Source organism: Cyrtonyx montezumae, unplaced genomic scaffold (assembly GCF_038088225.1).
Source record: "Cyrtonyx montezumae isolate F1298 unplaced genomic scaffold, pur_monq_1.0 scaffold_3, whole genome shotgun sequence".
Lineage (NCBI taxonomy): Eukaryota > Metazoa > Chordata > Aves > Galliformes > Odontophoridae > Cyrtonyx > Cyrtonyx montezumae.
Window position 1 is genome coordinate 62,239,665 of NW_027072034.1, and position 232,792 is coordinate 62,472,456.

Genomic DNA, 232,792 nt, shown 5'->3' on the forward strand with positions numbered 1-232,792 from the left:
TTCCTCAGCAGGACCCATGACCATTCAAGTAATGCTTTCTGTCTTACAGATGGCTCTACATGGAGTGAAGAGAGAGAAACTAGTGGCACCTATGCACTCAGCTGCTGCTGAAATCCCTATACTTGTGTAACAGTTTCTTGGATTGGCTGCTTTTTTACCACATTTGAAATGCAGGCTTATAGCTCGAGAGACTTTCTTGTAGCTTGCTGAACGTCGATAGAGTTGTGTTCTAACTGAATTTGTTATTTTATTATGTAAAGGTCTCAGACTTCACTTCCTCTAAATAGTCTCTGTTTACTGCTTCAGATTTTCACAGCCTTCAGAAAAACTGCTCTATTTTTTTCTCCAGGGACAGCTGAGGAAAGACTAAGTTATGTGGTGAAGCTTCCTATATAAGCAAGTTGAGGAATGAGGATGCTTTTGTAAGGATTTTTGACAAAGTTGTTCTGAATTAAGAGGGGCCTGCTACTGTTCTTAAATTTGTCGTTTTTGTTTTACCTATTATATACTAGCGGAGGCTTTCAAATTCAAGCTGAGCATTGTATTTCTACCCACATGTGGTATGATGGCTCTTCAACCATCTCAACCTGCTGTGTTAGCAGGCTGAAGGTATGTCAGGATCTAAGATACTATGGTAAAGAACCAAAACAACAATGTATTTTTTTCATTCCACATGAGTGTTCAGTTAACTAAATTCAGAATCTTAGATTATATTTTGCATATATGTATACACAAACACATATCTGCTAAATTCCCTGTTTCCATTTTTTTATTTCAATTCCAAGACAATTTTGAAAGAAATTTTTGTACAAACACCTCCTTGTGCCCAGTCAGAAACCACTTTTTAACTTGAGCTCCTTTCAGGCATTTGTGGAAGGCTTGTATGGCCTAGAAAAAAAAAGCCAATACAAAAACACTAAGGTCTTTGTTTAATGACTTCACTACACCCAAGTACAGCTAGTTGATTTACCAGCAGCAATCTTTTCTCGTGTAAACTGTCTGTAAAAGAAATGAAATGTATACTAACATGTTCAGTGATATAGTATGGAAGAGAAAATATCTAAAGCCCTACAGCTGAGGTGAGCGTTTGGGAATTCCTGGTCTTTGGGGAGGCCTGGACAGAGGGCAGACAGCAAGACAGCTCTGGACAGAGCTGCAGAAGTGCCAGTGCTGTGAAGGAGAACCAGACATGGACAAATCTCTAGAAACCTTTGTCTATGGAGAGAGAGGCAAAGCATGTTGGAAAAATGGGAAGGGATAAAAAAAAAAAAAGCAAATATCTGAGAAAAAAAAAAAGCATAATGACTTGTGCATACTGCTAAAAAAGCCCACTAGTGCAGTCAAATATTGAGAGAAATTAAGTACACCCTGTTTGTTGACTCTATTTTCATTAAATGATTTGTGACATTAGCACCATGAACTGCAATGCTGAGTCTGAGAGGGCAAAATCATAGTAGAATAAGTTGCTGAAAAGAGACTGAGAGGACAGTAAGTATTTCATTTCAGCCTTCCCAACACGTACAAAAACGTCCATCCAAATTCGCAGTTGTAGGGGTGCAAATCACTAACTGTCATTTGCATAGTTGCTGTGCAGTTAGATGCTCTCAAGCGTTTGCTTTAATCATTCAGAAATGCTTATTGTTCTCTGATCAACGTGAGACATGACTTGCCTGAAAAGAAATCTACTTGTTGTATTGTAGGGTGATTTTTTTATTTATTGGGAGAGACATGATTGTATTGAGTTTTTTGCATGTAAGATGGTAAAGAAAAACCACACCAGAAAGCCTGCACCTGCAATTATATTCTGGTAAATTGACTGCACAAATGCATGGGACCAAAAATATCCAGGAAGGTTCAGTGTATGCAGTGGGGAATTAAAAAAAAGAAATTAAAGTTAAATCCAGATTCTGCTGGGAATATTTGCATCATGTAACAGTTGAGTAAACAAAATAAGGGAAAGTGAACTATTTGAAGCAGCCATTCTGAACACTACCTCCCTACTGACACCATCGGCAAGCAACGACAAGGGGAGAAGCCATAGTAATACCCTGCTTGTCTGGTGCAGAGTGTTGTCCATAGATGTTCACATCTAATCTCTGGAGCAATTGTTGTTGTTCACATCTCCATTTCATTTCCTCAGCCGAGCACTCCTGGGATTTTGGACTGTGATCTCGTTATTTGCTTGGCTCTGCCATTCGTTGTATTGTGTACCTGCTCCAGCAGATATCATCAACTCCTAATACTTCTGTGCTACACAGCACAAATCATTTGCATTTGAGTAGGTCGCCATGGCTACTGGTTACCTGTGTACTGGATCTGTGCAAGCCAAAAACTAAAGGTGCTCTGCAGAATTCAGACAAGGATCAACTGTTCAGTCTTTGAGATAATATGCGTGCCTATTGTTATTGCTAACAGCACATACTTGTGTAGGCTTGATTAGGAGCAATCTCTCTCTTCCTATTTTGGATTAATATTTAGAGACTCTTTCTCAGGGCTGCCAGCTGACTCAAAAGGAAGGATTGTTTCTAGAGGACACTTGTATGACAGTGTGCAGATTAATTATACCTGCAGTGGTTCAAGGTGCAGCATGAAACCTGAAGGTTTGCCATTAAAATGAATTCCATGCTATTAGAAAATACAAATTCCTGCTGGAGTTGTCTGGAACAAATTGCTAATTCACATGTAGAAGTTCCCAGAGTACAGAAAAGCTCCTCAGCTGGGATCAGCAGGGAAGGTGCCTATTCAGTAAGATTCAACTCCTCAGCTTCCAAAGGTTTGCTCAGAAATAACTAACCTTAGCGCTCTGTTCTGTTCCCCGCATGAATCACAAAGGCAGGGAAACAGTGTTATCCGCAGTAAAGAAAACGTGAAGACTGAAGTGAAGTGACTCCAGAATAAGACAGTGAGTCAGCATCAAAGTCTGGACCAAAACTCAAGTCTGCCAACTTGCAGCCCTGAGAACAAAAGAAGAAATCATCCCTGCGAGAGCACCGGCTGTTAGGCGTTATCCTGAAAGAATCTGACTGAGGAATCATCTCTAATGCGAATAAAATACAGCTGAGGCTAATAACAACAATTTTGCTGCTGTGCATGATTAGAAGTCTCCATGATGAGAAATTCAGGGAACATTAGGAAATGTATTCTGTAAAACCACTTGCACACACGAGGAGCCATCTGGCAATGCTGTAAGTGCATCCATGTCATAGGCTGTCTGATCTTTATTCAACACATACTTAAGAGTCCTCCCATTAGAACCATGGGAGCATTAAGGGGGAATGTGTTGCTTAAAATTAATTCAGTGTTCAAAGTCTTGCTATACCACTTTTTCCTCCCCCAGCAAACACCTTCTCTTAGTGATTACGTTGGGAGGAGAGCTGTACAATTTTGAAATTTCCCTCTGTCCCCCTCTGAATGGACGATATGGATGGGCTATACTGAGGAAGTATATGTCTGACCCAAAACACACTGCTTTGGTAAGCATGGCAGCAAGGCATTGGTGCACTGAAATAACCATTTATTTCCTTATCACTGTATTTCATGAGGTTATGAAGCAGACTGGGGTGTTTTATATTATTTATCTTTTTGGGAATATCAGCATTTGTAGGTAAGATCCACTTACTTCATGGATGTGTTCAGTAATAAATTAACTAGATGAACAATGTTTCTATATACATCTCACATTAAAGGTGAAAGGCTGTATAATAATATTAGACACCAATTCACAGAAAGATATGGAAGCAGAGAATGAAAGTGGCCAAAAAATGAAGATCAACATGCATGCTTGGTCATTGATTTGAAAGCTATCATGTTCAGACTGAATAACAGAACTCAGCAGTTAAAAAGAAAATAACATCTGGATATAATTTGCAATTGTTTGCTCAAAATATCTTATGGATACTTATGTACCCCTTATCATTCCGTTATCCAGCCGGTGCTGCCTTCTTCTTCAGGAAGACATGTTCATTGCTCATCCTTCTGTGTGGTGGTAGTGGTCTTCATAGCACTCCAGCTATGACTAATTCCTGCCTGGTAATTTCTATCCCAGGAATTTCTATTCAAATAAGGCCAGGTAGAGAAAGCAAGGAAAAAAGCAGTACTGTATAGATCCTGAAAGAGAATGAAAAATAGGGCATAATCTCTTTGTTTTCTATCAGCAGGTCATCTCCCGATCTTGTAGACCTTTTACGACACACTTTCAAAGGAGTCCTGTCATTGTTTTGTATTAACGGGCTGGACCTACATCCCTTCACCTCTGACTTTTCCACACCTTTTCACTTGAGCCTTCTCTCCTGTCCTCCACCTTAAGGTGTGCAACCCCATGGCTCTGCCCCTCTCTAGGTGAAGGGCAGAAGGGCCCCACCACGAGGGAGGATGTGGGCTTGTCTCATCCAGAGAAACTACAGTTGAAATACTGTTGGATTTCAGTGCTATGAAGAAGTGTATATATATAATAATAATAAGAAGTATATATATAATAATAATAAGAAGTGTATATATATAATAAAAGAGTGATGTGAATCTATTTCGGTCGTCCATCCATTTGGAAACTTGATTCTTTTTTTTTTTTTTTCTTTTCTTTTCAGAATTTGTGAAGAGCTTCCTTCTGATTGCCTCCATTGTTTCTGGGAAGAATTGTTTTTGAATGACCTCCATCAGCTCCAGAGGGATGTTGCTGATTTGCAACTACTGTGCTGCCTTTCTGCTGGCTGGGTTTAGAAGCCAACTGGTTGGGAACATTTGCATAGCAAATCCTTCCCTAACCCCTTAAAGCCACATGATCATTATCCTAACAAGCAGATAACACTATTCAATTATTACAGCTAAACCTGTCATTGTTGTTATTTAACCAATTTTAATTTACAAGTTGTGTTGTGTCATGGGTGTATTTCTTAAAAGCACCTTCTAATTACACTGGGATATACTTCACATCTGTACGTAGGGGGAGGGAGGGGCCTCAGCTGTTAGTTGCTTGTCGGAGACCACTCAAATTCACCAAGTGTGACTCGAGCAATTCCCCAAAGCTATTGTACACCATCAGCTCATTCATTTGTATGAGAAATCTCGTATTTGCATGAGAATGGTCTTCTGAATCTACAGATTTCCTATGGGGGTGAGATGCTGTGGTGCTGGTGTCTTCCTGAACGTTTCAGCCCACCTGACCCTGTAATTGTCTGCTCTAATCCTGTAAACATCCCTCTGGATCGGATGAAGTTTAGACTGAGTCTCAGTGGATTTCTGCTTTAACTTGAAAAGAACACGGACAAAATCCCGCTGGAGTTCAGGATGTATTGTGACAACTGATGTACTGTGTTCAGTTTTGGGCCCCTCACTACAAGAAGGACATTGAGGCCCTGGAGCGTGTTCAGAGAAGGGCAACAAAACTGGTGAGGGGTCTGGAGCACAAGTCTTATGAGGAGCGGCTGAGGGAGCTGGGATTGTTTAGTCTGGAGAAGAGGAGGCTCAGAGGAGACCTTATTGCACTCTACCACTTCCTGAAGGGGGGTTGTGGTGAGGAGGGGGTAGGCCTCTTCTCCCTGATAAATAACGACAGGACGAGAGGGAATGGCCACAAGTTGCGCCGGGGAAGATTTAGATTAGACCTGAGGAAACATTTTTTCTCTGAAAGAGTGGTCAGGCACTGGAATGGCCTGCCTAGGGAGGTGGTTGAGGCACCATCCCTAGGGCTGTTCAAGAAGCGTTTAGGTGAGGTGCTAAGGGATTTGATTTAGTAGTTCAGTGGGTAGGGATAGTGATACAGGGATGGTTGGACTAGATGATCTTGTAGGTCCTTTCCAACCTTATGAACCTATGAACCTATGAACTCTCTCAGGCATAGGTTTTGAATTTTGGGCGGTCCCACGTGGAGCCAGGAGCTGGACTTGGTGATCTGTGTGTATTTTTTCCAACTCAGGGTAGTCTGTGGTTCTCCAAGAAGAGCACTGAGGACAATGCAGGCCAGGCTTCCATCACCAAACCACGCGCTGGGGAGATTCACTTGTTCCTTCTGTGACCAGGCTGAAGTTCCACTGTTGCACAAGAGGTCAGTTAGTGATCTTGTGGGCCTTAGTGGGAAAGCCTGCCACAAGGTCAGTAGTTCAGACAGAACACACCAGGTAACATCAAACTGAATTTCACAGAGTTACTGAATACTCCAAGTTGGAAGGGACTTGGAAGAATCATTGACTACAGCTCTCATCTCCACAGAGGGACACCCAAAAATAGAACCATATGTCTGAAAGCGTTGTCCAGATGCTTTTTTACTCCAGTAGCTTGGTGACCACTGTCTTCAGGAACCCGTTTCTGGTGAAGAACTTTCTCCTAGCCCCCAGCTGCCCCTCCCCTGACACAGCTCCATGCCGTTCCCTCGGGCCCTGTCGCTGTCACACAGAGCGGAGCTCAGCGCTGCCCCTCCGCTCCCTGGGAGAGCTGCAGCCGCCATCAGGCCTCCCCTCAGCTCCTCTGCTCTGTGCTGAGCAGACCATGGGACCTCAGTCGCTCCTCATACATTTTGCCCTTCAGACCTCTCACCATCTTCATAGCCCTCCTATGGATGCTCTAATAGTTTTACATCTTTTTCGATTCAGGTGTTTTATGTTTCAACACGAAGCTCCACAAACACCCATTTGTGCCCTATACCACACCAACTGTTACAGTTCTGTGTAGAAGACGAGGAGGTAAGTTTGCTCTGTCCCTCTGCTTGCAAGCCACGTGAAAAAGCGCTGAAGTTTGACTTGTTCAGCTGCTGTAAGCCTTAGTTTAGTCAGTGCTCCTGCATGCACTACTTCTCTGTGGCACTTCCACGAATTTGACGTTGACCTCGCAATCAGCAGTAAGCTCAGCAATGCCGGGGGTCACCGCTATCTCCCCAGCACGAGCCTGAGGGCTCAGTTGTGCGCTCAGGTGTCCTGGGAGACAGACTACGCGTCGTGTGAGAGGCTGAGCAGGCACACACTCCACCCTCGAGGCAGCCTAAGGGCGGCCCGAGCGCTCAGGTGCGAGCCGAGCGCCGCACCACGCCGACGCTGCTCCGCCCGTGCACGGCCGCTAGGGGTCTCCGCAGGGCGGGAGGGCCGGGCCGTGCCGCGCCGCACCGCCCGCTCAGGGGCGGGCCGGGCCATCAGCTGACCGGCCCCGCCGCGGCGCTCGGTGGTGCCGCCGCAGCTCAGTCGCTTTCCCCGGCAGCGGCGCGGCCCCACGGATTTACTGCCGTAGCCCAGCGCGTCCCGCCGGCCGGCCGCCCTTCTCCCTCCTCCCCCTCCCCTCTCGGCCGCCGCGATGCTGCCCCACTTAGCCCTCGTGCTGCTAGCCGTCGCCGCCGCCCGGGCCCTCGAGGTAAGCGGGGCAGGGGGCGGTCGGGCGGGGGCTTGCTCCCGCCGTCCTTCTGAGCTTCCCGAAGGCTTTGTCTGCCCGGAGCCGCCCCTGCGGCGGGGCTCGGCGGAGGTCCCCGGTGCCAGCCCGTCGCTGGAGCGAACAATAGGGCCGCTCCCGCCGAGCGAGGGGGCGGCGGGGGCAGAGCGGAGGCGGAGAGGGTCGGCGGCTCTCACGGTCGTCGCCGCAGCCCTCGGGCTTCTCGCGGGGACGGGCGCGTCCCCGGGGGTTCCTCTGCCGAGCGTCGGGGAAGGGAAACTTTGCCGGTCGGGCGGGGGGCGGCGAGCGGGGGAGGCACCGCGCCCGCCCCGTCGCGCGCACCCTCGCAGGTGCGCGGGGCGGCGGCGCGGAGCTTCCCGGCGGGGCCGGCGCGGCAGCCGGGCGGTGGGAGCGCGGGGCCGCGCGGAGCTGCGGGGCGGGTTTCCCTGCGGCGGGGCGGGTTGGGGCTGCGCGGCGGCGAAGCGCGAGAAGATGGCGCCGCTGCAGTGCAGCAGAGAGGCGCCGTCATGCGAGCGGCGGACGGCCCGGCCATGGGCGGCATCGCCCTCCTTTCCTCTGGCCCCGTCCTGTCCGCTCAGCCCCGACCCGGCGGCGCGCTCCGCCGAGGTCCCGGTGCGGAGGGGGCGGGTGGATTCCCCTCGCCCCCCTCCGCAGCCCTCGGCTCCCAGCCCCCTCCGCCCCGGGGAGCCGCGGGATTCGGTTATTCCCGAGGACCCGGTACCTGCCCGTCCCCGATGGTGCGCTTCCAGACGCACGGGCTGGGAAACGCTGAGCTGAGGACGTAAAAATGAACGGTTGTGAAGAAGCTCAGGGCTATGAGGCTTCCAGTTACCAAAGTCGCTTGGGTGCTAGCCTTATGCAACCGTTCGTTGCCTGAAAGTAGTGGAAGGGCATCTCTGCCTTGGGTGCTTAGGTGGAGCCAAATAGAGAAAGGAAAAAATAGAATTGGAACGCTGCTTCATTTAGCAGTGCCCATCACTGTGTGCTCCGTTCGTTCTCTCCATCCCTAACCTTACAGATACGTATATAAAGGTGCAGGCACCTTATGGGCATTTTCAAGAAGGAGAGCTCGGGTTTTGCATCAAAACCGTTCTGAGGAGAGCCTGCATTCTTCTGCAGCCCCATCCTTTTGATGGTGCCTGCTGGAGTAGCATCCAGAATTTTCAGAGACGTTCTTTGCCTTGAAGTAGTTGTTTCAATGGGCAATTATGTTTGTGCAGAAGCTTTCAGTCTTGTTCTGGCAATTCATATGAGCGTTTGAGGCTTTTTTTTTTATTATTTGGTGGTAGGGTAGTTTCTAACATCTGGTCATCTTGTGACTGGGCTTTCGTTAATATTCATGCTTTGAATCTTGGTAGACTGAAGGCTGATAATTTAAAGAAGTGACTGCTTTTGTAATATGTAAGTATTTAATAATAGGAATTGCATGCATACATTTACCACACTTTTGCATTGTCTTTGTGTGATAAAGTGTGAAATTCTGATGTTTGAATTAGATTTGAGATCTCATCTCTGAACTCAACCGTTTCTCCTGCCATTTTAACAAATGCGTTTTGGAAAGCAGCAGCAGAACCTATACACGTTTTCAAAGGGAGTCTCGTATAAGAAGAGGGAAAACAGGAACAAAATTAAAAGCCTTGTAGTATTATGCACAAGAAGTTCTGTTCTAAAATTACAGGGAGATTAATATTTGTGCATCTCTGAAGGAAATACTCCATAGTGATGCTACAGTGATGTCGCAGTTGCTTAGCATGGTACTTGCAGCCAAGTGAATCATACTTGGGGGGTGTAGGAAGTCCACTGGGCAAGAATTCTAGTAATTCGTGATGTGCCACTTTCTTGAATAGTTACCATTTAATCTTGTCCCTATGTATTGTCTGATTTCAGTACCTAAGCGCAACAGACAGCAACTGTGAGTTTCAGTGAGCAATCTCTGTTTTGTATGTTGAGATTTCTTCTAATTAGCACACAATTAGGGTGTCAGGATTTGTCATGCCTAGTACTGCTGTAGATCCATTTTTATAAGCGGGACTCTCATACCAGCAAACTGAAATGGAATCGCTAAGACTTTGGTAGCAAACAAGCAGGCCCTCAGGAAGGAAGCTCACAAGAAGCATACTGCCCCGCAGCTTTTTTATAAAACTGTCTAATGTTGTGATTTGTAAGGTTGTTTTTTTTTCTGGTCTCTTTTTAAACGAAGTCTCCAAATACTTATTTCTTAATCATTCTGATTTTAAGTAGATCTTTGAAAATGACTTCCTGTATTATGGGCAGTTAAAGGAAGCCTTTCTTTTGCCTCCATTACAGAATTTGAGTTCTTCCTTCTGCTTCTGTTCTTTTTTTTTTTTTTTTTTCCCTGGGAAAGGTTTTCTTTTTTTTCTTCCAAGAGATTCCTTTTGAACTTCCTCCTTAAAATTCTGCAATGGCAGGGCAGGCTTTATGGATTCTGGTGTGTTGGCAGACAAATGGATAAATTAGTGGAGGTAAAAGGGAGCTTCTTCCTCACTGCCCAGCTTTCTTTTAGGTTAAACGAGCAACAATTTCTAGACTTCTGTTTTCTTCAGATGTGTTTTCTGGGGGAAAAGTGACCAGCTACCATACTTCTCATAGAGCATGTATGTGAAAGCATGATAAAGGTGACAAGATTCTGAGGATTTTTTTTTTCTTTCTCCTTCACCATTAGCTATTTATGGGACAAGTGCAGGTGACCTTTCTTAACTGCTTTAATGAAGCAGTATTCTGATTCGTGTGGGAAACCAACAAGAAGTGGAGGTCAACTTTACGATGGCTTTTCTTTTGGCATGAAAAACTGTTGAGGACAAACAGTTTATATGTTATGCAAGGAGAAGGTTCAAAGGTTCCTTCTAATTGTCCATCCTTTTAAAATACAGAGCTTGGCACAGTAGCTTCAGAATGTAGATATTTCGCTTAACTGCTTGATGAAATGGCAGGTGTTTTTCTTAATAGGTTCATTTTTCAGTGGCTCAGTAAAATAATTAACACAAACTGTTTATTATGGAGAACTGTTTAAGAAATTAGTTGTTAGGATCGCAGAGTCTCTCAGGAGGACTCTGGTCTGACCTTGGAAACAGAGAAGGTTCTGGAGGCTCAGCCAACCTACTTGGGGCTTTCTCCAGGCAGGTATAAAGACAGAGCTACAGAAACAGAGCCTGGGTAACCCTGATGGGTAACCTGTTCTATGGTTTGGTTGGCTCATCTCTGGAATTGAGGCTTATAATCAACAGGCTGTTTATTTTTTTTAACACGTTATTTCTAGGCTTAGCTTGCATATTTGATCCTCGAAACTCTGAATGAGTATAATTTAAATGTCACACACAAAAAAATATCAGTAATAAGTAGCTTAGGAGGAAATCTTTGTTGGTTTAAATAAATGAATTTACATATACAAATGTAGACATTAATGTACACACTTGTATCATGTGTACGCATACATTATAATCATCTAATATGCCAATGTAACATACACGAACATGTACTAAAGATCCCTAATTTATTTGCATATTTCATGTATAACGTTAACGTTGCTGTGTGTATGTACATCACATTTTCATGTTGGCTGTGTTTAGACAATAGTCACAGACTGTATCTGGGCAATGAAGAGACAATTCTTGGCTGCTACTGATAAGCATATAGTAGGGTTTGTATATGGTAATGTGTTCATTGAAGTTGTTAGGTGATCTATCTAGTTTGGGTTTAATGCATAAGTCAAGAGCTGTGTGTTATTGGATTTAAATTCGGGGGATTTTGGAAAATCCTGTGGTGTAAGAAGATTAAAAGTAAAGCAAATTGAAAAACTACTGAACGACTTTCTGTAAGCTTTGTTAACTGTTAGAACATGCTCTTGTGGTGAGAGTTCACGATTGCTGCCAGGCTGAGCTTTGCCAAGTGCAATGTTGATAACAGGCGTGAGCCTGGGCTAGTTCTGAGGTGGGACTGTTGAGAGAAGATCAAGTTTTGCTCTGAATTTATTTTTAAAACAGAGTGCAGTCAGTTTGAGGAGCCTTTGCTATCCAAACTTGGTCTGGAAAATGTCATTCTTCCCTGACTTCAGAGGTACTTAGAATTGAGGCACATCTTCTGTCCATTTTAATGATGTAGGACCAACAGAGTACAAACCAGTAATGCCTGGTGCATAACTTGGAGATTTTAGCTCTGAATAGGTCATTTATGTCCCCTCTCCTATCTAGTGATTTAGTTGTGAAACTTAAGTATTTGTCTTTGTTATATTTATTTTGAGATTAAAAAAGGGGAAAACTTTAAAAAACTTTGTTTCTTTAATGTTGTTATCTGAAGATGCATCTGGTTTCCAAAAATATCTACCATTTCACGTGAGAATTTAGTCTTACAGAAAAGAGAAGCAAGGTAAATGGGAATAATGGCCTGTATTCACAGGGACCAGGTTGAATAGCAGCCAGTGGGTATGTGTGTACAGAAGTGTTTAGCTCCCAATGTAACAGCACTGTAAGCACTGTGGTTTCCTCAGCTAAGAAGCAGGACTTTTGGCTTGCTGTGTTCTCTTGCTTGTACTTCAAGTTCAGGAGAACCCTATCTTCTCTTGAGGACTTCATATTGAAGGGTAGGTATGGGCTATGCTTGTTTTAAGAGGCTTTCCAAGAGAAGCCAGTGTTCTGGTCAGCTGCTGGTCTTTCACAGATTGTGAGACAGCCAAGCTTTAAACATAGAAGCACGTGAGTCAGCGCACTTTGTGGTTTGTAATCCACTTGGCCTTTTCAGGCTGGAGTTAAACTCTGCTGCATGGCTGGCAGAGGACCTAGTTTGGGAGCTGGCTGCTTCAAGCTACTTGTTGTGCTTCCACCAGTGGTTTCTGTTTTTTAAACTCAGCCCGTTCAGCTCTCACTGACAGCTCTGCTGTTTTTGTGACCTTGTGCTGCGTTGAAACAGACAAGCTGTGCATTTTTTTGTAAGTCTCATTTTATGGCACATGCTTCAGAGACCTGAATCAGAAAATGTCCACAAGTGGTTGAACTGGCCCAACCAAAACTGCAGGCAGCTGCTTTGGGAGAAGAGCCCCAGCCTCTGAAACCACATTTTCTGAAGTTGATGGTGCAGTGTTAATTAAGGTGTTTGTCCCTTTGCCTCCCCCTGGTGACCTATGGCAGGACATGAGCAGTCTTTTCATACCTGACCTCTCTTAGATTCCTGATTGTTAAAAGTTAATGTCAAGTCATTGTGAAAAGCAAAAACGCTCCAAGCAGCTACATTCAGGGATGGATAGCCCCATTCAGTTCCTACTGACCCATTTTAAGCTAATCCAGAAAGGAATTCCCTGTTCACCCTTCTCTGGTTTATCCTTCCCCAGAGTAGAGCTTATCTATTCAACCACAGCAGATAGCATGTGACAGGAATGGGACAAAACTGGTTGTACTTGCTAGTAAAAGCATTTTAAAATCGCTCCCTTTCACAGCATGCTATTTGTTTGATCCAATATGGCAGTTTTTATTTTTTATGTAATTTCTTTTAGGAATTCATGAACACGGTGCTCATCTGTTAGGAGTTTAAGATAAGTGAACAATATCCTGTATTTTGTTTTAGAAACTGTATTAAGTTTGGATTTTGATTTTTTTTTTTTTGAAACTTTGAGACTAACTTAACAGAACTCAGGTTTAGGTAGTACTGTTATTTGGTGTTTAGAGACTTAAAATGTCTTTTTTTTTTTCTTATGGTTAAGATGAGAATCAGCATCCATCTCTAAAATTTAGAAGTAGTATTCATTTGACACAGATGACATGATAGAGATGTATGGACAGGATATAGAAGTTACTTCTAGGCTCCTTGACATGCTACTGCATCGTCTTTGTGCCTGCAGCAAACGTTCTCCTGCCTTGTCAGCCCATCTTAGAGATTGCTCACTCTGAAGCTTTAACCCTGTAAAAAGATTTCTTCTTTCTAAATTGAGACCCTGCTCCTTTTTTTTTTTTTTTTGCCATCCATTTTTTCAGACTCGGCAGTGTAATTTTGAGACAATTGACTTGTTATGGTTACTTATGTGAACTTATTTGAAACTGGAATTCTAAACTGGATTGGAGTATGGATCGCTGAGCTAATAGAGTAGTTCACTCTTTCTTATCAGGGAGGGGTCAGGTTGGGTGTAAGGAAAAGGTTCTTGACCAGAGGTTGGGCACTGGAACAGGCTCTCGGGGCAGTGGTCATAATACCAAGCCAGTTGCTGTCCGGGAGGCATTTGGACAGTGCTGTCAGAGGTAGGGTTTGAATTTTGGGTGGTTAGAGTTTGCCTTGGTGATTCTTGTGAGTCCCTTTCAACTCAAGATATTCTATGATTCTGTGAAGATCTGAAAGGCAGCTTGAAAAACTGTTTGCTCCCCGTGCCCTGCCTTAAAATATGGGCAGTGGATTTCTGATGTTCTTTCTTGATAAAGGTTTGATTTTGTTCACGTTCTAAGCTTCTCATAAACTTGATTTGACTTCAGTTTTTAAATCAGGATAAAGGCTTATTTTTGTATACATGCTCATATTTACTTACACTGGGAAGGAAGATGATAATTTAGGAGAACTTAAACTGAATATGAGGAGGTGGATGCTAAATACTATAAAAAGATATTGACTTTAAAATGGCGTTCATCATTTTGGTAATTTTATTTTCTTACAAGCTTTGTAAATTTAAATGTACTGATTGTTGACTGATATAGTTGACGAGTAGTTGCAGTATGGGAATTAGTGATTCTTTTTTTTTGTATGTGCATAGTGTTAGTAAGCATCTAGATTTGCAGAATGTGGTAAGCTGTGGGGTTGTTCTGAATCTTATACTGTTCTGCAGCTCTGCTGTGTATTCTTTGTCTATCCTCTGGCCAGTTCTCTTAACTAGGAAATGGAATAAAATTGTTTCTAACAACACAATGTTCAGCATTCTAATTCCATCACTGTTTACTTCCACCAGTTCTACTTTCAGTTCCATTAAGTCTTGGAAGAATAATACTGACCTGAAGTTGCTTCACAGGATTTTAAAACTGAGGATGTTGAAACTCTCAAGCTGTTCTTTCAGTGTTTGTATTGTTACTAGAACTCGACTGCAAGCAACTTACATATGAGGACTTGTCCATAATCTTGACATCCAGGAGATGGTGACTAGTTGTGAAATAACTCCATATGGAGATATTTCCACATGAAGTAACTGCATTATGAAGAAAACAATTAATAAAAAAAACCCAAACCCACGATGATCATTATTTGAATTTTATTCAGGAATTTAAAAAATTAAATGCAACAACTAAAATGTCAAAGAGCAGGTGAAGGACCCAGAGTATGCACGTGGGTTTGAGAGAGTTGAGTGGAACCTCTGGAGTAAATTCTGTCTGGACAAGAAAAGGCTGTTTCAATTCTGTTTAGAGTTCTCATTTTTTGGTGGTGTTTTCTCCTTTTTGTACAGTAGTATTTTTTTTTTTCTGCTAACCTTAATGTAGAAAAGCCAATTTCAGATCTTTAATGCGTTAAGGTATTTTTGATCTTCATCACACACATCTTGATCACAACTCGGAGCTGTTGAGGTGAGGTATTTAATCTTCCCGTGCTAGCCTGTCATGCCTATGTGGATCCATGTGAAGATGACATCTCTTATAAAACCAGCACGAAGACTTGCTTATTTGGCTTGTTAGCTTGCTTCACTGCATGGCTAGTATTAGGTGTTGGCAGGGTCAGGAGACAGCTACTGGTCTGGGTCTGGATGGCACCTTGCACAGAGCCATGGGCTTACTTACTGGGGCCAGTGGGCATTGTTAAAGCCTTGTGCTGGTTAGGGGGTTTCCTTAAAGCGGAGAATCTAAAGTCTTTCTGAAGGTGTTCAGAAGAAAATCCTGGGAACAGCTGAGCTTTGAGAGAAGATCTCTGATAAACAGCGGTGTAAAATGAAAGGGTTTTACTTGGAAATTACAGGCTAAAAACTATTTTTAAACATGCATTTAAATGAGACAGGATTTGCGCAACAATTCTAGATTGTAGTTCGTATTGTAGTCATACATGAAACTATCAAGCTCTTGTTTGAGTTCAACAAAACTTGTGTGGGCAGCAGACAGAATTGCTGAAAATCAAGACCCAGGCCCTGAAAATCCAGGCTGGCCTGCGTGGCACAGTCCCCTAAGTGGAGGGCTGTGTGCAGGGATTGGTGACTTGGCTGTGTGGAGAACTTGGATGAGTATAGCATGGATTTGAGGTGACCTTGTGAGAGTGCCAGTTGTGAGTTTGGGCTGCTGAATGCAACCCTGAAGATATCCCACCTTCTCCATGGAAGGGTTGGCGAAGTGGGGGCTGGGTTAGACACTGGTAGTTCTGAGGGATGGAAGCTACTTCATTTACTTATTTGAACTGTAGCTCAGGAGGTAAAACCAAATGAGAAAGATAACCTGTAATTTATTAGAAGGGAGATTGAACACTGCCTTAATTGCCTCCACCAAGAGGAAATAGCAGGAAAGGAAAAGCCTGACAGCTAGCGCTGTCTGGAAGGAGTTCAAATAGGAAACTGTGGACATGTTTTTAACAGTGCAGACTTGTGGTAAGCTGAGAAGGGAAATGCATTTTTTCTCTCCGGACTGTGGAGGTAAAATAAGAGTGAAGACTGTGTGACTGACTTTCCAAAGGGGTAAATATGGGATGTTTGGCTGCATTGTGGCAAACAGGAGAAATGCAGTAGCCAATGAGGCACAGGAGATGAGAGCAGGCACCCTCTGTGTTGTGGGATTTAAATTCTGTTTTCACATGAAGATCCCACAAACTTGAAATGCACCTTCAGAGAATATGGCAGTGTCCTGACTTGGAGTGCTTTTTTTGGCTTGCAGGCACCAGTGTTGATTGCAGATAACCACATAAGTTATTTGCTTGTTGATTTTAGGATACGAGCTTTCGTGTTACTGAAGTATAGGTATAGCTAAGTATTAAACTTGATATGTATATATATATATATATATATATATTTAAGCCTGTTGAGCCACATTTTCTGAGAGCAACTGCTTAGTATGGTTTGGATTTCAGAAATCTTTGTGCTAATATTTACGGATCTTGAGAAAAAACTTGGAAGTGTCTGCTCATAATGTTAAGTTACTATTTAAAAAAAGAGTGATGTGCTGAACTTCTCAATTCTTTAAACAGTTTGGTTTTTGTTTTTCCTATTAACTGATCCTGCTGGAGCAAGGGATGCTAGAGCGGAACCAGATATCTGCAAGCAAGATTCCTTTGGTGTGTTTGCCACACCTGTTGTTAACACAAAACAAGTTTGGAATTGGATCTGCCTATGATTCCCTTCACTCCATGCGTTCTAATTCCCTCCTTAATTCCACTAAGCAAGTTCTAAAGAAAGAAGAAAATAATTTGTGGTCAGTTTCTTGGGGTTGTGAATGACTGTGTTGACTGAGGAGTACTTAAACATTTTATGGGATTCTTCACTTTTAAATGTCTGACGCTACAAAAGGTAAAACCTTGGGAGGATTATTATTAGACAATTTATCTGCTGTGTGATAAATCCTGAATGTTTCAGTAAAAGCTGGGGATGATGTAAAAGGCCACATGAACTTCTGGGAAATGCTCTGTTTAAACTGGATTGCTGACTCTGTGTGTCCATAAAATACTACTTTTTGATCATAAAGGAATAACTTGGTTAAGAGAGGTACTTAAAACTTGAGAAATGTGGCTGGCACATCAGAAATTTCTAAGTTAAATTCAAGTATTGTGTCCATCCCTCTGGGGTCTGAGAGATTTTGGGCATCTTCTTTAGAAGTGAAAGTTCTTGTTCTTACTGCACAGTCATTTCATGGTAGATTTGTCCTTGAGTCGGCACTATCTTTGTCAGGTCATTTTAGGTATGCAGTTGCTTGTTTTGGTCTAACTTCCTGACTTCTTGTTTCAGTAGAAACAGCACAGTGCAAGGTTGACCTCAAACAAAACAAAAAAAAACCCTTCTGTATTCTTGCTCCAGCTATCTTACTTTGCAAAACGTAAGAGTCAGTGGCTTCCTAATGGAAAAGCTGCTTTTAATTATGTCAGCAGTCAAATAGGTGGTCTGCTTGAAGATGGACATTAAGGGAGGAAGAAGAGTGGAGCTGATAAGCTGCTTTCTGACTTGTGCTGTGAAAAACAGACCAGGTGGCTTTCCCAAGGTGATGGGAAGAAGTTGTGGATGGTTTTGATGAACTGGTGAGTTGCTTGCAAGAATCAAGAAGAAGGGCAGAGAGGGAAAGCCTTACAAGTGCTATTTAATCTTTGTGGGGAGGGGTGGTAATGCTTCCTAATTAAAATACCTCTACATTTTTACCTAGTGCATACCTTGAAGATTTAGCCTTCCATCTGCTTTGTTTGGATTTACAGTATATGTTGGAGATTACCAAGTATTCTTGCTAAACCAGATGGTAAAGAAATTCAGAAGTCATGTTTTTTGCAGTCAAAAGGAGTAGAAAGCAGACACTATTTCTAGCCACCTGTTCCTGTGGCTTCAATTACATGTTGTAAAAAGCACATAAAAATTCCTTGGGGAAATGCCATTGCATTATTGGTCCTACTTAGTCAAATCTAAATTGGTACCTAAATTGGTATAGTGTCCAGAACACCTAAGATTTTTATATTTAGTATGATGCATTCCCTTTGCCTTTCTGCTTGTGCTTTGGGAGAAGAAACTGACTTGGAGCAGGAGTGGCACTCAGTGCCTGCCCTGTTAGGTTTTAGCTTTTCTGAGTCTGTATGTGGCTGTTTGCTGCACACGATCTTTACATTTTTGTTTTAGAAACTAGGGAGGGCACGGCTTCAGCAAGAACATACTTGGAAATATTTATTGTTTGTAGTGGTGGTACTTTGGAGACTGTTTAAATTGGAGATGGGCAAGATAAGTGTCACTTAGTGAAAGTTTAGTGTTTTGACAACACCTTTAGGTCTTTCAAAGAGGGCCTTGCCTGTGTAATTGGTGAATGTAAGCATCAAGAACAATGAAAAATATAGAAATGAAATAACCTGAAGCTTCTTACACCTTTGTCAACAGGTTTTTATATACTGTGCTAGTGGATTGTTTTAATCTGTTTACAAACTTTGCTTCCTCTCTCTTTTCTGTTTTAAAGTCTTTCTGGTGCCCAAAATAGTAAATCTGCCTTGCTGTCTTTTTGTTTTCAGTCTTAGCCACGTGCATGTGGTATTAGTTGTGTGCAATATTTAGATTTGGTTTAAACATGCTAACCTGATTCCCCCGTAAGCAGTTGAGGCAAGTGGTGTGTAAATTGGCAGTGGAAAAGTGGGAGATTGCATGAGATTCAGTATAGCATTTTATTTTTTTATAGAATGCAGTGTTTTTTTTTCAAAAGTAGAACTCTGATTATGAATTTCTGTTGGCAGAACAGAGTAAGTAATGAAATTGTACAGCTTGCATTGTTTTGATTAGGTGTTCAAAAATGCTTATAATAATTGCTGGATCATAGGCACTTACAAGAGGCAGCAGGGATTTTTTTTTTTTTTTTTGAGAAATTGCTTGCTTTAGAGCTTACAGCAGAAGTGTTGGAAAAATGAGATTTTTTTTTCTAGATGTAGCTTAAAATGCAATATTAATGAAGTAGAGTTTGTCATTTGAAATAAGAGTGCTTCATCTCTGTGCGTTCTCAATCTTCAGTAAATTTTTAATTTTGTAGCTGGCTTCCATGCTAATGTAAGGGGTATTATGACTTTTGAGAGGAGATATACAGTATCTATATATACACTCACCAAATTAAAAATAAAACTGGCCTATGTGATTTAGGCAGATTATATTTAAAAACCTATTCTCCAATAAATCCTTAGTGCCTTCCCCACATTGAGATGTTTAGGAGCTAATATTATCTGTAGATATAATTCTGAGTTGGAAAATGGGTTTGGTTGTCTGAAAGGGTTCAGAGTATGCAACCTGGTTGTACTTGAAGGTACTCACGCAACAAATACTTGGTTAATGTTGGGCTAGCTGGCACACCCGTGGCTCAGAGTGGTTTTCTGTCTCTTCCCAGTTCCTAATGATGGGAGGATATGGGGAAGATGCTTTAAAAAGATACGCCTTTCTTGTGCTAATTACCACTAGGGAAGATGGTGCTTAATTTATTCCTGTGCTGACAGTGATAACTGGGAAGTGTTTCCAGCTTGGGCTTGATTTGCTTGATGTGTCCTCTGTGTGCTGTCACACCTGCTTGGTCTCTGCCTCCCTCCTTGGGCACTCACCTGTGAGGATGCGGTGGATGATGTTTATACTGTCTTGGTTTGTGACAGTGTGGGTGTATTTGACTTGGGCTGTTATTTTCCATTCTCTGAATATGTGCAGTTCCCACACAGATTATTTTTCTGAGGTGTCAGGAGGAAATAATTTTCACGTGGTGACGCTTGGCTCTCAGGATGTTCTTTTGAAGTAGGGGGTGACTAGGTGTTGTCTGGTTGCCATCTGTAAAGTGGTACCTGCCCAGACAACAGTAGTTTTGGCAGAACACTGCCCTTCTCCTGTTAGCCACGTCTTTTCCTCATCTTTGCCCTTATCTCTAGGAAGGAAGGTATTCCTGATGATTGTTAGGAACTGTTATGACTTTGAGGGAGAGAGTTTATTTTTCCCTAGTTCATACTACAGATCTGTTCATACTAAAAGTGGTGGCTGTCAATTTGCCAAGTCTGAGGACTATTTCTAATAACCTGGTTTTTTGTTGACTCTGGTGGCTTCCTGTCACGCCTGTGTTGGCATTTAATTTTGTCACATTGGTACACGAGGTACTGAGTGACAGTGCAGGGCTTGGTGCAGTGTTGTGGGCTGGGCTTTGCGACACTGGAGCTCTCAGCTTGGAGCTCTCAGCTTTGCTCTCTGGGTTGTCCCATGTCTCCCAGCTGTTTGCTAACAGTGATAGCCAGGGGGGTGGCAGGGCTGACAAGGTATAGCAGCTGCTTCACTATAGGCACTCAGTTTGATTCAGGTAGCACAGTCAGTGAACAGTGGTTATAAATGTAGCAGTACATCTTAGAAATATAAATGTGAGCATCATACTACTTTGAAAATGACTTTGCTTGTGACTGGGGACTGGAGGGCTAGGAATCAGAAGAGTCAGAAATCCCTTCTCATCAAAAAAAGGCACTGGGGTTGCCGTGCATGGGCAGGAGTTGAGTTTGTGCCCCAAGTCTAGCTGCTTCTGTTAGGGCTCAAAGAGAAGGAGGTGGGGGGGAATGTGTTAAACAGCCGCTTGCAAAAAGAGAAGTTCAGCTTAAAAACGATTGCATTTATACCTCTCCCCTTTTCATAGGCAGTGAAAGTGGTACATAGCCATTTGGGAGAGCCTGCTTAAAGCAGCCCTGCTGTAGGTGAAGTCTGAAATGGCAGGGCAGGCTGTTGTGGTTGTGTATGTGCATACATATCAACACGGAAACATGAGTGCTAGCTGCAGAATTCTCATCTGAGGAAAGAGTCAGGTAGGCAGTGCTCAGTAGGATCTCTGAATTTGTGTTTGCTCACTTGGGTGGAAAATAAGTCTGGGGTTATCTTTAACAACACAGCTCATGTTCCTCCCCAGTTAATAAATAGTACATTGCCTCTTCTCCTGCAAAGTCACTGCTTACGTTCATCCTGCTAATATTCTGGAGTTTACTTTTAGGCTAACATAATCTGTTCAAAGATGGAGCATGGCAGCTTAGTCTGTACCTTGGGAGAAGCTTTGTCACCTCTGTAGTACTGAGCAAAATCACAGGAAGAGTGACAGTGTGCATGTCTACAGTTGAATGTTTCAGTTCTTAATAAGTAGCCCGATAAATGAAAACACCTCTGGAAAGTCTGATTTTAGGATTTTTTTTTTTTTAGCAGGCTGATTTAAAACAAATGCAATTTAACTGTTCTTCTGTTATGAGGCATATGTGTAACAATATACTTTTCTGCTACAGGTTCCCAGTAGTCTTTTTTTACTGTTTTATTTATTATTAATTAAAGTAAGAGGGAATATAGCTATCATAATCTAATTTCAACACCTTTTTAAATGATCGATTACTTTGGTCTCTACTGAAACGTTTCGTAGCTGAGTTCACTTGCAGATTTTGAGTGTATGCAGTGTGCACACATCTCTTGTCACCAGCAGCTCCCAGTGTCCCTTGGTCAGTCCTGCTTCCTGCTGGAGAAGGCGTTCTGTCCTACCTCCAACTGCTGATAAATCGAGCTGACAGTGGTGCTGCTGGCTGGGCTCTGCTGCATGTCAGGGCCTTAGGAGAGAGTGTTGGAGCTCTAGGAATATGAAGAGGAACAGCTGGATGTGGCAGCTCACACTGAATGGCAGCTTTTTTTCCTGCAGCAAGAAAGTGATGTTTTCAGCAGTGTCATAAATCTTAGTGAATGCAATAACATTTCCACAGAAGCACATCTTTTACTCATTGTTTTAAGATGTTTGCTGGAGTTGCAGTTTGTGTTAGGTTGGTAGTGGAGGGGAAGCATATGGAAGTAACTGACAAAACGCAGAGGTCAAGTTTCCAGTTCTTTTTGTAGATGAAAAGCTGAATCTTCTGCCCATCTTGGAAGGAGATGTCTCAAGACTTTAATGCTGTAAGCTGTGCTACTTGTCTTGGTCAGAATGTTCTCTGAAGGATAATTTTTGTTCTCTGGAAATTAATGGTCTGTTCCCAATTTTGCAGACCGTTTTGTTGGTGTGTTATGAATAGAATGAAATTAATAAGGTTCAATATTGATAGGCAGTGATGCATTATTATAGGAATGAAGAGACAGGTGAGAGCGTCTTGCAGTAGTCACGATCAGTTTATATATAATAGTTCCTGTCACTGTCTGTCTTCCCCTGTTGGATTTGAAGTCTAGTCTGAGGTTGGTTGTGCTTATAGGCACAGAAAAAAATAACTGAGATTAGATGGCATAGAAGAAGTGCTTTGCTTTATTTAGTTGAAGTCCCAAATCTAAATATACTTAATTACTTTGACGTGAACACACTTCCTAGTTATAATTTGTTTTAGATTTTGCTGCGTTACACAGAAGTGTGTGTGTGCATCTTGATTTATTCAGGCTGTTGGCTCTGCGTTTTATGATGACACCATGAGACAGATGGCCTCAGTCCTGCACTTCAGTGGTGAGGTGTTTCCAGCCTGCCCGGTGCGCACAGGTTTCTTCACAGTGCTGTGCCGTTCACAACGTGCAGAGTGCTGCATCCAAGCCAGCCAGGGTAGCATTCATCGCAGGCAGCTGGTTTAGGGTGACTGAAATAAATAAGCAGCTCAGCTTTGAAGACGAGCAAGGATCCTGTCAGCTTGGAGCCATCCTTCTTTGCACTCATGCTAAGTCCTTATGACACAGGAGGGAGCTGCCCTTTGCACAAAGCTCAGGGAGGAGGACTGGTGCATGTGAGATTGCACCATGCTTGGGCTTGAAAGCTCTTGGGCCCCCTCAGGTGCAGTCATTCTGCAAGAAGAAAATCTTATGGTGGTTGAAGTGTGCTGGCAGGCAATATGCAGGTGGCCCAGTGGGGCTGCTGCTGCTCTGATGTCCATATGTGTGAAAGAATACTTGCTTGGAGGAGAAGTGAGCCTGGACCACACTGGGGAGGCTGGGAAGCTTAGGTCTCCATTTGCTTTGCACCAATGTTTGAAGTGATGGTGCTGCAGCCTGTTCTATTGTTGCCCTGCAGTCTGTGGGTTAATTTAGTAGATTTAATAAATTTCCCGTGCTTTTATTTCCTCTTCCGTAGCTATGCAAGCTCAGAATCTGCTAATCTAGGTTATGTTAAGCATTCAGAGAATTGGAATATGTTTGTTGAAATGCATCAAAGTCTTTAGTGGTGACACTCTGTGCTCAGAGTGTTTTGGCAGTAATCATGTGTGAATGGAAATCCTGGGGCTGGTAGGATTGCTTCAGCCTGGCCTGCTGTGGCTGGGAACCTGCAGTAGCTGGGCTGGCAGCTGGCAGGAAATGCTGCAGTGAGGAGATGTGGAGATGGGCCCCATTCACCTTCCCTTGACCATGGGTTTGCTTCAGTTTTAAGGTTCCTATTTGTCCCAAAGTTCTAGTTTTACTGTGCTACACAGATTTTTGTTTCCTCCCTCCTGTTGCTCTCATCCTTGCTGCAAATGGATGTTAATTAGGCTGCTACTGCCTGTCACTTGTGCAGGCAGGCTGCTCCCCACAGCCTCTCTTGGTGCTGTGGCTGTGCTGCCAGCAGCTCAGGCACAGGAGCTCGCAGGTGCCTGGATCGATGTGGCCTTTGTGAGCAGATAGAGTGTCTCCCTGTGCGATCCTCTTGCAGTTGTGTCCTGGAGCTGACTGCAAGCATCGATGCCTGCCTGACCGCAGACAGGTCTGTTGTCTGCTTTTTGCTGATCCTCTTCACTGAATATTTTGAACAAAACCTTTTCTGTAGCTGTTTTTTAGAAGTATTTTTCTTAGAACTTTTAAAGAGGATTTTATTGATGGCAATTAAAAACTGCATTTGGTTTCATAGCCTCAAAGAGTTTGCAAATGAGATGCTCAGTTTAGGAAGAAAATTATTTTGGTTAGTTATATTAAGGTCAGATTCAATAGTTGAATTAATAGAGAGAATTTTCAGCATTGATGACAATACTACGTCCCTTTCCAATCTCTTGATTTTGAAATTTGATTTAAAGGAATAAAAAAAAGCAGTAAAACTGGAAAATGAACAATGTCTGCACTGGGATTCAGTTGCTGTTACAGAAACTGGCTCTTGATGGTCTATGTCATTCTTGCATTTATTTTATTCCCTAAAGCCTGATAAACAATCTGGTGCTGACTTTGGTTGTTCTGCTGGGTCATAACAAAAGGTTTGGAGAATTGAATGCAGTGTTTCTGAACAAGTAGTAGTAAATAATTTTGATAATTTCTAACTTTACTGTTTTTCCACTTTTTAAGAGACATCAGAAAGTTTGAAGGTAAAGCAGGACGAAAGGAGGAAGAAATAAAGTTATATCTAGGGAAGGAGGGCGTGATGGCTCCCGGTTTCAAGCATTCATTACTGACTAAGGAAATGGTATTCTAAGTTGAGATGAGAGAAAAAGCTGGGAGATGTTTGTTGCATGGTTAATGCTGCAGTGCTGTCTTTGGTTCAGTAATATTACATTACTTAACAGGTTATTTGTGGCTGCTTAAGTTCACAGTTCAGAAGTCCCTTCATAGACTTTTTCGCCTCTTCCTTATAGTGTTTTCTTTCTGAGGCAGGCCTGAATCCTTGGCTTTTGAATTGACCTATTGTTGGAGACAGTATTTTTGTTACAGTTGTTCCCTTTCTGTTTAAGGTAAGAAAAGAAACATTCCATTATGTAGAATGACTTCATTTTTGGTCCATTATAAACTTTCCTTTGTGAAGAGAGTACGAAGATTTCTCATGTTTCATTTACCAAGGTGCATTTTTTTTAATGATAATGTAGTAAACGATTAGTATGTGCAGGTTCAGAGTTAAAAAGTCAGCTGTCTAATGGTGATCTGTTCTTAAACACTTGTGTTTTATTTCTGCTGTGCCAGAGACCTAGGAGTCCCAGAGGGCTGAATGGGACCTAGCTTATAAATGCTTCCCTGCTGTGGATTCTTTGAGTAGAGAGCAGAACAAGAGAACAAGTTCTTCAGTGGTGGTTTGAAAAAGCCATTTGGTAAACAGCTGGTTTGGGGCATTTGGTTTTATAGCAGTTTGCTGTACACTAAAAATAAATTTCATTTCCCATAAACTCAAGATTTGAGGATTAGTTTTGTAAGATTTTCAAATTCTCTGATTAAGCTTTCTGTATTCAGTAGTGTCTTTTGAGTGAAATAATGCCAACATTGTTCAAATCACAGTGGGTTTAAGGTGGTGATTATTTTTAGCAAGCTTGTCACGTTAGCACAGAGCAAAGAAATGAAAAATTGCTGTCGTGAATTGTTGGAAGTCTGAGAATTTTTGCCTATTATTTCTATGTGTCCTTTTACTAACAATAAATAAATAAATAAATATGAAATTAACGGTTTCTTCCAGTCTAAATTTGTGCAGATCAGAGATGTGGAATCATAGAATCCTTAGAGTTGGAAGGGACCTTTGAAGGCCACCTAGTCCTACTCCCCCTGCAGTGAACAAGGGCACCACAGCTAGATCAGGTTGCCCAGGGCCTGATCCAGCCTTGGCTTGTAAGTCTCTAGGGATGGTGCACGATCCACATCTCTGGGCAGCCGGTTGCAGTGTCTCACCACCCTCACTGTACAAGATTTTTTCCTTATATCCAACCTAAATCTACCCTCTTTGAGCTAGAAGTGTTCTGGATGAAATATACAAATAATTTTTGTGTACATAGAAGGTTGTGGTCCTCTTCGTTGATGCAGTGACAGTGTCTTGAAATAGATCCAATGAACTGCAGGTTCTAAGAGGAATTCCTATAAAAGCTATGTCTCGTTTGCATTTGTACTGTACTTTGAATGTCCATTTTCATGGAATTTCAAGTGTTTGGGAATTGAACTGTAAGTACTGCAAGATGCCTCTGGACAACCAGCACAGCAGTGGAGTTCCTTCTGGCCTGTTTATTTTTTTTTAATATATATATTAAAATATATATATATATAAACATTGAGATGTTTACTGTATGTATCAGCATACAGCTGGCATTCTGTGTAACCTGACTTCAGGACAGTGATCTCAGATTGTAGTTTTTGGGAGAGGTAAGGTGCACAGAGGAGCAACTGTAATGTAAGGTGTTCAAACAGGGTGGTATTTCAGTGAACTTGCTGCTGTTGTTTCATACTGGTAAACTAAGTTTTGACTTCAGGACCAGGATGTGAATTAGAGCTGATGACATTCGACAAGTATGTGAAAGCAATCTGGTCTCTGCAGGAAATGAGAAGGACGTGCTTTAGCTAATGTCTTCTGTTCAAAAACAGAGCAGTGGGATGTAAAAGTGAACAAAACCACTCAACAACAGTAATAAAAGAAAGAAAAAGACAGCATAACAAACCGATCAGTTTGTCCCATTTTCCTATTTAGCCTAGGAAAGAGTGCAGTATCCCAAAAGACTCCCTCTCTCCTTTGTAAACCAGACATAGCAGAATAAGCTGGGCCCAGTACGGCTGCAGGGATAACCAAGCAGCTTTACTGGACACTTAGTGGGTGAGCAGTGTCCCCCACTATAACCCTCCTGACAGCTGCCTCCAAGAACCTCTTCAGATCGCTGTTCCTGTGGCTTGTTACTTTGTGCTGCAGGCCCCACTGCAGGAAAACAGGCAGTTTACAGTGCTTCCATTGTTATTATCTGTATAATCATACACATATGCTGTATGATCATTGATATGGATCTGTAGTGTTTTTTTGTTTTTTTTTTTCCAGGCTAATTGCCTTTGACGGACTTTAATAAGATAGCTTTGAATCAAGAGTGAGTGAATGTGTCGGACAGCTTGTATCTTAGCAATAAGAATGTTGTCTGAGCTGGAGACAGAATGTAATACATGTGTGATGAAAAGGAGTTTTTCAAGCAGGCCAAAGAGATCTTGTGACGTGACTGTCCTGTAATTTTCTAAACATCCGTAAAATGGTACGAAATGCTCTTCTTGCTTGAAAAAGCTTGACATTTAAAACAAACCTACATTTAATTTGTTCTCTTCCATGGTATAGGAAGAAATGTATGTTGTAGACTCTGTAGACTTCATAGGTGAACGTATTCTGAAGTTTGACAAGAAAATTAAAGGCACGCATATGAAATTCAAGGCAGTATGAATGTGTAAGGATGTAACCTGGTGAATACAGTAACTCCTGCTGTGCTTTTCTGATTAGAAAGTGAGAAATTGTTTTAGATGAACTTAAATTATCATAGTAGTTTGCAAGTGGGAATCAACAGAGTAAGCAGATGTTTTCTTAGATGGTGAGGGGAAGAAAATTTACTGGTACTTAATGTTTTTTTCAAGCCTGAGATTTGCTCATTGTTGTACTTCTAAATATACTTCTTTTCATTGCAATTTGACACGTTGGAGTTCATTTTTTCAAGAATTTTTTTTATGAATGTGAGTTACAGCACTTCAGGGATGTCTTTTATGTGATGAATACTTTCTATGCTGTTCACATTTGAGGATAATAGGATGTTTTTTGTAGAGTTACATATTATATACGTATATAAAGCATATGTGTACGTAAGAAAGGTTTTACAGGTGCTCACAGTAGGTGCGTGGACTTCCTTCAGGAAGTCAGTCACCTTGGATGTAAATATTTGAGATCAATGCTATGTTACTCTAAACAAGCGTATCTAGAGCAAAGGAAGACTTAGGACTTTTCTGAAATATTCACAGAATCACAGAGTGTCAGGGATTGGAAGGGACCTCAGAAGATCCATCTAGTCCAAACCCCCTGCCACACAGCAGGTAGACCTAGATTAGGTCACATAGAAATGCATGTTGTCCAGGCAGGTTTTGAATGTCTTGGTGGAAGAAGGCCCCAAAACTTCTCTGAGCAGCCTGTTCCAGTGCTCTGTCACCCATACTGTGAAGAAGTATTTTCTTATGTTTGTGTGGAACCTCCTACGTTCAGCTTGTACCCTTGCCTTTTGTCCTATCATTGGATGTCACTGAGAAGAGCCTGGCTCCGTCCTCTTGACACTCACCCTTCACATATTTATAAACACTAATGAGGTCATCACTCAGTCTCCTCCAAGCTAAAGAGACTCAGCTCCCTCAGTCTTTCCTCCTTTGGGAGATGCTCCACTCCCTAAATCATCCTTGTGACTCTGCCCTGGACTCTCTCAAGCAGTTCCCTATCCTAGCATTAGTATTCCTTAACTGGCGTCAGCTGTCTCTGAATGTTTCTTTGTTAGTTTAGATTTGATACTTACTTTTTTTTTGCCTCTATGTGACAAAGTATCATCTGAAACTAGGTATGTGATGTTATGTGATGTTCTGAGTAAATGCTTGGTTACCTTGAAACAACTCCATCACTCAATGTAATTGTAACAGTTCAAGTTAAAAAATAAATAAATAAGGAAAAATTATAATCTTCATGTGAATAAGAATAACACTTGTTATGATGTTAGCAGTGGGAAGAACCGCACAGTATATACTTGCTTTCTGGGGTCAGTCGGGAAGAAGGGTGACCTGACTGCCTCAGCAGAGTGAAAAAATGTGCTGTTGGTTGTAATGAGCGAGTTTAAGTAACTCCTATTCCACAATCACATTATTTAAAATGGAAGACTTGTCAGTGTAAAGCTATACCATCAGTAAGGTGCATTAATATGTTTAGCTTACTTAAGCATAGGTTGAGTGCAAGTAAGAAAGCTTCTGTGTCCTCTTACGAGTATTGCCAGGGCTTCTTTAGCCAGCCACTATGCTGCTATAAGTATATATATTCAGTATAAGCTGAACCCTCCTGATGCCTTAGTGAAGCCTTGCCTGCCCTCCTGAGCCCATGGGAGGGAATTAGAAGGGACTTGGGACAGCTGTAAGAAAGCTGCTCATCTTCTCTTGCTGTGAGGTTCTGGTTACCAGATGGAAACAGAATGACCCCAAACTCCAGTTCAAGTCTCTGATCTTTTCAGCTCACTCATGTTGAAAACACCAAGTCATTCTCGGTGACTTTCTTTAAGAAGGCAGTGCTTGAGACATTCCCAAAACTGACATTAAATGGGAGACTTACCTACTTGAACGTTATGGCTGAGTGACACACTTTCAGGTTTCCTTTTTATTTCTTGCCTGCCCCATGGCACTTCCAAGGAAATCTACCTGAATGATTGTAGCTGGTTTTCTAAGCTGCTGCTTTCAGCAATTGAGCAGAGCTGGAAATAGGAAGGAAAATAGGAAGACAGCTATAGGCTGCTGTAGAATTTCTTTGCCTGTATGTGGAGTAAGAGCAGAGTAAGTTAATACTTATTGTCAGCCAGGAAAGACTTGAGAATTGTGTTGTATTTTTTTTAGTGGTACTGTTTCTGTCAACCTTTCAGCATAACTAGTGAAGTGAGACTCAGTTATACAAAGAAACATGTCAGGTTGAAAGGTTTCTTTTCCTCACGTTGAGTGTGTGAAAACAAATGCGTGCAGCTTTCAGAGTGTGTGTTCTTCAGAAGGGGGGAAACCCAAAGAAGAGGCAGTGCTGCAGCTTGGGGCAACAGTTCTGTCAATGTGGGTCATAAACAATTTTTAACATCTTCAAATCTATGAGGAAAACTGGAGGAGATTAATCAGTTGTGTGTTGCCACTCTGTAGCACATTCAGGTCACAGATAGTTTGTGCCCTAGTATTCTGAAATTCCTGATGGAGGGGTCAGTATCCCTGCTTAGAGTCCTTGAGTGTTCAAATGAAGTAGTAAACATTATTTCTGCTTTTACTGCGTGTTATGATCTAGCTAGTCTTGAATAAGAGTTGACAGTCATCATGCTTGTTTCTTTCTTAGTAAGTAGAGAGAAAGTTTTTCTTACTCTTCTTTATGAGGCATCATTAGTGTTCAGTAGGACTTCATAATGTGGAGCTCCAGGCACTGTAACCAAGCACAGATTTTTCTTCCTCTGTGTGGCCACGTATTCATGACATCTTTCTCATTGTGACTGCTCCTTATGTCTCAATAAGGCAACAGCAAGTGTGAGGTGAGAAAGCATCATATTACTTCTTTATGACAGCACTTATCAGGATGCTACAGCTGATGTGTTCTGAAATGCAAGAAGTTGTATTTATCTTCTGAATTACTCAATTAAAACACAAAAATCCCTACAAACAAGTCAGTGTTTGAAGGATTTATGTTCAAAGTAACAATAATATAATGAAGGTATTGAAAATCTAGCATTTGTCATCTTGGACTTGTGGTTCCAAAGTGATTAAAAAACTGGAGGTTTTTTGCCCTTAGGAGAAGACTAATGCTTTGGGTTTTTTTTTCTGTTTAATGATCTGTGGTTTTAGTCCACTTATTGGTGAAGAAACAGTACTTCATCTTTATGAAGTCTTCCTATTTGGATCAGGTCTTTCACATCTGATAACAGTAGTTAACAATGAATAATTTCATTTATCTGCATTTTTTGAGGATCTGAAAGCGCCTCTGAAAGTTCATCTTTCATAAGTCTGTTAAATTCAATTAGTGTGAATTTGAAATGATATTTAAGGATATTTCTTTTGGATGCAATACTTGTCAAGAGCCTTCAAATCAATTGCTTGAGTATCTCTTTTTTTTTTCCTAATTGTCAGGATTGAGCACAGCTGCTGGTAGTGATTAGACCCAGCAAAGCTCCTGAAGTCCTTTAGTCTATTAAAAAAAAAAAAGGGGAGGGGGGGGGTGGGCAAAAAGAGGCAAACAGCATTGACTAAAATTTTAGGCAATCCCTACTATATTTTTTTAGGAAGCGATAAGAACAGTGCACTGAGAGAGCACCCTTAGACTGTAGGATTTAGTCCCTCCCTAAACCTGAGCAGCAGAGGTGTCTGTAGGTCATGGCACTCAGTAAGGATAGAAAACTAGAACCCACAGTGATCATATGTGGTGTATATAGGAAAGGGAAAACCATTAGTGTCTTGTGCTGTGTTTTTAGTGTTTAGAGCCATGATAAAGAAACAGCAACAATTTTTGTAAATACAAGAATTGGAAGAATTTAAATAAACCCTGTGTCTCTGAGACGTATATGCTTTTAGATGCAAACTGTGTTTGGAATATATCATAGTTAAGATAGAGAATTCAAGTGCATGAGTCCGAAAAAGTTAAAACACTTCTGTAGCATTTGCCTTGATGTATGACAGGCTGGCTTGGATTGTTTTTCTTTTGTTCCTTACTGCTTCCCATGTATTGTTTTTTGTTTTGTTTATCTTCTTGAATTTCATCATGGAATTCTTGAAGTCGTGGACTTTATCTTAATTAGCTTTCTCTGTGGTTGTTGTGTCAGCAGAGGCTAACTTGATTTGGGTCTGATAGAATTCCAGTTTGGGGTGGATTTGCTTAGTTTTTTGAGTTTTAAAAGAGTTGTGTTCTGTAGAACAACTGGCTGGAACAGTACTTCCTTCATTTTATTCTTTCCAATAAGATTAAGACTCCTGGTTTATGTGATTTGCCCCTGTAAGTCTATCATGACTGTGCAAACGTTGAGTAATCCTGTGCTGAGGGGAGAATTTGTGATGTGATTCATTGTGTAGTACATTGCCTAGCCTACTAAAGTTGTTTTCCCTCTATCTTCATCTGCTCGTTCACTTCTTTTCCTCCTATTTTTGCTCACTTGTTGTTGGAATAGATGCTTTTGAGTGTGACATTCATGCCTCTGGCATGTACAGTATTGTAGCATTTCTAGAGTATTTCATAGCATATATGAGCATTTCACAGCATATGAAGTGCAAATTGTAGTTAGAAATCTGAGATGTGTGCCCTGTTGAGATGATGGTGGGTATTTTGATTTTATTTTTAATTTTTCCAAACAGTAGAATCCTTTGCCTTTCTCTCTTAAGCAACTCTAAAATCTGTTTTTTTATCACTTAAATATTTTTTCATGAATATTTTGTGTGTAATAATGTGGAACTTCTCTTTGTTGTGCAAGTTGAAATTAAATATGCAGTCTCTGTCAACTCAAGCCATAATGAGGAGTACAAGAGAAATGGCTTTATCTCAAAGTCTGTGGGAACTGGGCATAATGACAGTTGAGGCCCATGCTTTCTCTTTAAAATGCAACATAATTATTACAAAACAAGAAACAAACAAACAAAAAAAGCATCATACTGGTAACTGCTGTTAGGCAAACCCGTACTGAAAGCAGCTGCTGAAAAAGAGCAGCTGTAAAGAAAAAAGCCTGTTTCTAGTGGGACAGTAGGGCTTGAGATTTTTAAGAGTAATAGGTCAAATTAGGTACCCTTCAATATGGAACAGGATCTTTTTTGGCATGAGATGCCAAGTAGTGCTTCACTCATTTCCTTCTTGTCACAGTCCTGATATTACGGAGAAGCAGAATTTCATTCCACTTCTGTGGGGCAAGGACTGAAGGGCTGTCGCAGCACGCAACTCAATCACATGGCAGCTAGTATTAGGCTTCCATACATGCCTTGGAAGTCATCTAGGTAATTCACTATGCTGTTTAATCCTAGTGTTGACAGATTAGTTCCTTCTGGCTTGCTTATGTTGGTGTTCTTGAGAGCTAAAAAAAGATTTCTCTAATTAGAGACATGCTGGCGTGCTGGTTAGCATCGTATCTTGGGAAGGTTCTCACAGGAATGCTCTTCGTTGAAGCAGTCAGTGAGTCCTCACCTTGTCAGACACTGGTGGTTAAAGTCAGCAAATGCCAGAAATGTATTTATTCATCTTCTTGTTGTTTGTAGAAAGAAGGTAGGAATTTGATGATAATTTTAGTAAGCCAACCAGTAGGACAACTTGCAGAGAGGAACGAGTGTCTCAGGCCATAAGTAGACCTGCATCAGGTTTTAGGTGAGGGGAGATTTGGCATATTCATGGAATGCTGTAGCAGTGTAAAACAACTGACAAATACTGTTATGGCTAAACTAGCAAGTTACATCTGGCTTCTGCATGGCTGTGTTCAGATGCTTGCAGTTTATCCAAATGGCAACAGGAGAGTTTGCTGTTCTGTGTATTTTGAAGAATACCGATAGCATTGTGGTCCATGGAGCAGTTACTTCAGCAGTCTAAGTGTGGTAGATAACAAACTATGAGGGTAGATAACTGTGTAGAATAATAATGGAAACAAGTTATCGGCTGTGGAGTTGATGCAGAGAGAAGCTCCTTTGTCACAAGCAAAACACCAGCTCTTTTTGCTGCAGGTAGTTTCTGAGTAGTTAGACTGTGACAGGAGTAGGTGGGCTGTGCTTCTCTTCCTTCGTGAAGGAGGTTGCAAAGTGAGCTATTTGTTTCTTCCACTGTGGTAATCTGTAGATTTAGAGCAATTAGTTCAGTGCTTCTTCCTACACTAGGAAAACTCTGTGAGCCTGTGATAGCTTCCAAATCTGTAAAATGTGCTCTCTCTTCTTCCAGGAAGTTTACTTCAAGAGAAGTTCATATGCTTTCTATACTTCAGCTCACTTAAACTAATGTGTTGCCAAAAATACAGGATCTGTTTAATATGTCATCCGTATGAGAGGCATACTTGGAAATGCAGTTTGAGTGTTTGTGCTTTCCTGCTCTTCTTTTCCTTTCCCTTTGATTCTGTGAGCTGTTGAGTACTAATCCATTTTATGGATTCTAGGTAAAATGTAATTATCCTTCAGATTAGTGCCCTCTTACAAACTATCCTTTTCCAGCCCAACTTCTAGCAGGAAGCGTTGGAAGAAAATAAATCAGTATTTTTAAAAAAAGAAAGAAAAAAAGTGAAGATTCCATAGAGAAGAATTGTTCTAGCGTGAGATGCTTACTCAAAGTGCTAGAAATGTGATGGACGAGATGTGAAACTGTATTTTTAAGTCAACGACTACTTTAAATGAATTCCTGAAAACGGAAGACTGCTGCTCTCTTAAAAATAAGTCAATATGTTACTGAGCACTGACATTTGAGCTATATAGCTCATTTGAGGAACTGACAATGCACAAATGTTAACTTGTTTATCAAATTTGTCAAACTAGAGTAGTTCCTCATACACTTCTTGATCTGACAGGTACAATTTAAACTCATTCAGTGATACAGTGTCTGGCTCTGCATAGCATTTTCATTTTTGCATTCATCCTATGCACACGTGCATTAGAACGGTTTTAGTATATAATTTACACCAATTTAAGGTACTTTTTGTGAGGGGAAAAAAGGTGCTTTAGTGTAGATGAAAACCAGATCTTATCTTAGGGGTCTTCTAGTGCTTGTTCTCACTGAAATTGAAACCATCAGAAAGCCTAAACTTTTCAGGCTTTCTGATGGTTTCAATTTTAGTGTTCAAATACAGTGTCTCAGCATTTCTGCAAATGTAGATATGCCAAAAGAAATAGCATTTGTTTTATGTTAGTTCATAGAATCACAGAATCATGAAGGTTGGAAAGACCAATAAGTTCATCTAGTCCAACCATCAACCCTTGTCTGTGACCACTCACAATCAACCAGCTCTGTTGATTAGATAATTAAAACGCATCCTCCTCCTGGGCAGCCTGTTCCAGTGCATCACTACTCCTGAGAAAAAAAATTTCCTAATATCCAGTCTGAACCTTCCTTGTGCAGGTTGAGGCCATTCCTTCTTGTCCCATTGCTGTTATCTGGGAGAAGAGGCTGATACCCACATCGCTACAACAAGGAATTGTAGAGAGTGATGTCAGTTGAGTTATGACCCAGGTTGCATGGAGATGAGTGGAGCATGTTTTGTGGTAATTTTTTGAGGAGATAGACATTTCTGTCGGGATGGTGGTAGGTGGGAGACTCCCGGAGATTGTATTTGTTGATAAATCTGTGCTCAGCATAGCGTTTTTTCAGTGCATTCATATAACTGGCACAAAAATCTAACTTCTGTGGCTTGCTGGGAATTTCCCATTCTCTTCTTGTCATGAGTATGCTCAGGGTTGTTGATTTTCATAGCTGAAGCTTAGTTTGTAAGCCCTTCTCACAGGAATGTTTCTTTAGAGAGGTGTGAACTGGGCCCTTGCTGCACTCATGATTCTTCCCACTGTTTTTTTTTTTTGTTGTTGTTGCTTTCAGCCACCCTGTTTGAAGAAGTCCCTCAGTTCTTGGATATGTGCTTTCACTTGCGTATGCAAATTTGTTTTTTCAGATCCCTGAGGAAGGGTTAAACCTGATCTGGAATAAATACAACGTATGCCTCAGGAACTTGTGAACGGTAAAGGTGTGGAGGACAGTCAGCTACCAGAAGATAGCTCTGAGGAAAACATCCTCTGCAGCCTTGGGAACAGTCTTGTTTTGCATTTATTTGTGGAGCGAGCAGTTCTGGAGCTGCTGCTGCGGAGTGGGCAAGGTGCTGTAATGGAAGTTTTTTTTAGCTATTTGTGGAGTAGAAGATCAGCACAGAGGTGTTTACACTTGGCATAAATAGGGTATGGTTACGGCAAGTAAAAGGCTCTGGTTTGCTAGAGGCTTTTTGATAAAGTATTATTTCTCAGCCAAATTCGTAGTGCATTGAGTTTCTGAAAGGCTGATGAGTTTTTGTAAAGGAGTTGTGAGTCTGCAGCTGGGAGGCAGCCCTTTTCCATCCTGATGACTGGAAACATTTGTCTTCCAGGAGGGAGCAGTGGTATGTGCAATTCTACTGATGAGTTAGTAAAGTGGTTTTTGACTTATTACCTTCCTGCTGATTGGAAATGGGGAAGCACAATCCCCCATTTTCAAGAAGAGAAAAGAAGGTCTAGGGAACTACAGGCCAGTTGGTCTCATCTTGATGCCCAACAAGATCATGGAGCAGATCCTCCTGAAGGCCTTACTAAAGCACATGGAAAATAGAGATGAAGTGATTCATGGTACCCATCATGGCTGCTCCAAGGGTGAGTCACACCTGACAAGCATAGTGGTTTTGTGGTGGAGTTGCAGCATCAGTAGATAAATGAAGAGCAATTGACATCATCTACCTGGACTTGTGCAAAGCATTTGACGCTGTCCAGCATGACATTCTGGTTGCCAAATTGGAGGAAAATTAATTTAATTGGTGGACGGCGTGCTGGATAGGGACTGTCACACTCAAGAGTTGCGGTCAACAGCCCAACATCCAAGTGGAGACTGATAATGAATGGTGTTCCTCAGGAAGCAGTGCTGGGACTGGTATTATTTAACATCTTTTTGGCAGTGTGGACAGTGGAATCAACTACACCCTCAGCAAGTTTGCAGATGGCACCAAGCTGAGTGGTGCAGTTGACATGCTAGAGGGAAGGGATGCCATCCAGAGGGACCTAGAGAGGCTTGAGAGGAGGCCCATGCTAAGCTTACAAAGTTCAACAAGGGCAAGTGCAAGGTCCAACATCTGGATCAGGACAATTCCAAGCACAGGTATAGGTTGGGCAGAAAATGCTTGAAAGCAGCTCTGAGGAGAAGGTTTTGAGTGTCAGTTGATGAAAGATTCAGCATGAGGAAGCAGTGTACACTTGTAGCCCAGAAGGCCAACTGTATCCTAGGTTTCATCATGAAAAGCATGACCAGCAGGTTGAGGGAGGTGATTCTGCACCTCTACTCTTGTGAGACCCCTCTCTGGAGAACAGTGTCCAGTTCTGGGGACCCTAACAGAAGAAGGATGTGGAATTGTTGGAGTGGGACCAGAGGAGGGCCATGAAAGATGATCAGAGGGCTGGAGCACCTCCCCTAAGAGGACAGGCTGAGAGATGTGGGGGTCTAAAGCCTGGAGGAGAGAAGCCTCTGAGGAGATGTTACAACAACCTTCCAGTACCTGAGGGGAGCCTACAGGAAAGTGGGAAAAGTCTTGTATAATGTGAAGTAGTGACAGGATGGGGAGAAATGGTTTTAAACTGGAAGAGGATAGATATAGACTAGATATCAGGAAGAAATTGTTTACTGTGGGGGTGGTGAGGCACTGGAACTGGTTGCCTAGTGAGGTTGTGGGTGCTCTTTCCCTGGCAGCATTCAAGGTCAGGCTGGATGGGGCTTGGAGCAAATCTGGTCTGGTGGGAGGTGTCCCTACCTAGCAGGGGGTTGGAACTAGATGGTCTTAAAGGTCCCTTCCAACCCAAAACTGTTCTATAGTTCTATTTTTGTAGTCAGACAATGTTAATTGCTGCTACTGTTTCTATAACATTACTCAAAAGAAACAGTTCCTAAATTATTCATGCTAATGTTGACAATCTCTTACTCTTGTGATACTGCCTCTGAAGAAAAGTAGAGTGATGAATAATTTTACTTGCATTTGGCAAAGCAGCACCTTTAAGTTGTGGGGAATTGTTTGGTATTTCCTCCTTTTCTAATTTGGATTCTTTGTTTTATTTATTTTTGGCCTGGTATTTTTCCTTTCTTCTAGATGTTATTTCCATTACTTATCTGGATAATCAGACTGTTAAAATATTTTGTTAAGTGTTTGCATTCCACATGGAAGCATAAAAATCTAGGAGGAAAACTAGCGTCATTGATTAATTTAGTAGTTGGGTAGAGATAGTGATAGGAGGATGGTTGGACTAGATGATCTTATAGGTCCTTTCCAACCTTATGAACTTATGAACTTAGGAAGCTTAAATAGTAAGTCTGGCTGTCCTTGTGTTGTGAGCTTGAGAAAAGTTGATAGCTTACCAGTGGACAGGAAGTGACAAATTCCTGTTGGATGACGAGAGCCTGTGTTAGATAGAACTGTGGGTTTCTGGGGTTCAGCAGCCATCTTCACTTGTGGGATGCAGAGCTCTGAATGTGTGCAGCTGTAGTCCAGATACTAAAGCACATCAGCAACACTTCCTCTGTTTTGCCACTAAATGCATAAGGACAAGTAGAGAGTCCTTTAAGCAGGCTTTATTTTTGTCTTTTTTTTCAATAATGATGAGCAGACACTTCAAAAACTTAAGTTCCTTTTATTTTTTTAATAGTCATAGAGGAAGCACACTGCTTTGCATGCGAGTTAGTGCTGCTTTTGTTTGAGAAACTTCACATTTCAACCTGAATGTGGACCAAGTGCAGACATCATTTCAAAGGGTGACACGTGACTTGAGTGTTTGTTCTTCACAGTATTTAGACTCCTCTTTGATTTTTATCTTCAATAGATGTTCAACTTAGAACTGCACTGGTTGACTTCTCAAATGGAGGGCTGGAACTGCTGTTAGCATTAGGAGTAGAAAGGAGACATTATTCTAAGCATCTCCTCTAATGAGAAGGTTGTTTGTTGTTCTTGAATAAGCTGTAGATATGGAGGTTGTTACTATGTCCTCACTGTGAAAATAATGGCAGATGGAATGATCTAGTACAAACTAAATATGCTTTGAAGGCTTATGTTAGTGGCTTTGTGTGTTAGTACTAGAACGTTTGCAGGCTGTATCAGAGAAGCCCTCTTACAGAACTAAGGAATGCTTTTTGATGTTTCAGCATCTAATAAATAGCACACACAAGGTCTGATGCTTATTTTTATGTTGTAGTCCTTAATTATAAATGGATTGAAGAGTTCTTTCTGGATTAAGTATTGTAATTTCAGTCTATTGATAGAAAACCTCTTAAGGTAAAACCTTGCAGACTGTATTTTTTTGAGTATAACCTTAGTTGTGAACAAAGGCAATGGTCGTTGTTGAAATAGGGATTATGAGGAGCTGTTAGCAAATACACTAATTACTTTTGTAGTTGCAGAAAGCAGTGCTATTGAATGAATGAGGAGAGGGCTATACTTCCTCTTAAATAGTGGTGCACAATTGGAAAGGCTTTTTCTTTTCAGATATGGAGCAAAAAAAAATCATAAAATCACTTTTTAAGGAAGCTGTAAGGTTTCTTGTTTTTTCTTGTTAAACTTCTTTCAGTCCTCTGATCTCAGCTATCAAAAGTCTTTTGGAGCAGCTTGGAAATCATGTAAATTGCAACTAGCATGCCCAATACCCTGAACCATCTGCACCTCTCCTCTGCCACACTGTTAAATTAGGTCTGGAAAAGAGGAAAGCAAAGGAGTATCTGTATCCCATCTTAACATGGGGAGGAAGTGGTTTCCCTGTCTTTTAATACTTGCATGATATCTTGTATTAAAAGCAAGTATTCTGGCATCATAATATGCATATGGGAATGACTGCTTTCCCTCTCAAAACAAACTGAAAAATGTTTATTTTTGAAAACAGGCTTTAGTAATAAAACTACTTCATTCAGGCGATCTACCTTGTTTTATCATAGTTTGATTAGGCTTGTAAGTATTAATTATTTGACAAAAGATAATTGGAAGGAAGCTGGAATATGTCTCCTTTGATTATCCAGAGCATTGAGCTTAGAATAAGCAGATGTATGCCTGATGAGCTTCTCTTATGGAACCATTTTCTGATGCTAATCTTTAGCATTTATTGTGTAGGCTGTTTTTAACGTTCTCACCTTAAGAGTAAATTTGTATTGGGATTTTTTTTTTGTGAGCAAGCCAGATACCTTTCAAGTATAATGTTCTAATATTTAAAATTCCTTTACTGTCAGATATTTTAAGCACTTGAATATTCCTCATAAAGGAAACACAGCAGGGAAGTATGCAATAAAGTGCAGGCAATTCTGGGAGAACTGAGTATTGCGGCTGAAACGTGCTGCTGAAATGCTGCAACTCTTCGAGGGAGAACCTGCTGTCAACGCTGCTCAATGCACACATAGTATACTCTCAGCACTTCCAACTCTGATTGCAGTTTTGCAATTTGTTAATGGATCCATAACAAATGCAATAATTTTGTTTTCTATATCAGAAACATCAGCTTGGTGCTTTAGCAGCTTGTGATGTTAGACAAATATTTACACAGCTCTAAATAAGGTCTATTTAGGTAATTGTTTTCAGGATCATTAAGTTGCCACTTTGCAAATACCTGTATTTTCCACTCTACAAATTCAATTCTGATGGAAATGTCTTATTTATGAAAGTGATGAGTAGTAGTGTTTTATTTCATCTTTGAAAACTGTGGATGTTCTGTGGGGGAAAAAAAAACAACAAAAAAAGAGCATGACTCTTATAGTTTACTGAAGACAGCATGTTAACTGATCTGTTATTTAATAATTTGCAGTACAAAAGCAAGTGCTGCTACTTTGAGGTCATGCATAAAGGAGACAATAATACATGATTACAGTTTCATAAATATACCCACACTTTCCACCTTTGCAGAATACTAATAATGCAAATAGTTGGTGATAATGTTATTTGTGTGGCATGAGTTATTCTTTGGGAGACTAATCTGCCCTGGAGCTTTTGGATTAGTTGAGGAGAGTTTTGCACCCAACATTATTGTAAATGGTTGGACCATAGCTTTATGTTATATGGAAGCTGCTTATCTGTGTAGATCGATGCTGTAGATTATTTGATCGTGTTGTAACACATAATTTTTCTTGTCAGGCAATGAATGTAAGTGAATTAAACCATTGGCCGTTAAATATAAAACAACAAAAAAACCTTGATGCATAAAATTCTCTACCAATTTGTGTTTTTTAGCTGGGTGATATACCACTGACATGACCAGTGATTCATTAACTCAAGTGTTTTAAATGTGGTGAAATCCCATATGGGGTGAATCACTTTCACTACATCTAGCTTTTTCTCTCACTTCATTTTCTTGCTTTTTTCTTAAAAGTTGATTTTGATCTTTGCATGTATAATACTTCTAGAAGAAGTGATACTTTTTTTAACTTCACATACAGTTGTTCAGTCCTCCTTGTGATGACACTGATGTTGGATGTATCTGAAAATGATTCTTAAGGTTGTGTGTGATCAGCAACCTGTGCAGACTGGAGACTCACTAAAATTAGTTATCTTTTATTTTTAGCCTCACTGTGATTGTGAAGCGTCATCACAATCCAGTCCTTGAGGGCAGAAGGCAGGACTAGAGCTATTTTTTCCTCAAAGTGCTGTGATGTTTGAAGCCTTCAAGACAAACTTGATAGGAAGAGAGTGTGAAGAGAGCTGTTTCATTCTCTTGATGTGATATGGAATACGTAAGTGACTCAGTCACTTAGCTGGAGATCTCAGGACAGACCCATCTGAAGTTTCTAGCACACCTTTAATTCCCTGTGGAGTTTTTGTAGCACAGTCCTAATGAAAAATTTAGTTGGGTTTTTGGGAGAGGCTTACTGTCCAAATGGCAACATAGCTTAGATGTGCAGTAAGTGTTGTCAGCTGTGTTATATAGTATTTGGTGTTCAGAGCAGTGGAGTTGGGAGGTAGAAATCTGCAGCAGGCCTGCCATAGGAACTGAAGCTGGAAAATTTGTACAAACCTGCAGTAAACATTGATGAACTTAGTAGAAGTGAATACTTCCAAGTGTTGGCGAGATATGGAGTAGTTTTGTTAGAATATCTCATACTTACTGCTTTTTGTGCAGTGGTGGATGCTATGCTGAGCACATTAGCAGAAATGCAGTATAATATAAGGTTGGAAATTGGTCTAAGGCCTTATCAGTTCAGGTTTACTTGTCATATTGAAGCTTTTAAAACGAGCTGTGTTGGCACAGGCAGTGAGCATCAGAGGCTCCACTGCTGCCAGTCCAACCTGAAGGTACCTTAGAAGCTTCAAGGCTCTTCTCATACTTGTCAGACTTAAGAAGTTAAACGGCAGAAATTGTTGAATCACAGAACGATTTAGGTCGGAAGGGAACTCAAAGTCCACCCAGCCCCAGTCTGTTACCGTGGGCAGGGCTGCCCCCCAGCAGCTCAGGCTGCCTGGGACCCCATCCAACCTGGCTTTGAGTGCCTCCAGGGATGGGGCACCACAGCTTCTCTGGGCAGCAGTGCCAGTGCATCACAGCCCTCTGGGTAAAAAATTTCTTCCTGACGTCTAACCTAAATCTCCCCTCTTTTATTTGGAAGCCATTCCCCTTGCTTTACCACTATAAGATCATGTAAAAAATTGGTCTCCATCCTGCTTGTAAGCTTCCTTCAAGTACTGAAAGATTACTGTTCGTATTTAGGAATATACCATGGCTTAAAATAGATCCTGTAAAGTTAAGGCTCCAAGTACTGATCCCTTGCAGATATCTCTGAGCAAATCGTTTGGGGAATGCTCTTTGGTGGGCACTGGTAGGGGCACTAAATGTTCTTAAGTATCTGTTATTTAACATATCTGGTTGTTGTGGACCAAGTTCACAGTGGATTTTTAGCTTTATTGCCTTCAGCTTTTTGCCTGTGGGTTTTGTTACAGTCAGAAGGATTGCAGAGTAATGTGTAATGCAATGTATAGCTTAATGCTGTAGCCACATTTTGTATTATTCCTAGAAACACAGTTGGACAGTTTGTAACAAATTAGCTCTTGGAAGAACAGGAGTAACATTGCTGTAAGATGCATGTAGAATGGGTGAGGGGAAATCTTTATGCTGTTAATGACCTTTTTGTTCAGGTGTTGGCTAAAGGCACAGCAGAAGCTCTCAATCTAGGTTTCATGAGGCCAAGGTCAAATCTGCTAATGCAGTCAGCTTTTGCCTTAGTGTGAAGAAGTGTTCTTCAGATTGACTATTGTGTGTTGGCCATCACCTCTGCATAAAAGACTCCATCAGCCTCCCTGTTTCTGTAGATTTTGCAGCAGGTAATTTCTTGAAAAGCAAGAAGCTGCTGGTTTTCAATTGAAGAAAGTGCAGTAGCAGATCAACTTTTTATTTTCTTTATAAATATAAATATTTATATCAGATATAAATGTCAGAGATATCAGATAGCAGAAATCTTGGGTTAGGTGAATATTTCATAGAACAGAAATAGCACAAAGTCTGTCTCAAAACATGACTCTGCCAGTTAAAACTCTGCTGTGGTTCTGCAGGTTTCATCGAAGCATGCTGAAAATGCAGTGTATGAAGTTGCTCCTTGTTACAAAGGGTGAGAGATTTGTAGTTGAAATAGCAGGGTTGCACTGTGGTAGTAACCACTTACCTTCAGGTGTTAAGTACTTCAGTGTACTGCTGTTGTTTTGTTTTCCTTAAATAAAATGTTTAAAAAGGTGATATATCCACTCCAGTTGTTTGCTTGAAAGATCCTATCTCCAAGCCCTGAGATGTGACAGACAAATCCATTAACCCGCTATCCTTGCTTAAGGGCGTCTAAAGGAGTTCAATTTCAGAAGCTGAGATTTGCATTATTCATGATCATGATCTAAATGCTTTAGTTCTGTTTACAGTGTCTGTTAATTGCTCCTGTATTTCTTTATGATTTGTAACTTTTAGCTGTCTTAATCAATAAGATGAAGTGCTATGCTGAGCAGTTAATTACGATGGCCCTGTCAGCTCAAAATAAAGAAAGCTAAATGTGCTCATGGCTTGTTTGAGTAATTGGATTAAGCTAGGAGAAGTCGTCTCTTCTGAAGGGAACCAGGTTTTAAGTAGACAGTCATAGGCTGTTCTCTTAGTTTAATTGTTAGCACTCCAAGTAAACTGCCACAAAATTTTTCCAACTTTAGTTGGATAAGGTGAAGGGGGGAAAAAAAGAAAGAAAAAACAGAAACCACTCCATAAATTTGTAACTTAATTTCTTCTTTTGACAAGGTCACACCATCTGCTGTTGTATGTCTGCTGCTCGTACTTCATTCATCTAATAGAGATACATGTTGGGTTAGGTGATGGAGAAAATTGATAGTGTTTGTGAATAGAGATCACATGTCATATAGGGAACAACCTGCTTCTGTTTCATTTGAAGTTTTGCTTGAGCTGCACTGCAGCTGTAAAGAAAAGATTCTTCACTTGGAGGATTTTATGCAAGTTAGGCATCACTTTTGAGGTGTTCTGGAGTTGCTTAAATAGCAGTGTAGTAGTTTGACTTATCAAGGCAAGCTGAATAACTTGTCATCCGTTTTTGGAAAATTCTCTAATTAGTGGACGGAAAAGGATAGTTGGCTGTTAAATCAAGTAAAAGTGACTTCCTCCGTAGAGGAGAAGCTGAGGTAGTAAAGGGAAATCATTGCCAATAAGCAGTTCCTGTTTCAATTTTTAAGCTAAAGTAACATGTTAGCATCTTAAAGAAGACAGGAAACTAAATGTTCTCTCCTTTTCAAAAACCAAAAGCTGAAATGCTTGTTTTAATTGTGGCATTTTAACTTGTGCTGATAATCTAATACGTGGGGGTTGTTAGACGTTGACTCAGTGTTTCTCAATGCAGTATGCTTCATCATCTTAAGCTTCATGAATTTTACGGGTTTTTTTTTTGTTTCTTTAAATGAAGAGTGAAGAAATTAAGGATACTGGATTTGTAATACCTCTTGTAGAGGAGTCGTTCAGTTTCTTCAGTTTTTCATGAATTCTTAATGACTTTAATTTTTCTCTTGAGAAATCTTCTAGCTAAAAAAATAAAAGTAAAAAAAGTAGGCATTTAAACATAAGTGCATACTCTAATGTATCTTGAATGTGACAGATTCACTTCTGGGAAGTGAATGCTCATGAATCCCTGTTGGCTTCTCTCATAACAAATGTAACCTGAAGAGGAGACTTTTTTGTGTATGTTTTGAGTTTCTCAGATGCTAACATTGAACCAGAGTACTTCCAATAGGAAGTTACGAGGTAGACAACTCTTAAGGGAAGAACAGATGGAAAGAAGGCCATCTAATCTGCATTAATGATGAGGTCCTGTGGGATGCTGTCAGCTAATCTGTGAGCGCTTGCCATACAGAAGGAAGTGCCAATCCCCTTTCCTCTGTCCTTTCTTCCCTCCTGCATGCTGTCTCTAGTGCCTGTGATCCTCCTGGGCTGAATGTGATAACCTGGGACAGCAGGCCCAGAAGAGAAGGGATTCTTTCTGTGGGGCTGTAAGGTGCTCATAGTGGAGTCCACAAATTGTCCATGGAGATGCTGGGAGGCCCCTCATGCACCTGGTCACAGCAGGTCCTCGGGGTTAACTTAGGCCTGGGACCTCAGCCTCATAGCACGAAATGGTGAGAACTGAGCAAAGAGGAAGTGTTGGCAGTGCAGCCTTACCTATCCCCTTCATAAGCGCAGGCACTCTGTGGATTTTCTAGTAGTTCAATTTGGTTTAATTTCCCAAAGGATTTGCAGCTTTCAGAGTTGAGCCTAGTGCTGGTAAAAAGGGAAGGTGCAAAGGCAATAAGCAGGGTGGGGGAATGCTCTGGGTGTTACAGTGACGTTCTGTTTGGCCTGTCTGTGCAAAGAGTGACTTCCCTAAGTTTTATTTCAAGTGTCAAATAAGCATTTAGCAATGCTAATGTGGCTTCTCTGGTCCTGTTGGCAGCTGTCATTTTATTTGGCAACATTCACATCTCGCACAAGATTTTGCAAACAGTTTTCCACTTCTGTTTGGACAGGAAGGTGGTGTCTCATTTATTTCGTAGTGGTAGATCAGGCGTAGGAGGGTTAGCTCAATGGCTGAAATTATACCGATATTCAGGTTTTTCTCTTTAATGAACAAGGATTATGGGAATGTCCTTTCATGGTGTATATTTGTGTGTAATGATAGTAATAAGCAGCAATTTTGCTGGACTGTGAGATGGAAGGATTCTAAGGTTGTTTATGTGGTATGAAAAGCTCCATGGAAATGACAGAGAAATGATAAAAATGTGTCTGTGCTGCGTGAGATGCTGCTGTGCCACAGGAGCTGCATTGAGGAGCTCACCTCCTGGGACTGGCTGATGCGTGCTGATTTTTTTTCAGCCTCTTCTAATCCAGTTCACAATCAGTGCAGTGTGGCTTGTCCCCGTTCCTGGCTGGGAGCAGGTTCTTCGGCTGGTGTTGGACACGTGCTTGCTGTTGTAGCCTTCCCAGACATTTTCACTCAGCTTCACTGTTGTGGTAGGCCTGCTGATCCTTTCATTTCAGCTGCTGATTTATCTATTTTTAAAAGGCTTTGCTCCCCAGGCAGCATCTTGAGATTGATTTCAGCAGTGGTAGGGATTAAGATGAATTACAGGCAGGTAGGATGCACCTTGGGGAAAAAGAGCAGCCTATGGCTTTTTAAAAACAGGACAATTGAAATTGTTTCCTGTCTTCATTGTTCCATAACGTGAATTTTGGGGTGATTTTGATCGCCGCTCAAAGTGGCTAGGTACAAGTAGTAGTGGAATAGAATCTTTAAAATGTTCTGTTGCTCTGAGTGCTTTTTGCCTTTCCAAGTGTTGGGAAGGAGTAATGTGGAGGGAACAGCAGGTTCCATGGATGTTACTACTTTTTTCTTGTATACTTTGCACAGTATTTAAACCAATATGGAGGTTTGTGAATGAGGCGGGCTGAGGTAGCATCTTTCTCAGAGCTGACGACTGATTGGTGTTACAGAATTGCATTCAGTTCAGAAATCGTTGAGGCTCAGAGCCTGGCATAAGGAAAGAGGCTGCCAGGTGATGCTGGATCGGGCTGGGCTCTGCTGTGGCAAGGGATAGCTCTGACATAAAGTATCTTAATGTTATGTGTCTTAATACTTGGTTTGGTAGATGATATTACGTAATATTTTATTGAGCTAGACACTTACCATGCCTGTTTGATACCACCTCAACCACTGCATTTTAAGACTCAGTCAGAACAAAGCTCAAGAGAAGGCTGCCACTTCTAACTACTTAGTGAGCTGGCATGACACCATACATCCTGGGTGTTCAACATGGGAATGAGCTTGAGATGGTCTTGTTAAAGGTGGTTATGTATTATTCTTTCGGTAGTTGTTGGAGACTTCCCCACACCTCCCAGCATCAGTATACCAAGTATGTTTTGAACGTTGTTTCCCTAATCAACGTTGTTCTTTGTGTAGCTCAAGAGGTAATTTAGGGCCCCCAAAACATTTATTTACAGCTTTAGACTTTGTGTTACATTATTGCATGTGTGAATTTTTGTAGAGATGTTATTTACACTTCTCAAATCTTCTCTATTGGCTTCTGTCGGTTTGCTTATGCTGTTATAGCTTTTGAAGGACTGAAATGTCAGAAGTGAGAGTAAAACTATTTTTTTCTTCTCCTTTCAGGTGCCTGCTGATGGAAATGCTGGATTGTTGGCAGAGCCTCAAATTGCCATGTTCTGTGGCAAACTCAATATGCATATGAATGTTCAGAATGGAAAATGGGAATCTGACCCCTCCGGGACCAAGACCTGTATTGGCACTAAAGAAGGGATACTTCAGTATTGCCAGGAAGTAAGTCCTCTGTTTGGGAGGTAGCTGAAATGTTTCTGTTTAAGAACCTACATGCAGGTGCTTACAGGAGAACTGAATCTCCACAGGGATCTTCCCTTTCTATTTTTCTCTTCTGCTTCATTGCCCTTTTGTCCTTCTGAAAGATGTTCTCCCCAGAGTCTATTAAAACAGCTTCAGAAACTGTCTGCAGGAGGATTATTGAGACTATTGTTGGATAATTTTGTCCTTACGTCTATGGGGGCTAACTTTATAACTTAAAAGTTCATTGTACATATAAAAAGCATTTAAATCAATTTATTTAAAACTCTTATTTCTGGGCTGATCTTGGGAGTCAGCTTCAACCATGTCTATTGTCATAGTACCATGATAATGAAATACTCAGAGTCACTCCAGAATTATTGGTCTATGCTCCACACTGAACCATTCAGAGTTTTTCTTAATAGAAAGAGCTTTCCCTACAGATGAAGTCACAATGAACAGTTTCGTATTCGAGAGCAGAAACTTATTACCCTCTCACTCATGTCCTAAGAACAGATTGTGTATCTAATTTTGTTTTGTTTCCATGCTGTGATAGCATGATAACCTTGTACCAGTGTGTGACAATTTGAAAAGAAAATGTGGATTTCATGCCATGAAAGAAAAGGGCATGCCTTGAGTTGCTTTAATCCTTATGTCTTTTTATGCCATCTCTGCTGTTTTTTTTATTTAAAAATGTATTGCTTTAAAAAGTTATTGCTTATTGCTGTGGCAGTAGATGTCTTGCTTCCTAAATGTCAAACCAGTTCTTGTGAAAATGCCTCTTTAAAAAGTGAGATAATTCACACTTCACTTCTCTCTTACCATCTTCATCCCTGTCCTTTCACCCATTGATTGATTGTTCCTTCTGTTTCTTGTGATGTTTTGTTAGCTGTTTGAAGTTGGGATTTATGGTCTTGAATAAAAAATTTTAAGAATGAACTTCTAGTGGATATTAAAATAGATAATATCCACACTTCACCAGTAGCTTTCTCTTAATAAAAAGTATTGCTTTTTGAAATTAAGAATATTTTTGCCTACTGCTAACAAATATACTGAATGTGACAAACTGGCAGGATTTAAGACTGCTTCTTGTTTTTCATTGTCTGCTTTGAGTTATCTCAATGAAAATATTTTATGCATAGTGAGATTACTTAGGGTGGGGAAAGGAATGAGGAGATGAATAAATAAAAGCCTGTGAGATAGAAAGTCTTTCTGAAGAAGTTAAAGAAGGAAATACATTAATTTACAGGAAGCAAGAACAGCAACCTAAGGCAGGAATGGTTCAGAGCTTACAGTGCAGTTACAGATACAAAAGGATTCCAGAACAAGGACTGGGAACTGTAAAACTCAGCTGAATGTCAGAAATATGATAGCTGATGTAGAAATTTTGCATTACAGAGGAAAAAAATACTCTCATTTAATAAATAAAAATGAAAAGGAAAGCTAAAGTAGTTAGAAGGCAGTAGCTTTATGCTGACAAATGACAAAGAGAACAGTAAGTGAAATTGTTACTTGTAGAAGGAAAAAATTGTTCACTGTGACAAAATCCAAAAGCTGGCACAGGCACTCAGTCAGGGTGTGGACTCTCTGACCTTACTGACTGGGAGACCTGAACCAGCCAAGGGTCCAAGCAGCTTGAGATTTGACATTAGCCCTGATGGAGTAAGGGGAGGTCTAAGTTCCTTTTTATCCTTTTTATTATTATTATTATTTTTAGTCTAAACGTTTTTCCCACTGGAATAAGATAGAGAAGGAGAGAGCTTCTGTTACTCAGGTTTTTTGGGAGTTGCATGTTTAACTACAGTGTAACAATAGCCTTGATTTATGTGCTGATTGTTCGTTAACTTAATATGAAGCTATCCATGTCATGATTTACTACAGACCTATAGAGACACTTCAAAAAGTACAATGTAGTGGGGTCAGCACTGTCACAGGGCAAACTGCTGGCTGATCTACTCCTTAAAAATAGGACAGGCATCTTAATGTTTTTAGTTAAGGTGTTTAATCACAGTGGCATAAGACAACAAAAGGCTAGGGAAGGTAGTAGTCATGAGAACTGGGCAGAAAAACCTTTCCCTGCTGTATTCGCTTCTGGGTGAGTTTGTTCATGGGAAAATGCTGGTGTCCTGCCTGATCCTTGGTTTCCTTTTCCACCTGAGCTACATAGTTCAGCTTGTAGGATTGACAGTGTTGGAGGCAGGACAGGTTGCTCTGATGTCAGGGCATTGACCCTACAGCTCATGCAGTGGGTTTAGGAGTGGGGAGGAATCACATGAGTTTCATGAGTTTAATGCTGCTAATGAATGCAGAAATTAACAAATACTATGAAGGTCAGATCTCCTGACAAGATAAAATTAGAAGTCAGGCTGAAATTGATCCAGCCCTGACAAATGAACCAAGACTCCCAGTTTTGTACAGCTCTTTCCCATAGAAATAGTGCTTGTCCTTTGTGACCATTTCTGTAGCGTGGTGGGTTTGGCTGTGGCCAGGGAAAGGTACTTCTGACTTTTTTGTTTAATTTCATGATCTAACAAGAGGAATGGGAGAACCTGATACAGGCACCATCTTCTATCAAAGAAAGGAATTTGGGGAGTAGTGCTCATACATGCAGGTCAGACTAACTTCTCAGCTGTGGAAAACCTGTTACTTGATGCTCCATATATGCTTTGTATCTTGGAGGTAATAAATAAGGTGACTGTGGTTTTCCTCTTGCCTTCTGCTATTTATGTTGGCTGTGAGATAGCATTTACCATTGTCCAGCCCAGGGAATGGGGAAAATTCACATTTTCTCATTAGCAGGAAGCAATAAGCATCAGCGTTAAGATTTGGTACCTCTTGCATTGGAACAGAATGGCTAAAATCTCCTTTCGTCTTAGTTTTGCAAAATACAAGCTTTCTTCCTTTTTTTTTTCTTTTTCTTTTTTCCCCAAATAGACAACAATTCCTTCTTGGGATGCAGTTTTTCTCAATACAGACAGAGGTTAAGTTTTTGTACCCCACTAATGAAGAAGACAGGTACTCTATCTAGGCATTGTGGCAGCTTCCTTCGTTTCTCAGTCTTGCTGGAACAGCAGCTATTGGTACCGCTGCCAGCATACTGTGTTTTTTTTTCCAACTCTGAGCAAACCATTGAAATGACAAGGAGCAGGAGATGAGATATTTCCTTGCATTTCTAGTAAGAAATCCATTCTGTTCATCATGTTGTTTTACCTATTTTTGTCTTGTTCTTACTGTTTCTATATTGCAAGAGATGTTGCTCTACTTCAGTAGATTCTGCAGAAGCAGCCTGTGCACCCAGTTCCTTCTACAGCAGGGAGAGACTAGAAAGGGCATACCTAGAAGATACTTCTGGGCAGAAGTTGTGTGAGCAAGTACAGTAGAGATCTTGCTGTATGACTCCTTGGCTTTAAAGCAATACAAAGTTGGTAACTTTGGAAAGCTCCTGTTTACTCAGTGTTAATCCAAAAATGAAGTTCCATACCTTTTTCTTCCATGGAGGTATTTTGAAACAAATAAATGAATCTCCACTCTCATCAAAATTTATAATATGCTCCTCAGTTTTCTTGTAAGTGATTTTAAGAAGACCTTTTCTTTACGATGTGAGGCTGGAACACATATGGGAGTACAGAAGGACTTATATTTCTTCTCTGGAGAAGATGTTACAGGTATCCTTGCATGTTTCCTTGAGATTATCATAGCTGCCTCTCCTTGTCCATTGTCAGTGTAGGTGGATTTTGGAAGTCTTGATGGAGGAAATAACAGTTAAGGAGCATTGTGGGGCAGAAAGGGAAGAAGAAGTAATAAGCAGAACCACCTACATGTTTTAAGCAGATATGTTGCATGTTGTTTCTTCTCGCTTTTTGAGTGGGAGCTCAGTGCAGTACAAGAACTGTCTGAATTTATTTTTGAACAGCACATCCCACAGTTAAAATATGACAACGCTCAGTCTTATTTGGAAGGAAATGGAAGATATTTGAAGGCTGCCTTCTGATTTTCTCGAGTTCAGTTAAACTCTGCTCCTAAGCTAACAAGAAGTGGCTCTCAAAGCAGGGCTCGTTGATTTCTTCTACCTTGAAATCTGCACAGTCTCTTGTGCTTTTAAGTTGGGACAAATTAGATAAAATTATTAACACTGACTTGTTTATTGAAGAGATAACAACTTAATCTCTGGTTGCTTATCTATTTTTTTAAATAGAACAAGATCAGATGTTCCTGGTAAAAGTTAAGGGATGTCTAGAGAAGTACAATTTACTCATGCATAGTATCTTCTGATCTCAAACTAAATAGCATGCTCCTATTTGTACTCATTATTGAAAAGTAAAGTGTCATGGGCCTGAGTCGCATACAGTTGTCAAATGTAAGCCCTGCTGGCACTGAAACAATGTTTATTTAGGTTACATTAATGTAAATGGAGTGGTTACACCTGTGTATGTGCCAAAAGCATTAACATGTTGTGAGTACAGTAGCTGACACTTCAAATCAAGCCAGCGGTCAATCTAGGCCTGTTGCTGACACTGCACTACTGGCTGTTTCAGAGGGATGTTGGAAAAATCCTGCCAATTTGTAATTACTGCTCAGCTAGCCCCCTGGGGAAAGCTACTTCCCAGCAGCCATTGATTGTGAGTTAGCTGAAGCCCTGAAATGTGGGGACCACTGCTCCTGGGGTTTGCTTTTTGTTTAGTGGAAGAAACTTGGTGTCTCCACCCACAGATGTTCAAGTGAGGGGTGGCAGCAGCTCTGACATGGCACATTCCCGTGGAAGGAGAATGCATTTTGGAGCAGGTTCTGCTCACGGAAAGCCAGGCAGCTGCTTATCTTGTTAAATAGTTCTCATAAAACCAAGCTGGAGCCTGCCCTTTGGCAAAGTACATATTTTCATAGTCACATGAGAATGAGGAGTAGGAAGATAATTTAGGTGTGTTCTGTTCCCCATTCAAGTGGAATGAGTGTTCAGATGAAAAATACTGGTGTATGGTGTAAACAGCTACTATGCGCTGAATTTTTATGTCTAGTAATTAGCTTGTGTTATGGAAGTTGCTCGAAGGCCTGAAATTATTTTGCAGTCTGCGCTGAATTCCGTGTCCAAAATAAGTTGTGAAAGCAGCACTCTCAGCTGGCAGAAAATTGACGTTGCCTAATATGTATCCATTTATCCGTCTCTTAATTTGGATGTTCTTAGCTCCACTTAAATGCGCAAGGAATTAAACAGGATGGAAAGGAGCTGTTCTGAAGATTTTCAAAAGCAAATCAGAACTATGGTATAAGTTGTTTGGGTCTGGATATTGCTTGTGCTTTTGACTGGATGAAGTGTAAAACCTAGGAACTTAGAGATGTAGGTGTGCCCCATAGGCAGTAACTGGCTCCCTCCTACATGGTTGGGTAGAGCTTGTAGCTTCCAGACATGCAATATCAGTGTTGGCTTCAGCAGGTGTTACACCTGGCATCCCCGAATGCACACAACAGCTTGGGTTCTTTGTGAGATCATACATATATCCACTTTTGTCTCAAACACCCAGAGCCATGAATATTTTGTAATGAATGTGTATTTCTTACAGAAGTTCTCCCAAGAAATTAAAAATGAATTGTAAGTGCACAGTGCAAAGCTGAAGCTGTTTTTTTTTGTGTTACATGAAGCAGAAAACAACAAGGTCAATTAAGATAACATAAAACGTTGTAACTATTTACAAAGCAGTGTTGACATTTGTAACCTCTTAATTATGACACTTTCAAATAGGGTGTGCTTGTCCTCTGTTCAAATCTACATCTCCCTGTTCTAGTCTGTAACCACTTCCAGATGTCCCATCACAGCAGTACCCTCTTCTGGAGGCAGACCCACAGGGCCATTGCATTAGGCTTACTGCCCCATCTTCATTTTGGTTTGCTTGTTTGACTCTATACCACCAGGGCATCAGAGAGTCCTTCTGCTCCTGTTGTCCTAGGTGCCACACAATCCAAAATCGGGCAGGCAGGATTGGTAGCAGCACTTCCATCTCTCTCTAGTCTCTCGCCTTATTGAGAGCTACAAGTTTTTTAAAGGGATTGTTAGACAGCCAGGAATGCTGATACTTTGTAATATATGAATTAAAAATAAGGCTTTTCTTCTGAGAGAAGATTTCAAGATGTAATGAAATGGTCTTGCTCCTTCAGTAACAGTTTATCTCTATGGTATCCTGTCATTTTCATCCTAATATAAATTGTTTCTATCTGGGTTGTATGATGTACTCTTTCTAATTTCTCAAACCAAATAATTAACATATTGAAGAAGAAATTGAATCTTAAACTTGAGCTCCTCTAAACTAAGCTTTAAAAGCTATACATTTTGCTCAGAGGAAAATGTTCCTTTTAATGAGGAATCTTGGAAAACACAGATTTTTGGCATCACCGACTGTCCTTAAAACAAATGACATTTTTAAGGCATGTGTGTTGATATATTCTCAGAGGTATGCAGTCTTCCTACAAGATTAGGTGAACAGTATCTTAGTGTTCTTTGCATTGATTATTGAGTTCTTTAGTTTTATTTGAATTTAATTCCATGGGAAAAGTTAAATTAATTTACTTTGCCAGGGCTTAAACCTCATTTGCCTTAATAAAAACGTAGCTTTGGGAAATGCGGGTTCTATGACAAGTGATGTTTATCATGCATTTTACCCTTAACACTTTCACAGTGTAACTAATTTGAGAAAGAAGGAGTTTTCTAACCCAAATGCTGTAATCTACTATTTAAATTAGTCACTTGATTTAAAATACGACTTAGCATTTTGCATCATATGCGCTTCTTTCCTTTGTTGTGGTATTGATGAAGATTTCTCTTTTCCCCATGTGAACTTTTTTGTATGCCCTGAAAATAAAGGAAATGAGAAACATCGATCTCAATATATTTTATTGCTTTTAGAGTAAATTTTCCAACTTCTTTTGAAGAAACCTATTTTTCTTAGGGAAGGAGAGATTCTGCTTGAAGGCAGGAAAAAGGATAAAAATGCAAGAGGGTTGTCTATGTAAATATATTTTGGTGAATCTGTACTGCAGTGCTTAAGGAGGGCAGCTATGCTGCCTTTCCCCCTGGATTAATTTTGAATTTCATGGATATGATATTTGAGGTGAATGGCTCAATTTATTGCCAGGTTCTGTCAGCGTAGCCTTTGTTCCAGGAGTGGGATGAGGTAAGTTTGTTCTGTCCACTAAAACATACAAATACAATGGTTTATGTACAGAGTAGTCCTATTGCCTTCAGTTCAGAGTTGAACTAGCAGATAACCCTTTAGCACATGATCAGGTATTAAAAGATGTCTACTACATCGAGGGTGTAAAAGACAAGGAAATACATTACAATATTATTTTTAATGTGCTCTGCTTGTGGCTTGCTCTATAAGGTTACAAAGGGGACCTGCTATCACGCTTCAGCAAGGTCTCTGGGCAAGCCTAGGGAGGAGCATGAAGTTCAGCCCCTCTGAAACCCAAGAAATTCACCCAAGGGCTGTGTGGTGTTGGGTGGGATTTATGGGAGTGTTGCCACTCCTGCAGCTGCAGCATTGCATGTAATATGCTTTGATGGGGATGAGGTAGTGGACCTCTACTGCATTTCACTGCTCTTTCTTTCTATATAAAGAGGTCTTAGTATGTCGTCTACTCTTCTAAGATTATCTCCCCTGACATCTTGCCCTATATAGCTCTAAGATGGACTGGTATCAGCTGTTCCTTCAATAAATAGTGTTATGAGCCCAAGAGACTCTGGGTGTAAACTGGGAAGATCACCTAAAGTAAAGAAAATGTTGCTGTTACACATCAACACTTTTGAGAAGGAAATGTCTATGCTAGTCTACTTTCTCCACCTTTGCAGATGGTGGTTGCATTGGCACTTTGGCATAGATCTATCCTACTTTCCAAAAGGTCATTCCGGGTTATCTTTAATTCCTGGCACTTTCCACTGTGATGCAGTTTTTATTCTTTGGAGGATGTTTTCAGAAGTAGGTCAGCTCCTCGGTCTGGCTTCTGTGTTATTGCTGGCTCATGGGGAAGTGCTGGTGTTAAATGGAGAAGAGATGGAATGAGGCAGGAATCGTGCCTTGGCAGCCTCAGATCTGTGTCCAATTAAAGGTACTGAAACCATGGTCATAGCATCTGTGAGCCTACCTCTGCAGATGGATCAGTGCAAGTGTGACAACTCCTAGTTTTTTTTTGTGAGCTGTCTGGTTGTGGGTTTTTTGGGGCAACAGTTTATTTTTGAAGGTTTAGGGGTTTAATTTTTTTCTGATCACTGTTTATGACTGCAAGTACTCCTGAGCAGGTATCATGTGTTGTGGCAGCCTGTATTTTTGGATCATCTTCTTTGCTTGTCAAAGGTGGTACAGCTTTCCCATGCTATAACTTAAAAGCTTTTTCCTGCAGTGTCAGTGGTATTGTCTTCTGGGGGAGCTTCTCCCTATTCTTTTTTTCTTTATTTATTTCATCCTTTGTCCATGTGTCTTGAAGTATTTAGATATCAGAAATAATGACTGCAGATCTTTTTCTCGTCATAGTACAGATGAAGTTGATGAGTAGCAGACAGTGGGCTGATCTGTCTAGGTTGGTAGCACAGAATCATTTCAAATTCAGAAGCCAGAACATACAAGTTAGAGGGAAAAGATGCTTTATGCACGTTTTCAGTTGTTAGTTCTGCAGGTAAGCATCAAAAAATGAGCAAGAGGAACTTTTCCTAGCTTTGAGGCTGTGAAGAAGGTGATGATTGCTTGAGTTTATAGCAGGGCAACACCCAAAAATTGGATTGGGGAAATATTCTGATTTTGCCGGCATTCAGTGGTTTGTCTTTTGTTTTCCCAAGCAGATTATCAACTGCTACTCTCTAAGACATGCCATGACATTATCATCTGATTAGTGTTTATCCAATTAAGATATTATGTAGTACTGTACTGAATGCCTGCTTTAATCTTCCCAACACTGTATACATCTATTTAATCAAAAATCCCACTGATAGTCTGTTTTGATAAATGTGTGATGATTATGGAAAATAATGTCCTCAATTCTAGATGGTTACAGATTTCTTCATGAAGAGGTCTCTGAATACGCGGCCAATTACTGATTCCTTCACCTACCTTTTCATTTATGTGTATATAATGTAGTTTTAAACAGTTGTAGCAACATTTTAGGTATTAATTTTGACTTCTGTCATGAGTTGGGCAAGAATTTTACTCAAAGGTTTTTACAGCATATTGCTAATGAAAATGTTTGAAAGGTGAAAATTTCCTTGTAGATATTCTAGAATTCTTGACGCCTCCTACTTAATGTTGAGACTGAAAAGAGAGTACTGGGTTCTTAATCCCAAATTACTAGGAAGCTCTGGGGTGAAACCTTGCTAGGAAGGGAGAAACAATCCTTTCCTTTGGTATAATTTCCTATCTGAGTTCAAAAGGGGATTGTACAGTATTTAAAAGATGGATCATAACATCTGTTTAAAGCGTCAGCTTTGTTTTCTGAGTGCTCATAGTTTTTTGCATGGATGAACACGCATATCTCAGAAAAACAAACCTTAAAGCAGATATTTATTTCTGCATTAATGACAATACCATGTTTAACACTTCTATTCTGTCTAGGTATTAATATTGAAACACTAATACTGTTAATCTGAACATGGAGAAACTCAGTCTGATAAAATCTTTTATCTTGCCAGTTTAGTTTCTATCAATGTTATCGTGGGTTAGAAAATCATTGATCCTATGGAAATTCAAGAAGTTATTACACGAGATGACCAAAGAGGAAGCTGTATTTTCAAGTATAGAAACAGTTTTATAATCTAGTGAAATGAAATTTATTTGTTTCTTATTCTGTCATATATTTTCTTGAACTATGATAATTTAGCACTTGTATAACACCTGATTTCCCATGTTCATCACTTCTTCCACTTATTATGTTGTGGTCGTAAGTGGCTTCTTTGGACTTCTCAGTAGCACTAACTTTTGATGCCTTGTCAACTCTTTAATGGTGTTTGTTTTGTTTTGTTTTTTGCTTTACCTCATTGCAGACAGTTATAGAGTTTGTATGTAGGGATGTTGCAAGTCTGAGTTGGATTTCAGTAAGTATTCCTTTAAACATCTGTGAACTGTTGCAGCTAACATTGTTTGTCCAAGTTCCCACACAACTTGGCAAATTTGTAGGCTCCATCTAAGAGAAAAAAACATTCAAGAGCAGGAATTTTATTTTGCTTTTAACCAGAGATCTAAGGGATCTTGGCAAGATTGATCTTACAAAAGCTAAACTCATAATAGTGTGTAAATTGGTATGTGTATACTTTTTAGCGTTTTAGAGAAGTTTCTCATGGAAACTTGTTGTTGAGAAGATGTCAGTGGGTATACCAGTCTGTAATTACTTGCTGAAGTCTGAAGGGCAGCTGTGAGTATTTTAGTGCTGGTGTGGATCAGAGCTGCTAAGCTGAGCAGCAGTGTGATGCTTCAGTATGACTTTTTCATTCCTCTACCTCAGATGTTTTATGCAAGAGCACCTCACTGGTTAGCATATTTGAAGCATCACAGAGGACCCAGGACTCTCGTATGCACAGCCAAATTTTGATGTTCCCAAACATATCCACTTCAATGTACTTCAAGTTATGGTGTCTTTAGCTGTGGTAGCTTCAGATCTGTGGAATGAACAAACAGTCTTTCCCATGAGTTAATCAGATTGCTTGAGCTAATTTTAGTGTTTCTTATAAAGCTAACAGGAGTGCTGCTGCAGAGCATTTTTGCAGAAATGTTGAGCTGAAGTGGTACATGCTGTTGCAGAAGGAGTCAGTTTCATTCCCCTCCTCCTCATGTCTGCTCTGCCACATTTCAGCATATGTCTGATCTTGTGATGAGGAAGTTTAGAGAACTGAAGTGGCATGAAGCTCACCCCCACAAGCAAATAAAAGGATCATTTTCTCTTTCGGAACCATCTCAGAGAGGGTTGGAGGGGCTGAAGTACAAATATGGGGGGGTGATAGGCGAGAACAGGACTTTCTTCGGATAGCTGACTGATGGACTGGCTTTGCTGTAGTGTTTGAACAGCCTTTGAAGGGTAGACTTTTTAAGTATTTTTGAAGGCAACGCAACATTTTGCTTCTTGGTACTATGTAATTTTAGAAGCATGTCCAGTTAGTATCTGACTTTCCTCAGCAACATTTCTCTGGCAGTGGGCAGAACAGTTTAAGTGGGGAGAAACAATTGGCTTTGTTTTAGGTCTTGAAAGACTCATGTTAAATCAATCCTATAATGAAGAACAGGTTGCATTCTACATAATCTGGGGTGTAAATGTGGCTCCATGATTCAGTTTAGGGCAGCAGCAAGGTAAGTGTAGAGCAAACAAATTTGAAATACCAAAATCTGTGCAGGAATGGAGATAAAAGTAAGAAGGTGAGGATATGGAAATGTGAGCAAGGGTGGCATTTTTAGGCAGGATGACAGCAGGAGGGACAGAACTGACAAATGTGTGAAAGACTGATAAATTCGATGTGATACATTAACCTCCTACCAGTGATCTGAGGTAAAATCATGTCCTTAGGCCATTTGTTAAACACTTCTTCCACAGATTTGCTGTACTGTGCTTTTAGGAACAGGGTGCGGACTTCCACTTCACATGGAAAGTCCCAATTGCTGCTGATTTTCCTGCTGCTCTTGCTGGGTTTTGCAGCTGGAGGTCTGGCTGGCTGCCCACAGCATGCTGTATATCCATGTTGAAGAATTTCTTGTAGGATATATGCTGAGCTGCCTTAGACGTTGGGAGAGTTAGCATGACGGTTGTTGTAGAGCTGCATCAATAGCTTGGTGCAGAACTGCTCACACTGCTTTAAAAGTTTGGTGTAGAGTTCTTTGAGATTTCTGCAAATCCTTGCATTGACTTCGCTGTCTAGATCAATCTTGGGAGCAATACCTTCCTTTTAGTGTAGCATCTCACTTTTCAAAGTACTAAACAAATTAAAGCATATCTCTATAACAGTTACCAAGCTAAACAAAAGAAACTATTGAACCACAGACAATGGTAATAAAGGAGATTGCATGATAACATAATCCTGAAGATATGAACAGTTAAAGCTTTGATCTGCTTCTTTCACTCCCAGAGTTCACAGCACAGCAGCAGGTGTGGTTCTGCAAGGCAGGAGGTATGTCTCCCAGGATAAGCCAAAGCAATATGAGGTGTGAAGGGTTTTTATTTCTTCTTTCATTATCAGTTTGAAAAAATTATTCCTTCAAGAAGTACTTGCTTAGAATGGTAAAATGATTTATTTCTTACCTTTAGTCCAATCCTGTGAACTTAGTTCCTGTTGGAGAAGGGGCGCTGACATTCTTTTAAAATTAAGTGTATTATATGCTGCTCTCATTGTGAAACAAAAGTAAAAGGAGTAATGTGATAAATTATCATACTTCCTTTTAATATTAAGTTCTCAGTGGGTTTTGAGGAATCAATAAACTAGAGGCAGTTGTCATAACTGAAATGATTTGGTTGTATTACTTCCATCTGAGTTGGGATTACTATAATGCCTCCATCAAAATGACACCTAGAGTACCTGTTTGAGTAATGATTAATATAAAAATAAGCTTTTTTGCTTGGCTACTCTTCAGATTGCCGATCTGTTAAGTACTGTTGCTGTATACGTTTCTGATGATGGTCAGGTGAGTTTGCTGCCAAAGGCCACATTTGAGAGTACTTGTAAAATAGTACATAAATCCCCATTCTTATTTTTTTTTCCTTGAAGCCTTTGCTGGGCTTTCCTACACAGAATGTCATTTTCTTTAGGTACTTTCAGCTTCTCTGGTTGTATGCAACCACAACAATCATATGTTAATGAGTTGCCTCAAGCAACCAATTAATTGGGGAATTGTTACACAGGAAAGAAGAAACAACAGTAGACTGGTAGTAGATTTTCTTTGGAGATTGTGCCTCAGCAAGAATGAAGCTTCAAAAGAAATTAAATCCTATTGCAGGCTTTCTTGTTTACCTCTTCAAGAGCAATGTGTGCTACAAGCTTGAGTTATGTGGCGTTCAGAAATCTCTCTGGAGTTGCTGAGAGTAGTGGTGAAAACTGTGGACTTCTTTACACAGGTGCCCCCACCCTTTCCTCCAATACACGTTTGCTTGAAGATGATATAAGTCATTTTGGGGACTACCTCACTTAGATGGCATAGTTCAGTGGAGCAGTTCACCCATGATAATAATCAAAGCCTGCCATGTATCTGTGTTCCACTGGCAGCTAGAGGTTAGGAAGAAATAACTTTCCTCAGAGGGTGGTGAGGCACTGGCACAGCTGCCCAGAGAAGCTGTGGTGCCCCATCCCTGGAGGCACTGAAGGCCAGGTTGGATGGGGCCCTGGGCAGCCTGAGCTGATGGGGGCAGCCCTGCCCACAGCAGCAGGCTGGGGCTGGGTGGGCTTTGAGCTCCTTTCCAACCCAAACCATTCTATGTTTCTGTGACTTATCCTAATGTTCCCTTTGTACAGCGTGCTTTTGATAACTTGGAAATGCACACAGTAATCCTTCTTGAGAATAATACCCTACATATATTTCTGCATAAATTTTGTTGGATGTGATTTGACTTCTTGTCATGCAACAGCAGTATTTATCTCTAGAGATTAACGTCGCTGTGGTCAATGGAATAATTTGGAGCAATGTTGAAGTGCTTCTAGTTTCTCCATTTGGCAACCATCCTAATCCTTTTGAAATTATTCTTTGTAGGAGAGAAAAAAGATTTTTATTTTCTTTCTTTTAGCTTTCTTTGAGCTGATGGATTCAATCTTTGTTAGTGAAGTTGGTGTCAGGGTTCCCATTGACTTCTGTGGAACTTGCGATGCAAGGCCTCATAACAAGTTTTACCATCTGTGTGGGAACAGACCGCAGGAGGAAGACTGCTGGCAAGAATATGTTTAGCTGCTTTCTTTGGTGGGGGATGGAATGCTGAAACAGTTTGTTCTTTTCATCCTTCTGAACTGCTTCTCTTAAATGTACAGATGCATATAGACAGCCCAGTGGCTAGGAGCTTGATGCATATCTGACTTGGTGCTTACGTAAAAGTTAGGAGGTCAGTGGGGGCCTTTTTCCATCTTGTACCCATTGCTCCCTAGCAACGTTCATTTCTACGTTTAGGGGAAAAAAAAGAGGGTTGGGGCACAAGCTTTCCACAAGCTTTTTCTTATGCTGTCTTGGTATCTTCCAGCCCATGAGTAGTGTGCTTTGAAAAAGAGGGGAAAAAGTATTTTAAGAAGCTCACAAATGAAATGCATGCAGTTGAGAGGCAAAATTATTTTTCAATAAAAATTTCTTTGCAGTCAATTTTTCCCCTTAGTTACTAACACATTTAATGTGAGGATGCCTTTGTTGAACTGCAGGGGAGCTTATCTTAATTTTCCATCTAAAAAAAGAATCTGCAGTCAATGTACGAAGAGCTAAAAGCGATCAGAGTCACAAAAGTGGAACTGACTCCCATCCTCTTTTAAAGAGCAATTATCAAATATATTATGTGGATGTTTTGTTTCCTTCACATTTGAACAGTCAAGTGTTGAAACACTTAACTTTTTTACTCACCGAGTGAGAAAACTCTTTTCTGTCCACCTTACTGTGTGTGTGTGTATATACATAAAACTCAAGTTTATTAAACATATTTTAAAAGTTGGAAGGAAGCAAAAACACTTAAATTATACCCAATGTATTCCACGTATCATCATCAAATATTATCAACATACCAATGATGAGATTGTTCTGTGAGTTTCTTGCTGTAATTTCTTGCAGTGTACAGGTGCCCTTTCTTGCTACTTAAAAGACAGGGGTACATCAAAATACACTCTTTTGAATTCCAGACTCAGGATTTTTCTTTACTGTCTGATATTTTGAGCAGATGAATGAATTCGGAGCTTGCTTTTCAGAACTGTTTCTCCCTCCAGTCTTTTTCTGTTCGTAGAAACAGAACAGTTTGTTATGTTATGTAGCCTTGGTGTTACTTAAACTAATGCTTCTTCCTTGATGTATTTTGCTTGGTGTGGAAGAACTGGCCCTTGAAGATGATGGTAACAGACCTGAGAATATCAGTTGTTAGACTTCTGGTTTTGACTTCAAATCCATTGCTTTGTTGTGAGTGAAGGCTGCAGGCTCTGCAGAATTAATTTGCTTATTTGACTGTGGTACCAGAACTTCATTTTATAGGAGGTTGTTTCAAATATAAGTTTCTCAATATCTGAATCTTATTTAGGTTTCATTCAGTGAAAACTTCAGTAGGATGAAGCGTGCTAGGTGTATGGTCACCTCCATAGGAATTCTGTTACATAAAAAATGGTCATGGGGTTTTGCATTATGGTGTAACACAGGTGGTGATGCCCACTTTATTTTTTGCTTTACTGTCAAATGCAGTCACCCATGGATTTCAGGGTGCAGCTTTATTGGGAGAAGTACTGGCTGAAGGCTCTTCTCAGAATGACGTATGGCTCAGAGAAGATGGCTCAGAGCTCCTCTTGTTAAATAGACACACGGATGACATTTGTAGCTTCAGGATCTTTGCTTATTTCTTTAGTAGATACTATAATTTAGCATGAAATTGAGATTAATGGATTTTCACTTCTATTCAGCGAGTGGAAATGAAGAAACCAACTGGTCTATTCAAGCCATAACTTTTACATCTTCGTGAATGAATTTCCAAGTTTTGTTGCAAAAGCATCTGCAGGATGCAGTCAGTACTGCTCTTTCTAAACCCCTCTTCCCTCCCCATGTTCCCAAGGAGAAATGAGACATTGTGAAGCAGAATGAGATAGTAGTTAGTAGAGACTTCTTAACATACCACTGAATATTATATTTTAATAACATTTTGTAAGCTTTGTCAAAGACCTGAAAAGTAGGTGCTGTTCCATGCTGGTTGCTTCCTTCGCAATCTTCCTTCTGTGTGTGATTTGCTGAGGCCTCCATTGCCTTCCTTCTATAGCAGAGCTCTTCACTGTACTTTTTTCTCCTGCAGGAAGGACATGTGGAATGAATTTCTTTTGAAGTCTCTGCAGTATTTATAACACATCATTTTGTTTTTTCTTTGAATTCAGTGTTGTTTTGGAGAGGAATTCTGAAAGCAGAAATACAACTTTATATATCTGTTTTAGAAACTAAGTATTTTCTTAGATTGTTTTTTGTTTTGTTTCTCCATTTTCTGTGACTCAAAAGAAATGTGTTATGCGGAAGTTCACAGAAGATAGCAATAGTTTAAATGTCAAAAATTGAGGAAAGAGGAAGGAGGGAAAAAAATAAAGGGAAAAACAAGCAACCGTTGTGGAAATTTTCTGTTTTCTTAAAGAGTAGTTTCCAAACTCCTGAAGTTTTTCCAATAATATGTCTTCATGAATTGTTTTTTTAAGGGGGGAGTCAGATATTGAAAAATTAAATCTTGAGTAAGTCTATATGCATCTAATCAAGCTGAAGTATACTTGTTCAGTTCTACTTTCAAACAAGGGCGTATGTACTACAATACCAGAGTTTATTGTACATGTTTTGGAGCATTGTTATTTTAGAGAGTCCCCTATTTGAAGCAGACACATTTTGAAGTGCAAAACAGTCAGCAAACCTCTCTATTGGTGGCTGCTCCAGATTACAGTTCCCTTGAATAGGTAGGGCTTCAGAAATGCACGGTGACAGTTTCAATAAATGAACAATGATGGTAAAGTTAATGGTATTTCAGATGCATTTAGTCATGGTAGCGGAGGTAATAAATGTCTGATTTATCTTCAGTTATGTATTCTTCCAAGGTTACTGTCTTAGGAGAGCAGTTTGTAGGCAGAATGACTGCATCTGGGACAGGAGAGTGGTGAGGTAATTAAGACTACCGTGGACCAAATCTTGTGAGTACTTATGAGAATTGCTAAACAACTTGGAAAAAAACAACCCATAAATTTATAAATATTTGTGAAGAAAACTGTGATTAGGAAGGAAAAATGGTGTATGTAGTGTCAATTTTATATTGACACTAAACACTGTTCGTATTTCAGTGTTGTACTGTGTGTGTAATGTAGCATATCACCTTTAACATATACATCTCTTATAAAAATTCTAAAACAGAAAATTATCCCTGCTTAATTTGAAAGGAGGAGAAAGCAGTGTTGTCTTCTGTCTTATTAGCTTGATATAAGGGTTATTGTTCTAAGTGCCCTATCATAAAGGACCAATCCAAGACACTGAATACATATTCTTATGGCATTTATAAACAGGAAACTCGATCTTAGTGTGTTCTTATGTGCTTGCTATACTTGCTTCCCTTTGTTTAACCCCTTCCTACCCAGTTTTAAGGTAAAGGCTTTGTAGCATATCAGGTAGTTTGTTTCCCTAGTTTGCGGGTTTCCCAACCCATTTATCTTTTCACAACAAAACTAAGCCAAGCTGAATGCAGTGTTTTCTTGTAACCTTATATTGCTACTTCATGTTCTAGATACTAGACCCTGAAGTTTATTTCAGAAGAAGAGAAATCACAGCCTTGTTTGCCTTTTGGGGCACGTGAGCAACTGAATCCAGACTCTTAGATGAATATATCACCCATTGGCTAGTTCTGCAATAAACTCAAGAATGCGTAAATTAATTAGATTATTCGAAATTAGTTCCCAGGCCTGTTACTTTGTGATGGTTCTGCATGGCCCTGAGGACAACTTTGACATAAAGTAGGTCATTTTGTAAGCAGGAGAACTCAAAATAGTTGAATAGAGATTTTTTTTTCCCCAAGTATATTATTATAGACTTCACGCTACTGTTGAGGTGTGTCTTATAATGGAATCTACTCAACGAACAGAAATAACAATCCAGTCAGTTATAGCCAAGTAAGTTCTCTAGGTAAGTAGTTCGATTTAAAATGTAAGTTGCACGTCAGTAATGTTGAAGATATATATTTTTTTAAATGCAAAGGAGAAAGAAACTGTAGTTTTCCGCATGTAGTCATTTTCACAGTGCTGATTAATCGTGTAGTTCACTGCCTTTGGAACACAATCTCATCTTCGGGCAAAAATTGCTGGCAGATCTGGTTCTTTCCCAGCCATTACTCTGAAGTTTATTGTGCTTGAGATGAAGTAGCATTCCATTTTTGTTATGGTAATACAACAAAACAGGAAGTTTGTACTTCTAAAATTGTCTTTTAATTCTTGCCTTTTTGAAATAACATTCATACTAAGGGCTGCTCCTGATGATCCATCTCAAGTCACTGAGCCTTCATTGGAGACTCTTGGATGCTGTTATTAGCCAACAGTCTTGTTTAATCATCCTCTTTGTAAGTTAGCTGTTTTATACAGGTCAATGTTGTTTTGTATATTTATGTGATCAAGAAAGGAGCTTCTCTATTGCCTTCTTCCCACTGATGTTTGCTATGGGAGGGATAACAGCCTGTAAAATTTCTATGAGACGGACCCAGGCTCTGGAGCTGCTTGTGCTGTCCCACCTTCCTTTCCCTGGTCACATGTGCTCCATGCAACACTTCAGGAGGGAATGGGATACCTGAAAGCTTAGTTTGCACTTGAGGAAAGAGATGGCAAAGTTGACTTGGCCATCTCTCTGTGGATAAAGATTTCTACCTGCAGAGAAATATGTCGCATTTAAGTGAGTAAATGCACCAGTGCAGAAAGGCTTGCTTAGAATAGCATGAAAAATTGGGATGCTTGAAAGTAGCGTAGCTTTGCTTCTGTGTGTAGGACCACCCGCATGGCTGAGAAAAACAATACTGAGGGAATGTGGTCAGGTGCGACAGAGCGTAGCTGTGCCAGCAGAAACTTGGCAGGAAACAAAAGACTTCAGTGTTGACATGTGGGAGTGTACTGTTGTGGAGAGATGAAGATCCCTGGCCAGGTGACTGATGGGACCACAGGCCTGTGTTATGGAGCATTCAGAATGCAACCATGCTAGTACTCCAATATTTGCAGAGCTACTTGTGGTGCAATTGTTCTTTTACTGAGCGATGAGCGCCCATTTCATAACCTTCTATAAGTATAGATTAGTTGAAAGGAGAATGGTACCATTTCTGCACAGTATTTCTTTGAGGAAAAACAGAAAAGACAAGGAGGTGGTGATTGTGAAATGCACAAGTGTGGCAATGAACATGGTTCATTTCCCATGAAACATAACAGCTGTTGTCTGCAGATTTTGATCCTCAGGGGCTGCCTGGAGTAGTCAGCTTGACCACGGAGCATGGCCTTCATGTCAGCAAGCTGAGTTTTTCCTAAAGCTTGCATGGCATCCCTTCTTTGCTCAACAGTCCAGAAGTCTATGTAATTGCATGTGTTATCAACATATGCAGTCCATTGTCTTTTTTTTCCCCTCCCTGTTTCATCAAGAATTCAAGAGGGTGTCTTTCCACAGAAGCTCGAGAGTCTTCTTTTAATGGAGATTTTAACTTTGGCTTTGTTTTCAACCTTTAAATTGTATGACTATGCAGCAGAAAATATAAAAAGCAAACAAGAACTCAAAATATAAAACCTGACTCTCTATATATCAATCACTGAAGATTTAAAATCACCTAATACTGCGATATTCTATTGTAATGTAGAAAACATAAAAAACAGCAATCAACTAGAATATTTTGACAAGAGACATCTATGAGCTTGAGTCTGTGTACAGCTGCCAGTTTTGCAGATACCCTGTTCTCAGTTGTGCAATCTGTTTTTCTGTTGGGTTTGGCAGTGCTTGTGCCATTGCTGCTCACGTGGTACCACTGCTGTTGTGGTTGACCTGGGACAGCTGGGAGTCTGCGGTGTTGCTGCTTTGCAAGTTTTAGATTGGAAAGCTTGCAGAAATACTGTGCATGGACACACCAAAATGTGTACTTCCTCTGACTGGACAAGCCAAATACTTTGAAGTTAGTGCAGCACATTTGCTTATTACTGTGCTGCAATGATTTATCTATGCAAAATACTGTGAAGCAGCTGGTGTTTTGTTCCTTTTTGTGGCTGTAATATGTAGGCTGCTTTCTGCCCTCTTTTTAACAGGAAAATCCTCAGCAGGACTTTATTTATTTTTTTAAGATATATTCTGGAAAATGAATAGTTTTAATCCACCTTTAAATTGCTAATCTAGAACTGAAGGCTTTTCATCCGCAAAACTGAAGCGTTACTTATTTGTCTTTAAGATAAGTTCACTGTCAGAGTGACATATGCCACAATTTTAAAACCATTGCATTCCTAAATGTTGTTTGCTAAAATCAGGCTTTTTGTGTGCTTGTATCAACGGTCTGTAAACTACCTTACTGAAACAATAAAAAAAATCTTTGTTCCATTAAAGCATGAAGGTAGGTAGTATCTAACACACCCATTAATTTTTTACAGTTTTAAAAAGCTATTTGACAACTTCAGTGAACAATTCTAAACACTAAAGTAACATCAACATTATGAATACAGAATATTAAAACTCTCATGGTCCAATTGGAAGGATACTTGTCCACAAACAAAGGGGTGATATGATATGACTGAAATTAAACTGTATTTCAGTTTGAATTACCCTCCACTTTAAGTAAATGAGAACATTCAGGTTAATCACATTGCAGAAGATATTAAAACTACCCTATTATGTGTTCTATTTACAGCAGTAGTTTCTTAAATTCTCTTAGCTGTAAGCATGTTCCTACCTTTTCAATGACCTGTCTTTTTATATTTAGTTTTTAATATCACTGTCACTGAGACAGATTTCAAGCAGATTGCCAACTTGCAAACACTTGATAGACTTTAGCTAAATCTGCACCAGTTCTTATGTATCATGTTTTGGAGAGACTGGACAGTGAGCTTTTGGTGAAATACAAGTCCTTTTTCCACTGTGACATTAGAGAGTTGAGAATTATGTTTGAATTTAAGTTGACTTCAACACCTTGCTGTGCCAGATGCTGATGCATAGGATAGAAGGCATATCTAGAAACCAAATGTGTGATGCAATTTAAGCCAAGATACTGTGTGTAAGTACAGCAAAAGAACTGAAGGACTAGGAAAATGGAATAAAAAGAAATGATTTATAGGAAAAGCTGTCCACTTCTGACTGTTTGCATGTGATAGCACTTAACCTAATGTACATTTCTGATTTGGACTTTCAAGTATGATGGAGAGCAGATTGGCAACGACGTCAGCTAGCTCCATTAGGACCCTAGGATGCGTGTCATCTGGCCCCATGGACTTGTACACATTCAATCTTGTGAGTCAATCTGAGACTTGCTCCACCCTTTCAGTGGGGGAGAGTATGCCCCCCCAGTTCCAACCTAGAAGTTTAGGTTCAGGGCTGTGAGGATCCTGGCTGCCAGTGGAGGCTGCGGCAAAGACATATTAAATGGCCATGGGGCTGTCAGTGTTCAACTGTGTGGATTAGTCCTGGAGCCAAGCACTTCCTCTACACGCGACACTTGATCTCATTGCTGCTCTCTGGCTCTCCTCTGAACTCATTCCAGTTCGTCCCAGTCCTTCTGAATTGCTGCCCTGCAGCTGGGCCTGCTATTCCAGGAACAGCTGTGACCACGCCTGATGCCTCTCTGTGCCTGGAGCTGTGCAGACCCTCTTGCCCTCAGTGTACTGAGAGGAGCTCATTGCTCACCAGTGGCTGTCACCAGCTTTCTGAGGTGCTTCTTCCTGAAATAGTCCTCCTCTCCTGCGGGAGTGGCCTGTGCTCCCAGTGTCTGAACAGCCTGGAAGCATGCACACAGAGACTGTGTGGAAATGCCTTCTGAATGACTCCAAGTCCTCCTCACTGTCACCGGAGATTGCTGTGACGCTGACTTGTCCACTGTGTTATTTTAATCTTTTTCTCTGCCACTCAGTTTCATGCCATGTTTTCACTCTTTCCTTCTAGATTTTGTGAATATAATAATGCTGTTGAATAACACGTTTGATTTTTGAAGTCAGTTTAAAGAAATTTACTCATGGACTGTTCCATATAAAATATATCAACGGTATTACTTTGCAACAAGTAGGGATCAAGTTGAAAGTTTAGATCACAGAATCGCAGAATTGTAGGGGTTGGAAGGAACCTCTAGAGATCATGGAGTCCAACCCCCTGCCAAAGCAGCTCCCTGGCCCAGGTTGCACAGGTAGGCGTCCAGGTGGGTCTTGGACGACTCCAGAGAAGGAGAGTCCACCACCTCTATGTGCAGCCTGTGCCACTGCACTGTGAGGAAGTTCCCATGCACATTTGTGTGGAACTTCCTATGCATTAGTTTGTGACCATTTCCCCTCATCCTATTGCCACCCAGCCTCATCCCTTTGCTTCCTGCACCTTAGATATTTATAGATATGGATCAGATCCCCTCTGAGTCATCTTTTTCCAAGGCTGAACAGACCCAGGTCTCTCAGCCTTTCCTCATAAGAGAGGTGTTCCACGCCCTTTATCATCTTTGTAGCCCTCCGCTGGATTCTTTCCAGGAGGTCCGTGTCTTTTTTGTCCCAGGGAGCCTAGAACTGGACACAATACTTCATGTCCTGTAATTTTTTAGAGCTCTTGCTCTTGACTATACAGTGGGAAAAATGGCTCTTTAGGGACACTATAAATAAATATGAATCTAATTTTCCACTAAGTAGGTCCCACTTCAATTCAGAGCAAATATCTTACATAAGTCTAGCTAGGGGTGCTTTCTTCAGTGCATACACTTTACTGGTCTTAACCTGCTGACCGTGACATTCAGAGCTTGTTTTCTCTTGTGAAGGGTGGACAGAGCTTTATGTGAACTGTCAAAGGAAATAAGGAATTTGGTAGCTGATGTAGAAACAGAAGAGGAGGCTTCTTTGTATTTCTTCTTCCTTGTGTCCTTTTGACAAACACTATTCATGTACGTAACATTAACATCTTATAGTTTGGTCTAACTTATTAACTAATAGTTAAAACTATGGTTTGAGGAGATAGTGAAAATGAAAATAGTGTACCCTGCCTAGTCTTATTGTTTCAATATGAATTTGGAGTAATAACTCACTCTTCCTCATTAGAAATTAAAGGCAGCAAAGCAGCTTAATGTGTCTTCGTTCTCATGGATCAGGATTCTATTTCCACTTGTTTTAAAGCTGCGCACATGGTTGGTGTATGCATAAAAACTCCAAATACTTCATTTTTTTTTTTTTTTTTTGCATTCTGGCCCAACATTTAAAAAAAAATTTTAAGAGTTTTACTTCCTTCATATGTGATGGGTGACACTTAACCCTGAGAAGTGTTAAAATGGCCCTCATGAGAATGTGTCAGTGACACCATGTGCTATACGAAGCGTGTGGTTTGTGCCAGCATCCAATGTATGTGCCTGAGAGCTCTAATTATGCGGTGTGATGTCTGGGGATGTATAAACTGGGAAGACTGTGGAGTAATGGTGTTGATAATGGCAGAGTCCAAAGAAAAGTGAAGTTTTCTGTTGTATCTTCCTCGTAAGCTCTTGAGGCAGCTTTGTTGCCTTATGGTGTACTATTTTCACAGCAGTTGAGGTGTGGAATTCCCTGCTGTGGTGGAATCCTAATCCATTCCGTCGGTGCTGTTCCAAGAGTTGCGAGCATGAGCATGTACAGACCTGTCTGGTAGAACTGGGGAAATGAAGGGCAAACATAAGGAGGTTGAAGAGGACAAGATAGCTTTCATTTAATTTGCACCTTACTGTTTCCATTCAGAACCCAGTATTTCAAGCACAGAGGGATCAGTAATTTTTTTCTGGAGATGCTTCCTGCAATTATAGTGAGAATACTATATTTGTAGAATAGATGCTGACCATCAGCCCTGATCACCTGCTGAAGATTAAACAAAAGAACAAAGCCAAAATCTTCAAAATTTAGGAATACTTTCAACTCTTAATTTTGCGGTTCTCTTTTGTGGGCTTCATTTAAGTGGATGGTCTAGTATGCTGGGTTAGCATAAAAGACTGCACATGGGAGTAAGACTAATTTTTTTTTCCCCTCAAAGCAGGCTGTAGAAAGTTGTTATGGTGATTTTCTAAGCATTGGCTTTGGAATTCTAGAGCCCACCCACTCTCAACTCTTTTAAATTGGGATTATATTTCTTTAGAGTGTTTTTGGATCATCTCCTATTAGTTGTTTTTCTTCTGTGTTGGTAGTAGTGAGTGGACTGTAGTTCTCAGTCTACCTAAATTCTTAGATTTGTCATACTCAGAAATTGGTAAGGATTGCTTGAGAAAAGGTGAAGGAGAACTAGTTATCTTCTGATTTTCATGTTAAAGCAGATAGAGTTCTGAAAAATGAAAAGTGAGAACCATCAACTACAGGAGCAAATGTGGCATGGTATGCTCAGAGTTGGGAGTGCAGAGTGGTGTAGCTGGGGCTGAGCATCCTTGCTGAGTGGCACACTTCATAGGCTTTGCTTTTGTTAACTGTAGCCTTGTTGTGTGGGCTAATCATCTATTAGTGTCTAGGGAAGCAACAGATACGCTTCTGGAGTACATTTTCTGCTTCAGTTTGATCCAATGAGGAATCCAGTTCACATGCAAACATAAATATGAATAACTATTTGAACAAAGTGAATGCTGTACAGACTGCAATTGGGAAGAGTGTGGTGTTTGTCAAAATAATTAAGGGAAGCATAAAAAACATACTATTAATTTTAAATCTTTGGAGAGTAGGACCAATATGCAAAGTTTTACAGAGACAGTGGTATCCTGGACTTGAAAGAGAGGGTATTTTAGAAACTTGTTTAGATAATCTTTAGCTAAAGGAAGTCTAAGTGTCCAAGTTAATTTTGTTAGTCAGCTGTTAACTACCACTGTATTCTGAGCTGGCAGCTGTGTGTTTTTTAGTGATGAATAAGTATGCCATCTTTTCAGGTAAGCATCTATACTCAAACCATGAAGTAAACTGAAATATACAGAGAGGTTAGGAAATGGAGTATGGTGCTATGATATCCATTTTACATATTCCGTGACCCCAAGTGCATATTTGCAGTAACATTTTTCAATTTCTTCTTTATATTTTTAATGTTAGGTTTACCCTGAATTGCAAATAACCAATGTTGTCGAAGCCAACCAGCCGGTTACAATCCAGAACTGGTGCAAGAGAGGATGGAAGCAGTGCAACCGTCACCCACATATTGTGGTTCCCTACAGGTGTTTGGGTGAGTGGTGATCTTTTTCTTGCTCTTCATGAGAGTCTACAAAACTATATAATTTAATATCTCCATATTAATGTATTTTCTGAAGTGGCTTTTGTCTGTTATCTATCTAATCCTGAGAAGCTACCTTAAATAGAGAGAAAATGATCTTGGTTCTTCCTGATTCTGTTTTCATGAGTGATGGCAAACCAGGCTTCTGCTTACATCTCAGAATTTTGTCACTGTCTTTTTTAATTCTGGATCTTTGCTTATAAACTATCTATCTCTTGCCTGAACATGCACTACTGTCTTCTATTTGAAAGCCAAAAAGACTATGGAATCCCATTCATTTCAGTAATGTTTTATTATTATTTTTTGGAGTCAATAACTTGCTTTATTTTCTCCTACCTCCTTGGTAGATGGAGGTTCGTTTCTTTTTTTCTTTTTATTATTATTATTAATATTATTTGTACGTGTTAACTTTTCTATTGCATTCTGTCAACGCAGATCACATAAATCACATTGATTTGATGTTTTCATTTATATTCTTATCACAACTTTTTCTTGAAATTGTTCCATGAGCTACTTAAATATGCTGCTTTTATTATTGTTGTTTGAATCATGTCATGGATTTGGCTTCCTAGAATTCAGAGTTGGAGTTTCTGTCCTATTATACCAGGGCAAATAAAGTCTTCTTTTGGAAAGCATCTCAGACCAGTTATTCTATGAAATGAATAACAAATGAGAGAAAATCCAGAAAATATGCAATCTTTCTAGAATTCTTGTTCATTTGTTTGAATGGGAAAGATGAACAGCACCTTGTACCTGATACAGGGAGACCAAATGTGCCAACTTAATGACACCAGAAGTGCAGAGCAACAAATAGACATGCCGCTGTTAAGATGACAACAACAACAGATGTGAAAAATATGTACTGAGAAATACGAGGGAAACATAGTCATTCAGTGAAGTTTCTGGGTCTGATGTTTGATTTTATAGATACGAAACATGTTTCTTGATCTGCAGTTGTTGATGTTGGTTGTTGATGCTACTATACATAAGAATGACAAGTTCAATCTAAGCATTAGCATTCTAGAAGTACTCAAGTTTGAGGGGTTTTCTTGCAGAGGTTGACCTGCCTCTGGTAACACAAATTTCAACTGTGTGAAGGAGCTTGCCAGTTTTGAGTGTTTTCCAAGCCTTTGCATATGTTATGTCAGTCACTCTTACAACAAAATTTTTTATGTTAAAGGTTTAAAAGGTTGTCTAATTTGTTGCTGTGTTTTCTTTAGTAGTCCGTAGTCAAGATAAAGATTAGCATGTAGGGCAGGAAACTTGCAGAGAAAGACAATCAGCTTCATAGAACTAAGGCTGAACTGCATTCTCATCTGGCTTCATTGTTATCTGTTTGATCAAATTTCATGTGAGGCTACTTGAACTAATTACAGAAGTGATGAAACCAGAGGATCTGCAAAACCTATTTTTTATTATTTTTTGTATTGTAATCATAACTAAAGCTCTGAGTTATTTTCAGAGAAGTATTACACTCAGGATTCTTCACATTGATGTGAATTTGGTCAGAGCCCTGGAGAACTTACAACTTAATTTGAGATAAAAGACAATGTCATCACAAGAGCAAATGAATATAAATTGACCATGAATAAATTTAATCTGGAAATTACGAGGAAGTTTCTGCAAGGGCAAGGAGCTCCGGCAGTCTATTGGTAAAAGGAATAGGAGTAAGAAGCCTAGTAATTTAGAAGGAAGTTCATAAATTTATGAACAGCATTATGAGCAGTTGCCTCCAGGTGTGATGAACTGGTCTTGGACTTTTAAGATATTTTTCCTGAGCTGCTGTTTTGAAATGAAAATTTATCAGGAGTTAAATGTCTGCTATCTTTGGTAGCAAGTTATATTTTCCTTGCTAAAGGCAAAAATTTTAAAGGCATTTAGGTAGCTCATTTCTGATAATACTTTGCCCTTTAACTTCTATACTACATTAAGAAAAATAATGCTATTTTTTGACAGATTTTCTTGTATCTGAAGTTTATGCAGTTGTGTTTGCCTGCATTTATGGTTTTTTGTCATCTTTCTCCTTCATCTTTTGACTATTACTAGAATAAAACTAATAGAAGCAAAATCCTGAGCAGAGACTGTCTATGGGAGTATTAGAGGAAGAGTGGCCACATTACTACATCCACTGGATGAATGATGGCTAGTATCTGTTATTTCTCACCAATGCTCTGGTTGTCATGTGTGGTTCCACAAGGAGTAAAACAAGTCTGTGTTTCATGCAATAAAAGTGCATTAGAGTGAGAGTCCTTTCCTGTTGGCTCATTGCCCTCAGGGTGCTAAAGCTGATGGTATGATAAGCAGGCCCCTTGAGGAGAGCACACATCTTGAAGGGGAAGAAAAAAAAAAAAGCCAATTTTTTTTAATTACAGAGTTAAAAGAGTTAAATTATGCAATTTGAGGGAGGATTATGCTACTTGGCATCATGCCTCTGGAATATTAAAAATACTTACAGTTTTTGAAATATTGAAATAATATGTAAAATATGTTTTTATAAAGTTTGAAATTGTTTATCATCATCTTTGTGTATGTTCACTTGATGTTAGTAGTGGACTACTTTAGAAGTAAGGCTCTTTTGGTAACCTTTTTGCAGTAAGCTTAGTGTAAGAAGACCTTTGATGTAGACAGCCATTAACTAATAAGAAATATGATGCCATAAAAAAATTGCCAGTGGACAACTAATTGCAGAGTTGTATAAGTGTAATTTCTTGTTTTGCTTTTTCCCTCCCCAGAGATTTCATGGTAAGCTTTGTTAAAACTTCCTTTTAAGTTCTTTATCAATAACCATTTTTTAGTATTAAAAATACTATCTCGATGTGAAAGTGACCTTAAGAATCTTCAGTCAATTTAATATTTCTTCCATCTTGATATTCATTTTCCATAAATGTTCACAAAGATTGAGTGACAGAAATACGTCTGCTTTCAGGACAGAGTGTCTTTATTATCAGTTTGCATTCTGATCTTCAGTCTTGTGAGGTGCATAGAGCATGTATCACTGCTGCACTTGACTGCTCCATTAGCTTTACCTTTCAAGACTCTTGTGTGGTAGTGTAGCAATTTGTAGCAATCTACTTTCGTAATATTGATAAGATTTATTAGATTACACAGGTTCATATTTCCTTTTCTTGAGAAGATGCAGCTAAAGCATGCAGACAGTAATTAAAGGAGGCAAAATGAACTCCTCTTATGTGAATGGGCCATGTGCTTCTGCAGTGACTACAACCGTTCTGATTGAGCCAAAGAAGAGAAGTGTTATCTTTTTTATTTATTTTTGAGGTATGATTTTGCACTGTTGTGCGTGGCTTTACAATATTCTTAAAACTACAAGCTTTGAGAAAATGTTCTCATGCAATAAATCTCATTCATGGTGTCTCTCACGTGCTTCCAGGGACCTGAGCTACCTGAGTCTCAGTTCACTGAAGAGAGAAAACTTTGTGAAAATTGTTGATTGAATTCCAGTTAATTCTGTGAACATACTGAAGGCATGTGCCTCATCAGTATTTTTATTTTTGTCTTCATGTTTTTAGAAAATGACATCTTCAGAGCGTGCTTATTATAGCTTGAAGCTGTTACCCACCTTGGGACAGAAATAGAAATCTATTTAAGTTGCTCTTCCTCTTTTTCTTTTTTTTGTCTTGAAGACAGCAGTCTGTCACAAATTAAAACAGATTTTTTTAATTAGAGAGTTTAAAGGGTTAAATTGTGCAATTTAAGGGAAAAGTATGATGGTTGACATAAGCACAAATGTGTGCTCAGGCAAAGATGGTGAGCAGTGAGACTAGCAGGCTGTGTAGTTAAAGATCTGCAGTGTTTTTTGGCACTGTCTGTGCTGGCATTTCCAAACCTACAGCATGCAAAAAGCAGGAGGACTTTTTATTTATTTATTTATTTATTTTAAGTCCAAGTGCCCCAAAATCGTGACATAAGCTTACTGCAGGATTTGAGCAAATGGTGCCAAGAAGGCCATGATCCCCACTTTGTTTTTTAAACTGTTCTAGAAAGATACCCTGGCTGTGATTCTGGCCTCATTAAAAGTAGAAGCAGCAGGAAGGCAGGGCTCGTGCACTAGGGCACCGTAGACAATGACCACTTCTGGTTTGTTTTCTCTTCACATCTCCTGTGAGAAAAAGCAGCTGGTGAATTTGTGTAATGTGGGCTGTGAAATGAGGTAATTCACTCCATTTTCCAGGCTTGCTGCAGGAACAGTCATCCTTGTCCCAGCGGTGCCATTCTTTTAAAACCTTGGATAAATGTATGGCTATGCTTTCCTGAATAGATGGCATTTCATTAACTATTGGTGAAATATACCCTAGCCTAGCTGCTTATTATATACACCATAGACTTGGAGAGAAAGAACCTAAATTACATGGATGTTTGTGGGTGGGGGTGAAGGGGAATTACCAGGCCTTTGATTAACTGTGCTGTGTAAAATGCTTGTGTGTTCATGTGTGACTCTGTTTTGTTGTCCCTGTAACATGTGCTGTTAAGTCTCGTATATTCAGGGAGCTCTTGAAGGATCCGGATGTATTGAGATATCATTATGTATGTAGCCTCTCTCAATCAAACTTCGATTACTTATGGTTCATAAACAAATGGATCAGTATATTTTGCTGTTTAGTTACGTAGTGAAGTGTTGACTTCTGTTAACAAAAGCATCTTTGAAAATATTTATTAACTTGTCACACTTTATTACTCTAACAGTCTGTAAAGTTAACCACTTGTTGATATCGGACAAAAAGGCATACACAAGATTTGATGCACATGCCCAGCCACTTATATCAGAGGAAACACTAGGGTTATGCCTGGAATAAATAATTGAAATAAATACATATGTAGTTAACCGCACAACTCATTCTGGTCCATGTGGTAGTTCACTTGTGATTTTAACAATAAGATTTGTTCATGAAAGCATTTGAAATGCCGATTTTTCACTGCTATCTGACAGTATTGGCTATTCTTTTCTCTCAGCCCACTGCGTAGCATGTCTGTTTCCAGCTGTGATGGCAAGCTGCTTTTCCAGACACTTTGATAGAGCTCTCCACTGCCTTCTCCACAGAGTACCTAATCAGCAGAATGACATTAATTGTCTGTTTCCCTGTCCTGCCTCTAGCTTGCCTCAGTCTCCATTCATCCATGGGAGTCATGCAGGCAAGCCTCATGTTGCACTCTTATCCTAAAATATAAGATGTGCTTATTTTCAGCCTACGTGACTGCCTCACGTCTAGGTTTTCTGACAGCACTAGCTGATGGGAGGGAGAAGATCTCAAAGACTGACAGTCTGAATTGCTTAATTGGACCGTAGGCAGAGGAATCTGTAGTGCAACAAAAGGCACAGCTACACACTGCAGTGCTGCTGAGAGAAATCACGTAATCTCCGTTGGCTCCATAGTGAAGAACACTCCTGCCAGTGGTGCTTTTGGCATGATGATGGTGGGCAGGAGAGCACTATCTGTCCAGGCTGAGCACATTTCCTGAGGAGCAGTAGGGCCTGCGAGCATGCTGCAGTGTAGCCGCGGCTCAGGCTGCCTCACCAAGCCCTGTGCAGGCCCAAAGGCACACTTCACTGGCATGCTGGAGCTCCTCAGCGTTGTGCCAGCAGAATGAATCCTATCCTGTTGTTGTGCCCTTGCTGCTCAGCTAATTGCAGCAAAATATGGGGCCTCAATTCATCAAGTGTCTTCCTGAATGCCCTGCTGTGCAGTGGTGTAATTAAGAGCATGGCCTGACATGCTTTATTGAATAGAAATGGTTTTCCATATATACCTGAACTCAATTGACCTGAATTTTTATGGTCAGCTGCTGTAGTAGAGGAGGTGGCTGCTAAGGCTCAGCTGGCTTTACTGATCATTTTCACAAACGACAAGAAGTTTATCTTTTCATTGTGATTCTCAGCAGCTGCATCGTCTCCTGGTTTATTGTAGTGCCTTTCCAAGCTTTTTATTCATGAAGCAGGACTGCATAAACCACTACTGTGGTATTGGCATGCTTCAGGGGCAAAGTACAGTTCACTAGAGGAAGGGATGGGGAGCGGGCAGAGAAATCCTGAATACAGTCTCTCATCAGGCAAGTGAGACTTTCCTCAGCCAGTCACAGCCTCTGCATTTGTGCCAAGTGTTGATTCAGCTGTTTCTTAGCCAAATTTGAGCTGGAGCTGATTAAACACCGAAGTGAAAGAGATGAAGGGAAATTAGCTGGAGAGACCAGAGAGTTCCTTTACATATAGTTAGATATAAAATATCTTATTTTTGTACAGCTTTAGACCAGCAGTAAGTCAGAACTCTTCCATTTCTGTGCATTTTTAGGGTTTATGCAGGTTTTACTTGCTTGGTGACTGAGTATGTTTTAATGAGAAATTGATCTGTGGAATAAGTCAAAATGGAAACCTTTTTTTAATATTTCAAACATAACAGATCTTCAAATCTAATTCTGAAGCAACAACAACAAAAATTTTCTTTTAAATATATATTGTTTCATTTGTCACTTTCAAATGTGATAAGGAAACCAGAGCAGGTGGTGTATACACCTGAAGAACAGCTCACAGGAAGCAGTCACTGATTTGCAGAGGCCTTGTTAGTAGCCACCTATTAAAGAAAGCTGTAAAAATTGTAGTTCAAAAAAACAAAAAAAAAAAAAGAGTAAAAAACCCAGGCTGTTTTGAAATGTGTAAGAACTTGAAAAGATAATTTTTTTTTTTCTTCAATGGCCAGTCCCAGCTGGACCAAGTTTCTATCTCTTCTAACTCTGTTTTGGCTCTGTGAATATCAAGCATTCCTGCTTTATCCTCAGTGCTTTATGTGAAGTGAGTTTGCCACAAAAGGTATTGCTGAGATCATTGCTATGGTTATAAAGCTAAGAGCTCAAAAACTGGAAAATGGGAAAGCTAAGGTGGCCCTCATGACCTTATGTTGGGCTGTGTGGGACTGTACCAGTGCTCAGCTGCTGTGCTCCTAATGCTCTGCATGGTGTTTTGTTTCTGCCTCCTGCTCAGTGCATCACTCAGCCTTATCCCTTGCTCAGACTGCCTAAAGTAAAAAATCAGTTTCTTCTCTGTACTTTCTCTAGTCTTACCCCTGAGCACCTTGGAGACGATTTTAGTTTCCTAGAAGTCATGAGGTAAGGACTGTCATCCCTATCTTATAGGTGGAAGACTGAAGAAGGGTTAGATGAAGCTTCAAAATTAAAATTATCAGTTGGCTTCAAATTATAGAAGTCTTGAAACAATGTGCATCTATGTCTAAGCATAAAAGCAACAATTCTTCATGAAGAAGAACGTGTTTGATTTTTAAGTGAGCATTCACATGTTTGCAACCTATGAACAGTGTATGAAGCCACTGCGTAAGTTTCATACCCTGCACGCTGTACACACCCAACTGCAATACAGTAACTTTACATCTGAGGATCTTTGTGCTGCCCTGGAGATGATTTATCCTTTTTTTCTTCCAACATATAGCACTTAATTTTACCATGGAGAATTCTGCTAATTAACATGTGTTGTTTGCATGTTCCTTCAGGAAGGAAAGATAGGGAGGGGGGGAAGAAAGGAAGTGTACATCCCGTCACGTGTTGTTAAATTGATTTACATATGGAGCATCTTCCCACAGATTTCTGCTCTTCCTAACTATGTTCTGTTCTCAGGAGGATTGAGTGTTGCTAGCAGACTGGATGCAGTTATTAACTGCAAAGGAAGGGTCAGTGATGGGACTCACTGGATATTTCTAAAATATTCTAAGTAAGATCCTAAAAATAGATTTTAGTACTCTGCTGGGGAGAGCAGGAGCATAGACACCTTGGAATATTGGCTTGCCACTGAGTATGAGATGGAGGAAGAGGCACTTTCACTTTTTTGAAGGAGCAGATAGGCCAATAGATAGTGTGTCTACTTTGGTTTTTCAAAAGAAATTTAACAAGGTCCATTTCCAGAAGCTATTAAAGAAATTAATCTACCATGGAATAGAGAAAACTATTATATGGCTAAATAAGGAATAAAAAAAAAGCTAGGAATTAATGGTCCGTCCTCAAGGTGAAGGAAGGTCAATAACAGAATCTGAGAGATCAGAGCTTCTGCTTGAGACGTGCAAAATGTTTGTGAGTGATTTTAAAAAGGTGGTATACTATGTGGTGACCCATCTGCTAATGTGACAAAGCTATTTAGGGTATAATTAATAAAGTCAAACTATGAAGAATTTCAGGTGGTTCTCTGATATTGATTTGCTACAGATAGAATGGCAGGAGAAAATCAGTGCAATAAAGATATTGTAAATGGGGGAAGCACAAAATAAATTAATCTTATCTTAGTAGATATGGTGATACTTTGAGTAGCCCCACTCTGGAATGCGAGTATTAATAGCTCTATGAAAACATTGGTTTGTTAGTGCCATAAAAACCCAACAATACAGTGTTAGGGATTATTAGGAAAGGGTTTGGGACTAAATCATAGAGTATAACTGTGCTACTGTGTCAGTTGTGAGCTTCTCTGGGCTTACTGGCCCCTGGGGAACGCTACTCGTGACTGGTTACCAGCTGGATTTAACACCGCTCTCCACCACTCACTGGGCCTGGCCCTCTAGCCAGTTCTTTATCCTGTCCAAGCCATGGGCTGACAGAGTCTTCAAGAGAATACTGGAGCTATCCTTCAAGCATATCAGCAGCCTTTGAACAAGTACTTTTGTTATTGCACTTAGTTGTATGTTATGGCCATTGTTGTTGTTTTCCAACAGTATCACTGGGCATATGTGACTTAGAGTTGCCTTTCTGTTTTAGCTCTGTTGCTTTGAATTTAAATTCTGAAGTGATTTCTAGACTGGTTTTTTTAATCACAATATTAGAGCTGAGAAATCAGAATTAGATTTTCTGAAAAGTGTAGATTGCTTAAAGAACATAGCAAAGTGCTTCATAATTTAATTGTAAAACCACCACAATCTGTGTACTATGACCTACACTATTTGTTTTTTGTTTGTTGAAAGTTCGTTTCTAAGAGTTCATCTGTAACCTTAGAAAGAACTAGCAAAATGACTTTAAGTGTTGGAAAGAACTTAGTTAATTTTCAGTGAAGTATTTCTCATAAAGGGCACATTGCCCTTCAGGCAAAAGGAACTGATAAAGCTAGATGTGACAGTGCAGCATCATGGCACTTATCTGCTCTCAAAGGGTATGTCCTCCATTATTGGCAAGGGGAGGCATGGCAGCATTATGGGGCTTTGCACTGAGTGCTGGAAGTCACTCAGGCCTAGCACACATTAATTCATCATATCACATTCCTGAGAGCCTCAAGACAAGAGGAGTTATCTGCTGTGCTGTCCGAGTTCATGGCCAGCTGTGTTCCCATGAAGTGGCCTGTTGGGATTCAGAGGCAGCAGGGAAGTTGAGCTGGGACAACACAAGCCAGCTTCCCACTGGGCTTATTGCTGTTTTTTGACTGTGTCCCTAGGAAAGTGTTACAGCATTTCACGGTTGTGTAAATATCTGTAATCTTAGCAAGATGAACATGCTGACATTTGAAGGTCAAACATACTTCAACACTTTTAGTCCCTTCGCTGTCATTGCAAGCATCTTTGTCATGTGAGCAAGAATTCCCCTTGGGTTCTTTCGTCTTTCACATGAAAACTTGTACTAATAGTCAGTGATTTAGAATATAAGATACTGTGACAGGAGACATTTTGTATTCAAATGTACCTTGTATTTTCTTGTAGAAAATGTCTGCAGTGGAAAACATAACATTTTGTTTCTTTTGAAACTCCTCAAATTTGAACTGAAGTTTTATCCACTACTACTTAAGTAGACTCAAGCAAATAGCCCTCTATCTTACCCCTCTTCCAAAAGAAGTTGAGCAGTAGTATTTTTTAAGGAAAGTTTTTGAGTCTTGTGTGAGACATTCATGCTTAATGAACAGTTTACAGGTGGATGGCTGACAGAGGAACTGAAGGGTTCAGTCCTCACTAAGATTTCCCTTGATATACATACCATCTTCTTTGCTTCCACTGTTTGCTGCTGTGCCTTGAAACCCTATAGCAGGTGTCCAGTCCCCTTTCAGCAGACCCAGGATATGTTGTGCTGAGTTACAAGCCCCTTCTTTCCTGCTCTCTTCTGTGAGGCAGAGGAACTGTTTGGTGCATGGTGCTACCATGTTGTCCCCTGGAGGCTGTGGAGCCACCGATGAGGTGGTTTTATATATTTAATCTCCATGAGGAGACTTTCATTGGTTTTGTTTGAACAATGCTTTTCCATCTTAGTGCCTTCCTTGGCTTAACGAAGAAGAAACATGCCCACTGTAGGCAAAGTGGTGGAATGTGAAATCTCTGTAGCAATGACCAGCGTGATCCTAAATTTTCTAAACTCTAATGTACATATCTTACCCAAACAAACAAACAAACAAAAAAACCAGTTGTAGTTTAGTTCTGTACTTAAGCTGATGTACTTAACCTCCAGGCTGAATGGAGCTTTGAGCAACCTGGTGTAGTGGGATGTGTCTCTGCCTATAGCAGATGGGCTGGAATTGTATGATCTTAAAGATCCCTTTCAACCCAAACCATTCTGTGATTTTAGCCTGGCCATTAAAAATGCTTGCTAATTTTTCCATTTGACATACTGAAAGGCTGCAAAAACCTATGCTAGGGATAATGAATGAGGGTCATGATTATTGGAAATTATTTACTTTCTACATTAAAACCTTTGATCTTTTACTCTCATTGGCTTTGTTGGAAAGTTTTTGATGGATAAAATATTTAAGTTACCCTACTTTTTTATTAGATCATTGCTACTAGGTTAGAAAATTGAATCATAACAATTGGATGTCAAAATTAATTTTGGTAACACAAATTAATTTTGGCTCTGTAGTAATACCAGCTTCAACTTGTTTCAGTAGGAAGTACTCTGGTGAATACATAAGCAAAGTCTGCTTCTCAGGAAGTCTGATCCTACATGGTTTGAAGGTGATTGGTTTTCACTTTAGCTTTTCCATTAGATGTTCTTCATTTAATTGGTTTATATTTGATGTGTTTTGATTATAGTTTAGCCTCGTACATGCTTTCTGGTATCTATTTTTTCCCATCATGGGTGTTCTTAATCATTTAAAAGATCATAGAATATTTAAGATCAGCCATACCATGGTGGTATTTTTTAAATGTATTGATAATTTTATTTTTTTATTTTATTTTATTCTTTAAGAATAGTCTTAAGGAAGACTTTCTTCTTTGAGTAAAATCCCTTGTGTGTTTTGCAGTCAGCCTCAAACTCCACTCCCTGTATGCCAGGAAATTTTCATTACATCTATTTAAATACCTGACCAAGTTTTGAATTCCATCATGCATTTTTACATTAGCCTGGGAAGAAATGAACGTTTTTGGGCAGGGTTTCCATTTTACAATATCTGCAGTACCAGAGGGATGCCAGCAGCCATCTCTGAACACTTTGCTAGAGCAGAGATGGGAGGAAGCATTTAGAGTTTGATGAATGTAGATTGGTCTTTCTACTGCCTGTCCTCCAACCCCCTCTTGAAGCTTGTCCCAGTTAACCCAAGACTGGCAGCCAAGCAGCTTGAAATATGAACCAAGCTAATTATCTAAATGATCCCCAAGTTGTCTTTCAGTAGAGAGTATTTAAGAACTTAAGACCCTGATCTTGCTGATATTATGGTCACAGGTGTGATAACACTGGCAAGAGGACAGGCTAGGGAAGGGAAGAGCATGGGGCCTGCTGTATTGAGAGAAGCATTGGCATGGGTTGACCTAAGCCAATCTGAAACATGACATTATTTCCTTTTTGTTCGAAAATGCGAGTTCCCGTGTTTAGTGTTCAGCTACTTGGGGTATTTTTTGTTAATTATTGTGTGTTTTATATTTTTAAATATTGAATTGACTTTGAGAATAGAAGATGTAATGTGTACCACTGCCATATTGTTGCTATAGAGCACTGAAGTGAGGGGATAAATCTTTCATAGTTTTTTTCCTATTTTAGGTTGGGGGAGAGTTGTATCAGACTTCATTTTAGTTAGTGTGAACTTCCCCTCCACCTGGCTTTTGCTCTGTTCTTTAAATCAAAAACATTCTGATAGGATTTTTTTTCTATTCTGTTCTGTTAGTGTGGAAAATGAGATATTTAGGTTAAAACCAAATTTAATCTTAATCTAATAGTTTTTCTATAGCCCACCCAGACCTTTCTGATACTTCACTTGTTCCCATTTATTAGCTAATAAAGATCTCTCAAGTTAATTTGGCATATTATGAAAGTATTACTCTTCCTGAAGTCTCACACACCTCTCATTTTTTTAAGCTTTGTAAAATTATAGGCAGCTCTAAAGTTTTATTTCAATTTTCAGTTATATAACTGCCCTCATAATTTACAAAATGTCTCCTATGTCAAAATGTTTCAAGAGTAGCTTTAAAGTTGTAATAAAAATGCAATATGTAATTTTAACTTAAACTCTAATGCCGTTTTTATTATGTATGAACAATTGGCTGCATGCGGTTACTATTACCTGGTCTGTTACAACAGAATCAATTTAGATCATTTTTATTCACATTACCAGAGGTAAGGCTCTTAAGAAAAACGTATTCTAAAATAGTATGAGCTCTGCTGAGGCCACCTAATTGAGATAAGGGAATTGGAAAAGAGGGAGAGTGCCTTTCTGAGCCTTGTGAATGCTTTGAGAAGCCTCCTCCTTCCCTTTGTTCTCCTCCCCTCATCTACCGGTATGACTTCCAAGTTCTCTGAAGGTTCTTACTGCCCCAATTTTCACACTGACAACTGCAGAATGAGAGTGGTATCTTGGCTGTGTTGTCTTGGTCTGCACACCACACCAGAAATAACTCATGCCCAAGCAGTCCTCTTGGAAATCAGTTATTGATAGGCGATTCTAGGAACACAGGTGCTTGCAGCTATCTCCTCATATTTTATTTTAATTCTTTTCTTCTTCCTTTTTATTCCTTCTTCCCCCTTTATTTTTTATATCAGAATTTGTCATTCTCTCAAGACAATGTCTATCACATGATTAGAATAGCTGGAGATTAAATAGGGTGAAATAACACCTTTTGGGAAAAAACCTACTGAAGAACTCATTGGAGTTGCTTTAAGTAGTACTTCAGAAAATGAGTTTTGCCAGAGGAGAGTAAAAGTGCTTGTTTTACTGATCTGTGACTTCTGTTCACTTTACCCTTTTCTCTGATGTGGCAGGTTCCAGTTTTGGAACAGGAATAACCATGCACGGTGCAAGAAGTACTTGAGCACAGCACTGGGAGGGCCTTGCATTGGACATCTTTCACACTTCTGTGGCTTTTAAAATTTTCAGTCTTGATACTGATTACTAATATAATCTTCCAAGCCTTCCTTGGTGTCATGTGTAATTACATATGAATAAAGTATGAGCTCTGCATGTGAAACGATTGGAGCAGCTTACTGTTCCCTCTTTGTGGGAACTTGTAAGTGTTTTGGTTCGTTGTGGTGCCTTTTTTCTGTCAAATGTACATCAAGATATTAAATATTCCAGTTTTGATTTCTTTAATGTCACTCGTGTGTTGTCTTATGTACCTCAGACAGATTCTTTATCTTCAAACTTTTTTTCAGTGTTGATTCAGCTGTTCACTTTTGACTTGGAGAAGAATCTGCAGGGAGTTCAGTTTAAACAATAAGCTTTTATTAACCTTTTCAGTTGCTTTACAAAATGCTCCAACTCAGTGGTTAGTCTTGATTTATTCAATCTAATTTGATCATCCTTGCTGTCGGTCTGTAATGTGATGTATTTACTGTTCTTGTTTGGTTTACTGTGTTCCTTCTGGTTGTTCATCTTACTCTAAAATTCATTTACTCTTAATTTTTTAATCAATATGATATACAGTATTTTAATAAAACAGTTCATGTTCTGATACTGTGAACTAGGCTTAGACACTAGGCAGTGTTTCTGAGCCTAAAGTCTGTGCAAATAACGAGTGCTGTTTTACCACATTGCCTTCAGTATTTGCATGTAATTTATGGTTTATGTTAGTCTTTGGGGTAAGGATTCAGATCTCAATAGAAGATGATCTTGCATTCTAATTGTGACTTGGTTTCTGACCACAATGACTAGTTTGTGTAAGAGAGAAAATAAGAGGTTGGAATTGATTGATTCCGAAGATATGACCACATTATGCTAGCACTTGATTATTTTTGCTGTGTTCACTGAGTTTAATTTAAACGAGAATTGAAGAGGAATGCTTTCTGTCATAAAGTATGGGCTTTTTAATAAGTAGTGATATTTATGTTAAATACTTACATTCACAAAAATTGTTGAATTTTATATGATGCTGAGAGTATGCTGTGCTGACTTCTGGGCTATTGTGTGCTCTCATAAGGGGATTAGAGATGATACAGAACTTTTGCGTGTTGATCAGAGCAACTCATGCCATCACCAGTTGTAGCAGTCATTACTTCCATGTGTTAGAAACTGGAAATTGCATTTACATTGTTGTGGTTTTTTTCAAGCTACTTTCTAATATCTGGAGCTGGTCCAAAACTGTCTTCCTCATTTACCAGCGGAAAGTGGTGCAAGAAACCTGTTCCGTCAGCTTAAGAATGTGATGTTGACAGTGTGACTTGCTTGTTTTATCTGTCCGTAAGGTTGAATCATCCATCACTTACCCCTGTTAGAGATAGATAACTGAAAAATAAGTTGTGTTGTTCCCTTTCTGTAATCATATAGAGTGAACAGAGTCAACACCAAGATCCCTGTGAAATAGGAAGGGCAGCACTTTCTTTGTGATTGTGTAGTTTGTAATGTCAGGTCACGTGAAGTCATAGCTAGTGTGACTGAGATGCTGTCAGAGATTGTTTCAGGTTTGGGTTTTTTATAGTAAGAGTATGATGAAGTGACGAAGACTTAAGAGATCAATGGAATCATAGTTCAGTCAGACTGGAAAGGATTCCTGGAATTCTTACATCTCATCTGCTGCTCGAGGCAGGGCTTATATTTTTACCAGGGTGCTCAGGGCTTTGTATGGCCTGATTTTGAACACATCCAAAGACAAAAGGTTCTGCAGCCTTTCTTGGTTGTTTGTACTGTTTTGGCTGGAATTGAGTTAATTTTCTTTGAAAAACTTCTATAATGCTGTGTTTTGGATTTGTGATGGCTTTTTCCTTGTGCCTGATTTATCCCCATGTCTTTTTTTCCCCTGTATCCAGTAAGAGCATCTTCCAGTCACTGTCCCTTCATGCAGTGCAACACTGTGAAAGCAGCTAGTTCCGTTGGCTTGGTGATGTCCCCATTGGTATGAGTGGGCAGGCACTAACTCACCTGAAGCTATGTTTTCTCTAGCCTCCCTCAGCCTCTCTTCACAGGCAAACATGTCTCCAACCCACCTCAATCCATCTTTGTGACCATCTGCTGAACTTATTCTTGTTCATCAGTATCTTTCTTGTACTGCAGTGCCCAAAACTGTACATAGTATTCAGATACAGTGTAGTGAGTGCCAAGAGTGCATCACTTCTCTCAGTCTGTTTTCTGCTCCTCACAGCCTAAGACATCACTGGCCATCTTTGATTTCAGGACATACTGTAGGCTTGTACTCATCTTGCTGTTTTCCTGCTAGGGACTTTCTGTGAGCTGTTCTCCATTTGGCCACTCCCCAGCATGTATCATTGCTAGGACATTTTCTTTCCCAGAGACAGGGTTAGGCTTTTTGTTCATGTTGAATTTTACGAGGTTTCTTTCAATTCATTTCTGTAGCCTGCCTGGGCCTCTCTGAGTGGCAGCTCTGTCTGCAGGTTTGTTGGCTCACCCTCCTGGTTTGGAGTCATCTGCAGATTTTGAGAGTGCATTCTGTGTCCTCCATATCATTAACAAAGGCATTAAACAAAAACAAGATGCCATGATATATCCCTGCAGTATTCTACTTCTCGGTGGAGAACAGCCATAAGCCACAATTTGTTGAGCTTGCCACAGCAGTCAGTTCTTCACTCAGCTGGTAGCCCATCCTCTCAAATCATAACATCCCAACATGTTACCAGAAGAGGGAGGTGGTATTGAAATCTAGGCTAAAAATAAAGCAGACAGCATCTGCCGCATTTTTTTCTTACTGATCTAGTCATTTCATCCTAGAAGGCAAATCAGGTTGATCCAGCGTGATTTACCTTAGTTAAATCTTTTTTGGCTATTGCAAATCATCATCATCTCCCTGTACCCAGAAATGGAATTCAGAATTCCCAGAAAATCAAGAGCACTTGTTCCATGAGTTTCTGTGAAACCAGCTAGCCTGTAATGCTCTGGATCATAATCTAGGAGTGATATGTCAGCTATTTTTTGCTTTGACTCTTGTATCAGGATCTGGTTTATGAACTGAACCAAGGTTCTGACTGTGAAGATGTTCCCTGTAGAGCCAGTGTGTGAAATGTAGAGAAGTTTCAGGAAGTTTTTCCATTCTGTTTCTGCATGGATCACTAGCCATTCAGAAATGCCCTTTTTTGCATCAAGTAACGGTGATGTTTATCAGTTGTCCATTGCTTGTAGTTAATGTTTTATAAATAAAATGCTGTGATCACTGAATGCAGAACTGTAATGTTGTGTTTAGTCTGCTTGTCTGCTTATCTTCAGCTTCTTTGAATTACCATACTTGAGTTGGCTCTTTTCTTTGTCCCAGGTGTCTCATCCCAGCAACTTTGTGCATCATAGATGAATTACCACACCACTGCCACCCTTACTGCAAGATAATAAAAGGTTTTGCTCTAGGGCAAAAACACATTTTGATGGGTAGTTGATACTGTGCTTATCTGTAAACTTTGCAAAGCCCAAAGGTGGTTTCCTATTTTTCCCAGGTACTTGTAACACAGTGAAGCCTTTCAGCTACTGGCAGTAGCAGTCTGAATAAAAGTTTTGTCTCAGCAAATAGAATATTCAGGACTCAGTGGTTATGGTAACTGATTGCTTAGGTTGTTAATAATCAGCAAAGTATTTCTGCTAAGTTGATCTTCAACTGCAGCTTGTTCAGCTATTTATTCACTCATCAGATCCTTTGCACAAGAAGATATTACAGAAATAATTGCAGTCTGACTTGACTCTCTTTGCGAGAGAGAGCGAGCAAAACGCATGAATTAAATTACTGCTGAAGTAAAAAGAACCTGAATTTCATAGTGAAACATTAAGTATGAAGGTGTTTATGAGGGAGAACAGAAGCAAAACTGAAATGTTACTTCAGGAAATACATTCCTATTTGAAATCTGATTTGCTATTGGAATGTGAGCTCTTGAAACAGCCTTTGATGACAGAACCTTAAAGCTGTATGTAACACTTCAATTCTTTCCTGCTATGTTTAAGGTCATTACCTCTTCTAGACATCAGTGACTGGGGGGAGCCTTCTGTAGCTTTGCTGCTAATACTAGATGCTTTACCCAGATTACTACGGATAGCCTATGAGAAACATCTCATCGTGTGATAGAGCCAAGCATGGTGGCATTACTTATCCCAGCAGTGCTGAATTGTTTCTAAGCATCCTGTCTCTGTACTATCTTGCCATTTGATTGGTGTCTTCAGCAAGTCACCAGTATGCCTAAGTCATATATTAATAAATTAATCAATCTAATTACCTCACTGTATACTGTTTCCAATTGAGAGCTGGTTTTCCAAGTAACTCTTATGTAATCAAGTGTGGTAAGTGTCGCTTCAACCAGAAGGGAGGCACAAAATGTTAAACGGCTTGGAGATTTGCACTTTACAGATGTAGCTGCAAAATATGTCTGCTGCCTGCTGTGAGAGAGGGAGCAGAAATGGTAACAAATGCTTTGAGACTTGTGCATCTCAGCAGCAGCAGAATATGGTGTTAATGGCTGCAGTGTTAAAATTCATGTATTCAGTAACATTTATAAAGCATAATCTTTTTTGAAATTCAGCCATACTAGTGCTTGAAAAAACCCAAGGGCAGCTGGAGGAAAAATAAGGTTCACAAAGATGATTTCTTAAGACTTGGAGTGTATCCACTTTTGAGAAATTCAATTAAGTTTTATTTGGTAGATACACTCGCATATGAGAAAGATCATTAAAATGGATCCTGCAGTATCAATTATTTTTATTTATTAAATCAAGAAATGCATTTTTACAGTCATTTCTCTAATGATTTTTTAATATGCTTTAAAAGCTGCGAATTTTTGTTCTTTTTTATGTTTTTGAAAATTGGCTTTGTTATAATCCTACTGAATATGAAGAAGAGTGAGTGTTATCTTGAATAAACCTGGGAGTCAACAGGAGTTTCCTACACTGCGTAGACTGTTTTAACAGATTGAAAACAGAGGTACTTTTATTTTTTGTATTAACTGGAGCTGACTGGCTGTTAGCAAACATCAGTGCAGATGGGAAACCGCACTGTGGTGCAAAAGGAGGAGGTCCAGCATCAGAGCCTAAATGCCTGCTGTAAACCAACAAGTATTTGAGAATAGTGTGTGTTGATTGTAAGGAGATTGCACATCCTCGACTTTTCCTTGTCTTTCTTTCCAAGTTGCTGTTGCCAAATGCTTCATCTTAGCATGTGCCTCTCCAGCTCTTCTCACCAATGCAGAGTATGAAAGGGGTGTGCAGTCCCATTGCTGGAGAGCCAGCTGTGTGGCAGGGTGGTTTCCAGTGCAGCTCTGCTGCTAGGGAAACCAAGGGCCCTTAACATGGACCTGAGAGCTGCCTGTGCAAGCTTGCTGCAGTAGCTTTTCCCTCCATGAAGTTTTTTGGTATTTGCTTGGTGCTTGACCCACGCCATGCTCTGTTATTGAATGTCACACCTCCTGGTGATGTGAGGACTGTGGAACCTCTGGCTCATCAGAACAGCCAGAAGGCAGGAGGAAATTAAAATTTTGAGTCTTGAACCCCCCCCAAAAAATAACTCCATAAAGCCAACGTAGTAAACAAAACAAAAAACACAACCAAAAACATAACATCAAAAAATAACCCTATAAACAATTGAGATTTTTCTATAAAATAATAATCTGACTCTGGCTTCTTTTTAGTATCCCTGATTATTTTTTCCCTGTTACTAATTTCTCAAGACTAGACAAATGATTCTGGTGTGGAGACTGTTTAGTGTGTATAGCAGCAACCTTTCTCTACCCTTCATGCACTGAGTCCTTCAGGTGATAGATGGTCCTTTGCCTAGAGCACATGCAGTATGATGAGGCCAGGGTAGCAATCCGGTTTCCAAATCCTCTTCAGCCTTCCTGATTTATCAGTCCCAGATAGTGCTGTTTCTACAATCCCAGGTAGTAGGGTCTAGAAAAGTTTCCCTTGAAGAAGAAAACTGTTTCAACTCATTTCTCAGATACCTTGTGATTTCTGTAGTGCTACACTTTTTATATTTTACCATCCTGACTCGCTAGGTAGTGACTGTGAGGACCGAAGATGAGCTAAGCACTAGGGAAATAAGTGGATATAGAGAACTAAAGGGCATATCGTAAATGGTTTTAAACACTGGATGGTGGAAAATTGTTCTGCATATAGTACTGCCACAAAAGGGGGAGTGGGAGCAAAGGATTCTTACCTTGGTAAGAGAAGCATTCATGACACCAAGCTGTGTGGTGTGGTTGACATGCCTGAGGGAAAGGTTGCCTTCCAGAGAGACCTAGACAGACTCCAGCAGTGGGCCCAGGAGAACCTCGTGAGGTTCAACAAATCCGCATGCAAGGTCGTGTACCTGGGTTGTGACAGCCCCCACTATCAGTATGAACTGGGGGGCATATGGATAAAGCACAGCCCCACCAAAAAGGGCCTGTTGGACCATCCAGAGAAGGGTCACAGAAATGATCCAAGGAATGGAACAACTCCCCTATGAGGACAGGCTGATAGAGCTGGGGCCATTCAGCCTGGAGAAGGCTCTGGGAAGACCCGAAAGCAGCCTTTTGGTATTTAAAGGGGAGCTATAATAAAGAAAGGACAGACTCTTTAGCAGGGCCTATTGTGATAGGACATAGGGGAAATGGTTTCAAACTAAAAGAGGGGAGATTTAGACTGGATATAAGAAAAATGTTTTTTACAATAAAGGTGGTAAGGCAGTGAAACAGGTTGCCCAGAGAGGTGATGAGTGCTCCGTGCCTGGAGACAGTCAAGGTCAGGCTGGACGGGGCTCTGAGTACCTGATGGAGCTGTAAGTGTCCCTGCTCATTGCAGAGGAGTTGGTCTAGGTGACTTTTAAATGTCCTTTCCAGATCAAACTGTTCTGTGAATCTGTGATTCTGTGATAAGCATTCCCAAATTCTTGCAGTCTGTTCTGCTGTACCTTTCTGGTAATAGGAGGTCTTCAGCATACAAGGTACAGTTCAGCAGTTTATTTATTTTCCTCACCTTCTCCCCACCGTAGGCCTTCCCTCCCCCACGCTGAAAAGGAAATGTTTCAGATTACTCTTTTTTATCCACAATAACTTCTAGGGGCACAGAATAGATGATACTCTTACCTTTTTTTATCTCTTGCACTCCCATTCTGGATGGAGATACTAGTGCTCAGCAGGTAATACTGTTGCTATGTTTCTTTCACTGAAGCTTGCTGTAAAAGGCTTCACAGGGACAGGATGCTTTTCAAACAGAATTACAGCAGGCATGTGATAAATAGCAGGCATGTAACTGCATAATCCAGACAGTGCCAAGTAAACAGCCTGAGTGCACTTATTTTCTTGTGGAGTAAAAGTGATTTCATCTTTGAAAGTGATGTAGGTCCTTTCCAACCTAATGGACCTATGAACCTATGAACCACTATCCTATTTTCTCTCCTGATTTTTCTTCTAACTTGGTTGTGGTACAGGGTATTTCAAAACTTTTCCTGGGTTCTGCTTTGGGACTTTTTATAAAATCAAATGAAATCTTCACAGAATGATCTCATTAAACTTTTCACACTTGAAATCTGTTCCTTCGAGTTCTATGATGTTGCTTTTTTCTTCTGTGAATTCTACTGACTATTTCGTGTAGGTCAAGAGATTTCTAATAAATTCTTTGTTATTCTGTTTACCTTTTGAGGAGTCATGTTTTCTCTGCTCTACTGCATGCAGAATCAAGGAGATTTTTCTTATTTGTCTTAGTTCCCAGCACCTTTCAGCTTTTCATTTCCTTCTATTTTTATACCACTGCAGAGGATCTGTTTTAGCTAGACAAACTGCTGTCAGCTCAGGATGGGACTTGGAATCCTTTAAGAAATAAATAAATGCAGGAACCACCCACAAGTGGCATCTTTCACTTACAATCTTTTGTATACTGTGAACAGCTGGGCTTCAGTCTACAGTGCATTCCTGAGCCCTTCAGAGCAATTGACCATGTCCTGTTAAACAGTACTACTGTGATAATTGAGTGAAAAGTAGAAAGGTGGGTTTGATTGCCTGTTATGAAGACAGCAGGGAAAACAAATTCTGTTGGGACTACAGGGAGCAGAGGGAGGGGAGGGAAACTGAAGCAATTAAGGGTGTTGTGGGAGGAGGTGAAAAGATCTTTGCTTGCACAGCTTCACAGAGGAGCATTGTGACTGAGACAGGATGGATGAAGTTGAGCTCTCCAGATTGACATCTGCAGAGTTAGTGTTTTTTCTTGCACTTCCCTAAGTATTTCTAGGAAATAGAGTGGTATTACAGATCTGTGGGGGAGAGGGCTATGTCTGCAACAAATCTCACCCATTTATGACAGAAGCTTTGAAGATGTAATCACTGCACTGAGGAACTGGAAAGAGCAACTCAGTCCTGAAATTGTGTGACTTCCTTGACTGGGCAGTCAGTTTTTGTGATGATTTCTCAGTAAGACCTGAGATAGAGGCTGTTTTGATTTGTGGTGCCGAGCAAGAAGACTTGCCTTTTCGAGCCATTGGTCCCTAGAGAAAGCAAACGGAAGAGAAAAGACCCCTCTGATAGTCTTCTGGAAGTGACTTTTGCTTCTGATCACAGCAGTAAGAAGTTTTGATGGGGTGTTTGGTGGTTTGTTTGTTTGGTTTTGATTTTGTGGGAGATTTGAAGTGTTGGAGTTAGGAGTCCCAGCATGTGGCCTATCCCATGAGGTTGGGTTAATGGGCATTGGCACAGTTCTGTTACATTGCATTAGTGAGCAAGAGAGGGACAGAGCAGGCCTCTTATTGTCTTCCTAGGAAGACTTCTCCACAAAGATGGGAGAGAACTGTGGAAGAAATGATAGAACAGTAAATGAGCTTAATGCTTGAATGAGCCATGGAGGTGCTGTAGACTTTGAAGAAATGTTTGTGTGCCTTGTCTGTAATGATACTAGAGCATGTGATGATGTGCATTTGAATTTTCTTGCGTGTAAACAAATGTATCTGTTATTGGCGTAACGCATAAAATATGAATGATTCTTACATTCTGTCTGAAAAGGGAGCCACTTTCATCAAAAAATGCATTTAAGCAAAAAGAAAAAGTAGCAGGGTGAGCAGAAATTCCATTTATGTCAATGATGAAAGAGTTACGGAGGAAGAGGGCAGGAGATGAGATGAGAAGGAAGATGTTCTTATGTACAGAACCTTAAGAAATGAAGACATGATAAACACTGCAAATTGCTTTGAGGTACAGCTCTTACATGGTTCATTATTTCATCTGGACAAATGCATTTTAATGGATTGTCCCTGAAAAGTTCAGCCCTTTGACACCAGAATTTTACATAAGGTATTCGGACTTCCCCAAAATTATGTCGGAATAGCAGCAGGGTTGGGACCCCATGTGCAGTTGCTGATGTGCATATGCAGATGTCACTGTGCTCAGTACGACGGGTCTTCTTTTGCCTTGATCTTGTGCCACCTGTATGGTCACATATATTGTGTGCCACCAAAGTACTTGTGGAAAGCACACTATCATGATTTTTCAAAATCATTTTGAGAGTACTGAGACACTAAGTACAGCTAAGACTATCCGTTAGATTTTAATCTTAAGAAAAAACTTTATTTGTCAGTAATTTTTACCTTTTGTACCCTAATAAATGGACAGATAGTGCAAATAGTGAAGTTGTTGCTTTGCATGCACAGCTTTGTTTCAGCTCCTTCACAGCCTCTCTTCTGCTGGTGACTGTGTTGTGTTTTCAGCACCAATTGATGCTGGTCTACATGTTTACTGGAGAAAGAAATACAGTGGGATGAGTTTCATAGTTTCCTGGTTACTGATATAAGTACTGGTAGATATTTATAAGTGAAAGCATAGGTAGAAATTATCTTTCAAATAACTACAGATGGGTTTTTACTTACTTCCTAAACATTGCTTCTCTTTCAGTTCTGTTTAAAATGAAATTTGAAACTGGAGAAATCTCTGAAACCTCTGTTTACCATATGCTGTTTAAAACCCTTTAAACCAGACTGAAGGACTTTAGTACTCTGTCTGGGCTCATTCACATTGGAGTGAGAGGAAAACCATGCATGGTGCAGGGCCAGTGCCACGCTTAGGCTGTGCCTCATCAGAACAGTTTCTCCCTCTTCACCTGTGGGTGCTAGGTCCAAAAGCTTGGACAACACTGGGCCTTGTTTAGTATGCTTCTAGATAGCTGTGCTTACTAAATCATTTGCCTGAAAAACAATGCATTTTTAACTGTCCTGTGAGGAAGACTTCGTATCTGATGCTTTCCATGATGTAAACATCACCCCCAATAGCGGCACCTGAAGTTACATGACTGTTTAGATAAATATAAGAAATATACCTAGGGTAGGCACACGAGCTAACAAACATGCTGAAAGCTGAGCTGTCCCACCTACTGAACAGGGCATCACAGAGCCTATGGGCTGGAAAGGGCACAGGTGGCTCTGCCACTTGCTTCCAGTGCTGCATGATGCTGCATGGTGTGATCCATGGGAAGTCATAGGAAAAGACAGATTTCTGTTATAGTTCTCAAGAACATGGGCTCAGGTACTTGTAATTCATTTCAGCAAGGCCTCGGTGCTCATTGGTGGCTCTAAAAATGAAACCATGAGTCCTTGAACTCCAGCATTGCAGTGCATCATGGAAAAGTTAGAACAGGCTTAATTTGAATGTACTCCCCTGAACATAATTAGAGCGTACTTATTTTTCGGTTGAGATCCCAGCCATCTGCTAGCAGGTGTTTGGTTTCATCACAGATTTGGTTTCATTACCTTTCTCATCTTTGCTCTCTGTTTGTGTAATGTTGGATGGATTCTCACATCGTAACTGTTTTATGCAGTGGATGGAAGATCTGCTGACCGTGCCTCACACAGCTTACAGTATTTTCATTTTGAATCATTTTGCCCTGATATAGTATCTGCCATTTAAACAGATAGAGGGCAGTCATGTTCTCGTAAATGTATTTGCTTGCTGAGCCTTTTTCTTCCTCGAGCAGATTTTAAATCAGATGCCTTTGCTAGAATCCTTTTATTAGACGTTGAGTCTTAATGCACTTCTTAGTCTTTCCTGGTTGAAATGTGTATTTCTAAACCAAAACTTAAGGTCATACAGTGCAAAATCTGTTGTTCCAGAAGTATTTTTCAGAGAATACAATATGCTTGTCTGAATGAAAATTACTCAATAGTAAAATGTGGCATTATAATCTGTGACTGTGATCTTTAATCGGTGGCAAAACTGTCTTTGGTGCATGTCAATTGCTATACTGTTGGGATCCTCTGGGATGTGGCAGTATGAAGGCTGTACAAATGTAATGGAAAGTTGAGCATCAGGAAAGAGACGAAGGAACTGAGATTTGTAAAATGAAATTAAGCTGTGATTTATGATGTTGGCATGATGTCTTGCAGTGATGTGTGGTACTTAAGCATACGCAATGAATACTACAACTTAAATGTAGCTGTTCAAAGACATAGGTTTGAGTTGGGAACAAGCAGCTTAGTTTCAAAAGAGCAAGCAGAGGATTCTTTGCCTTTGGCTGAATGAATTGTAGGCACAAGGTTTTTTCTGTGGTTTTGTTTGTTTGCTTTCGATGTGGCAACTTGATCTCTGCCCCGAATTCCCCTTCAGGGCTGTTTTCTCCAGAAGGGCCAGGAACCCAGAAGGCAGAGCAGGCTGCTTTTGTTCAGACCTCTCCTGCAAGAACGGGTAAACATCTCCTGAAAAACAAGTGGTTATTCTACTTGCCTCTTGGATTACTTGAGGGAATTTAGTGATTTATGAACTCATCAGGAGACAAATTGTGCCGTCTTGTTTTATTATTAGAGTTACCTCACCACACCACAAATGTAGGACTAGAATCAAAATGCAGGAGACCTTGAAAAAGACAGAAAAATGCAGAAAATAGGGATAGATGCAGACCCAACAGCAGTAGTACCAATGGTGGCAATAATATCGCCCCTCTGTGGTAGGCATTCATCTTCAAGGTAAATTTTGCCATTTTAGAGCTCATTGACATTGCCCTCCCTCAGGAGGCACAGGATTGTGCCCTTTTCATGTGTTTATTTCCTCTGCGTGGTCTGTGGGTTACTTCTTCAAAAAATCAAACAGTCCCCAAAGGCATAATGACTCAGCAGCACTTAAAGTTAAATGAAGTTGTAGAGGTAGAAGTCTGTCCATAAGCCAACTGTATTTTAAGTGCTACTTCCCGATGGGCTTGTGTTTCTGATAGACTGGTCCAAGCAAAATAAATGTTTCAGTTGTCAGCTGAACTTCATTCCCTCCATCAAACTGCCACTTGAGCAGGAATTTATTGAAACAGACAAAAAACAAACAAACAAACAAAAAAACCAACCCCAAAACCCACCTAGAGCAAAAATGCAAAGCTTGGCATTTGAACTTCAGTAATAGTTGACAGAAATAAATTTAAAAACCTTCCAGGGCATGATCTCTTTATGTATTGATAAAGCTCAGAAATTAATTATATTTGCTATTAAAAAATTGAATTTAATAAGTCTCATATGCATGTAATTCTCTATAATGAAGGAGTATTATTATGCCAAACAACTGCCCTCCTTCCCAGTTGCTCCTGAAAACCAAAGGGAGCTTGTTCCCGCAGGTTGTTTATTTCCATGAAATTCAGCAGTTGGCTTCAAAATGGGACCTCACTTGGAATGAGAATTCAGGTTACCACGAGGATGTGATTACCTTATTTTCAAGGAATCTGATTTGATCAAGCAGATGCACGGTATCTGTCTAACGTAATGCCAGACTTTCAATTATGTCAAAATATCTCATATTTCTTTAGTAAATTGATATAAGTTAAATACCCCCCCCCTCCTTTTTTTTTTTTTTCCTTTTCTTTTTTAGGTTTTAATTACATTCTGCCAGACACAATCTGGTAGTAATATTGCAGCCTGGGCTGCACTGCACAGAACTTCTGATGTTTATCTTTCCACTGTATTTTTGAGATGTGCAGTTCAGTGATACGTCAGTATTTGTTACTTAGCTGAAATTATATAGGCTTAGTGTTTTGGGTTTCTTTGTTTTTATTTTTGTTTATTTTTTGAGTAATGATGATGAGGTACACTATTATTTGCCTTCTAGCTTGGCACACTCATGGCTCTGACAGTACTGTTGGGTGTTAAGGTGAACAGAATGTTTTCATGCACAACTTAGCAGGTGTATTGGTATTTGGACTCTTATGCCTATGCGTATCTGAAGTCAGATGATAAAGGGTTGCACACAATGTTGTATGCATAGCTTCTGAAATGACATCCATTTCACTGGAGTGAAATTAACTTCATGATGTCTGCCTCTTGTACAGGATTATTTTTTATTTTCTATAAGTATTTGCCATGAAGACTGCTCTGAATGTTTTGTGTGCTTGAACAGCCAACAACATGTAACTGCAGATATTTATGAAGTGCTCTGTCCTGGGAGAGCGAAGCAGACATGCTCTCTGAGCAGAACATCCATGTGCTTTCTTAGTGGTCAGGTACTTGGCTAAATTGAAGCATTATCCATTACATTTGAACTGAATCATTCTGGAGGTGTGGCAGGATAGTCCCCCACAAGCAAGGTGCACATTTATTCACATTTCAGTGCAGGATTTAGGTGTGATACCACTGGGAGTAGAAACTCCATTAACAGAAGCTGCAAATTTTGTATCTTGAATTACCAGGAAGCGTTTCAACTCATTATTTCTGCAAGTTTATTCTGCATACCTCCAGAAAGCATTTCTGTTAATAATTTGCAAGCAGTAGAGTATGTCACACAGGGGTAAAGGTAATAAAATCCTTTTTTTTTTTTTCCTAGTAAATTAACCAACTGAATTTAAAGACTTGAGATCAAAAGCAATGAAGTAGAACAAGGAACTTTGTGTGAAAAGTACATCCTGGTGATTAGCAAAGCTATATGCATGTATTTGCTGAACTGTGCTTTTCCCCCAGTGCAAGGGGATGTTGATTATTTTTAAAACAGACTTTGTTAATGTAAGCTTTGAGGGCTTTTTCATCAGGTCCCTGAGATGACCCCTCTACTGAACAGTAAACTTGCAGTCATCTCTTTCCAATTCATTAACTCATTATTGTGTCCGTTCAGCCATTGGGACATCACGGTTTGTTCATTTAAAACCCACGGTAGTTTTTTGGAGATTGCAGACAATTGCTCTGGGAAGCTGATCATTTATGCCAGCTGAGTCATGTGCTTCACAATGCTGGGTCTGTTCAGTACACCAACTTTTCAAAAGCATTCTACAGGCTTTTTTTTTTTTTTCTTATAAAACATTTTTCAAGGCTTTGGGTTGATTTAATTGTGAAACCAGAATTGTACAGGATTAGTGATTTTATTCTAATGAATCATGTTATTCATCAGCTGAGGGTTTTTTTTAAATATTGAAGCTATGAGCATTATGTACTTCAGCAGTGTTCCTGTAGCGTTATTGTGCTACTGCTATAGGTAGCACAATTTCTTGGGTCAGATCTGTCTGTGGTGAGGAGTCCCTTTTCCCCCACTCTGGTCTGATCCAGGTAGGCAGGTGACGGTGAGTCATAATGTTCCCTGGCTTCTGAGCTCCAGTGCCCTTCTTGGTTAATCTCAGTTCACCTGGTTGATGTAATGAGGCTGCAAGAAAGAGTCTGCATCACAACAATTACTAAGTGGGCTATTATTACTGTAATTAATTAAGTAGAAATACTGTAGGATTATTTAAAATAATGTGTTAGGATAAGATTTATTTCATACTGGAAAATCTGTTAGTATTTCAAAGCACTTCAGGCCCCTTCCCTACACAAGCCCTGCATAGATGCAGAAGCAGAGCATCGTCATCCCTCCCAGCACCCTGTGCTGCCTTTCCATGAGCTGGATCCTACCATCTCCTAGCTTCACGTGGCACTACACATCACCAGTGGGTCCAGCATGTTTCACATAGCTCAAGTAGAAGTTGCCATATTATGCTAAAGTTTCCACAGTCCAGTACATCTCAGAGATCAAAGGCAGGAGCATTGTGGAAATTCATAAACCGCACAGTTCTTTGCAGACAGCCCCTGCTGCTCATCCATGAGCCAATATACCTACCTACATAAAGGTTTAACAGGACGAGGTACTAGATGCAAAATTACCATTTATTATTCACATTTTTAATTATTATTTTTTTTCTTTCAGTGGGAGAGTTTGTGAGTGATGCCCTGCTGGTACCAGACAAGTGCAAGTTCCTTCACCAGGAAAGGATGGATGTGTGTGAAACTCACCTGCACTGGCATACTGTTGCTAAAGAGGTACATTAATCTGCCTTCTCTAGAACTCCATCACTATTCTGAGTATGGGCTTAAGTTATAGTAGTGATGCTGAAAAGAAATTAAAAGGATGCTTGTGAATGGTTGCGTAAAAAGCTTTTTGTTACGCTTAATAAGAAAATTATACTTTATTTAACATGGACCCTATTTAATAACTTTATTTTTTCACCACATTCACTTACCCATGATGTTTTCTGCCTCCTTTGACTTCTCTTGATAAATGTTGCTCTGTAGCTAAAGATTCAGTTGAAGAAGGCTGTGCCTTTATTGTTAGCATGAGTCGGTGTCATATTGCTATGCCAACTTCTTCACAGGGCCTCAGGACACAGTATGTAAAGTTCAGCATGAAAGTTTAAGAGGCTTTGTGAAACACAGAACTGTACAAAGCCATCTTGCAGTAAAGCTCAGAGTACAAATTATCAGTACTTAACTGAAAACAGAAATGAATTTAGTATTATAATTGCTAGTATGTATCTGCCTCTGTTGTCCTCCCTTGTCACTGTTGGAGAGGTTGTAGCAATAAGAAGCAACATGAGCTTCAAAACGTCTTGTTGCTGTTTTGTTTCAAACCTCCTGATTTGTATATTGTCCCAGATTCTGGAGATCAGAATTGAAGTGTGCTTTGCAGCATTTTGCTTGGATCATACAATTGCCCTCTTAAATGTTTAAGGCACCAGCCTTCATGTATGCAGATTCTAATTTTAAATGTAAATCTATCTTACAGTGAACTGTTTAAGAGCATTAATAGCCCAGGAGGACAAATAACTGTTCTGCCTTATGGTTTTCTGTGAAGTGAACATGTGAGAATTTTGAGCAGGAGCATATAGAGTCACCACATATGTGGGAGGAGATAAGTCCTTCCATACAGGCAAAGACAAAAGGTCTGGGAAGAAAGGTCTTCCTGCTTGCAAAGGTCGTAGAATGTTTTGGGTTGGAAGGGACCTTTAAGATCATCTAGTTCCAACCCCCTGATGTAGGGAGGAATACTTCCCACTAGAATCATGTTGCTCACAGCCCCATCCAGCCTGGCCTTGAATGCTTCCAGGGAGGGTGTATCCACAACATTACTAGGCAATATCAGGAACTTCTTCCTGATATCTAGTCTAAATCTATCCCACTCCAGTTTAAAACCATTTTCCCTCATCCTGTCACTAGATGCTCTTATGAAAAGTCCTTCCCCAGCTTTCCTGTAGGCCTCCTTCAGGTACTGGAAGGACACTGTAAGAAGGTTCCCCCAGAGCCTTCTCTGGTCTGAAGAGCCCCAGCTCTCTCAGCTGGTGCTCATAGGGAAGGTGCTCCAGCTCTCTGATTGTCTTTGTGACACTCCTCTGGATGGACTCCAACAGCTCTGTGTCTTTTTTCTTTTTAGAGCAGAGGGGCAGAATCACCTCCCTCGACCTGCTGGTCATGCCTCTCTTGATGCAACCTAGGATATGGTTGGCTGTCTAGGCTGCAAGCACACATTGCCAGCTCAGTGTAGACAGGCAAGGAACTACCAACAGTGTGAGTTAAAAATATAGAAGCAATGATTTAAGTCGTGTTTCAAAATTCAGAAAACGTGCAGCTCACCAACTTCAACCTCCTACAGCTGTTCATGGCCCCTTACATTCTCTTGAGGTCAGTGGCATCTTTTTCCAGCTTCCTTGACAGTGTTGTATCTTGTTTTCTGTAGTCCTGTAGTGAGAAGAGCATGAATCTGCATGACTATGGAATGCTGCTGCCCTGTGGAATTGACAAGTTTCGTGGTGTGGAATTTGTTTGCTGCCCATTAGCAGAGGAAAGCGACAATCTTGACTCAGCTGATGCTGAAGATGATGATTCAGATGTCTGGTGGGGAGGCGCAGATGCAGACTATGCAGATGGAAGGTAGGAGTGGCTTTTTCCCTTATCATCTTACAAGAGATGCCAAAAATCTGTCTGAAAGACCTCGTTGTTGAAGGAAGACTCCTTTCTATAAGTAAATTTGCAGCTACAACGGCTAAAATATTTTTTAACCTTCCACATAGAAGCTTATTGCTCATACAGTTATTGCACATTTTATGCCTTTATCTTTTTTAGAAGTGTTGCCTCGTTTATAGTGAAAATGCTTAATTGCATAACTTCTTGACTACTGAATGACAAATACTGTTTTCAAACATGTTGTTAGAAAACTTCATGTGCAGTCTGGGAGAACTGCAGCAGATATTCAGTTGACATAACTGTTGGAGACTTTGAAATATCTTCATTTATAATAGGCATTAGCTGTGTTGTTGTTATTACCATAAGAATATTTTTCAGCTGTTACTTTCTAAGTGTGATTTATAGAAGAAAATCTGTTTTAACATCTAGCCTTTGATAATAAGACTAATTAATATGCTTCTGTTGAGATAGGGAATGGAGGTTTCCTTTGCAAGTCAGCATTAGAATGGAAAAGAACTGTTCTATGCCACACTTGTCTTTGTCTTTTAACATCCCCTAAGAACATAAGTTAATTTTGAGCCAGATGTCTGTAATGACTGTGTTGTGACTGAGCGGTTCAGTGCTGTCAAGAACTTTTCATACAGCTGTCTTGAGCACATCAGACAGCAGTGGTGAGAGAGAGAACTTAATTCAAACCACTACTTGAAGATGAGTTTCTTCATAAAATCAATATTGGAAGTACAATTTCTCTTTCTACTCCCCAGACTTGATCACTTCATACTGTGCTAAAATGGTTAGAGAATGCAGTGTTTCCACTTCCTTGGTGATGATACTGCATTTTTTGCAAATAGTGATAGAAAATTCAAAACCTGGGGCAAATTATAAACAATCTCATGGAGAACCAAGAAAATAAACTGGGAACAAATGAAGTGTTTAATGTGGAAAGTTAATAGCTCTGAATTATGTGAGTTTGGACTTTATTTTTTCATCCTGATGAAAATAAGTTCAGGAACAGGGTAGAGATGAAGGGCAGAAATCAAGTTCCTGCAATATGGTGTAAGTAGAGGACATTAAGACAGTGAAAAGTTAGGAAACCACTTCATGATGGTCTAAATAATTATCTAAATATTCCATGACAAAGCTTTAGTGTGTGTCACAAGGAAGAGTTCTTCTTGAAAAATGCAGTAAGTTAAAATAATTTTCAAATTTAAATTAAATTAAATATTTTCCTACTGTAATTCCCAGTCATCTCCTGTAAGTAGATGAATGAGTGGTCTGCGCTGTTGGATGCAGGAAACCTGCATCAGGCAACATTGTCTATTCCCTCTTGCCATATTCAGGCTTTTTTTCTGACTTAGGCTTCAGTAGTTATCAGAATGTCATGATTTATAACATTCTGATGTGATTTGTAAACTAACCTTTGGACTGTTGCTGTGTCACATCTGTGTTTTCTTTGGTCTTTGGTTATAAAATGTTCTCTAAGTGTAATTAGCATAGACTTCATACTGATTTGCTTTTTCCTTTGTATATGTGATAGAGACATATAAGACCTGTCTTGTGTTAGATCTATATGATCTATTATTTATTTATCTCGGTATCTGTATATTGTATATAATTGTTATTATATCTGTATGTACAACTTTCGTGTATCAGTTCAAAGTTTCCTAAAATATTTTAAATGGAAGACCACAAAAGGATGTATATAAAATAGTTAAGTTTTGTTTATAAGGCAATTTACTTCTGTTTTTTCATGTTTTTCACAGAACATTTACCTTACTGTTCTGTTTTGTTCTTCTTAAAGCAATTTAATATATGAAGAGAGTAGTTCAGGAACAACTTCAGAAATTCTTTATCCTCCGGGAATAGGAACTGGAATTGCATTTGAAGCAATTTCTGAAGTTCCAAGCAGATATAGCTTTTTTCTTTTTTCTTTCACCTCCCATACATGTGCATACAAAAGAAAAATGAAAGGATCCTTTTATGGGGCACTTATACTTCAACTGCAGATGAGGAGCAAAGCAATTTGTAGTTCTCTTACACTGACTCGTTCATATTTCTTGCTGCCTCTTCAGCTTCCTAACATCATTTAAACCATGTGTATTGGAGCCAGCAATGCTCTTGAAATTTAGTCACGTTTTTTAAAAGATATCAAAAACTCAATTTCTCGTGCAACAGTAGGTGGTAGTTCAAATATGTGTATATTTTTGTGTATTTTTATTTGTATCTATGTTCAGCCATGTGTATACAAACATATGTTTTAATGAGTATATATATGTGCCTTAGTGCTAAGCTGATTGTGAGGGAGAAAGGAGGAAGGAAGGGAAAAGTATGGGGGAGGGATGTATCTTTCAGTGTTAAATTTCCAGTATTCTATGCTATTAAAGCAAGACGGTTTGAAATGCTTACTGAAGATTTTATTTTTCATCTTAAATCATAGAGTGGTTTGGATTGGAAGGGACCTTTAAGATAATTTAGTTCCAGCAACCCCCTTCAGGTGAGGTCTCACAAGGTCAGCATAGAGGGGCAGAATCACCTCCCTCGATCTGCTGGTCATACTTCTCTTGATGCAGCCCAGGGTAGATTTGGCCTTCTGGGCTTCAAGCTCACGTTTCCAGTTCATGCTGAGTCTTTCATCAACTGACACCCCAAACCCTTCTCCACAGGGCTGCTCTCAAGCCATTCTTTGCTCAACCTGTATTTGTTCTTGCGATAAATGTTTGATCTTGCACTGACAGTGCTTGTTTCATCCTTAAACCAACCACTTTGCCCTGAGTTTCTTGTTGGCATTCTGCTGTACTTCTATTGCTGCTCTTACTGAGCTGATGTATTTTTCTGTTTCTATCCAAAAGTCAGGATTTCAGGCCAGTACTGCATGAAAACTTCTGTTTGTTGTTGTTGTTGTAGTTCCACTAAGATCTGCTTTAACCCAGTTTTACAAATATGACCTTTTAGAAGCTTTTCCCGTAGGTACTTTAATATCTTTGTTGCTCAGAATTGGCAAGTGGTACAGCTGGAACAGAACCCACTCCTCACACTGGGGTGGAGACCATTCTGTTGCTGGTGATCCTGGCTACGGGATTGACCCATGCCATCCAAGTGTGCCTGGAGGCATTTTGAGCAGCAGCAGCATCACAAGTGGATGTTCTGACCAATGTGGCTCTGAACTGTACTTCATCGTGAAAGGACACGGTTTGCCTTAAAGTGTCACTTGTTGGAAGTGCTTGGGGAAAGGATGGGGGGTGTGCTGCCATGATGGATATATGGCAAATTTCAGTTTATGAGACCAAAAGGCAGGATCTGCCTGTGGTTTCAAAATGATGTCACGTTGTGCTTGTCCTGAAATAGTGTGCAACTAAGAAGTCACAAGTGTTTTCAGTGGTGTTCCTTGCTGTTATCCACACTTCTAATTAAACTAACTGTGAAGACTGCCTGAGGGACAGCCAGGTGCAGGTGAGGTCTCTCAGTATAGCTGCAGAGGTCTCTGTTTCTATCTGCAATTCAGTCAAATGACTTACAAGCTTTGGCTGCCCTTGAGAACTCAGCACAGCCTCATGGCCTTCTGCCCATACCTGGACATTCGCTATGAGCTTTGGCGTCCTTGATGCCTCAAGATGAACATCTCTGGGAGTGGTGGCTGAGCTGAATCTTTAGATCTTTTCTATCTACACCCATTTGATGCATGCCTGTTCTCCACTTAACTGTGTATCAGGCCTTCCAGGCTTTCCTTTCAAAATAGGCTGCTGTTGTTATCCCTCTGTTACACCAGGGAAACAGAAGCACAATGCTGAGGGTTATGTAGAAGGCTTTTCTTTAGGACACGAGTCTCATAGCTCAGAAGGACAAGATAGTGTCCTAACTTCAGTCAGGTGTATTACTAGACTGTCTGAATTTATTTCCAAGGTTTAAAATAGGGGATTTAATTTTCTCATTGTTTTTTCTTTGACAAATCAGGCCAAATTAATTTTGTCTGTTCACTGTCTGTTCATAATATATGTTCAGCCTGATTTAATGATTTGGGTACTGTAGTAAATGTGTTGTGCTTTTTGTATTTTGAAGGGCTTGTTTTACAATTTCTCATAAACTTCTGCCAAGCAAAGTTTTATGGCTTATTCATACCTGCCCTTAGCATTTTTAAAGCTACAGTAAATAATTCAAAGGGATGCAGTCCATTTTATGCTGAAAATTAGGCATCTGTGAAGTAAAACCCAAATAAGAATTTATGCAGTATAACATGGTAGTCATGTTATTTCCTGGCTTTGCAATGCTTATCTCCCACATGCTGCAAAAGAAATGGTTAAAGCTATATATATAGCTTTATATATATAACTTTTCCTTTCTCAAAGCATTTTTTTTTCAATGATAGGCATCTGGAAAAATGGAAATTTCTTAATTGTCTTCTTCACTCATAATCCAGGCAATCCTGAAAGGCTTTTAAAATGAGCCATTTTTTCCTAATGGTGAAAACAGCATAGCGTATGTGACTCTTATGCTGAATCGTTTCCAGGTGAGACACTGTCCTTTTAATTGTCAGTTTTATTTAAGCATTTGGGAATCAAAGTAGCAGAGACAGATAAAACTGCTGAGTAGTTTTTCAAAGATTCTCACTTGACGTGGAGGAGCTGTACATTTCACTTCTTTCACTTTTTAGGTCGTTTTATACTTTTGTGACTCAAGTGATACAAAGATGTTAATGCATGGTTTTACCTCCTGTCTTCATTTCGTAAATGCCTGCAAGTTAACCTCAACATCAGGTGAGTTACAGTGGAAGTTCCCTGGAGTGTTGTCACTAAATCAGGCCGTGTGTTTAAATTTGCCACAGTCATTTAGTGCCCTGACCTGGTGCAGCAACAGAAAGTCATCCTGTTATGTTATGCTGTTACCTTGACAGAAGCTGCACAGGCCAGACAGGTAATTTGGATGTCTGCCTGTGGCAAGTATTCATGGAAAATTCCTGAGTCTAAACAGTGAGTACAGACAGTTGCCATGAAGCAATGTTTTAGATGTGATAGCTGTGTTAGCTGCAAACAATGTGGCGGCGAAACATGAAATCCCATTTCTCCTCTTTACATCTCTCTTTGTCCCTCTCACCCTTCTGCTTTCTCTGCTTATCCTTTCTCTCTCTCTCACGTGTTCATATATCCAGAAAATGCACTTGGAAATAGAACAGGAAAGGCAAGCCTTTGAGGGGTTTGTTTGGCAGGGGCGTGTGTTTCTTCCCACTGTATACTTGGGGACGTCAGAGCATCTTGGTTACTTTTCATCAATCTTCCTTGTTTATCCCTGCTGCCATTGCGTGTGGGGGCTGGGACACCAGCATCCTCATGGGGCCATTGAGGCCCCAGGCCTGGCCAGCTGTCTGGCTGTGCATACCTGCTGGTGTAGGGCTGCAAGGGCTTTTGGAATGAGATTCCTACTGCTTCTTAAACCCTTAAATTCCTACAGATTTGCACATAGCTAGAGTGCCGTGCCATTTTGTGTCTTGTCCACTCTTCCCTCCTCCTGTGATTTTTGCTGTTAAAGTTGTCCTGCAGCATTGTGTCAAAACTCAGTAGCTTAACTGGAACCAGTTCTGAGCCCAGAAGATACATCTTAAGAGTGTAGAAATAGGATATCTGGAATCCTGAATGTTTTAGTATTGTAAATCTAAAAACAGTCACATTGATCAATAAAAAGGAAGGTGCTGAAGCTAAATTCTTTATTTGAAACAGTCACTGGAGAAAAAACAAAATTAACATTTTGTCTCTGTTGAGTATTCATCTGTTTTCAAGCCATCATATTACAGTAAAGCAGACAACATGAATTATCTTTTACACAAGCTCTTTCATTAAATTGGAAAGTCAGTTTCTGAAATGTCAGTGAGAAATCCTCCAGTGGGAATCTCCTAAATGATTCTTGGGAAATAAAATAAAAAAAACAAAAACATAAACCTACAATCACAATTACTCCTGAAGCACTAGTAAAACTGAACCAGATCTGAAACTAACAAATGGTCCGTACTGCAGGTTCTGACGTAGAAACAGGAAATGACTTGCTTTTGGGTGGATAAACAAGATTTCCCTTTTTCTGTGCTGTGCCAACAGCCTGTGTATAACCCAGAGAAGTTCAGGAAATTGAACTTCATGCCAGTGGTGCAGGATTTGCTTCAAAAGGAGTTTGGCCATACATGACACAAGAGCAGGGAGGGATGCAACCAGAGGCCGTGTTCTCCTCAACTGTCCTAATACAAATTGTTATTAATTGTGTGCCAGTGAGCTAATATGTATACAAGGATTTACAAATGTGCTTATTATTAATTGCCTTCCTCCCCAGATTAACTTTAGTAGAGATTAACAGCTATTGTTGAAATAGACGAACTTGATATCATAGGAATTGTCCACCACCAAGTTGGTAGTTTAAAAAAACTGAGTTAATGTAGGAGAGATGGTGTGGAAGGTGTTCTGATTTTTGGAAACCAGTATTTCAGCTAATTGGTTAGAAGTTCATATCTCCTCAACATTTGTAGTTAGAAACTGGAATAAAAAAGTGTCTTACAGCTGTGATAAAACACGTCTTAGAATGGTTATTGGTTTTATGACAGCTAATATTAATGGTACAGCTTATCTGAGAACTTCTGTTTTTATAAATATTTTCATGATTAAACTTAATTGCTTTTCTTTATAAATTTAAGGCACCATCAAGTAATAGGCATAATATGCTGAGTATCTTTAGAAGTATTTTGTCCTATCAGCATATTCTGTATGCTATTAGCATATTGTGTCATATTCTTATGTTAGTTGTTTTTGTCTCTCATGTAGACAATTTCTTAATGCTTAGATAATTCACACTGTCTTCTTAATAGCATTTTTTCCTTTTTTAATGTAGAGGTTGTTAAAATAAAATTCAGAAAGCATAAAAACAGGAGTGTTAGTGATTCTAGAAAGAGGTAAGTGTTGTATTTCTTCTTAGGACAAATAATGTTCAAATGGAATTGATGAAACACTGTGTTGCTTTGAGGGGTAATTGCAGCGATGCTGAGTTGGCTAATCTAATCACCATTTGCGTATAAAGCCTTAACTGAAATGATGGATGAGACTATGGGTGGAGAGAATTAATCTAATTGAGAAAGTGATGAAAGGATATATCCATGCTTTTGTGACCCCTTATGAGAGCAGTTTGCTAGTTGTGCAAACCACCTATATGATTTACATGAATATTCAGCCATTTTCAGGAGGTTTATGGCATCAAACTTGGATATATAATAAATAATAGACTTTGAGAGTGGGGTGATGTTTTCCAGGCCTCAAAAATGAAGTCATTAGTTGTAGTTTTTTCTTTAAGTAATAAGCAAAAGCTTTATAAGCAAAAATGTTGTCACTTCTCTGACTTTAAAATGTTGAAGCGGAAGGTTCTATGTATACATTTGTGTAGTAAGCAACTCAGTAGACTGTTCTGATGCTTCTCAGTGTTCTGAGAAGTTCTTGTGACATAAAGATATGTACCATCCCATCTCAGTGTGCTATTTATTCTTAGTGAAAAAAATTGAGTTGAGAAATTTGCAGCTGGATTTTTCAACAAATACTGTCATACCAGGATATCTGTGTGCCAGTCGGTCCATAACTGGATATTCCTTCATAAAGTTAGCCAGCAGTTCCTGTTCTCTTTTACCTTTCACTGATGGAATTTGTTATGATCTGCATTAGAAATAGGAGATCAGTGTTATAGGATGCTTTGTGGAAATTTAAGAATTCCACTTCTTGTGAGGCTGTGCTATTACAAATGCAGTGTAGTAGAGCATTTTCTGTAGTAAATACTTTTTTTGTCCACATTTTGAGAAAGGATGTCCACATTTGTACATGCTTCTGAATATATGGATGAAAACAGTAGATTCTTTTTTTTCTTTTTTACTGAAAGAAAAGATTTCTAATCTTGAATGGTTTTGGCTCTGCAAGCATGCCATTTCTTCACATGTCACTGCTAATGGAAAATAACACTGAAATTGTGACTTGACTGAAAAAGAAAAGGTTAAAACAGTAGAATGTTGACCTGGAAAACTTGTGCTGTGAAAGTCTTCTGTTAGGCTTGGCATACTATGTCTACCATGAAGAGCTTGGTCTGGCTGCGTGAGTGGTGGGGATCTCCTCAGCAGGCCTGCCTGCTGGGGGTAGCTGCATTTAGAAAAGTTAAAAGCACATTCTCTGAAAAATGTTAGGCAACATCTTTAACAGAGCTTCCAGAGTACCTACATGCTTCTGGCATTTTTTGTTTGCTTTCCCTGCTGTAAAACAAAGATATTCTTGCACTGTGGTCCTGTAGTTACCATGTGAGGGTACTGAGGTGAAGAATTCTGCAGACAAAGCAAGTACTTGTTTGGTTCAGAGTTCATACCATGTACCTCAAATAAGCTGTGAGATAACAGGTTAGACAAAGAGTCATTCAACAGTCCCTTCTGATTACAGCAGAGGTTTTACGGAAGCAAATGTGTTATAGCCCATCCAGGGTTTCCTGCTAATTCTCAGGCTGGCTGGCTGAAATAGGCCCACACAGATGACCTTCACCCTGCCCTCTTCCATCACGTTCTGTCTTAATGGTCTTCTTCTGTCAGGATTTTGAATTTATTATTTATTAAATGTCAGAAGGCTTTCTGAGCCTGGTGGATTTTATGTGCTTGTAGGCACATTTCTAGTTTTGAGTTTCTCTTTAGTATAAATAATCAAGATGGAAAAAAAATATATGGGTTAAATTTATTATTCTCTTTTTCTCTAAAAAAATGACATAGTTCTGAGTCCACCATCTTCCAAAGGAAAATGTGAAAACAGTAATACAGCAAAGGCTTTGTCTCAGAGATTAAGGTTTGAAAATGTATCCTTTCATACCAGTAAAAAAGTACCTTCTGCCAGGCCCTTGTTTAAGTGTTACATACTGCCTCTTACACCTATCATTTTAAGCAGGTTATCTGTGGAAATAAATTTATAGTGGTACAAATTATACCTTCGTGTTTATGTGTGGTGGCAAAAGATAAATGCTTCTTTCTAAAGGCAGTAGGGCAGGGAATGTGCATTTGCTTTTTTTTTTAAGGTGCTCCGTTTGAAAAATAGATAAAAATATCTTCAGTGCAACTTCTTTTCTACTGAAGTTAATGAAAGCAGGCACATTTTAATTTTATCATTGGTATGTGTAAAGTCAGAAAAAGTACTATAAGAGCAGGAAAAAGACATTAAGAATCACATAATTCCATTGTTTGTTAAAGCCTTTAAGAACTCAAAAGATGTCTGTGGGACTCTTTGTGAAATAGCCTATTTCTTTCTTTTTTTGTTTTTCTATTAGGGCAGGTGAAGTGTACCTAATCATAATTCCTGGAGTAAGGAAAAACAAAAGGGAAAATGGAAAATAATTAGAAATGACAGAATGAATGCTGGAAAAATGCTAGACAGTGTGAATTTCTCATGATTTGGTGTACAGTGGAAGATGCCCATCTGAATTCTTAAAATGTTAACTGTACGTGAAAAAGTGTTCTTAGGTGCCCTAATGTCACATTGTTTCTTTGTGTTGTGAGAGATATGATTTATTTGTGTAGTTTAATCCAGGCCTAATGGAAATAACAAAGGCAGTTTTAAAGCAGTTTCTGCTTTTGGGATTGCTTACCAGGCAGAGCAGAAACATGGCTAAGGTACCTTGTGGGTCAGACTTTTCATTCTGTAGATCACTGTAATTTTCCAAGCTTCGACACCAATAAGCCATTTAAAAGATCAGATACGTAGACTGGGGGTCTGACACAACCCTTTTCTTTCCTGAAACAGCACCTAATCTCACAACTGCATCGTGGTTTAGTTCCTGTCCTGCTGTTTCCCCCACACCCTGTCCCAGTGCTTGAGGGAATAAGACACTTTTTGTGCAGTTCCCTGCTCCTAGACTTTCAAGGTGAATGCTGAAATCTTCGTTTCATGCTTGGTTTTGACATTCCCTCATCTACCCAAACACAAAACTATTGTGATAGCTCTTGTTCAGACTTACTCCCCTGATGCTCGGTTTCACACAGCTAATATACTCAACTTTATCTTGAAGTCAACTAGTGTGCAAAAGTCAAAGTTAAATATTAGAAAGTACAGTGATGTGAGCACTTATGTTCCTAAGTGCACCCTTGGCTTAGTTTTTGGCTTTAAGTAGTTCCTGTGTTGAGTCACATATTTAATTAGCGGCACTGTTCAGAGTAATGCAGTGTGTGCAGTGGTGAGTTCAAACCTGGTTTGTGAGAAAAACTCATCCCTCAGTGAGAGGAGTGCAAGCTTTGGATAAATGCTAGGTGGAAAATACCCAAACCTTTGATGTGCTTGTTTGTTGTGAGGGCATTTGGTTCCTTGCCTATTACCTTTCTAATTTGCTTTTAATTGAAATCCTGCTAATTGGGCCAGGTCAAGTGCACTCATTATTCCAAGTATTTGTTGTATTCTTCAGTGTTTCTGTTTTTCTGTGAAGATATTAACTCTAAGACATGTAGAGGTTTGTAGCTGGATGTATTTCCAAACTCACAACTTTATGCTCTGCATCTTTCCTATATCCTGGGATGCACATCTGTGTTTATCATTAATATTCTGGTAGAAGCAAGGTTATACACAGGCCGAATACTTGACAATCCACTCATATCCCATATTTCCTAATTCAATTTGAGAGGAGTTGTAGAGGCTATAGAGAAGCACAAGGTGCTGGAAATAGGGATGTTGGCACGTGCAGCATTAAAATTGTGGATTCATAAATTGCTCTCAGCTTGGCTTGCTTGGTTGGAAGAGGAGTTATACCTACACCTAAAGTTAAGTGTATGCATTAGTGTTTGTTAGGTTTACATCTCTGCACACATCTGCACATGTTAAGGAGTTCTTGTGAATGAGCAGATGGACTGCAGCTGGGCTATCCTTGGGGGAGATAAATTCATTTTCCAGTCTAAGTTTTTTCTCACATACTGATGCACAGCTCCAGTCTATCTGAATACTGGAAGGAAGGCTTGGGTTTGCTTTCTGTCTCTGGCTTGAAGAGCCATAGAAAGCCCTTGAAAAATGTGTCTTTTTGCTATTGAGTATGTTGGGAATATGAAAGGAAGCAGTGGGTGCTGGTGATACTGCTGACAGCTACCCTGTACAGCACCATCTACTATGCTGTACGTCCTGTTCTCAGCAACAACAAAAGGAGACAATAATGAGACAGGAAGAGGAGGGGGGTAAGTAGATAAGAGTAAAACAATTGTCTCAGTAGGAATAGGTAGGCTTGAATTCACTTGGAATTTGTTTTCCTCAAGCAACTTATGCCTCTGGGAAAAGCATGGGTGGGGGTTAAAAAAACTTCATTTGTTAGCCAAGCTATTGGTTGCATAAAGTGGTGAACTTCAGAACTCTGTGTTTTCTGCATCTGTACCTAAGATAGATAGTATTGGCTCTTCTTGTGCACAAACCTTGTGAAGAGCAGCAGAGGGAACTGGGATTCTTTAGTCTGGAGAAGAAGAGGTTCAGGGGAGACCTCATTGCTCTCTACAACTACCTGAAAGGAGGTGCTGATGAGATAGGGATCTGCCTCTTCTCCCAATTAACAGTGACAGAATGAGAGGAGTGGCCTCCAGCTACACCAGGTTGGATGTTAGAAAACATTTCTTCTCAGGAGGAGTGGTAAGGCCCTGGAACAGGCTGCCCAGGGAAGTGGAGTCATAGTCCCTGGAGGTGTTCAGTGAAAGGGTAGATGTAGTACTTAAGGGCGTGATTTAGTGGGCAGTATTGGTGGTAGATAGATGGTTGGACTAGATGATCTTAGTGTGTCCTTTCCAACCTTAATGAATCTGTGATTCTGTTTACACAGCTTTGATGGCGGTTAAAAAAAAAAAAAGTCCTCCAAAAAAACCGAAACAGTGCAGATGGTATCAATTTGCATGAAAATAGAGTTTCAAAAGTGAAGTGAACACTAATCTTTTCAGATTTCAAAACATCTGTCTTTCACACCTTTTCATTCCTTTCTAGCCTAGTGATGAAGTATGTTTTTGTTCAAGTTGTTATTTGGCAAAATCATGCTTTAAGTACGTCCAAATGGATGAGAGTTAATTGCAGACAAAGGTGTGAGGCACTTTCCCAAACCACTAATTAGTTCTTAGTTATTCGTTATTGGAAATTGAAAGCTTTGCCAAATTTTTGTCTGAAGGTAGTAATTATAGTCAGAAATCTCTTCTTAAAATGTAGCTTGTGCTGCAGTCCCATGAGTCCTAAAGCAAAGTTGGAAAGAAAACTAATTGCTCTTTTTATTTGTATTCTGTTTTCGTCCCGATTGTAGGTTATTGGAATACTAAAATTAAGCCTTCATTTTCTAACTGTTTCTCATTTCTTGATCAGAAAGTGAACATAGTTCGCTTTCATTTGTTTCCTTTTACCAGCCCTTCACTTTTGTCTTCAAGAAGTAACAGGAATATACACAATTCCGAGTGAAGTGAGTAAACAAAATGTTGGTGTCAGTTCTTACTGAAGTGATGGATTAAGTAAAGAAAGTTATTAGATATGCATGAACAGAACTGTGCTTTAAGCACTGTTTGTAACTGTGTGCCTGGATGTATTCCGGCAGTAGCTGTACAGTGGTATGTCCTTTAGAAACAGAGATATGCCCATTGGTATGTTTTTATTTATATCAGTGTTTGAAATGCAACTTGCTACTTCTCAGGGCTGCCTGAAACTCCAGTGCCTCTGCAGCATCAGAGGCAGTGCTACAACTGCAAAACTTGATGTGTTTCATCACATATGGGAATGTAGATGATTTCTATTAACAACCCATTGCACTGCTTGGATGCTTGAGGGAAGTATTATTTCCATGATAAAGGAATGAATTTTAGTATCCCATATGTGGGGAGATAGAAGCAGGAGGTTCAAAGCTACGGTGACCTCTGTGTCCACCATTAAAGGAAATGGTGCTGCCTGGCCTGCCAGAAGTCTCTGCTGACAGGAGAATGAACTACACTGATGTTCTGTAAGAAAACAGCAAACATTTTCAGGTCAGTGTTCAAGCCTAGAATTAACCTCCATAGTTTACTGCTGATCTGTTAAATTCAGATGATGATAATATGGCATTACAAATCTGTGAACCTGTCGGTGTATCAAGTAATTTTTTTTTTTTTTGAGCAGCCTTTGAAAAATTCTGTCAGCAGCGCCACTAAGCTAAGGCAGAATGTCAACGTTATCTTTTAAATGAAACACTAAAGCCTGTGCTGCTAATAAAACCCTGCCTAGGATGGCATCGAGGGAACGGATGGAAATGTCAGGATACTGTGAAGAAGAAACAAAACTGAGATATACTCATTAAGCAAAGAAGGTAAAATGTAATGACACTAATAGGAAGTAAGCACACCTGCAACATATATTAAAACTCAAAGATTTCTGAGGAAAATACCAGCATCCACATTCATCTTGTACTAAGCTTCTGTTGGAAAAAGGTGGATGCTGAGGTGAGAGGTGTGCAAGCACTGTGAGGCACTATGTCTGGGAAACAGCGCTGTGCTGGTGCTGATGGAGAAAGTGAAATGGTACTGGAGCATTAAGTATGACTTGGAGAAACAGAGCTTTATGCAGTGTGCAGCAGGGATGTTTTGGCACCATTTGGGAAGTAGATGTGTCAGTCCAAAGGCTGAAGTATAACTTCAGTCCTCTGTTGCTTCTCTTCACGCTCTTTGAGAAAGACCCAGGATAGTAACAACGATGAAGTCCAAACAAACAAAACCAAAGATTAATTATTCATGTTGTTTTACAGAAGGTGTAGTAACTTTCATAATACGAAAAATGCCAACTCCATCTCCTGTCTTTGTGACAAAAGTATATTGGACTTTAGCATTGTTAAATCAGATGCTAAAACTGTCTTCAAGGATAAGACTCAGAGTCCCCTTACTAGCAAACACTGGGATTCTTCCTCCTTCCCAGTGGCCCTTGGCCCCTAAAGAGTGATCTTAAGCCATTTACACATTATTGCTTCTCTCATGCATGTCATGACCACCACTTCTTAGAAGATGTGGTTACCTTCTGCTTGCACTGCTGAGCGTGGGTACTGTGATTGAGTTTTAGGAGCACATGAGTTAGTGGACTAGCACTGATTTTTAACATAAACTGTTGCTGTTTTTATGGTTAGAGCTTGCTAGGATATGTCCCTCACTGTTTTGTATTCATGTGGTTTGGTCTGTGTTACTCTGTTACATTGCTGAGCATAATGCTAGTTCCCTTCAGGTGTTCAGTTTCACTGAAGGAGAATCCTACTGAGACAGTGCAAAGCAGTTTTCCCCACTTTTCTTTGAACAACAGGACTAATAGGGAAGAGAAAATCTGGCAAAGCCCAATTTCAGGTATCCTATTTCTTCAAGTGTATAGCAAGGTTTCTGCAAAAGCACTTTTATTCTGTTTTCATTGTTCCTTTTTCTTGTAGTATGCAATAAAATAAATCCTGCAGAATGCCACTTTTGTGATTTGAATCTTGCTATATATGTTGCTAGCAGCGATGCAGTTTTCTGCTTTTTTTTTTTCTTCTTTTTTTAAACCTTCTCAGTTGTGTAGTTCTTGCAGCAAGGAGCAACTAATAAAGGGGATGCAGGTTGGCACAATCCTCGTCATTTCCTTCTGAACCAGGGACCACTGTGATGGTGGGCAGAAGAAACTGGCACATAGAGAGAATTATCTTCTTTCATCATGCCTCCATCTTGCCCCCCTTAGCATAAAAAGCTTGGCCTTGATGCTGAGAATTTCCCAGTAGAATGCTAGAAACTGACATAGCTGAGTTAATTGCTTTTGTGTAGCTAAAAACAGATGGTTATTGGATGCATGCATACAAATTATTTTTGAAGTAGCTTTCCATGTGACTAATTGTCTTCCCTTTTTTATTGTTGTTGTTGTTGTTTCATTAGCGTGAGATGTTGGGTGATTGGATTGGAGGAAATTTTTTGTATTTTTTTTAACTTTATGAATCTGCCAGTATCTGAGGGTGATCATTTATGAAAAAGGAAAATGAAAAATAATTGCACTTTCTTAAAAGCATGCTGTGTTCTTTTTCCTGTATTTTTAGTGCAGGTGAGAGAGACAAAAAGAGAGAAAGAAAGAGGTAGCAGCTTTCTGTGAAGTTGAAAGGCATAAGCCTGTCTGATGTTCTTGATCAAAATCTGGATGCCTTATACTCAGCACATCTAGTTTGAAGGTCTGTGGGTAGCCAAGACTAGAAGCCCCTCAACGTGGAGATCAGAAACAGATACTAGAACTTAAAAAATAATCTTGCTTTGGCTATTCAAAGTTTATAGTATCTGTGTAACAATTATTTCATGCTCCTAAAAAGATTTAATAAGTACTAATGGAAACAGAAAAAATCTGTTGCTCAGAAAGGATTTATTAAGAACAAAGATGCTAATTTTGGAGATCTGAAATTAGAATGCCAGAGGAAGACCATGTTGTAGAAATGCTGGAATTTCTAATTTAGTTCTTTGAAATGAAGATACTAAGAGAAGGACCTGGTAATTTTGTCCCCTTTTCAGTCTTTCCTATGTAAACAGAAACTCTTCTGGAATTTAGCTATTACAACCATTTTTGTAACCTATCTAGGCTTCACTCAGTGGAAAGCCTCCTTAGTTAACTATTTCTAACTATTTGAAAGGCCAGTTATTTTGGAGGTGAGAAACAGAGAATGCCTGCTCATTTATATGAAGTCTTATTTTTTTCTTAGTAGTCATGCTTGTGACACACAAGATTCTTTTCACTATTTCCTAATTTCTTCCTAACATTTAAAAAAAGACTGTTCTATCCTCTTCTTGGCTCTGAGTTTACTCTCAAAGATGTACTAGACAACATATTGTATAGTGAAACGTTACAGTCCTAGGCTTCAAAATGAAGTGAAAGAGGCAAGGTGTTAATGTCAAATAAAAGGCTGTTCAAGCATATGTGATGCCATGAAAAATAAAGATGCAAAATCTCTTGTGTATGATGCTGATAAAAGTCACTGCTTTTTTGAATATTTAAGGATAATTTACTCATTGGCAGTGAATATTAAGAACAGGACAGATTAACAAACGTGAGACCTTTGTACAGCTGGTACTGGGTTAGGAAGTCTTCCTGAAACAGCAATGGCAGTCAGTAAATGTATGTATTTTGGCCTATTGCCTGTATGTCGTCCAGAATTACATACCATTGTAATTTTCTTGACACATTAAGCCACCAAAAATGTTTGATAGCTGACTGCAGTATTCCTTCTTACTGCTGAAAACTGATCAAAGTCCTCAGAATGTTACATAGCCGCACAAATTGTCATTTAGATTCCTGTGATACATAACAGGATTTAGCCCAATAATTTGAGGTTTCATCGTGAGCTCAGAGGTATGCTTACGTTTCATACAATCATGGCTTGGATTGGAAGGAACCTCAGGGATATCTAGTTCCAAATCCCCTGCCATGGGCACTAGATCAGGTTGCCCAGGGCTCCATCCAATACATGACATCGTAGTACCATTGGCCTTGCAGTGTAACTGATCTGAGCTTGCCATGCTGAGTGGCCACATATACTGGCTGAGACAGCATCTTAATCAGGAAACCCTACAGTCTTCAGCATTTGGCAACGCAGCTCTTGTACAGAGGGCCAGAACTGGAAGGCTCTTCCCTCTTCCTGGATAATTAGGTCCTTACTGTTGCTGCTGTGTCTGTTGCCTGCTTTGAGATGCCTAAAGAAGACAAAACCACAAAGAGAAGAGCTAGCAAGTCAGCTGAAGAGTGAATTGTAGCACTGTCCCCTCCCTCCCACAAAAAATGTGGACAGCATCTTTTCACTAAACCTTGTAGAAACTGCTTCGTGCACAGTTCCCTTAGAAGTAGCTTTTCTATTCACAGAATACTGTTGTAACAACAAAATGAAAAAATCAGCAGTCATTGTAGAGAATTATAGGTCAACTGGATGCTTGGTTTGACACGGAGCTGTCCTCTGAGGACGACAGGCAAAGTAGCTCACAGCATGTTTTTCAATTAGATGTCTCCTAGGTGAGAAAATCCTGAGGAACTCGCTGCTTTCATCTGTGTATGAGCTGAGTGCATTTTGGGCTAATTTGAGCTTTTTTCAAAATACAAATGGATTTGTTGATGACAGAGTGAAGCAAGTGTATTTGGAGTGTTATTCAGCTGTCAAAATACAGTATTGCTGATGAGAATCCTTTTTTCCATCGCTGTGTACGAAGAGGAGTTCCAGTCTGGCATCCTGCTAGTTTTCTGACATCATTGTTAACGTTGCCTTTTTTCCCCCTCTGATTTCTCATTAACTGAGACATTTCAGAGTCCTGTTCTATCTTGTCTTATTTAAAGGTGGAAGAGGGAGATGGGGAAACCAGGTACCTTCCTGTCCTTACAGTGTAGCCATATAAAATGTCTCACCACTTTGAAATCTTTTTGTTACTGACTCATGATTATAATTTCATTTGTTTAGTGATGATAAGGTAGTAGAAGAACAACCAGAGGAAGATGAGGAGCTGACTGTTGTGGAAGATGAAGATGCTGATGATGACGACGATGATGATGGTGATGAAATTGAAGAGACAGAGGAAGAGTATGAGGAAGCAACAGAAAGAACTACCAGTATCGCAACCACTACCACCACAACTACAGAGTCGGTGGAAGAAGTTGTCAGAGGTAAATTCATGGGTAGTTAGCTTGGGGCTGGGAAACTGTTCCTACTGCTTTGTACGTTTGCTCTTTATGACAAGAAATGTTCCAAATAGCAAATTACTCAAAGCTGCAGCACTGTTATGTTTCATCTTGTGTAATTTGCAAGTTTAATCCCTTCCCTTTTCACTTTTCTATTACAAGTTGTCTTTGGAAGTGTCTGGTCGTTGTGTGTGGTTCGAATAGTAACTGACAAAGTGTTTTTGTGTTGGTTTTTTTTTTCCAGTTGAAGTAACATTCACTAACTTGACTAAAAACACAGAAAACACAGAAAAGTTGAGTATGGGATGTTTTGCATTTGTTGCAGAATAGTGTGTCAGTTCAAAGCAGGAGCTAACACCTTCAATCCTAGTCAATGAGCAAAGCAGTGTAATTTTTTTAGATGCCACACCTCCTACAATATGTATTTAAATGAATTGATCTTATATTTCAATCTTTATAAGATGATGTAGGTGTAAATCTCTGTAAAATAGTGATTTTTCTGCAGCACTTACTACCAGTAAGTGCTGGTAGGTGGTAGAAGATGAGATTAAAAAGAAAGATGGGATTTGGGACTTGCAGTAAGCAAAGACAAAATGAGACAAGAGAGTAATCCATGGTGCTGGTGCTTGGCGGAGCAGGTAAGGAAAGAAGGAGCAGAGGGCTCCTGGATGTGATTTCTCGAACATGCATGTGACAGAAGGGTGCCAAAGAGAAATGCCTTGGGAAAGGGAGAGTTTATTCATTTAATTGCACTATTCAGAGTCTGTATAGATAAACTCTCTTCAAAAGCATTAATGCTCTAGTAAAATGATTTGCAAATATCTTTTTCTAAGACTGGAGAAGCAGTCCATTGGCTTTCTGTCTTACATAACTGTCTGTTGAGTGTTTTGCTCAATTATTGGAGAGCCAGTTCGGTGAGAGTGGAGTGGGAAGAGATTATATTTAAATCTTTAAACCAATTAAATACATTTCTATATGTGAGCTTTCACCACCTGGGAATAAAATGCCCTGTTTTGAATGGAAAATGAATATTGGGGGGGGGGGGGGGGGGGGCATTTCATTTTAATGGGATTTTGGATGAGTGGAAATGAGGACAAATTAGGTAGAGCTCGTTTCTTTACTGAGGCTGACATTTCAAAGAGGTTAAGATGTTTAGCCTTCAGGAAAATGATATGTAATAATATGAATGTAAAATGCAAAAAAGAAGTGGCAAACTATTGAAGCCACCTTTTAAAAATCCCTGAGAAATTTACATGCTTGCTAGCTACAGTGAAAAGCTATCATGCTGTTTCTCTCAAGTCTAAAATTTCCCATCTCAGTGATTTGAGAGCAATACCTGCTGCTGCAGATGAGGTGAGGGCTGTCTGTTATCAGTGTGAATTCCCAGCATAGCTTTGCCCCAGCCCTTTAGACTTCTGACCTCCAGCCTTCCTGGGGCACGGAGAGTGCTAAGGCTGGCTATGAGTGCTTCCAACTGAGCTGCACTGTGCAGAATGCTTGTTTATATCCCACAGAATTTATCATCTTGGCCTTTGCTTCTGCTTCTCTTGCTGTGCTTGAGAAAACACTTCCCTTAGGGCTCCACGTCCTCCTGATGCTGCCAGCAGGTCTGTGCAGGAGCTTCTGCAATAAGCATCCATCGCTCATAAAACGTGTCCTAGGATGCTCTTCAGACACTTTACAGCTAGTTTTATGTATACTTTATGAAGCTGTGGCTAGTACCATATCATAGCATTAAAGAGCACTATGAGTAGATTTGTCCCTTTTTAGAGAAGTTGCTTTTCAACACAAAATCAACAACAAACAACTGTTCTAAAATGGTAAATTAAGGTCTAATTGAGTATTTTCTCTCCCAAATCAATGAGACAACTGCCATCATCCGTAAATAATTGAAAAGCACAAATGTAACGTCATAATTTAAAGACAACTGTGCTGAAGCAAGCAGTCACTCTGCTCTCCCATCGCATGTAATTGTTTATGATTTTTTTTTCTGCTCACCTTCAGCACAGTAGGTGATACGAAAAATCAGTCTTTCTTGGCTTACAACAAAGAATAAACAGTTTGGATGTAATGCTTCCTGTCAGAGTAGCAGTCAGTCAGGTCTCACTTAAAGGAAGGCATTGGGGGTGAACAGAGCAGCCTGGCAAAAGCATTTGGCAGCTTCTTTGCATACCATCAGCAAATGTGGAAGATTCAGCGTAAGCTTGACCTGTCTAGTCTAGTATGTAATACTGCCCTTTAGTAATCGGTTTGGCCTTCTCTAATTCTACTGGATTTTTGTAAGCAGTTAGGATGCAGTTTAATCACTGGTGCTTGACATGGATTTTTTTTACTGTGTTTACAATCCAGAGTTGCAAGCAGAAGATCATATGCCAGCTTCTTAGCAAGAGAAAACTAGCTTGATGCTTGTATCATAGCGCCTAGCTTTATTGATCTGTTATACTTCTAGTATACTTACTTTTTTTTTTCCCCTGCAGATTTATGTGTCTAAAAGACTTGAAATCCATTCACTGCCAGCATTTTAAAGGCAAGGGAGGTTAACCCTGGTGGCTAGACCCATCAGCTATAAATTTGAGGATAATATTAAAAGTTTTAATAGCATTATCTAGATTTGAAATGTTATTATTTTGCCTTTAAGTTAATACTTTCTTGTTTTTCATTTCCTTCAAGGCTGTGCAATACGCTTTATTTGGAAAATGATAATGTGTGGTTGCGTTCCATACTAAGAAAACACTAGCGCGTTGCTATCCAAATAGTGCACATTAATTTAACTCCGCTGTGTTTTATTATGAGATCTTCATTAGGAATGATAATCTACTGTAACATATGAGCAGGATCTGATAAAATTAGCCTAATGGATTTGCATTAAAATAACTGATAGCTTTTGGTTAGACATTATAATTTAAAGCACCACTATTCCGCTGCAACACAGTACTTCAAGATATATTGTAAGTAAGGGGAAATCTTTTTTATGATTTGCTAGTCTTGCTGATGGAAAAGCAATACATTATTAATATTTTGGGTCAAAGGCAAATGTGCTAAATAGTAAACACAGTAAGTGTTGTCTTATGTAAGGTTGGAAGGGTCGGAGTGTGGTTTCACTTGAATTATTTTCTGCTAGAAGAAATCCTCCAGGAAACTGCTTCCCTAGATGAAATGTCATTTTACTATATTGAAGCAGATATAATGTGTATATTTTGTTCTGCTGTGTAAAAAGACTGGAATTTGCTTTTGAACTAATCCTTGTATTCACCATGTCCCATCATGTTCACATAATTAGGTTGTTTTTATGACAACTATGTATTTTTTGAAAATTACAGATAAATTAATGACATTTTATTGACCTATGCTTTAAAACAAACTGGGGTTTTTGTTTGGGTTCTGGCCATCAGCAGTAACTATTTGACATCTTGGTTCAAAGTGTAATTGTTTTACACAAATAAATAGAAAACAGATTTTCATGTATAAGTTCTACATGAACGTTGTGAGGCTTTGTGTTGTAGCCAAGTACACATCTATTCTTACTATTTTTTTCATATATCAAATATTCCCCTTCTGTAGGTTAAGAATAAACATTAGAAAGAAAAATTCTATCTTAATGGCTTAGGATGGGAAGTACAGTCTTAAATTTTAAGAAGGGCTGTTTTCCAGGTCTGCATTTGGAACTCGTCATTTTGCTTTTTCTTTTAACTTGCATTTTAGTGGTTGTGTAACTAATGCACCAACTTTATTACTAGAGCATGTGCCAGCTTCCCAGCTGTCTCATCCTAATTCCAAAAACCTCCTATGAAATTAGCTTTTGTCTTTGAATACTCAAACTAAAATTTGACTGCCTCTTCTAAGTATATATTCATCACGAGGAGGCTTTGTCTCAGTGAAAGTATCTTTAAATATTCCCTTTGATTAATTCATTGAACAAAACAGTATCATTCCATTTTGGAACAAAAAGAGTCTAAGAAAAACAGTGCACATTTACTCTTTAACTTGTCTAATTTTTCTCAGCCAATTAAAGAAACTGGACTCATAGAGATACATGTGTATTAATATCTTAAAACTATAGCTCTCTGTTCCTGTATGTGGAATCCAAAAGTACTCCACTTATAACATTATGTACTAGCATGTAGTAAACTGGAGCCTATACCTCATCGTAGATATTTAGGTGTTTTATTTTTTAGTCTCCCATGCATTAATTGATTACATTGTTCTTTTGTGGTAGAATATAAAATATGAAACTGTGGTCCCATTTACTCAAGTAGCGAAGTGCATCATCTGTTTGTATGAGTATGAAGAACAGTTTGAATGGATACTAGCATGGATAAAACAAGTATATACCTAGTGCTAGGGAGGTGGTTAACTCCATCAGCATGTTTTGTTTGTAAATTTGCCACTATTAACATTAAACTTGAAGGGTTGATAGTATGGAATAGGTCATAAAGGCGTTGTATTTTCCAACTTTGAGGCTAAATTAAAGAACGTTATATTTTGTAAGTCAAAACGATGAGATCTTTCTGATGCAGCATCAAGATAGAAGAGGATTTTCAGAAGTGTAAACTTATATTTAGGACCCAGCTTCCAAGACAGGTCTGAGTGAATTCTCTAACTCCTCCTGCTTGTCCTTTTTTCCTTTAAATTCCTTCAAATTTAATTTCCAGTTTTAAGATTTGGAACAGACTGTACCAGCATTTAATGATCTTGGTTCTCAGATCCCTTAGTTCTCTTGGATCTCTTAAGTTTTCTTAGTTCACTTAAATATCGTATAGAAACTTAAATCCTGCACAGAGAAATCTTAATGATTACGGTGATAGAAGTATGTAATGTAGGATTGTTCTGTTTGGTTTTGTTTTAGCTTTCCTATTAGAATCTTAAGTTGTATTTCACATTCTTCTATTTCAAATGTTGGTGTCCAAAGAGAAGTGTTAGTTTTACACTGAAAAAAAACCAACAAAAACAAACCAAGCTTGGAATTGAGATTTTGAAATAAAGCAATTATTTAATTTTGATTTAAAATTTAAAATGGGAGCAGACAGAAACAATTTATATGGTAGTAAAAAATTTTAAGATGTCATTTAGAACCATGTTTTTAATTTTCCTTTGTAGAAATTGATCATCAAAAGTATCTGGAATACACATAAATCTTAATTAGCTTTACTAACAGCATTTTAGTAAGTGAGTGTTATGTGTATTCTTTATGTGAAGCCACTATAAATTAATGTCTACAGACTTGAAAAATGTTTTTTTCCCTATGATACTGAAGCTTATCCATTTCTAGGGAAAAAAGAACAGTTAGTGTTTATGTTGATTGTTATATATATGTGTGTGTGTGTGTGCATTATATATACATAAAATATATTGTTTTCAATTCACCGCTTTATGTATTAATTTAAAAGGAAATCAAAAAAATTTGTCACAGAACTGCCTTCCAGAAGGTGATCTCCTTGCTTTGTTAGAAACATCTCTTTTTGCACCTGGAAGCTGGAATAAGTGCTGGAAACTTCAGATGAGGGAAACTGAAATATTCTCTTCCATTTATCTCAAAAATAAATTATAAAATCCAATGTTTTGGAGATGGAAGAAATTGGCAATTGTAATCTTTGGTACAGGGTACAGGGAAGATAAGAGAAATTCTACTGTTGCAAAAGGATGGTGTGAAAACTGTAAGCATCTGAGGATGGAGTTATAGTGTAGAAAGACCACTTATGAACCTGAATCGTGCTCAAGGCATGTCCTCTTTAATTTTGTTTGGTTTCATGGAGTCAAAGGTAAAAAATACATCTTTGGAAGGGAAGAATGAACCAGTTCCTTAGACAAAGCAAAGCTCACAGTGCCGTTCTTGAGAAAAGTATTATTTGTGATAACAAGTCAAATTGAATTATACAGTAGCAGAAAGTAACTTATCTTTTAATCAGTTTTCAGGAAGCAAAGACAGCTTTTATTTTTTGATGAATCATTTAGCAGTGTATGGTGCCTTGCTGCTAATATCTGTGAAAATACCATAGCCCATACATCATAGGCATTAATTGCTACACTTAGTTCCAGTGGATGGAAGGGAAACAGGATATGGATGGCAGTAATATTTTCTTAGCCCAAGAGACCCTCTTGAGGTTCACGCTTCATTGCCTCATCTTCTCTGTTAGGGCACTACAGCTAAAGATTAAATGTGGCTTTTTTAAGTTGAGCACGAGTGATAGGGGTATGGAGAGGCATGGAAAGAGCGTCTGGACCAACAACAGGAACAACCAGGACCATTTCTCAAGCACTGAAGCTGGTTTAAAAATGTACCCTCGATCCTTGAAGCGGGGGTTAAGGAATGCTGCTCTGAACCCTCAGCAGAGGGAAGGTGGTGACACAATGGGGGAAGGAATGACAGCAGTGACAGTTGCCTACGCACAGCAACATGATTCCCTCAGTTAGGGCAGTCATGAAACACTTTCCCTCTCCTGTTTATCTCCATGTAGGCCATAAGCTGTATGCACAGTGCACTATCTCTTTGTATGGTGAAGTAATTGCCATTTAGGCCTCAACAAAAGCAATCTGACTGCCTGTGTGGGCTGGAGGGAAGGATGTGCCTGCACTGTCAAGGGCGGTCTGGTGTGAAAGGCAAGTCCCCGGCCACAGCACTGGGGCTCTGTCTTGCTCTTCTTAGTGCACTTACCCTGAGCTCTCCAGAATGCATCATGTCCAAGTGCAATTTTACGTGTGACACTTGTATAACTGACTTCAGATTCCAGAGAGCTAACTCCTTGTTATTAATGATGTTGGTTATTTGATGGATGGTTACCTTCACTTTTGCACTTTTTTTGCATGTGCACAAAATCTCTGTTTCTATATCTGAGAGCAGTAGCTATAGGAAATTCAAAGCTAAATCTATGAACCATTCCTGTCTTGATAACACGTAACGATACAAAGTGAAATAAATCAGACTTCATAGCAGAACTATAAATGTAGAAGGTGTTTATTGTGTGACTGGAGGTCGGTCCGTAGTCAACATGAATTAAGTCATTTCTAAAGAAAGACTGAGTTGTTGAGACCTTTGCTTTTTGAAATGACATTTCCTGTCAGCAGACTTTCTCTTGATTATACCTGTCTCTTTCATGTCATGAGTCACTATTCATTTTTAATTGACACATGGCAGCTCTTCCAAGTCTGTGCAAAGTTAGCTTTGTGTGAAGGTTGACTATATAATTGGATGGAAGGGCTAGATGTTATTCAAAAATAAATCTAAGGAATAGCTTCGCAACTAAGTGTGGCATATAGATAATCTATGCTTGTATCAAATTAATTGTAATTAATATTCTTCACAATTAAATTTTCTTTGCTTTATTCTTTAAAATGGCTTGATGCAGAGCCATAACATTTGTAGCATAACTTTGCTTTATTGCATATGCTTCTCTCAGAGCTCCCTAATATTGATTCATAACATTGCCATATTCACATACCTGTGAATAAATTCATATATCTATAAATGCATGAGTGAAATTAGGTTATATATTTAAGTGCAGACAGACTGGCTACTGATAAAAAACGAATATGAAATCCATGCTGTAGGTAGTGGCTCTCCCTGGGAGGGATGCAGTGCCTGTTACTAATCAGGACAGACTGCCAAGCAGAACACTGTGTAGCCAGCATCTGAGAGGTGATGCACTGATATTTCTTTCTACCTTTCAACCCTTAGGCATCTACATTCCACAAAATTCAAATGTATGCAGAGAAGTTAGATGCCTCTAGTGAACATGCCAGTTTGTGTGCTGATGCAGCGTGTGGGATGAAAGCAAATTAGGGATACAGTGCTATTTGACGTTATGCAGTTTTTATATGATGTGTATATAATATGTTGGAAGATAAAATTGTGGGGGTTTGGGGCTTTTTTTGTTGTTGTTGTTTTTCCTGTTTGGAATGTTATTGGTAAACGGCCGTATTTTTACTCCAAATTCCAAATTGCAGGCAGAATTTCCTTTGTCTTCCTTTCTTTTGAATGGTTTGATTTTTCCCTCAGGTTTTCATGTGTTGTGGTATGTAGACAATGACAATAGGGGCTCACAAAAAAAGAAATACAAATTGTATGTTGTTTTTTTTCTATATATAGTTCTATTTTTTTTCTCTGTATATTCAATGGGGATGAGATTTCCTCCTATGCATGGAGTAAAGCTGTGGCAGTAATTTTATATGTGAGGGCTCTCCAACTATGAATTACAAACCTTGTGCTGGGCCGACTGTAAGAAGGGGTGGTTTCTGCAGTGCTGATTGTATATAAATTGGTGTCTTAGGAGAATTTATTCTCCTGTATAACTCTTACATATTTTACTTGAGTAGCTTAATAGCTGAGTTTGGGGGATTGCGTATTTACAAGCTGGCAAGGAAGAAGCTGACTTGCGTGCTCTCAGATGCATCCTTTCACGCACATGGCTGAGGTTATACCCTGAGCTGCTCCTCTGGATGGAAGGAGCTCATGCTCTTGCAGCAGCAAAGCCTGGGCCCAGCAGCATGAATCTGTACTGTTCAGAATGTTCCTGCATCACATCTGGGGTGGTTTTCAGGAAGAAGCATTGAGGTGCCCCTCAATTTGGGTTTCCTTTTCCCCCAGATGCCCCCTGTTTTTCACACAGGGATGTTGAGGTGTGCCTTGGCGCACTGAGTAGGTGGAAGTACAGGCAGTGCTGTTTTCATACTAAATGTGGTTCCTCTGGGTCTCCTGTGACTAGAGGTGTGCTCTGAACAAGCTGAGACTGGTCCCTGCCGCGCAATGATCTCCCGCTGGTACTTTGACGTGGCCGAAGGAAAGTGCGCGCCCTTCTTTTACGGCGGCTGTGGTGGCAACCGGAACAACTTTGACTCGGAGGAGTACTGCATGGCGGTCTGCGGCAGCGTCCGTAAGTGCACTGCCAGCTCCCTGCTGCCTCTCTCCGACTGGTCCCACTGCTTGGGAGCAGGCCTGGACTCACGCTAATCCCACTTCTGCTGCCCGCGGTCTGTCCAGCTTATCTCTAGATCTTGTTAGCTTTCGCTAACCCAGCTTGGTAGCAGGTGCCTTCTCTGCCCTCTAGACAGTCTTGCTCATAGCTGGCAAAAAGCATAACAATTCTGTAGATGAAGCCTTCTCACTCAGTTTTTCTTCATCTTCTGTCAAAGCCTACTAACATTTCGTGAGTCCGTTTTTTGCATGTGCAATATGTGTACGGGAAAAAGAAATGAACTTTAGGGAAGCCTCAGGTAAGTTAAAAAATGGCTTTTAATTTGCACACTGTGTTTTCATGTGTTTCTTTTTCATCAAAGCAATGTCACCTCATGGGAATATCCAAGAATTATTGCCACCCTTGGAAGAAGTAAAGAAGACTTCTATTTATTTATTCTTTTCCCAGTTTGTTTAAATACTTTATATGCATTTGCAAGGAAAAGGGATAAATTGTCATTCGTTTTTTAGGTTTCCATGAGGGCCAAGATGCACACAAATGCGAATAGCCTCACGCTTACTTTAACACACAGTATATTTTAATGATTGCTTTCCACACAGGAGGAATGTTTGCACTGTGATTTTGGTTTGAGAAAGAATGTTTTCCCATAGCAGAACATTGGAGCTTGCACTTCAGTTCAGCATCCCCTGGTGCTCCCTGTTTCTGTTTACCTCATCTGCACGTAGTCTTAGGAGAGCTACAACTGTTTGTATCTGAAACATTAAAGGATGATTACATATTTCACTGCCTGGTCTGCTGACAGGGTAAAGAGGAGCAGAACAGAAGCAGCATAGTAAGACGACTTTGTTAAAATATTTTCCAAGCAGCCTGTTTTGAATAAGTAGAAAGCTTAAAAAATGCACTTGAAAGCATGGAGAGTCATGGAAAGGTGTGGTGTGTGTGTTGTGAAACAGAGGAGCTGTGGTTTACTGAAGTGGAAGCAAGGACACTCATGGAGGCAGAATTGCTACTGCAGTCCTCCAGCTGTGGTTCATCTTGGCATCTTTTAGAGCTACTCAAGGCAAAGCTCCACGGAGGGCTCCACACTAGACTAGATCAATGAGCAGGACCCATCAACTTGTGCAACACAGGAAGATGTAGTGAGCGTCGAGAAAAAATTGTGCTGCATGTTGGAATGAGGTCTAATACATTTGCTAAAATAATTAATTTTTAAACTGTTAAGTTTCTGTCCTACATAAAGTATTTTCAGAAATGGATAACGTGGTTTTCTGTGATTGTGAGCTCTGTGACAGTCAAGAAAAACTAGGACTTTATAAGAAGAGTTAATTTAGGTCAGTAAAAAAAAAAAGAGAGATTCTTATTGAAAGAATGTTTCTGCAGTGAAAATTGTGATATTGATGAGCAGTTATCTGTAGACATGGAACCAGGAAAGAAAAGTAGACTGAATGTAGCTGTCTCAAGTAGATTAGGGGCATAAAAAAAAACTTGTCAAGAGAGAAATAATGAACAATATCCCTAGGCCACTTGACCTCTTGTGCATTTAGTTTTTGGTAGCTGAGATGGGGCTGTGTTTATTGTTATGACCAAAAGAATTGTAAAGGATAATTACTTTTTCAGGCATGCATTAGGTGAGTATTGTACCTAAATGATTATAGACTCAAAGACAGTGTGGTAGCTATAAAACCAATAATGGGAAATAGCTGAGGAACCAAACCTTTTGCTACTTTGCATCTGAAAGTATTCTAAGTTAGCAAGTAAAGAATGACAGAAGTGAACAATATTTACCTGCACAGAACTCTTTAAGACTTCATGAGTTTGTTGCAGTAAGATGCAAATGTAGGGCACCAACCTCTGAAATGATACCTCTTGTTTCTGTGACAGTACCTGTTGCTTTGTCCAGAAGTTTTGTTTTGTTTTGTTTTAAAGGGTGGAGAAGTAGCTTTCGTCTTTATGCTTCATGTCCAGCAAGGTAGGACTGGAGAAATAATAGCTATTGGCCTTTTATGCTGTGCACTTTTATGGTCAGTAGAAGAGTTTCAGAAAGTGTTGGTTTTTGTTGGAAAAAGTATTTTTATATACCTCACTGGAAACAAGAATTATTACCACCTTTGTCAGCATTACTAGAAAACATGGAAGATTCTTGTGAAAGCTGCACCATAGCATAAATAAGAACTCGTAGCAGATCTAGAGTATTTTAAGTTTGCAATTTTCTTACACTTACGTTTTTTTTATAGATTTGCTTTGACTCCTGCCCTTCTAGCTGAGCCATATGGATGCATTTCTTTGTCCAAATCCTGCAGTGAAGTTCTGTGCTGACTCAGAGGTCTCCTAACACAGTGCATCTTGCATACAGAGCTGCAGTTGCTCACCCAGCACTTCAAATTGTAGTTTCATTGGCATTCACCTTTGCTGTGAAGTTATTACATATGGACAAAGATGTTGCTGGCTAAAGAGCAGTTGCATCACAAAATAGATTTTGTGAGAGTTATTCTCACATAGTTTGTTGCATTGCTAATACAGTGACATTTTTTGTCATATACAGGTTGTAGGTGGAATTACAGCACTGGATGCTTTTACCAGAAGTAGCAGAGTTTACTCTGTGATGAAATTGAGATGAGACTGCTTAGATATATTTCCCAAAAATTTCATAATCTTTTTGCAGAAAGTCATTCTGCTACAAAGAAGTGACCTTCTCTATGTTCTTAAAAAGTGTATTATGGATTGAATTGAACTTGGAAATGAGTTTGTCTTCCTTCTTCAAACTTGCCCTTTGTCAGTGGAGGTTGTACAATCTGGGCTCACACTTTTGAGAGGATAAATGATCTTTTAATGGATTCCTCCATAGCATGTGGCATCGTAAGTGAATGAAGAAACAACTTCTAAATTAGTTTTAAAGCATATTCATTAGGGTATTCAAATGGACCCAAAAGATTCCTTTTATCTACCTCGTGGAAAACTATTTTTTCTTAGGTTCAATTTAATAAAACAATGCCAGGAATGCTAGCATTTGTGTTCTTTAGATATGTGTCTTGTTTTACTTAGGGAATCCTATTTTTAATCTGTGTCATTTTCTCTTTTTGAAAAATGCAGCTAATATAAGCACTTGAGCAGCTTGATTTAATCACCAGAACTGGCAGTGAGGAAAATCTAGTTGGTCTTGTCCTTTAAAGCAGGTCTTACCAAGGGTTGTTTCTTGGTTTTCCTTAGTACTTTCTCAAGCAGCTTTTGACTCCACAGGTTATGCTTTCCAAGCTGTTTAGTTATGTTTTTGTTCCTATATTTTCATCTTAGGTCCAAGTGTCCTGATCTACGCAAATCTTATTTCTGTTACTAAAATTCTTTGGTTTCATCTGCTGTTACACTATGTCCATAGTGTTTCTTGTTATTCTATATCATTTTGCTGGGGAAAAAAAAACAAACAGAGCCAGTGAAAATTATTAAAGGTCCTGAGTATGATATGTTTCAGCACTTAACTGTGATTGTGTCTTTGAAGCTAGTCCAGTGTTGCTTAAAGCAATGGATTGACTTTAATAGTGTATAGCAAACCTTGAATCTGGCACCTCCAAGCCCACTAAAGGAAAAAAAAAAAAAAAAAAAGGACAGAAGACATTCAGTACAAGGGTCTAGGACACCCCTCTTCTGTCCTTTGTATTTCTTTCTGTCACCATTACCTTAATCTTTTTATTTGGTCTTTGTGCTCTTCCCTCCCTCAGCTGTCTGCATTTGTGCTTTTTTACTTGCCTGATCGTTTATTCCTTTCTTTCCAATGGTCACATCTTTGTTGCTCTCTGGCGTTCTATAAAAACATTCTCAGCCTCTCTTAGCCAGGACCAAAGATGGGAAATAAAAATACAGAAGCTATATTTTGTTTTGCAGTTTTATGGAGTGTAGTATGAAATAATGGGCAATAGTTGTGTTTCTCTCAAATAGTTGCTTAAGGATGGAAGGGCGTAATATGAGTTTAGTTGTCTTGTATTGCACTGAAATTGGACTGAACTAAAAACTGAGGAGGTTCAATTGTCAAGAAGACCTACGTGCTGTGAATAGTGAAAATATGTATACTGGATACTAATATATGAACACAGTCTATGGAAAAAAATGTGTTTTTTTCTGCTTTGTTAAGTCTCCTAAGGAAGAGACTTAAGGAAATCATAAGTTTCTTAGCCTTGATTTGAAAAGGTGATTTTGTCAGGTTATAGGAAGCCTTAGGCTTTCTCTGCTGTCAACAACTACGACCAGTGCTCTGAGGTCTGACAAAAATAACTTGTGTGTTGGGTAGGAGTTATTTCTGTCTAATTTTCACATTTATCACCCAGCAACACTGGAATTGATATATAATTACCCTAGAAGTAGAAAGCTTTAAATATCTTGTTACCAGTTCCTTCCACCTGCCAGAACACACATTCTCTATTGATTTTCAATATTTGATGCAATCTACAGTTTCTATTCAGTATAAGGACTCAAGCTTCTATTGTGTGCCTGGCTATAATGGCCTCTTTGAATTTATTAGAATCTATCAGATGGTTAATTCAGATACAGTGGCCTCAAAATGGGTATATATTGACAAGTAAGCAGTAGATGATTCCTTCAGTAGTTAATGAAGGAATTAATTCTTACTGTTATACCAAAAAGATTTTTCTCACTTATTTATTAATAGCTTCTAGTTAAACATCCTTAAAGCTGTAAGGCATACATATTTTAAAAACTATTTTGAAATAATGTTAACGTTCCAGCCACAACTTGGAGATGTGTGAAACTTAGAGCTCTTAAATAGGCACAATTTAATGGCTGTTGCATATAACATTGCTCTCTTCTGTAGCCATGATATGATAATTGGAGAATGTGATGGAAATCCTGATGCAGTATTTTCATTTTTTTCCCTACAACTGCAGCTGAAGGAAACTACTTTGGTAGCACTGTTTGTTTTTTTTTAAGAAATTTGGTATACTATTGAAATAATCTTTTATTAAAACAGGGATTTTTATTATTGCACTGAAATCCAGTGGCTTGTGATAGAGGAAACTGATAGGTTCAAATATAATCACTTACCTCTTCTTCATTCCCTGTGAAGTGTAGTAGTAAGTTCAAATGTTAACATATACTGTTTTATTTTTGATATCTTATGGCATGTTCATATATTTTTGCATGCATTTAGGTAGAACAATATTTCTTCCCTGCGCTAAATACAGTAAACTTACAACTTACTACATTTTTTTGTAATATTTAAGTGTCAAATACTTTATTCTGTTTTGAGTTGAAGGTAGTCCTCCCCTTCTACTTTGCCCTGATGAGGCCTCACCCTGGAGTATTTTGTCCAGTTCTGGGCTCCCCATTACAAAAAAGACAGGGATCTCCTGGGAAGACCCCAGTGGAGGACCACAAGGATGATAAAGGGTGGGAACACCTCCCTTATGAGGAAAGGCTGAGAGACCTGGGTCAGTTCAGCCTTGAAAAAAGAAGACTCACAGGGGGATCTGATCCATGTCTATAAATATCTAAGGAGCGGGAGGCAAAGGGACGAGGCTGAACTCTTCCCTGCAGTGTGTTGCGATAGGACGAGAGGAAATGGCCACAAACTGATGCACAGGAAGTTCTGCACATATGTGCATGGGAACTCCTTCACAGTGAGGGTGATGGAGCACTGGCACAGGCTGCCCAGAGAGGTGATGGAGTCTCCTTCACTGGAGACATTCAAGACCCACCTGGACACCTACCTGTGCAACCTGGGCTAGGGAGCTGCTTTGTCAGAGGAGTTGGACTCAATGATCTCTAGAGGTCTTTTCCAACTCCTACAATTCTCTGGTTCTGTGATATGAAGAGACAATAAAAGATACAATTTCGTAATATGTGTGAAATGTCATGCTATCAAAATATATATCACAGAATCACAGAATCGTAGCGGTTGGAAGGGACCTCAAGAGGTCATCGAGTCCAGCCCCTCTGCCAAAGCAGGTTCACTACACCAGGTTGCAGAGGTAGGTGTCCAGGTGAGTCTTGAATATCTCCAGAGAAGGAGACTCCACAACTCTCCTGGGCAGCCTGTGCCAGTGCTCCCTCACCCTCACTGTAAAGAAGTACTTGCGCACAGTCCACTTCTGCTCATACTAACCATACAGGCTGGTTAGTATCAGTCTATTCCTAATGATTGGTGAGAGTGGTCTTTGTGTTTCCAGTTCATGCTTTTAAGAGAGGGAAAAATACATGACCTCTTGCACTTTGCATCATTGTCTAATTTCTCTTCCAAGTTAGTTTATATAGTAATCTGTACCCTTTAACAGCAAAGACTTACGAGGTGACACTCCAATCATTTCCTGCTGTCAGTAATTTCCTTTGTCCATTTAATACTTGTTGAGGATCTTGACATTTCTCTAATTAACAGGAAGTAAAATACTTTGCCAGTTGAACTTGCATGCCAACTTCAACTTCCAGGGCATATAGTAAGTGATAAGGCATTAGAGAGTTGCAGCACATTTGGGTAAGCGGAGTGGTAAAATATACTCAGTGGTTAGTTAGGAGGAATGTTTTAATCCTCTTAATTATTTACTGTGTGATTTTTTTTTTTAATCTGTATAAGTTCAGAGACCACTTGAGCTTGAGGTCAGTTACGAGGCTTGAGACAGAAAGCAGCCCAAATGCAGAGCATATTCATCTGAAATAAATGCCACTGCCCTTTCACTGTTCTTGAGGTTTATGGGGTAGTTGGCAGGCCTATGTCTATAAAAGCAGTAGAGCTTGCATGTTAATTTGTGCCAGGAATGTATCTTTTTGACAATGGACTTAGTGCTAGAAAATGATCATCACAGCATCTAGCTGTAATGCCAGTTTGTCACAGCACTATATAGTATGTATAACATAAAATGCAGAAGTCTAGTGCTAACATTTCAAATTCTGAGTTAGTGGTATTGCAAGGAAGCATCGCACATAATAAGTACAAAGTCTTTATTTGAATGAATAAAAATAATTACTACAATTACTCTATGCCAGTCACTCTGCAACAACCTGTTGCTTCATCGTAAATGCTCTTTGTATTCCGTTGTCTTACTGCTTCCCAAATTAGCAATACATGGGACATTACTTCACGTAAATGTGTCCCTTTCCTGCCATCTCCAGCTTGTATCCACTGGGTTTTATTTTCTCTGGTATGAAAGCAGAACTGAGTAATGCATCTTGATGAAGTTGAGGCCAGTTTCAAATAGTGTAGAAGAAATTTAAGAAAAACGTATTTTTTAAGTTTTTTGTGTGTTTTTGACATTTGTCATTTAGTGCCTCAGAGCTATAACTGTATGAATTCAAATATCTGTTTAAATGGTAAATTTTAACTGTCACCTTTATGGAATGGAAGCTGCTAACTTCTGTTACCACAATTTCTTCATCTATATTAATTTGTAATTATTTTCCAACCTTGATCCACGCGTGGAGCCAGTTTTTATAAAAGCAGTTGAATAAAGCTTAGGATTCAAAAGAGAAACATTTTAAGTGTGTCTAAACACATTTCTCACATTCTTTTTTTTTTGTTGTTCTTGTTTTGTTTGTTTGTTCTTCTTTTTTGTGTGTATGTGTGTACTCTGTGAAACTTGCTGTGTCTTCATTACAACCTTGGCATAAGGAATGTTCAGGAGAATTCCTTTGTATTTATTAGCAGCAGTCTGATTTGATGTAATGTGAAGAACTACATGCTTTTTCCTGATAAATATTTAAATTCATGGTCGCAAATCATAACAGAAAAATTGTGGGGCAAAGTGTTGCAGAGATGTCTGTGAGTTTGGAAAACTCTTCCCAGATAGAAGAGGCAGAAAAAATGAGAGATCCTCTTCAAAATTCAGTTTCTGCCCATTGGGATTTGACCAGCTCTTAGAAGCTTAGCTTTTTGGGAGTAAGAATCAGACCTCAGTATTGAGTGAGGTTTGTAGTGGGTGATTACAAGGTGGAGAAACAGAGAATAGACCTGAAGATATGCTGAAAGTCTTAACAAGTCAACTATTTAAAAAACAAAACAAACAAAAAAAAACCCTAAAAGCTTTAATTTGAAAACCTAGCTTAGGAGGCAAGTATCAATTTTAGTTAAAGCAATAAATGAGGAATGATCAACCTGATCTCCTTCTATGATCTAGTGACCTGTCTGGTGGATGAGGGAAAGGCTGTTGACATAGTCTACCTAGACTTCATCAAAGTCTTTGACACTGTCTTCTCCAGTATTTTCCTGGAGAAGCTGGCAGCTTGTGGCTTGGACAGATACAGTCTTTACTGGGTAAAGAAATGGATGGACGGCTGCACCCAGATAGTGGTGTTGAATAAAGTTCAATCCAGCTGGTGACCAGTCACAGGTGGTGTTCCCAGGGGTCCCATTCAGTCTCTTCATTGATGGACCCGGATGAGGATACTGAGTGTACCCTCAGAAAGTCTACAGGTGACACCAAGTTGGAAGGAAGTGTCAATCTGCCTGAGAATAGGAAGATGTTTCAGAGAGATCTGTACAGACTGGATAGCTGGGCTTAGGCCAATGGGATGAACTTCACCAAGACCAAGTGCCAGATCCTGCACTTTGTCTACAACAACCCCAAGGAAATGCTACAGGCTTGGGGTAGAGTGGTTGAAAGATGGTGTAGAGGTAAAGGACCTGGGAATGCTGGTCAGTGCTCAGCTGACTAGCCAGCAATGTGCACAAGCCAGCTCAGCTCATGAGCCAGCAATGTGCACAAGTAGTCAAGAAGGCCAGTGGCATCCTGGCTTGTATCGGAAATACTGTTGTCAGTGGGAGCAGGGAAATGATCATCTCTCTGTACTGAACCCATGTGAGGCCACACCTCAAGTACTGTGTTCAGTTTTGAGCCCCTTACTGCAAGAAAGACATAGAGGCCCTGGAGCGTGTTCAGAGAAGGGCAGCAAACTGTGAGGGGTCTGGAGCACAAGTCTGATGGGGAGTGCCTGAGGGAACTGAGGCTGTTCAGTCTGGAGAAGAGGAGGCTCAGGGGAGACCTCATTGCCCTCTACACCTCACCTGAAAGGAGGTTGTAGTGCGATGGGGGTCAGCCTCTTCTCCTGTGTAACTAGTGATGGGACTTGAGGAAATGACTTCAAGTTGCACCAGGGAAGATTCAGGTTGGAAGTTAGGAAAAATTTATTCTCTGAGCGAGTGGTCAGGTGCTGGAATGGGCTGCCCAGGGTGGTGGTGGAGTTACCATCCCTGGAGGTGCTCAAGAAATGTTTAGATGCTGTACTGAGGGACATGGATTAGTAGGAAATATTGGTTGATAAGTGAATGACTGGACTGGATGATCTTGGAGAACTTTTCCAAAAAAAAGATAGGTGTAAAGATGGAAAAGAATAGCAATTTACTTGCTGATCCTCCAGCTTGAAGTGCTAAGAGTGAGATTGTCTGTATTTATAATGCAGTAGATCATAATTTATATATCATGTATAAATATACTTAGTGTTATGTGCCACAGTATTGATCTCAGTACTGAAAGGCTTACTTCTTTGGCACTGCTTCTCTCCAAGTGATTAAATTTTATTAATTAAACACACCTTCACAAAATTCATCCTCGTATATCCTTTTCCCTGCATGTATTAGAATAATAATTTTCTTACATATCATACAAGCTTTTCCCAGTATTCATTTGTCTTATATCTTGCAGCCAGTAACTTACCTGATTTGTAATAAAAAGGTAATTATTTAAGGCCGTTATTTTCTTTTACTGTAGTTTGGAGTCCGTTCATTGGATTTACTACCGCTCTGTAACAGGAGTAGCTTATTCACAGAAGAATGGGTAAACCATCTTGTAAAGCTTGGACTCTCCTTCTCTGGAGACATTCCAGACCCGCCTGGACGCCTACCTGTGCAACCTGGGCTAGGGAGCTGCTTTGGCAGGGGGTTGGACTCGGTGATCTCTAGAGGTCCCTTCCAACCCCTACAATTCTCTGGTTCTGTGAAGGCTGTTCATTTTACAAGGTAGCAGTAGCAATAATAGAAAACCTTCTTGCTAAAGATACACTGCAAGCACTTGTGATTGTCAGAAGTGCTATAATTAGATGTGATCACAGTAAAAAAACTGAAAGCTTTGATCTTAATCCTTCATTAACGTTGATATGGCCATTATGTATGTGGAATTTAGATGCAATGAATGCATCCACTGGATACTACATAGTAGTTAGGTAATGTTCTCAGTACAAATGGCTTCACATATTTCTTGCAACATCCACACATACAGAAAGACATCTACTTCCTCCCCCCTACTTTATATGAACATGGTGAGTGACTTACTCACTTTACTTTCACTGAAGATGCTGATGTGGATTGCTTATTTTTAAGCAAAATAGGACATGGAATCTAGAGGGTGATATTGTTGCAAGTTTATATTTAAAAATCGTTAAATAGCAAAATATATAGCATAATTTGGCTTTACTATTGAACCCATGTCTCCATGAATGTTAGGACTTTTAAGTGTAAATAAATTAAAAAAAAAGATAATCTATTAGGGAATTGACAAATAAATGTTTGAAGAGAATGTCATCTGATAATGCATTTCTTCGACAGCTGTCAGCACGCACTTTTTAATCAGTCTTTGTGCAATACACTAGTATGAGCTGCATTAGAAAACAGGCAGTGCATAGAAAATAAAAACTCCTTCAAAATGCGCGTGTGGTCACAAATGAGATCAGGCTTCGGATTTATAAGGAATTGTTACATGTATCTGATGTCTGACCAAATGTTCCAAGTTTACTATTAGAAAACATGTAATGCCACCATAGAAATAAAGTTGCCAAATGTGTTGGAATGGAAAGGACAGATTTTGTGTCAGCAGCCATGAAGACATTTAAAATGTTTCTGTTGTATTGCAGAAGAAGGGAGGCCCAGAGTGGTTTTTTTCCCTTTTTTTTTTTTTTTTTCTGAGGCAATGGACTTCCAGTTACTGTTTTGTTGGAATCACAAGTCCTTTAAACATACTATAGATAATATAATTTTTTAGTACCAGATAAAGAAGTTCTCACGTAAATGTTTGCAGGCTTTGTAGATAGAGGTCAAAATCTTGTAGGGTTATTTGTTTTTAAGGACTGATTATTTATCAAAGAAACTACTGATTTCAGGTCATGTGGATAGGTAACCACTCGTAAGCTTCAAACTGTTTCAAATCATTATACCTCACTTACTTCATTCTGAGAAAATTATTGTCAGAAATCTTTTCTCGAAAATTTTTAAATGAAGCGCATTTATGAATGAATGTAAATGATGGAGCTTCTTAACATATCTGAGATAACTTCAGGCTCATACTTTTTGTGAGCTAAAGCTTTTAATCAGTTGCTTTATTTGGGGTTTAGACATTAAAAAAACACTTCTGCTATCTGTATTCTTTGTTTACCCTTTGGAATTTTCCATTCCTCTGACCCTCCCTCACTAAGTGTCCCTGTGTATCATTGGAAAATCTGCACTGGAGAGGCCGCTGCACTGGAGATTTGTGACACTGGAGAAAAACGGGAGCTTTTGATAATCAAACCTTAAATGTACAACTGGCTTAACTGATCACACTGCAAATTCTGGTGACCTTTTTTTCTTGTTCAAAAAATTGAAGGTTAAATTTGCATAATTTATTGGACAGTTACTTAAATCATCACTTCTTTCCATTCACATTTGTACAGACTTAAGTTGGAATTTGCATGTGGAATTATAAAAGAAGGGAAAAGGTGGAGAGTAATGTGCTAGAGCATCCCCCCCCCTTCTGCCACCCTGTGCCAAACCTGCTATTTTCTGCAGAGGGTGAGGATGGCTTAGGCAAGGGCAAATTTTCATTGCACTGCCCAGTGTTAACTGCGGAACTTGCTGCCTCACCGTGTTATGAATGTTAAATTTTGTGCTGGTTTGGAGAGAAAAGAAATGAGAGACACGGAGGACAAACCCAACAATGTCAGTCAAACATCACAACAGGATATTACATTTCTTGCAGATGCCCCCGAGCTTCCGATGGGCAAAATAGGAGAGTGTTCCCTTAAACTTGCCCAGCTCGTTCCTAGGAGTGTTTGATTAACTTGTGCCAGGGAATAGTACCTTGCAATTTAGTGCTCTTAAATTTCTCCCTGGTTTGAAGTAAAATTTTATTTCAGTTTTTTAAGTGGAATTAAAATGTACTGCTCTTAACTGAAGCTCCAAGAAAAAATGGAGATTAAATCTATTTGGTGCTCGATGAAAGAAAAAGGAAGGACAATTTTAAATCCTTTGTACCATTACAGAAATGTTTTCAGTCAGTTTGAGCTTTGGGTGAGTTGTTTTTGGAATTTACTTACCCTGGTGGTTAGAGCCATTCCTGCCAGCAGCACTGTACCCCAGCAGAAATGGCTTCCTACAGTTGTGCACAACTGTAATGGCTCTAAGGTTTTTACTAACTGAAAGATTTTGTTTTAAAATCCAGTTAGATGCTTTGTGCAGATGGGAACAGTAGTCTGATGGTTCTGCTTTTGCCAGTAGTGAGCAATATAGATAGCTAACAGGAGGTTACAGTTTAATATATGATCTCATAGCTGTCTTCCACTGACCATTGTATGTTAAAGGTCTGGCAGAGGAGATGAGATTTACAGAGCCCTTACCTGACTGCTTTGTAGTTACTTTAAAAGTCTTGTTTTAACTCTTCCTTGGTTTGACACTTGGAATTGTGTATTTCTAATATTGTGGTCACATTATCATTGAAGGTGAGTTCTTATCATTAAGAGTTTAAAGCAAAAGACTCTTTATGCTTTTCTAATGTTATTAAAGGATTGAAATTGTCTGAAGTTGTAAGAGATGCTTTAAGTACTGAGAGTAGTATTCTACTTTTTAACTTTTATAGCTTGTCAGGAAGCGTATTTGCTCCCGTTTGCTACAATACTTAGTAATATGCAGAGTTATGAAATGTTTATCTTGCAATTAATATTTATGAAACATCTGAAAATGATGGAAGGATAATTTTTGCCACCTATGACTTCTCCACTGGACATTTTTGATTGCTTGTAGATTTTCTCAGACAAGCAAGCCTCTCCTTTGTTCCATTAAGTAACTTACAAATCCACTGTGCAGTTTCAGTCAGCAGCATCCTAAACCCATCTGTGCCTTTTACGTGCAACATATAGTGATATCCCAAATGCAATTGGAGCCAGAGGCCTTTAGTTAATCATTTTGTTTGTTTTTGTTTTGCATTTGAGTTTAGACATCTTATGTAAAATTTGAGGATGTATTTCATTGGGACTAACATGGGGAGGAACATGTACTTCTAACTGCTGATTGAAAAAAAAATCATATTTCAACCTATTCCGCAGAGTAAATATTGGTTGATATTGCTTAGACTAAACTTCAGTCTGGAGTTTGCTTCTGTTCAACACTTTGTTGGTGGATGGGGTGTTTTTTTATTACCCATTTCAGTCTCTGTAGTAAAACGTATTACCTGTGTAACTGAACTATTGTATATGTAGTGACGGGAGTTTAATGAAATCCTGTGCAGCTGTGTGTACAGTCTTTGTTTATTAAGTTTTTTAAACTGAGCTAGCAATCGTTGAACAAATTGTGACCAGGGAGATTAATTGTATTATAAAGATCTTGAGGGGGTAATGTAGCAGAAACAAAATGGTCAATCATCATTAAAGAGTTTTCTTTTAATTGCTGTTATGTCCAATGCACAAAAATGCTAGACTACTTTATCTAGGAGACATTGGATGTTACTACGTAATTAAAAGATTGTTGCTTGAATTACCCCAAATGCCCCTCCTTCCAATACCAGTGTGATAGATACAGCCTAGTTATGTGACAGGAATAGCTAGTCATTAGTGCATGCTTTCTGATGACTTCCAGCATCCATGAGGGGTTTCATTAGTCACAGTTGTTACAAATAAAGTAAATACCTGTGAGGCAGACTGTTATTATGGGAAGGATTTGAAGTATTTCGTTAGGGTGCCTTGAGGTCCAAAGGTGCTTTAAAATATATTTGCATTGGCACTTGTGTGTTAGTTTGCCTTTTAAAAAAATAAACTAATATTTGCAGCGTGACATTTTGCAAAGGGCTTTTCTGCACTTTTATGTACCTTAGTCAACACTGGGCTTTTTTTCCCTCGTGATTCTTTCCTTTGGCTATGGTTTCTAACCTGTTTGAATAATACTCCTTTGCTCATTCTGAAGAGTTTCTCCTGGATTGTATCATGGGAGGGAGAAATCTTTTTACATACTTACATGCATTTCCTGCACATAATATATCTGACTAAACCATGTTGTTATATTCTCCTCCGAGGTTACGTTAATGGCTTTATTCTGATGGAAATTAGAACAGATGTTTCTTGCCTGGTTCAACTAAATTTTATCCGTACTGAAGTAGAAATTCTGCTTTTTTTTTCTCTCTCCCTTCCCTCTCTCAAAATTATACCTCAGTCCCAACCACAGCTGCTAGCACTCCTGATGCTGTTGACAAATACTTGGAGACACCCGGGGATGAAAATGAACATGCTCATTTCCAGAAAGCCAAGGAGAGACTTGAAGCTAAGCATCGTGAAAGGATGTCTCAGGTAAGAGATCTCATTATCCATGAATATGGTAGAGGGCTTTGTCTCTCAAGTCATGAGATGTTTGGAGTCTTTCATTTTCTTGTTTCCCAAAGCTTCTGCCAGCTGCCCTGCCCATCTGCAATGCTGTAAATATACCAGTTACTGCCTTTCTGTCTCCATCTAAGAATTTAGTAGGCAAGGACAAAGGTTTGTGCTTGGATTACAGCTGTAAACATAAGCAGCTACAGTTGTTTGTGCTGGTAAAAAGGAAAAAAAAAAAAGGTTGCTCTCATCTTTGTTGAAGATGTTTGGTTTGTGATATTATTCCTATCTTTAAAGGAAGAACTTGACCACTGCTATTCATCCTTCTTTTGCAGAAGCTAAGCTAGATTGCATGTGATTAGCTTCATTTTCCAGGTGTACATATACATGGTAATGCCTTGGGGTAGCTTAAGCTTGTATATATTCATCTAATGCTCTTGAGCCTCATGGTAACATAAAATGCATCTAAAGCCAAAGCAAAGTGGAAAAATCAGTGCTTTTGATCTCAGCTAATCCAGCTGAGTCAATCCTTTTTATTTTCCTTAAACCAAAGAGGTTTTTTTGTAGCCTGAAACTATTTACTGTTTTTAATCTTATTAAACACTAAGAGATGAGCATTCCGTTCTTTCAGAAATAGAGTTTGTAATAGAAATGCCAATAAAAGTAGTGATCATTCTATTCCAGTAACAATGAAGAAAAGTTATAAAAGGTTTAAAGGAAAGACTGATATAGGTATTTTTTTAGGATGGAACAACTGAAAAAAAAATACTGTAGTACAATTCACATGAGCTGTGTATACTGTATAGATACTTCAGTATATTTTTTCCTCATAGCTTTATTCTCTGTTGCATTTTCTGTTTCCATATATTACTGACACATTAACCTGTAGCTTTTCACTATAATGTTTGAGTAAGCCTGAAAACAGACTCATAGAAAATCTCTCTACTTAGCACTATAGATACACATTTTCTTATAAATAGTCCGAGGTGTCTTACATAAAGCAGTCATTGTTTGAGACCACATACAATACTTAGGACACTTAAGAGGTAGCAATATAAGTGTTCTTCATCTGGCTTCCACTTTGGAATTGTCATAGCACAAACAAGGCATCTCTTTCTTACAAAGAGAAAACTTTTTTCCAAATTAATGCTATTTAAAGGGCTAAACTGTTAAAACTCTGGTCGTTATCTTTCCATTGGAAGTTTAAACATCTTCGTGGAGGTGACCTGAAGCCGAGCTAGTGGCAGGAAGTGGTGGTGCAGCTGGAGTCTTAAGCTCAAGAGCCCTGTGGGTCAGCAGAGAGGCAAGCTGGATGAGCAGCAGCTGATGGGACAAGGATGTTGCTGAGCTCTCACTGAGGCAGCAGCTCATTGCAGCAGGGACACTTAGTCCTATACAGCTGCTTATTCCCTTCCCTTTCCTAAAGAAGCCCTTTTAGAAATGCTGTCAAGACAAGTGCCCTGAAATGGAAGGGCAGTCAATGGGAAAGGCAGTTTTCCCAAAACAGTCCTCAAATTCTCTGCTTACTTTCAGGTTTGCCTCTGACATTAAATATGCAGTGTAAAGATTGAGCAGAGTAATAAAGGGCAGTATTTCTGCTAAAACTGTGTATTTATTTTCCACAAAGCTGAAAGTCTTGTGAAGAAGAACTAATGAAATACATAGGAGAGAACACTGTCAGTGCTTAAGGCTAACAAAGCTAACTGGAGAAGCTACTGAACTATAGCTGCAGAAAACTTGTGGGTAAATGCTCTGCACATTCAAGCATGTGCATTTGAGGGGAATTTTATAAATGAATGCTGTGGTTCAGGGGTTTGACGGAAGATCATGCTGGTGCTGCCGTGTGCTCTGCCCTCGTTAGCACGTTCCCAGCCATCCTTGCTGTCAACACTAATGAGCACGCAGCTGTGGGGTGAGGCAGGTCAGCTCCCTCATCTCATTGCCATGTCACTCTTACAAAAAAAAATAACCAACTTTGGACAGTTCAGCAAGTTAAATCAGATCTGGGAAACAGTAGCACAATAGGAGCTTCAAGAAAGAAAGAGAGAATTGATGTGTAGTATGCCCAGACTGATGATTAAATTGCAGCTTAAAGTTATATGTCTTGAAGTATGCAGAACACCTGCAGAGCTTTTAAGAAGAAAATTCGCATAAGTTTTAAAAAATTGTTTTTTACCACTGTGAATAATGTCTTGTACAGCACTGAACTAATCTCTCCCACTAAATGTTTTAAAAAGATCTTAGGAGCATGTACAAGTAGTAGTTTTCCATTCCTTGTCTTGTTTCCCGTGGAAACTGTGGTATCTTTGTCCCATCCACTGGTCTTCTTTGTTGACCATTTGTTTAAAATTTGCTTTTTACACTTTCTTTAAACTCATTAATTTTCTTGACGTGCTTTTAGTTAAAAATGAATTTAAAGCTGTTACTTGTTACATGTAAAAGAATGCTGAATAAGTTAACTTAGCCTTTGTGTCCATATTTTTTTTAATAAAAAGAAAATTGTGAGACTCGCTGAGCCCTTCAGCTGCACTGAACATATTTATTCATTTTTCTTTACCCAAATAGTAGCTCAGTGTTCATTTCTTTCAAAGCTGAGAAGTGGGGACTAACAAAGGAGCAGAAATATCTGTTTTTCTACTATGGAAAGACAAGAAATGATCAACTCTTAGAAAATGCTCTTTTTGTACAGTGATCTGATACACCTGCTCTTAGGAGCTCGTGCCTTCAGACCACAGAGTTTTTCTGCCTTTACCTCTGCACACACCAGGAGGAACAAGACTTATAGACTTTTCTAGGCAGGATTGTAAAGAGCATTACATTAGCATACCATTTTTAACTTTCCCTGAGTTTCTAAATTAACAGGAAAAAAACATTCCCATGCAAACGGGGCAACTGTTCATATGCAACATTTAGTTGTTTGCTGTTCTTATATATGTAACAGGGAAAAGTTATTTATCTCAGACTACCTTAGCTATTTCCTGGTTTGGTACACTTCTTTTCCTCTTTCTTTTTCCAGATCATTAACTCAGTACAATTCCCTCACTTAAACAGTTGCTGGTAAATAGCCTGGTGAAACCAAATATTGAATCTTACTCAAGGGAGCATTTTATATAAACCTTTTTTTTTTTTTCCTCAGCAAAACATCTTAAGACATCCTGGAGGCTTGAATTTATTCTTCTTATGATATGACTGTTGACAATGTTTTGGGAATCATACTGTGCTTAGTACTTAAGAAAGGAACTTAATGGTACCTTGTCTCTGAGAATAGTCTTGCTTCTTGGAAGTGCAGTTCCAAGGCAGGCAGCTGAAAACACTACAGTCCTTAGCCAGGCTGAACATAAAGGTGAAGCCTAGTGTTGTGTTCAAGGTTTTATTGCTGTGATGAGAGGATAGTTTTAAGAATGAAACACAAAGTAGATCTAAATCAAAGTGTTTGATCCTGTTAAGTCTTCAAACAACGCACAGGAAAATGCATTGTCTGTGTCTAGACTCCTGGGAGAAGAAGATAAGGCCAAAAAACAGCTCAGAAGGTAATTTCCCTATATTGAATACAAGCTTCAGTTAATTATGGGCTACTTACTTCACAGCTTCTCCCTCATAAACTGTGTACAATACAGTGTACCTCCATTTTAAAGCATTTTAGGAAGAAGCCTCCCTTAGTAAGTGAGAGGAGAAAGTTTCTTATAAAATATGAAGTACGCTTCTTATCTCATACCAAGAGTGAGACCAGGCATGCCAGCAGTTGGTGTGTTTGGAGGAATGCCAGAGTATTATCAAAGCTTCTTTTGTTTATTCATCAGATAGAGTCACATCAGTAAACCCGTGGTAGTTGATGGTGTTAATCTGTAAGAGGACATGGGTAACCAGAGCTGTCTGGCTTTCAACAACGCTAAGGATCATTGCATGCTACTTGTTCCCACATCTTTGAGAGACCTGCTGATTTTTAGTACCAGTGGCACCATATTCCCTGGATCTCTCTTTCTCAGCTCTTTTGTGGGGGAACTCTTTCCTTTCTAAAACTGTCAGTTAGGAGTACACAAATACCACCCCACCCCCAGTTACATTCAAGGCTCTTTGAAGAGATCTGATAATGTTATTACAAGAAAAAAAGTCGAGAAAAGCCTTTGACAAACATAGGCATCATATTCTCATGGCCTTGACAAGCTGACTAAGCAAGTCTTGAGTCAAGGACCTCTGCTGTTGTGATTGGTGTAACCCAAATTCCTGTTTAAAAGTCTTTAATTGCTGTATTCTTATGTGCACCAATGTAAAAAATGTTAATAGATTCTACTGGTTTCATTGTAATGAGATTTTGCACTTAGCATTTCTCTTAATAGTGCCTGACACTTTTCTTGCATCCTTTTCTTGCATCTGAAAAGGCCAGTGGCATCCTGGTTTCTGTCAGAAATAGTGCTGGCAGCAGGAGCAGGGAAGTGATTGTGCCCCTGTACACAGCACTGGTTCAGCCGTACCTCAAATACTGTGTTCAGTTTTGAGCCCCTCAGCGCAAGAAAGACAGCAAGGCCCTGAAGTGTGTCCAGAGAAGGGTAACGAAGCTGTGAGGAGTCTGGAGCCTCATGAGGAATGGCGGAGGGAGCTGAGATTGTTGAGTCTGGAGAAGAGGAGGCTCAGGGGAGACGTTATTGCTCTCTATAACCACCTGAAGGGAGGTTGTAGTGAGCTGGGGATCGGCCTCTTCTCTCGTGTAACTAGTGATAGGATGAGAGGGAATGGCTTTAAATTGTTCCAGGGGAGATTCAGACTGGATGTTAGGAAATGCTTCTCTGACTGAGTGGTCAGGCACTGGAATGAGCTGCCAAGGGAGGTTGTGGCATCACCGACCCTAGCGGTATTCAAGGAACATTTAGACATTGTGTTGAGGAACATGGTTTAAAGAGGATGATTGGTGACAGGTGGATGGGTTAACTGGATGATCTTGGAGGACTTTTCCAACCTTGGTGATTCTATGATTCTCCCTCTGGCTGTCCTCTACAGCCCAATTTCTAAAGGAATCTACCAGGCAATAAGACCCAAGAAGTTTGACTTTGAAACAGCTTGCTTCTTAAATCTTAGCCAGAAGATGTCATTTTCCTGGTACAAAGCAGACAAACCTTGGAGAGTTATAAATCTGTATGGCTTTGATAGGTCTGTGCTTTCAGTAAAGGAGAATAGGTTTATAACTACACACAGCCTTTTTCTTCACAGCCATGTCTGGAGAATGATTTTTCTTTTCTGCTTGATGGTTTTCCATAGACCACTGTGATAAATTTGCTAATCATTCATAATTCTGTAAGGATATGGCTTTCAGTCAGAGCCCAAATTTTCTCTTGGTAGCAGCTGCCCATAGATAGCTGTAGGGCAGCTGTTCAGTTAGTTAGAGCAAAACCACACCTCTTTCAACTGATGAAGTCTTCCCAATTGCAAAAACAATGCTCAAAGCAGAACTTCTGCAATCTTTACATTGAATATTGTTTCTGAAAACAGCTGTGTTATTCTGTGCTTTATCTACACAAGCCATTTGTTCTTGCACTGGAACTGGATGCTGAACCTGTAATTTATATTCCTCCCAGACAGCTGTGTAGGCTGTCAGTTTATCATCCCACCTTCAGTGCTTTGAAAGATTTAAAGAAATAAAATAGACAGGGAGACCTCTTCTAGCCAAAGGTCTCCTTCTAGAATTGCCCGCAATACTTGTTTTCATCATGTGGATTAGTAGAGTGTCTTTGCCTTTAAGTTTTTCAGGATTATTTTAGGCATAAAATGGCAAGGAGCTGTTGTTCTGAAAACCCACTGATGCTCGTTCAGAGTGAAAAAGTGTATTAAACAGATGTCAGACATGAGATCTGGAGGCATAAAAGAAGGGGTGGGAGAAGAAAATCATAAGCTTGCTAGACTAAGTCAATGCTCAAGTTTTATCAGATATCATTTTAATTTATGACTTGAATTAATGCTGTGGGTTCTGGGTCAAGTCCTGGCACCAATGACATTCCAGTTCTCTAGAAAGATGCTGCCTATATATGAATTAAGGTTTCTAGGCCACCACAGTGATACAAGCCTAAGTGGACAATTAAGAGATGAATACCTATTGCACACTTAACACAGATCAGCACTCCAAACATTGGTATGTTTCTTCCAGAATATTTCATGACACTCTAAATTGTGTTTTTGCTTCGTGTTCTCCTGTACTGCTTTTGTTGGAGAAGCAATAACATCTGTGCAAAACTCCAAGAAAATAATGGGGGCAACCTGTAAATTGAGTGCACTGCACATTGTGGGTTTTTTTCATAAACTGCTTACTGCAGTTCTTTGCAGATGACTTTTCCTGCTGCCCTGTAAATTTTACCACCTCACTAAAACTTGGGTACAATTTGCATGTCTGTACATATTTATCTGATGATAAAATTATATAAATTGAAGGGCTATTTTTAGGCTTCCAGTTTACGTAGGCTGTTTTATGATTCTTAGAGATCACAATCTTGACTTCACTCATCTCTTTTACTGGGAACTGTAAGTTAGGTCTTGGGTCCTAAGTGAGTCATTTCAGCTTTTGTGCTTACAGCTGCTATGTGTGATGCTGCTGAAGCTCAGAGGTGGACAGAACTGTTAGAAAGTTTTCAGCATTGCCCTAGTTTACCAGTATATACCTCTCCATTCATTGTGACCATTATTGAAGCCAGAATATCTCACGAAAAAAGAATCTGACTGGTACTAAGTGTGTCTGTCCTTACTATGACTGCTTCATTGCTATATTTAAATAAATTCCCAGACCTTGGGTTGAACGGAAGCTGATCTCATGTGTGGAGTCAGTCTTGAGTTTAGCTGTATGCTGGCTGTTATAGTCTACAACCCTATATAGGATGAGAGAAGATTACATTCCAGGAAATGGGGCTTCTAAAAGCCTTCTTTGAATCCAGAGATTTTTTAAAATGACACAGGCACCACCAGTGCTGATGAGCATGTCCAGCAGCAGGGAACCTGATTGATGATGTCTAGCACATGGGAGAACTGGGGAGTCTGTGACCACAGCTGAGTGATTGAGGCTCAACTTGCAAGCATGAGATACAGCACTTTGTCCTGTCTTTGGTATTTATTGTGGTAAAATTTTGGTCATGCATGTGAATGATGAGCTGTTCTTAAATCCCCATTGGAAAATATATGTTTGAGAATTTCTGTTACAAAAGGTATGAAAGTGTGTTTTCATGTAAGGATGGGGGGGAAATGTGCATTTTGAAAAATTGCTTCTGTGTTTCTTCTGTCTTTTGACATTGCGCTAAACCTACACATAAACAAGCTACTTATCTGTGTTCATGCATTTGGTGACAGCAATTGCTTCATAAAAAAATTTTATCTGAAAAGATGATTCTCTTGAAGTGAAATGAAGAAGGTTCCTATGACCACAGGAAGGTTTCAGATGTAATGAACAGCTACTTAAGAGTAATTTCCTGACTATTGATATGCAGCACTCTTTTAGAACAGGACATGACCTCTTACATTGCTGAAAGGAATGGCATAGAAAGTTCTCCTAGATCATATTTTCCTGTCAGCGCTGTATTTGAGACTTTCAATTCTTGAAATATTTGGCACCTAATTGTGAGCAGGCTGAAAGAAATTGTATGTAGATCATCTGTCCTACCCAAAACTGTCATTTAGAATGAGTAGAAATTTGCTTCTTTTGACCAAGGACATACTATAGGTGGAATTGTTTTCCTTTTTTAACTGAGATGAACATGATCTGGTGTGTTCACCCATGGAGACTCCAGTCCTTGAGGGTTGGTTAGCAGCTGTGAAGTTAAGAGAGCTTGTCATGATGTTCAAATACAGCAGTTCAGTCTTTGTTTAAATTAATAACAGGATTCTACCTTTGTTAAATGTTGCAATTGCTTTCTTATAGTGATGAAAGGAGGGGAGGAATATAAAAAGATAATTGTGTGAGCTACAGTGCTTGGCAGTTGCTGAGTCCTGAGATGAGAGAAGAAAATTGGAGATTCATGATCCTTGTTTTGTTTGTTAGGTCATGAGAGAATGGGAGGAGGCAGAACGCCAAGCAAAGAACTTGCCAAAGGCAGACAAGAAAGCTGTTATCCAGGTAAAGGAGAATACTTCTGCAGCCTTATCAACTGGGACTTCAGTTAAAATGCAATGGTTGTGAGTGGTGATATAAGTTCAAAGCATATTTATATGGAGATTTAATGTTATTTTCTGCTCTTGCTATCTTTGTTTCCAGCTGTTAGAGCCTGCTGGTTGTCTCTGTACTTAGCACCCAATCCATGGAAAAGATGTAGGGAAGGGAGAGTCTTTGATTTGTCATCAGTGTGAACTGACAAATCAGTTCTCATGAGCCCTTTTTAAAATTTATGTGATAAACCAATAAGCTACAGGATGTAATCTCAAAGCAGAGGTGGAAAATATGATTTAAAGGAGGAATGACCATCTATTTAATCTGGAAGAAACTCTCGCCAAAAAATCACTTATCCAAAATTATATTATAATTCAAAAATTCTGACAAGCCAGACGCTACTTGTGGCTATGTTAGGTATTATTCAGTACTGCTAGAATGATTTCAGTGCAAAACTGTAAAAAGGTAATGTTCAAAACAGGACTGTACTGCATATTAAATCCCACAATTGTGCTCTCTCTACCTTGTATCTACTCAATCTTTTCCTTCATAGGTATGATTCTTGGCTCAATTTTTCTTCTGATGTCCAATTTATAAGGAATTATAGAGAATGTACAGTTTTCTTTTTTTCACCATGTAGATTTGTTTGTAAAGTAACTTTGATACGTGGAAAGCCTTTATGATTGCAGGAGACAAGTTCTTGTCAAACTCCATCCTTTTCTATACCGAATTCCCTAGTGTTGAGCACAGTCTCAGTGGTCACATGAAGTATACTGATGCTTGTGCTGAACATGTAAGAAATATTAGATAGATTAAAAAACATGTGGTCAGGTGTTCAGAAGCAGTTTCTACTGGAATCACTAAGAGGGACATTCAGCGCAAAAATTCTGGGAGCCACTGATGTGTGGAATCATTTCGGTGATTTGTAGGCAAAGATTTTCGTGTTTGCTGTTCTCTGCTGGTGTCTTCACTGCTCCTGTTGTGATTAGTGGTTTTTTTAGCATTTCCAGGAGAAAGTGGAATCACTGGAACAAGAAGCAGCAAATGAAAGGCAACAGCTTGTGGAAACTCACATGGCACGTGTGGAGGCCATGCTCAATGACCGTCGCCGCATTGCTCTGGAGAACTACATCACAGCATTGCAGACCGTCCCACCCAGAGTAAGTGCAACATCACCATCTCCAACGGCTGTATCAAGGTCACTTAAGTCATCTTGGGAAAAAAGAATGTATGCCAAATAAAGGCCAGCAGTGAGGCAGTGACTGTACACTCTACGGTATCTACTGCAGCTATTAGTCAGTTTGAAAGTTACAAGTTTAGACATATTGTGTGCACACAAATACAAACACGGGCACACACTCCGTATTTAAACTTGGGTAGATACATACATGCATGCATTCATATAGATACTTGGGTAAGTAACATGGAAATGCCTGAAATCGTAGCCGTTCATAGGTCCTGATAAAGGATGATGATGCAGTCTGTCCGAGTAGTATGCAGTAGGATACTTCATTAGGTCAAGAGGGAGCTTAAGGATGAGGGTACTTGTGTTCTTGTTTCATATATTGAACTGTTGAAATGATTGATGAAAGGTCTTGGTAGGATTGTTGGGTCGTGTGAAAATACCCCACTGGCAATTCAGAGCTGGCTGTTTGATATATTAGCTCCTAGTGCTGTAAACACTAAATCCAGAATGTGGATTTGAATGGAATCACTGTATCTGTGATGTTTTTGTTTAATCTTTAAACAACCAGTCTGTGGCTTTCATAAAACTGAGAATCATTGTGAATCCTCTGGGAAAACAGTCACATTTTTTACCTAACTCTCATCTCTTGAACACTTCCTAGATGTAAATAACATTATGTGACTGAAAGGCTTTTGAATCATCAGTGTAAGATGGATCCACTGGATCCTAAATTTGGTCGCATAGGAAATTACATCAATACTGATTACCCTGGTAAAATTACATATTTTAAGTGAATTTTCTTTCATAGAGAAACCTGCTCATTCTGTAAGCATGGAAGAATTATCATAATCTCAATTCTTTATCATCATCAAACTTCTTCTCCACTTCTTGGTGGAAAAATGTGAAGTAATAGAGTAATCTTGGGTTCCCTGCCTGTCACAGAGTAGCTGTGTGAAGAATTTGTCTGTATTTTACAGCATAGTAATTAGTTGAAAATGAAGCACATCTGTACTAAATTGAGTAGAGGATGTTACTTGGTCTGACTGTGAGATGCTGCATGTTATGATCCATGAATGTTACAAGCGTAGCGAGGGGCTTGGACTCCAGTGTCTGGCAGACACATCTGCAAGTACTGGGCTGGTGTGCAGCTTTCTTTAGAAAATTGCTGTCTGCCAGCCAGAATTGAAAGTGAGATGTGTTGATTGCACAGAAGAGCTCCAGGTCCTGTTCTTTCGTGTGTAGCTTTGAGGAGTTCACCTCAGATACGGTTTCACGTTTGGCTTCAGGCAGTCGGCTCCTACTGTAAAGTTGAGCCTTGTGTGATTTTGTAATTCTGCCTGAAAACTATCCCAGAAAAATTATTTGATTTTCTTCTCCAGGCAGAACACCCTCAACTCTCAGCCTGTCTTGATAGGTGAGGTAGTCCAGACCTCTGATCATACTCATGGGCTTCTCTGGACATCTCCAACAGATCCATGTCCTTCATGTACTGGAGTCCTTGCTTTTGTAGATTCAGTGACCGTGCAGCTAATTCATTATCCACCAAGTGGCCCATCTATCAAATCCATATCTTTCCAGTTTGAGACAAGGATGTCATTCAGCTACTTTGCACAAGTCCATACTTAAAGTGGTGGGGGCTCTTAAACAAAGTTAGAAGAATGTTAGAGTATAAACGGTAAAAAGGAGTTGGACTTTTTTTATTGAAGTGTGTGTGTGGTGGTGGGGGGAGTGTAGTGTTTTTCATGTGCTGTTTAATCACATGGATGTGTTGTCTGTATACCCTACCTTTTCTGTAGCAGACCAAAACTTTGAACTGCAGGAGTTTTTCAGATGTTACATGGACACTGTTGTTGCCAGTATCACAGGAGTTCATTGGGATACTAGTCTGAGCAGCAAGGGAGTCAGGAAGCTCATTCAGAAATGGATGACAGAAATGAAATAGCATAACTTCAAGGTCTATTACAGTGTAATTTTCAGCAAAACCAAATGCTTGTTCTGTTGTTTTCTCAGAAGCACTATCATGCAAGATGCCCAGAAACTTAAATTTTATCCTCATCTCTGCTTCATGCTGCTATACTATGTTGTCTTTGAATATAGGGTGTAGCTGTTCAGTATCCGATGTCAAAATACCATATTGTTTCATCTTGCTTGATGGTCTTAGTACAGGAAAGGAGGATTAGTGGCAGTTGGAACTAATATGCTTCTAGTTTTTTAAACAGTTGGAGATTTTTCCTTTCATTTTGTAAGTTAAATAGAAGAATTCAAGCGCGTCAGTCTCTGCAAGCAACTTGGTTCTATAATTTGCTTATATTTCCTTTCTCATGTGCATGTCAAATTTACTTGGATTTATGTCTCCCTGTTTAATCTTTGTTGGTAGCAGGGGCTCATTTCTCTGTGGGAAGTCGGGGGGAGGAGGTGTGGTGAAGAGAAATGCAGTTCACAGTGGTGAAATGAAAGGTTTCAGAGCAAGGAAACATACAGGAAATCTTTGACAGATAATTAATTAACCTCCTTATATTGTGCATAGAGTAAAATGAGCATATAATAATTAAACTGAGTTTAAAATGTTTCTCTTACACTTCAGAACTATTTTACTAAGATGCAAATTACTGCTGATCAGAGCACAAATAATTAAGATCAACCCTAGCTTGTACATTAATCCATTTATTTGCTGGATATTTTCTTGTTTCCCTTAATGTCCCTTCTGGTACCATTTGTGCCTTGAGAGTTGTGTCTGTTCCTATGGTGAGAGCTTAGTGTGGGCTGAAACTAGTCATGTTTAACTATTTGGACTTGAAAGAAAGACCTGCAGAGGGGCCCTTACTCAGCACCTCTGTGTTCTAGAAGTTTAAAGCCTTTTTGGGTCCAGTGAGATTGCTGGGGAAATAGGCATTTGGAGGCAGGCCCAAGCATAACTGCTGATCTTGTGATAAAAGTCCTTCTGCACTGTAGGAGAGATCAGTCCACCTCTAATACACTACCCTGCATCCTGCTCACCTAAACCTGTAACATTACAGTTTCTCACATCTGCTCAGTTTTGTGGGATTTGTAAAATAGCGTGGATTTCAGCTCTGCTTTTAAACCAGGTGAGGCTGAGAAAGGTGGTCACTTAGTTTGGGTTTTAGAGTAGGTTTGGAAGGTTTTAGGTGAATAAAACCACACTTCCTTTTTTATTTTCCCTAGTCTGTGCACTCAAGCATGTGCTATAGTCATACACCTAATCTTGCCCAGTAGGTTTTCTCATATGAGCAACTAAAAACAGAAGAGGCAATTCCAGATGGATATTATGGTCTGCAAAACTTTGGCAGGTTCATTGTAACTAAAATTAAAAGTTTCAAGAGCACAGAGACAAAATTTATTTTGATTTGTCAGAGTTAAACAAATCCAAATCTTGTAAAAGCAAATGATGAGATGGGATCAAATACTGTTTCCACTTTATTCTGTCTCAGAAAAGTCCTTGGGAAAGAAAGCAAAGGGAAGATTTGAGTGCTAGTAGCTATGTATTTGTTATGCATGGTAGTACATTTTCTTACAAACAAGCAAAAATGATGAGAAGACATCTTTAATTCAACATAAAATGTAGCTGGATACAGGTTTCACTCAAGTGAAAAGTCTTTCTGTCATCCTAGCCAGCCTGCCTTGAGTGTTCCTTAAATGACATGCAGCTCCAGTATCAAATACAACCCATAAATCAATAACATAGCAGATAGAATACATACCTAATATAGTATATAAGGTATTCCTAAAAAGTGGATGGAAAGAAGCAATTGTTGTGCATTTCAAGAGCAGTAATCAGAAAGGACTGGTGATTGATGTGTCTCTAAAGGCAAGATGAAATGGTAAAATACAGCATTGTGGATCTTTCCTTTCTGGTTTAGAGGGAATTTTGATGAAAATGACAAGATAGCTTAGAATTTCCTGTAGAAATTCGGTGGCACACAGATGTGGGAGGTTGTATTTTAAATACACAGAAGTGCATTCATATAATTTTCATGTTGTTTTGCTGCAGAACGTATTTTGGATTTCTGTGGGAAGAGTGTAGGTTATGTTTGTAGCAGTCCAAAATAATTTTAGTGTTTCTGTTTTCCAAGCTCAGTGAAATAGCACTGTTTCATCACTGCCTTAAAATCTGAAATGATAAGCCAGAATTTGTGTAGAGGTCATATAGGTGTATGCATCTATGTGTATATACAAAATAGATGCATGTATATTTTACCTATTAAAAACTGTTTTCAGGTATTTTAGACCACATACATGGTTTAGGGGGGCTGGGGTTAGGAATAGACCAGTGGGTTACATTTCCTTGTAAATGACCTATAGAAAAGGAAGGCTTTTGTTCTCTAAATTTGCAGATGTGAATGAGCCTACATTTCAAGGAAGTCTTTATAGAAGCTTAGCCAAAACTTTAGAAGTGAGATAGTGTAGTGTAGAAAACGTTGTGAAAGTTGTAAATTATTTTAATGGTTTTATGAAGAAACAGTAAATAACATTTTCTGCTATCTAGAACAAAATCAAGCTAAATCCTTGCTAAAATCAGCAGAGAATATAATCAGTAAAAATTCACCATTTTGATTTTTGCATGAGCGGCTTCTTCTGTAGGGTTCTTCTGCTATGTTGGATAAACCAGTACTATCATTCTAAGTATGTTATGAGTATTGTCTTCAAACGGCTTGTGTGTGTCAATTTATTTCCACCAGAAGGATTCTCAAGTGCTTTTAAACATTTCTTCAATAGAATCATTGCCTTCTGAAATGCGTTTAAAGGTGGAGTAGAAAGAGAGCCCGCGGTCTCCAGTAATTGGTGCTGGAAACACCTTCCATGTTGAAGGACGGAACGATCCTAGACCAGCAGATTCCACTGGTGTGTGACATAAACTGCAACATGAATATTATTATTTCATCATTAAAGAAGAATGTCAGTGATCCTGTCTCTAAGCTGATTCTATCTGAAATAAAGGCACCTTTATTTCATGCTGGATTAAAGAGTCAGTGGGATTGGGATTCAACACTGGGTAGCAAAAGAGGCCATCAATGATTTCCGCTTTGTTTAAGCTTGTCTTGTACAGCTGGAAACCTTTTAATAGGTTGTCAGGATTGCATCCGTATATCCACAAAAGAACTGCTTTACGAAGGGAATAGATGTACTCCCTACAGTTATAGGTAGAAAGTTATCTTTTTTAATGATGCTTTGTCAGCTTGAATAGCATACCTAGGCTGCACAGGTAGTCTGTGAATCTGTCTACTGTGGACCAGATAGACTGAATATATATGCAAGTGCCAGCATACAAAAAGCAATACTTTGACAACATGCTCCAAAACTAACAAGATTCGAGTCTGACAACTAAAATACTCACAGACAGTTGACAGGTCATCTGTTGGTCTGTCACAATAGCATGTAAGAGGACTGTGATCTGTCTGTGCTATGTATTGGATAAAAAACAAGTGGTTAAGGAGGAGAACTTTGGGATAAGGACACATCCAAATGTATTTGAAATAGTTCAAAGCTACATATAACAGGAGCCTTCAGACTACTTCGCTCATATTTACTGTATATGTGCTTATTAGGTGTGTTCATATTTTTTACATTGGCCTGAATAATAAATATGTGCTATGATAATGTGGAGTTAAGCTTCTTTCTAGACAGTTTGGGGTTTTCCTGTTCTCAGTAAGCAATGTTATTCCTATTTAAGCCGTATTCCTTGTGAACTGATATGCATTCTGAATTTGGTGCTGGATCCTGTTGCTCAGGAAGTCACTGGTCAGTTGCAGTTTGCCAGAAGTTTTGGTCACTTCTTTAAGGTAATTAAATACATGGGGATAATGGAAGTCACGTTGGGAATATCCTGGTCTCTTTTAGAGGAAAGATGATTTAAAACAAGCTGACAAAGCAAATACAACTGAAAATAATGGCATTATTCCATGAAGGTTAGGTAGCCCCTGGTGGCTGATACAGGTTAGTTATTTCGTGAGGTATTTTTTTAATGAGATAACTATGGGCGTGTATACATTGAGTTTTCCCTGACAACATATATAGCAGAATTTCAGGTGCTAAAAGTAGAAATTTTAATGAACTTTTGTGCTTGGTACATTTATTAATGAGAGTGAGAGATGCAAAGCTGGCCCTAGGATCTGTCAGCCATTTGTTCTTTTGTCATATACAATCTCAGAGCTAAGATCTTCAGAGCTTAGATTATCTGATAATACCAACTCTCTCATTTTTTATGGTATTATCTGAAAGTTCCTGCCTAAGAGTGAAGTAATAGATGGCTGTAGATAAAATATCTTCAGACACTGATGGCATCTCCTTAGCTTGTGGAGACATTCCTTTCCATTGCTGGACCATTTACTGTGACTGCTCCACTGTACCATCACAAGAGGTCATATCACCACTTGGTGCAAGGTGTTTGGGAGCAAGTCCTGCTGCAAAAAATACACATGGGAGTGTGATTTCTCAGCAGAACTTGTTCACTTCAATGTGGATATAATACAGTATGGAGGCAGAACTTGGGATTAGAGGTGTTTTTGCTGATCCACAAATTTGTTCAAAGTTTGCAAGCAATAGATCTGCAATTCCAGGCATAGAGGAGAAAAATAAATTTTGCCTGTTGAATTTGGTCTTTATTTATGGTAACCACAGGTGGGTATGCAAAGCCTTACAGAGGTCTATGACCAACCCTAGCAGGATAGCATTCAGCAAAGGCTCTCAAGTCTTAAGCCAGTAGCATTTCAAAGCTGTGGGGGATGTTGGAAGTCTGTCCTGATATCTATTGTGTCTTGGCCATTTAGTGTCAACTTTAGGAAAAGGACGCAGAGCCATTTTAAGAGGACTCTTCTGAAAATAATCCCTTCTATTATATTATGTTGGCTTATGACTTATCAGAGGTAGATGTTTATGATATGGCAGCAGAAGTTGAGCCTTCTCACAGATATTCCGCTACACATTGTTGCTGTGTGACAGATGGCAGCATTGGGGCAGCCTGACAGAATACCATCTGACTTGGAAGTGCGTATGAATCAAAGATGTGTCACTGAATTCCTCCTTGAGGGAAAAATGGCACCTATTGACATTTGTTGATGCTTGCTGAATGTTTCTGGAGACCGAACAGTGGATGTGAGCACAGTGAGGCAGTGGCAATGGTGATAGTGGGTCACCTCTGCTGGTGCAGATTTTTATGAGGACAGCATGCAGGCTGTTTTTCATCTCTAGTGAAACTGCACAGCTAATGGTGGAGACTGTGTTGAAAGATGGTATTTTGTAGCTGCAGATTTTGCTCTGTCAAATAGCATTATTGTGCTCTTTGTATCTACTGTACTTTCCATGGAAATAAATAGGAGGCATTACTTTCAGGGTGACACGTATATCCTTCTGGCAGTAGACATGCCACTTCAATTTGAATATTCCTTGAAGAAATAGAAATTAATTCATTTATCTTTAATGTACACAAACCTGCTATTTTGATGTGCTTCAGGGAAAAGAATGATGAAATGTCAGGAAAAGGAACAATATTTTTCTGACTTCAGAAAATTATTATTTTAAACCTTAGTGATCTTCTAGCCTTTATTCCTATAAACTGTCTCAGCTTACATTTTTTGTTTTGCCATTACAGTAACATTGTAAGGATTGCTTACTTTTCAGCTTTTGTTCATGGTTTCTTGCAACTTCATCGCAGGCTGCTTGAGTGTTGGTGTTTTCGAATTATTTTCCTCACAAATGAATTTTCTGTCATGGAACTAAATTTAATCCTTTGGTTGGGAATGGCTTCACATCTCTGTGTCTGAAAGATCCTCAGATAACCTTTGTTTTACTTTCTTTGGATGTCTTAAAATCTATTGCCTTTCTTAAGCCAAAGAAATTCTTCACTCTTCAAGCTCTATGGCTTAGTATTCATATCTTGTGTAAATGTTAAATTAGTTTAGGATCTATATTTGATCATGAATCTGAGTCTTCCTAAAGCTTCAGCATCGCCCACGGTTCTTCCTGCTTCAGAAAGCTGTGCACAGAGCTTGCAGAGCTTCTGCTGGTGATTATTTTTTTGCCACCCCACCCGTTCCTCTGGATCCATACCAGTACCCAGTGAGGCTGCTCCCCTCTTCTGCTTATTCTTTAATTTCCTGCACAGTAAGATCACTGTAGCCTTCCTTCTCACCCATATCAACTTCATTTTTCTCACTATTCAGCAGCTTCAGAAAAAATGCACAAGCACAACTATGCAAGCAGAGCTGGCAAGGGGGGCTGGATTTCCAACATCACCCTAAACACTGAGTTAGAAGTGAAAAAACTTCCTTGTAGTCTTCACTTCAAACCATCAGTTTGTGTATATATATATATATATATTTGTGTTCATTTCAGCTACAGCTCTCTCCTCTTGTTCAATTGTATGCCTTGAGGCATATAATTAATGGCTTCTAGTCATTTAAACCACCTGAATTGTATACATAGGCTTTTTTTTCTTTTAACTCGAGTACTTTGAGAAGATATGTGCCCTCCATATCTCAGCTATTCCCTTCTTCTTTGTTTCTTCTGCTGGCAGAACAGTATTAGCAGGATAAAAAAGTCTTGAAATTGTTTAAAAAGTTTTGCCATCAAGTCTGTTTGATTACTCCTTGGCTTGGGTAGAGTAGTGCTTTTAGATGATCTTCTCTGCACACGCTGAGCAAGTCATTAACCCTTTGGTTTGATTCTAGATGCATTCTATTTGATAGTTTATACTGGTTAATAAAACCAATTTTAGTCTTTGTTCTTTCACAGTTTTAACTATAGTTAATGGATATTAATCTCAGTTGAGCATGCAGTGTAATAAAGCTCCTGTATGGGGTATACCTCCAGAGTATGGTAGTAAAAACATGCATTGTTCTGAATTTAACTGATTTATTTCCTGTTTCTTCTCTACAGCCTCGTCATGTATTCAACATGCTGAAGAAGTATGTGCGTGCTGAGCAGAAAGACAGACAGCATACTCTCAAACACTTCGAACATGTCCGGATGGTAGACCCGAAGAAAGCTGCCCAAATTAGATCTCAGGTAATCCCCACTGAGGGTTTGTGGGGTCATATTTCTCATAACCATTGTGAGCTTTCTGTCAACCTACTTTAAAAAAAAAACATTTGACTACTTTCTGTGGACAGTTTTAGATGCAATAAAAAATAAATTGCTTTCCTGCAGAAGATGAAGACAAAGTGATGTAGGAGTCATGTGGATGTACTTTATCGTCTGAGAAGAACTGAAAAGCAGGTTTTCTGTATATCAGAACAGTGACCCAGTCATGAGCATTTCCCAAGGAGCCCTCCAGAGCAGTAATGCCTTTATTACTGCTTTGGTAAATAATACCTCGAGGAAAATGTCTGTAATAGATTTAGCTAACACATATGGTTATGCTTGACACAGCTGAAGCAGCAAAACCAGAAGTGGTACAGCCATCTGACTGTAACCAGTCTTTTTGTAGTCATTGCAGAGGCACTTGTAGTGTCTATAAATGTGATTACTGCAGTGCCCTCGAGTTTAACATAGTTCTTAAAATGTGTACAGCAGTTTGTGGCATTTTAACTGCTGAATGTTACTGCAGTCCTCAACATGTATGTTTTGAAACAGCTTTTATGTTACCTTTGTAAATCATGGAGGGTGAGATAGCAAAAAACCACGGAAGATGTGGCTGGCTTTCAAAACAGCAATTAAAATTGCAGGCACAATGGATAAGCTGCTAAAAGTGAGTGCTGTAATCTGCAGAATCTGCCTCTGTTCCCTCTGCAGGATGTAATAGGAAGCTCTGTTCCAGCAGCAGTTATGAACTGATTGGCATTGCTAAAAGCCAAATCAAAACCATATACCTCATTGAATTGCATGATTTGTGTGTTAGTCAGCTATTTCAGCCAGACTTTTATGTGGAGATCGTGCTAGCTTGAAATTGCTACAATTAGAAATGCACAGTCTGAACATCTTCTGCAGTGATCTTAGTTTTCTTTTCTCTTTAACATGATAGCATGTCCTTTTACATCTTACATGACTTTAATTTCTAAAACATTGAGTTTTTGAATACTGAAAACTGATGGAATTTTGCAGACTACAAATTGTTTGTCAGCACACATGAAGAATAGAAAGTGACATTTAGATGAAAGAAATATAGTTTACTGTTTAGTATATTGCCATAGGAACGTGTATGTCTGTAACATCTTTGCTTCTTCAATCGGTCAGAAGGTTAAAGGAATGTAGGGTGGAGGATCTACCAGGGAGTTTTTATTTCAGAGGATAATGGGGAAAAAAAAACGTTCAGAAGCGTACATTTTTTCATTGAAATGGCTGTATGTAACCTGTTTGACCAAGCCTTTGTTAGCAGTTTACACCTTCCAAGATGCACCTCTGCCTCCCTTTCTGCTGAAGAGAGGTGATACTTGCAGAGAGTATCCTGGGGAAGATTGGGATGTTGAAATTCTACCCATAGCAACGTGCAGGCACAACCTGAGGCAGTAGAGTTATAATCACCTGGGAAAACACAGTAATGCTTCTGTCTGGAAGTATTTTTTGAAATGTGTTCAAATGCTTTTAACAAGAGCTTTCTTCAGAGTGTAGCTGTTTCTTTTTGCAATATGAGAATAAGGAGAAAGGGAAAAAAAATAAAAAACAGTTGACACATTTTGATCCAGCAGTCAGTTGCACCTCACTTGGCTTGAATGATATGCAAAAGGTTACAGTATTGGGGCAGTGTACAGATTATTGGAGAGTAAATGAGGCTGTGGATTTCTGCTGCAGTAGTTGTTTGTGTACCCCCACAGCAAATGCAAATTCCTGCTTTACATTATTTCATGCCCATGGTGTTCATGGTATTTACTGTGGAGGGGCGTCTAGCACACTATTTGTGTAGCAGTGGTGAATATTTGCAGTGCATTTGGCAATTTCAGCACGTGGAGCATACTCTTCCTACTTCAAGTAAAACCTCTCTCACACTGTATAAACTACAAAATTTGTGATAGTAACAACCACTAGTAGTATTTCCCTCCTTAAAATATTTTTATCTCTTTAGGTTATGACACATCTACGTGTGATATATGAGCGCATGAACCAGTCTCTCTCCTTCCTCTATAATGTGCCTGCTGTAGCTGAGGAGATCCAGGATGAAGTTGGTATGCAAACTGTTACCGTAGAAAAATAAAAATGTTTGTGTGATAAGAAGTCATCACCAAAAGCTAAATTACAGCATCTTACTTCTATTGATACACTGTCCCTGCTGACAAATAGAACAAACTTACTAATGTTCTTAAATTATAAATCAAAGTATAATGAATATAAACTAGTGAATATGAACTATCAGACAGATTAAATGGGAAGTCTTGTTCGTAATTTGCTTTCAGAGATTTCCTGCTTCTTTAAAATGCAGTTTCATTACCATTATATGTGGACTTCATTAATTCCTGTATAATCTATGCAGTAACATAATCATACAGCCTTTGTTGTTAATATATTCCCTGTAATATGTTAATTTACATTTGGAGCCTCCATGCAATATGGAAGCAGCTGTTAACAATCAGTAGCTTTATTAAATCCTTCCTCGCTTTGGATATTTAATTTGATGTGGCATTTACTTTAACTAATGCAGTCATTTGGGAAATCCCCCAGCTAAAGAATAGCTAAATGCACATGAATCTGAGGAAAATGTAGGTAACAACTTGGGATTGTTAAGTACAACTTGGCTGTATCTTAACAGTCATGCATTTATTTGGTAAACTCTTTATTTATAGAACAAGGGAGTGAGCTATGCCATTGCAGTAAGGATAAGATTTGTTGGACTGAGAGTAATGGTGGATTCCCCTGCATCTAAACCACAGGTTAGGAAGCAGGTGTGTTTGTTCTTGTGAGGTATCTTCAGAAAGCTGGAGATGACCTCAGAAAACAGAGCTGGGTGGGTGGTTAGGGGGACACAAAGAGATTAATTCAACTACTTGCTTCTGTTCTTCGTAATTACAAGGCACCAACAACAGTCTCAGTTTGCAGTTGTAGAGAAACATTCAAATAAAACCCTTATTGATCATTTGAAAGTGTATCATTTCTGTAGCAAAAGACATGCTGATATTAGGTGTTTGAGATCAGTTGTAGATTGTTGTTTTTTTTACCCACAACTATAATTCCCTTGGTTGTATTTTTCCTTGAAGTTTCAACTTCTTCTATTGTTGATAAAATTGATATTTGTTGGTGAGGACATGCCTCTAAGTTTTCTTTTCTTTCCTAAATATTGATCTGGAATGTAAATTTCAGAGGCTTTGAAGAGACACGGGAGCTAAGTGTTTTACAAAAACTGCTAAGTGTTTTACGAAAATCTGACTCCTAATCTCAAATGTAACACTAATTTTTAGGAGAAAAAGAGACTAAAATTAGTAGGATAAAAAATAGCAAAAAGTAGCAAAAATTAAAGATTACACAATTAGATCTGGGCTTTATTAAATAAAATAATTTGCATTTTAGAGAAGGAAGTCTATTCTCTTCCAGGATAAACATTCTCCTTCTTGGTAATGTTGACTTTATATTTGATTATAAGTATTTTAATGAAAGTTCTGAGATGTCATTCCTTTCTGTTGAAGAAGACAGTATCTTGCTAGTTTTAAACATGCTGATGAGCCAGCTTCAGGTCTGTTCTGAAATTAATGAACTTCTTAGCCTTGGTTCTCTTACTAAACCCATGGAAAAGGAGATCTAATACTGCCGCAGAGTCTATGAAGAAGATACTAATAAAACTGCACCCTGTAACATTCCTCAAGAAATACTGCAACTCTCATTAAAAAGACAAATGTTTCATTAAATACCTTCTTTGAAACCACTGGCTTAGAAAGTCCAGGTCAGTGACAAAGTTGAAAAATTCCTAGGTAAAACTATTGCAGACACACAGCGTGTGACTCATAAATTACATGTAAGGAAGCAGTTGAAAGTAGTTCTTCTCCCAGGCTGCTGTGATTCCAACTGAAATGGCTTATATTTTAGTTGAGTTTCTTTGTTCATTATGCTTTTGGTTTCTAGTTCCACAATTGACTGCAGTGTTCTTCATGAACAGTTTTCACCTTGAGGAATGAATAATCTTTGCTTTAGAATACATAGTTCTGATAAAATTACTTTTGTTGCTAGATTAAACAAGTGGTTTTATGTGCAGCAGGACAGACAAGATCTAGTTTTCTGTGAATTTATGTTTTGTGTTGTAACTCCTCTAGTATCTAATAAGGTGCTGCTTTTGGCTAGATCTTCTCATTGCTAGAAATATTATGCCCCATTTTGTAGTTTCTCCATGACCAGCTGTTGACAAATTTGAATTTCAGGTCTTCTGATATGTATTTTATATATATAGAAACTAAACTAAATTAGTTTTTTTCCTCACATCTGTCTGAAATCTGCTAACAAGATTCATCCCTGGGAATCAGGTGGTGTTCTTTCACTGGAAATGCATGTGGAGATGAGGTGCCCCCTTATAATCACTGTGTTGTTTTTGAGATCTTCATGCAGTGAAGTTGAATTCTATGAAATAGAAAGCAGAGTTGTTCCTGGGACATGGTGATTTCATGGAGAGTGTTTTCGTCTTCAGCAGTCTGAAGTTTATTTTAACTGGTGACTCGTTAATTGTATGAATTGCAGTCTAACAGTTGGACATTCATAATTTCTTTTAAGTAAAAGATATTTTTGAAGTTTGTAATCTCAAAAAGCAGATTTAAGTCATAATTTTAAGGTGCAGAGTCTAAAATGCCAAATCCACCTTCTTCTCTAAAAGCAGCCTTTTCATGGTCTCTCTGTAGCATCTTTATCAGTGACAAGACAGTGCACCTTCAGCAGGTTTGCAGATGACACTCAGATGAGTGTTACAGTTGATATGAGGAGGGGATGCCATCCAAAAGGACCTGGACAGGCTTGGGAAGTGGGCCCAGGTGAACCTAATGAAGTGCTATAGTAAGGCGATAAGGCCAAGTGCAGGGTGTTGTGCCTGGGTTGGGGAAACCCAGATGTGTGCACAGACTGGGAGAAGAATTCATTATCAGCAACCCTGTGGTGTCCTGATGGACAAAAAGCTGGACACAAGTGCCAGCAGTGTGCTCTTGCAGCCCCTATGGCCAACTGCATCCTGGGCTGCATCAGTAGAGGGGTGACAGCAGGGAGAGGGAGGGGATTATCCACTTCTATTCTGCCATTGTGAGGCTCTGCCTGAACTGCTGTATCAAGGTCTGTGGACCCCAGCTCAAGAAAGTCATAAAAGTATTGGAGAGGGTCCAGAAGTGTAGGGGCCACAAAGATTCTTAGAGGGCTCAAGCACCTCTTCTGTGAAGAGAGGCTGAGGGCTTGTTCAGACTGGAGAAGGTTCCACGGAGACCTCATTGCAGCCTTCAAATGCTTAAAGGGAGCCTTTATACAGGAGAGAAACTAGGCTTTTGCATTGGTAGATAGTGATAGGACAAGGAGGGGATTTAGATTAGATTCTTTCCTCAGGGGGCGGTGATGCGCTGGCACAGCTGCCCAGAGAAGCTGTGGTGCCCCATCCCTGGAGGCACTCAAGGCCAGGTTGGATGGGGTCGGGAGCAGCCCTGCCCATGGCAGCGTGTTGGGGCTGCATTATGCTTTAGGTCCCTTCCGACCCAAGCCATTTTGTGATTCTGTAAACTCCAGCAGATATTGTGTCGGGAAGTTAAGATAAAACTTAAGACAATTGTAACCTTTATCCACCATTTGTTTGTCACCTGTTTATGTTTGTTGGCTTAAATACAAAATGACTTGAGTGTATAGATGCATAGGATGACTTACAGGATGTCATGGTTTTGTGTTTTTTGTTGTGTTGTTGATATTCCACATCATGACATTGCGTGATGTGTTGGGAGTTGAGGAGTTAATGCTCCAGCTCTGTGGATCATCGATAGTTCTGGGTGTACCTGTCTCAGAAGAGAAGAACTCCATTCCCCAGAGGACTTTGCGATGCTTTGCGTTCTTACGTGTTTACACTCAGAGGGAAAGATAAAAACTGTCTGCAGTCACGGGACTCTCTCTTCCCTTCGGGACCGAGCTCGGCAGTGGGTGTTTGTTGCAGCCGTCCGCCTTCAGCGTTAGCGTAAGGCCTTCGGTTTATCGGACACTCTCTTGCTCATTTTATTTGATTCATTAGCCTCAATTCCAATTATATTGTATTATATTGTGTTTCTTTGCTTTCTGATATCTTATTAGTAAATTAGCTTTCTTCCTCAGATCGTTGCCACTGTTTTGCTCCTAGGCCCATCTTCACTCTCCTTTTTCCCTTTTCCCCCTTCCCCTACCCCGGGGTGTGGGCCTGTGGGTCCCCTGCCTCAATTGTCACGGTACTGGGTCGAACTGTCCCGCAAACCGCTGACAGAGGTACTCTGAGGAATAAAAAACATATCTTAAATGAAGTAAGGGTCTTTTTTGCTGCTAAGTATTTGACAAATACGTAATGTGCAAGTGCCACATCGGGATGGCAGGCACGTGTTGTCACAGGAAATTCAAGATGTGTAAGGAATAATACTGCTGCCAATCTAGGCTTCAAGATGAGGCAAGGGGATAAAGGATCATTGCAGGAGTTGCAGGGAGGGGTCTGTCTGAGTGTGATTTTTATGATGAAGCTTGGAAAACAGAGGCAAACGGTTTGTATAGGAGACAATTTATCATTCTGGTTGCAAATGATTCCTCAAAATGCAGTGATGCAAATGTGCTACAAACCAGGTTGCAGCTGATGTAGTCCTCGGTGTTAAATGGCTTTTCTCATGGACAAGGATTGTGAATATGAATGAAAGAGTGGCCCAAAAAAATCTGAGAAGAGATATTTGCAGATGGCAAGATAATTTAGCTACCATGGTATTCGTACTTTCCTTTTCCCTCATAACCTTAATATGTATAAAACCTCAGAGAAAGCAATGGTGGAATTTCTAATAGAAATCAGCAGTTTATTTTAGCGCATCTTGCTTTAAATCCTTATTTGATTAGGCTGCTTATCCATGTATGTAAAAGGCAATTTATTGCTGGGAGTGGTACAGCCAGCACTGCTTCCAAATAAGAAGCTACAACAGAGTTCCATGTATTAGTCAAATGTGTAGGCAGTGAGCTGAATATTTAATTGTCTTTGCTGCTCTGTTTCCAAACTGATGTCCTCATGTCTGTGCTTTCTAGCCCCCCACTGATGAAATATTTAGCACCACCTACCTCAGCAGTGTCATAAGTAACCCTGAGCCATCCAGTTATGAGTTATGAGCGAGTAATAAGAGAATATGATTTCATTTGTCCCTTGGCAAATAAAATCAAGCTGTCGTTATTTTATTATTCTGTTCCACTGCGCCTATCCTGTTCTTCTGCAGCACACTCATTATATAGCAGAGGGAGTGGACAAACCCAAGCAGACTTGACATCGTTGCTTACATTCAAATGCATACAGAGAGTGGTGGTTCATCTGCCATTTGAATTATTTGTATGCTCTAGCTTAGCATTTGAGCAAGAGAGTTTTGCCTCTTGACATTTAGTTCACAACTTCTGTGAAGATTAAGTATTTTTAGAAAAAGATTAGCAGCTGTAAATGTAGGACAAGGCAAAGACTAAAGATGTTGAAAATGTGCTTTCTTTTAACCCTTTCTCTTTAACTATTAGATCCCTATACCAGTCAGTTTGCATCTGCACATGTAGTCTGGACAACCTGCAGTTACTCAACTGGTGAGCTGTGTCTGGTGTTTAGCATTTCTAAGACCAACTTCTGATTTTCTAGCTGCTGATTTTGACCCATGGTCATTCCACAGCCTCACTACATTCCCTGCCACAAGTTGAGTTAGGATGCTTTTCTCTGTTCCTTCTCTGGTATCCTTCTTAGGAAGTTGTAAGGGCATTAGCTGTTTGCTGCAGGCTGGCAGTCCAAAATGAAAAGTACTGTGGTTTGGGGATTTATTTTGCAGAATCAAAACAAGCATTTGAGGGCTTCCCAAAGGCAAATTCTGTATCTGTTCTGGTTGGTGCCATTTCTTTTGTGATTGTTGTCCTCATCTTTTCCTTTAAATGTTATGATTTGAGTATGTAATCAGTAATGTCTTTTAGACTTTAGTGAAACTTCTTGGCATCTCCTTTTGTGAAACTCTTCTTCAGATTTAAGCGAATGAGGAGAAATCCATCTTCAAAAATGATATTTAAAATTATTAAATTGATGCTTAGGATTTCTGCACCTTCACTTGAAGTTGGATTGCCATATTTGGTGTATCAGAATAATAAAGGGAAGTTGACATATGTGTAAGTAGCTTTTAAAATGATATTGTAAGGTATGGTAATATAATTCATATATCAAATAAGAACAGTAATTACTTTATGACTCAGTTTCATTACAGTACACTATAAAATATTAAGGAGCTTCATGGAAGTGTTCAATGGTCATGAAGACATTAGCCACAAGTTAGGGGTCAGTTCTAGTCTTCCTTTAAAAGACAAGTACTGGTTCCTTGATGCAGTTCATGTCATCTACCAGAGTGGCTATAGTGTCTTCTGCTGTTACTGTTGTTGAAAGAAAACAAGGGTGCTGAATCATGGATCATAAATGAATAAGCACCCTAGGATTTATCTGTACTGGAGCAGACTAAGTTAAGTGCACAGAGTAGGATGGGGAATTGTCATCAGTAGTGCACGTCCTAAGCACAGTTAAGGTTTTGCACCAGTTGACAAACCTGCTTAATTTGGTCACTGCAAATCATCTGGGGTCTGTCTGCAGCAGAGTTTTATTTCACATTATATAAGGACTGTCTCAATTATCCCTATTTACATTCTTATTCCACTTCTTGGTACTATAAGTGTGGTCTCTGGCTAATCTCAAAATAGACAATGGAGAGTTCAACTTGGTTGTGAAATAGAGGTACTGTCTATGAGTAGATGAGGAGGCAGAGAAGAATTATTTTTCTGAAGCAATGCATCTCTGTTTTTAGTTATCCATACTTTCCAGTTTGTATTTCTTCTTGTCTTTTTAAATGGAATCAAATGGAGTTGAACTTTCCACTTAGGATAAGATAAGCAGTCATAAATCCAATGTGCAGTTGCAGTAGCTATAACGGTTTGCAGTTGAGGAAGGTTTGACAATTCCTGCTAAGTTTTTGTACTTTGTGCCATTCCAGAGGTCACATTTGTCATCTGGAGTTGTAGTTTCTAAACTGCCCCAGGCAGTTGGCTAGTTCTTAAGAACTAGCATCTTTGATTTTGAATGCAAGGAAATGTCATCTTTGCCAGATCATAGATGTTATATTTTTATTTGCATCTCCTTAAGACTGTCTTATTTATCCTTGGAAATAATTCTTCTATTCAGTTCTGATAAATGTTTCTACACCAGAGAGAAAAATTTCCATAATTTCAAAACAGATCTTCTGTAAGTAGCACAATTGTGTACAGATCTTAACCTAAGGTACTGTAAATCCTATGTTCTGGTGTTCAGGAGAGAGTTTCTGTGCATCTGGGCTGTATCATACAGGCTTTCTGTCCCTCCAGTTCTACTCTGTTGCCTTTGCCCAAGAGAACAATGTGGCTGGAATAAGCAGTTGAATGCAGCCTTCAAAGAACATGGTTTTGCACCAGTACCCTATGGTGATTTCCAGTACTAACTGAAGGCTTCCACAGAAAAATTAAATTCTCTATGCAGTGATTCTTTTTTTTTTAACCTTCTTTGAAACCTTATAGCGTTCCGTTGGATAGATGATTTGTTAGTACTCTAGCAAAAAGTATACTGCTCTGTCACGGATTAAAGATAGCATGGAGTTCTCTCACAAAAGCAGATGAATTCTATATTAAACTTTGCACATTATTTAGGGTGGTTTTGTGTACTTAAATACTGACATGATACAGGTTGGGTGGAACACTTGATAACCAGCTAGGACCTCTTTCACCAGAGGACACTGGTTTTTAACATCATTTCATAGGTTAGAGATGTATAATTTAGCTTTTTTAAAGTTTTTAGCTTCATCGTTAGCTTACAGTATGTACTAAGCCACCAGTTTTACCACTTCATTCTCTCTAAAATATTTTTCTAATGTTTGAAATTCTCTGAGATACCATTCAGCTGTTTGTTGGAGCGAGGCAATGCATTCTACTTATGAGGGGAATCAACCATTGTCTTCCTTTGCTATGTTGCATTTTAATAGGCAAAGGTGGAACCAGCTGGAACGGCAGCCTGTTACCAAGGCTTTGTAAATTCTGCACTCCGCTGGCTTGGCACAGCTGATGAACCTGTTACTACTCCAGACTGGAGACTCAGCTCTTTCTGCTAGTTAAATATATCCTCTGCTGCAGCTTTGATGAAAAGTCTGGGAAATAGATCCAACATTTTCTTCTTCTAAGCCTCTCCATATTTTTCTGTCCAGCTTATTTAACCGTTGTAGAAAATTAGCCAGAGAATAGAAGATGTTTAAAATAGATCTAAGTGCACTTTGCTGACACTGATGTTCTCAAATGCTTTCATTAGTAGCTTACTATATCCTCTCCATCTTTTGTAGCTAAGTGCTCCCTTGTATCTGGTCATGAGCACTAATGTTCTTGAGGAAAGATATGAATCTTGATTTTTGTGAACGCAAGCCCCCTCTTAATCTCATAAATATCATGAAAACTACTTCAGGCAGTGAAGGAGCCAGCTTTCTCCAGATCTGCAGATACTGCAAATGAGATAAATGGCTTCACAAGGCTTTTTCCAGTCATTTCATGTGACTTTCTTTGGAGAAAACAGAGTTGTAGAAAAACGTTGAATATATATATGTGTATTATTTTAAATCAATATACTGAATATGTTTGGTGTTAGAGAGCATTTTAAGTCATCGTTAACTCACAGTTACAGATATGTTCTTAGACATATATTTGATTTGATTTACTTGCTCTTTGGTGTGAACGCAAAGAAAAGCTGGCACACTCATTTGCCAGTTGATACAAATAAAGCACATGATGGCACTAAAATTTTTCACACATTGCTTTAAACTGGGGCCTTTTTTTAAAGCCTTATTTACTGCTCTATGAAGCAGAATGGCTTCTACCAGTCTTTATATTTCCTGATTATTGCTTCTGCCACTATGCTGTAAGGAACTAATGAGGTATCTCATCATGTGCCAATTTTAAAATGTCATTCTTTCGTTAGATGGATGAGAAGTCTGAAAAAGTCTTGAAGTTGTCCACCTTGCAAACATGATCCAACAGAAGGTTGGCTTGGAAGAGCCTGACTTTGTGAATGTGTAGGTTCCATTCAGGTGTGAGAGGCACTAGTTTGCTGAAAATACTGCTCACTTACACAATATCAGTGGGCTTGGTTATTGAAACTTTCTTGATTTATTGACTATGCATGGAATGTAATTCATGGATATGTGTGCCTATAAAAGACAAAAGTTGTATCTGAAGAGGATAATGACAAAGTTTCATGACTGTTCCAGAAAGACTTTGGAGTGTGGGGGGGTTAATCTTCAGTGTGCTTGTCTATCCCAGCCTTTGTTAATTAATAGGGACTGAGCCACCTCAGCCAAACCCCTCTTCCCGTCACCGATGCCTGTCCATAAGTGCTGAAGCAGCCCAAAATCGTAGGCGTACAACCAATCCAACAACAGCTTCCAGGTCTTACTTGCTGCTGCATTACAGATGTCATTCAGTTTAAGATCAGACTCCTAATAGGGAGCACTCGATTGTGAAAGAAGCAAATTAATCATCTTAATTCTTACACGCTAGCAGATTGGAGGTATCCACCCAGAACTAGTTACAGACTGTCTGCAAAATCTATAGAGCTAGCGTGTCAGTTGCTCTTCCCAGAGCAAATCTCAGGAATTGCTATCCAGAGTAGTTCAAGCACTGAAATCTGAAATGCCTAACCATAAGCAGACTTCCTGACGGGTAGGTCTAAGTATGCCTCCAGTGCTAATGGTGTGCTAAATTTTATTCTATTTGACCGTGACTTTTATCTTCACTTGTGCTCAGTGAAAATTCACATGTGCTTACTATAATCAAGAGTATCTGATGTATTCTTGCCAGGCAAGCTCTTACTGTTGGGCTGTAAAGAGAAAAAAATTACTGAGGTAAGGATATTTGACTTTGCAGAATGTCTGGATTGATGGAAATATTACAGTAATCTCCACAATTTAGTTGCCATGCACATGGGATTACAAATGAAGCAATTTTTCATCAGCACAGCTTTCTCCTGCTGTTCAATTCTCATATGACTAATTTAATTGAAAAATGAATTGTGCTTGCTATGGGGGAGTCCAGTCCTCTTACTGTTCTACTTCTTGCTATCAGAGCATGCATATGAGATATGATGCAAAAAGATGTCGGTACTGACCATATCCAACTGAATGTATATATTTGCTATGTTTAACAAGCATTTTTCTTTAGAATACTTAGCCTAAATTACATTTAGCCTATCGAGTGCTACAACTGGACATACAAACAGGCAGAATATATATTGTCTGAAGCAGATGCTGCAGTTTCATTTAGTTCTGATTTAAGTTACTACAAGTGAGTCAGATCTACAGTGCTTTCTTATGTCCAGGGGGATCAGGTGCAACAAATTAAAACTTGAAAATGTTAGAATGTCTGTGTTTTTACGGATTATTCAATGGTTTCCAAGCTGCCCAAAGAGTTCAGTACATATAAAAACAAAAATATAAATCTGGGGGATTTGTACAGTGACCTGTAGAAAAGTTTATAGAAAATAATGGGTAACAGCTCACAGCGTCAGAGGTGGACAGAATGACATCTGATATGACAGTGTGGATGAAGCAAAGGTGTATCACTGAATTCCTCTGTATGGAAAAAATGACATCCTCATTCACTAACACTTGCTGAGCATTTCTGGCAACCAAGCAGTGGATGTGGGTGCAGTAAGAGGTGTTTGGTGCATTTCAGCAGTAGTGATGGTGACAGTTGGTCACTTCTGCTGGTGCAAATTTTTACAAGCACAGCATACAGGCTTCTGTTCGTGGCTGGCAAAAATGTGGGTGACTGTGCTGAAAAACTGTTTTGTAGCTGAGAGTTTGCTCTATCTAACAGTGCTATTGTGCTCTTCGTATTTGTTGTAATAAAAAAAAGTTATTCCATTTGTTGTAATGGAAATAAATTGGAGGAGCTGCTTTTGGAGCAACCTACATATAGTGTATGCTCTTGTTCATGGAATAGAGTTTCAATTTTTTTTTCTCTGAGTATTTTTTTCAGAACTATTTTGTCTAGGTTGATGTTAGGTTGCCATCATCTTACCCAGAGAGGAATTTTTGACATGCTTGAGCTGAGAGATCCCAGCCTGAAAAAACACGGTGCTTAGCATACAAAAAACTGTACTCCATTCAAATTTTATACCAAAAGGGATGCTGTAACAGGTAAATATGTGTGTGTTTAATCCAGAGCTTCTGTGGCTGTGAATAGTGTATTATATCTCGTAGGCAGAAGTACTAAGTTAACCAAGTTTAATGAGGTGGATGTGAGCAGTAGAGGAGACAACAGAAACAGTTAAAAAGTCTCGAAGTCATGAAAGGGAAGAGCAATGTCTTCTAATTCTATTTAATAACTTTTCAGAGATAACTTAAGCTTCTGGTGTTTTTCTGTTCCACATATTTTCTGTAATACTCTCTGCTTTTAATTAGAGGGGAAATGCAGTCATGATTTAGATGACTCACTGTTAAAACAAACCATAAACGTGTACATATCTATAGCCATATATCAATATTTATCTAACAGTGTATTTAGCTGTTAGGTAGTCAAGAGTTTATAGTAATTACAGTATTCTTTCACTGAAGGCAAGTCGAGAGATTTATAACAAACTGTGGGAAAAATGGGAGGTGGACCTTTCTGGTTCTACACTGATGTAGTGGTGTGGAAATTCTCACGCATCTCTCTTCAAGCCTTTCTGAAACTGCAGTGCCATGTACAAAACTGAATTTGCATTGCATTCCATCTCTAATGGGACAACCTAAGTCACATTGAGATTAATCACTGTGTGGTAATAAAGCCAGCTTGTAAGTGCTTTGCTGAATTGGGTTTTCCAAGCTTTCTCATGCTTTGAACTGTTTAATGCCAGAAAAATTTTGGTAACACAATCCACTTATGAAACAATTAACTTATATCTAAGCTAAACATCTTTTTTTAATTTAAATAATTTAAGTGAAATGTAATCTGAAGCACAAATCTAACTGGAGCATTACTACATGTACCTGTTTACAGGAGGGTACTCGCATGGGTTGTTTTTATTGTATGATTCGGGAAGCATTGAAGTCTATATATGCTCAAGTAGCAGAAGCAGTAAGAAATAGAAAAAATGAAAGTGATAAATTTGTTTTTTTATGTATTAGAAGCCTTCTTTTTATATTACAGGCATTCTTTTTAATATATCTCAAAATATTACAGCTATTCTCAAGTTCAAAGGTGTATTTTCTTGAAAGTTAGATTCTCAGATAGTGGAATATTTTTAAAGGTCCTGGGGTGGATCTTTTATTAACTTGTTTCTAGGGGAAAAATTTAAGTCAACTGTTTCACGATACGTCAGATGTCATTTTCTGAGAACTTGAAGAGCCTTTACACCATATGGAAAGAGATTTTCGTACACATAAGAGTCTTCTATGTCTGAAAAACTACTGTTTCATTTAAACCCCATGAACAACATAATCCACTGGAAAAGTTTCCAGACAAGAGGAGCTGCAATGTAATTCCACAGGCTAGCCATAAGAGAGAAAGTTTAGATCTGATGGATCAGGTAATGAAATTTCTTTGTCAGTATGGGTCAGAACATTGCAGGCTGGCTTCATTTCCAGTGTTTCATGGGACTGGCATAGCGCATCACACTTTTATCATCATCTTCAAAGCATACAGATAAACAAAGCCACTCCTGTATGCCTTCCTGTAGGCAGGTCACTTTCAGTAGAGTTCTCGTCAGAATCGATCTCTAAATTGTATTTGTCTTTTGCAGTTAAAATGCATTAGTTCAACACTGAATACCACACAATTTTATGCTGCAGCTTGGTAATGCAGCTGGATAATTATGACGTCTAGTAGTATGTAACATTGTCATATGGTACTTGATTCAGCAAAACACCTTAGAATAATTACATGCTTGGAATTTAGTGGAGCTTAGCTCTTTATGGTTTGGTACAAACCAAGTATGATTAAATATATGCACATGCTTGAAATTTCCTCTAACTTGGACAGGGGCTGAAGGAAATAGCCACTGTATTTTCTTTCCTTTCATCTCAGAGGAGAAAATCTACTTGATGCGATAAGCTTTGAATATGAAACCTACAGGATATACAAGTGACTTAACTACCTTTCTGGCTTGTAGAGTTTGCATTCACTGCAGGTACGGAAAGCAATTTGGACTGAAAAACTACCTATGAAATCCTTACTCATGCTCAGATCCTCATTTTGTGTTTCAGAGTTACTTACAGAAACTCTTATTTACCAGTGTAACTAGAAGTATGTGTTGTCAGTTTATACAGGAGCTCTAATACAATGCAGATGTTCAGGTAAATAATATTATATTTTGTTTTAAAGTATTCACCAATACAAAGCCTCTAAGGAGGTATTGTTTTCACATTTACCAGTTTGGGGTGTCTTGATTTATACAGCTGACAAAATTCAGACATTAAAATTTAGTTAAAAACTAACTATATTACATCCATACAATTCCTTTGGGCAATTGCTTGTGTTGCGGATTATGAGCTGTGGCATATTGAATTAGCCCACAAAGTAGGCATACAACTGAAAGCTGCACCTAACCATATTATGTCTTACCACATGCATTATTATAAATGACTGTGTAATTGCTCTTAGTAATCCTAATTGTGACATAAGATATTAGCTTGATTTAAACTATCTTCCAAATGGTATAAGATAATACATAGACATACACAAATGAAGCAATTGCTGTGATTCAGGTACTCCTAATTTCTGACATTGGGAAGAGTTAGGATGTTGGTGACACATCTAAATTTGTCATTTTGAAAGCATGTACTCTAAAGCAGCTAGAACTTTGAGAAGACCACGAGCTTCTTTCACACTGGGTGTTGTCTGATAAGATGGTGATTATGAAGCAATATTTTGCACTACTTAATTTGAATTGGTTCCCAAACCTGTATTTGCTGAATCAGTATGTAGCCTGTCATGTATATGTGGTTTTTAAAAGGAAGTTTGGTCTTAGGTTGAAACTATGGCATGTATGTAACTTGAAGGTGTCTTAATTAGTACTTAGAAGAGGTGTTTTGAGTGCATTTCTTTTCTAAATTGATTTTAAACCTTAAATTGATGTACAACACTTCCAAAATTCTCACTGCTTCTGGAGTTATTTTTTAAAGCAAATTCAGGATTGTGATAATGAGGTCAGAGCTTTTTTGTCTGGTAGGTATCCTCCATCAAAAGAAAACAAAGCAAGGCAATGTTGGAAATTTTAAATAATGAGATAAATGAAGATCATTATTTGTAAGATAATTAGTGAATTACTTGTGTTCCAGTTCTCCATTAAACTTTTTTCTTTGTATCTATGCCAGCTATCAGGTGGGTTAAGTACAACAGAGTCCAGTGTGGTAAACAGTATTGTATACCAATGAAGTGTAAAGTTCCAGTGGCAGAATGACATGGGATATGCTGCTCTGTCTCATCTGTTGGGATTTGTCACGGTCTTCACTATTACAGTGCCCTTACAAAGCCGATCTGTTAGAGGTCAAGGGACGTCACAAATGAGCTGCTTTCAAACAACCCAGCATCCAACAGATGTTTCTAATTAATTTATTTTCTTCTGCTCCATCTTTCTCTTTTCCAAGAAGAGGATAAGAGACTAGTCTTGAAAGGAGCTTGTAGTGGTCTTACTCTTGTATCTAGTGCCCCAAATATATTTCACTTCAGTGTTTCTTGATGTTACTGTTTAGGGGTAATAACCCACGGGATAATGCCTGCAATGAGCTAAAGAATGAGAGAGACTTCCTTAACAAATGCCAGTAAGTCTAAGAAGCACTTTATTGAAGCAGTGTAACTGAGCCTCTTTCATCCTGCAAAAGAGTTTGGGTGCCTGAAGGTGGCTGTGCTGCAAGTCCCAACATTCCTGTTTGTAGAGCAGTTGCACTTTTGCAAGCCTAGCTGCTGGGAGATTTGATGTCCCAACTTTGTGGGTTTTCTGTTTTTTGGATTTCTTTCTTTCTTTGTTTGTTTTTTGTTGTTTTGTTTTTGTTTTGTTTTTTGTTGCTTTTTTCCATGAAGTCATGGCTACTGTTGAGCACATGCTGTCAAAAATGTAAAAAAATGTTTCAGCATCCTCCTTATTTTTCTCTGGCAGGACTTAACGGAACGTTACAAAGAGATAATGAGTAGAGCAACAACAAGTCTATTATAGGAAGATTGTCATGAGGGCTTTTGTCCTGTTGGTTTGAGGGGAGATGAAATTTTGAAAAGCAGCCTAGATTCGGTGTATTTTCAGCACCTAATAATGAAGACATTCACTGCACAAAGAAAATCCCTGAAACAGCCTTGAATGCACATCCTAGCCTCCAGCTGCATCTGTACGCTCTACTTATTTAGGGAATTGTCTTCTGTGGGGTGGGGAAATTGAATTGGCAACTGTGAGAAAGGGAGGGAGCACTTTATTGATGAGTAACAACAAGGCTATATGGCTTTCCATTAGCGTAGCTGACGAGGCAACTAGGCATCAATACTGTGAACAAAATCAACACTGAAATAATCGATCTTGGGATTTGCCAGCTAGTGTCAATAATTGGAAATCCTAGGGCAAAGTTTTTTAACAGTTTGGAGATTGAAACAATTGTTTGCTAATCGTTTACTCAATGCAGACACAGATGCCTTGGTCTGATGAACTCAAGCTCAGTTTTAAGCCAGGAGCTTCTCATTTCTCACTATAGTTCAGTGCCTGATTCATCATGTCAGATGGGCTGATTCATTTTGGCCATTGTCTCCCTGCTTGTAAGATGAATGCAGTCATAATCTGCTTATTGTAATATCTGTTTGCCTCACTTAATCTATTGTGTGAGTTAGTTAATGTCTATGTTGTGTGCCACAGCTGAGTAGCAAACAATGGGGCCTGCAAGTGTTGGTGACAACTCACACCCAGTGGGGCTGCACTGTGAGGTTTTATGTACTTGTCTCTCCCAGCCTCTGTAGCAGCATGATGTGAGCCTGACGCCCATTTCTGTGGCCATCTGTGCTTCTGCTATGGCCTTCCCCTTGAGCATGGGGCCTCCGTGCTGGAAGTCAGGTCCTGCAAGGAGTGGGAGGACAGCGGGGATGAGGCAAGTTGCACCTCAGAGCTCTTCCAGTTCCTGGGTTGTAGGTGCTTAGACACTCAGTGATACTTAACTTCTCTGTGATCAGCCATAACTTGGTGTCATAATGTGCTCAGGAGGTGTTACCCCTGACTCCCTGCAGGACACCCAGCACTTGGAAACTAGACTTTTCACGCAGGCTGCTAACATGCAGCTCTTTTTTTGATAAGTCTCATCTTCTGTAACTAATACAAATCAACATATGCCATGTGATACAATGCCTGCTCAGAATATCAAGTTGCTTTGGCTGTGTTTGCTCTGATACATAAGAGACGCTTTAGTTTGATAAAGGATTAGTGTAAATGCAGTGAGGAGGAAAAAGATCAAACTTGCATTCCACGCTGAAAATGTATCATGTAACTTACAAATAACATTGTTTTCAAGAAATTGAACATGAATGGAAAAATAATGCAGTGTTCAGCAGGCTTTCTGTATTGTCCTACTAAGTCCTTATGAACAAATTCACTGGCAGAATTTAATTTTCTGTACACATTAATGTTAATGTTGGCTTACTGTCTGCTAATGTGATTACTGCTTCAGTAGGAAAATTGGTATTGAAACATCAATTTGCAAGATTTAAAACCTGTGCTGGCCCTAGGGTGTGGGTTGTAACTTCTTGTTTAGTTTTGATGTTCTGACTCTGGTGGTGTAGTATTTGTCAGAGTTCCATCAGTTCTAAGAGATGTATTACAAAGCAGAGCCTAGATATATGATCACTGAGAGAGAGAGAGTGAAGCAGTGCCAGCTCTAGTGCTCATGTTGGTAGCAGTCCCTCGTTGAGGGCTACTGTGTAGGTAGTGTGTGCTGCCTTGGTGGTATGCTGTTGTATACACTCGAGGGAAATACGATTCAGAAGATTTCACTGATGTCTGTAAAGCTCTGGTGTGATTAGAAACGTAGATGCAATTTCTCACTGATGATACTAGGAAATGAGAGGGCCCCTACAGAGTGTCATTAAGATACTAGCAAAATACAGTGGTGATTCCTGTCCCTGAATTGCAACAGATTTTGATTGTGCATGTGAAGTGATAGCAGTGAATTATTCATCAATGAAGTGAGAAGCCAGTCTTAAAAGTTTTTGTATCATCAACTGTCATGTGTGTACTCATGTGTGCAAACACTTGGGCTCTAGTGGTTTTAACACTTACAGTCTTCAATTCTGAACTATTTAGAACTTTAACATCTGCATGCTAGTTATGTTGTGTTATTAGCAATCACTTATCCTCTTCTTGCTTACTAGAAAGTGGTCTGTGTACCAAGTTCCTTCAAAGTATGTACAAGTAATGTACCTCTACCTTAAAAAAACAAACACAGGAAGGACAACAAAGGAGAAGATAAAGAGTATATGAACCTCAGTCTCAGAAAGGAGTTGGAATAATGAAGCGCACCTAAATAATCTCCAAGCTTCTTTTTAATATTGAGTTCAGTAATCTGTCCTATACTTCTCTTGGAGCTGGAAAGTGCTTTAATTGTTCTCACTTTGTGGTAGTCTTATTAGATGCTTATTAGAATTTAAGATTGTTAGAAAAGAGCTACTTCCATATTAGTAAAGTTACATATGTTAAAAGAACAAATATTTAGATTCAGTGTTCTAGTAAGCTCAATTTAATACGATAACTATTGCAATGATTTAGGATTTAAGAGCAATGCTGAGCTTTTGTAAGTGAGCATTTCAGGAGAAGGGAAAATAACAAAGACATTACTTCCTGAGGACCTCTTGCATGATGAGGCATGGTAACTTGTTGAGTTGAAAGGAATTGATTTGTGCTTCTTTTAAAAGTAATGGGGAAGAATCTAGGGACTTGTAAAGCACAGCCCTGTGATCTCTGGTGTTACTTGAGTAGAAAGCAGTATTGAACAGTTCTGGTTGATGTTAAAAAAAATGCCTTACAGCAGCAGTTCTCAATTACTTCAACTCCCAATGCTTTTCTGTATAATAAGAAATCGGGATCTCATGACTGTAAATTTCTACTATAATAGCACTGGAAATAGGTGCTCAGAAATGCAGGATTTTGTAGGTAATTGCTGTGTTCCTTTTTCTTGCAGATGAATTGCTTCAGAAAGAGCAAAACTACTCTGACGATGTTCTGGCCAATATGATCAGTGAACCTAGAATCAGCTATGGAAATGATGCTCTCATGCCTTCACTGACGGAAACTAAGACCACAGTTGAACTTCTTCCAGTGGATGGAGAGTTCAGTCTAGATGACCTTCAGCCGTGGCATCCATTTGGTGTTGATTCTGTTCCAGCCAATACTGAAAATGAAGGTAGGAACAGTAGTGGGAGAAAGCATGGAGTATTCTCAATTGTATTTTATGATTATTCTTTCATTTCACTTATTGAAAATTGGCATATTTTCGGTGTAAGAAGAATAGAGGTCTCAACTGTGAAGTTTTAGAACTGGTCTGCTGCTGTGTCTCTTTGATCAAACAGAGTTGTGACTTCACTGTCAGTGTAGACTCACAAAACATTTCAGAGTTGAACTTATTTCTCTTCAAAAACAGGTCAAAATAAATTCCAACACGTTGTGAGTGTTTTATAATGAGGATGAGCAAAGGGAGATAAAATAAGTGTTATCATTGAAGACCTTCTTATTGCTGGCATGAAAATGATTATAGATGTAATACATTCCTTGCATGGGAGGTTTGGGGGTTGGTTTGGGTTTATTTTTTGGTCATATTGAATGTGCTGCAGGAATATTTGTACGTACATAGCAATGCAACTAGCTAGTGATGATGTCTTCCCAGAGGAGTACTTTATGTTGCTCTTGGGCAAATCTATTGACGTGGCTGCCTAATATTTTAATAATTAATGTATAATCTGGAATTGGTGGTTCACTTGGGTGCCAGAGCCAATTAATTAGAAACATAAGGAACTCTGATGGCATTGTTCAAGTTCCTTCTCTTGTGCTTGTTTTCATTTACCAGTTCAAATCCATCCTCATTAGTGCTAAGTTAATCCCAGCAGTGGAGGTTTGTTTCTGCAGAAGAGTGCTGGTTTCACAAAGGCTAGATCTACAGAAGTTTTTTCCATGTAAATCTTTGTTTTGTGGATCAAGCGTTAGATGAGCTGTGCAGACAGTGAGGTCTTCCAGAAATATCTTGAAACCATTGGTTTAGGCTCTGCCTCCTCTGAGAGGAAGTTCTGATCACCCACTTTGTGCAGTTCTCTGTGTGAGTGCTTTCCTCTTAGTCTCACTCCAACACAATGTGTGAGAGACTGTGGGCTGTCATGCTTGCAGTGAAGTTGGAACCAGTTTTGTGATCAAAGTGAGTAATAGCCAGGTGTCAGAAAAGCTAAAGATCCAGGCTAAGGTGTAAGCAGAGGTCAACTAATAAGTGAAACGGAAGCATACCAAACGTGAGGGGAAAAGAGTGGGGTTAAAATTAAAACACCAAGAAGTCAGCAGAAAGGAGATGGGCCAAACTCAAATGGACTGGCCAGTCTCAAGAATGAGAAGACAGTAGATAGTGATGAGGACTCTGAGCATATCTGCAGGACAGCTGCAGATCCATGGTGTGCCTGGCTGAGAGCAACTGACTGGATTGCATCAGATCCTGGCAAGTAGTGCAGACCACTGACCGGACTGACAAGCTAAGCTTCTCATTCCTGGAGAATCAGCTGTGGCTTACTATAGTACAATTGCAGAGGCTGGCTGCCAGGAGCAGACCGTGGTCCAGCTGTTGGCATCTGTCCTGTAGGAATTTTCCAGTAGATCTCTTGCTGCTGCCTTTCCCATAGTTGAGACATAAAGAACGTCCATTCTGTGCCCACTGTCTGCTTTCATCAAACTTGAGGGGGAAAAAAAGAACAGCTTTTGAAGTCTATGTAGCCACCTTTCAAAATGTACTGATTTCAGTCACCAAGTTCAGAAGATACTAGATATACAGATGTACTCAGACATACCACATTTTAATCACACAAGCCTTTTTTTCCTTCAGAAGCCAGGCTAAGCCCAGGATTTAATAATGAAAGGTACATTCTTCGGTGTGATTCTGAATTCCCTTGGCATGCATTCTGAGTGTAGTTATCTTTTAAAAATGTATGACAGCAAATAAAAAACAAAAATTCTTCTGCCTTGAATAACATACTGTTTAATTATGAATCCTTGTGTTCTTAGTGTTTATTGATGGAACATCTTATAGCTTCTATGACTTTAAATTGGTTTAGTTGTTGGTTTTTTTGAGACCAGGATTGCTTTTGTCCTGAAGTTCCTTCAGGCGAACAATTTCATTAGTTCAATCATTAACATTTAAGTCTGCACAGTTAAAAATCATCTCATGACTTAAACCCCTGCAAGTCCTTCTTTCCCATTTGACTTCTCTGTCATCTATCCAAACAGTACTGGCAAATAGTATTTGTGTTGTTCATATCATTATTTCTGCAATACCTTTTTTTTCTCTTTAGGTGTCTTCTCTATACCCTTACCCATATTATCAGAAGTGGAATTTCACAGATTCATCTTTTTCCTTTATGTTAGTCTCCCCATCTTACTGTTCCAGAATCCCAGGACAAATTGTGCCATTTGTCCTCACTTCCCATGCCTATTTTCCTCTGTGTCTATGGTCTAATCTGAGACTTTGTTTAAAAACTGGTGTTTATCTTGTTAATTTGGAAAGTAGCATGAAGTAAACAACATTTGAAACATTTTTCTCCTCTCCCACTTCCTCTCCCTTTCCTAGAGTTTCTTTTCATAATCTGTTTTTTAACACAGTATGATCCACTGATTCAGGAAGTGTTTTGTGTTCTATGCAGTACTGAGCAAGTCAAGTGAGTTAAAAATTAATGTGGTATAGAAGCCTCAAATACTGTAGAGTGACTGACTGATGCATAATGATGGTCAGCATCATGTACTGCTGGGAGATGCTGAGCATGGGAACAAAAGTCAGAGAACCAAGGACCTCACTTCAGTTGGGTGAGGTCTGTGAGGGTACCAATACCATCAAGAAAATCAAGAATGTTTAAAAGGAAGGGCCTGCTGCCTGTGAAACCTGCTGAGCGGTTGCTTCAGCATATTTAGCATAGACTACCAGAGGACTACCAGCAAGTTACCATTCAAGTGTTGATACTGCTCTAGTGTGGAAAACTTAAATTTTTAAAAGCTGGTGAATATAAACCCAGAGAGCTAAGAACGCAGACTTCCTCAGTGCAAAGAGTTACTGCACTATATAAGCAGTAAAGAGAACTATCTCTTTAATCTGGCACACTTGATAAATCATTCACCTCATTTCAGATTTGTACTACTGTCAGAATTTTCAATGGAGTCTCTGATTGATATCAAGAGTCAAGCTCATCAGATCCAGGGACTAGCAGGGTTAGGACCTGAGGTTCACTTCCTCCACAGTCACAGCAGTGTGGCTTGTTTTTAATGAGCTATTCATGGAATTCTTGAACCAAAATGTAATTGTGGAAAAAAGTGGAAGGAAATGCAGCCAGAAAGTCTTTATTTCAAAGTATCCAGTGACCTACATACATGATGAAGATAAAATGCTTCCAAAAATGCCCTTAAATTTGTCATTGCTCCCTGGGAACTAATCCCAGGTTTCATCCAGAAACATTAATTACATACTGAATTGATAAACTGCCATATAATCTTAAGATTTCATTAATTTATTTGAAATTTTCCTCATCTAAACGGGATGCTTAGATAAAAGGATAAGTTTAATGCCAGCAATATTTTACTAGGTTTTTTGTTTGGTTTGGTTTTTTTAAGAATTAAAATAGTCTAACAAGATATTGGAAGTCTAGAATAGCTCAGTCATTTCTGAAAATACTTTTCTTCCTTTTTGATTCCCTGAGTTAAGTCTCACAAGTATGTAATGGACTACACAACTTGCAGTGCTGAAGGTTTGAAGAGAAGTTTGATGATTCTAGAGCATCTAAATGAATGCAGTTTTTATAACACTACATAGTACATCTTAGAGTTGTGACTGTTCATAACTGCTGAAATAGATTAAAGCTTCTCCCAGTGCTGCAAGCAGTGCAGTCCAGCAGGGAACACATGGGGATACCCACTGACAAGATTTTCAGTGTTTACTTATGTTGGTGCATACATCAGTACATGGGCTGAACTGCTCTGAAGGAAAGGATTTGATGGCTTGCCTCATCTCTGCAGCACCAGACCTGTGAGCTCTGTGGAAACTTAGCACTTCCAGAAAAGCAAACAAGTCGGTTGTGCCAATCCTCTTTTAGACTGCAGCTTCTGTAATGTTTACTGCTTTTTTTTTCTAGCGGCAGAAGTTACTGCAGTCATCTCCTGGATACAGTGGACGTAGGATCCAGATAGAGTCACACTTAGAAGCATGTAGGTTAAAAGCCCATAGGAACACAGATTTCCTAAAAGGATGAGCAGTCCCCTTCCTTCAGTGAGCAGTACAGTCAGGTTAGCATGATTTTCTAATGCAGATCACAGACCAGTTCTTCTGAATTAAAAACTGTGGCTATGTCTTGGTTTTCTGTGTTACTGTGGGTTACTTACTGCCGATTAGAAGATTCATGCTTGAATTCAGAAATGCACACGAACACTTTATTAAAAAAATTCCTGAATTCCAACCTACAATACAGTAGATTATTTCTAAAATTAATTTATTTTTGACACTGGCCCTTCCAGCACAGGGGAAATAAAGAACTCTAAGGAGAGAAACAGAACAAAAGACTCAAGCAGCTCTGAATTTGCTCATCCTTTTTTTCTACTACTTGCAGAGTCCTCCATCAGTCTTAAATGTCGACAGTTTTAAGCTTTAAAATAGTGTGCAATGCACAATTAGTTTAGAAAGCGTTGTCTCTACTTCCCAACCCTTTCAAAATAGCAGAACAAATTTACTGTCTACAAATCAGAGCATACTGGAGTGAAATAATTGAGCGTAGTTTTAAAACATGCTTTGCTTTTTTTCAAACCTTACAGCTAGTGCTGTTAAGAAGCCCTCTTAAAAGGAATAAAGAGTCAGGATTCAGTGGGTTTGTAAGTCAGCATTGATCAAGATGTGCTTGCAAGAGCTCATCATGTCAGTTCTTGCTGCCACTTCTAATCAGGTGACTGGGAGATGTTCGTGAGTAAGGAATAGAGTTTGACTCTTCAGACAGAAAGTCTTTGATCTCAGTAGTTTCTCATTTTAAGCAGTAAGCAGAATATGATATAAAATTGACACACAGCTATGGAACTTTCTTTGGAAGTAGTGTGCATCCCTTCTTTTTATTTCCAGCATTAACTAAAGGCAGATCTTCTCTAGCTATTGCTTTTGTAACTTGTTTTCTGCAGTATGTCTCTCCTCCAGTATCCCAAGAGAAGAGCAGTTGAATTTATCATCTGGGGGGATTTTGCTTATTTTCTGTTTACTTTTTTGTTTCTTTTCTGCACCTGCCCAGTTGAGCCTGTTGATGCCCGCCCAGCTGCAGACAGAGGACTCACCACGCGACCAGGTATAGAACTTGCATGACTTTTACCTAACCTGTGTTTTCCCAGCGTGGTCTGCTTGTGCTGAAATGACCACCTTTTCTTTGGTGTAACCCTCTATTTAAATGTAATGCCATGTCACAAACCAGCAGCTGGTATTTCTGGCAAGCGTTAGCACAAAAAACCCTGCTGGGCCGTGTGAGTGCTGTCTGTAACACATGTGTTCAGTATGTGTGCGTGCAGGAGTGGGACCCAGTACTGACACTCATGTTAAGCTGCCAGAGCACAGAGAGCACTTTCAGTTTTAGAATGTGTGACAGAAATGCATACTCCTCAGTGCAAGTATACTGTGTTGTTGTAGGGCAAATAACCCCCAAGAATGGCACTCAAGAAAAGTAGTGTGGAAGATGGTATATTTTGGTAGGCTTATGTAGATGGTATACAGACAACTGCAAGAAGAGAGCAGCTCACCTTTATGATGGTGGAGGCTTGCCATTGACTCCACACAGGAGGGATCTCCAAGAAGAGACCCTTCCCTGGTGGTGGTCAGCCCTTAAACGGGGTTTGGGAGAGGTGGAGCCAGGCTCCACCCCTTCCACTCACACAGGTATATCACCTTCACCTGTGCCCCTGTGGCTGACTTGGTGCTCACCTCAGGTGACCAATCAGTGGTTCAGTCTGTGATTCAACAGTTCCCATACAGTTGTGTAAATTGTGACTAATTTGTGTATATGATTTAGGAATTCCAGAGGACATCAAGATTTTTTTTTTCAGTTATATTTATCTTAACTGTAGATATCTAAAAGTATCTGTTGTCCCTCTGGATTCAGTGAAGGCACCTCTAGACAACTATTCGTGCCATTAGAGAGTAGAAAGAGGTGATTATTTGCCCTCAGTACCATGGGTACTCATGTCTTCCTAGTCTGACTAGCTTGAATTGTGTTGCCAATGTTTAGAGTTGTTGGATAAATTCAATTCTCAAAACTAAAAAATTGCTTTTCATATTGATGTTTTGCTTTCTAGATTGTTTTTCCCTTATCTCCATTTAGGAATGCCTAGAAGTGGCTGATTAGAGCAAGCACAAACAAGCTTTGATTTCAGATTATTTTCCAACACATAAATGAGATCTGTTTATTTTAGGATCAGAATTATTTCAGTGTCACCACATCATTTTCTTTTGTTTGTTTGTTTTTTGTATCATTTCTTTCTTCAGATCAGATCAAACTGTGCAATCTTGTCTTCTTTCCTCTTCATCTTTTCCTCCAAACTCCCACTGGAAAGCACTGTTGGCAGCACCTTAATGTGTTTAAATCTTTCTGATAACTCACTGATGTTTACTGACTGCAGTGAATGGTACAGTGGGGAATGAAATAAGACAGCAGTTGTTATAGCAATTGGGATGCACATTGAGGCTGGCCAGATGACATGTTCCTAGCATTGCTTTAGGAGTCTGATACCTAAACTTGTCCTTAGAGTCTTAATTAATTTTGTGAAGAGAGCCTGGAACCTGGTAAAGAGCTCTCCAATGTGTGATGGTTAACGTTTTAAATTTCAGTCTTCATGAAGAATCCCCTGCTATGAGGCCCATATTTATTACTAACAATTATTCCTTCCTTTTTTCTGTTACCATCCCCCTTCACGTACAAGTGATGGATATTGCTGCTGTCACTTCTGTAGGGAAAGAATTTTCTCATGCTGCCAAACTCCAGTTTCAGAAGGAAATGGGATTTTTCAGGCCGTTATGTCAGCGTACTGTGTTGGTTGGGGTTACACAATCAGAGTGAGAAGTATGGCTAGCATACTCTATCACTGTTCATTTGTCAATGTGTAGGACAGACTATTAAGGAGCTGTAAAAATATTTTAACGTGTAGGCATTATGGCTTGTAATTTCCAGCAGATATGGAAAGTTTTGCATTAAGGAAGGCACGTGGATTAAAAGTAGTATCATCCCGAGGCCTTTGCAGCAGTTGTTGCATTTTAGCATGGTTTAAGTGGTGCAAGGGCTGTTGTTCTGCTTTTGGCAAAGAGATTGAATCCCTCCAGGTGGATGAGGATGCACACGAATGCACACTGCGTTCCCCTGTGAAGATGAATAGTCACTTCACTAGAGAGGTTGAAATATCTGGCTGTTGTGCCTGCATTCCAAACTTCACAGCATCAAAATTCTTACAATTGTGCTAAATATATTGTAATAGGAAGCAAAAAGTACTCCCGTCACCATTCCTGATGGACCTACATCCTTACACCTTTAATCACCAGGCCCAGCTTCTGCTAATTTGTCCCAACTTGACACAAATTCTGGCTATAAATGCCCATCTGATTTTCCATCATCTTTTAATAGCAACTTATCTGTGCTAGAAATTCAGTTTAACAAAAAAAACGGTGCCAGTCTGAATAGCTGTCATAAACTAGGAATTGTGGAAAGCAAAAGAACAGTTAAATAAACTGTAAAATACAGAGATTCTGACAATTTAAGAATTGCTATGCTTTAAAATTGTTGTGCTTGCTAATTAAAAATAACACATCTATGCTAGAGGTTAAAAGAGGAAAAGAGGTTTTTTTGCAGTCACTGTACTTCTAGTGTACTCAGTTGTACAGACTGGAGCTATTCAGAAATAAAAGTCTGAAAAATGATTTTATTACAGAATAAAAAAGTATTAAGAAAGGGCATGGAGTCGGATTACTAGACTCAGCTGCTTGTAACTTTCTGTTTTGTTTTAATTGCCTGTATTCCTGTTGATTTCCCAAAAGCTTTGCCGTTGTCGTAGTCGTGACTTTTCAGTGGATGCTTCTACTTGTTTTGTTCAAGTGAACTGGGTGGTTCCCAGCTTCTTCAAGGCTAAAATAAAGCATTCATGTCAACACAGAATAGTCCAAGCCCACACTTAAGATTGATTGAATGTTTTTTAGTCACTTCAGGTGCTGAAAATCTTTGGAGAAAATTGCCTCTTGAAGGACCAACACAAACATACAAGCACATCCTTTTTTCCTTTTCCCATTACCTTGTTACTACTTCTGCCCCATACATCGTTATTACAAATGCTACACTTTCCTTAACAGCAGCTCAAGGTCATGCAGATGAAATTTGTTCCTTTCCTACAGGAGAAGTTGTCTGGTCACTGGACAGAAAGGTTGAGCAGAGAAAATACTTAGTTGTTTGTAGTATTTATGGTAACTAGACTCATTACTTCACAATGTCATTCTCTCTTTTGAAAGAAAAAAAAAAAAGGAAAAATTAAAAAACAAAGAAGCATAAAGTAACCTGAGAGGAAAGGCTGGAAATGTGAGGAGCTGTCCAATCCATAACGGGGAAGCTTATGAGGATGGACCAAGTGTAAAGTGTTTACTAAGATTCGAGCGGGAGTGGTCCAAATCTCCACCTCTGTTGCATTCCACCTTGCCTAGCAGCAGCTGAAGTTTGAATTCAGGGTGAATCCCTGTTTTCTAGTGTAGATACAACTTCTGCAGTGGCTCATGCTGGTGTTTGAAAAGGAGCCTAATGCTTCCACTCATTTTGCATCCCCTTGTTAATTCACAACGATGTTAACAAAAATAAGGAGTTGTGCCTAAATCTACTTCCTGTCATCTCTTTTCCCCGAAGGAAATAAACAGTTAATAAAAAGGTCAAAGAGAAGGCAAATATCTAGATGTACTAAACAGTTATAGTTGAGCTGTATTTATTAATATACCATAAAATGTGTGGTAGATAGGATTATGGCATGTTTCTTGCCATTTATAAGTTGCTTCATACAGGGAGACAATTTGAATTCAGTCCAGTGGAAGTTTCCATAGGAAGAGCTGCAGGTATAAATATTCACTTTAGATGACAGTCTTAACTGCAGTCGTGTCTTCTTCTCATCACATTTGCGGGATAAAAATTTATATTTTTGCAGCTGAGTTTTGGTTTACTGGAAACTTTGTTTTGACTCTGTGTGTAGAGAGAGATCTAAAAACATTCATAAAGACATGTCCAGGTGCTTATGTGCAAGTTCCCTATTACTCATGTTAACTCAGCAGGTCTGATCTATGAAAGTCAAGGAGCAGATGAATTAATTAAAAATATGCATCAGAATGGATGTTGCTTAAAATCAGCAGATTTTCTGAGGTTCAAGGATAAAGAAAATAGCCATAGCTCTGTTCAGGGTAGATCATATTCACGTGTTGCAGTTGCAGAAGCTCTGTAAGCTTAATGACTGCTCTGCAGAATCATTAGCACATATGCTGCAGTCTGTATGAGGTGAGGGTATGGAGCAGCTTAGGAAGTTATTAATGATTTTCTTGCCAGAAATTGCCAGGTCTTTTTCTGGTCTTAGTGATGTTATTTCAATACAGTGCACTTATGCCATTTATCTTCAGCTACTAAATAAAAATCTTTAGTTGATTTTTTTTTGTTAGGTAGTTAACTTTGAACACAATCTGCACAGCATATTTATTGATGTGCCAGAAGATTACCAAATTTTACTTGTTTTGATTATTCATTTTCATACAGGCGTGGATTAAGTCTGGTCTTCTAGAAAGAAAATGTTTCTAAGACAGTTCCAGCAAGACTTTTTTTTCTTTCTTTAAAAAAAAGTGTTCTTTTAAAAAGATTTGAAAATTTATTGGAAAAAAAGCAAACCACCATTGTTTTATTGTTTATAGTTTCTTTAGTCTCCTGTAAGGGCAAGGAACATTTAGGCTTATACATGCTGCTCTTTGATGTTTGGAATATATGGTTACGTGTATATGCCCGTGTGTGTATGTGTGTATATATATAAATGTGTGTATGCTTAAAAACAATTAACATTGCTAATTAACAGCAATATAATTAAAAGACCATTATTTAACAAACTTAATTATTCAAGAGCAAAACAAGAAAAAACCCTAAATCTTATTCTGTTTCATATACAATTGTTTGGCACACATTTATTGTTAATAAACGGTTTTATTTTATCAAAGTATAATCTTAACTAGCCCATTTTGTTGGATTTTACTGAATGCTTTTAAGACCGTGGTTTTGATGGCTAAATAGTTTTTGTCAGTTTTACTAAGAAGATGCGAGTTAAAATATTTACCAGCTGCACTGTAGCATTTTAAAATTGGAGTAATTAGGAATGCAACTCCCTAAAGATAGTATGTAATTTAGAAGAAAAAGCACTAATAATTATCATTAGTTGTGAGTTTGCTGTGAGGCTGTTGCTCCAATTTTTCTTCTTTTATGTTAGCTTTTGTATTTGAATGAGTACAGCGGTCTTAGACAGCTGTTTGCATCACATACTTCCAGTGAAACTTTCAGAAAGACCCTAAAGCTTTTCCTTCTACTACCCTTGAAAAATAAATCTGAGGCGTTCTGTAATTTTGCCCGCGGTGTTTGGCTCTGTTTTAATTGAAGCTAACAAAGACCCACTGTCTGAGCTCTCATAGCTTGCTTCCAATAACTGTGGTCAGAGCCCAGGAGAAGTGGTACCCAATTCCGTTATCATGCCTGTGGCAGCGGTGTCTTAAGAATGCTTAGAGATTTCACCACTGACTTATTACTCACTAGCACATCCTCTGAGCTTTTGGCAGCCAGCATTTGATAGACTGCCGGGACTGGAAATTGTATTGTCACCATTGTGTTAGTAACCCCAGATGAACTTTTTTTCTTTGCGTTTATTCTTTTGTATTTTGAATGTTCTTATTATTTGTGCCAATGAGTTCCACAGTTCAGTTTTTCATTGCATTTTCTTGTGTTAGTTTTTAATCCACTTTTCATAACCGTGTTGCTGTCCTGTACTTCCACAGGAGAAATGATGAATTGCTTCTTGTAGATTTTCTCCTTGTCATTCACAGTCATATAGATATCTGTAGTGTCTTTTTCCAGTCTGTAGACTCCTGATTTGTCCAGTCATTCCTCATCCAGTAACCATCCCATAACAGTGATTGTCTCCCTGCTTTATATCTTTTCTAGTTCTTCTGTATTCATGTGGTTGAGTGTCCAGAACTGATAGCCATTGTAAAATGAGGTTGCACTGTTTGTGTAGTGGTGTAATGACACCTTCTAATGGTTCCTTCTCTGGAGACGTTCAGGACCCGCCTGGACGCCTACCTGTGCAACCTGGGCTAGGGAGCTGCTTTGGCAGGGGGTTGGACTCCATGATCTCTAGAGGTCCTTTCCAACCCCTACAGCTCTGTTGTTCTGTGATTCTGTGACATTTTGTTTTCTCTGTTCTGTTATAATTACTTCTATCTTTCTCTTTGTCTTTCTGACTGCCAGTGAGACAAGAGCTCACAGAAAATTATCCACAGTGACTCCAAGGTCTCTGTCCTGGGTGGAACAGAGACAATTTAGAGCCCATTGTTGTGTATGTATAGTTAGGTCTTTTTATCCCTGTGTGCACCACTTTCTGTTATATCAACATTAAATATCCTTTTCCTTTTATTGTGCACTTGGAATTTGTAACATCTTTTTGCTGTTCTTTGCAGCTGGTTTTACTTTAGCTTTTTTATTTAATTCTTTTTTGTCAATAAACTTAATCACTGCACCATTCACTCCATTACTCAGATCACTTCTGCAAATAGCACAACACAAATCCTTGAGACCCAGCTGGTAACCTTCCTCCATTGTGAAAAATGGCTGTATACACTTCCTTTCCTGTCTTTTAATAGGTTATGGAAAGTCAAGTAGGACTTTCCTTTGTAACCCTTCCCATCTTAGCTTCAGCCACAGCTTTGATGAGGGATCTTTTCAGTTGTTTTTGGAAATGGAGATTCACTCTGAGCCAGATCACGGTTACCCACGTGCTTGCTAGCTCTTCAGTGACCTCAGATTGATTCGGGAGTGGGACTTCTGTCTACAAAGCACACGTTGATTCTTCACCAATATGTATGTGTATGTATATGTTCAAATCAGTATTTTCAGTGAATTTGCCAGCTGTAGCAAGTTAGTTGTACAACTCCCCCCCAGTCCTCACCCTGGGGGAGTTTCCACATGGTGGTTTGGCCATTGTACCTGAGGAGCAGCCAGTGTGGCCATGGGGCAGCAACAAGCACATGGGAGCAATTCAAACTGTGTGAAACACTGCTTTTTCACTGTTGTTTCCCCCTTTTAATCCTAACAACAAAGAAGCAGAGGATGAAGTTGTGAACCTCAGTTGTGTTCTCATTTTCCTCACTTCTTAATGAAGGTATAGGGGCTATTTTGGGTGATGCACAAAGAGGAGTGAATCATATTCTTAGTTTGGAAAGCTAACCATAGCTGCTTCAAGTATAGGAAATTAAATCTCTTTTCAGGCACCGTGTGGATTTTATTTCCTTCATTTCCATTTCATTGACAGATCATCATGGTTTGTTTTCAAACTGCAGTTCCTTAAGTACTTCACTGTTCTTACATTTAGAAATGGCCTCTTATGTATAAGTGTCATAATATACTTGTCAGTAAGTGTAATGTAGCATCAAAAATCAGATGCTTAATGAAAAAAAAATGAGATCTTTGAAGTGCATGATTCCTTAAAAAGAAGATAGATTTTATGGGGCAGTCAGGCTGTTCAAGAAAGCAGCCATAAATATTCTATGGTGTGAAGATTATTTTTGTTTTAACGTTTGTATGGTTTTCTGTGAAAAGAGATCAGAATGAGATCGTCATTGCAGACTGTAGAAGTTCTTGGGAAGATTCTCACCGTCTCGTAATACAAAATGAGATCAATATTTAATATTTAATGGAAAGAAATGCACAAAGGCAGTAAAAGGGGATTAATGTTTTCATTCAGTGCTACTTCAGACTGTGAAGCTCATTGGCACATTGAAGTTTTCAGGAATGTACTGATGGTCCAGAAAGGTGATGGAACACAGTCAGTATTGCTAAGAATTTTAGAAGAGGTTTTTCCTCTGCATTCCTCAGCCCAAAATACCCAGAATTAGAGGGGGTTGGTAAAATGCTAAAATAAATACAGACAAGGAATGTGAACCAGTTGCTTCTCATCACATTGGACGATGAGGAAATAACTTGTCATAAACACCATGTTTCTGCAATATTTGTCTCTGCAAGCAGTGTAAATGTCAGTCAGTTGTACTGAGAAGGGGAATAGCCAGCTATGTAAGCTATGTGAATATCTGTATGTTCTCTGTGAGCCAGAGACAGCTTTTTGGGACAGAATGTTCATAGGTACGGATAAAGGATGCACTGCTTAGTTGTTCTAAGTCTGGCTCACTCTCCAAAGGATGTTTTATAGAGAAAATCCTGCCCTTCTTCACAGTTAAGCAGCATCTTCTCATTGCACCTGTAAGGGGATAACAGGTCTGCAAACTGCAATTAAAATCTCTTCAAGCTGTCATTACTTACTTTACTTCATGTTTCTAATCATGAGATAGGGTTTTCTCCTAGGCAGGAGTCAGTTATTAGCAGTATGAAATACATGGGTAAGAATTCTGTAACCTTCACAGACATTAATAGTGAGTTATTTATGCATGTTTGCATATAGGATACAGGTGCACAGGAAGCATGAAAAAGAACACGTGTGGGGTTTCCCACCTCACACCATTGGTACGTGTTTTTAACTCACAGCAGCCTGAGCTTAGGGAGGAAAACTGTTTCAGCCTGAACACTAAATTTGCTTGACATTGCCAAAGAGGCTGTCAGAGCAGATCTGTCTGCACCCTGTGAGCCAGTTCAGGAGACCATGTTGTTCCCTGGCAGTTTAGCTCTTGCTGTGTTACGTACTGGAAGCCTTTGATGCAGAGAATTAAGGAACACTAACAGAGGAGAAATTTTACCAGCTCATTCTGTGTCACCTCAGCGACTGACATGTCAGACATACCTCACTTTCCTCCCAGTTCCCTTTCACGTTGCATCACACCTCCTCTGTGTGAATGATACCACTGCCTTCTGCTCCTGCACCGGCGGAGGTGAGCAGAGCATGATTGAAACGACGACTTTAACAGAATGTCACTGCACTGCTCTGCAGGTTCTGGCTTGACCAATGTCAAAACGGAAGAGGTATCTGAAGTAAAGATGGACGCGGAGTTCCGACATGACTCGGGATATGAAGTGCATCATCAAAAGCTGGTGAGTGAACAGTGCTCTGCGTGTGTGGTGTGAATTGCTGATTGTTCCTGAACTTGCAGGTCAGTTGTGGCCCTGTTTCCTCTGGGTGGATGCTGAAACTGTCAGCAGAAAGTTCTCATGTGAATAGCTAATGATTCTAGTGCTTCTCTCTAAAATGGAAGTAAAGCACGGTGCAGCTGGAAGTAGAGTGACACCTATTCAGGAATAGATTCCTGTTCTCTCAAAACAGATGGGAGCGGTGCATGAAGGAGTGGAACTCCATGGAGCATAACCTCTCACAAGATCCCCTGCTTGGGATAAGAGGACGCTGCCTTAGCTTTGTGCATCTGTGTGTTTTGTTCCATAAGCTGTATTAAACTACCAAAAGATTAAGGGCAAATAGGATAAGTATACTATTCCTCCCTTAAACTGTGTTTCTTAAGTATACAAAAATAACAACCAAAAGCAATGTAAGTAGGAATAAGCGTCTTCTAAAAGCTTTTCTTCGATTCCTTAATAAGTAATGAAGCAGAGCAGTGTTGACTCTTCTGCTTCCCCTTTTGTAAAGGTACATTACACGATGAGATTTCAGTTCTGTGACTTTCAGTATCATATTAAACTTGAAAGCTTTCTTTCTTAATATATTCTTAAAGCTAAGTAGTGCTGAAAATTAAAATTAGCATGGGACTCAGATTTGCATTTGAACTAGGCAATCACTGTGTGAAAAGATATTCTGCTGTCTCTTTGATGCTGAGAACTGAGAATTCCCAGTTTGATGAGCTAATCCAAAATGCATTAGCGCTAATTTAGGAAATTCTGGCGTGCTTAACTCAGATGAGTTAAAAACATCCTGATGGAGAAATGCCGTGTGAGTTTGCTGAAGGGAAGGAGCCTGCAGAAGTGCATTTTTAGACTCTTGTTCGTTAGCTATTGATCCTGCATCACATTCACTTCCCTGCAGCGACCTTTAGTGTTTAAGTGGTTTGATAGCGGCCACTCGGAGCTGCCAGCTGCCCTGCCTGTGGTAGCTGACGGGGAATGCATTGTAGGCCGTGCTCTCGGGCGATCTGTGTCATGCTTAAAATGGGACCTTTCATGCTTTTTAAAGCATTTAATGCCGTGCTTCTTGCTGATAGCTACAGCCATTATTTAAAAATCAGCACGCAGTCCTCTAGGTTATCGTTTCAGTTGAGACCAAGCAAGGAGTCCGGTATCGTTGAGAAAGCGCTGGAGTGCACTGCTTGTTTGCTGCGTGCCATATCAGAGCTGATCCCCTTCTCCATTGGCTTTAATTTAAAAGCAGTAAGCAGAAAATACTTTCATCTGTGTTTTCTTCTTTTCCCTGGGAAGATTTACTGAAACAGTCTCCTTAGGATATTGCCTTGAATTCAGCATTTTATTTTACATGCAAACTTCTGCAATTGCAGTTATTTTCTCCTTTGTGGGTGCTCACATTTCAGCTGTACATTAAATTGATTTTCGTGACTCCAGGTGCTTAAGGCCTTCCTCTGCTGTGCATGTGTATGAGCTGGGGCATTTCACAGTGCTCTGAAATAGCATGGTAAGACCTCCATTCCTGTGCAGGTGAAATTGAGAGAAGAAATTATTACCTCACATCAACTTATGCCAGCGCTGTCTATTGTGTGTACTTCGTAGTGTATTCTTAACTTTGTTGAAACGTATTTCTTGCTTACAACTAGGAGCAGTATAAATATTTATACTGCTGTTTTAATACCTCTCTGAGGAAGATTGTGTTTCTTAAAGACTGCAAATGTTATACAGCTCATTATAATTCTCAGCTGGTTTCCTGCTTCCCTCTGCATTTGTGTTAAATACTTGTCAAAGTATTTAGTCTTTCAGAGTGAGGTCGTCATACAATTCTGTGAATGTAATTTATTCTCTAATCCTTTTTGCCCATTTTGATAAAAATAATAGTAATAAAAGCCTAATATAGACAAGGGGACAAAAGGTTTGTAAAGCAGGCATAAATGTAAAATAATCAAATGTTTACTTTGAATACAAAAGGGGACGGTGAAAACAATTGCTCACATTTCTTATCTGCTCTTCTTGCTAACAGCCAGTCTTACTAAATGCGTAGTAAAGCATCTTGCTGTCTGCTGATTTCCCTTATCTGTACATACTGTTCAAGTGAATCTTCTTTGTTTTTCACACAGCTGTCACATCATATAGGTCACGCAGGAGTATTTTCACCATCCAGGTGTAGCTCATTCTCCCTTTGCCCCGCAAAATCTTGCTGTGGCCCTTGCCTGGTCACTTAACATCAGTATGCTTGTGTTTGCTAGCCCCTCGTCTGTGTGGTGTGAGAATTTTTTTTGCACTACTCACACTTCATTCATTGAGTCCCATGCAAAGGAGAGAACTGGAGAGGAGTCCTCTTAGCCTTGGTACTACCACACCAGAGGCCAAACAGTTTTTCTAAATTGCTTTTGTACGTCTTCTTCAACTACGAGAGCTTTGTGGTACAGTGAATCACTTTAGAATAATTCACATTATATGCAATAATGCTTATTTACTGATACTCCATTAGACTTTCTGTAGCTGTGGTTACTGGACAAATTAACCAAAACCTCAGGTTTTTATTACCTGCGTTCTTTTATTTCTCTTTGTAGGTGTTCTTTGCTGAAGATGTGGGTTCAAATAAAGGCGCCATCATTGGACTTATGGTGGGAGGTGTTGTCATAGCGACAGTGATTGTCATTACTCTGGTGATGCTGAAGAAGAAGCAGTACACATCTATCCATCATGGGGTTGTGGAGGTAAGAAAGGACCACCAAGCACAAGTGGCGTCACTGCTGTGTAATTATGTTCACAAAGAAACCCCTGCTTCGGCTAACCTTATGCTCACAGCCTGAGAGCTTGCATCTAGCACAGTGGAATTAAATAGCCTCATTTTGTACATTCAGACACAGTATAAACCATGTTAAGTTGGGTGCAAAGCCACAAAAATCCATTCTGGAGCTGTCCTGCACCGATCACCTCATAATGGAAAAGCTGATCCTATAGGAAATGTTCCAGTAGCCAATGAACAGATACCACAGAAGAGGAAAAGTCTGTTCTTACTGTCGCTGGGAATTTATGCACCAGTTTTCTTTGTTTAGTTTGCAGATAAATGTATGAGGCAGGTCTGCTGTGGACTGTGCTTATGCTACAAGAATTTTCCCTGTACAGATACTTAATTGCTTTTTGTTCTCTAAACCAGATTTACCTTTGCCACAAACAGATTTTGATTTATGAGTAATCTGAAGCACGTAGATTTGAGAGACACAAATAAAATACAACTCTCCTACGTGGGGTTTAAAAGATGAAAATGCTTGTGTCTTCCCAATCTACCCGAGTCGATTTCTGGTCAGTTTACAGGCATTTAAAATGCCTCCTAGGTTGCTTGGTTTTAAGAGAAGATCTCTGTACAGAGCAAAACTTAAATTATAAGACCCAGAGTGAGTCCCGTACTGTTTTTCCCCATCTATATCGACACCTGCATATCTGTTTCAGTGCCTGATTTGATTTGATCTGATTAACTTGATTAATAGCAGCACTTGAGACATGTTTTTATCTTCAAAAACTGGTATTTTAAATTTTAGATTGAAACCAGGTCTTGTTCTTGTCAGCGGTTACATTGGTTTCAGCCTGAGTCAAACTTTGGATTGGTTTTTCCTGGATACATACGTACTTCATAATGCATGTATTCCGTAGTATGGGGTACTGAAGGGTCTTAAAAATTGTGTTAGCCTTTGCCTTAAGGCAGGGTCACCAACCACTAGAGCAGGCTGCTCAGAGCCACGTCCAGCCTTGCCTTCAATGCCTCCAGGAGTGGGGCATCCACAACCTCTCTGGGCAGCCTGTTCCAGTGCGTCACCACTCTCTGAGTGAAAAACTTCCTGCTAACATCCAACCTAAATCTCCCCTGTCTTAGTCGTAAACCATTCCCCCTTGTCCTCTTCTTCATTCTGCTAGATTTGCTCTGTAGTCTTGGCAGACTGCATAGCTTCATTGTGTGAGTTTTCCACCTGCAAGAAGGACACGACATCTTTATTTGCCTTCAGTTGTTGTAGAAAATTTTACAGCACACACTTTGAGAAGAACACAACACGCAAAGAACATGTAAAATAGATGTTTAACATTAAAATGTGCTCAAAATTAAGCTTTTCCATTCTAAAGAGGACTAATATATCTTTAATGTGCCAAGCACAAAAGGGGCAAAAGAGCAAAAACACTTGGTACAGAAATAACTGTAGGTGAGCTTTGAGTTGGCTGGGTATGTTTTAACAAATCTTGAAACCTGTTTGTTGCATGTCAGAAGTTACTGTGAGAATTTGTCTGTGAAAGTGGACGCAAAATTACAAAACAGCTCCTTATTCATTTGTATCTGTATCCACTGCAATTGTTGTAATACTCTCCAAAGTCCGTATCTCAGTGTCCAATCTGTAAATGTGTAATAGGCAGTGCCCATTTACCATCATTTAAAGAACAGCACTGTATTCATCACATCTCTGAACGCTGCCAGCACATCCTGTCAGGGATTTTCACCTGTCCCACGTGCGTAGGGGCAGCGTGTAAATTTTCCTGCACTATCCCCATCTTCCTGACTCCACACTAGGATTTTCTGTGTGAAAGATTTATAGGCTGGAGCAGGAGGGGGTAGATGGACATTCTTTTAAGAGGTTATCTGCCTGACCTTGCTGTTTTTCTCAGGAGACATCACGCTGTAGAACAGAGAAGCATCTAGATTGCTTCTCAGCAGCATGAAAGCACCCACACTTCTTAAATGCTGCGTTCAACTTCTGCCACCTCTATAATGGGTGCAAAAAGCTTCTTGAAGTGGTGAAGGGCTTTAGTGATTTACTGACAAGGAGATAGCCAAGGTCAAGGCGTGTCGTTTGACAGAGCAATACCCAGGATAAAGGCTGAGGGAAAAGAGAGGAATGGTTTGTCAGTTGAAATGGGTAAAAGTGAGTAGAAGAGAAGACATACAGGATGAGCAATAGTGCACGTAGGTTGGCAGTGAGATGGATTAGCGTGTGGCTGCCAGCTATAGGAAAGAGAGGTAGCACTAGCTCTAGTCATTTTAAGGGCTAAAGGGGAACTATGAAAAAATGAGTAAGTCTGCAAGTGGAAGCCTCAATAAATCCCTTTCATCTATAAATGCCATATTTCAGAGGTTATTGGACTTCCTCTGTGAACAAGTTCTAAAAGTGGGGCTTTTGGGTACAGAATATTATTCGCGGATGTTAAAAATTCAGCCTGATTTCTACTGTCCTTCCTCATATTTTTTTCTAATCTCTTTCCCCCTGATTTGCTTCCAAGTTTCTCATCTATTATTTTGTCTCTTCTGCTTCCTCTTCCTTTGATTCATTTTTATTTATGTTGTGTTACCTTTCCCTGTTTCTTTCCCATGAGCAGGTTATGCTGTGTGCTTATGGTATCTCCTGCTCCTGAATAAGAAGTGATGAGTGGGAGGCTGAAGCTAAAACAGGTTACAGAGTCCTGTACAGCCTTGTTTGGCGCTTAAATAGGAAGCCACACCCTTCCTTTGCATCCCATCCCTCTGGGGTGAGCCTCCTAGAAAGGAAGATGCTCTCAGGCCTGTACCGATGCTTGGAGATCCCTGTTTGAATTGATTAGAGAGCTCAGATTTCTCAGCCCCATGGCTTTGTATTGCACTGGCATTATGCTAGAAGAGAATCTTGTAGAGCTATCAGTGGGTTTAGCTGTGAATTACGAGGCTCTCACCTCTCGATTTGGGTAAGCACAGGAACTCCTGTAGCGCAGCGTTGCTATGCGCAAGAACCACACCTGGCCCAGCATGATAGCAGCCCGTCCAAGAGCAGAAGGAAAGGTTGCTTTTCCTGTGCATTTGCATTATATTCTTACATTCTGTAAGTGCTAAACTGGAGCACTTGTAATTTTCCCTGCTTTGTTCTTTCTTTCCTCCACAGCCGTCTTGGTGACAACAGCAGCGGTGGCAGATGGCGTGCGGTGACATCGCCACAATGGAAATAGTTAATGCTGTTAAATTAGCACAGTCCACAGGGCAAAGATTAGGCCTTGTTTGTGTTTATACAAGGCCTGTATTGAATGGATTTGTTAGACCTTTAGTGCTGTTACAATGAAGTACTTGAAAACAAGCCGTCTGTGGCGTGGTGATAGTGTCAGGGAGTCACCAGAAGCTGATCCACTGCACGTGGTTATGGATGGATTATCAACGTGGAGGGAAAAGTTGGCTCTGAAGTGTGAGTGCAGGGTCTTACACTGGCTGCTGAGCAAGTGGCTGTGCAGAGGGGTCTAGGGGGATGCACATGTAGAGGTTGAAGAGGAGGCAAGCTGTGAAGTTCTCAGGGTTCTCCTGTCCTTGATGGATTGAAATGGTTGTTGGCAGCCAGGCTGAGCACTCAGCCTGCTCACGCAGGCCAACATGCATTCTGTCAGCAGAAAAGCAAAATATCTTCTGTCCCTTCTTGAGAGGAAGGGAAGAAGGGAAGGGCTACAAAAATAGGCTGAGCAGTTTGCACTGCTGCAGGTATGGAAGAACACACCTTTTATCTTCCTCCAGGGTATGAGGTAACAACCTGCAGACAGCCACAGTCTGTCCTCACTGAAGTGAATACTGTAGAGTAGATTTAAAGTGAGTATCAAATATAAGTACTAGTCCTTTACTTTTTTATTATTAGAAAGCCAGAGTAAGCTTGTCTTCTATATAAGGCTTCTTAAGAGAATGTACTTTCCATTACCCAAAAGGTTATTTTTCTGCCAAAAAGAAATAGCTATTTTTCCTAAAGGTCACTGCTTACAGAAATCCATGGGAAAAGGTCCATACCCAGTACTTGAGAATAGAGTCTTAGGCACCTTCCCAATATTACATTTTTGACAGTGTTAAAATTCACTTTCTACCTTCTAAGAGCTGTCAAATGCCAGAGCTGAGAGAGCAAGTAAAATAGCTGACAAGCAGACTTCTTCAGGTATGTTTTAATAGCTGGTTGGCAAGATGGCCAGGCCATGGTTGGGTTTGAATACACAGCAGTTACTGAGCTCCCAGCAGAGATAGAATCCTTAATTAACATTTAGAGTCAGCTCTTGCCCGCTCTAATTGGCATTTTATATTACTGTAATATTCAGTAAAGGAGGAAGTAATTTGTGGAGCAGCAAATATTCAGTGGAGAAGTCTTGACTGAGCTGTCCTTATGCGTGTCTTGGAGGTAGTCAAGAAAGGTCAGTTTTTGTTAAGTAGAAATACTTAAGCAGTGCAGACATGTCAAGCCTCTGGTCACTAAACCTAACCAAATACGGCCTTTGAGCCAGCGAAGTTGCTTTCAGACAGTGCAGTGAGATGCTGGCTCACCCTCTACCTGGCTGCTCTGGCTTTTCCTTCACACCCTCAATTTATTTTTGCCAGTTAAATTTAATAGCCTTCAGACTATAGCACCTGCAACAGATCTGATTACAGCAGAAACAGAAGGCAGCCTCAAGCCACTTACTTCTACTTCGTCTGTTTTCTTTGTTGTGAGCTTTTTATTTCCTTTTGAGACCAGTTGATCACAAGTACAGATGCTGTATTTACTCTAGGAGGAAAAAGAGTAACAATAGGGGACTAGGAGAGAGATGTGAAGCATATCCCGTCACTGCAGAAGGACATGGAGGCCCTGGAGTGTGTCCAGAGAAGGGCAGTGGGGCTGTGAGGGGTCTGGAGCACAAGTCTGATGGGGAGTGGCTGAGGGAGCTGGGGTTGTTCAGTCTGGAGAGGAGGAGGCTCAGGGGAGACCTCATTGCTCATTACACTCCACCTGAAAGGAGGTTGTGGCAAGGTGGGGGTCAGCCTCTTCTCCTGGGTAACAGTGAGACAAGAAGGAATGGCCTCAAGTTGTGCCAGGGGAGGTTCAAGCTGGGTGTTAGGAACGATTTCTTCTCAGCAAGAGCAGTGAGGCATGGCACAGGCTGCCAGGGAGGTGGTGGAGTCACCGTCCCTGGAGGTGTTCAAGAAATGTTTAGATATTGTACTGACTGTTGTGTCCAGTTCTGGGCTCCCCGGTACAAAAGGACGGGGATCTTCTCTAAAGAGTCCACCAGAGGGACACAAAGAGATGATAAAGGGCGTGGAACACCTCCCCTATGAGGAAAGGCTGAGAGACCTGGGTCTGTTCATCCTTGTGGAAAGAAGACTCAGAGGGGATCTGATCCACGTCTATAAATAGTTAAGGCACAAGAGGCAAAGGGACAAAGCTGGACACTTCTCAGCAGTGTGTGGTGACAGGACGAGGGAAAATGGCCACAAACTGATGCATAGGAAGTTCCAGGTATGCTTTGAGGAAGCGTGAAGTGTGCTGTGAGTTGAGCAAGGATGTGAGCTGGTTTCCTTCTCCCCACAACAGGTGGATGCTGCGGTGACACCAGAGGAGCGCCACCTGTCCAAGATGCAGCAGAATGGCTACGAGAACCCCACCTACAAGTTCTTTGAACAGATGCAGAATTAGGACACCGCAGCAGCCTCATGAGTTGGACAGCAGAATGATTGCTTCACTGCCCATTGGTGTTCAGTTATAGAATAATATGGAGAGAAACAAAAACACTCTGTTTTATTATTTACTCATTATCGCCTTTTGACAGCTGTGCTGTAACACAAGTAGATGCCTGAACTTGAATTAATGAAATCAGTAATGTATTTTCTCACTCTCTCTCTCTCTCTCTCTCTCTCTCTTTCCATTTCAGTCTTTACACTACATTATTAATGAATGTTTTTTGTGAACTGTAAAGAGTTTAGCTGTATTTAACTAGTGCATGGATAGCTTCTCTTTCCCAATTATTTATCACGTAGCTCCTTAGCCAGTTGTATATTATTCTTGTGATTCGTGACAAAAATTAAGTCCTAATTGAAATATGCTTTAAGAATGGATGGGGGATGCTTTCTGTGTCTGTGGGGTTTAGCTGCTTCTCTTCGCCGCGCGTTCTTTTCTGATCACTATGCATTTTAAAGTAAAACAACATTTTTTAAGAAGTATTCCAGATGGGTTATTGAAATTCTTTTCCTCTGCAGTTGCATTTTATTGTACAGATTGTTGCTCCTGCTGTATTAGTGACGTAGAAATCATGGGAATACACGTTTGTTTCTTTGTGCCTGTTTTATGTGCACACTTTAGGCATTGGAAGGTAAACCTTACTTTCTTTTCCATGTATCTTTTTGATCTCAAAAAAAATATTAAAAAGAATCCCTGTTAATTGTGAGCACTTCTGGGGGGGGGAAAAGTGCCTGCTGGTCGAAAATTAACAGGGATCCTCTGCAGGATGATTGTACAGAACCATTGCTTATGAATTGATAGCTTTCTACACTGTGTTACATAAATAAATTAAGAAAAGAACTTTGGGGCGAGAGTTTTCTTTGGAGGCGGAAAACAGAGAGTCAGAAAGCCACTAAAGCAGGGAGTGTCAGGTGCTCATTCTGGGAGAAGGTTGGGGAGAGATGTTCCCACAGGGGCAGGGACACTCCTGGCCTGACTGCTGAGGGGAGCACGGCAGTGAAACCTGGTGAGGGCTGAGGGCTACTGGCACATCTACCCTTCTGGAACACATTTTTTTTTGGTTGGTTGGTTTGGGTTTTTTCCCTTTCTTTCTTCCTTTTCTGTGTTACAAATATTATAGTGGTATGTTCACCCCAGCTTGGCACCTTCTGCCCACATCCTGCGGGAAACGTGGCTGAGGGTTTGCCCAGAGAAGCTGTGGTGCCCCATCCCTGGAGGCACTCAAGGCCAGGTTGGATGGGGCCCTGGGCAGCCTGAGCTGCTGGGGGCAGCCCTGCCCACGGCAGCGGGTTGTGGTGGGTGGGCTTTGAGCTCCCTTCCAACCCAAACCATTCTGTGCTTCTGTGTCTCCCTTCCCCGCTCTGCAGACCCCACCTGCCTGGAGGGGTGAGACTGCCTTGTCTAGCGAGACCACAGCAAAGTGACCCAGTGAGCTTCCAGGTGACCTTCTGGTGGCATGGAGCCCTCCAGGCAAGCTCCAAGATGTGCTGGCAGAGCTGCAAGGTGAGCAAAGGGGTAACACCAAAAGCCGTGTATTCCGTTAACAGAAGAGATATACTCTCTCTCATCAGAAAAAATAAAGCAGGAATGAAGGGAGCCAGGAGTAAAGACAGGAAGATAATATGCAGGGGAAGCCTTTTGGTATCTGCAGGCCTGAGCTTATTTTTCAGCATGATCTGTGGCATTCTTGCCCCCACAGCAAGATGTGTGTGTCTGCGCAGCTCAGCAAGAGGTGTCATCTCCCACTTTAGAGCCAGTTTGGGCCAGATCAGCAGGTGGTGGTGAGGCAGAGGCCCTCAGGCACAAAGAAATGCACCAGAACCAGAAATGTTTTGTTTCACAACTTTTTGGGGTAAGACTCTCGTTTTCCATTGTAGATCTTGTTGCAGCGGTCCCACATGCCCCCTAGAAAGGACTGTATGTAAGACTGCCTTCTGTGCACGTGTCTGCTATCACAGGAGAAGATCCCACTTCAGGGGGAAGGCAGGGTGTAATTCAATTTAGTGCAGTCTCATTAAAAGAGCATTATCAAAATTCCTTTCAGGAGAAACTGGAGTAATCCCTAAGATGCAGAGGGCCGGCAGCCTTTAGAGCAAATCCCACTTATAATACCATAATCCCATGCAACTCTGGATAGAGAAAAATGATTCCAGTGGTAATTGTCAGAGTCAGGTTTCATGGTGCGGGGTTACGCGGTCGGTGAGACGTTGGTGCTGCTCTTCCCCACTTGTGGACCAACTTTTAATTAATTGTAGCATTACTGCACTGATCAGGCAGTCAGTTTTTACAGTTCTCTCCACATAGGCACAGTCTTGAAAGAAAGGCAATAAATACGTGCCTTGACGTGCCCATAAAGCACAGGAAGCGAAGAACGTTCCTTAAACTTCAGCACTAACCCCCCTGCAGTTGCTGTAAGCCTGAAAGCAATTTATCACAGCTCCCAGGTAATAGCAGCAGCCTTCTGCCTGTCTCCAGCCATGCACGCTCCTTATTGTGGAAAGATTATATTAGAAGTGAATAAAAACAGCCTGACAGGCCCATAAAGCAGAGAGGCTGACAGGAAGGCAGCTGGGCACCTCGCTTCCAACTCAGGATGGATGAGTATGAGCTGCTCCAGCAATGAGCTGAGCCATGGGCTGGGAGCGAAATTCCTCTCCCCAGCCCTGAGGAAATGATGCTTGGGGGAAGAAAAAAATAAGTAAAATAAGCATATCCCTGGCTGCTGAGCTGGTATGTGTTATAGGGAAAGTTGTATCATTATTCTGATGGAAATGGAGTAGGGAGCACTTGCAGGCTGGGATCCATTGGCTGATTTGGGGCCAGAGGCGCTGGCTGTGGGATGGTCTACAGGAAACATGGGGCTCCTCACACAACCACACTGTCACCATTCTCCTTATATCTGCAATTACCAGAGCAATTTTTACACCATCACTGTGTGGCCTAGCAGCTCATCATTGTTTAAACTAATGGGTTTGTGGATGGTGTGTGAGCTGCTGCTAAATTGCCTCTGGGTAGCAAGACTGAACATACCCTATTGACAGATGAGGACAGATACAAACAGTGCTGCCCAGCATCCCGGTGTGTTCTGCATCATTGTTCTGCGCAGGAGAAGGTGAGTGTCCACACTCTGCCAGCAACCCCATGTCCTGCTGCTGCCCGGAGCAGTCATCCCCACCTTGTGCCTCCATTCCTCAGAGTCAGCACTGAACCTCTCTTACATCTTCTTACAGACCTGGGAAATTTACTTGGCAGACTGTATGGGAAAATCCCTTAAGCTTCCAAATGTAAGTACAGGGATTTATTTTGAGGTAATAATATATTCTGGCTTTAATTGGATTCTTAGTTAAAGCTGAATTTGGACACTGCATCAGCGAACAAGTGTCCTCAGCGTCCTGTGTCTCCTGCCCGTTTCCTATGGGATGGCTCATGGGAGGAAGGCAGCCAGAGCAGTTTCAAATAGGATATCACCTAAGTCAAAAGGTAGATATTCATCCTTCCAAATGCTGCTAAAGAAAATAATAAATATATATAGAAAAAAGACAGCACAGGAGAAACCCCTCCTCAGGGGTTGAGCAGCTTTTGCAGAAGGAGAGCCCTCAAACAGCCACAGTGCTGCCATGGGCTCTCAGCTGGATGTGGTGGCAGCTGTATTGAGTCTAGGTTGAGCGCAGTTGACCAAGAAGGACAGCTGCATCCTGGTTTCTATCAGAAATAGTGCAGCCAGCAGGAGCACGGAAGGGTTTGTCCCCTTGTACTCAGCTCTGGTGAGGCCTCACCTTGAGTACTATGCTCAGTTTTGGGTCCCTCACGACAAGAAAGACATGGAGGCCCTGGAGTGTGTCCAGAGAAGGGCAATGGAGCTGTGTGGGGTCTGATGGGGAGTGGCTGAGGAACTGGAATTGTTCAGTCTGGAGGAGGCTCGGGGGAGACCTTATTGACCTCTACAGTTGCAAAAAAAAAGAGGTTGTGGTGAGGTAGGGTTGGCCACTTGTCCCAGGTAACAGTGATAGGAAGAAAGATCATGGCCTCAAGTTGTGTCAGGGGAGGTTCAGGTTGGGTATCAGGACTATTTCTTCTCAGCAAGAGCAGTGAGGCAGTGGCACAGGCTGCCCAGGGAGGTGGTGCAGTCACCGTCCCTGGAGGTGTTCAAGAGCCGTGTGGATGTGGCACTGAGGGACGTGGTCAGTGGGCATGGTGGGGTGAGCTGATGGTTGGACTAGGTGATATTAGAGTTCTTTTCCAGCCTTTATAAATATGTGGCTCCTGGCTGCCATATCACATGTCCCTCACAATACACCTAAATACTGCTTCTGGACATCGCTCTGGGAACACTTCAGTGCAGCATCCTTCTTCCATTTAATTAAAAGTGAGGGGGTTGGGATGAACTGACAAAACTCCATTCTCACCCCATATCACTCTTCTCTAAAAGGCACTGAAATGTAGAGTTCTGCACCCTTCCAGCCCTGCTCAGAACACAACCTGTGAGCAGCAGCACTCCCTGCCAGGCAGCAGAAGGGAACACAGCTCCTGCAGCAGCATTTGATCTCCAGAGCCCTTTGATATAAAGCACCCTAGAAGGAACAAATACTGAAGTGTTCCTTTTAACAAGCTTGGACCTCATTCTGTTTTAATTAAAAGAGATAAGAAGGCAGTGGGGAGGGAAGGGAAAGTTGTGTTTCTGTGACACTCTGTGCCCAGGGACCCTCTGGCATCAGATTGGGCCCTCGAGCCTCCAGCCCATGGGGCAGTGTGTATGGGAATGTGGTGCAGCCAGCCCTCAGCTGGGCTCTACTCACTACAGGGAGCGAGCAGTCACCATCTTCCTGAGGGCACAGGGCCCCAGTGGGAGCTCAGTGCAGTGGAAAAGTCTCTGGTTTGTGCTGCATAGCACTGCAGTAATCAAAGCTCACCTATGCCACCCCAGGACAGAGAGAACAAGCAGCAGAAGTGCAGAAATGGATATATGGTATCAGAACAAAGTCCCACAAAGTCCTGCATCCTGGCCACAATGGGGAAGAGTGTAATAGCACAGCGAGCATGCAGAGTTGATTTCCTCTGATATTATATTTGCTGTGGCTCAGCAAATGCCCATGGCATATCTTGGTGTTTTACTGCTGAATCACATCAGAGATTGTAGTGGACATGTTAAGTCACAGCCTTAGCCAGCAACTGAGCACCTGGTGGGAAGACAGAGCCAACCCAGGGGAGCTCAGGTGCAAGCAATGCAACTGAGTGACTGGAATGGGTGGAGCCACTTCCCAGACCTCATTTAAGGGTTGTCAGCGGAGGCAAGGGCACCCTTTGGAGATCCCAGCCTACCTAAGGCCTTCCAAAGGTAAGCAGCTTCTTTCCTTTATTTCTATATCTGTTGCATTTGGGTTCATTCTCATTTGTTGTAGCCAGACTTTGTTACTCTGCTCTTACTGTGGTACTTTCCATGCCATTGTAGCATTACAGAGATACACAGACAGACATTAGAATAAAACCAGTCCCACCAGAGGACTGAATTATCATTCTAAGTGTGACTTTTATCACAGACTGCAATGGTTAAACAACATAATGCAAATCAGGCTGATAATTTTGCAGATTCCTCAGAGCTTTTCTTCCACCTTCTCTATCTTTTTGGCAATATTAAAGAATTAGAATTCAATATGATCTTAGCTGAAGTTGTTGCTGACCTAAGGCCAAAGCTTTACAACATACATGCTGATTCAACAATCAAGTGTGAATTCTGGATGGAATAGTAGTCTTCAGTACTGTGGCAAGTTAGCAAATGGTATTTTGGATTTCTCTCTCTGTAATGCTATGTTAAAAAAGTATGTGAAATTCAAGATCTATTGGATGGCTGGTTCACTTTTTGTCACAGAGTTAAAGCAGATGCACCCATGGGTGCTGAGCCCCAGATTCCAGCTGGGTGAATGGGCTTGGTGTCAGTGAGCTGCCAGGCCCAGCTCACCCACCTTGCTACCTCCAGCTGCACCCTGTTGGCCTGTACATCCCCACTGCCCTTGCAACAAAGCCACATTCACCTCCCCTGTAGAACAATGGTGGTGGTTTCACCACTGCCCTTGGGACAGCGGAGTGACAAGAGTGAGAGCAGGCCCTGCCCACCTTCCCAGCCATGCTGCAGGTAGACATGCTAAGAAAGCCAGGGCCTTCTGTGCTGTCTTCCCTGAAGTGTAGGCTCAGCCCCGTGCCCATGTGCCAGCTGGGATCCATACAGCTAAAGAAATGATGCAACTGTTCACAGCTTCAGCAAATGAAGATTCTCTCTCACTTTGGTTTCTATTTCCTAGTGATAAGCCCTGAGACAAAGGCCTTCCTTGGCATATAAGGCACGAGAGTGATTGAGTCCTTACCTGCAGTGGTTTCACAGTTCTCCCATTGATCCTGGCCTGTGCAGTGAGATGGGTGTTCAGCATTAGGAGGAGGATAGCATATACCATCTGATAGCATCGAGTTATCTGAGTCAGAGGGTTAAAAAACAAGTTTAAGAAGGCTGCAGTAAGGCGGTCATGAATTGGATGTTGAGTTTTTTTCATGCAGATTTGGGTTCTTGTGGTGTTCTATTTGAAAACTTTCACATGAAGTAATCAGGGGGCAAAACCACAACCTCAGCTGCATTTTATGAGCAAATCCTGCACAATTTCTGGCAGAGGGAGACATACAAACCTACTTTCTGAGGAGGTTTTATGGCCTTCCTGTAAGATGAGGAAGAGTCAGAGCTCTGAACTCCTGAGGATAGGGAATAAACACCCACATCCTCTTTTTTTTTTTCTTGCTGGCTTGCTCTGGAGGGCTTTCATTATCCTGACTTCTAGACTTCATCAGAGGCTTGGGAGCCAAGCACATTAAAAAACCCTCATGGCTTTTATGTACATCAGTCTTCTATTGATTTGCATAAAACCAGGAGCCCTGGTATGCAGCTCTGATAGCTGTGTATGAAAGCTGTGGTATGTTCAGTTGAAAGAAGGAGCATTCTGCAGCATTTGCATTCCTATGCATTCCAAACATGTGCTTGAGCAGTGCAGGATCCTGAGACTTTTATTGATTACGCATTCTTATCTGCTTCCCAGTTTCAGGATCTTGCAGATAAACTCACATCTCACTTCCAGGCTCTGAGCTGCAGTCACTGCAGGACTGCAACCTGCTTGTGATGTTGTGGTAGAAGCAGGATATTGAGAGCTCTGGTCCATCGCTAGCCCCAGAGACGTTCCTAATGCTACAGAGATTGACAGAGTGAAAGATGGCATTGCCCTCTTGGGATTACAGACTTGACATTAAAACAAACAGACAAAAGACATCAAAAGCATTCTTTGTCACCACAATCACAGAGGTGATCATTCTGTTACTTGGCACTGGTGAGACTGCACCTTGAGTGCAATGTTCAGTTTTGGGCCCCTCACAACAAGACATGGAGGCATTGGAGGGTGTCCAGAGAAGAGCAAAAAAGCTGTGAGGGGTTGGAGCATAAGTCCAGTGAGGAGCAGTTGGGTAAACTGGAGTTGTTCAGTTTGGAAAAGGCTCAGGAGAGGCCTCCTTGTTCTCTACCTTCACAAAAAAGGAGGTTGTGATGAGGTGGGGGTAACCTCTTCTCCCAAGAAACAGTGGTAGGATGAGAAGGAATGGCCTCAAGTTACACCAGGGTATTAGGAAGAATTATTCTCAGCAGGAGCGATGAGGCAGTGGCACAGGCTGCCCAGGGAGGTGGTAGAGTCACAGTCCTTGGAGGTGTTCAAGAGCCGTGTGGATGTGGCACTGAGGGACGTGGTCAGTGGGCATGGTGGGGGTGGGCAGATGGTTGGACTAGGTGATCTTAGAGGTTTTTTTCCAGCCTTAACGATTCTGTGATTCTACAGTTCCACAGCATGCTTTTCAAAGCAATTGATTTCATGTTTGTGATCTTAGTAAGTTAGCATGACTAAAATACACACTTGTTGAAAGTGTAACACCTATATGCAGGCCAAACACCAAGCATCAGGGTATTAGACTCAGAATTAAGCATGAAGATTCACTTCATCCACAGTATACAAAGAAATACAGAAATACAATCAAACAATTTATCCTGCTGGTTGAGAAGGAAGACAGAGAATGCTGCTATTATTTCTATTTTGAAATAATTAGGAGCTGTTTGAGGTCTACAGCTCTGTGGCTCTATAGAATGCACAAGATTCTCATCACAATAGTCTCTTCCATTGAAGAGTTGAAAATAATTTAAATATGTGAATGAGGATATTTGTAAGTCCATGATGAAAATGAGCTTTGATTACACAACTATATTAAGAGTACATACTTGTAGATGCATCTTTGTGAACCCATAATTACAATAAATACTGAATACATGCACTGTGTAGGCAAGCCAGTGTTCACCGACTGGCATTTTAAATGGCTCCGTATGCTTTTGACTAAACTATTTTGTAAATGTGCACAATCAAGTCCTCAATATCTTGCTACTGCATAACATTTCCTTTGTTTTTGCAGTGATGCAGACTATTACATGCTCAAGAACAAACTCCAATTCCATTTACAACGCACAAAACCTTGGGTTTTTTTAGACTTCTGCTCTGATTATTTTTCTCCAACTTGGCTGTAGATTGTATAAGCTGTAAACTCTTCCAAAGTGTCCTTTTTTTCTTCCCTGTTCTGATGGAAATCATCTGGTCTAAAATTGTTTCCTCTTCAATAATGAGTAATTGGACCTCAGTGAACACTGTTAGCCCTTCCTTATCTACGAGCAGAAGTTTTGATTACCGTAAAAGCAGGCGAAGTATTGCCTCTGTAAACACTTAACAGTTTTCATTTTGTACCTCCTTCAATTTGAGAATGCTCAGCCCCCACAATCAGTAAGGAGTGTAAGTGAATGACAAGGAGCCATGTTGGTAGCAGCTAGGAGCACATGGCTCTCAGTACTGCTAAAGCAATGTAAGCTCTTCCAGGATTGAATTAGACAAAGCTGTTCAAGCAACTGGAAAAGGAGGGGAACCATGAAATATAAAAGCTGCTGTGCAGGAAATGAGTGCTGAGATGCATAGGAAACTTCATGCTGCTGCTGCTTTTGATGAAGACAAAGCTGGTGTGACATCTGGCTCAGCCTACCTTAGCAATTAATGCTGTGTAATGAGTGTGGCTCTGCTGATCAAAGCTTTTGGTCCTGAGGCATCTCTTGTCCTTATTACAAATCAAGTTCAAGGCATTTATTTCAGTGTCCATAATACAGCTCTCAGGGCTAAACAACCCAACCTTCGGAAGCTGAGTGACCCCACCAAACCCTGACTCCCTGCCTTGAAGCCCCTTTCTGAAGGCATCATGCTGTCCTTTGGTCTGTCTGCTGTTAATGTGTCACTGCTCACATCAGACTATACGCATATCATACCCCGTTTGAGGCTTACTGCTAGGAAAACTCTTAATTCTGTCCTTCCTGAGTGACATCCCAAGGCTGGTCTTACATCCTCCTTCATCACATTCAGGCAGCATGACCTGCAAGCAACTGAAGGGGGCAGCTGAGCCTATGCTGATGGTGGGTGGACAGCTGATGTCAATCATCCTCAACTGTGTATTCAGGTCAGATTTCCTCTACTGTGACTCCTCAAGTCTGAGGTGGGTCCAGAGAACTTGTGGGGACCATTGGGTTGACCAGTCAACATCCAGCTTCTTGGTGTGAGAGGCTGCAGTCAAAGGCCATTGACTGTGAGTGAAGACCAGCACCCTGTGTTACCTCTTGAGATCTCCTCCCTGGGATCAGAGGAGCTACTGCCCTGGGGAATCTCCCCATGCAAGTCTTGCCAGTCAGTTGTTATCCAGTTTGAGGCAGGCAGGACTACCATCTCGTGTACATCAATCAAAACTCTGAGAAACAAACATACTGTGGTAGAAACAGAGGCTCTCAGGGTTTTCATTTTTTTTCCCACTGTTTTTTCCCCCCCCCATGCACACACATTACAGTTCTTAATGAAAACACTGAAGTCAAGGCAATTTCTTTTTCAGGTGAGAGACACAATCAAGTCATTCCTGGTTTCCTCTCCTTCCCACTCTGTAAGAAATGTTAGCACTACTCTTCTAATGCCAAGGGATATCTCATCTGTTCCTGTCTTCAGCCTGGAACAAGTTAAGTTAAATGCAGTTCAAACAAAAGTCAGCTCAGTTGGAATACAAATTTTAGGAATATAGATTTGCTTTTTGCCTGACAAATGCTTTTTTTTTTACCCTTCAGACTGCTCCTGAAAACTACATTCCCCATCTAACAAGCACACCAAGCCCCATCTTTGAATTCACCAGGCACACCACTAAAAAGCCTGAGTTGGATTAGGTCTTCTTATTTCCATTCCAACCCTGTGAGCCTACACCATGCAGCCTGTCAGTGCTTCACAATATGCATTTTTACCAAGAGAGGTCAGGGGAGTCCAGTCAACTTCTTTATGGTGAGGGTGACGGAGCACTGGCACAGGCTGCTCAGGGGAGTTGTGGAATCTTCTTCTCTGGAGATATTCAAGACCTGCCTGGACGCCTACCTGTGTGACCTGGGCTAGGGAACCTGCTTTGGCAGGGAGGTTGGACTTGATGATCCCCTGAGGTCCCGTCCAACCCCTATGATTCTAAGTTCAACCCCACATTTATACATATATACAGAAATCACATGCTAAACTGGATCACCATTGACTAAACAAGAGATAGCTAGCACAGTAGGATAAAGGGCTGCATTTGTTATAAAACTTCTCATAGCAGCACAAATGATAAAAGTACTAGTTGGAGGGATGTAACTTCAGCCTGAAACAGAGAAAATCACCAGTTTAAAGTCTTCACCTCAAAATACCTGGAGAGTGAGGACATTTTTAAAGCTTCTGATGACTGCCTCAGGAAGCTCCACTTGGCAATAAACATTTATTGGTGCAAGACAGCAACAGTTTATTCTTTTCCATTCTGACTGTAAAGCACCACCTTCACATGTCTGCCTACAGACTACTAATTAGACAGCTGGCATGTGGGTGCTGCTGATCACACTGAAGGAGAAATCATAGCACACAAGGTTCAAGATACAAATCAGGAGGTTGGTTGTCCTACATGCACCCTGTGGGCAATGAGACAGAGTTTCCAGGGATGTGTCAGCAAAGCTGGACTTGATGAACTCCCACTGCAGCAGAGATTAGATCTCAAGCTTTCCCAGGCAGTCACGGTCTCTGTGACAGGTGTCTGTAGGCACAGAGGATTACAGGCTTAAAGCATCACAGGCCTTGAGTCCCTCAGAAATAATTTCATCGCAACTAAATAACAGCTGTGTTTTAGAGATACAAAAGCTGGCGATTCTCTTTCTGTATAATATGTGCAAAATGGTATAAAGGTATAAGATACCAGAGCAGGAGAAAGGTGCAAGAGAAACAAATACTGAGGGCTCAAGCTGACTACCAGTAAGTCTTTCTCCTTCCCAAGGAGCCAAAGGCCTACACAGGATTGAGCAGTGGGCCCAGATAAAGCTCATGATGTTCAAAAAAGCCAAGCACAAAGTATTGCACCTGGGTCATGGCAATGCCATAATCAGTACAAGCTGGGGGACATATGGATAGAGCACAACCCCCTGGAAAAGGAGTTGGGGGTACTGGTGGGTGGCAAGCTGGACATGAGCCAGCTATGTACCCTCCCAGTCCAGAAAGCCAGCTATATTCCTTGGCTGCATCAAAACAGCCAGGAGGGCAAGGGAGGCAATCCCACCCCTCTGCTCTGTGCTGGCAAGACCTCACCTGAGCTGCTGCATCTCTCAACACAGGAAAAACATAGACGTGTTAGAGCGTATCCAGAGGAGGGCCACAAACAAAACCAAACCAAGGGATGGAACACCTTCCCTACAAGGACCAACTGAGAGAGCTGGGGCTGTTCAGCCTGGAGAAGGCTCCAGGGAGGTCTAAAGGGGGGACTGTAAAAAAAGAAAGGGACAGGCACTTCAGCAAGGCCTGTTACAATGGGTCAAGGGGAAACGTTTCCAAATTAAAAGAGGGGAGAGCTAAAGTAGATAAAAGAAAAAGGATTTATATAAGGGTGGTAAAGTACTGGCACAGGTTGTCCAGAGAGGCAGTGGAATGCCCCGTCCTGGCAGACACTCAAGCTGAACAGGGCTTTGAGCAACCTGATCTATCTGTAGCTGTTCCCTGCAGGAGAGTAGGACTAGATGGACTTCTAATGTCCCTTCCAACTCAAATAGTTCTACGACTCTATGATTACTCTGATGCTCTCTGTGGAGAGAAAAGGAAGTGAGGAAGAAACCACTGAGATTAAGTTGCAGTTCCCTAGACACCTCAGCTAGTTGATTACCCACAGCAATGCTGAGTACTACAAAGGATTTTGCCTGCTGATACCAGTGCACATCAACCCGTACATGCTATAAAGGTGTGTGGAGGGAGGCCACACACCTATGTGTGGGGCAAAGCACCCCAAAGCACAGCTGGAGAAGAAAGTCTGTCTCAGGCATCCACATTCTGCTGCCTTGTTCCTTAGAGGAAGAGCATCAGGTTAACATACCTCTAGTCAACATTAATACAGAAGCTACACCAGAATTGGTTACATATGACAACGTCTGAAAAAGTAAAAAGACAGAAAAAAAATAAATACAACACACGCTACTATCAGCTTACCAGGATTCTACTTCTATATTTCCTACTTCTATATTCTCCAAAAAATGCATTTAAACATTCCACATGCTATCTATGTAATTTCTTCCTAATGCTAACAAGCCAGCAATCTTCCTCATCATATGGAACGTAGAATCATACAGTCATGGGATCCTTAGAATTGGAAGGGACCTTTAAAGGTCACGTAGGGAGTTTATCAACTGCTTGGTGAAAGCAAAGGAAGCTACTTTAGGAGAGGCCTTGAGATGAGGCATATGAGGGCTTTCAAAGCCATTACAGACTACTATCCACCACCTTGTTCACAGCTGGAGCTCAAGGGCACCCACTGAACCCCATGGCCCATTAGCCTCAGACAGGCAAAAGCAAGTGCTCATGCACACAGTGAGCAGCCAGCCTCCCTCACTGCCTCAGGAGCTTGTGGAGACAGAGTCTCTACATCCACAAAGGAACCAGACAAATTCATCAATAACAGGTCCATAAATAAATACCAAAGGGACCTAGCGAGGATGTAGGCTCTTACAACCCAAACAGGGCCTGGGAACCTGGGGAGAGTGAAAAAGAAGGACTACCACTGGTGGTTGGGCTCACACGCACGCTGTAAATGGCATCTCCTGCTGGTTCTGCCAGAGCTAAGATGCTCGACAGCCGAGACAGCCCTTTAATCTGATTCAGCAGGGCATTTGTCATGTTACAAATAACCTTCAGAGTAAGTATTGAAAAAAAGCACAAAACTTTCCATGTGACTGCAGAAAGTATGAGAGGTAAAGAGAGCATTATGCACTCCTGGGAGTTTGAGCAGCACCGGCCACCTCAGGAGCTCGTTAATTACGCTGTTAAAGCCCGGTGCCCCCAGGGGCTCTCTGCAGCCAGCTAGTGCTAGAGGAGCAAGGGGTAGTAATAATTCAGGTGGGCTGACAGCAGAGATCACTGGCAGGGTCATTTCGCTGCTCTTCTCCCTTGCTCTAGGTGCACTAGAAAATGAATATAAAGATTCAAACGATGGCAATTCTGGAGCAGGAGAAGGAATTGAAACAGAAGAATGACACTGCAGAGCTGACAAGGAAGAAACTTTGGACCAAGAAAAGTTAGATGTCAGATCTCTGAGAGGTACAAGCACTGTCTAATAACACTGAAAGCTGGGGACCAGCTGCTGAACCCCACTGCAGATGGGTTTCGCAATGCTAAAGCTTAGAGACATAACTTAGTGGGAACATTAGTGATACAAGGCCAGCTGGACTGGATGGTCTTAAAAGTTTTTTCCAACCTTAATGACTCTACAAAATAAACGAGTCTCTGAGTATAAGGGATGGGAAGGACCTACTTTCTTTGCTCACACCCCTTCTTCTCATCACTTACCTGAGTGACATGGCCTGCTGTTACTCACTTTGACTCATACACGTGTTTGTGTGCTTCCTTGCTCCTTTTTAACCTACAGGTGCCTTCTCACACTAGGAGCCTTTCAGACACCAAAAATACCTGGTTTAAAAATATCATGATTACAGCACAGTGGCAAAGTCTTTGGCTACAGCAAATGAGAACGAACACAAATGCAGCAGCCACAGACACAAAAATAAAGGAAAGGAGCTGCTTACCTTTGGAAAGCCTCAAGCAGGCAGGGATCTCCAACAAGAGATACCCTTGCCTCTATTGCCAACCCTTAAATGAGGTATGGGAAGGGGTGGATCCTGTCTCCACCCCTTCCAGTCACTCAGGTGTATCGCTTGCACCTAAGCTCCCCTGGGTTGGCCCTGTCTCCCCACTAGGTGCTCAGTCACTGTTTCAGGCTAAGACTTACCATTTCTGCTACAATACCGTTGCTACATTACTGTGACATTCAAATCCCAGCTAGGACACGTGTGTTCTAGTGGGATTTATAGAGAAGAGGAATAAGGTAGATTTCCAAAAAAGAGTACAAAGGAAATATCTTGGACTTTCTGTCAGCGACAGATCATTTTGCTGGTGCTATCCAGAGGCAGTGGGATACTACACCTGCAGTTACCAGGCAACAGCCAGGAGCTCAACTATCTTTTCTGAGCTTCACCTCGTGGACCTATCAACTGAGCTTTCTGGTCCCGAGAGGAGATGTGGAGGCCATAAGCTTCAGGGGAGGAATAGCAGGCAATTGCTCAAAAGGCCTATGGCAAGTGAATTCCTTACCAGTCTCTCGGACTTCTCTCCCTTTCCTGCCACCCAAAGAGATGTTTGTTGGTCCCCCATGAGAACAAGGGATGGCGATAGCACAACTTTTGTCCGCTGCTTGTAGAACATCTCACATGTCTCTTCATACTGGTTAGGTGACTTTTAACAGACCCCCACCAGGATATCTGCCTTGTTGGCCCTCCTCTTGATCTTTACGCATAGATTCAACCTTATCACTCCCAGCCACAAGCTCAACAACATCAAAGCCCCTCCTTCCTTGCTTGTCCCTTCTGAAGAGCTTATAGCCATCAACTGCTGCACTCCAGTTGTGGTAGCTATCCCACTATGTTTCCATAATGGCAACTAAGTCACGGTTTGCCTGCCACACAGTGATTTCCAGCTCCTCCTGTTTGTTGCCCATGCTGTGTATGTTGGTGTAGATGCGCTTCAGCCGAGCCTCTTTGCCTCACTCCCAATCCCAGTCTCTGTTTCCCTAGGCTCATCTCCAGAAGGGCTGGTTTTGTTCCTTTCCCATCTAGTTTAAGGTCCTCTCAATGAGCCAGCTCCTGAGCACAGATGCATTTCCCACTCTGAGACAACTGAGATTTACCCATAGCCATCTGTTCAGGTGCAGAGTAAACCACCCCATGGTCAAAATATATATATATATGTATATTGTGTTTACACCAGCCTCTCAGACATGTATTTATGAGATGTGTTATAAGAAAAAGATAAACAAATAAACAAGCAAGCCAGTTGGCACAGTGGTTTTCTTGGCTACAGGGGCACACTGCTGGCTCATGGCCAACCTCAGCATGCACCAGGACCCTCAGGTCCTTCTCTGCAGAGCTCCACTCCAGCAGGTCATCCCCCAACCTGTACTGGTGCATGTGGTTATTCCTCCCCAGGTGTAGGGGCTCAGCTAAGTTTCACAACAAGGATGTTGTAGAATACAGTGTCAAATGCCTAGCTGAAGGTATACAATGTCCACTGCTCTCCCCCCATCTACCCAGCCAATGATTACATCATAGAAGGCTATCAGACTGGTCAAGCATAATTTCCGCTTGGTGAATCCATGTTGACTACTCCTGATAACCTTTTCCAATTGCTTGGAGATGGCATCCAGGACAAGCTGTTCCATCATTTTTCCAAGGATGAAAGTGATGCTGACTGGCCTGTCATTTCCCAGATACTCCTTGCCCTTTTTGAAGACTGAAGTGATATCAGCTATCCTCCAGCCTTCAGGTACCTCTCTCATTTTCCAGGACTTTTCAAAAATGATAGAGAGTGGTTCAGCAATCACCTCTGCCAGTTCTGTCAGACCACATGGGTGCATCTCACTGGGGCCCATAGATGGTACACTGGTTTTGGCTAGACGCTCTCTAACTGGATCTACCTCAACCAATGGAAAATTGTTCTTTACCCAGACTCACTCTCTTACTTCCATAGTCTGGGATTCCTGAGGGCTAGTCTTAGCATTAAAGACTGAGGCTAAGAAGCATTCAGGATCTTTGAATCAGCATCCCCTGCTGTTACAAAGGTTCTATTTCATTTAGTGGGGGACCCACATTTTTCCTACTCTTCCTTTTACTGTTGACACACTTAAAAAAGCCTTTCTTGTTATTCTTTACCTCCTTTGCAAGGCTTAATTCCAAGAGTGCCTTAGCCTTCCTCATTGCATCCCTAGGGGTCCTAGCAACATTCCCATATTCTTCCCAGGTGGATAGGCCCTTTTTCCACATTTCATGGACATTCTTTCTTTTCAGTTTATCCATGAGTTCCTTACTTATCCACATAGGCCTCTTGCCACCTTTCCCCAGTTTCTTACTCTTAGGGGTGCACAGATCTTGGTTTTGGAAGAAGCGGTGTTGAAGTGCCAACCAGCTTTCATAGGCCTCCTTACCTTCTCCCACTCCAGACCTTGGGATCACTCCAAATAGGTCTTTGAAGAAGCCAAAGATGGCTCTCCTGAAGTGCAGGGTAGCAATTCTACTTACTAGTTTGCTTCTTCCACACGGGATCTTGAACACCACCATCTTGTGATTACTGTATCCCAAGCTTCTCCCAACCATCACACCCCTGACCAGCCCTTCCTTGTTAGTAAAAAAAAGGTCAAGTAGCACACCCTTCCTTGTTGGCTCCTCTACCACCTGTGTCAGAATGTTATCATCAACACATTGCTGGAGCTGCCTGGACCTTGTGTGCCTGGCTGTGTTGCTTATCCAATAAATATCAGGATCGTGGAAGACCTCCATAAAAAACAGTGCTGGGAATCACGAGGCTACTTCCAGCTGTTTGTAGAAGACTTCATCTACTTTCTCCTCCTGATCATGTGGCCTGTTGTACACACCCACAACAGTGTCTCCTATGTTAGTTTACTTCTTACCCACTTAATGGTTTGCGGGACAGTTTAACCAGGTACTGTGACAATTGAGGCAGGGGACCCATGGGCCCACACCCCGGGGAAGGGGAAGGGGAAAAGGGAAAAAGGAGAGTGAAGATGGGCCTAGGAGCAAAACAGTGGCAACGATCTAAGGAAGAAAGCTAATTTACTAATAAGATATCAGAAAGGAAAATAACACAATATAATACAATATAATTGGAATTGAGGCTAATGAATCAAATAAAATGAGCAAGAGAGAGAGTGTCCGATAAACCGAAGGCCTTACGCTAACGCTGAAGGCGGATGGCTGCAACAAACACCCACTGCCGAGCTCCATCCCAAAGGGAAGAGAGATGGTCCTGTGACTGCAGACAGTTTTTATCTTTCCCTCTGAGCTTAAATACGTAAAATGAAAATCATCACAAAGTCCTCTGGTGAATGTAGTTCTCTTCTGAGACAGGTACATCCAGAACTATCGACGATCCACAGAGCTGGAGCATCAACTCTTCAACTCCCAATACACCACATGATGTTATGATGTGGAATATCAATAATACAACTAAAATCATAAAACCATAACACCACTGCCTAACAAAGAACAGCAAGTCAAGGAAAACATGTGGGCTGAAATGCATGAAAACTCTGGCTGAACCCAGCTTTGGGATGACTCACCCTGAGAGGGTGTGAGGACACAGCTGCAGAGGGAACATAAATCATTCAGGTAAGGAAGAGCACCTGCAAGTGGAGTTTTCATTAAAATACAACATCCTTCCACTCCGTTTTCCTTGGGCTCTTTGGGTCTCCACAGGCCCTGACGGCCTCTGGGCAGAGGCAAAGGCAGTGGCTTTCCTTGCAATTACCAATTTTTATAAGCTAACTTGTAGGCTAAGTAATGTCCAGTGGCTGTTACATGTGTCAGAGTTGGGTGTCAGACTCCAACAAGTGCTTCATGGCTGCTGACCTCATTGCTTTTTGCCCCCCTCAGTCACCTCCCTGCCCTCCAGCAGCAGGACAGCCTGGTGGAGCCTTGCATAGCTCCAGAGTGCTACTTTTGACACTGATTGATGTGTTCTATTTAACTGCATCCTACAGCACCCCAGAGAAGTGGCAAAAGCAATAGAAGAGATGGAAATAAGGCTCCACAGACCGAGCAAAGGCCTGAGGGAGGTGAGGAAGATGGTTTTTAAGCCCATGTGGTTACTGTTTCTGATCTTTCTTGCTGCGGCAGAGTCTGAAAAATAACTCTTCCAATCAAGTGTGATGTCAGCACAGAAGATGATCTTTTCTGAGAAGGAAGTTCTGATCCCCTGAGCTTTCTTCTGGCAGCGTTACACAGGTGTTTCTAATACATTCCAGCCCACTCAGACAAGGGGTTGGCACAGGCCTCCTCTGTGTCCTGCTGGGCTCTTCTCCCGTGATCCCATTGCCCATCTCCCTGTACAGCCTGCTCTTTCTCCTTGGACCACACAAGCTTAGAAAACCCCCAAAACAAACACGGCAAGCAAGGGAACAGCCATGAACAGCCTAACTGTGAGGAGAACAGGGCCAGTAGTAAGGGCAGGTCACTGTTCTCCCCAGAGCACTTGGAGCTCCCATGCCCTGTTCCCAAGTCTCATAGCCACAGCTCTCAAGGATTTTTCTTTATACTGGGGAGGCAACATCTAGATGTTGTAGCCCAGATCTCATGGGATGGTGCTTCTGGACCACTGTTTTCCTCTGGGCAGCACAATTCATTTTTGCTCACACTGTGAGAGATTTATGCCAGCTCTACATTTTGTGTCAACCATGTACTTTATACCCTCGCTGCTGCAGATTGGATTGAAGGGAGAGAGGTGAGCCAAGATGGCTTTCCTTCTCTGACAATGACTTACCTGCATGAGGAGAGATCTTTTTTTCAATTAAGAAGTCTGACTGAGGGCTTTTTCAGGCAAAACATGTTCATTTTTGGCAAAAAAAGAAAAAAAAAAAAAAAGAGAGAAGTTTGGTTTCAGAGATGCTAAATGAAAAAGACAGGCAAATCCCAACCCATGCATTTTCCCCAGTGAATAAAATTTTTCAAAGTGAAAACCTAAAACTGGCAAGCCGACAATGATGCTGACATGGAAAAGCTTCTTCTTCCTTTCTGGTCATGCCCTTTTATCCTCTAACGCAGAAAAATGGGGTATAATATGCTTCTTGGTCTCCAAAGACCTGAATAAATTCAACCAGACAGATGTATAACGAGGTTTATTTAACAGACCCTTTTACACTACAGATGTTTCCACAGACAAGCATGAACGTGGAATCCATCAGTTTTACAGGAAGCCCTTAATACCCACTTGAATTTAAAATACACACTTAAGAAAAGATTGCATTGTATTTTAATAGCTGTGGGTGACTTTGGAGGTTGTGAGCACAGGAAGACAAGTGGACGTATTAGCATCAGGCATTAAATCCCATTTTAAGTCCTAGCAGTGTGTGGCAGTCCTTGAACAGTCACGGTGCAGCCAGTGTGTTTCTGATCTTGTGAGGGCCTTTTCTGACCAGAAACCAGCAATCATAGCAAATTCTATTGCAGTTTTATTAGTCTAACAAACACCCACTGGAGACTGTTGTTTTCACTAACAGCTTGCTAACACACTTGGCCAAATCCCGTGCACAAAGCCAACAGAGATTTAAATGATAATACGAAGTTTAAGCCAAAGCTCTTTTGTGCCCTATCAGGGTCACTCAGGTAGGGGACAAATTGCACAGCAGTGAGGGAAGAGGGGAAACATACTTGGCACAACTAATAGAATTAATTGGTTGGCTAACTCATCCACGAATAGCTTTGGTTGAGAGAATTCTGATGGAATCCTTTTACTTACAAAATCACCGATTCTCTTTCCTGAATGCTGATAATGAAAGACAGATATGAAGAAGCACTCCTGACATCATCCACACATCTATGTGTCTTCCAGTATGGTGGGAGTGATTCCTTATGGCAGCTTTCACGCAGTTCCCAGACATAAAAGCAACCTGAAGGCAACCACATAGACCAGAGGTACGTGATATCTCCTTGTGCTGAGGGTCACTTCATCCATTTATCTCAGCACTGGCTGAAAATCCACTCTGTATCCTAAAGTAATGTTGCCTAGCCACTCATTTCCAGGCTGCTGCCTGAGTGCACAGCAGGCCTCTCTTATTTCAGTTGGAAGGAATGTTTTTAGGAGAAATTTCACTGACATCCTGTGTTTACCATCCTGCTGTTACACTATCCACAGTCTTTTCAGCATTACTCAATGCTAAATTAATCTTCATCACAGATCTTTGTATCTAAATCATTTACATCTCTTGAACAATACAAATGAATTTCAAATCAGGTGTTGCAGCATAAGAGGAATAAGAATACACGGGCAGCTTGTGTGTGGGAGAATATTTCATTATCACTTCAGCTTCTTTGTACCCTCAAGACAAAGGATGGAGAGATCAGGCTATCCCAGTGTCCTTTAAGAGATGTTAGAAGCAAAGACTTTGCTCAGCTGCCCCCACTCAGGTACACGACAACAGTTTGCTAAGACAAAATATTTCACGTTGCCTTTTTACTATATGCAGGCAGTGGTCTGGGGAGGCTCAAAAATGCTTCAAGGGACTCTGTGACTATTTTCTTTACACCAAACTTGTCTGAAGTAAAGGTCTTCTAGGAAAACAGGATAACCTTGGTTGGATATTGACTCCTATGTTATGGTTGTATAGGGCTGTGATTTCTACCTGCATGTTGTCACATGCAAAAAACACCTCAAACCAAAAGTTATCACAAGGGTCTATTAACTCCCTGTGACTATGGAACTGCTTTTTTCATGCTATGCTGCCGTAGTGACTGCCTCTGTGCAGTCAGAATTGAAGGAGAATGGACTTTCACCTTGACAAAGGCAGCTTGAATCTACTGATGCTGTGAAAGCTTCTCTGAGTATCCATTTTTCTGCATCAGGCTGCCTTCATGCATGGTCTCAGTCTGTCAGTGTTGCTTGACATTAGAGCCCGGAGAAGTCTGCTGACATCAGCTGCACAGAAAGCAATAGTGTAAGTAATGCACACAGGCATCTGTTCCATTTCGTTGCTTGTCTCAGGAGAGAAGATTCTTGAAAATCCAGAATATGCTGTCTGTGAGTTCAAGCACAATTGCAAGCACCGTAGGAAGCGTCTGAAAAATAAAAATCTCATAGTTTTAATAGAATAGGAGATTAATGTGGTTGTTGAAGCAAAGGGGGGGACCTCGCTTCTCCTTAAAGCGTAATGGTTACAAAATGTGAGACTCCCGTATCTCTAAATTACTGCTTACTAAGGCACTTCAATGCACCAATCTCTGCAAATAGCCATTCCATTGTAGCTTCTCTCTAGGCATCCACTAACCCAGCCTCCCACTCCCATGCTGAAAGCAGAAGTGGCTGCTGCTGACTGCTAAATTATAGGCTCTGGCATCGCCAGAATGACATTTCATAACAACAGAAATATTAACAAACAAACAACAAAACATCTGAGAAAGCATCTGAGCGGAATAGGATGCATTTTCCTTCCAACTGCTGTACATGTGACAGCATGGTACCCTCAAAGACAGCATGAGCAGGAGACGGTGCCAACACACAGCAACGAGCAACCTACCACTTCTTATGGAGTTAGATGCAGGCAGGATCCCCTCCAATCATCTAGCACTATCATCAGCCCAGGTATTTGAGCCTTAGTTTAATTTTAGCAGCTGCTGGCAATCAGAAATTGTGGGCAGTTGCAGGCTGTGCATGCCAATGACACATAATGGTGTTGGCCAATCCTTTGCTTCTCTTTCCAAATTGAAGTTCAAGTAAACTAAGAAAGGAAAGCTTCAGGTATGAGAGCATAAAATCTGAGCACCAGTAATGATGCCCCCCCAAATGATCAGCTTTTTGACCCTCCATCATCTGCTTGGTCTGCCACCTAGTGATGAGAGAAACAGCCAGGCCAGGGTGTGTGCCCTGCTCTCAGCTGCAGCCCCAGAGCCATCTCTCTCCTCTCAGGGTTCCCGTGGCATGGCACTCACACACCACGCTGTATGGCAGTGTAACAAAGATGACTTTTATTAAAAAAAAAAAAAGGCCCTGCTTTTGAAGACAGAGGTAAAAAGATCATCAATCTTTAGAAACAGCTCATTAGGAAGCTGGAATTAAGCACAAGTGAGTAGGAATTTTAAAGATGACATTCTAACTTTTTAATTTAAACTATTGGTGCTGCAATCTTCTATTAATTTCCTTCTAATTTGTGTATGGACTTAAGAGAAAATAGAGCCCCCATCCATCTTGTCAGATGCATACACTCAGGATTTTTACAGCAAGAGACCCAGAGCACAAGCCAAAGGTTAGTGCAGAGGAAGCTGCAGAAGGACCCCACTGCCACGGGAAGTCGGAGTGCCTCTCATTTCGTAGCACAAGGCCCACAGGTCCTGTGGCCTCCCGGTTTCTTTTTTCTATGTTACTTCAGCTTCAAGCACACTGCTCAAAATGTCAGAGAAGAAATCAGTATTGAGAGGGGAGTGCTGCTCATGTGCACCACGTCACGTGCAAAGAGGGACAGCAGCACTTGTGCTGCTGAGAGTGCCACCGCCTGACATTTCCCCCCCAGGGAAGGGGGAAGTGTTGGGATGCTGAACTTCCTTCAGATAACTGTCCTCCCACTAGTTCAGCACAACGATCAGGAACATTAGAAACTGTCAGAGTGGCTTGTGGGCTGTGCAGAGGTAAAGGACCTGGGGGTCTTGGTTGGTGCCTGGCTGACCATAAGCCAGCAGCATGCCAAGGTTGCCAGGAAGGTCAGAGGCATCCTGGCTTGTATCAGAAATAGTGTTGGCAGCAGGAGCAGGGAAATGATCATCCCTCTGTACTTTGTCCTGGAGAGGCTGCACCTCCAGTGCCGTGTTCAGTTTTGAGCCCCTCACTGCAAGAAGGACATTGAGGCCCTGGAGCGTGTTCAGAGAAGGGCAGAGGAGCACAGGCCCTGTGAGGAGCGGCTGTCGGAGCTGGGACTGTTCAGTCTGCACAAGCACTTCCAGCTGATCCGGTGCATTTGTTGCCAGTACTCTGGAAGATGGGATTTGTCTGAAGGGAGGAAGGTGAAAGCTCAGCACCTACAAACACCAGGCACAGGTGGTGGGGAGGAGGAAGAGGAGTAATGCAATCCTCATGGAGATGTTGAAGCAGCAAACATCAGGAAAGGTCAGGTGCAGCACTGCAACTAGGCAGCCCTCTGCTGGGCTTTGTGACAACGCTGTGAAGCAGCAGGATAAAAATCCACTAAAAATGGATCTGTACTTTTCAGGGTGGTTGTGACAGACTCCCTGCAAAGTCAGACCAGAGGCCCCAAGAGTGTTTTGTCACCGTGGTCCTCTCCTCCATGAAGCTTTGTAATAAAACCAAGCACCTTTCTCATAGGGAAAAAAAATCCAGTGATGTGATGCTGGCTGCGTGTGCCAAGCCTCACCATTGTTAATGACTTCCTTGCTTTCAACTTGATACATCTTTTTTGCTTGCTTTCCAGCCTTCTTGCGTTCCTATGTGCACATCACCTAACCAGATTTTTCTGGGCTTTGTTCTAATGTGAAATATGACCAAGTTAAGTGCAAAGTAGACAGGAAAATGAGAACCTTCTCCTTTTAGCAGGCTGCCATTTCTCACAGAGAGGATACAGGCTGCCAGGATACAGACATCCCCCACCCAGCCCCAGAGTTGCAGAGATCAGACTGCAGTGGGGGCAATGCTGTCAGAAAGCATAAGCTGCCAGTGAGGGGAGAACACTGGGTCCCATCACCTTGGAAATGCCCCACACCACCCACTCAAGGAGTTCAGCTCTACCATATATGTTAATATGTTTCCTTCTTATAACCCCAGGATGTGTCCTCTCAGTTCAGAGCATCATCGAAATTTAGAGCGCTGCTTCTCTGTCTGCTGTGTTTGAACTCATTGTCAGAGTGACATCAGCTGGGAGAAGCTGGTACTGGAGCAGAGCCTCGTTTCAAATAAGTTTATATCCAACCAAAACCAAACTGCTCCCAGGCTCCAAGGCAGAACATCTCAGTTCTTCCAACATCCAAAAATCCTGGGCAAATTATAACTTCTTGTAATCTGAAAGCAACCGATGAGTTCTTGCTTCAGAAGAGTTACCCAGATTAATACCAAATGAAGCACCTCAGTTATTCATGTAAACCACAAATTCTTTATAAGTGAAATTAGCAAGAGAAAAGTAGAGAGAAATAGTGAAGCTTGCAGTGGTGGAAGGATAGAGTTGGGCACAGTTGGGTTTTTCTCTTTCAGTCATACAGAAATGAATCTTCAGCACCTGCTCTCTAGACTTTGGAGCTGGCAGTTGCCATACTGTAGGGATGGCTGCTTGGTACCATTTCTTTTTCTTTTATTCCATTGTATATTAATATTTTAAGACTACTTGCTTCTCATTAAAAGGCAAGGCAGCTGAAACACAATGCTAAGTGATTCGGCATATGTTTGTAATAATTTGTTTCTTGCTGGCAACACGCAAGAATATAGTGTATTTCATATGATCTTGGCATAGATCAGGATTATATTTCTTTCTGAAATATATTAATGATTGCTGTAAATTAAATTACCTTGGATAATTCTGGCATTCATAGACTAGTGGGAAATGTACCAAGATTTTCTTTGGAAAGAAAGCATACAAACTTCATTTTGAAATACGTGATAGTTGAGGTTGGAGAAATCCTCCTCTGACAGGAAGATAGGTAAAGAAAGCCTTGGAGACTCAAAATCCATATTGAAAGATTGCAGCAGGAGACTGTAATCTTTATGGAAATTTTTCAGCTGAAGAACTCCATGGGTGTAGTTGAGCTTGTCTTTTGGGAAAAGATGTGTGAACTCTTGCTTAGTAACATCTGTGGTGTATGCTACTCTCAAATCTATTATGGATTTGTTGAACCACCTCAGCGCTGACAGAAGGCCTTTGGATTCTGATTTTGTTTAGTGACTAAAATTGTGTAACCCCAGCAGGTGACGGGCATTTTCAGTGCCTAAGGTAAGACTTGCAGAGGGAAACTGACACTTCTTCATCTAGAAAGCTGAATGCCTTGAAGGTCATGGGAAACAAAGCTTTCTAGGCACAAGCTAATTTAAGAAATACCCGTGAAAAATTGACCTGCACACAGCAAGTCTTCTGGGAGAGGGGAGAAAGCTGAGATTCCCAGAAGAGCATCACTCCTGGGCTTTTCTTGGCATCAGAACCCTTTGGTACAGAGACGGGTGCTGAGCTAGTGTGTTCCCTGGGGCTACTGTCAGGAAATGAAGTTATTTTGTCTTCAGCTTAACGATTTCATTAAAGGGCTTTCCAAGGTGGTATCAGGTGATACAGGAAAGGTGGAGAGCACTGCAGCACATTTGTCAGAGCACCCCACTGCAGAGTAGCTCTTATGGCCTGGTAGTGAGGCCTGGCCTGGAGAAGGCTGCCTGCACTCCTTGTCCTTGCTGGCCTGGTCCAGCTGCCTTCTGCTCCAGGGAGAAGCTCACCTCTGTTGCCACCTGTCTGCTGTTTCCCATATTTTCAGAAATTAAGTAGCATTGCTGTTTTCAGCTTACTGCCATAACTCAGCTACCAGTGTCGTGCTGTGCTCCAGTTGGTTACCGCCTCTCATGGAAGAACATGTCCAATTGGACAGATCACAACCAACAGAGAAGCACTTTTATCCAAAATATTTAGGTCCTTTCCATCCCAACATATGCACATCCACGCATTACAGCTCCCCTGGATGTTTTCCTTCTCTAGTTGAACACAGTTCAGCAGCTGGCTATTCCACAGCTGTTGGCTGCACGAAGGCTGAATTGTGCTGTTTTCCTACAGAGCAGGCTGATGTGGGTATGATCTCACTTAGCTATTCAGTCTCACAGAACTGGGAACGCTTCAGGGTTCTGTAACCCTTTGGATACAACTATCCCAGGGGTGGAAATTCTGGCACAGCAGCAAAGACAGACTTCTGTTCCTCAAAACCCTACACTAAAAGCCTTCCTCAGCCGACTTTTTCCTTTTGTTCTTGCAGAGCTCACTGTAGGGCTGGTGGATTATTCCTGTGGACACGTTCAGTCTCGTGTTACAACTCCTGGTTCAACAGTGGGTACATTTCAGGTCATCTTATTAGGAAAGCAAAGTCCCACTGTGGGTATATATATTTCAGCACAGAACACTTTGGCGTGCCTTAGGACACAGAGAATGTACTTCATTTGTGGAGAAAAAAAATGAAAAAAAAAGGCTTTGAGTTTCGGCAATAAAACTGTACATTAATTGGGATTTTCTTTTTTTTTTAAACAATTTTTTTTTGTCTAAGTCCTGAAATAGATAAAAGTGTGCCTCATACATATCTTTCCCCCTAATTAATCTGATTAATTCTCATCTCTTGCACTCTCAAACTTTATTTCATGCACACTTCACAGCTTTCACCCTCACTAGGTTGGCTATTGGTGCTACTGTTGGTGCCAAGTACAACGGTTTCTGATACTTATCTCCTCCTTTTAACTACTTTTTATTTAGTAATGGCATAAAGTTGCTTACACTTATGATCATTATTTTATTATCTTTAAATTCCTTCTTTCCTTTCCTAAATAGCTATAGCGATACCACCTCATAAAAGAACATACCTGCATGCTGAACGTACACATCTCCTGACAACACTGCCATTACCACTATTTAATTCCAGAAGATCAGTGCCACAATTATTTTAATTGGAGGCAGACAGTTAACACTTGTGGTTTGTGTTTTTCTTCCCCCCCTTTTCAGACAATTTTTTATCCTTAGCTTCAAATATTAATGGCTAAAGCGTCAATACTCTCCAATTACAAGCTGGTAAAGTTCCAGCTTGATGCCTGGTCAGGTGCTGCGGGTTCTCAACCTGAAATACAAACTGTAACTGAGTCATATTATTAATTACTGGAGTAACATTGTTTAGCATAAATCATATCACAAATGGCCATCTCAAAAGAAGTTGCACAGCACTGAGTCAAAGACAGTGTAGAAGTCACAATGCTGTGTTACTGGATGAGCAACACAACCCTGGCAACTGGCATATTCCCCACAAACCAGAGCAATTGGGTCTTGTACAATGCTTCCTTCAAAAGCCTCCCATGAAGTGCTGTCAGTGGGCACTGCATTATGCTTCCTTTGTAAATCAGGCAGCGGAGTCCCACGTTGTAATGTCAGTTCGTAATTCTCCCTGTTGTCCCAATCCAAATGCAAATCCCAAGTCAAACTGAGATGGACGTGAAGATGCTAATTACTATGAGCACCAATAAAAAAGGAGTGTTTCACTGGATAATGAGCATGTTTAAATGTGCCTAAGAAGGCCGACAAACAGCAGGAAGACCCTCAAAACACCAAGGGAAACAGAAACACTATGAAATGGAGCAATCTGTTTGGTTTAAAGATGACCAAATATTTCAGCGTTGAACTTGGCAGTCTAGATGGAAGAGGTAAGAAGAGGTACAATGAGAAGATTTCTATCAAGATATGTTTAAAAATAAAACAGAATTGGATCTTTTTAACAGTAGCAGAACTAACGGCAGAGTTCACAAGCCACAGGAAGTACGGGAGACTACAAGAAAGAAGAACAAAGCCCTTGCTGGGGTGCATTCATTTACTGATCAATACAAACCTTTCATCAATTTTAAGCATTCCTGAAACACAGA

The 232,792-nt window shown here is 40.2% G+C and overlaps 1 protein-coding gene across 2 annotated transcripts; it reads left to right on the plus strand.

Annotated features, from left to right (window-relative positions):
• The first annotated feature begins 7,148 nt into the window (after window positions 1–7,148).
• APP (amyloid beta precursor protein) lies at window positions 7,149–205,811 on the plus strand. Of its 2 annotated transcripts, XM_065741830.1 has the most exons (17): window positions 7,149–7,332; window positions 46,710–46,877; window positions 71,785–71,914; window positions 100,376–100,488; window positions 102,179–102,372; window positions 119,833–120,035; window positions 128,750–128,917; window positions 143,340–143,473; window positions 151,506–151,580; window positions 152,612–152,770; window positions 161,689–161,817; window positions 163,811–163,910; window positions 182,094–182,315; window positions 187,414–187,467; window positions 196,364–196,464; window positions 199,074–199,220; window positions 204,828–205,811. In XM_065741830.1, exons 1-17 carry the CDS (start codon window positions 7,276–7,278, stop codon window positions 204,927–204,929), a joined length of 2,256 nt encoding a protein of 751 aa, XP_065597902.1. In that variant the 5' UTR covers window positions 7,149–7,275; the 3' UTR covers window positions 204,930–205,811. The 2 variants fall into 2 exon arrangements, with proteins under 2 accessions (XP_065597902.1, XP_065597903.1); XM_065741831.1 differs by lacking the exon at window positions 128,750–128,917 and having other exon boundaries at window positions 7,150–7,332.
• The last annotated feature ends 26,981 nt before the right edge of the window (window positions 205,812–232,792 follow it).

Bases quoted from the DNA above. Each gene is read 5' to 3' on its own strand.
- APP (XM_065741830.1), top strand. From the start codon at position 7,276: ATGCTGCCCCACTTAGCCCTCGTGCTGCTAGCCGTCGCCGCCGCCCGG. The intron at 143,474-151,505 runs GTAAGAGATCTC...TTTGTTTGTTAG, and splicing joins ATCGTGAAAGGATGTCTCAG to GTCATGAGAGAATGGGAGGA. The intron at 163,911-182,093 runs GTATGCAAACTG...TTTTTCTTGCAG, and splicing joins GGAGATCCAGGATGAAGTTG to ATGAATTGCTTCAGAAAGAG.